Source organism: Canis aureus, chromosome 30 (genome assembly GCF_053574225.1).
Source record: "Canis aureus isolate CA01 chromosome 30, VMU_Caureus_v.1.0, whole genome shotgun sequence".
Lineage (NCBI taxonomy): Eukaryota > Metazoa > Chordata > Mammalia > Carnivora > Canidae > Canis > Canis aureus.
The window spans coordinates 27,659,921-27,948,278 of record NC_135640.1 but is presented as its reverse complement, the minus strand read 5'-3'; the positions used below and the strand labels follow the sequence as shown (position 1 = coordinate 27,948,278).

The window sequence follows — 288,358 nt, the reverse complement described above, 5'->3', positions numbered from 1 at the left end:
TTGAAGTCACCAATGCGAAATCCACATGAATTACTAATCACTTGATATCAGGTGCTCAAAATGATACCAGGCTCTCAGAAAAAGAAAGCTCTCTCTTGAGAGTTTGTGTAAAACATTTCCCCTAGGTTCCACTTTGAGAAATTTCTTAACTATTTCAAATGGGAAACTTTGATTATATTTTGCTTATGACTTCTGAGTGCTGAGAATATATTAAAAAACAACAACAACAACAGGAGAGCAAATATACAGCTTCTAGGCACCGCACTCTGAGGGACAGATGTCTGTTGCTAATTGATCACCATTGGCATGCGTGATAAGACCTGAAATTTGTTTTCCCTGATGTAGAGTAACCATTTGAGGCAATATTTGATTAAAATAAAATGTTTGATTTTCTGAGAGAAAAAAAGATTTATCTCAAGAAGCAGGCATGCCCCAGAGCATGGTATCTTTTTCTATATGTTTAGTCCCTAGAAACCGATGGAGTTAAAATTAGTGGCCTAGAGAATTACACTTTTAAAGTTTATTTCATTAGTCATATAGTTTTGTTATAGTATATGATTCTATATTTTATTAGACAATATTGAATATTATATCTTAGTGGGAAAAATATAATCTAAACTTCAGATGTATTATTGAAACATTTTTGTAAGTGTTGTCTGTTCACCTATGGAAGTGATTGTGCACATAATAAGGGATGTATCTCAAGCCTAAATTGTGCCCTGTCAGCAAGTGTCAGACGTTTCTCAGCAAGTATAGATTAGGAAATTGATGGGATAGAAAAACAAACAAACAAACAAACAGCTTTGGGAAGCTGTGACCATCATTAAGCCTCTTTTGGAGATCCCACCTTTTGGGCATGTATTGCCTGAGCTGGAAAAAACAGCTTAGTTGCATTAGTATTTATGATGTGCTCAATCTCTTAACTATTATTTGTTCTCCCTTCACAATGAGAGAGAAGCAGGCGGCCTTAAATAAAGCACCTAGCATAGCGCCTGGGACCTACTAAATACCCAGTAGGTGTTTACTCCACTTCCTTTGGTGCTTTCTTTTCTGTGAACCAAAACCGCTCTCAGATATTTGCAGGTAATGGGACGTCTTCTTTCCAGGATTGCGGGGTGGGGGAAAGCTTAGGCATATAATTATTACTTGCAGGCTAACTAAAACGATATCTTAATTTATAATTTAAGATGAAGGGATTTTAGTAGTGAATTTCGTGCTGGATTACAGTTCCACCTAGGCATTTTCTGAGGCATCGTGTAGCCTTCTAACTTCCCCCAAACTAGGTGTGTTCCCTGTAAAGAGCACATTTGTGTTTATTTTCTGCGTGTGTCTTCTGTGTATGTGTCAAGAAACAAAAAAGACCACTGAGAACACATCTGTATCTTATGTTGTGCTTACCTCCCTTTGGGAAGGCAGGATGCTCAGGTATTACACAATGTCTGCTCCTCATGATCATCTGAAGGCCCAGAACTTCTCAGACCTTTTTCTTTTTCTTTTCTTTTCTCTTTAAAAGAAAGGGGCAGACGTCTGCCCCTTTTAAATATAAATATTTATAAATATAAATATTTATTTATAAATAAATAATTATTTTCTTTCTTTTCTCTTTCCTCTTTCTCTTCTTCTCCTTCCTTCCTTCCTTCCTTCCTTCCTTCCTTCCTTCCTTTCTTCCTTCCTTCCTTCCTTCCTTCCTTCCTTCCTTCCTTCCTTCCTTTTTTATATTTCCACATTGCAAAAGAAGGACTATTCTAATCTGTCCTGAATGATATTTTTCAAAGTGGCATCTCATTACATGACTCATTCAAGAGGGGGAAGTAATTCTCCACTTCGTTGGGAATTGGTGGAGACAAGAAAAGTGTATAGAAGTGCCTAGAGTGAATAGAAAAAACAAAACATCATTCCACAAAGAGTCCTATGCAGTTGCCTATCCAATCCATTCTCCAAGTATGAGAAGAGCCGTAACTGTATGCCTAGCACTCATTGGTGAGCTAGAACTCACCATAAATAAAACCTGATTGTTTTTACAATAAGCTTGCAGCATGTGCAGTCTAGAGACTGTAAATTCAACTCTAATCTTATTCCAGAAAGCATTTATTCAGTTTAAAATACCCAACAGAAGGTAGGTGCAAAATAGGCATTTATAAGTGAATGAATAAAAAAAGTAGAGAAGTGGAGTGTGTGGCTGGCTCCGTAGGTAAAGTGTGAAACTCTAGATCTTATGGTTATGAGTTTGAGCCTCACATTGTAAGTAGAGATTACTTAAAAAAAAAAAAAGAAGAGGAGAGAGTTAGTATAGGCAATAATACCTTTTTTTTCTCATGTAAAATATCTGATTACAAATACTACAGGCATCGTCACAAATGGTTCAGTTAGAAACATGGAACCATCTTGCCCTCCACCTGGTTTTACATTCACATATAGTGATTTGCTTCTATTTTGGAATATTTTTTATAAGACGTCTCATAAAAATTACATTTGGAGATGAAGGGAATGAAAGCTACAACTAAATTTCTAGATTTAACAACCTTTTAATCTTTAGTTTTCTTTAAAAGGGCTATCTATTTTGTAGACTTTAGTAAATGAAACACTTCACTTTCTTGAAATAAACCAGAAGCCAATAATAAACACAGGATGCTAAATCTAGGCCTAGGGTTTTAATGATTCAATCAATATGATAAATTCAGTATAATAGAATCAGACAGTTGACACATTGATCATACACTTCCTAAAAGTTAAACTACATCAGATGGAAGCTAGGTAGTCTATGGTTTCATGATGATCCCTCAGACTGGTGACCAAAAATTTCAGATTTATCAGAAGAGACATAACTCTCTCTCCCATTAGATCTGAGAAATGTGGTTCTATTATATCTTACCAGTGTATTCATATTATGGGGATTGGAGAATAATAGACACTAAGAGAATTCTGTCTCTCATGTTATTTGCAGAAGAACCACAGCTGAACTTGAACCCAAGCTCTACCACTTGCATGCCATGTAACCTAGTTTGAATGTCTCATTCTTCTCCCAGTTGATATCCTCATCAGTGCAATGTGAATAATAATGGTAATGCACTCTTAGTGGGAGTGGTGAGAGGTTTTAATTACACGATGTATATAAAGTAATAAGTATCTAGCATGTAATTCATTCTCTGTATAGATTAGTTCTTTCTCTTCATTCTCTGTGAATGGTTACTATTCATCACTGTCTTTTCCAAACATAGAGGATGAGGAATGGCATCAGGTAAAATTAGGGCAGGACAGGACAATGCTGGACAGGTGTGCACCCCTGGTGATTATAATGTGACACTTCTTGGTGTCACCACTATATCAACCATCACCAGTTATCAGAGAAGATCCTGATGAGAAGTAATGAGAGATGTTCTTCATTTCTATATCTTAAGGGCAGTAGTTACCAAATACAGTTCTATAAATTAAAGCTTGCCAAAGCTCCAACACAGGAGATTTTGATTCAGTACATGTGGGCTGGTCCTCAGGAATCTGTATTTTTAAAAAGTTTCTCAAGTGATTCTACTATGGGCAGCATTTCATTACAACTGCTCTTTGATATGTGTTTGATCTAGAGTCTATGATGAGTCTTTGCAGAGCAGATTGATAGCTCTTGTTTTGGAAGCTTAGCAATAATTACTAAAACAGATTCTTCATTTCGAAGAAGATTCTGAATCCATTCTGCTATCTTGAAGTAAATTGGATTTATGATGTGTTTGGTGATAAATGTCTATTTTCTACTCTTTCTCTCCAGTGCTATCTTTATAAGACAACAATGATAAAAAATATAAAAAAAATAAAAACTCAACACATTTACTGGATGTACCTGTACAAAAAATACCAATTCATTAGCAGTTACAGATTTTGACCTTCATGCTGAAAAAATTATCTTTACTATAATACAGATATCATCTGCTGAGAGGATTAAAGTGATTATTTCCCTGGAAACTTTCCTAAAGATATTACAGTTTATTACCCTGAGATATATTTTTCTGGCAGGACATTCAGTTCCATTTGGTTGTTTAAGTTGAATTTTATTTATGATCATTAACCGTCCAGTTAAGCCCATTCTGGTTGAAATTGCTCTTATGTGATAGTATCCATCTGCTTATTCTATTTTGTATTAGGAAATAAGGGTATTGAAATACACTTTGGTTTTTAAGTTCAGCCCATTTATTTAATTACAGCCAAATTCATGCCTAATATTAAGTCTTTCATGCCTTTTCAAATTCTTAACAATTATAGTGCTGGCATTGTCCCTATAGCATCTGAGTCTGTAAAATACACATGACAGTATTATCAGGAATATAAATTTGTTATAAACATATACATGCATGGGTAGTTTCTTGCCAAGATAAAGTTCTGATTGCAACAAGTAGACTTTTAAACAGAAGTCTGACCCTCCGTTTGTATGTATGTGTATAGAAATATTTACTTACATTGCTACCAATCTACTATTGGATTTCAGATGAAAGTCCAAAAAACTTTCATAAGGAAATATGTATTATTATTTAATTAAACTATTGTATAAGGCTGATTTAATGAGATTCAGCATGTAAGATGTTATATTCCCAAGTAAACAACGAAACTGTATAATACTATGATAATATTGATCTTTCACCATTTTTATTGTGAAACCTTTTTCTTGTGAATTTTGTGAGTTTTATGAACTCCTTTGGGATAAATTTGCCCATAGTTTCTGTTTTGCTGAGTCCAGACCATATGTGCCAAACATGTTTTCTCTCAATGTTTTCACATGTGTGTCAAAGAAAATTTAATCCATATGCTTTTTATTTATTTACATTTACACTTAAACTCATCAAAATGTTGTTATGCAAGAGGTTTTTGAATTCCAAGAGACATTATGGGGCTCCCAAAGTCCCAAGGAGATACTTTGCTGAAATTAAAATACTTTGTTCTTCTGTATGTTCATTTTTTTTTCTAAGAAACCAAAATAATAAATAGATTATAGTCTCTTTTCTCTTTTTGATTGGAATATCTAATCATTCAAAATTAACATAAATTTTAAATAAATAATGAACACAGAGCACTAACATTTATTGAATTCTTTCCTTCTAAGGAATCAAAACAATATGAATTGTGACTCACCAATTTTTGATCCTATTATTCTGGCTTCAATATTCCCATGATTGTGATTCTGTAAATGTATACATAAAACCCCTTGAACAGCATGATTATGCACCCACATTCACCACAGAGCCCTGTATAACACAAATAGGACCAGAAAGAAAGGGGAGAACATCATCCATTTTTTTTAAGATTTAAAAAACATCGTAGCGGTGGATAATGAGAACTCATAGATGAAAGAAGTTGAGTAGAGACAGCTTAAACCTCAAGTCATACAGGAGAAAAATTCAGTACTGATGGGAACCCCTCCTTCTTGACATGGCATCTAAAAGTCTCAAGAAGATTTAAAAAATCTAAAATCATGAAGATTAATTGAATAACTGTGTAAGAACCAATTTCACCAGTCTCAGGTCATTCCTTTCCATGGTTTCTGCTGACCCAGGAACATCATTTTGAGGATTGGGGGAAAATACTTTTAAGTGAAAATATTAAAATAGGCTGTATTTCTATCCAACTTGCCTTCTAGGCAGGTGAGTTTGTATAATGAAAAGGTATACATCAAATTTTGACCTTCTACCCTCATGAAGGTAGTTAGAAATTCAAGGGAAAGAAATAATCTTTTCCAAAGAAAGTAAACCAATGAATTGGGGAAAATCTGCATGGTAGGTATAAGTATCACCAACATATATCTTCCTCTTTTAGTCTTAGGATGGTGCAGAGCCTCAGATTTGCTCTTTGGATTTGTCATTAGAAAGCAAAATTCACTAATTAGCAGGTGATGTCCTGTCCAGTAAGTGTACTTGAGCAGCCAGCTAGAGTTCCGCTTAAGAATAAGACTCGGGTGGAAAATGTAACTTAAACAATTATAGCTGTCCAGATGTAAATAAGTAAAAAGGAAACTTCACCAAAAGACCACCAGGTATACAAAGAACACAGAAGTGAAAGACCAGGATACAGATACTGAACAACGAAGCCAGAAATAACTCAGTAAACAGAATAAACTTAAAGTAACGTAAGCCACTACAATTTTTACTGCATATAACAAGAAAAGAATGTCACAAAAAGAATAGAGGTAAAGCTCTTAGAAATTAAAAATGTAATTGCTTAAATTAAAAAGGAGAATCAATAGATAAATTAGAAAAGAATAAAAGGGTAGAGAAAATTTCCAAAGAAAAAGGGAGTGGGGTGGAGAAATAAACTAAAGTTAAGAAATTTATGAATCTAGGAAAATTTTTCCAGTGTTTCCTTTTTGCATGAGCAATTATTTGTTAATTGCTATTTGCTAATCACTGATGCTCAAAAACTTACAATGGCTGTCATTGTAACCATGTAAAACCTCACTCATTCACAAACCCCTCTGATGGAGAGATACCTCTGTCAATGGACAACTATTGATCTAGGAAGTCGGTACGCAGCTAATATAAAGTCTAGAAAAAGACACACACACACACACACACACACACACACACACACTTGCATGTACACACAGAAGGAGCTACAACCAATGTCTGCTTTTAAGAATATAGTCAAGTAGTTATTCTGAAAAAATCTCCTTCTATAAAACACTTGGAAAGTCTAAATAAAATATTTAAATAGCTATATAAATGTGTAACTGCTTGTAAGAAGTTAAAGGAAATTCCTAAGGAAAACAGAATAATAAATCAACTCCAAAGGCAAGATTGGCTTGAGGATATTTTCCAATTCCAGGAATATGAAACATTGTTTTAAATGTAGCATTTATGTGCTAAATAATATATTTAATACATACAAGCATAATAATAATCTTAAGGGCTAGAATATTACACAAAACTATTGGCTCTGCATTTTATTATTTATTGTATGTAATGTTTCTTTCAGAAACATAACTATTTCCCCGAATCTTGCCTACAATTCCCTTTTATATATTTTTAAAATTACCCATATATTTATTCGATTTATTTGCTTGTGACATTGTAAACAGTTACATATTCAATTGTAACACCCTATAGTATTTCTTGACTTGGTTTTTTCTATTCAAAATTCCTAAGATTCATCTACTTGACAGCAGAGAACTATTCACTGAATTTTCAGTTACATAAGTCTTCCATTATGTGAAATGTAGTACATTTTTCTTTCATGGTTGGACATTTGAGATGTTGTTATGTTATTGTCATGAACATTGCTATTATAAACATTCTATAGCTTAAAAATGCATGTAAATTCTTTTTTTATTTAAAGATTTAATTAATTTATTTGAGAAAGAGCACATATGTGAGCAGCAGGAGGGGAAAGGGAGAGGGAGAGAGAGAATCTCAGATTCTGCATTAAGTGCTGAACTTGGCTTGGGGCTCGATCCCACCACCCTCGGATCATGATGTGAGCCAAAATCCAGAGTCCAGTGCTTAACCAACTGAGCCACCCAAACGCCCCCAAATGGCTCTAAATTCTTTGACACTTCTCCCATGGAAAGTTTTGGACTATTTCTTCTCTTCCTGATGCTGGATCAGCTTGTGATGTTTTAACCAATAGAACATGGGGAAAATAATACCTTGCTGGGTTCAGATCTAGCTCTAAAGAGGATTTGCAGTTTTCCACCTTGGTATCTTACAGATCTGAGATGCAATGCAGTCTATATACGTCAGAGAGTAGTCTGACTATCTTGCTGAAGAGACCTTGGGGAGAGGCTCTGAGACCATGTGAAAAGAGGCAGAAGAGCCCATCCATCAGAGGTCAGCCTTCAAGTCTTTCCATTGAGATACCAGCCATGTGAGTGATGCTTTCATGAAAATTTTAGACCAGATCAGTCACCAGTAGGATACTGACCCATTAGGTCACTCAGAGCAGAAGAATCAGTAATTTGAGTTCTCTCTGATTTCTGACCCAGAGTATTAAGGGCATAATAAAGTTAAAGTTGCTTTAAAACGCTAAGGCTATTCATTGTTAAGTAACAATAGATTGCCAAAACACTCCCGGTACACAGTAACCAGGAGTTTTTCTAGGCAATATACTTAATGGTGGAATTTCACAGACTATGCAAATTCTGAAATTTACAAGATAATGCAAACTTGTTTTTTTTTTCTTTTTTTTTTTCAAAGTGATTATGCCAATTACACTCCCCTGCTCCAGTAGCATATGATGTTGATCAATTGTAGGAAACTACAATTATTCACATTTTATGTTTCCTCTTTTAGCACAATGCTCATTTCTGCCTTCTTGCCCATTTTAGGGATTGTTTATTTTTGACTGATTTGTAGGAGTTAAAGATTTTGAAATCTTATCCTTCCTTGATTATATTTCTGTGTGTATGTTTATTTTTTTGGTATGCTTTGATGATCAGGAGTTCTTAATTTTCCTCTATTCAAATTTGTAAATATCTCCTTCATGCTTAGCATTTTCTGTACCTTGCTTAAGAAATTTATCTCTACTTTTGGATCAAATAGATTTGCCTGTATTTTCTTCTAATATTTGCCTTTCACGTCTGTCTATAGCCTGCCAACAGCATAATCCATGTGTTTTGAGTGTGTATATGTGTATGCAAGTGATGGAGGAATTAGATCTTCATTGTTTTGTTGTTGATTATGATGATCACTTGTGTCAGTACTTTTCCAGTTAGATAACAAGTATCAGTATATTCAGAGATCTATTGTTGGCCTACATATCCTCTTCTGCTTTATCTTCTTGCCTATCTCTACACCAATACTATACTGTCCTTGTTATGTCCTCAATGTCTATAAGAGAACCCAGCAAGTAATAAGTATTCAACAAATACTTGCTAAATGAGTGAGTTAATACTGCTTTAAAATAAATTCTGGAAAAAAAAAATAAAATAAATTCTGATATATAGTAAAGTAAGTCCTGTCACCTCCTTCAGGAATTCCTTGCTGAATTCTGGGTCTCTGAGCAATGAATCATACATGTTTTAGATTTAACTCAAGTGGCTTGAAATACAATGTTGGATTTTCAGTCCTAATTATGGAAATCCCATAGTTAATTTTCAGCAATTATCAATATTATGAAATTGTGTTTCATATGCTCCACATTTTCTCTAGAATATTTTAAAACAAATCCCAGAAACCATTCAGTTTTGTTACTATATACTTTGGTATTATTCTTTAGGAAATCCAGACTTCATATAATCTTAATAATGCCTTAATATAGTACCCATTCTATTTTCAAATTTTGCCAAGTGTTTTACAAAGGTCCTAAACAAGGACCACCCATTGCTTTGGGCTCTTTGGTTTCTAATGTCTGTCTTTCTCTCTCTCTTTAAACTAATTTTTTTTATTTTTTTAAGTTTTTCAAATTAAAGATTTTATTTATTTCTTTGGGAGAAAGAGAATGAGAGAGAGACGGAGAGAAAAAGCATGAGCCAGAAGGAAGGATAGAGGGAGAGGGAGAAACAGACTCCCCACTGAGCAGGAAGCCTAACGTAGGGCTTGATCCCAGGACCCTGAGATCATGACTTGAGCTGAAGGCAGATGCTTAACTAACTGAGTCACCCAAGCACCTCTCTCTTTATAGCAGTGTCTTCTTCCATTTAAAAAAATCATTTTCAAACCCATTTTTTTATTTTGATTTTTCAATTAGCTGGAATAATTGAGTATGTAGAATATATAAGTAAATAGAGAGTGATAATGAGGTTTTAGCCAGCAAGAACCATTGATGAAAAGAACATAGAAATGAGTCAAGGTATCGCTAATACTAGTGGTAAATTCTATGGCTCATCTTTCTGGACCATAGAAGTGATTAAGATTTTGTCACATGAATATTGTATTTGTTTGTAAATTCTAGGGCTCATCTTTCTGGACCATAGAAGTGATTAAGATTTTGTCACATGAATATTGTATTTGTTTGTTTCCTTGTGATTCACTAAACACACTTACCTACCCTCACATTTCCTCAAATCTCATTCTTCACTTTCATCTCTTACTTATCTACAGGGCTTCTTTCTGTCTCCAGACTGGCTGGAGCATAAATATGGATGAGAAACAATAATGGCAAATAGCAAGAAAGCACCTGTAATTTACTATTGCTCACTTCTTGGGATAAGAACCCACATCCTAGGACTCAAAATACATGCTCCCTTTTTCTTTTTTTAAAAAAAATATTTTATTTATTTATTTGACAGAGCACAAGCAGGGAGAGCAGCAGGCAGAGGGAAAAGGAAAACCAGGCTCCCCACCAAGCAGGAAGCCCAACTGGGGGCTCTATCTCAGGACCCCAGGATCATGACCTGAGCTGAAGACAGGTGTTTAACTGACTGAGCAACCCAGGTGCCCCCATGCTCCCTTTTTTCATATGTTTCAATATTATTTTCCACCTATATGATAAACATTTAAAATTAATTTAGGAATTACCCATCAAACCCTTTCTCTTCAATTAGTTGTGCTGGAACATCCTGCTATTTGTGATGGTTTTTGTTTATTCCAATGATTAATCCCTCCTTCAACTGGAATTTGCAGATTGAAAAACTAATTATTTTTCTAACATCTTTGGAAACTGGAAAGTAGAATTGACTGACCTGAGATTGAATTTCTTAAATGGTCATGCTTCTGAGAATATGTGATGGACTTTGATGTACCATTTGGAAATCATGCTCTTGTCCCCAGAAGCCACTTGTTTGTTAATAGCACTGTTAAAAATACATAAAATTTCATCAGCCATTGGAACTTCAGGTCACCCTGTACATGCTCAATCATTCTGTGATGAAGTCATTTATTTCTTCTCAGTTTGAATAGCTTTAATCAGATCAAAATGTTCCTTCTAAAGAATTATTTTCAATTCAAGGAAAGAATTCAAACATTCTTTTAAAATGTCTTTACAATATACCACATTGTAATTTACACTGCATGAACAAAGTGAAAATAACAAATATTCAAATTCTATTTTGAAAGTCTGCACATGATAAACTAGTTCAGAACCTGACTAGAAACATATATTTTTTACTTTTACCATTTGATAATGCTGTAAGTATATTTTAAATAGTCAAAATAGTCAACTATATAATATGTGGTTCAAACTAGCAAATTCTATAACTGCATAATCTTGGAATGCTCCTTTCTAATGAATTGGCTAGTTTCCATACTTTGAAAACAAGGACATTGACTAAGACATCAATTCGTGTGTCAGCCATAAAATCTATTATGCCATTTGTGAAATGGAAAGGGGGTAAAATGTATTGTAATTTTTTAAGACATCTGGCACCAGCTAGGACTATCCTATTTATAAAGGCATTTTATAGAGGTGTTGTTAAATACTCTAAAGACTGCAAATTTTCTCCCACCCTTAAAAACGTGAGTAGTTTTCTCCTCTATGATTCACTTAACTTTCTCTCTCCAGTTAGTATATTTATTTTAGAATGTTCAAAATATGTCTTTTTAAAGATATAATGTTTACTTTGGGTTTATTTGTTAAACTGAGTTTGCTCTGCATGAAATTACTAAAATTAAAGCCTGTGGTGACTAGCAATAAGATTCAATGTGGTTTTCCTTTCTTTTTTCTCCAATGAAAATGATTTCCAGTTTAGGTAGTCTACATATGGGAACTAACGGGAGGAAATATCACCACTCCCTGACCAGACCACATTCAACATGTTCAAGTTAAATCATTGTTCCAAGAAGCTAAACAATTGCCATGTTTTACATTTTGAGAATTGTTAGCAAGGCCCCAGTATGTAACGATGGAGCCTACTATATTCAGGCACTAAAGGAAAGAGACTAAAATAAAATACTAGCCCTGACCTCAATATAATTATAATGTTTTTTGAGTTCAAAGCATGCTTACAATAGCAGCAACAAAGCAACAGGAGACAACAAATAATGATAGAGATAAACAAACAAAAACCACCACAAAGGAGTACAGTATAAGTTGGGATAGTCATGGACCTAATGATCTCATGTTCATCTTAAAGTACTATATGAATTTAAAATAGAGGATTTTTTTAAAGCATGTTTAAAGGTCAAAAGCATAAAGTTTTTTTTAAAGTGTCAGTAAAATGTGGTCTTAAATGTACCACAGGCAGGGTTTTTTGAATCCTTTTGGTTGCTCTCCCATAAAGTAGAGAACTTGCCTTGCAGCAAGGCAGATGTACTTGCATGTTGCCCTGGAAAGAGGCTTCCTCCAAGGGTTGAGGAAAAGTTTAGATTCTCTCATCTGCATTCCACCCCTCTCCACTCCCTGAAGACTGACAATCAGGGATTTGTGAAGTGGGCATTTATCCACTGCTAAGGGCAGTTCTGGGATGATTTGTTCAATTCAGACAAGCTACAGAGAAACCATCTGTGAGTGACTACTATTGCATGAAATGTTCAATAAAGTTGAAAAAAAAATGTCCTAGAGGCAAGATTCTCTTCTTTCTCTGTTACAAGTAATCCTGAGACAAATGAGCTCCCAACTAAAATTGATTCACTCCAAATGTTCAAACATCTCCAATCACCTCTCTCTCATCTGTCTCTAAACATGCCTTACACTCCTTTAGGTCATCAGATAAAAAAAAAAAAAAATCTGTCCTAGGCATTGTCTCCTCTTCCTGTCATATTAGGGGCCCCTTTAAGGCTGATCAATGTCAGCTCTCAGTATTGGTTTCAGGTTGTATGAGGGACCAAATTTAGATGATGAGTTTTGCATGAATATTAACTGGGCAGGCATCCTGTATAAATGATGGTGTTTCTAAACAAATGGGATATTTTCCTTCAAGTTGTCTGCCTATCCCTCAAAGATATAGACCTCAGCAATACATGTTTAGACTTAACATTTACACCACTTGACTCAGTAGTTCCCAACTCTGTAAAAGTGTTATCCACATGAATAAAACTAGCTTCAGAAGGTAAATATAAAAGTAAATAAAATACCTATCTCTGCACAGTGGAATTAGGAATGATTTTTCAAAATAGCAAACTCATCCTCTATGCTTGTTAATCAAGGCATCTAACAAATGGGACTGTTCTGTACCATTATTGTTTTTACTGCTGTGTAGCATGTTTTTACAGTTTCATATTATGTGCACGCATGTACACAGACACAAACATACCCCCCTGAAAGACAAGAACCTTCTAAACAAAACAGTCTAGAGCATTTCCTTTTCAAATGCAGAAGTGGTTTTTAAGATGTGTGATTGCATCTAAGACTTTCGGTCATACCTCTCAGCCTTGTCTGTCTTAGACATTTCTTCTTTCTCATTAAAATATAAACATTCAGTGCTTGATACGAATCAGTGATGGGGTAGTAGGATCGCATTTATTGTGAGCAAACACTCATTACTATTTACATGCATGTTAAGTTATTTCATACTTTTCATTACATTTCAACTACATTTGTCTTGGTATTATTAGATTTTGAGGAAAGATCATATACTTATTAATGCAACTATACCCTGCTGAGGAAATACACTTAAGGAAATATTTCATTTATATCAAAAGTCACCTTTTTTTATATTATAACCTAGCTCTACAGTATGTTATTAACTACTATATTTAATGTATGTTAAATATTATTTTATTATTACAGTAGTAAAACATAATTTTGTTAAAGAGCATTTTAACACATTATTATGAAATAATATCATCTTATAATAGTATTTTATCATGTTGATATAAATAAAATACTATTAATAAATGTTAAATGAATAGTACTAACATAAAAATTTACTTAATAGTACTTTACTAATGGCATTTTTAAAAAAGATTTATTTATTTATTTATTCATGATAGAAAGAGAGAGAGAGAGAGAGAGAGAGAGAGAGAGGCAGAGACACAGGCAGAGGGAGAAGCAGGCTCCATGCCGGGAGCCCGATGTGTGACTCGATCCCGGGATCCAGGATCACGCCCTGGGCCAAAGGCAGGTGCCAAACTGCTGAGCCACCCAGGGATCCCTACTAATGGCATTTTTATTAAAGTCTGTCAATCCCTTTCTAGTACTTATTCTTAGTTTCTTTTTTTTTTCTTCTTCTTCTTCTTTGTTTCCAATTCGATGAAAAGGTGAATATTTAGTCTATACTCATAGCTTCTGCTATAAGATAAAGCTTGTTGCCTGGGACTTCTTACAGTTAGGAACTAAATCAATATGATGGTGACAAAAATTGAGGTAAATTGGCTAAAATAACAAACTTTCAGGAAAGTTTGTTACAGGAAGTTACAGAAGAAATAATTTGTACAACCATTTCATCTTTGGTAATTATTAGAATATAAATACCTTCTAACTATTTAAACTTCTGGTATTTAAACTAAAAGATGAGTGAACCCCATCCCCAATGTATACAAACCATGCACATGAGTGACATATTCTGTATCAGAATGTTAGCTCTAGGAAGTACCTTCAAGATGGTTTATTCTAGACATTTATTTTTACAAATAAGGAAAGACAGTCACATCACTAAGACTAAATAAGAGAATAGAATTCAGGACTCCATGACTCCAGTTTAGGAAATTTTCTAAATGTGCAAGACTTAATGTACTAAACTCTGGGTGGTACTTATACCAGAGGCACTGCCATGTAATCTCATAGGTAACAAATAAATGCAGATCCTTTTCTTATTTTATGTCCAGCCTGTGCCATTTGCCTGATCCTATGATCTGTTTTAGAACATAAGGAAATTGGGACATCTGGGTGGTTCAGCAGTTGAACACCTGCCTTAGGTCCAGGGCATGATCTTGGAGTTCCAGGATCGAGTCCCACATGGGGCTCCTTGCATGGAGCCTACTTCTCTTTCTGCCTATGTCTCTGTTTCTGTCTCTGTCTCTGCCTCTTTCTCTCTCTCTGTCTCTGTCTCTCATGAATAAATAAATAGAATCTTTAAAAAAAATAGAACATACAGAAGTCAAAGAGGAATAAATAATGGGCTATCTTCCAAGCTCCAAATTCTCTGTAAGGCTCTTTCAACATGCAATTCATTTGCTTATTACAAACACCTTTAGAATGGTACATTACAGATGAGGATATTAAGTTTCATAGATCCAAGGTACAAACTTGATGTAATAAAATGTAATAAAAGTCCAGATTCTCTCTACTGAATTAGAAGGTATCTATAAGACTCTATAGTAAAGTATTTGGTTTAGGACTCAATACATTATTTTGTTTTTTTATCTTTGAAGGGAAGGGGTAATGTCACCCTGAAGAGATGTCTGCCTAGATAAAGGACTCATATTTGTTCTGAATTTATTCAACATGCTTGAGATAGGAAACAAATGACAGACTCAAAAGAGGAACATTTTAAGAAAGCATATTGACAACAATACTAAACAACAGTATAGACTAAGTATAGAATAACCTCAGAAAGCAAGGCTAGCATCAGTGAGACTCAAAGGCAGGGACAGTTTACTAGAACCTGGATGGAGAAGAGCTGTAGAAAACCAATTGCTTTCAGAGGAGGAGTGACCTATGCTGGAGGCAACCTCACAGGAAGGCACTAAAGGGTTTAATACCTTAACTTCACTCATGTTCTTCCTCTGAGAGTTGGCTAGGGCTCTCCAGGCATTCGCTTGATCTCAAATTCAATACAAGCAAATGAGGTGATGAGTGCCAGCGAGGTGATGCCAAGTCAGGCTTTGTTAGTAGAAAGATAGCATTCAGAACAAGGAGAGAGAGTGTCGGTACACACTATTCTGCAGTGGTCATGTAGCACATTGTTGCTCAATTCTGGGAAATTCATTTTAAGAAAAAACATTGTAAAAATGTATTGCTTTGAACAAAAGAAAACCCCTATATAGACTTAACACTGAATACAAAAAAATAATCGTTATAGAGGGGAAAGGAAAGCAAGCAAAATGTGATATAGACGAAGTATATTCACAGGTCTTTCATGGCTAATGAATAAACAGAAATACCACTCAGATTATTTTAAGCAAAAAAGAGAAATGTTGGCTCACTTAACCAAGAACAAGAAGAGTGCTGCTTTGTTCCTATGTCAACCCCTGGAACGGTGGCTATGCTAGGGACACAGTATAGTACTGGTCACCCTGACTATATGACTCCAAGATAGTCTTGCCAAAGCCATGAGGAGTAAAGGAAGCGAAAAAAGCTCAAAGAAGGAATATGGGCAGAAAAGTGTAACATATTCACTATAAATCAAAAGTATTGCCTTAAAAAATTCTTATGAGAAAAGAGAATCAGAATTTGTCGATGTAGGTTCATAGAACTTACACTGAGCAATTATAGGGAGTCAGATACTGACTAAAATATTTAAATCTAAAAAAAAAATATTTAAATCTGTCTATAAATAAAATTAGTAATGAGGCACTTGTCATTAGAAATGTTTCAGCAGAGTAAGAAATTTGTTTTCCTCTTTCCCTGAACTAGAATTTTTTTCTAGGTCTAAGGTACTCTGTGTGACCTATTACAGAATAGAGCTTTGCAAACACACAGTATTTTTTTTTTTCCATTGAGCATTCAAAATCTCTTTTCTCCATCATTATCCCCCAGAGTCCACTTGTGGGAGAGGAGACTTTTGCTTCAGGCAAGATTGTATGACAATGAACCAGTGAGTGATACATTAGAAAGCACAAAAGATATACAAACTCACATAGTGAGTAGGCTGTAGGGATAGAATGTACAGAAAGAAATGTGTTCTTGTTCTTGTCAGTGAGAACTCATCACTCCATCCTTTGTGGAAAGAAAGGTAGAGATTTAAAACAGTTATCAGTATGGTATAACATCATGCAGTTTCCAATAAAAAAAGAGGTTTTTGGTAAAACATTAAAAAAGATTACTTCTCATTTCAGTACTACATCCGACTAAGCACCATAGCTGTCCAAAAGATCTTGTGTTCTGTTCTGTTTAAAAACAAAACAAAAACAGGCAAAGATATCAGTTTAGTATTTTGTAAAGAATTTAGATTGGATTAAAAAGGAGCAGCGTGGTCTCCTGGACAAAGAATCAAGTGTTTGTTCATAAAAGCGTATGATATCTGAGACTAAAATTAAGGATTCGCTTGAAAGAAGAAAGATGAGGAGATGAGGACTGGATATGTGATGTACTTTTCTAAGATAAAGTTTATTAAAGATTAAGAGAAGAGTTAATCCTTGAAAAGTGTGCATGATTATACACAAAAGTTTCTCATACAATGGTTCTTTTAGTGATTGTTTCTTATCTTTAAATGTTAATCTCTAGAAATGACTTCTTTAAAAAGTTTTAAAAATGATTTAGATTGTTTATTACATGCACTTATTAATTAATCCAAATGTAAATGACTAAGACCAAACAGGAAATAGGTCTAGTTTTCTACCAAAGTACCCTCTGATGATACTTAACTATTTATATTCTTTATTTGCCAAGATATATTGATAAAATGTCATAAGGATTGCATTGATTAAAAATATAGTAACCTTCTCAGAAGAAATTCTTATAAATATTTCTAAGGTTTGCTTGTTATTACTAAACTACTATTGACTGGATTTCTCTGGGAATAGGATGTTCTAGTTTATTTAATTTTCTGTTGAACTAAGCATTAACAGCTAAAACCATTTTATTTCTGTCTACATTGTTAAAATTATTCATAAAACCTCTTAGGTCATTATTTTTTCTTGCCTAAGCACAGTCCACTGAACATAAACAACCCTCTATATGATGATTTACCATTTGACATATTATTTATATAGTACCTATAATATATGGAAAATTGAGCTAAGCTTGTATTGACACCAGTTGAGATGGGTTGATGATTGACAGTCCTTGAAATAAAATTGTCATGGTCAGTGTCCCCTCTCTTTATATTTTAAGATTATAGCCATTTAGATTCTCGTTTGCTATTTATTACACTTAAGTGCAAACTCATTGAAAATTTTCAGGAAAAAATCACTGTAAGTTTGAAAGAATTCCATAAAATACTGAGAAAAATAGTAAATATAATCAGTCTCACAATGAAAAAAGATTCAAAAATGTGTGTGAAGGGAGGTGCTTTCTCTTTGTCTCCTTATGATCAAATCTCTATTTTACTGGAGCTTTAAACTGATAAATTAATTTGGATTGCATCCCTTTTCTGCCATTTCATTTTTAGTGGTTGATGTTAAACAATTATTTTCCTGTACTTTGAGTAGACAATGAATTATCTGATTTTACTAAATGTACATATTAGAAATCAGAATCTCCCTGACGTCTGACCCTTCTTACATTATTTAACTTCTTTAAGACATGATCAGCAGAAAGCTAGTAAGTGCTAGTTCATTTCCCTAGTTCATTGTATCTACATAGTAATTGGTTAATCTTGAGATCACGTAGCTGGAGTTAGACCAAAGGCAGGAGATTTCTGCTTCTGGCAAGGATGTACAAAGCTAGAACACTGATCCTATTCTAACAATGAGATGAAGTCAAATAAACTTGAAAATCATAACTTTTCTTGAGTCCATCGGAAAATTGAAGTTGCAATCCAGCTAAATTATTCAAATTTCAAAGAGAAACATGTCCCTACAACATGAGATAGGACAGAAGAACTAGCTCCCCTGGGTCAAAACATTGGGAGAAGAAGCTAGCAGGTGCTATAAAAGCAAATAGAGAAATAAATCAGCTACAATTTTCACAAATTGCTAAAAGCCAGGTGTGAACTATTATCCATATAAGGTTGGAAGAACTGGAGGCTCATACACTCTCCTATAAGCAATTTGTTTTCTTCTCCACCCCCCGCCAACCTCTCCAAAATGAATTTCTCTCAGAAACTCAAGAGAAAATCTGGAAGCCGGCTGGTGATCAGAACAAGCTCTTCTCATTGGTTCAACCTCCCATAAAATAATCCTTAGCTGCTGAGGTTGTGGGATGGGGTGGGATAGGATTTCTTTCGAAAAAAACCCTAAAACTCCTAGAGAAGGGGCAACAGTTCATCCATCACCTTAAAAGCATAGTAAAAACCCTTTGTCACTTGAGAAGTGGGGGGGAACGATCTGAAATGGAGGGACAAAATCCCTTCTGGGCTCAGAATTTGAAATCTATACATAGTTAGAGGTTTGCTTCCAGTGAGTTAGGATTAAGGAATACCCAGTGAAGAACAACACAGATCAAAAGCATAGTTTGGCTGACATGGAAATAAAGAATGATAAGAAAATCCCCCAACCTTCTTCCCCATGGAGGCTTGGTATGCAACATGCGCCCAAAATGAAGGCAAACCTAGACCACAGAGAACCCTTGCCACCCACCACCACTAGCCCAGAATCCAGCAAAATCCAGCAACTGGCAAAGCAGCCTCCCCCTGAAGAAGGGCAATAGCACAGAGTAGGCTCCTCTCTGCCATGCAGATCTACAGGAAGGATGAAAGTTGAGGGTGAGTGATAAATATTTAGAAAAAGACAAAACAGAAAAAGCAAAAACTACCTGGCAGTGTGCTCTGCCACTCTGAGCAGAAGGCAACAGTTCTGCTAAAAGTTCGTGAAGACTGTAATAAATTGTAGAAGAAATAGTAGTAGTGAAACCCAAACTGTTCAACTGAAAAATGTTCAATGGACACCCCCCCAATAAAGGATAAAAAGGAAACAGGAGACTAAAAAGCAAAAGGAAGAGAAACAAAACAATAAAGTGGTAGACATGACTTCAGATATCAGTAATTATATGAAGTGTAAATTGTCTAAACGAATCAATGAAAATGCAGATTTTCAGAAGTAGGTAAAAAAATGATCCAAATGTACTCTGCTTATAGAAAAGTCACTTCAGATAATGATATAAATAAGTTAAATTACGAGGGTGGAAAAAGATACATCATGGAAATACTAATCAAAAGAAAGCTGCAATGACTAAAATGAATGTCGAAGGAAACTTCAAAGCAGAGAAATTTGCTAAGAACAAAGAAATATCATATAACACTGGAAGGTTCAATTCACCAAGAGGACACAAAATTTTTAATTCCGTAGATATCTAGCAATAGAACTTCTAAATAGATAAAGCCAAAACTGATACAATTGAAAGGACAAATACACAGATGCACTATTACAGTGGGACACTTTTCTATTCTCTGCCTAATGACTGGAACATATGAAAACAGGATCAATAAGAGATGAGTTTTCTTGAGAATGATTTGAAAACACTGAATCTAGTCACCATGCTAGAGAACAAATATGGGAACTGAAATACTGATTTACTTATGTTTCCACATTATCCTTGTGTGGCGTTAGCAAAATAGCTATTAGTTTTTCTTTTGCTAGTTAGACAATAAGAGTGATGATATTCACACACATATGTCCTTCCACCACCAACATATCACATTCAGAATCCCATTGCCTTCAGACCTTTTCAAAAGCTAATTAAGGGATCTGGGTGGCTCAATTGGTTAAATGTCTGACTCAGTTTCAGCTCAGGTCATGACCTCAGGGTTGTGGGATTGAACCTTGCATTGGGCTCTGTGCTTAGCATGGAGTCTGCTTCTCTCTCTCTCTCATAATTAAATAAATAAATAAATAAATAAATAAATAAATAAATAAACAATTTTTTAAAGCTAATCATATCTGGTGTTTCCATATATCAAACACTATGGTGTGAAACTGTGAGGTAGTTCACTGCAATGGTTTTAATGTTTACTCTCTGTCTGAAGCACCAATTACTTTATTTTTATAAATAGTGAGCAATATGAGATGAAAATAAGCTTGGGAAGGCTCTAAAATCTGATTACTTGACTTTGCCAAGGATTGTCAGTAAATTTAAATCATAATAGTTGAATTTCTCGGGACAGCATCACAAGGTCTACCGAATCAACTGAAGCTGATTGGTGCTTATCTAAGCATTTTTTCCAAACTATTGGCTCCATATTTCTCTGGAGAAGAGTTTGAGTGCTGTATATTGATGGAGTATGAAGAAAATGAAATACTCTGAGGGCTACTCTTGGATTCCTCTACTGAGTTCCTGCTATGAACTTGAATGCCCCACTAAGCAAAACAAAGAAGTCTAGATTTGCATTTTTAAGAAAGTCCTTTATTGAGCTTCTGTTTTGGCCTAATTATGTTTCCTTCACCAGCCCCCAGGACTACCTTGCTTGGAAAAAATTGTGATACAGTTTTCTCTCTTCATTAGAGCTCAAATATATCCAGGAGAATAGGTAGAGATCAAACTGTTCCTGCTTATCATCTGTTCTTTTCCCTTCACAACACAAAGTAACTTCCTATTCTTTATAATCTAGAGAGTGCATGGGTCACTTCTATAGAGACTTCCTTACTAATCTCTCCCTCATCTTGCCAGTAGAAGGGTCTTCCAGGAGACAGATAAGTGGCAGAAAAGAGGAAATGTTAAAAGGATGGAATTGGGGAAATCTAACCAGTACATGGACTCAAATCAATGAATGGTGTGCTTATAACAGGCACCCAGTAGGGGCAGCAAAAGCTCAAGTGTGCTGTTACCTTCCTTGGGCATGTATGGATACCCTATGAAGATATCTTTATGGTGGTCCTTAAGAAATAACAACAGCGACAACAACAACAATTTCTTTTTTTAAATTTTTTGAAGATTATTTATTTATTTATTTATTCATTCATTCATAGAGACACACACACACATACAGAGGCAGAGACACAAGCAGAGGGAGAAGAAGGCACCATGCAGGGAGCCCAACATGGGACTCGATCCAGGGTTTCCAGGATCACACCCTGGGCTGAAGGCAGCGCTAAACCACTAAGCTACCCAGGCTGTCCCCCCAAAATTTCTCAACTGCGATACTGAGACATTTTCTTTTATGCTTCATTTTACAAAAGAAAAATAAAAATTTTCCTGTTTTGGGGCGCTTGGGTGGCTCAGTTGATTGTGACCAATCTTGATTTTGGCTCAGGTTATAATCTCAGAGTTGGGAGATGGAGTCCCGTGTCAGGCTCTGTGCTTAGTGGGGAGTCTGCTTGAGATTCTCTCTCTTCTTTCCCTCTGCTGTTTTTCTCTCTTTCTAAAAATAAATAAATCTTTAAAAAAATTCCTTGTTTTTCTCTCTTCTCTCAAGAATGGCATCCTTGTCCACTTACTTCCTTGAATTCCTCTTCTTTAAAGAGAAAGGGAGAGTACCCCACTTCATTGTTACTGCAAGGTTATAAAGAAATATGTGGGAGTATTTTGGACTAATTATGCCACTTTTGATAGTGTGCCGGCTGGCTGAGTTTGGTGGCTGGTGGCAATTTTATAGCAACTTTACAGAGAATATTTCAATCCAAAACTAGTTCAGCTGAAAACTGAGAGAAGAGAGAAAATGCTGAGACTAGTAAAAAAACCAAAAACTTAGACAGCTGAACGTTTAATAAAGGTAACTACACTAGGTAAAAAGACCTCTGTGGCCAGAGAAAAAAAATAAATCCACCCCCTATAACTATACACTAGTGCAAAAACACCTCTTAATAATTTATGAATTATTAAATATGCTTTAAAAATTGAGCTCCTTGTTCTCTACTAAGTTGTAAATTTGACTAATATAATATCTTATGGAATTTCATGGCATGTGTACAATCTCTGAATAGCTGAAACATGTTGATACCACGGGTAGTAATTGAGATGACAAAATATTTTTTAAAGGATTTATTTATTTTAGGGAAAGAAAGCAGACAATCAAGGGGAAGGGCAGAGGGAGAGAAAGAAAATCTCAAGCAGATGACCCGCTGAGTGCAGAGCTCAACATGGGACTTGATCCCATGACCCTGAGATCATGACCTGAGCTGAAACCAAGAGTTGGCCTCTTAACTGACTGAGGCACCCAGGAGATCCTACTACAAATTTTAAAAAATCTTGCAATAATGTGGGAGAGACTTCACTCTCTGTTGGTAGCGTTGAGAATCATATGCATAACTCTTCTAAATTTTAGAAATTGTCTCCACAGTTTTACAATATAGATGAGAAAACATTAAGCTCCAGAGTTGTTTCCACAGGAGGCTAGGGACAGAGTGGTGACTAGAACCCAGGTGGTCGGCTCCTTGCCTGGGAGTCTCACACTGCCTCCAGGATGTGATAAGTGTCTAAACATTCCCTAGAATAAGAGATATTAGTGTAGACTACTAATTCTTTAAGCATAGTAGAGAGAATCACCAAAACTAAGTGCAAACATCATGAAGCTTCTGCTCCTGTTTCATTTTGCACAGCGTATAATAAATGGGTGTGTTAACTTTCCATCCTCTCTCTCCTCTACCACTGGCTAATTTTGGAATCTGAATTTTAATACTTTTCCACCAGGGTTTCTGTTCAGGAAAATAGGATCATTGTACATGAAAAGAGGCTTAGATTCTCACTTATGTATAATTCATAAGATAGCGAGGAAGAGACACTAAACAAAATCAGGAAATGATATGAACAAAAATACATCTTTACATATTTATGATAAAACGACATGTATTTGTCCCATAAACGTACCAACTTCAGAAATAACACATTCACCATTTTGAAACCATCGACCTAGCTTATAGAAACTTATATTTGGAGTAAATTGTTTCAGGAACACACCATGTTAATAAAAATAACAGTGGCTACCTCTAATTCATAGTAGCCCCAGCACACAGGAATGATAAGGGAAATTAAAAGTGCTGGCTTCATTGAAGATGGCTCGCGAGTTGTATAGATCTTGATTCCAATGAAGGAAAAACAGTTATCAATCTTTACCATACAATTTTTATAGAATTTTTGACACAGTCTACTTGCTTAGCTCAGCAAGTCCAGTGAAAGATTATGATCAAGATTCTCCTGGGGAAAAATGCCAGGGACTTACAGTACCACTGGGAACAGAGGCAGAGTTGGAAAAATTACTGGAGGATGGAGGAGCAGTAACAAAAAATACAGAGGAAAGGGTGTGCTGTAACTGAAACTGGAGTGAAGCAAACCTTACTCCTTTTTCCTAAGAAAATAGGGCCAGACACTATTTCATATTGCCTTGCTTTCCATCCCAGGCTCCAACTCCCTCTGCCATGGCAGGACTGCCTGTCCTTTGCCTGGAGTTGACACAAAACTGTTCTTTTGCTACTAATTAAAACAGTCAGGGACATAACCAATGAAAGGTAGGGAAGCAGAGAACTGGTTTCATTTTATTCCAAATTAGTTTGAGCTCACCCCAGATCAAAGGAAAGCCGGACCTGAGAAAACAAACAGACCACAAACAAGCAATTTGCTGACCTGCTTCTATTTCCTGGAAATAAAAGGGCTGGGGTCCTTTGGAAGGCTGGCTCAGCAACCATGACACCAGCCAGGGATGTTCCAGCCAGGGAGGGTGTTTGGGGCTCCCCGTTTATGACAGTACATTTCGAAAATGAGGTTTTAATAACATGAAGTCTGGTCAAGATATTCTCAAAAGTCCAAACACCAGTGGACTCACTGAAACATATGAGTAAGCACATGCATGCGTGTGCATATGCTCATTTTGCTCACATGCACACTTTGCTCACGTGTAACACTTTTGCTTGCTCTGGGTTTTTAACTGTGCATTTCATCAGTATGTCCTTTTGCCAGTAACAGCCCAGTCACTTAGTGGGATATGCTAGCAAAACAACCTCCTTTCAGGTTTATATGTCTGCTTCCTTAGAGTATTTGAAACATCAGGATGTTTTGTGTGTGTGTGTGTGTGTGTGTGTGTGTGTGTGTGTGTTTAGAATCAATTATTTTTACGATGTTTCTTTTTTTGTTGTTATTCCTTTTTTAGGGTAGTGATAAAAATCTACTCATTTGGAGTCCTAAAACTGTCAGTTGTTCCTCCTTGAACCCCAGATGCTGCTTACAAAGTAGGAGAGACAGCACTGGACAGAACATAGAGTAAGCATTTTGGGTTGGAATTCTTGCTAAAGTTTGGACTAAAATAAGAATGGCCAAAAGCAAGTATGTACTCTGTAATATAAATATATATTTTCCTGATTCTATAAGCTCCTTACATCACTTTATAAATTATATTTCACATGGCATGCACCGTGATTTCCAAACTGAATAGTCAGCAGATAAAACATAGGAGTTTTTAAAATGCAGTTGATATTTATGCAGTAATGTTAGATTTAAAGCTGAGTATGAGGTCCACACATTCTCACGAGGTACTCATGAGTTGTTGAAAAGACATAAATGAGTGAAATTGTGTTCTTTTATTACCCCTGTAATGGGGAAAGGCAAATCTGCATCTTGGCAAATACTAACATGAGTTCAGGTATCAGGGTTCTTTTTTTCTCTCATGTTTTTATTCGAGTTAGTTAACACACAGTGTAGTTTTAGTTTAGGGTGTAGAATTTGGCAATATATCATCTCATACAACACCCGGTGCTCATCAGAATGGTTGCCCTCTCTAACACCTATCACCCATTTAACTCATCCCCTCTCACCTCCCATCCAACAACCCTCAGTTTATCGGACTTTTGAAAAGTAGTGGGCCCAATACAAATAGATATTTTTAGAATTAGGTGATTTTATAAGATGTTCAAATTGCTTGGTGGTCTCTGAGTCTTTTTTGTCTTTTCGTGTATGGAACAGAGTTTCTGTCCCCAAGAATTTTTGGTCCTCAGTAAATGTTTCAAGCTATCTGTAGCTTCTGTATTCAGGATAAATGAAGAGTGAAAATAAAAGAGAAAGAGAAAGTGAAGAGAAAATTTTATTGAAATCCAATATTTAAAACAATGGCTTTAAAGAAAATTGTCTGCTTAACTGGACTTTTTTTATTTTTCATATATTACTCAAGAAATGAAATTTGTATCATCTTTGGTTTACTTAAGGTTTATACTTCTTTTGGTTTTTTCCTATTTATAAAAAAATCAGAAACTCCAACTTTCTGAGGGAAAATTATTTCTAACCTAGAATTCTCTACTTGGCTAAATAATCATTCAAATTTAAATTTAGAATAAAATCACACATATATATGTTATCTATCTATCTATCTATCTATCCTTTCCAAAACAAAACAAAAACCTTCCATACACTCTTTATTGCAAAGCTCCATAGGATTGTGCTCTGGCAAAAAAAAGGGGAAGACATAGGCTCAATGAAAATGATGATCCAATACAAGAGCAATGTAAAAGTATAAAATCTTACAGGATTTACTCAACAATTCAAAAGTATTTACTAAATAGCTTCTCTGTACTAGTTACTATTGTGGATGCTTTAGATACATCAGTAAACAGAACAGAAAAGATCCTATCATTGTGAAACTTTCATTAAAGTAATTACTAGAAATAATGGTGATGGGAAATCTAGTATGAGAGCTGAGTAGAGAGCTAAGAGATAAATTCTCATTTTCCAAAGTAGAGGTAAACATATGATGCTAAGTTTATGTTGTTTGATTTATGAAGATAAATATAAAAATAATTCACGAATATACCTACTTGAAAATAATTGAAAGTAGAAAAATAAGATGACGTTAGCTTGGGATATTGCTACTTTTGTTTGTTTTTGTTTTAGATAAATAAACTTTGTAGACTTATTTGACTCTAAACTATGTTCCTATTTTGAGAAAAATAAAAGTTAAATGCAAAAATGAGAGAGAAAGAGAGAGATATCTTCGACCTTTGACATCCAGTCAAAAAGACTGAAATTTTGAAGAACAAAAGATAGCCAGAGGTTCAAAATTCAGGGGAAGAATATAGAAGGATCTAGAGAGCCCCAAACTCCAAGGACACTAGCTAGAAGACCACCGGGTATTCAAGATCACTCTTTAGTTTGCCAACTGTCATAAGACACTTCATTTGCTATTGAATTCAAGACCTTTGACCTTTAAAATTCAATTCCATTGGGGAGCCCGGGTGGCTTAGTGGGTTAGTGCTGCCTTCAGCCCAGGGCCTGATCCTGGAGACCCAGGATCGAGTCCCACATCAGGCTCCCTGCATGGAGCCTGCTTCTCCCTCTGCCTTTGTCTCTGACTCTCTCTGTGTGTCTTTCTTGTAAATAAATAAATAATCTTTAAAGAATTTCAATTCCACTGCAGTTAAACCACGAGTTTTCATGTAAAATAACTGTAAATGCTGCAAACAAAAATTTAAAAATTCCTCCTATCTACTAAAGTTGATCTAAATGATATTATTTTTCTTAGAAAAAAATACAGGTGAAGGGAGTTTGTATTATACCTTGTTCTCCTTTCTGTTAAAGATTCAATAAAATAAGGCTGTATTTTAGATTAATGGTACCCAAAATCGGCATCATGATTTATCTTCTAGAATTTACACAAAACGTAGCTGTCTTGAATAAATAGCGTTGCCAATTCCAGAGACAGAACACATTTGTTTATTGTTCTCAGTTATGAAAATATCAAAATCTCCTAAGGAGTCTGACTCCGGGATAAAATCCTACTTGTGATTCTTCAGGCCCCAGCATAGGCGGTTATAATGACCTTGCCCAGCACCCCTCATGGGTGATAGATGCCTTTACCACACCAGATTCATGCACATCTCATATGTTGCCCTCTCTGGAGAGAGTTTCAATAAGGGACTTAGTCTCCCTCACTATAAGCCCAGCCCTCCTCATAAGCATTTCTGTATCCCATCATGAGTACCTTCTTTTGGAGTCATTTTTAATGGACCTTGCTTAAGCCATTTTTCTCTACTCTGATTTGCTAATTTTATACTCCTAGCCCTTCCCCTCTCACTACCTGTCCCTGAGAGTCCATAGAATGGCAGGTGTTTGCTCAGGGATCCTCAACAATGAGGATGTGCTGCATGTAATGTGACTGTTTCCTGAGGTGTTCTGTGGGGAAACACAGAATATTAGGGAGCTGCCATTTCTCTTTCTTTTTTTCTGTTGTCCACACTATCCAGGAAGTTAATAAGGCTTACTTGTTACTTCCAGTTTGACTGTCCAAACTGATAATCTGATCACCCAGGGACTTAATCTTTTTGTATTTGGATAATTAGCATATAACTAGCAGGTTAAAAATAAGAGATTAATCATATTTTAATTAAAAAGTCTTTTCAGGAGTGCCTGGTGGCTCAGTCAGTTAAGCGTCTGCCTTTGGCTCAGGTCATGATTCTGGGCTCTTGGAATTTAGCCCTGCATCTGGCTCCCTGCTCAGCAAGGAGTCTGCTTCTCCCTCTCCCTCTGCACTCTCTCCCACCCTGCTCATGCTCTCTCACTCTCTATCTCAAATAAATAAATAAAACCTTAAAAAAAGTCCTTCAAATGAATTTCAAATTTCCATGAATTTGTCTTAATTAGAAATTCTTTTTCCTTCCCAATGTCGTGATTCCAAAGTAAAATATTTACACAATGTAATATTATGAATGCAGATGTCACATAATTAGTAAAACTAGAGTAAGCATTTTAGCAATGTGGCAACATTGGCAATTAAACTTTTGAGTACTTCAAGATTATATAACTCCTATAAAAGTTTTTCAAGCTATGTGCTTCCAGAATATTAAAAATAAATGAGATCATTTTTTTCTCTAAATGATAGAAAATTGAATACAAACAAAATTATTTAAGTATTATAAAGTAGAAAGTTTTAATTAGGAAGCTAAATAAAACCTTTAGGAAGATCCACATATGGAGGAGTAGTTTGAAATTTGCTAATTTGAGACAGATTTCTCCTATTAGCTAATTTCTGCATTTGTTGGTAAAATATGGGTAAGATATGACATGATGAAAAGAGGGCATGATGCTTTTAATCATCTAGATATGCAAATGAAATAGATCAAGAAGATTCCATAAAGGCACAAAAGTAAACTTAGCTTCTTTCACTGCTTTGGTAGACCTCGATGTCTTCTTTTTTGGGAATGATAACTGTAATGATCAAGCCAATGCTTTTTCACAGCTCTGTAGAAAGGAGCAAGTAAAATAAATGTAACTCTTTTATGATATTATGGTGCCTGTACATTATTTCAGGGAGCCTGGGAGCCTGATTCAGTGCTCGATCTCAGGATCCTGAGATCATGACCTGAGCCAAAGGCAGATGCTTAACTGATTGAGCCACCTAAGGCCCCCATTAATGGATCTCTTGATGTTATTTCTGATGAACAAATCATGTAGCTAAGATGACTGGCTTTTTAAAAAAAATATATATATTTTCACATCTGAAAGGTCTCCTTGAAATTGTATTATATAGAAGCCCAATATTAATTAATGTATGTATTCATTTATTACAAAAATTTCTTGCATCTTACCATGGGCCAATGTCTCCTAGATACTATATAAAAAGTAGTGCTGCTGTGGTCAAAGCCAGGAAATTTGGTTTGTCCATCTTTTTCTTCTTATACTTTCATTGTTAATATAGGTTTCTGTGGGACATAGTTTGAACAGCAGTGACAAAAAGTTGAATTTTTCAATGTCTTCTTCAAAATATGAATAATTATTTTGTGTAGTCTGCATTTTACCCTAAGCCATTCACTGTACCTTCCACATATTAATTCATGTGATTCTCTCAATAACCTTTTATCACCATTTTAGAGATGAAGAAACTAAGGCACCAACAGCTTAAATAATTTGCTCAGTATCATACTATTTACAATAATACGTAGTGTAAGTAGGATTCAAACCTAAGCAGTCTGGGTTATTTTTTCACATAAGAAAAGAAAAGAAAAAAAGAAAAAAAGAAAAGAAAAGAAAAGAAAAGAAAAGAAAAGAAAAGAAAAGAAAAGAAAAGAAAAGAAAGAAAAGAAAAGAAAAGAAAGAAAAGAAAAGAAAAGAAAGAAAAAAAGAAAAAAGAATAAAGAAAAGAAAGAAAAAAATAAAAGAAAATACTAGTTTTTAAAAGGGCTTTAAAATAATTGATCCTATTACTTAACCAATTTTTGGGTGACGGTATTAAAATCATCTTCCAAGGGTCTCTTGAATACTTCTGGTGATGAGAAATTTACTACCATCTAAGGGAATCCATATCATGTTTCTTATCTCTAGTGCATCTGATTTCTAAATTTCTGTTAATAACTTTAATCCATTTGTTTTATAGACCAGCAGAATCCCTTGAGGCTATTGAGGACACATATAATGTCTATTTTACATGATTATCTTTTCATGTTTGAAGATATTTGGTTTTACCAAAAAGAGTTTTACTTGATACAAAATCCTCATTTCTTGGACCCATACTTTGTCTTGGTAGTAAATTTCTTTAACTTCCTGATCTCTTTCTTCTGAACATGATTCAGAAGGCCTGTACCTACTTTGAGATGCTACACCTAGAACTAATATTTTTAACATCATAGGAGGAGAGATGAGTAAACCACTAACTTCCATTAATTTCTATTAGTTTTTTCCCTCCAAAACTCAGACCATATTGTTCCTATTATATTAATATTGCAGTAAAGTATAATTCTGAAGCCTTTTCATCTCTCCTACTAGTCATTTATATTATACCTCTCTGGTAAATTTGAAATCAGTTTGGGAGACCCAGATGCCTCCATATAATTTTCTCCAATAATTTTCTCTTGTTGGGATCACTGTATTATTTGGGTCTAATTTTTATAATTTCTCCAATAATTTTCTCTTGTTGGGATCACTGTATTATTTGGGTCTGCAAATCATTGTCTCATCCCAACTCTGTCATCCAACTGACATGTGGATGATTTGGATTCATCCATACACTTGATAAACACAGATATGAAGTCTACATATAAGTGAGTGATATCAAATCCTGACCAATATAAGGCTGAATCCTTTGGAATATCCTTCTATACAATTCGTGTACTTACCCATTGAACACACACTTTTCATATGAGGATTTTGAGTTGAGCACAGCACCAATCACAGGGAATATGCCTGAACAAGGCAGACCTGGTCCCTTCCAACAGGCTGTTATAGTTTAACTTCCATGTCCTTCAAGAAATCCTCTTTCAGATCATTAATAGTTAATATCTTGATATGATCATTAAACTGGGTACTAACTTACCCAACTGCATTATAATTGAATCTGAACTCTGGATCCTGAAACTCAAAATATTGAGACACTGTAATAAGTTCCAAAACATTTTTCCTGAACTAAAGACCCTAAAAAAAGAAAGTAAGTTTAATCTTCGACGGCTTATACCTATTCTGAACCTACCCTTTACTGAGCCACTTCTGCTTCTTAAGCCTCATTTGCTTTTGTTCCTATGCCAGGTAATATTTCATCATCCAACTCAACCAACCACAGTGACTCATCACTTTTTGGCTTGGAACATAACTCAAATGTACTTTTATTTGTTTGTCACATTATTTGTTTGTTTTTTTACAAGCCCTTTGTTGATTCCAGGCTTTTAACTTTCTTGACCTAGCTTCATGTACTTCCTTAAACATTCAGATGATATTTGAGGAACAGGAGGCCTCCTTCTTCAGGCAGAGTGATTTCTTTGGGGGCACCTCTTAACTTTATGTGAAGTAAAAAAGATGTGGAGAAAAGTCAGTCTGTATAGAATGTACTGGGAAATTTTAATTCAGCATATTGGACATTGAAATATAACCTACTCAGCATATTAAATGTCAAGATAAAAAAGTCACTCATTAGGCACCTAGAGCAGAGAAAGAAAATATAAACAGTGAAGAAAAACCAGGTGAGTCTTATACTTTCTCTGCAGCATATGTTGTCCCAAAGATAACAGAGTCATGTCTGAAAGTTCAAAGAGAGGCACCTGGGTGGCTCAGTGGTTGAGCATCTGCTTTTGGCTCAGGTTGTGATCCCAGGGTCCTGGCATCAATCCCACATCAGGCTCCCTCCAGGGAGCCTGCTTCTCCTTTTGCATCTGTCTTTGCCTCTCCCTCTGTGTCTCTCATGAATAAATAAATAAAATCTTTTTTTCAAAAAATTAAAACTTTAAAGAGAAAAAGAGTGTGACCCAATCATTTTATAGCCAGCTAAGATATCTTTCAAGTGTAAAGAGAACATGGCGACCCTAAACCTAACTCTTACTCTAACCCTGATAAAAAGCTCAATTCCCCTTAAAAATTGATCTAAATATCCTTGAAGAACATAATATAAAAAATAAGCATGAATACTGTAAATATAAAAAAATAGCTTATAAATGCTGGGATGTAGATAAAGGAGAGACTGTAATATATAATATGTGACATTTTCCTCATTTATAGCAGGGTGTTAGTAGATTTCTTAAATGGAAAGCTGTGGTTAAAACTATATATATATCTTAAGTTTATGAGTAAATATTTTCTGAACTTCAGGTCATTTTTAAATTCAAAAATATATAAAATAGCACTGTTGTAAGAAAACATTTTTAAGCTCTAGTAATATATTTATGCTTAATTTTAAGCTCTAGTAATATATTTATGCTTAATTTTCAATATTTATGTTTTTTTCTTAAAAATTAAAATAAAATAAAATTTAGTAATTTTACTGTAACTCTTTCCTGATATGGTCCCATTTTTTAAGAATAAGGATTTCTGTCGATCTGTTTTTCCATTTTTCTTTATATCTGTATATATAGAGAGAACTATCTGAAATGAGGGTCACTCAAATATTTGGAGATGTCTTTTTTCTAATTACACATTTTTCTGAATTTTTCAAAATCAATATGCATTCTGTATTCAAAATAATAGGGTGACAGTTATTTAAAGAAAAACTGGAAGCAAATATCATTAGATATTAATTCTTTGTGGTCATTTCTCTCAATATAGATATATTGAGTTTTTTTCTTTTGCCCTCTAGGCCCAATCTACTCTTTGTCTTTTCCGCTCTTTCTGCCCTGAGAGGCTGAGCCCTTGGGCTGTGTTACCTTGGCCTCCTTACTGTCTGGCTTCAGATTGCTGAGTTCAGCCAAGGGGAAACATTGGTAGGGGAATCACAGGGCAAATGGGGAGGTTGGGATATTTGTTTCCAACCCTTACCATGTTTGGCAGCTTTTCTGTTAGTGTTTGCTACCTTGCTCCCATTAGGGAATCCCCTGTGGTACGGCTCCACCTCTCCTCAGCTCCAGGAGAACTATTACCTTCTTTTGCCCTGCCAGCTAACGAGTGGTAACAGTTTCCCACTGCTGCCAATCTCTGGGTGCCTCAACATACATTGTCCAAGTCCTTACTCTGCTAAAATTTCTCGAGCTTTCTAGGCTGGATTCTGTGTGTACTCTAAGACTGACAGAATAAATAATAGATGCCATTTTATTTTGCATTTTCTGACATTTTTAATTAAGAACAAATTACATACTTTTTCCATAAATTTATTGTGATAGGCTTAGGGTTTTATTTTAATAATGAAATAGTACAGATAAGACTCAGTTCCAGGGTGCAAACATGAACACTATTATAGTAAGTAGCAAAAAGAATGATGCACATAAATACAGCATTTGACAAAATCTATTTAAGTGTTTTATTGTACAAAAAGATAGAAGATATTTATTGATTTAAATTAAAAGTACTACTTCCACTACTTACTATCTTTTACCATGTTATGAGTGCGCTAAAACAGGATAGAATTTTACTTGGTCAATTAGGCATTCCCTTGTGTACTCTGTATTCCCTGGTTGTCTAATCGAGGAACATGGATGTTTCTCTAAAGGATCTTTGCCTCTAATATTGGGGCATTTCATGAATGCTAGCATGGGTTTATGTATATCGAAATATCTCAGACAAATTGGCAGGAGATAACACTGGAGAGGAACATATTAGTTTCTCCTCTTGCCCCTCCCCCACTGCCATCAAGCTCTGTCTCCCTATTACCTCTTAATGTCTTTGAATTCAGTTGGGATTTTAGGTAACTGCTGGGAAATATTAAAACTCATTATTTGGTTGACCAGAATATTTGCCCTCTCTTATTTTCCAATAATGCTCTCTGAATGGTTTCCTTAATACTTTTAAAAGATGTGCAGCACTGCAGCAGAGCACAACGTAGGACAGGAATTATAGTTATCGTTTCAGATGAGGTGTGTTGAAAGAGTTCAGGATGACGCAGTTGGCAGCTTTCAGGACTTGCCTTCTTATTATTACCATCTGTGTCAACTTGGAGCCTCCATTATAGAGAGGACAAGAAAAATGAAGCCATGGTTGTGTTTTGGGGAGTTTTTTTTTCTTTCTTTCTTTCTTTTTTTTTTTTTTTTTTTTTTCATTATGATTGACCCTGGTATACACACTAAATGGGTGAATGAAACTGAAAAATTGTTCCAAGCTTTTGCTGGATATCACTTATAACTATCTATATATATACAACTAGCATTTAAAAACTGTCCCTCTCTACACAATTTTCTTACCTATATTTCTTTACAGAAACAGTAATAGTGATGATGAAAATATATCACTTTTTTGGTGGAATCTGGTAAAATTGCAACATAACTTTTATAGCAAATATATTATTACTGGCAAAAAAAACTGTGGTTCATTTTTATAACAAAGCATATTGGCAGTAGAAATGAGCAAAGAACAAGTATTGTGCAGCCTATATGAAGTGCTTGGAATGCTAAACTATTTGGAAGGAACCTGAATCATTTCAGGGAATTTATGTAGGTCAAAATCAACCACAAAATGAAGAAAGCAAAGAAAATGCTGAGAATCAACTTTTAGGTTTCTCATGTTGGATTTATAAGCAAATGACATCACTTAAATACTTTATATAAGGGTACATTGAAAAACATCAAATGCATATATAAGTCATAGGGATAAAAAAGCTAACCTGAGCAGTTTATTCTTCTTAGCAATACACACTGAGTAATTTTTTTTTACAGTAATACCACAGCAAGACTTTGTGTTAGCACCAGACAATGGGAAGTGCCATTTCATTGTGAGAAAGGTATAGGATTTAATACCAAAACCAGACTGCCCTATTGAAGCTTGTATATGTATTCTAACACTTAGTTTAATTAGACAATAAAGGAGTACATTTCTTATTTCAGAATATGGGCTCAATCATCAATCAACATTTTCATTGCTAATTAAAAAAACCTAAAGAAAGAATGTTAAAATATTAACTTTTTGAAGAAGATTCACCCAAATAAGACATAGTGTCACAATTCAAACATGTAAACAGGGGTTTTTAGTTGGTCTTATTCCTGTCATCATATCTCAGTTGATAAATTAAACCAGTTCACAAAGAGCCTCATGTCATATATGAGATAATTCAGCATCAAGACCAAAAGGGGGACACCTGGGTGGCTCAGCAGTTGAGCGTTTTTTGGCTCAGGGAGTGATCCCAGGGTCTGAGATTGAGTCCTAAATCAGGCTTCTTGCAGGGAGCCTTCTCCTCACTCTTCCTGGTCTCTGCCTCTCTCTCTGTGTCTCTCATGAATAAATAAATAAAATCTTAAAAAAAAAGACCAAAAGGATAGTTGAAAGATCCTTGAGAAGCCAGCAAGATCTCTTCTACCAATAAATCTTACTATCACTTCTGTCTGACAATTTTACAATGTTTTGTGTCTCTCAAACTACTTAAAAGGTCAAATAGACATGCCTGAAAATTCACTCACAAAAATTATAAAATAATGGTCCATTTTCACACTAGAATATGAATTCTATAAGCACAGAAATTAATACTTGAGTTAAAGCTGGAGTTTGGATGAATTATTTTATGAAGAGCATAATCAGAAAACCTCTCTTCCTCAAAACATCAATTGATTAATCAATTGATCCTTTTTTTTTTTTTTCAAAAATGGAAACCTTTAGGCCATGTAAAGTATGAATCTTTTTTAAAGTTGAGGTATCTTTTAATGTACATTGATCTTTCAGATGGAAATAAGGGAGAGTCCAAGGGAAGACAACATGGAGGGGGAAGAGAATAAGCAATTCCCTAAGAAAAATGAGGAAGAGTCTGGAAGTAGACATATGAGAAATTGTACACGTAGGAAGGAAACAGTAGTTTCAAGCTATGTATAGTGAGAGTCTGTACCTGAGTTCTCTTTCAATGACATGCCCCTAGAGACCCATATGATCCTTGTGAATTACAACCTCTAGCCAGAGAGTGCATCAGGCATTATGGGCTGTAGGAATATATAGAAGAGTCCCCAAAGATTGTCTGAGATTCAAGATTCCTCATAGCAACAAGGGTTCAGTTAGATAAGAGTCACCAGCATGTTGGATGGGTCCAATCAACTTTAAGTGATAGGAAGTGGGTGAGAAGGTGCAAAATTCTTGGCACAAATAATTCTGTTCAAGCCCTCTTAATGAGACTTGATCAAATACTAGCCTGGCTTTTTCAGTCCAAGATCATGTTCCAAGGATGACCCCAGTCCTCTTAAAAGGAACTACTTGAGAATGCTCAATGCTGTCCTCCAAATTTACTGTTTGTTCCTGTAAATATTTGGCTGTACATCCCCACCCTTTTCTTAGAGCATTTATTTTTGAGAACTTGCATTTATAGGCTCCTTCCCTGCTCCTTAGAGATGCAAATAATTTACTACCAAACAATGTGTCCTCAAAGACCTGGGGACCATCTCTCTGAAATGCAAAAATCAAAGGAGATAGCTCCTCTATCTCAGGTCCTTTGGGAGGCTGGCCTAACTGGGATGGGCACCTTGTTCCAATCTGCAAAATTACCTTCTGTCATAATATATGAGAAGTTTGGTTTTCTCCTTTAGAGAAGTCTCTCCTTTTTACTGTAGTAATGTCAATAAAATATGTTTTGCTGTGTTCAGGGCAAATTTTTTTTTTCTTTTTTTATGGAAGAGAGGTTATGACTGAGATCCTGACAGCATTAATATAAGAGAACCCCAGTGACAGTGGATAATTGCCAAGAGATTTATACAAGAAGTAGCTAGGACCAAGAGGTAGGTGTGGCAAGCAGCATCAAGAGATAACACGTGAGGCACTCTCTGGCTCTTTTGGCAATTCTCAGAATTCAAAGACAGGTAAGTATTGAGGTCCCTAAACAAGCTTGGTTCTTCTACTGTAACCCATCAATAGGTGGTAGGGTGACATACATATTGCAGATGCACAGTAAAGTTTGATGAATAAATGTTTTATGTTGGTCTCAGGCTATTGATAATGATTATGTCAGCTAGAAATGCCTGTGAGCATTCATCGGTGCCTGTATTGTGGTGGCCCTCACAGACATTCCTCTGATGTTGTAGCCTGACCCACCCTACAGTTCTTGTTATGATTGCAAGACATGCCTCAGCAACAAAGGTTAAGGGACTTTGAAAAGACAAGGTTCATTACTCACAACTTCTGGAGGGTACACTGCATATGCGGGGCCACACAGCAAGATGGTGAGGAGAGAGACACAAAGAGAGGGAGAGAGAGGGAGAGAGAGAGAGAGAAAAGAAGGGGTGGACCTGAGGTTCTGCCTTCCTTGGTATCTGGGGAGGGGTGCCTCAGATTTTATGGATTCACTATTGGCGAATTTAAAACCTAAGAGTGAAAATTAAAGCACAAGAAGGGAAAAGCAAGGGGTCAATCAGTTATCTAAGTCAATCAGACCTCTCTCTTAAAAAAAGGGGAACTTCATGGGTGGGGTGGCCTGGCTCATCATCTCGTTGTGTAACTGCCAATATGTTTATTGAGATGGCTGTTTTGGAAGTGAATGCCTCAGCCATAAAAAGCATAATGTCAGGCACTTACAATTTGAAAAAGCTAATTATCTGGCATTTATTGCATTTACTATAATAACAAGTTTCACAAATATGATGACTTCAACTGTATACTTATTATAAGGCAAATATAGTAATTTGTGCTACTCTTGGATTTTAGTAAACTGGCTTTCATTGCCTTAATTTTTTTTAAGACTTTAGTTTTTTTAGAGTAGTTTTAAGTTTACAACAAAACCGATAGGGAAGTAAAGAGATTTCCTATATATTCCCTGTCTCCCCCATCATCAACATCAGTCCCCAGAATGGGACATATTTTACCAAGGGTAAGTCTTTATCTTAATCACCCACAGTCCATAGTTTGTTTATCTGAAGATTTTACTCTTGGTATTGTGCATCCTATGAAGTTGGATAAATGTATAAGGCCATATATCCATCACTATAATATCACACAGAGTATTTTCACTGCCCTAAAAATCCTCGGTGCTCTGACCATTCATCTTTCACCCTCTGAGCCTGAACACTCACTGATCTTTTTATTTTATTCTGTCCATCAATTTCTTTTTTTCCAGAATGTCATATAGTTGGAATCATACAGCATTCAGCCTTTTTTTTCCTTCTTTTTTTGCATTCAGCCCTTTTAGATCGGCTTCTTTTACTTAGTAATATGCTTTTAAGGTTCCTTTTTTTCTTTTTAGTGCTTTTTAGCACCGTGGTCTGGATGTACCACAGTTTACTTATCCATTCATCTACTGAAGGACATTTGGGTTGATCCCTAGTTTTGGCAATTATGAATAACTGCTATAGATATTGATGGCAGGTTTTTGTGTGAATATAAGTTTTCTTTTTCTTTTTCTCTTCAAATATTTTATTTATTTGAGAGAGAAAAAAAGAGAGGGAGAGAGAGAGAGAGAGAGAGGCAAACATTAGCAGGGGGAGGGGCAGAGGGAAAGGGAGAAACAAACTCCCCTCTGAGAAGGGAGCCCCTATGTAGGGCTTGATCCCAGGACCATGGGACCATAACCTGAGCCAAAACAGAAATTTAACTGACTGAGCCACCCAGGTACCCATGGACATAAGTTTTCAACTCCTTTGAGTAAACACCAAGCAGTGTGATTCCTGGATTGTATATGGGAAGAGTATGTTTAGTTCTGTAAGAAATCTCTAAATGGTCTTTATAAGCAGCTGTACCATTTTGCATTCTCAAAAGCAACATATGAGAGTTCCTGCTACTCTACATCTGCTCTAGCATTTGCTGTCATGAATGTTCCAGATCTTGGCCCTTCTAGTGGTATCTAACTGTTGTTTTAATCTGAATTTCCATGATAAAAATGTTGGGGAACATCTTTTCATGTGCTTACTTGCCATCTAGTTATCTTCGTTGGTAATATTACTATTAAGGTGTTTGGTCATTTTTAAAAGTAGATCATTTGTCTTCTTCTTTTTGAATTTTAAGAGTTCTTTGTATATTTTGGAAAACAATCCTTATCCTATGTGTGTTTTGCAAATATTCTCTCTCAGTCTTGGGTTGAATAGCTTGTCTTCTTATTCTTTTTTTCATTATCTTTTGTAGAACAGAAGTTCTTAATTTTAATGAGCTCCAGATGATCAATTATTTCTTTTAAGAGTCATGTCTTTGGTGCTGTATCTAAAAAGACACATTGTACCCAAGGTCATCTAGGTTTACCCCTATTTAAGCTCCTATGAATTTTATAGTTTTGCTTTTTGCACATAGGTCTAGGTTCTGAGCTAATTTTTGTGAAGGGTGTAAGAGCTGTTTCTAGATGATGATGATGATGATGATGATGATGATGATGATGATTTTGCCTGTGGGTGCCCAGTTGTTCCAGCACCATTTGTTGAAGAGATTATCTTTGCTTCACTGTGTTGCTTTTGCTCCTTTGTCAAAGATTGGTTGACTATATTTATGGGGATCAGCTTCTGGGCTGTATACTCTGTTCCATTGAACTACTTGTCTGTTCTTTAGCCAATACCACACTGTCTTCATGATTGAAGCTTTATAGTAAGTCTAGAAGTCAGGTAGCATCAGTTCTCCTATTTTTTTCTATCATATTAATTTATTACCAACTCTAATTTAATCAAAACCTTTTTTTTAAATACAAAACTACTTACAAAAGCCAATGAATGTAGAGAAAGATGGAATACAAATAATGCATATATATAAAATTCAATCATGCCATGTCATATGTTATGGTGAATTACTAAGGAATTCATTAAAAATTTTCTTGATTATTACCAACTGGAAAAAAATAACCTAACTAATCCTCTCCAGGGTTCCCTATCTCAAAAATGGAACTGTCATCGATTGATTCTGCACTGAAGGAAACACTCTAGATACTCCTCTGTCATCCTTTTATCAAATGCATCATGGAGTCCTGCCAATTTCACCTCTTATATTCTCTCAAACCCATTCACTTCTCATTACTTCACCATCACTAACAGGCCAAGCCATTATGCCTGCCCTGGACTATTGCAAAAGCCTCCCCTCTAGTTCACTTTCCATCTTGCAACAAGATATAGACCCTTACCAGGCAAAATAGAGCATGTCACTGCTCACAGCTCACTGCTGCCCCTACTTCAAGTTCTCCTGACTCTGTCCTCATATATTTGCATAGTAATTTCCATCTGCAAACATATAGCATCATTTCTTTATTTCTTTATTGTCTCTGCTTATATATATCTGCAAATGCCCCATACAAGGCCTATAGTAGACAGACAGTAAATATTTTTAGAATGACTGTTGAATGTTCTGAGAACAAAACTCAAAATTCTTTACATGATAAACAAGCTCCGGCCTCATCTCATCTGCCTTCTTTTCCAATCCCAGCTCCCTCTCAGTTTTTCTACTTTAAACTAGTTGGATTTTTAGATTTATTACCATAAATTTGGTAAAGAGGAGAAGCAGAGGGATTTGTATATTTGGGGACAACGATCTGAAGGTACAAAAAAACCCCACAAATGTTTATTCATTTTAGTGCAGTGGATAGCAGGCAGTTAGAGAGGGCAAGATTACGCCACAGTATTGCCAGGAACACTTAACCCCAGAAGTGCCACTGCACTTTTATTCTTTGGAAAACCTAAGTTTTTACCTTAATCATTTCCAAATATCCAATTGCTCCCATATCAGTTCTCAGTTTCTTGATGAAAAGAGCAGCATATTTCTTATCTTTCTTAGTTATTCGTTTTCTTAGGACACTACCACTTTCTTTTACTTACTTTGTAAGGGATCAAGTTTCAGTTTTCGGCTAGAAATTATTTCATGCAGTTTATTGTGTAAGAGTTGCCATCTCTATTGGAATACAAGCTCCATAAAAATGATGAATGACATATCGGGGCTTGTGGGTGGCTCAGTTGGTTAAGCATTTGACTTCAACTCAGGTCATGATCTTGGGGTCCTGGGATCCAGCCCCAGGTCAAGGCCCAAGTGGAACCCCTCATTGAGCTCTGTGTTCAGTGGGGAGTTTTCTTCTCCCTTTCCTTCTGCCCCTCCCCATGCTTGTGCTCTCTCTCTCTCTCACATGAATAAATAAAATCTTTACAAAAAACAAACTGGCATATCTTTTCAGCTTTTCATTTCTTGGTACTAGAAAATAATTTATTAGTATTTACTTATATCACTTGAAAACATTTAAAGGCAAATGAAAGGAAAGAGAAACAACGAGGAAAGAAAAAAATAGTAGTGAATGGCCAAATATTTTTAGTTCCTAAAGAAAAGAAAGGATGTATTCTCATTCACTGAAAACAAGGAAATAGTAATAGGGAAATTATAACAAATATTGATTTATTTTCTATTTAATTTCAATGATTTCTTTGGAGATGCTAACACAGCATAATGAAAATGGTGAAAATAATGAAACTCTCAGTGAAATATCATTATGATCTTCTTTTAAGTAAAAGGTAAAAGAAGCTGAATTAGGAAAGACAGGTTGGAGAACTTCTCATTTAGTTTCTTTGTCGTCCACAATTTTAATCCCATTGGTCTGAGTAATACACGGAATCTACTTTCCATACATGGGGAGTAATATAATAGTAATTTGCTATTAACAAATGCAAACTCCATTTATGCATGTAAGTATACTGCAAGTCAGTTATGAATATCAAAATGTGATGCACTAAACTTTGAGGTAGATGAGAAATGGGCTTCTTGGGGATCCCTGGTTGGCTCAGCGGTTTAGCGCCTGCCTTTGGCCTGGGGCGTGATCCTGGAGTCCGGGTATCGAGTCCCACATCAGGCTCCCCACATGGAGCCTGCTTCTCTCTATGCCTATGTCTCTGCCTCTCTCTCTCTCTCTCTCTCTCTCTCTGCGTCTCTCATGAAGAAAGAAAGAAAGAAAGAAAGAAAGAAAGAAAGAAAGAAAGAAAGAAAGAAAAGAAATGGCCTCCTTGCATGCTCATAATTCTTCCAGTGTAATCTCAAAGTTATTCTCTCTTTGCTCTATGTAGTTCTGAGTCAAGTCCCAAGGAATGCAGGAAATTATCAAGGTTAGCTGTGGGCATGAGGTACCCTTCTGATGACCTACACACCTGAACTCACACAGAAGGAAAGCATAGAGAATCTGCAGATCTGAATGTCTGCCAGAAGTAACAATCCAACTTTGTTAGGATAAAACATAATATTTTACTTTTTTTTTTTTTTTCCACAATGGGCAGATGGATGGTTAAATTTGCCTCTTTGACTTAACTTCTATGGGGTACTGCTGAATGAATTCTTATTATTATTCTTAATTAATTATCTCTTTGTTGACTAATACTATCTCTGTGAATTTATTTCTAATTCATTTCATCTGAATCTTTCTGGATTTTTACTCTTTAGTTTTCTTTATTTACTTTGTTTTTGGTTTAAATCTCCCTTTATTACTTTTTTTCTTAGGGATCTGGATATAATCCATCCATTTCTCTCATTCTGTTAGATTCAATCTGACTTGCTTTTCTTGTATTGTTCTGGTTTAACTCTGCTGTCTTTTGGTGAACATATAAAAATATTGGTCAGGTTCCCTTAAGATGGACTGAGAACTGTTTATTTCATAAGTTTCCTTGCTTCCAAGAAGACTAAGCAATACCCTTTCATTACTGAAGATTCTGTGGAGAAAAAAGATGTTATTCACATAAAACAACAAGGTAATACCCTTTTCTACATTGCAAACCCCAATGACCAGAGTTAAGGAGCAAGTATTCCTAGCAAGATTTTTCTTTTGCTGAATTTTTTAAAAAGATCTTATTTATTTATTCCTGAGAGGCACAGAGAGAGAAGCAGAGGCATAGGCAGAGGGAGAAGCAGGCTCCCTGCAGGAGCCCAATGTAGGACTCGATCCCAGGACCCCAGGATCACAACCTGAGCCAAAGACAGATGCTTAAACACTGAGCCACTCAAGCAGCCCATCGTTTTGCTGAATTTGAGGAAAGGGAGATCTATAATTGGGAAAATGATAAGTACTTAGTCACAGAATGTTAAAAGGAGTGAACTGGCCCCCATAGAGCAAGGTGAGGGAGAGGTTTGAGAAGATGGTTGAAAAAGTCTGAAAGGAAACATGGGTGTGGCAGCTGTGATAAGAAATGAACCCTTGGGGAAGACAAATACTTTAAGGGGATTTATAGGAAGTGTTTTAGCATAAAGTCATGTCTTTCACCTCTCTGTAAAACCTTCAGAATCATTAATATATCCATAAATAACTTCACTGTTGGATGTGTGTATGCATACTTGTGTGCAAGGGTGTATCATAGGGCAAGTTTTATGGAACAATCTTCTATGTACAAGCTGAGCGAGAGTGGAGCCATATTCATATCTCTTAGTTCTCTTCTCTGTTAGCACATCATCTCCATTATATAAAACAGATAGCACCAGCACTCACTTATTCAACAGATACTAACTTAGCATTTACTACATACAGACTCCTCTAGGTGCTGGGGATATATCACTGAGCCAAGCAAACCGCAAACATTGTCCTTGGGGAGTTTATATTCCAGCTGAGGAAGAAAGACTTCAGAAAATAGAAATAACAAAATAATAAGTCAATCATAAAATAGCTTAGATGGTTAGAGTCAGTATGGAAAAAGTAGGAGTACAAGGGAAACAGGGTAAGGAGTTGTGAGGGGCAGACGATGCGATGCTGTTTCAGATAGTTCTCAGGACTGGTCTCACTGAGGTGACAGTTGAAAAGTCTTGAAAGCTGTGCAGGACCTGGTCCTGAAGATATCCTGAGCAGAGTTTTCCACAGGAGGAAACATTCAGTGCCAAGGACCTGAGGTAGGAGTGTGACTAGTGTGTTTGAAAGAAGTATGTGGTCAGATTATTATTTTTTTTTTAAATCTTTTTTTTAAAATTTTTTATTTATTTATGATAGTCACAGAGAGAGAGAGAGAGAGGCAGAGACATAGGCAGAGGGAGAAGCAGGCTCCATGCACCGGGAGCCCGACGTGGGATTTGACCCCGGGTCTCCAGGATCGCGCCCTGGGCCAAAGGCAGGCGCTAAACCACTGCGCCACCCAGGGATCCCTGTGGTCAGATTAGAAAGGGAAGACTAGTAAGGGTTGAAATGAGAGAAATAAGAGAGAAAGGGGAAGGAGGATTACACAAGACTCTCTCAAGCACTTTGGATTTCACCTGAGAGAAATAGTGAGCTATTGCAGGTTTCTCACTATAATGATATGACCTGGCTTGTATTTTTATTTTTATTTTTTTCTGGCTTATGTTTTTAAAGGATCTTCATTAACTAACTGCAAGATATTAAGTTGACCATTGTTCCCAAAGCATTTTGCCAAATTTTAAAACACTGGCATGAACATAACATACACAATGTAATCAAAGCAAATATAATGATGGTTATATGTGCTTGCCTTACTAGATCAACATACACAGAACCTGAGTTTTAGTCCTGACATAGTTCCTAAATAGTTATTGAATTGGTAAAATTCTTTCACCTTTTTAAGGGCTTGGCACTTTAAATTTCAAAATGAGGTTGTAGGGCCTCATTGTTTTCCAGAAATGTCTCCTTTTTATGCCACACTTAATATAGAATGTAAGCTTCATAGAGCACTTGATTATGACCTGTTTTTGGCTTCCTTTCCAGGTAGATCTCATTGCTTATCACTTTGCAAACACTCAATAATCTCTGTCAACTGAATTTTTTTTTAATTTTTAATTTATTTATGATAGTCACAGAGAGAGAGAGAGAGAGGCAGAGACACAGGCAGAGGGAGAAGCAGGCTCCATGCACCGGGAGCCCGACGTGGGATTCGATCCCAGGTCTCCAGGATCGCTCCCTGGGCCAAAGGCAGGAGCCAAACCGCTGCGCCACCCAGGGATCCCTGTCAACTGAATTTTATTTAATTATTTATTTAGTTAGTATTTGTGAATAGATGATTGTGTGTTGATGAACATATTTTCTCTGATTATGTTTTTAGAGTTGTCATAATTATTGTTCATTACAAAGTAGAGTTTATTTAGTAACTGAAGTCAATGTAAAATAATTAGTACCTTTAAGTGAATTATATGAATAATTTTTCACTAATGCAAATAGTTTCAAAGCACACACATTTTATGAACTGTATTAGCAAGCATTTTTGAAAGAACCAGCTGTAGGAATATGGACAGTTTTAATTTTTAAAATTTTATCCTAGTTATTGTCCCAAGTATGTGTACCCATAAGGAAAAATTATCCTTAGACACAAATAGAAATAGTGAGTAAAGAAAAATTTTCAGTGTCCTTTTGAAACTACAAGTACATTCTTGTGTCCAAGTTTAACTGATTGATCACTAAATACAATTTTAGAGAACAGTCAGCCAGTATACAATTCAGAGAGCTTGAAATTTTATTATTTCAAATAATTAAGCTTAAAGGCATGTTTTGAGTTTGTAACAGAAACCTATGAAGCTCTCAACAAAGTTTGTTCTGATTCATGTATTCTTTTCAGCTGTATATGATTTACACAGTGAACTGTTTCTGGGAAAAACAAAACAAAACACCTAACATTTTAATTCCTAGCAAAGCATGAAACTATGGTGGTTTTGTGGCTCCTGTAAACAGAAAGTAAATACAAGACGGGGTTACTTGAGACATGTCATGTACCATGAACTTGATTATTATTTAAATGTCTTCATGGCATTATTTAACATTAGTTGGAGGTGTAGTCTCTATCAGATAGTTGAAAGACTTTTTTACAGGGCAGCTGCGTGGCTAGTGGTTAAGAGTCTGCTTTTCACTCAGGTCATGATCCCCAGGTCCTGGGATGGAGCCCCAGGGCTGGCTCCCTGCTCAGGAGCTTCTCCTTCTCCCTCTACCCCTCCCTACCCCCTCATTCTTATGTTCCATCTCTCTCATTCAAATAAATAAATAAAATCTTTTAAAAAGAAAAAAAAAGCCTCACATCTATTATTATTTTTGATCCGTATTAGAAGCAATTGAGAGCCTACCAAATAAAATCTGCATAACTTGCCTTGATGGAATGTACTAGAATGCCTTGATAAGCCTGAAGGAAGATCTGAGTCTCAGAAAGAAACAACTATTCAGATACACAGCTCATAAGTCAAAGTTTAGAATTTCTTTCCATTATGCCACAATTCCTAATTTACTGATGAAAAAAATGGAGATTTGAGGTGATTTACCCCATGTGCTACAGTTGGATTCACTTCATGAACTAATATTTTCCTATTTAAATTCCAGAACTTTACCTATACCAAAAAGACATAATCTGAGTATGGGGAATAACATAAGGATGTTTAATGCATAGCTTTAAAATTTAATAAGACATAAAATATAATAAGAAAATGTGAATGATCTAGAAACACAGCATATTTTGACAGTTCAAATAATAGTAATTGTAATAATAATACTTAATAATAACAGTAATAATAAAATTTGAGTGGTCTTGGACTTGGGTAAAGTATTAAATGTTAGTTTTCATAAAATGAACAAGTGTAAAAATGGCAATATGCATAGAATGAAAGCATGAATACATCATTAATTACAGTTCAATGGAATAAGTCAGGGGCCTCAGCAAACTCTTTCTTCAAGAGTCAGATAGTACATATTTTAGACTTTGCAGGCCAAGAAGCACATTGAGGATATGATATAAGTATTTATAATATCACTTAAAAGGTGATCACTGAAAAATGTAAAGACTATTCTGAGCCTGTGGGCTGTACAAAAACAAGAAAGGAGCCAGATTTTGGCACATGGGCTATAGTTTCTGACCTCTGGAAAGTGAGTGTAAGGGGGTGACCATGGGAAACCTGGCAGCACTTCCATTGCTCTAGCTGAGGTTTGGATTCTTGTTTTTGAAACTAGAAAGTCAGATATACCATACGATTTTGTTCTCGGATTGATATCTCTGTTCTGTGCTGTAATGTACTGGCTTTGACTTAACTTTGATGTCCACTGGGAAATGGGGGAATGCTCTCTAGATCTATTTCTGGCAAATCCTTGAGAAAGATTGACTGTTTTTATTATTATTAATCACAGTATTAGTTAATGTCTCTGTATGGAAACTGCTGTGAGAGATTCTTTTCTAGCCATAAACATTAGGAAGAGCTTTATATCTGTGGGGTTGAAAGGATAAGCTCCGTCTAGTTGGCTTCATAGATGTGTGACCTGTGCACTTGTGCGGGGCCCCACTTTAGCTGGGCTTTATTGTTGGTTTTAATGTTTTACTGTTGCTGTCTTCAAATTAGAAATGATTTTTGAAAATGAGGATCTGAATTCTTATTTCGCACTGGGCTCTGTAAATCCTGTAATAGATCTGGATGTGCCTTCACAGACCATGTACCTTCTACAGATGATCATTTTTTCATTTTTGTTTTGTTTACTGTAGAACTCAGAGTAAAATTTGCATCTCAGTATTAATAACAATTTAGGGATTTATGAACCATATACCTAAAAGCAGAATTTCCTCCTGGATACCATTTTGTTTTCTATGTATGTTTTCCTTAGCCCATTTTTTGTTTGTTGGTTTGTTTTTCTTTGTTTTTCTTTTTCTTTTTCTTTTTCCTTTCTTTTTTTTTTTTTTTTTTTTTTTACTTTGTTTCACTTTCATTTGTATGTATTTTGGAATACCACTGCCTATTACATATTGGAGTAAGGTAGACTATAAATATCATGTATTTATAAACTAATTTTAAAATTAATTTTAGGGCAGCCCGGGTAGCTCAGTGGTTTAGCACTGCCTTCAGCCCAGGGCATGATCCTGGAGACCCAGGGTCGAGTCCCACATCGGGCTCCCTGCGTGGAGCCCCGATCTCTCTCTGTGTGTTTCTCATGAATAAATAAAATATTTAAAAAAACTAAAATTAATTTTAAAAATAAATTTGACATTGATGAATAAATATATTTTTAAATATTTTACTTATTTATTTATAAGAGACACAGAGAGGGAGAGGCAGAGACACAGGCAGAGGGAGAAGCAGGCTCTATGCAGGGAGTCTTATGCAAGACTAGATTCCAGGACCCTGGGATCACGCCCTGAGCCAAAGGCAGACTCTCAACCCCTGAGCCACCGGGGCATCCCAAATGGCTCTTCTAGTTTTAAGCAGGAAAAAGAGATGCCTTTAAATGGGTCCTACATCAAAAATAAGATGACAAGCTGAGAAACAGGTTTATAATTTTTAATGTAATATATTTGCAAGAAGAGAAAAGTATCACTCCTTTAGGTTGCATTTTAATGACATAAAAACTACCAAATAACAATAATATTAAGGAGAGTAAAAAAACTACAATTAATATCAAGAGACATAATTGAGTGTCAAGGAAAGAATTTTTCTGCTGAAGACAACAGAAGTCTCTGAAGCATGGATTTTGTTGGAAATGCATATTTATCAGGGGCTGATGCAACCTCACGCAAGTGTCATCTTTCTAAAATGCTTAGCAGAAGAAAACAGAGTTTAGAGAGCGATAATAAAGAGCTCTGCTGTATTGGGCTTGACATTATGGGCAGGAAATGTACTAAGAGATAATTTCTTTGTTGTGGGTCAGCATAACCAATTAAGGAATAAGAACTGAAATGAATCTTTTCATTCAGAAATATGCTGGAAAAAAGAAAGAAAAACACTGAGATTTGAGGTGGGGTAGAGGAAAGAGATACATCATACTGATGTTTCACACTGGAGTGAGGTTGGATATTGGTGAGTCAGCACACAGCAGTTGTCCAACTAATGAAAACTGCTACAGGAATAGAAATTGATTTCTCCTCTTCTTTATTCTGGGTTCAAGGGAAAATAATTAAGAAGATTAATGTGTCAGGAGGACTTGAGAATAATTACTTTCATATCTATTCCATAGCTAATAATTCTTTATTTAGCAGCTGGATGAAAAGTTAAATGGGATTTTCAGAATGAACACATGGAATAAAATGCAGAAGGAAATTATTAGATTATCAAAAATAAATCTGTAGAAGACTTCTAGATTCCACTCTGATTTATAAAGAGCTGTAAGATTTCACCCCCATCTCATAACAAGAAAAACTGGAAGAACTGAAATTTAACATATTATTTTCTTTGCATCAGAGAACTGAGTTCACAAGGCAAATCACAACTGCAAAATCTAGAGAGATACAACTAATGTATACCTATCTGGTAAAAAAATAAAAATAAAAAAATAAAAAATAAAAAAAGCTGATGGAACTAGAAACTGGTAGGAACATTTATATGGTAATTTTGGCAAAATGCTGGAGACTGAGTACAATAGTATGCTAGTGAGAAACTCTCAAGGGACCTCACTCTTTGGGAGCCCCTTCTCAAGCTTTGATAGACTTACCTCCAAAGCCTCTTAACCAAGTCTTACCATGAAGATTTGAGAAAAGTTCCATGGCTTTGGCAAAGATCGGGGAAGAGAAATTTTTGTGACAGAGACATGAGTTCTTAAGAAATAACAACAACAACAAAAATATGGTCCAGAGGTACGTGCTCTGCTATAACTATATCAAGACTAGGTAGGGAGAATTTGTCACACTCCAAACTCATCAAGTCTTCTTGCTTCAACCAAGGGAAAAAAATAAGTTAACAGGATTCATAACTTTAAAGAAATGAATTTGGAACACTAAAGCAAGGAAGAAAATAAGGGAAGAGGAAAAAAAATAAAAACACTGGCAGAAATTTGTGAAGGTCACTTTCCCAAAGCACAGATCCACTAAAAGACTGAGGTTTAATTGGGAGATTATTCTCCATCCCTCACACCTTACTAGCACACCAATAGGGCTCGTAATAGAAGTGGAATACAGGAGAAAGTTCTGGACACAAACTTTCTGAGGAGGAGTATTCAGGGAAGTTCCAAGTTAATTTGGAATTGAAAACAAGAACACTAGAGGAATTTGATGCATCTGGCACCCACAGCTACAGCAAACATTTAACATAGTCCAGTGCTAAACAAGATTAACATAATCCTTAATGCTGAAACTCTACTTATTTCAGTTTTTATTGCCCAATATGACATGTCTTGCTTTCAACAAAAAATTATAAAGTATGTAAAAGACAAGAGATATAAACCAAGGGTTTAAAGAAAGAAAAGAATCTTAAGAACCAGGTAGAGAGAAGACATAGATCTTAGAATTATCAGCCAATCAACATATTTTTTTAAGGTTTTGTTTGTTTATTTAACAACAAGAGGGTAAGAGAGCACAAGGGCAGAAGCTGAGGGGAAAGCAAGCTCTCTGCTCTGCAGGGCTGGATCCCAGGACCCTGAGATCAGGACCTGAGCTAAAGGAAGACACTTAACCCACTGAGCCACCCAGGCATCCCAACCAATCACTTTAAAAACTATGATCAATATGTTAAGAGTTCTAATGGAAAAACTGGATAGCATGAGAGAAAATAGGGAAAGTATTAGAAAAAATTTTAAAAAAGGAAATGAAATTTAAAAGCACTATAGGCAAAGTAGGAATGGCTTTAGTGGGCTCATCAGGAGATGACTTTGATACACCAGAATTGTGAATGCTTTCTGGGACAGTAAATGTTTTTTGGTACATATGTTTAATGGCTACAACATATTGCCATATTTAAATATTTAAATGTAACTTAATTTCGATACTACTTTTCAAATCACTGGCTATTTTCCAATCGTTTGCAATTTTAAATAATACCAATATTTGTTCATAAAATGTATCTATGTGTTGGTTAAGGTAGAACAGTCCTTATTCAAATAGGATTGATGATTTCTACTTCCCTGATTTATTCAGAAGTGGTTGCTGAAGAGTCACAATGGGATCTTTAAATAGGTTTAGAGACAGCTCAATATCTCTGACAGCCTTGAGAAACTTTTGGCCCTAATAAAGCTATTCTCTTTGGCAGAATCATGTTTTTTATCTCATTAAAAACTTCCTTTTGTGTCAATAAGCTCCTTAATAGATACAGAAAGATGCTCTGTAACATCCATTGATCAGTCCCAACAGGCACATTTGTGATTTATTTTTTATGACTTATGCTACCAAAGGTGTGAAAATATTGGCTGAAAATTTTACAGTTTTACAGTTTTTTGTTCTTTTTAATTAAGGGTGTAACTTCAAAGTTAGCATTTTTCCGGGGGAGGGGGAAAGTGAGAGAGGGTGCACACACAAGTAGGGGGGATACAGAGGAAGAGGGAGAGAGATAATCTCAAGCAGGCTCCCCGCTGAGCATGGAGCCCAATTCAGGGCTAAAGGTAGCATTTGAATGTAAAAACCAAACAACTCTTCTTCACACATAGTCTTCGCCAAAAGGCCAATGATTTAACAGCTATGATTTAAATGGACATTCTCCATTTTAAGTTAGACTGGGCTTTCTTCTCTGATAACAGAAAAAATGAGTGCTGAGATTGAAGACTGTAATTTTTAACCATGTAGTAAAAAGCTTAATAAATGTTCAGATATCTTTTTAAAAAAATCAGCCAACACTATGAATATACATATATTCATCACATATAACTGATTGGGTGTATTGAGTTAAATGCCATATTTTAATAAAGCAAAATTAACCTAGCTAACTAGACTTTCATACTGTAAATACTTTATATTGTTTATCCAAAGACATTTCATTTAAATTACTGTGGACACATTAGGATTAACTCAGCCAGTCCACTGTAAAACCAGTAAGTGCTGTTATAAAATGTTAACCTGGGTTTAAGTCTATCAGAAGACAAAGAGCACCAAAGACTATATATAAGTGAATTAAATATAACAAGCATGTGTTTGTTCCTGGACTGGACACATCTGTACTTTGTTTGCAGCTTCTACTGAGCATTGTGTGGGACTAAACCATACTTTCCACTTATAAATGGCACAAGAAACTTGACACAATCATTATACGAATTTCAGCCTGGAAGTGTGTTGGTTTCATGTTTTCCATTTCCTCTGACCTTTTCCCTCCCATCCGAACTGTAAAGGGTGAACAGTATGCTTATTTTTATTTGGTTTACTGTTTGAGGCTTTTGATTTTCAGAGATTGACTTTAGGCATAAGCTTTTGATCAAAATTAAAGCATAAGACATCTTAATGAGAAAGGAAAGTAGAATTATAAGCAATAAGATAGTTTAATTAAGAGAATCAGGGATTGCAAAATGAAGAAGGGAAGAAAACAGAAAATAAACATAAGAAATAATTTAGCAAATCAAAATTCCCAGACATTTCTTTGAGAGCATTTAAAAGCAACGATTTTAAGAAATTTGGTAAATAGGTAAAATGGAAATGATAGTATATGGAAAATCTAACTTATTTATGCAAAAAGCAGAGATCAAATTATTACAGAAACCTCAAAATAAAGAAACCACAAAATACAGAATTTCAGTTATTTCAATGACATTTTATTTCAGTAGCTAGCAGGATGTTTTATTGATCCCTATTTGGGAAGTAGATTTAGAGATGTCTATTAAGATATCTTTACCATACTTTTTTCTATTAATAATGGTAATACAATTTTTAAGAATTTAAAATCATTACTTGGAAATATAAACATTCACTAAAATCAGTGGGGTTAAAAAATTGTCACACTCATTCAATGAAAATTATAATTTTTGTGTAATATAAAATAATGAAATAGCATAAGACTATAACATTATGTAAGTGTGTAAGTTTTGCTAATATGTACTATTGATAGAAAGTGGAGGGTAAGATACAAGTTTCAGAGAACTGTATGCTATGTGCAAACATTTGTGTAAAAATGTTCACTTACATGTACAGGATTTCTAAATGCACACATATGGAAACCTTCATACATAAAGCTAGTGACAATGTTTGATTTCTAAGTTTGCTGGAGGAGAAAAATAAAAGAATTTCACTTGTACTTTGTATCCTTTCAGGATCTTTTAATTTGTTAAGGGCAAGCATTACCTGTTCATAAAACGGATTTTTAAAACTCTTGTAACAGCACATTTCTTGTTTATCAAAATTGTGAATAAATGTGTAAAAACTTATTTTGTATTGTATCACATCTAACTACATCCTATCAGTATTTTTATATAATCAAAAATCAAAAAATAATTACACACGTAATTACATAAAGTAATAGAGAAAAATCTACCCCTTGTTCTGGTAGTGGCAGGAACAAAAGAGAGGAAAAACACCAACAAATTAAATTAACAATGAGTCATTTGAATCGCCCCACTTCGAAATCATGTTGAAGTCTAAACACCTAGTAAATCAGAAGGTAACCTTCTTTGGAAATAGTTCATTTAAAATGAGTTAATTAGGGCCACCTGGGTGGCTCAGTGGTTGAGCATCTGCCTTTGGCTCAGGTTGTGATCCCGGGGTCCTGGGGTTGAGTGCTGCATCGGGCTCCTCACAGGGAGCCTGTTTCTCCCTCTGCCTCTGTCTCTGCCTCTCTCTGTGTGTCTCTCATGAATAAATTAATAAAATCGTCAAAAAATAAAAGAATAAAATAAGTAAATTAATTAGTTAATTTAAAATAAAGTCATTTAGGATGGGCCCTAATCTAGTATGACTGGTGTCTTACAGAGAGGGGAAAACTTTTACACAAGCACAGTGCAGGTAAATGCCATGTGAACACAAAGACCACAATCTATAAGACAAGGAGAAAGACTTGGAACAGGTCCTTCCCTCACAGCCCCCGAAAGGAATCAGTCATACCAATGCATCCATCTCAGATTTATCTGAGCTTGGATTTTGATAGGGAATGTATTGCATCTGTAGGTTAATTCAGGAGCTTTGCTATTTTAATAATAATCTACTACATAAATGCGGGATGTCTTACTGACCATCTTTGATTTCTTTCAACAATTTCTTTTTTTAGTTTCCAGTGTACAAGCCTTTTCTTCTTTTGTTAAATTTATTCTCAAAGCACATTTTTTCTTTTTAATGTTGTCATAAATAAATTGTTTTCAAGCTCTATGTTGTAAGATGCATCAGAATGTCATTCCTTTTTGTGGTCAAATAATATTTCACCGTACATATATACCATATTTTGTTTATCTGTTCATCTCTCAGTGGATATTTAGGTTGCTTCCATCTTTTGGTTGTTGTGAATAATGAACATTGTCATACAAGTATCTGAGACTCTGCTTGCAATTATTTTAGGTATATACCAGGAGGGGAACAGCTGGGTCACATGGTAATTCTATGTTTAATTTTTTTGAGGAACTGCTAAACTATTTGCTCCATCAGCTGCCTCATTTTACATTCGTATCAACAGTATCTGAAGGCTCAAATTTCTACACATTCTCACCAAAACTTGTTATTTTTCTCTTTACTCTAGTTTTAGATATTCTGGTAGGTATGAATTGGTATCTCATTGGGGTTTTGATTTACATTTCCCTAATGACTAGTTGTCAAGTATCTTTTCATGTGTGCTTATTAGTTACTTATATATCTTCTTTGGAAAAATGTCTATTCAAGTCCTTTGCCAATTTTTAAATTGGTTTGTTTATTTTCTTGTTGCTGTGTTGTAGATGTACTTTATATATTTTGAATAGTAAACTCTTATTAGTTATGTGATTTGCATATATTTCCTCCTATTTTCTTTCTTTTCTTAAAAAAAAGATTTTATTTATTTATTCATGAGAGACACAGAGATAGGCAGAGACACAGCCAGAGGGAAAAGTAGGCTCCCTGCAGGGAGCCCAATGTGGGACTCAATCCCAGGACCCCGGGATCATGACCTGAGCCAAAGGCAGATGATCAACCACTGAGCTACCCAGGAGTCCCTTCCTTCTATTTTCTAAGTCATTTTTTCATTTTCTTGATAATGCCCTCTGATATACACAAATTTTTATTTTGATAAAGCTCAATTTGTGTATTTTTTTCTTTCATTGCTCACACATTTGGCATTATACCACACAATCCAATGCCAAATTCAAGATCAAGGAAACTTACATCTATGTTTTCTTCTAAGAGTTTTTTTTTTAATTTAATATTATTTTTAAATTTAAATTCAATTAGCCAGTATATAGAAATCATTAGTTTCACATTTAGTGTTCAATAATTTATCTGTTATATATTCACCCAGTGCACATCACATCACATGCCTTCCTTAATGCTAATCACCCAATCACCCCATCCCCCCTCCCGACTGTCCTCCAGCAATCCTCAGTTTGTTTCCTATAGTTAAGAGTCTCTCATGTTTTTTCTCTTCCCATTCAGTTTCCCCCCCCTTCCCCTATGATTCTCTGTTTTGTTTCTTATATTCCATATGTGAGTGAAACCATATAATTATTTTTCTCTGATTGACTTATTTCACTCAACATAATACCCTCCAGTTCCATCTATGTTAATGTAAATGGTAAGTTTTTGTCCTTTCTGATGCTGAGTAATATTCCATTGTATATTTATATACATCACATCTTCCTTATTCATTCATTTTTCAGTGGACATCTTGGCTCTTTCCACAGTTATTGTGGACATTGCTGCTATGAAAATTAGGGTGACAAAGCTCCTTTGGCTCACTAATTTGTATCTTTGGAATAAATACCTAGCAGTGCAATTGCTGAGTTGTAGGGTAGCTCTACTTTTTACTTTTGGAGGCACCTCCATACCATTTTCCAGAGTGGCTGTACTAGGTTGCATTTCTATCAACCTTTTAAGAGGGTTGTCCTTTCTCTGTATCCTCACCAACATTTGCTGTTTCCTGTCTTGTTAATTTTAGCCATTCTGACTGATGTAAGGTGATATCTCATTCTGTGGTTTTGATTTGTATTTCCCTGATGCCAAGTGATGTGGAACCTTTTTTCATGTATCTTACGACCATTTCTATGTCTTCTTTGGAGAAATGTCTGTTCATGTCTTCTGCCCATTTCTTGACTGGATTATTTGTTTTTTTGGCTGTTGAGTTTGATGAGTTCTTTGTAGATCTTGAATAGCAGCCCTTTATGTGATGTCATTTGCAAATATCTTCTTCATTCCATAAGTTGCTTTCTAGTTTTGTTAACTGTTTCCTTTGGTGTGCAGAAGCTTTTTATCTTGATAAAGTCCCAATAGTTCATTTCTGCTTTTGTTTCCCTTGCTTTGGTGATGTGTTCTAACAAGAAGTTGCTGTAGCCTAGGTCAAAGAGATTGCTGCCTGTGTTCTCCTCTAGGATTTTGATAGATTATTGTCTCACATGTAGGTTTTTCATCCATTTTGAGTTTATCTTTGTGCATGGTATGAGAAAATGGTCCAGTTTCATTATTCTACATGTGGTTGTCTAGTTTTCCCAGAACCATTTATTGAAGAGACTGTTTTCCTTTAGATATTCTTCCCCCTTTGTCGAACATAAGTTGACCATAGTGTTGAGGGTCCATTTCTGTGTTCTCTATTTGATTTCATTGACCTATGTCTATGTTTTTGTTTCCAGTATCATCCTGTCTTGATGATTATACCTTTATAATGTAGCTTGAAGTCTGGCATTGTGATGCTTCCAACTTTGGTTTTCTTTTTCAACATTTCTCTGGGTATTCGGGGTCTTTTCTGGTTTTATAAAAATATTAGGATTATTTGTTCCAGCTGTGTGAAAAATGTCGATGGTATTTTGACAGGGATTGCACTGAATGGGTAGATTGCTCTGGGTAGCATAGACAGTTTGACAATATTTATTCTTCCAATCCATGAGCATGGGATTTTTTTTTTCCTTGTATCTTCCTCAATTTCTTTCACAAGTGTTCTGTAGTTTTTAGAGTACAGATCCTTTATGTCTTTGGTTAGATTTATTTCTAGGTATCTTATGGTTTTTGGTGCAATTGTAAGTGGGATTGATTCCTTAAATTCTCTTTCTTCTGTGGCGTTCTTAGTGTATAGAAATACAACTGATTTCTGTGCATTGATTTTATATCCTGCCACATTGCTGATTTGCTTTTTGAGTTCTAACAATTTTGGGGTGGAGTATTTTGGGTTTTCTATGTACAGTATCATGTCATCTGCGAAGACTGAGAATTTGACTTCTTTTTTGCCAATTTGAATGCCTTTTATTCCCTTTTGCTGTCTGAATGCTGAGGTTTGGACTTCTAGTAATATACTGAACAACAGTGGTGAGAGTAAGTATCCCTATCGTGTTCTTGACTTTTGGGGAAAAGCTCTCAGTTTTTCTCCACTGAGAATGATATTCACTATGGGCTTTTCATAGATTGCTTTTATGATATTGAGGTTTGTTCCCTCTATTCCTATTCTGTGGATGGTTTTAGTCTTAAAAGGATGCTATATTTTGTCAACTGCTTTCTCTGCATCATTTGAGAAGATCATATGATTTTTGTCCCTTCTTTTATTAATGTGATGTATCACACTAATTGATTTGAAAATGTTGAACCATCCTTGCAGCCCAGGAATAAATCCCACTTGGTCAAGGTGAATAATCTTTTTAATGTACTTTTGGATCCTATTGGCTGGTATCTTGGTGAGAATTGCAATGCAAGCCTTTCTTAAAAAATTAGACAAATTTCAAATGCACAAGCTAACCTTACACCTAAAGAAGCTGGAAAAAGAACATCAAATAAAACCTAAACCAAGAAGGAGAAGAGAAATAATAAAGGTTACAGCAGAAATCAATGAAATAGAAACCGGAAAAACAGTAGAACAATAAAAAAAATAGAAACTGGTTCTTTGAAAGAATTAATAAGAGCGATAAACCCCTAGCCAGACTTAACAAAAAGAAAAGAGAAGGACCCAATTAATAAAATTATGAATGAAAGAGGAGAGATCACAACCAGCACTAAGAAAATACAAACAAATTTAAGAACATATTATGAGCAACTATAAGCCAACAAATTAGGCAATATGAAAGAAATAGATGCACTCCTGGAAATTATAAACTACCAAAACTGAAACAGGAAGAAAAAGAAAATCTGAATGGACCCATAACCCGCAAGGAAATTGAAACAGCAATAAAAAACTTCCCAAAAAACAAGAGTCCAGAATTTCCCAGTTGGCAGGGAAATTCTACCAAACATTTAAAGAAGAAATAATACCTATTCTTCTGAAGCTGTTTCAAAAAAAAGAAAAGAAAAAGAAAGAAAGAAAAGAAATGAGAGGAAAACTTCTAAATTACTTCTATGAGATCAACATTACTTTGATCCCCAAACCAGATAAAGACCCCAACAAAAAGGAGAATTACAGACCAATATCCTTAATGAACATGGATGACAAAATTCTCACCAAGATTATTTTGATTTCATCTTTAAGGTCATTGATTCATTTTGAATCAGTCATCAATATGGTATGAGTCAAGAGTCCAAATCCATTCTTTTCATGGGAAAATTGACTTGTTTCAGAACTATTTGTTGAAGAGACTACTCTTTCCCCATTGACTATACTTGGAACCCTTGTTGAGAATTGTCTAGATATGTATGAATTTATTTTTAGACTATCAGTTTTACTCCATTGTTGCTATCAGACCATCAGTTTTATTTCTTTTGAGTAGTACTAAAATACTAAGACTATGAAATCTTTAAATCTTATAATGTCTCTATCTAGCTTTGATATCAGTATAACACTGACCTTATATATACAAAGTGTTCCATTCTCTTCTATTTTTTGAAAGAATTTGAGGAGAACTGGTATTAATTAATTTTTCGATGTTTGCTCTAATTCGTTGGTGATACCATCATTGACATTGGATTTTTCTTTATTGGGAGGTTTTTGATTATTGAAAACATTCAATGACTGCATTTTTTACACTAGGCAATTAATATTCATAATCAATATGATAATTGATGCCCAATTATGGCACTAGTATGTTGATTGCTGAAGATGAAATATGGAATGTAAATTTAAATTAAAAATATTTTTTATTTTCACCTGCCATTTAGGGAGCCATGAAAAATACATATGGTGTGGAAGAAATCTCTCTTACAACCTCATCATTTGAAAATGCATTACAAGTACCTGTATACATCTTTCACAAATACTCCCAACCAAAGATTAGTGTCTTAATACAATTAAAATTGCCCTTCCTTAAAGGTCTTTAATGCTTACCAATGTAGAAAATTTCAACATACAGTAACATTTGCCATGGAACATTTGGATGAATAATTCTGTGATAAGGAGTGTTAGATATTCAGATATATTGATCTTTGCCCAGCTAGAGAAGTTGTTTGAGTGCTTATCTCTGTTATTTGTTGAGTATCCTGCCATGTTACTAAATTCCTCAAATAAAGGTGAGCAATAAGTTTCTCTTTGGGCGAAAAACACTGCCTGGGCGATGACTCAGATTTTCTTCTAATCTTAAGTTTATTATCATTTAAAATAAGTCTGTAGTGTCCAGGGTTATGAGATCAAATTGTGTTTCTTTGTCACTGGAAATCCCCACTTCAAACCCTAAGAACAGGCCATTCAAAAGCTTTCACTGAGGCAACACACTTAATAGAAAAGCATGACTTCATTTTGGCATGATTCGTCTTCAAATCAGGTCAGTGATTTAGAAGTGAATGAGTGGATTGTTCATGGGCACCGGATCAAATTAGACTTTCATTTATTTTTAGAAATTCATTAGACCAATTATGACAACCACAAAGGGATGTCTTATGACTGAGAAGTGCAAATTATAAGAACAGTAATATTCATTGTTAAATGTGAGATGAAAATTTCTGTGTAGCTTACTCATTAAAACCTGCTTCCTTTTACAAAAATGTCCTTTATAAAATGTAGATTACAGGTAAAAGGCACTGTACCAAAACATAATTACTGAATATACAACATGCTAGTAAATTCAGATTGTTTGTAAAATGAATTTAGGTCAGAAATACAAAGGGAACTGAAAATATCAAGTTTCTCTCACCATTATGCTTTCAGTCATGGAAATGCAGTAATTGGGTTTCAAATATGTGAAAACAAAAACTAAAATTATTATATACTTTGGACTTCATGCTCAGATTTAAGCAATTCAGGCACAATACTCTAGTCTGGGAGAAGAGCATAGGCTTTGTAGTCTGAATCATTTATGTCTCCTTTCACTACTTTTTTGACTTGGATAGTTCCCTTTAGATATCTCAACCTTAATTTATTTCTTGGTAAAATAGGGACATTAGTCTTCATTTTTTAAGAATAAGACATCAATTAAGTGGGAAAAAAAAGGTATGCGTAAAATGCCTGGCATAAAACTGATTCCACAGAAACAGCTAATTTAATGCAACATCATATAACTGCACATATCTGTAGATTGGAAAAACTAGTAACATTCATTTTACACTTTGCTTTACAAACCTTTACAAACCTCATGAAGCAAAGGACACTATTAACAAAATTACTCTTCATTTGCAATAGTTAAGCATTCCCTAATCACTTAAATCGCTCCCTCCACAAATAGCAAAGAATTTATAAGGATTTCCAAAAGCAAACAATATTGGCATTGAAAAGAGGCTTCCCTGGAGTTCATATGAAGTTGTAATGGAAATCCGCCACTTGGGGAGAAAGCATTAATCATTTCACCAGACTGAAAAACAGCCTACTAACAAATTCACAGTCCAAATGAAAGGGTTTGGTGTTTTGAGAATTTTTTAAGTTTGAATTAGTAATTTAAGTTTCTTTCTGCTCATCACATCTACATTATAAGGCAACTAGACAAAGAAACTTCTGAGTAGCATTATTCTCTCTTATCTATTATGTTGGATTATAGAGACATCTTGATACCTGCCTGTAATGAAACTATTTAATAAAAACCATTAATATAATAAATATATTTTTCTATGTGATGGTTTTAGTGAAAATGTGTTTAACAGAGTTTATATAGTACAATTACATTGCATATGTTTAATTTGAGGAGTTTGGGGTAATATGATGACTATGTTTATAAAGCAAAGGTTTTGTTTTATCTCCAAGAAACAAAATTGGTGGCATTTATAGAAATTGTTCAGATTAGAAGCCAATAATACATGAGAAAAATGTACCAAGTGAGATTGTCTTGGTTTCTCACAAATACAATTCTCAGCCCTCGTTCCCTTACTCGTGAAACCTGTTTCAGACAAATATTAATAACTATATAAAATTTATAATATTATGATATAGGTTTTAGAGCCAGATCAATATGATCAGAAATTAGAGATTCAAAGGATCCAATTGCCATCACCTTTCCTTTTCTGAAACTGAATAAATTCGTGGTTTTGTCGAGGATGATGATGCTGATGATGATCAGGCTGGAATTGTCAGGTCACAGATTAAAAACAACAGCAGAGATGATTTGTGTTCCTTTTACAGCTGTAAATGACTGCTCAGCTTCCTTTTCCTTAGTATGTTGTATATGAATGAGCCAATTCTAACTGTCACTAAATTTTCCAAGGCCTTTCCAACTAACAAAGAAGCTGTGGTTTCCACTGATCATACCCCGAGGTAGTCCTGTACAAATGGAAAGTTGTTAAAAAACAAAACAAAACAAAACTGAATAAGTAGCCAAGACAGTAACCAGAAAGCACATTTGCACGCAGATCGCTCAATTAGATTAACCTGTCAAGAATATATCAAAACCAAGTTACACTCTAATGAGGTCTTTTTCATAGGAACAGAATAAACAAAGCAGACGTCTTGTCTGTGTTGTACCTTGGGACGTTGTCTGATTACCTGTAGTAAAACAAAACAGAGTGGGAAAGACCCAGAGATCAAAATCACCCTATACCCTGTAAAGCAGAAAGCCCTGTAGAGGCAGACATAGGCCTTTTGAAAATCAAAGTAGAGTATGCCAAAATTTAACTAGAGGTTTGCATTCCACATAAGCATTCAGAAAACTCTGAGACAGAGAGTAGAGTACTCTGGAAGGAATGAAAAATTTGCCAGGAACAAAAGGCCACAGATAGAAAGCAAGTCCCTTCACAAATGTCAATTGGCAATTCAGAAGAAAAAGTAGGGACTGACATGCTCCGTTCTTTACTAAAACAGGACCTCAGACATAAGTCATAAGATTGAGGTCAAAGGCAAATTTACCAAATCATACATCGCCTTTTATGTCTCTACTAATGAGGGGATCACATACTTTCTGTAATGTAGGCAATGGGTCAGGGAACTTTTTATGTAAAGGGTCAGATAGCAAACATTTTAGGCTTTGTGGGCCATGCTGTCTCTATCACAATAGACAATTTGTCAATGAATGGTCTTGGCTGTGTTCCAATAACACTTTATTTACAAAAACAGGAGGGTGAGCCATATTTTGGCATTGAGCTATAGTTTGCAGACCCCTGATTTAGTAGTAAGAATAGAAACATTGCATGTCATGTGACAACTTAGGTCAGTGCTAGTTAGCCTCATATGGTCAGCATAATTCTGTGCTGGATTTTGGAACCAAAGGAAGGGAGTGCCAGGAGTAGTGAATTACTAGAGCCCATTTCCTTTTTGGCCTCTCCTTCTAATGCTCAACCCCTTAGTTACTCCATTCAACCACACTAGCCTTCCTGTTACTCAAACATCCGAGAAACTATATATAACCTCACAGTCTAATCTTGCTATTACCTCTGTCCAAAGCACTCTTCACCTAGATTAAGAATCACAGTACTCTGAGCTGAAAGAGCAATGGTAGAGTCACAGTACTCAAGTGAAAATCAAGAGTGGAGTAGACACTGGTCTTCACTGAATTGATTTCCTTGATTTCAGGAAAAAAATCATGTAGATAAACACATGGGATTGGGTACGAAGTGTATGATTTGTTCTCTCTCACATTACTACCCATCAGAGGACACCCACTGAGTGTAGACCCTAAACAACTGGATGTATAGGATGACTTGTTCAGCACATGTCAGCCACCATCTCCCCTTAGCCAACACCATGCATATATAATGAGCTTGTGATGGAGGTAGCCATGGTGGCTGCTGGCAAGCCCATCAGCATGGGCTCCCTCTCACAAAGCTGATATAGATACTACTGTTGGAGGTTATCATTCCTGCCATCACCAGAGGCCAAATGCTGGAAACTTCTCTCTTGAGGACAACCAACCAGTTAGTTGCAATCTGATTACTTTAGACTTCTAAAAAGGTCAGCAGGGGTCCTCAGCAGGACACACATAAAAATTTGCTTTTCTTATTCCCAGTGTCTATGATAGTACCACTGACTGAGGGCTTAAAGCCCATATACTGACATGGGGTTCTGTATTATAAGACCTCAGGCAAAGAAATCAATTTTATGGTGAATGGTATAACAGTGGACTCAAGCCATTGCATATTAAAAATATCACAACACTCAAAAAAGTGTGGCCTGAGAATATGTTGAGGTAGCCTTTTAAAAATGAATCTTAACTCATACTTGAAGATAATATTCATGGGGCTGGGGTACTGTCCTTTGAGATGCAGAATGTAACTTGACTCGATGGTCATTTAACCAATAAGATAGAGTATATGAGTCTAGGAGCTGAAGCATAGCAAATAAGAGTGTTCCTATTTCCCCTATGCACAGGGGCCTAGGGCTTTGTTTTCAAGAGCTGATCAATGGGAAGTCCTCAATATTGGCATTTCTTTGAAATGTGAAAAGTTTGAGTAACCTATACCTATTGAGTTAAACTTTCTTTAATGTTTTTTTTGTTTTGTTTTGTTTTGTTTTTTTGATTTTTTGTGGGGGGGTATGCCTGGGTGGCTCAGCCAGTTAAGCATCTACCTTTGGCTGAGGTTATGATCCCAGCATCCTGGGATCAAGCCCACATCAGGCTCCCTGATCAGCAAGGTATCTGCTTTTCCCTCTCCCTCTGTGATCTCTCTTGCTCCTGCTCTCTCTCAAATAAATAAATAAAATCTTTAAAAAAATAAAAAAGAAGGTTATTTGGAAACATGAAGGTAAATACTAGTGAATTAAAAAAAAAACCTAGAAAATGTGAAAGTGTTCGCTTGTATGTGGTAAACCTGGGATATGTAAACTATCTAAATATCAGTATTATGAAAGGTAAGATATGAAAACCATTCAGACAATATGTAAGCTGTTGGAAAGAGTGTAAAGAGAAAGAAAAATATGCATTCTAAGTCTTTTCTTTGGCCACATTCAACCTATACCCTGGGACTGTGGGCCACTAGCCATTCATCAGTTTCAAGGACTTGCCCCTGGATATAAGTATACTGGTTACATGTAAAGATAAAAGTAATGGAAATGTAGTTATGAAAATTCCACTGTGAAGAGAAGTATCTTTCCTGTTGTGGTTTTTACCAGCATATCCATTATCTTTGCCAGCAAATCTTTAACATTAGGTAGTCAAATTTACATTTGTCACAATGGAGAGAAATGCTTTTGACCTCCTCACCATAAAAGTCTTCTGGTCTGTAATGGAGTAGAACACTTAATTAGATTCCAACAAAGGATATTATAAATTTATTTATATAGATTTTAAAGGGAAAAAGAAATAGAGAGAATCAGTATCGTGGCTTGATGATTTCTTGTTGGATTGTTTGTATAATTACCAGTGATCCTTTCACAGAATTTTATGTAATATATTTAGACTTCTCTAAGACTAAAGAGCCCACAGAGCATCTGAGCCCTCATCATGTTAATACTGGTGTCTATATGTGAAGAATAAGGGTGAAACTTTTTAATAATGTTGTAAAGTATTTTATATCTGTGTTTTGTATTATAGTGTATGCCAAAACCATGCGTAGAGCCAAATATTTCTTGGAGAAAAGAATTTTGTCCTAATTCAGAGGACAGAAGTTCTAATAAAAATGACACTCTCATTTAATTGTTGGAAATGCTAAAACTCATACATGCAGAGAGGAACAACTTGACTTTCTTTGATGGAACAGAATTCCTGATATACTGCATATTTTTGTGTTTTTATTAGTTATTTTATTTTTATTACTTTTTGAATTAATTTTCTCTTTCTCCCAGGTATTCACCTGGTATCCCAGCTAGGGAGTGCAATAAGAATAAATACAAGCCTGAGGCCAAAATGAATTTGGGGAAACTACATAAATGTTGGCAGGCCTTCCTTTCTTATGAAAGCTAATCGCCTGAAATGATTACGTAAACCACCTCCAAGCGAAAAAAATATTGATTGGAATGTCAAATGTAAAATACTATTACAGAAACAGCAAATGTAATCCTAGTTTAGTGCCAGCATACCATATCTCAGTTCCAAAAGGTTTTCTTCTCTGAAAAAAAAAAGAAAGGTAAGCATTTTAGATAAGTTACAGAAACCAAATCTCCAATAACTGGCAATGTAGCAATATCAAGGTTCAAGGTTAATAATGAATAGTGATTTCCTTTTCTCCAAGTATCTTTTCATAGCTATACAATTTTCTATTTTCGTTTGGTGAGGATGGTGAAAGAAGCATTAAATGCAACTTCAGCAAAATGGAGCTAAATCACACTTGTCTAAAATGACAAAAAATAAAACAAAAAACAAAACACCAAACATACCCAAAAGCATGGTTGACTAATACTTACAAAGTGGTTTAAGACACAGTTGCACTCTGTTCTGCTTGTTTCATGACTCTCTGTTTTAAGAAAATGAGTATTTCTCTTAACTTCTAAAAAAAAAAAGTTTATTTTTAAATCAGAACATTGGATCACTTTTTGCATGTGGGTCTTAGAATTTTGGTTCATCAATTTTGATCTGACAGAGAGACCGCAATGTGACCCTCCACAGCAAATGAAGACTCATTTAGTCTAATGTTGACTCTAAAAGGTTTTTTTTTTTTCAGTGTTAGGAAAGTATGTTAATTTAAAAAAGAAAAGTATGCTAAATTGTTCAAAATTGTCCTAACCAACCACTGTAAAGTATCCATGCAGTTCACTTCCCACTTTGTTGCCTGCCAATGTGTTTCTTCATTGCATTCATTCTCCTGCGTAACACAGTACCAGCACTGCTGAAACAGGAAGCTAAGGAATTGCTGGTATGTCAAGGTGAAGTCTGCTTCCAAAGAATAAAAAAATTTGCAGATTTTCTTTACTTGTTTAATTTATTTTTAGATACTGTGTTTATATGTACAAGAAAATAGGATCTCCCAAGAATTGTCCGCCACCTAGTCCAGTTCTGGATCAGTGTTAGTCTGTAGTTTGGGACTGAATTTGAGAGATACTGTATTTTTTAAATTCCCAGTTATAGAGGGCAAAAATCACATAAATATCATATAATCAGGATTTGTATTGGCTAATAATTTACTTCATCTCATTCTCTTCTTTTTTCCCTCCCTCCCTCATCCTTCTCTTTTTCCTTTTTCCTTCCTTCCTTCCTTCCTTCCTTCCTTCCTTCCTTCCTTCCTTCCTTCCTTCTTCTTTCTTAAGGCTGTGTCTGAAAAGCAAAATGTAGGCCAGCAAACAAATATACTGTGATATTGAATTGGCTTTGGGGTGTGAGCAAGATTGATACAGATTGATATTATAAATTGGTATAAATAGCAAAACAATCGTCACTATAAGACTAGTTGTGTTATAGGAAAATAAATTCAGCATTTACAAAGTTGTATGGATTTTTCATATTTTTGCATGTAAAACCATAGGAAGAAACAAGAAAGACACATTCTTAAATAACATTTACCCATCACTTTTTACAACATCCCAAAATTAAACTTCCTCAAATAAAGATTGAGAGTAAATGTTATCTATATGTCATTTCCTGTCATTTGTAGTAAAATAAATTATTTGGATGTATTATACATGCTTGAATGGTTTGTTACCTGACTAAATTCTACTTTTTATAACATGCAATGGCACCTTCATATAATAATTAAAATAATAAATATTTGGAAACTAGTCTAATAGGAATTTTTCTCATTTTTCCTTTTATAAGACGAATACTTGGTCTATATTCTTAACAGACATATTTTGCTTTTACTTTTTATTACTCTTTATAACATCACAAATAGCCTCCATATTGTGCATTTATGTGAAAAAATTACACCTTTTGTGTAATTTTGAGTGAACCATACACTTCCCTTAGAGTGTGAAAATGAACTTCTCTCCCCCTTAGAGAACATTGTAATATTCAGATTTAATAGCCTCTCCCTAGAGTAAAGGAAACTTTTTTATTTCTCACTATAAAAGAAAGAATGTGTCTATGTCAAGATTTCTTTAATAACCGGGACTTGTTCTTACTGTCTTTATATGAACCAGGGTCAAGGGTTCATAAGGTTTAATAATGCCATGTTCTCTCCCAGAGACGGAAACCGTGAAAAGGTATCCTGAGAGTAAAATCCATTGTATGTTTATTTTTAAGATAGGTTTGAAAATATCTTATCTTTTTCTTATCAATCAGAGCTAATATGGAAATTTGTATCAATTTTATTTATACTACATGACTTATATGAATTCTACTCCAAGAAAAAATATCACCTTTCATTTTACTTTCCTTTTGAAAACTCAGTCGTACATTCCAAAACATACCTATTATCCAAAGCAACCACTGAAAAATTTATAGAATCAGGGATTAAAATTGAGACAAAATTCATGTGAGTTCAAGTAATGAAAACTGAAGTAAGATTTGAATTATTTGCCAGAGGCACTGAGGAAGCTCAGTGGGTTGAGCATCTATCTGCCTCTTGATTTCAGCTCAGGTCATGATCTGAGTCCTGAGAGCCCTGAAAAAGCTCAGAACTTAGTGCAGAGTCTACTTGTCCCTCCCCCATCTCCTCTCCCCTCTCCCCACTTGCACATGCATGCACTCTCTCTCTCTCTCAAATTAATAAAATCTTTTTAAAAAATAAATTATTTACTAATTGAACATTAAATTTCAAATTATACACTCAGTATATGAATGGACTTCAACTAAGCCTTCCAAACTTGTTAAGAGTTACCTATATTTTAAAAACTAATCTGATAGTCTTGTTCAGCAGAAGTGCAAGAGACGACAGAAGTAGCCAGCCACACTTGGAGCAAGGGAGGGTCAGCCAACAGTTGACATATTGCCAAAGATGCTACTACATGAAAGTAGGTAGTAAATATAGTACCTGAGATGCTCCTTATGGTAGGATGTTAAGATGCTAAGGAAAACTTTTAAAGTTGTTTTGCTTGGAAATTCCAAATATGTAGTTCTGGGTGTGCATACTCCAAAGACCCTACCGCCTATTCCCTGGAGTGTTGGGCTGTCCTTATTTGAAATCATGTCAGATTAATTGGAGATAGACTTTAACTTTTACTACTAATATGTTTATTTGAAGGCCCTGGTTATCCCCACACATTTTTAAGAGTAGAGTTAACAAATACCACAGTGAGAATGCAGACATGGTCAACCAAGTTGCTTACTGGGGTTCCCAAATATATCTCCTTCCTGTCTACTTCAATTTTGGGCTTTGCTCTTAAACAAGACAGTAATAAGGTAGGGGGAAAATATTTTCCCCTCTTTGTCTTTAAAGACATTGATGGTTTCAAAGCTTTAGAGGATGAGAATGATAGATTTCACTGGTGCACTTAACAGCCATATGGCTTGCCCACTCACACAAACTCCCTTTACCACTAGTCTTCATATGGAGTTCTTTTAAGTTATTCATATCTAGATTCTTGTGCTCAAATGGCCCTCATCAGTTCTTAGGTTTTGTGACAAATCATATGACAGGACAATGTGCTGGGCTATTCTTGGCAATCCTTCAAGGTAAACAAATTCCTAAAATTTCTTTTAAATCCTATTTTTCTCTTATTTCAGACTTCTGGTTTTAAAGTGATAAATTTATAATACTATTCATATTATTATAATGTAATATAGATCACATATAGTGCATTATAAAATGTACTATGCAATACTGAATTAAATTACTGCTGCCATTTGTTGAATATATATACATAAATATATATTTATACATAAACATATATTCGTAAATATGTATGAATATATACATATATATCATATACTCTTAAATAAGTGCAGATAAAATTTCATTAATTCTCAGAAAAGCTTTATAGAGAAACCACTGCTTAGAGGCAGCGCCTTATGTGTAAGGAAAATTTATAGCTATAGTGGATGCTGTGACATGATATCCAGTCTTTCTTCTGAAGGACTTACTCCCTCAATTCTTTTTATTGGGAATGCTGCCAGCAGAAAAGCTCTTGGCTGTCAACTCTCCCGAGAAATGGTCTTCAAAGGCAGCCCGGGTGGCTCAGCTGTTTAGCGCCGCCTTCAGCCCAGGGTGTAATCCTGCAGACCCAGGATTGAGTCCCACGTCGGGCTCCCTGCATGGAGCCTGCTTCTCCCTCTGCCTGTGTCTCTGCCTCTCTCGCTCTGTGTGTGTGTGTGTGTGTGTGTCTCTCGTGAATAAATAAGTAAAATCTTTAAAAAAATGGTCTTCAAGTAAAAGTACTGTCTTGTCCAAGATCACTCTCCTTCTGGGGACTGGACCCCATGCATTGAGTGTAATGATACAGTGGTATAACAGCTTAGACCCCTGCTCCAAATATAAAAATTCCAAAGGGCCTTTGTAGCTTTGGAGCTCTATCTGGGATTGGCTGAGGCTTTTTTCCCTCTCTCTGTGGAATCTTGCTTCTTTTCCTTTCCCCTCTGTTAGAGATCCAGAGAGCATTCCCCAGTAAACTTCCTCCAGGCTTATCTCTGACCTCAGAGCCTGCTTCTTGAGAGACCCAACGTGCAGTAATAAACATAGAATTTATAGTCCAAGCTAAGAATTTTTTTTCAAGTGAAAGGGTGTTCTGATCAGATGGAATGCAGGTACCACAGGCATAGACTGGAATTAGTCCCAAGTGAACTCGAACTTATGGTCACTCTACGGTTGAGGTAGCATAACCATGGGTTCAAAGCCACTTTACTAGTTGTGAATATTAGGGTAATTACAGACTTTCTTAATCTCACTTTCCTCACATGTAAAATTGGAGAATTTTCACTGGAGATTTGGACAACTTAATTAAGATAATGTGAATAAGACATTGGTATAATGTTTAAGACTTAATATTTGGTAGTTCTTACCATGATTACATCCAGTTAACAGGTGAAGATATGAAGCTCAGAGAGATTAAGCAAATCCAAAATTTACACACATCATTGAGGGGCAATGGCCAGGAACCATATTCAGTTTTCCAACTCTAAAACCCACCCAGATAATCAAGCTGCTGGATTATCTTTTTATACAGCCATTTTTTGTCATTTTTAAAACTTATTTTTAAGACCTAATACTCCTCATTAACTGATGTCTTAAGTACTCTTTTAACTGCAAGTGACAAAAAACAAAACAAAACAAAACAACAAACCCTCCCCAAAAGCACAAAATCTCAAACAAACTTGATCAAAAAAGAAATTTGTGAACTTGTGAACTAGAAAAGCTCAGGGGCAGTTCTGTGTTCAAGCCTGGCTGCTTCCATGTCCTTGAAAGCTATCGTGAGAATTTTATATTCCTTATTCTATATATGGGCTGCTTTTCTCAGTGCTGGCTTTATTTTCAGTCACACTTTTCCACATGTTTGGAAAGATGGCTATTAGCAGCTCCAGCCCAGTGTAGCATGTAATTCCAGAGTTGAGAAAGGCAAAACCCCCTTTTTTTTTTTCCACCATCCACACTAATCCCCTTGTTTGGTCCTATTTGACATAAATATCCTTCAGAGTTTTATACTTTCCTCTCCTTCCTTAAACCTCCAGCACTTATTCCCTTTCCTCTCTCAGGCGATGGCCTGAATTTTCATTTCACTAAGAAAATTAAATCAATCAAAGCAGAATTTCCTGATGTGCCCACCACCAAATCTATCAACATACCTGCATCTGAAATCACACCCTTTGATTTCCTTCCTTTAAGAGTGGTGAGTCTGTCAGTGTTCCTGACAAAGACCGAACAACATCCCATCATATTATTAGACGGGATTATAATTATTATATTTATTATTATAATTTTCCTAAAAATTATTCTCTCTGGGTTCTTCCCCATGATTTCTCCCTGTACTGAATCATTCCCATCAGCATTTGTTTCAAAGGAAGAACTATAATTCAGATATCTCTTTTAGCACAATGAGTGAAAGAAATCAGTGATTAAGTTTGGCCTTAAGGATTGGTTCAGGATCTAAAAGTTCTTTATATATTGAGTTTTAGTCTATTGAATTGCTATCTTCAAAATCTAAGCTTTCTCAGATTCATTTCATTCCTCCCCCTTTTTTCTGCCTTTCTCCCTTCAAATAAATGTACCTGATACTGTCCTATTTTCTATACCTTCAGGTCCTCATTTTTCCCTAACTTAGAGTGAATGATAATGATAATTAAACAACTAGGTGAAAACTCCTGTGATTGTGCTAGCTGTTTAATAGGTATCATTTCCTTCTCAGGTTACTGGAATCAATCTAATTCAAAACTGTTGATCCTAAAAGAACCTGTTGGAATAATTCTTGAGATGATTTTAGGTAAATGTGGTGAATTTATAACTTTGTCCCGGCAAGGTCTTGAGGCTTCTATTTTTTTTTTTTTTTTTTTTACCAGATTTGAGACATTTTGATATAGACGGAGGGAGGGAGAAATAATTAGCCATCTCTGGTTGCTTTGGAAAGTGAATTGACTCTTTTAAGCTGTCTCTTGAGTACACATGATCATGGAGTCCAGGGGTGGTAGAGATGACTATGGGTTCACATGATGCAATTGGACCTAAAATTTATAATGACTAAGGATGGAGAAATTATCAGTGAGAGAAATTATCAGTAAAGAAAGTGTTGGTTTTCAAAGAGGAAAACTTCTTCAACATTGGCTCCCATGCCAATATTAAAAAAAAAATGAGATCACATTTCACAATTTGCAGTTTATTCTTGCTGATTACCTCATCTAAATATGATTTATAATGTACATGAACTGAGTAAGGAAACAATTTGTATATTTTCAAAAAGTATAGAAACTAAGGCCAAGAAAAATCAAGTAACTTTCTCAAGGTCATCCAATAAACAAGTCAAATGTACTCTACAGGTAAGGAAAGTGGTTACGCAGCTCTACATACATATGCTAATCATTATGCTGCCTAGGATAGCTAATTTCTAAAGAGGGCCCCCCAAAAAACTTACTTTTCAGTATTCATATGTTTGTATAGTCTTTACCCACAAAGATTCAGACCTGGTACTGGGTAGACGATAGAATGCGACATGCTTCTTCCTTGTTCTCTTGGAGTGTGTACTCTATGAGAAGCCAGCTGCCATTTAAAACTTTCAACTACTCTGATATTTCAAGCTGTTAGGAAACTCAAACAAGCTATGAAAAATAAAGATCTTTCACTAGCTCTTTCAGAAATCTTACCATAAGTAGCAGACATGTAATTGAAGAAACTCTTGGATGGCCCAGTTCAGTCGAACATTCAAATGACTCTCCTTTGGTCACCTTCTGACTGTCATCTTAGGAAATACTTCAAGCAAGAGGTAAGGTAAACTCAGTTAATCTACATTATAATAAATATATTTTTTAAGTTACCAAGTTTTAGGATGATTTACTATATAACATTAGATCAGCAAAACCTTGTCTCTATCCAAAGCTAGGTAAAGAGTAGAAATCAAGGGATCTTATAAAGTAAATATTAGAAAGATAACATTGCAAATTTTGAAAAATGTTACTGAAAGCATATGAATATAATGAAATACACAGAGCCTCAGAGGTCATAAACCCTGAGATTGAATCATCTTCTTCACATTTTCTCACCTTGCGACTCTTAGATAAATCCCACTCAAACTCTCCACCTCTAAATGTGATTATCAGTAAAACTATGATAAGAATGCACAGCCATGGGACACCTGGGTGACTCAGTGGTTGAGTGTCTGCCTTGGGCTCAGGTCTTGATCCCGGGGTTCCAGGATCAAGTCCCACATCAGGCATGGAGCCTGTTTCTCATTCTGCCTCTATATCTGCCTCCCTCTCTCTGTGTGTCTCTCATGAATAAATAAATAAAATCTTAAAAAAAAAAAAAAAAGAATGCATGGCCACTCCAGAGTGGCCTCGTAGGAAAATTTAGTGTTTAAGTATTTTTATAAATTGCAAAATTTTGAAGATATTTACAGTATTATTATGGGGAAAAATACAGAGGCAGGAGAATGTGATCCTGTGCTCAAGAGGCAAATTATGTTTGAGTTAATGGAATAGAGTTTGAGCATTGGAATCATTTACCCTATGCTTTTGGATACCATGATGCATAAGGAATTGTGCTTAAGGTCTGGTAACCTGGTGCTGAATGAAACATAAATACTACATGGAGCTTATATTCTAATGTTTATCAAATGAGTGATTTCCATTTAGGCAGCTATTATTGACATAAATAAATAAATTTTTCTCTTAGTAGTTATCCTAGTAATGCTGGTGACAGATATGATATATGTTGTAGTGACTGTGGCAGAGCATTTCTAGGTTGAGATAGTTATAATTAGTCACTCACTAATTTCTATGAAGAAGTTTGAAAATTCTATCACACTCTGTGATTAAGGGAAAAGGGGAGTCAGTATCATATTGCTCTTAGAAGATAATCCCCTAGGAAGACCATCGTCTAAAAATGGCAAAATAGGAAATTTGATGGTGCTCATGGAAAAATAATGAAATAGACATTCATCTACAGAGATTACTTTCCTTTGGCAATAACACACAAGGAATTAAACATGAATGTGTTTTTCATGAAGATCTTGGCTTTACATTCTTGTCCAGTGATTAAAAGGAAAACATACATTACTAAAATGGGCTTATCAAATACAAAATATGTATAGAATCCACTTCGGGGCATATGAGCACTGCCTTCTAGGTTTGGAATATGCAATTTCAGAAATCATACCCTAAAAAAAGACTTGAGACTAGTATGGTGTGATGTAGCCAAAGCAAACAACATCACTTAAGTGCTTACCAGGAACCTGTAAGTTTGAGAGAAAGAAAGGAATTGTTTCAACTTCATAGAATAATATGTGGCTACCATACCTAATTTATAGGAGATATACATCAAAATACTTATAGGCTTGTAAGTTATCTCTTGAGTGTTAAACTTCAGACAGAAGATAATCATAAGCATCAGATAACTATAAATTATCAGAGAGTTTAGAGGAAAGATATGTTTTGAAGAAAAGTAGTAAGGATCAGAACTGTATCCAATTACAGTTAAATTCTGTTACTTAGGAAAAAACACCATGGCTTTATGAATACTGAAGAACATTTCCCAAGATGTTAAGCTGAAGATTAAGTCTTACATATAAATTGGATTTAAATCATATATATGAAATAAAACTTATTTTTATCTTATAATTAGTACTTACTACTGAGTGCTAAGAAAAATATTTTCATTTCTAGTGGTATTAAATTCTATTGTGATATGAAAGATAAATGATATCAGTGAGAGAAAGAGCCTCTGAAAATAATTTCCTTCATACAGGCAATGAAAGAATGGCAGAAATAATCAGAACTAATTTTTTTTTAACTCTGGAAATTAACCAAAGGCTTCTAAGACTCTAAAAACTCGTGTGTGTGTATCATCTTAATAATAGAAATAATTGTGAACTTTGTGATATTTTAGTTTGCTCTATTCTCATGCCCCTTTCTAAGTACCCGGGTAGACAAAAACAAAGAGCCTTCAATCATGAACATTGGCAGCGTGGCAACCACCAGTATCATTCCCAGAGAACTATCATTATTTGACCTGGTAGGTGGTTCAGTGGGAAACCCCACTTATAATTCTGTCTTCATATGACCTAACTTGGAACTTACCCAGTGTGAAAAGTCTTTTCTCTGGGATACTTGCTGAAAATATTTAGAGGCAATTTTTTTAACTTCATGGAAGGCTGAAGTAGGAGATAATGGTTAGAACAAATCATAAGTAGGCATAACACTTAAAAGAGAAAGTTATAAAATGAGATGTCAACAAGGATTTTCAAAAGTTCTGGCATGTTAATGAGGATCTAAAAGTCCACACACAGGGATATGGTGGTGTACATTCCAAACAGAGCTTCTATTTTCAAGAAGCTGTGTATGAGAAAGCCTAAGCTCTCAGCATGGGCTTACCAACCAGGAGGCCCTGGGAAAGCAAGAAGTGAGGACAAGGTCAGAATTTTCAACTGCCTGTCTGGGAGTTGGAGGAGTGCCCCAATTGCACATAGATACCCTTAGCAAAGACTGGATGAATTATTGGGTCCAGAAGGAAGGAAACAGTAAAGACTGGAGTGGAAATAAATAAAACAGAGAAGAGAAAAATAATAGACAAAATCAACAAAGCCAAAAGATAATTCTTTGGAAAGATGATCTAAATTGACTCTGCTGTAGCCAAAATGGCCATTATAAAAAGAGACAAGATACAAATTACTAAAATCTGGAATAAGAAGAGGAATATCACTATTGAGATCATATAAATAAGAATTGTAAGGAAATTCTATGAATGTTCTCATGGTAATTTAGATAAAGTGAGAATTCATCTGGGAAATTTCATATTCCTAAAAAAGAAATGCTTGTGGGAATGTAAAGTGATGAAGGTGCTTTAAAAAGGAGCCTGAAAATTCTAAATAAAATTAAATGTAGAATTACCATATAAGCCAGAAATTCTGCTCCTAGGTATATACCCTAAAGAACTGACAACATTTTTCTATTTGTTTACACAAATACTTGTACATTAATGTTCATAGTGGTATTATTCATGATAGCTAAAAGGTGAAAATAACTCAAATATCCATGATTTGATGAATGTATAAATAAAAAGTGGTATATCCATATAATGGAACATCATTTGGCAATAGAAATTACATTACTAATTACATGACAGAACATGAATGGACTTTGAAAACATTATGCTAAGTGAGAGCAGCCAGACACAAAAGGTCACATCTCGTATTATCCTGTGACATAAAATATTCAGAAGAGGCAAATCTATAGAAAGGTTTATTAATGTTTCCAGGAGCTACGGCATGGGTGGATAGGGAGCAAATGCCAGTGACTACTGAGTTTCTTTGGGTGATGTTAAAAATGTGCTGGGGTTGGAGTGTGGTAATGATCACACAACCACGTGAATATCTAAACATATTGTACACTTTCAAGGTGTGAACTTGAAGAAATGTGAATTATATCTAAAAAGAAAGGGAAAAAAAGAAAGGCAGAAGTGGTTGACTCGATGCATAACAAGCTTGATGCATACATGCAGGAATAAATCAATAAAATTAAAGCCTTGTTTTCTGGTCTAGCAACCAGTCTGGTTTAGTCTGGGTTGCCAGAAGGAAAGAAAGGTGATACTTAAATTAGGTAATTGATGAGTATTTAATAAAGAGACTAATTGCAAATTATGGCAGAGTTTAGTGACAGGGACAAACCAGTGAAATTTGGCAAGGAGAATTTATTCGTTGGTCTGGAAAGGTTAGAAGAAGAAACATTTAACAGAACTGTTTGAAAAAGAGACTGCACCCAGTGGGGTGCCTAGGAGAAGCTGTGGCTTTTGGTAAAGCAGCACCGTCAGCCTATTGATATCCAACAGGAGAGAACTCAATAAATACCCTCTCACTCTTTTCCCACCTTCCATTCTCTTACTAGTGCTTCTCACAAGCAGCTTAAAGCCAATTAGAGGCCAAGGTTAAGGCAGCCTTTTGAGAGAGCAAAGTCAGTTTCCCAGGGCAAAAAATAGAGTTACAAAGGGGAAATTGAAAATGTAGAGTGCCGTAATCTAAAGGAGATGGGCAGAGGACCAAGACTCTTCTTTTGATGTTAGGAGTTGGATAGTACTCTATTAGAAGTCTGAGTCCCAGTCATGGAGGAAGGCTGCTGAAGAGCATGTCCTGCTTGTTCAGATTAGGTGTGGAGATCATACTTGCTCTTTGATTTTTCATGAAAGGAGTTGAAACTGGGATTCTACAGCATCCAAACCCCTGATCGGAGAGGGCTTACTCTCAGTATACTTATTATCGACAGTATCTATTCGGTGGGTGGATACTTGCTTTAAAGGGCCCTGTTTTCTATCAAGAGAGAAGAATTAAGATGTCAGAAAGTGTGCTGACCTTTTGTGTCTTCAGTTGGACAGTTAATCTAAAAAAAAGACTATCTTTTTTTTTAATGTGGAATTAAGACTTTAACGTGGCCTTCTAACACCCCGATTTCAGACTTCTGGCCTCTGACATTGTAAGAGAATCAATATCTATGGCTAAGCCAGACAGTTAGTAGTAATTTATTAAGGCAGCCCTAGGGAAATTATATACTAGATATGTGGCCTTATCATTAAAAACAAAACAAAACAAAACAAGAAACTAGCCAACAAACATTGTCCCACGTAGTCTGATGCTTTCTTCGTAGCCCTCATGATGAAGAAAGGACACATAGAAACATAGAAATAACTACGTAAGTAAGGGGATCCATTCACTCATGCTCTTGCTCAGACGTGAATAGAACCGTCCAAGTCACAGTGTGTGTGGGTCAAAGAAAGATGTTTCTCAAGGGATTTTAATCCCAGTATCCACGGGTGTCTGTTATGATGTCTTATACCGCTGGGTCCTACATCAGGCTGGCATTGGCTTGTGAAAATCTCTCTTAAGTCTGCTGGCAAGTAGCATGCACAGTTCACTCACAATCTGGGAAGCTATGGGTTTGAAGACACATATGAAGGACAGATAATAAGGATGTTACCAAAGCTACCTTGTTTCAGGTTGAGACATAACTTGGAAACTGGGCACTAGGCATCTGAATCCTAGCACAAAGTCATGCCAGAATAGGCCATCCTTTGTAAAACAATCTAGTAAGATGTTACATAGGACTATGATTGGTATACAGGACTTAAAAAGAGAAAGTTTAGGGGTGCCTGAGTGACTCAGTCAGTTAAGAATCTGATTTTTGGTTTTGGCTCAAGTCATGATCTCAGGGTCATGAGATTGAGCCCCATGATGGAGCTTACTTAAGATTCTCTCTCTCCTCCCCCTGATCTTGCACATGCTCTCTTTCTCTCTCTCTGAAATGAATAAATATTTTTTTTTTTAAAGAGGGAAAGTTAAAGCTTAGATAGAAACAAAGAGGTTCATCAAGTTCTTGTGAAAATTTTAAAACACAAGCTTAATGTAGCCATAGATAAATAAATGAATACCCTATTGCCTCAAAAATTAATCAAAAGTTCTTTGTATTACACTCTTTAATTTTTTTTAATTTCAATTCAATTTGCCAAAATATAGTATAATACCCAGTTCTCATCCCATCAATGCATTACACTTTTCATGAGAGAGGATAATAGCCGATAGATATTTAGTATCCTGGTAAAAGTTGTCTTTGTGGCTGAATAAAATATGACCCTTTACCTAAAAAAGAGGGCAACAATTATTCTAGGATGCAACTGAAGTCCACACAGGCTGAAAAAGAACCACTGAGCTCTGCCTCAGCATCTGCTCTTACTTCCACAGCAAGACATACACCTTTCTTGGTGTCCTGCCCATTACACAGACAAAACTCAATCCACTGAGTTAATTAATGGTGTTGTTCTTTCTCTCACCTATGAACTTGTATGAAAAGACATTGTGTCTTCTGAGTATTAGAGCCATTAAAGCACTTTGTCCTTGCATTTAATTTCCAAGGTGACAGTAATTACTTTGCTAGGTGAAAAGAAAACAACCACCACAAAAGGCAGGAAGTGGTTTAACACAGGAAGAACCAAGCCACCAGGAGTGGAGGTGCAGATTGATGGGCTACAGTCAGCATATGCACATTGCCATGGAAATTACACAAAAATGGAATCCTGGGGCATCCGGCACAATTAAGGGCTATTATCAGTCATGACTACCTAAAGAATATGTTTTGGAAAGTTGAATAAAAACATTTTTATTAAAAGAAGAAAATGAAGTAAGTGTCTGAACTGAAAGGACAGGCATGACACAACATTTCTGATAATATTGAGGGAATTTCTTCCATTTTCTGAGACAAGTAGCTACAATGTTTAAGGCCTGGAAATGATGGGGTTGAGTTAGAAGACTACGTTAGCACTGAAACCCTCTCATTAAAGTAAAGATCAGCATCTCTCCTTGGTCTCCTGAGGATATTTTTTGGCGCTGTATCTACATCTCAAGGTCAGAAAACTTACTTGGAATTCTCATGACTAAGCTAATCTCACTGACTTGGTCAAAGGGGTACTTTCCAATATTCTTTTACAGCACAGTCTCTGCTACAGAATGGCTCCAAAGGTTTAATATCTTATCCTAATTCGAATCATACAGTCCATAATTTCCTGGTATCCAAACAAACCCAGTGGGTAGGCATGCACAAAATTTGGCCACAAACACTAGTAATCACCATTTTCTCTCAAGCTTTAATAAGAGGCCTGTGGCTACAATGCCATATGCCAATGGACAGAAGCCCTCCTATCAACCTCAGCCATGAATCTGATTTATTTAAAAAAGGAGGAAACCAGGAACTATCTGGATAAAATCCACTGCCTGTGGTATGAACCTTGACCAGTCTAGAAGAACCACTACCCAATACCAAAACCCCTGAGTAAAGGAAAAAAATAGACTAAATAATAAAGAAAATATGAGCAAAGAGATAAACAAAAATCTTTTGAGTACTCAAGCGTCAGAGTTAAATGCTTTTTAGCTCTAATGTTTTTTTGTTTTTTTTTTTTTTTTTTTTTCCCTTGAGAAGTAGAATATCAGTCTTTCTACTTGACTTTCTCTGATAAGGACACTTGGGGTAATTAATAATGATCATGATGATAATAGTAATAAGATAATGGCAAACACTCTAATTATTAAGCTGAGGAGCTATAAGCGATACTTTATATATTAACCTGTTCTGATCCTCACAAGGGAAAGCTCAGAAAGAGAGATAAATGGCCTAACCTCTCAGAGCCAATAAATGATCCAGTCTGATTAACCCAAATGGTTTGGCTCTTGAATGTTCTTTTTTAACCATTGTCTTCTACCAAGTCCCATGTAACCCATTCACACAGCAGATGAACATCTACTTCAATATGTAAAATTTCCATAGTGAGTAAAATAAAACTATCACCTAATTCACCTAGTGGTGCCAAAATATCACCAGCCTCAATAATGCTACATCCCAGCCAGTTGAGACTAAAGCACAGAGATGAGCATTCTGGAATATCTGTGAGATGCCAGACAATGTTCTGTGCATTTCAGCAAAATTGATCTCATTTAGTTTTTTATAAGTGGTAAATTTGAAGAATAATGAAAAGGGTAGGTGAGCAGCCTTGGTGTTTTCTTGACACTATGGATTTTTCTTCTTGTTTTTTTATATTTGTCTTTTTCTTTTCTTTTTGGTAATTAAGCAATAATCTGTGTTAATATTTAGGTTGTATTCAATCAGTTTTTACTAATGTACTAGGTACTGTTGTAATAGGAAGTATTTTCTCAACTCTGTGATAATGTATTTTAATTTTTTTAAAAAAGATTATTTATTTATTGAAAAAGAAAGAGTGAGAGAGATCAAGAGCATGAGCGGGGAGGAGGGTCAAAAAGAGGAGGAGAGGGATCCCTGGGTGGCGCAGTGGTTTGGCGCCTGCCTTTGGCCCAGGGCGCGATCCTGGAGACCCCGGATCGAATCCCACGTCGGGCTCCCGGTGCATGGAGCCTGCTTCTCCCTCCGCCTGTGTCTCTGCCTCTCTCTCTCTCTCTCTCTGTGACTATCATAAATAAATAAATAAATAAATAAATAAATAAATAAATAAATAAATAAATAAAATTAAAAAAAAAAAAAAGAGGAGGAGAAGTGGACTCCCTACTGAGCATGGTGCTGGACATGGGGCTCAATCCCAGGACCCTAGGATCATGACATGAGCTGAAGGCAAATGCACAACTGACTAAGCCACCCAGGTAACCCTATGATAATGTGTTTTAAAATATGTATATATTCATCTGCCTCAAATCCACTTAAGAAACAGTGAGATTAAAACTTTATATTCTTGGGAACCCTGGGTGGCTCAGCGGTTGAACAACTGCCTTCGGCTCGGGGTGTGATCCGAGGTCCAGGATCAAGTCCCACATCCGGCTCCCTGTGAGGAGCCTACTTCTCCCTCTGCCTGTGTCTCTGCCTCTCTCTCTGTGTCTCTCATGAATAAATAAAAACAAAATCTTAAAAAAAAAAAAGAAACTTTATATTCCTAATAGCCTATGCCAATAAGTATATTTTAATTTCTGTTTCTATTAAAGTTCCTTATTTAAGATTAAGCATTTAATAACTATTTGCTGCCTCATCATGCAAAATAAAACAATGTAATATTGATGATGCCTACTGTGTACTTGCTTTGCACCAACCTCTGCTGTAAGCAAATTTAATTTATTAGTTAAATTAACCTTCACTTGATAATTTATAGAGTTACTATTACTATCATATTTATTTTTCAGATGACAAGAGAAGAGCAAGAGAGTGTAAGTAAACAAAACTAATCAGAAAATGATGGCATCGGGCAGCCCGGGTGGCTCAGAGGTTTAGTGCCACCTTCAGCCCGGTGCATGATCCTGGAAACCGGGGATCGAGTCCCACGTCAGGCTCCCTGCATGGAGCCTGCTTCTCTGCCTCTCTCTCTCTCATGAATAAATAAATAAAATCTTAAAGAAAAAAAAAGTAAAATAAAAAGATGGCATCAAGATTTGGACCCTAACAGCTTGACTTCAGAGCTTGAAAATCAACCTACACACATACTGTCTTTGGATTCTCACTAAATTTGAGATTATATTACTTATAAGCAATTTGAGAGTCACAAAATTTCTTCACAGCTTTCCAAAGAAAAATGTCAAAAAGATAAGCAACACACCAGTAGTTGAAAGCTGGCCATAGACTAAGAGAACACTAGTTTTACAGGAATGTCTATAAGATCCATGAAAGCAAACCTGGAACACTTAGAGCTCATTTTGGTAAGCTCCATGGTACAGTAAGGCAACAAGATAAACAACAAGGATAAAGGGCCAGCTAGTTTAGAAATCTAAAAGGCTGCTAGGATACTTTTAAGCATGTAAAACCCCAAAGTATACTTAGACTGCCATGTTTTTCTACTTTATCAATAACAGCTTAATTCAATTTTGTTTTCTATCCTAACTTAAAATTATAAAGGTATAAAATTATGCAGTATCTTTATTGCCTCATGTTTTTAACTTCTCTCTCACAATTTCCTTCTTAGACAACTTAGGGAAAGCTTAGTTATGCCTAAATTCTACACAATGACATAATTGAGTTGGTGGAAATCAGTGAGTAATCAGCATTCAAATTTCTCTTAATCATTACAGCTAAGACAGCTAAGATTCCGTAATTTCCTTTGTTATTCATAAAGATTGTTTAATAATAAAATATCAGTCTCTTTCTACTTCAATGTTTAACTTTTGAAGATAGGCTCTAGAAAATGTCATTTAAAAACGTACATATTGATTTATTTCTCCATATGTAATTTCTTGGCTGTATCTTTTGCCAGCTTCCTGGGTGTAGACATTCAAAATTGTCACACAAGTATATGCAAACTATGGATTAAGAAATGGTAAGACTTGTCCAGATGCTAAGACACTCCATGCAAAAATCAACATTTTTTCCCACCTGAGAAGTTCAGTGTCTTTACTGATATTGCTATTTAGTAAAACTGCATTCTGTACATTGTTGGTGAGAGTACATGGTCTTAGGATTGCTTTAGAGTCCTGAGAGCCAAGTGGGGATTCTCCAGTGTTGAGAAGATAAGCTTCATAATCATTGCCCATTGCATGGAAATGAACACTCAGCCTGTTCAAAAACTTGCTAAATATTTCCATGGCTGAGATGCAAACCTGGAATCCCCGAACATTTTGGCTACTTACTGTCTAAAATAATAAACTGGAACTTCTCACTGATAGTCTGTGCTGTGAAACACATAATTTAGAATTAATAATCAAGTCATTACTATTTGGCTTAGATAGAAGGACTTGTGTGCATGTCTGTATTGAACACATGCCTAAACAATTAGGTTTATCATATACACAGTAATAAAAATGTTTTCCTTCAGTATCTACTAGAAAAGAGAATTAGAGAAATACCAGTCTCTACTGCCTTCCTTGGATTCATGCATTAGTTACTTACCTGAATACACCTTAGAGTAATTACATACATACATACATACCTGATGGACCTAGTGCAATGGGTTTGCCCTACTGCAAGTAATATCAGAAATAATCTCAATTGGAATGCAATTGCTCTTCAATTCTATGCAATTGCTAAATGGAGAATTAATTGAAAAGAAAATTATAATAATTCAATCAACTACAATAAATAATTTTTAAATGAGGAAGCAGTCCCAAGAGCATGAGTTTGGAAGTTGGCCCCATTTGTCAGCAGTATGTCTCTTTATCTTAATATTTATCATTAGTCTACTTTTCTGTTCTTAATATATCAAAATTACCAAATAGAAAGAGGTAAATCTGAATCAAGGGGACACGTAAGCCTTGATCTAAAAGTATATAAGCCTGTAATCTAAAAATAAAGGAGAAGTAAACAAATGTATTAACTTTCTTTGACTTTAACTAAATTCTAGATTATGCTAAAATGCAGTGTAATTTAGCTCTTTCTGCCCCCAAATAATAACAGAAATATAAAAGAGAAATATAAAATTGCAGGAATCCATATTAAGGCTCTCAGATTTAAATTTATGTTAAAAATTCAGCAATATTTATTTCAAATAAAAAAGAATGTTAAGTAAATTCGAATTAAAGATATTCCATATATTGTCATAATATGACAGCAAAACTTATCCTCTGAAGAAAGATCAAATTTTAAAAATAAGTGGGAACGAGACCAAGCATCATCTAGAAGCCAGTTTCTTGTTTGCTCAGCACTATGGACAACTTTTATAAGAGTAAGAAAATTAGATTTACTGAAAATGAAATTTTGATGAAGTGCTATTGAAGTATAATATTTTATGAAATCCCATGTTAAACTAGAAGAAGCTAAATGACAAGTACTAGATTATTATGAAACAATTGCTATTTTATATTTGATTTTTTCCTCTAAATTATGGGATAGTGACTATTTTGGCGTTTTTTGTAATGGGTAAATCATATAATCCAGATCTTAGCTCAGTGACTTACTGAAATTCGACTTTACTACAAAAAAAAAAAAAAAAATCTCTGTGTTCCTCCTTAACCTCTGAAGAGCAGGAGCATTTAAAACTAATATTATGCAACTTTCTTCTACTCTTTCAAGTTTTCTCTTGTATTCTCAACTAGTTTGTAAACTCCTGCATGAAGTTTTATGACTTATACAAATCCTATCCTTCTGCATCAACTCTCTGTTGCTAAAATATAATCATTTGTTAACATGGATTTGTAGATTCATTGGTAGATTTATTAATTATAAAATTAGCAAGCAATGCAAAGTCAATGCACTATTAAAATTATTATAGATTAAGAAAATTATCTTTGTTAGAAATTTAAGGAGAGTTTTGGTCTTCACTCTCCTGATATGTAAATTCAAATATACTTCCTATTTCTAAGAAAACCAGCTTCACTTAGGAAACATCTTCTAAATTGTTCAGGTCTTAACAATACCACTTTTTTAAAAAAGTTATTATTTATTTATTTATTTATTTGAGACACACGGGGAGAGACAGAGACTTAGGCAGAGAGAGAAACAGGCTCTATGCAGGGAGCCTGATGTGGGACTCAATCCTGGGACGCCAGGGTAATGCCTGGGCAGAGGCAGGTGCTTAATTGCTGAGCAACGTAGGTGTCCCAACATTACCACTTTTAAATATTTATTTAGAATCTTATGAAGATTGCACAGGATATTGAATCAGGAATATTAAAGAGATTGTGCACTACACTTTGGATGAATGCTTTTATTTTCCTCCTTTCTGTTTTATGGAGATATAAAGACATAGAGCACTGTACAAGTTTAAGGTATACAGCACACTGACTGGACTCACCACAATCAATATAGTGAACATTTCTCATCTTGTTATAGACACAAAGACATGAGTAGTTTTAAAACTCTAGTGGGCAGAAGTCACTTGGATTTGTGTGTGTGTATGTGTGCCAAGTATAGATATTAAACTGAATTCCAGACCCAGAGACTCTGACTCAATAGGTATAGAATGTGAATTGAGAATCTGCATTTTAAATATACTCAAGGTATATCTTAATTATGTTTAGATGTAGGTAATTTTCCTACTTGAGAAATGTTGCTTGAGGCATTTATTATATGTGATAAAAACTAATCCTGTGCTTAGATAATTCAAAGAAAAATATATGAGTGAGATGTGTTCAGTATCTATTCTGTCAACCTCTGCTCATTTTTTGTCTCTTCCTTTGTTCAACTTTATTGTTTGTGCATCTGCTTATAATTTTCATGCAAGCCCCAGATATCTTCATCAATCCACATAAAATGTACTTTGCAAGGACCTTTTCAAATTTCTTCTTCAAGTATTTCTGAGCTGGATGAATCAGTTCTCCCTATCTTCTTTGTAGTGCTTGGTTTGAATCACTCATGACACTAATTTATACTGTGATTTATGAAAGATTTCCTTATTTCATTTTTATTTCCTCTTCATTAATTATTTTTCCAGAAAAAAAGAATTATATATACCCCCCCCCCCCGACACACACACAACTGTAAAGGGCTTCAACATGATAGCCCCAAAATAAGTTTTATTTTAATGCTGTGCATATAAATAAGAAATGTATGAAGGAGATATAAATTAATCTTGAAATTAAGAGAGGGCTATTACTGAGCAAAATATATGCTTTCTCAAACACTTTTCTTTTTAAACAAATTGTAAACTCATTTTTAAAAATCTTTAACTGTTTATCCTAACAAAACTTTTTAAAGTGTGTTAAACTTTTATTTTTAAAATTATAGTCAATCATTTATTTCACATTCATGTAGTCAGGATAGGAAGTGGAGGCAGGCTGGAGGATAGGAATCAGAATGTTATCAAATGATTTATTAATTTACTATTGTTCAGAGCATTTATACTTGGTTGTCATGTATTCAAATGAATAGAAAAAAGAGGGTAGAAATGAATCATATGTATTTAAAATGATTATTTGCTCTTAAAATGAGTGTTCCGAAACAATGATAGTGTAAGGCATTTAATAAAAACAGTTTATCTCCTGATTCTCTATTAAAACTTACTGATGGTAAAAACAAAATAAGAAAAATAGAGAAGATAAACATCTTCAGGGAAAGAATTACAACCCTAAAATAGGATTATAATTTTGGAGCAAACTAGCCAAATACTGTGGTATCTTAACTAAGACAAAGAAGAATCTGAGTGCTTTCACATTCATTTTTTCAAAAGATTTTATTTATTTATTTGAGAGAGACAGAGCACAAGCAGAGAGAGGAGCAGAGGGAGAGGGAGAAGCAGACTCCCTGCTGAACCTGACTCGGGGCTTGATCCCAGGACCCTGGGATCATGACCTGATTTGAAGGCAGATGCTTAACCAACTGAACCACCCAGGTGGCTCATTTCATATTAATAATCCATGTATCTTCAGAATGAATATTTTGCCAAATGTTGTTGTCACTATTATGGGAAGTATAATTCAAAAATATTTTTCTTAAAAATGATAACATCTTATGGAATGGTTTGGTAATGGTAAAAGTAGGAAAGCCACTGTAAAGTAACTCAGTGTTGTATAACCATAAAATAGAAGGAAATTGAAGTTGAAGAATCATCCAGGATGATGTGCCATTTTTATTTCATATACACTGGGCTCTAAGAAGAAGGAAACTCACTGAGATAAAGAGAAGTAAAAGGACAGTGAAAATTAACCCCAGTTGATAGTGCAATATCCTATAGCCCCAGGAAACTAAATCTGAGTCATAATATCTCTGGAAAGCGGAGTGCTAATAGTAGGCATTTGTCCTATGTAGGAAAATGAGTAAGATAGTATTCCCTAACAGAAACCTAGATAAAAGATGATATAAACTGCAATACCCATACCACTCCTCCCTTAAGTATCCCTTAGGTAATACCTAAATCTATTCTAACAAAAGAAGTCCTTGACTTACAAGGGGAAACCCATAAGGCTACCTGGAGATTTCTCAATAGAAACTTGGCAAGTCAGAAGGGAGTGTCATGATATATTCAAAATATGGATTGAGAAAAATCTGCAGCCAAGAATATTATCCAGCAAGGATATCCTTCAGAGTAGAAGGTGAGATAAAGAGTTTCCCAGACAAACAAAAACTAAAAGAATCCGTGACCATTAAACCAGCCCTGCAAGAAATATTAAAAGGGGCTCTTTGAGTAGAAAAGAGACACCAAAAGTGACAAAGAGAAGAAAGGTCAGAGAAAAACTCCAGAAACAATGACAACACCACAGAAATACAGTTATAAGAGCATATTATGAAAAACTATATGCCAAGAAATTGAACAACTAAAAGACATGGATAAATTCTTACAAACATATAGACTACTAAAACTGAAACAAGAAGAGATAGAAAACCTTAACAGACTGATAACCAGAAAAGAAATTGAATCAGTAATCAAAAAATTCCCAACAGACAAAATTCTAGGGCCAGAGAGCTTCATAGTTGAGTTCTACCAAACATTTAAAAAGAATTAATATCTATTCTTCTCAAACTATTCCAAAAGAGTAGAAAAGGAAGGAAAATTTCCAAATTCATTCTAAGAGGTAAGCATTACCCTGATATTAAAACCAGATAAGGACTTCACTAAAAAAGAGAGCTATAAGCCAATATCTCTTATGAACATGGATGCAAAAATTCTCAGGAAAATACTAGTAAACTAAATCTAACAATACTTTAAATAAATAATTCACCACAACCAAGTGGGACTTATCCTTGGGTTGCAAGGGTGGTTCACTATTCTCGAATCAATCAACATGATACACCACAGTAATTAAAGAAAGGATAAAAATAATTTCAATAGATGCAGGAAACAAAAAAAAATTTGACAAAATGCCACATCCATTCATGATAAAAAAAAAAAAAACCTCAACAAAGTAGAGATAGAGGAAACGAACATACCTCAACATAATAAAAGGCATATATGGAAAACCCACAGCTAATATCCTTAAAGGGGAAAAACAGAGCTTTTTCTCCATTTCTCTGAGAGTCAGGAAAAAGACAGGGATGCCTACTCTCATCACTGTTATTTAACATAGTAATGGAAGTCCTAGCCACAGCAATCAGACATCCAAATTGGCAAGGAAGAAGTAAAAGTTTCACTATTTGCACATGATATGATATTCTATATTGAAAACTCAAAAGACTCCACCATAAACACTGCCAGAACTGAACACAAATTTAGCAAAGTTGCAGGATACAAAATCAATGTAAAGAAATCTGTTGCATTTTTATACACAATTATGAAGTAACAGAAAGAGAAATTAAGGAATCTAAACTATTTACAACTGCACCCAAAACAGTAAGATATCTCAGTCACATCATATGCTATTGCTTTCTACTCCTCACAGCCTCCATAGACTCTCTAGAATCCTTGCAAACCAGTAGATGATGAGACGCTGTTCATCTATAGCCACTACAAACAAGCAACTGTGGATGACATAGACACAGAACAGCCTGGGCTATTGAATCTCAAAGACAAGGCCAGTGGGATGCCTGGAATCAGCTGAAAGAGACTTCCAATGAAGATGCCATGGAAGCTGACATCAACAAAGCAGAAGTTCTATATAAAAAATATGGAATATAAGGGACTGGATTTGGCTGCCAGCAGTACATTTTATCTAAACTGATATAATGCCTTATTTTTCTAATACTGTGGATGATATTAAATCATGCAAATAGCCTGTTAACCAAGGTCCGGAAGACTGTACAGGACATGGCTCTAGGGGTAGGGACTGACATGGTTACTGACCTGCACTGAGTAGTTTTTAACCATAGATCAATTCAAAGTGCATTTATTACTTTAAACAACAACAACAACAAAATAAGGTACCTAGTAATAAAACTAACCAAAGAGGTGGTTAGTTTTACACCGCAAACTATAAAACATTGATGAAAGAAATTGAAGATGGCACAAAGATATGGGAAAACATTCCATGCTTATGGATTGGAAGAACAGCTATTGTTAAAATATCTATATTACCCAAAGCAAATCGACACACTTAACACAATCCCTATCAAAATATCATCAGCATTTTTCACAGAGCTAGAACAAACAATCCTAAAATTTGTATGGAACCAGATAAGACCAAGAGTAGGCAAACTAATGTGGAAAAAGAAAAGTAAAGCTGGAGGCATTACAGTTCTGGACTTCAAGTTATATTACAAAGCTGTAGTGATCAAAACAGTATGGTTATATATATATACACACAAAACTCAGTCATTAAAAGAGATGAATTCGGGCAGCCCTGGTGACACACTGGTTTAGTGCTGTCTGCAGCCCAAGGTGTGATCCTGGAGACCTGGGATCGAATCCCACTTCCGCTGCTTCTCCCTCCGCCTGTGTCTCTGCATCTCTCTCTCTCTCTCTCTCTCTCTCTCTCTCTCTCATGAATAAATAAAATCTTAAAAAAAAAAATGAGATGAATTCTTGCCATTTGCAACGACATGAAGATAGATGGCGCTAGACAAGTATTATGCTAAGTGAAATGTCAGAGAAACCAAATACCATATGATTTCACTCATATGTGAGATTTAAGAAACAAAACAAATGAGAAAAGGGGGAAAAGAGAAAGGGAGGCAAAACAAGAAAACAAGAAACAAACTCTTGACTATAGACAACAAACTGATGGTTACCAGAGGAGAGGTGGGTGTGGGATGGGGGAAATAGGTGATGAGGCTTAAGGAGTGCATCTGTTGTGATGAGCACCAGGTGTTGTATGGAAGTGTGGAATCACTATATCATACACCTGAAATTATTATTATTCTGTATGTTAACTAACTGGGATTTAATAAAAACTTTAAAAAATATTAAGGAATTATAGAAAAGACTTTTTTAGATTCCACATGTAAGTGGGAATCATACAGTAGTTGTCTTTTTGTATTTGGCTTATTTCACTTAGCTTAATGTTCTCCAGGTTCAATCATGTTGTAAATGGGAAGCTTTCCTGTATTTTAAAGTTGAATAATATTCCACTGAATATAAATACCACATTACCTTTCATGATTTGTAAATACCACATCCTTTGTTAGACACTTAGGTAATTTCCATATCTCAGTTATTGTGAATGTCTTTTTTTTTTTTTTTATTGTGAATGTCTTGAAATGAACATGGGAGTGCAGGTATCTCTGCAATATGATTTCATTTCCTTTGGATATCAACCCAGAAGTGGGATTATTGGATCATGTGGTAGCTCCATTTTTAATTTTTGGAAAAGCCTTCATACTGTACATAATAGCTCATACCAACTTACATTCCACCACTAGTGCACAAGGGTTCCCTTATCTCCACATCCTCAGCAACACTTTTTATTACCTTTTGTACTTTTTATTACCTTGAAATTTGAGAAGAGGTAGTTCTTATGTATTTTCACCACAAAAAAAGTAACCATAGGAGATGCTGGGTATGTTAAATAGCTTGATTATGGTAATCATTTCACAATGTATATGTATATTCAAACATCATATTGTATTCTTTAAATATATATCCTTTTTTGTCAAATCTCAATAAAGCTAGAGAAAAAAATAAAATTCAGTGATAATAAGCTGTCCTGCTGTTATATGGTTTATACAGACTTCACATTTTTCATGGCATCCTCAGGGTTGTAGCATAACAAATAACTAAATAAAAAAGACCAAGAGAAGAGAGATGAGAACAAATCTCTATGTACATATCATTCATTAAACAAGATAAATTCTCGGCTTGGAAGCACATTTTCTCAAAATCAACTGTTTGAGCAGGGAAATATGTGCACAATCCGTGATGTACAACATAATGTTCCATAAAAATTAATCTTCATCAAAAAAGATAAAGAAAGAAAATGACAAAAGCATAGCAATCCTTATGAGATGTTGGTGGATATTAAAACATGAAAATTCAGACCCACCATCTGCCTGTTGGTGTTTTGAAAACAGAAATAAGCATTTACAATGAAAACATTACCTATTGAAAACTTAAGAAATGAAAGGATACTTGAATCTACAGATAAAAATGGCATGCTATTTTTAAGATTAAAAAAAAATAATGATCAACACCAAGACTGACCTTGATTTAATTACTAGGTTTGAGGAATAAAGAAATGACACAATTAGCATGTGGGGAGACAAAGTGAAGTTTCCGCTACTTCTGCTATCACCGATGTCTTGTAAAGGTATATAAATCTAGGACAAAGTGTATGTGCCCTCTGTTTTCATGCATTAAACAACAGACAGAACAAGACTGTGATGTGTGAGAGGTGGGAAACAAGAAGGTATGCCCTTGACGGTGCCAGGTTACTTCCTGAAAGTGGTTTGCAGCCTGTTGCATAGCAATGTGAAATCCAAAAGGAAGTAGCATGATTGGCTTAATGTAAAAGTCAGACATCAAAGTCTAGGGAGACCAAGGCACCAAGATAAAGCCAAACAGGCTAGCACAGGGAAGAGCTTTTAGAAAGAGAATTGTGAAGATCTACAGAGAGATCTCCTGGAGTCTTTGGGTAAGTACTTATCTGTGCCTAAGTGATTTAAAACAACATGAGAGAGAAAAAGAACCATCAAAAGCAACAAGCCAAAGGAATTTCCAGAACCCATATAGGCCTCAGAAAAGTTCACCTTTGCTCCAGCAAGAAGGAAAGACATGTAACCATACACTGATTATTAAGTGAAGTTTTCAGAATAATTACACCTAACTATTATATAACAAGTTAGCTCCAGAGTCAAGACTACACTGAACCCACCATTAAATAAGATTACAAGCAAGACACAAAAATCATTTGATCCTGGTACCTTAACTGCATATAAGAATAAAAATCCATCTCTCTTTAAAGAAGTAGAATGAAATCCTTCACTGTATAGCATAAAATTAAAAAATTACCAATACACATTTTAAAAATTACCAGAAATACAAATAAACAGTAAAAACTGATCCACAACAAGGGAAAAAAAATCAATTGATAGACCAAGAAATTATAGAGAAGACTGAAATAGCAAAAAGAAATAGAAATTAGATCTGTCAGCTATTATATATACTATAAAATACTTTAGCATAAAAAGAAAGCATAAATATGATGAGCAGGGGACTGAAAGGTATAAAAAAGGTTCAGCTGGAGAACTTAGGAAAGGCATAATATCTGGAAAGAAAACACACTGGATAATATTGTAGCTGATTAAACACTGTAGAAGAGAGTAGTAGTGAATTTGAACAACCATCAGTAATCACTACCAATATGTAGCACAAAGGAAAAAAAAATTAAAAAATGAACCATAAAGTCAGTGCCCTTAGAACACTATTAAGTAGTCTAACAATACACATAATCCCATAAAATGGGAGAGGTCAAATAGTATTTGTAGTAACAGGGGTTGAGTTTTTGTCACACTTGATAAAACTAGCCAACAGAAAACAAACAAAAAACCACTGTGGCCTCCAAGCAGAATCAATATAATAATCAAGTTGGAGAAACCTAGTTGTAAAAGAGAACATTTAAAAATGAGGAGGGGAAAAAAAGAGACATGTTGTTAACAAACTAATATAATAAATGCTTCAATATCTGATAAGAGGACAAAGAACTATCAATTGTAGAAAGAAGAATAAAAATATAGAGTTATAATGTACTTGAACTATACACAAAATAATACAAGATTATTCAAAGGTTATTCTAAATTTTAAAAAATTACAGCTACAACACCGAAGACACAATCCATGAAAGAATTGATGAGCTGCACTTCACTAAAATTGAAAACTTCTACTCTGGGGAAGACAATGGCAAGAGAATGGGAAGACAAGTCACAGATTGAGAATAAATATTTGCAAGACTCATTTGATAAAAGATTCATCTGAAATATGAGAGAACTTTTAAAACTCACAGTAAGAAAACAAACCTGATTTAAAAATGGGCCAAAGACCTTAACAGGTTCCTCATCAAAGAAGATATACATATGGCAAATAAGCATATGAAAAGATGCTCCACATAATATATCATCAAGGAAATGCAAATTAAAACAAGATATGGTCACTACACACCTATTAGAATGGCCCAAATCCGGAACACTGATGAAACCAATGCCGGCAAAGGTGTGGAGCTACAGGAAGTCTCATTCATTCCTGGTGGGAATGCAAATTGGCACAGCCCAAGTGGAAGATGGTTTGGCAGTTTATTATAAAACTAAACATATGCTTCCTATACACAATCCAGCAATCTCTTTTGGTATTTACCCAAAAGAGCTGAAAACTTATGCCTGTGCAAAATTCTGCACATGGGTGTTTATAGCAGCTTTATTCCTAATCGCCAGAACTTAGAAACAACTGAAATGTCCTTCAGTAGGTGAACTGACAAATTAAAGAAATGAAAGAGGTGAAAGAAACCAATATGAAAAGGTTACGTACTGTATATTTTGAACAACATGAGATTCTGGAAAGGACAAAACTGTGGAGACAGTAGAAGGGTCTGTGGCTGCTAGGATGGGGGGATTGGGAAGGTAGATGAATAGGCAGGGCACAGAGAATTTTTAGAGAAATAAAATGCTCTGTATGATATTATAATTATGGATACATGTCATCATACATTTGTCCAGACCCAAGGAATGTATAACACCAAAGTGACTTTAAGATAAACTATGGACTTTGGGTGTTCATATATCAATGTAAATATATCCATGGTAAAAAAAAAAAAAAAAGTACCATTCTGGTGAGAGAGGTTGATAACCTATGCATGGGGATAGGGGAGCCTATGCATGTGTGGGGACAGGGAATAGATCAGAAATCTCTACCTTCCTCTGATTTTTATTGTAAACCTACATATTGCAAATGTAGGCAATAGTGACAGAAATGGAACAATCAGAAGACATAAGGGCACACAATTCTTTAATGTCTTTAAACTTTAATAAAGTTTTGCAAAAACATAGATGTATTAAACAAAATATTAAACAAACTTCTCCCATTGGAAGAGTGAGCTTCTTTGGCCACATTTAGGTAGGTATGTACCCTTCTTATTGGAAAAAGATTCCTCTTACCCCAGTTGCAAAACTCCCATTACTATTGAATTAGTTTTGGGTTTCTTCTTCTTTTTTTCTTTTTCTTTTTCTCTTTCTCTTTCTCTTTCTCTTTCTTTTTCTTTTTCTTTTTCTTTTTCTTTTTCTTTTTCTTTTCTTTCTTTCTTTCTTTCTTTCTTTCTTTCTTTCTTTCTTTTTTTTTTTTTTTTTTTAGAGAGTGTACATGCATGCTTACAAGTAGGGGGCTGGGCAGAGAGAATCTCAAGCAGCCTATACACCAGTGTAGAGCCCAAAGTGGGGCTCAATTTCACAACTCTGAAATCATGACCTTAGCTGAAATCAAGAGCAGGATGCCTAACTAACTGAGATACCCAGGTGCCCCCATTTTGGGTTCCTTCTAAAGCTGACTCTGAGACAAAAACTTGAGGACAGGTGGTTTATTCACAAATTAATCTCAGAAAGCATTAATAGAAGTGGAGAAAGTGAGACAAAGAATGGAGAAAAGCCAATGTGAATGAGCGATCATTGCTATGTTCTTAGTCTTGCTGGGGCCATCTAGAACATGGTTCTAAGTAGTTTCATGGAGAAGGAAATTGGAGCATTTCCCTATCTAGTTTCATCTTCCACTGATTAAGAGTTACCTAAGAGGCATTAAGGCCCTTTCCCTAACTGCCTTTTTCTTCTGGTCTGAGACTGAGAAGCACTAATAAGCTGCAGAAGCTCACAAACCTAGAATGAGTGTCACAGGCATGATATGGGAAGCTGTCAATGAGCTGGATACAAGTGAATTTCAGTGGACCCAGGAGATAGTGTACAAGTTATCAACAGTGTCTATCAAAGCCATTTTTTTTCAAATATGTGCACTATGTGTTGGGGATCCCCAAATCTGCCCTCAGTTTTGATGGCTCATTAGAAGAACTCACATGGTTCAGAAATGCTGTTTTTTTTCAGTTATAGTTTATTACAATGAAAAAATACAGATTAAGCAAAGCAAAGGGCATACAGAATACAGAAGCAAAAAGGTACATTGAACCCAGTCTAGAAGAAACCAGATGTGAACTTCCAGGTGTGCTCTCCGTGGAATCTTATGACAGCACTTAATTCTTTTTGCAGTGATATGCAACAACATGTGTGAACTATTGACAACCAGGAAGTTCACCTGTGCTTTGGTAGGTAAGGATTTATTGGGGCTTCATCATGTATGCATAGGCACCCATAGCTACTCAGTTTCCAGCTTCCCCACCTCCCAACAAAATCGAATTGATACAACATGGTGCAAAGCCCCAGCACACAGAAACAGATGTTCCCAATAAACCACATGGTTAGCATAAACTATCCAGTGTGGTCTACAGTCACAGATGTACAAAGACTCTTATCAGGCAGGATATTCCTAGAGTTCACCAGTCACCCCCAGGAGCTGGTCAAGGGCCAGTCCTAAAGATGTTCAGAATGTGACAGGTTTGGGGCTACCAAGGTATGCTGAATTAATACTTTATTGCACACCTTCCAAGACACTCTTGATCTTTTTAGAACTTTGACAATGCGCCAACCAAGTAACTAATAACAACAGTGTGCTCCTGAGTACTTTAAGTTTGAATCACAAGGCAATTTTTCTCATTTATCTTTTCTGTGCACCTTACTACTTTAAAGTGTGGTCTTTCGGACCAGTGAAATAGTCACTTCGTGGAGAAGCTTTTTGGGAATACAGAATCTCAGGCAACCTCCTGAATTTAGTGAAGCAGAATCTGCATTTGAACAAGATCTGAAGGTCGTGAGTATGCATGTTAACATTGAGAACCATGGCCCTAGCCAACCCCTTTGTGGTAGCCACTTCACAGTGTGCTCTGGAGCATGTGGTTTAATCTCTCTGAGCATGTTATCTCATCTAAGATGGGTTTGGCACACACTCAGACTCACATGTATATGTATAACATATATATGTATCTTACAGTGGTCCGTCAAACATTGATTTAATATACTTAAAGGGCCTAGCACAATGATTAGCTCTTTCGTGGTAAGGTAGCTATGATGTTGATGATCATGATGATGATGATGATGATGGTCATGACGGTCCCCACCAATATAGAGAACAGAAGGGAAACATGAAGACATGAATAGTGATACTGCCCTGCAAAGAAGAAGATTACTTGAATCTCATAAAATATTTCAAGAGAAATTTTTTAAAAAGCCAATGGATTTAACAGGACACTGTTAATACTCTGGCCATGGGACACCAATCATATTTTTAAAGGCTTATTTCTATATACTGCTTTGAGGATAGTAGAGCTCACTCTAAAAAATGCTGTCCCCTCTGGTCACAAATAAAGCGCATAATGAACCACCTGCTTTTGACTCCCAGCTTGATCTGGGCCACTGTTCTAGGTCTCCTGAGGCAGAACCATGGATGGATGTGTTAACTGAATGATTATTTATTGTCTGATCCTGGCAATGTTTCTCATAGATATGAAATCAGGTATCAAGTAGGATTGCAAGAGTCCTCCCTCATCCTTGTGACTTCAAAGTCTACTGTATTATGTAATAATGATAAATTCATACTGAAAATGAGTTTGAAACACATGAAAAATAAGAGACCCATGTGTGTATATGTAGCATGCTTTTAGTAATGTACTAATAAAGAACGGGATTAAGTAGATTATATTCTTTTGAATGTCTATGTATATGTTGATTTAAGAACTGCCCTGTTCATTTTAACATAAACTTATAAATAATGTCTATATAGTTTGTCAAAATATTATTTTAAGAAATTAAAAATATGCTTCTCATTGAAATGGACATGTGTTAAAGATGCGATTAACTGATTAATAGGAGAACCAGTACATTGGCAAAGATGGATTAAAGATTATTTTGAGGAAGTGGATATTTACAGACATTTTGAGAAAAGAATCTCAGAATCTCACTACTATGAGACTTGCAAATTGCCTAATGTCCTAACAAGCATTAATACATAGTCTTTAGGAATGTATACTTTTCTGGGCAGAAGCCTCAAAGTTCATAAGGAGTTTCACAATGTCTAGTCTCTGATCAAATAGTCAATTGTGAAGTCAAACACAGAGTTCTCTAGAAAATTTAATAATACTGTTAAATGGTGCTCCAGTATGACATTGAAAGGCCATGTTAACTAATTTTCAACTAAGTTTCAAGTATTAAAGGATTATTTTATTATATGTGCTTAAATTTTTAGTACATTTCAGTACACCTTTGTGATGGTATAATAGATACTCCAAGTGGACTCAGAGACTTATATTTCATCTTTATTAATTTATCCTTTTTTATCCTATAGAAGTGAACTAAAAATGCTTAATACTTATAAACTCATAGAAATATAGGCATTTTCTAGTTTCAGGAAAGATAAGCCTGATTAACTCATTATAGAAATAAAATTAACCATGGATACCAAGTTTATCAATGTAGTCAGATTGTCTCCATCTTCTAGTCTCCTTTTAAAAAATAAAATTGCCTAAAATAGCTCTAAGTAGAAGTTGCCTTTTAACTTCCAATGCATAATAATAAAATATTATTATTTCTTTAGCATTCTTCCAAAAAGTGAGTATATTTAATATACATCCAAGTATATTTCAAGTATTATATTTCTTAAAGAGCAATTTTCAGAATCTTTGGAGATAGAACTCAGCATTAGGAAATGTTAAAAGTTTCCTAGGTAACCTTCATTCACAAGCAAGACTGCAGACCATGTAGTGTTCGTTATGCTCCTTTATATTCTTTGCTAAGAAGGGGGTCAATAATTGGTTTGGGGCAGCTTCAGCTTTCTCCAACAGCACAGACCTTTGAACCCTCAGGTCTTGGAACATTTGTGATGCCTGGACACACTCACTGTAAAGCCCAGTATAATTTAATAATATTCAGTAAGACAGGATAGTCTGATGACTCAAACGTGATTTAAATGAGTAACGAAGTGTGGTATTTATTTCTGGGTTTCCATTTTACTGGCTTGTGTGTAAAATAAGTTGATAAATGTAATACTTGAGAGTTCTGTTAAGTGAGGGAATTGTCTTTTTTTAAATAAAAGGTAAAATGAGATGAAATGGGTATAGAGAAGTAAAACAGTGAAAATGGAATGCTAAACAAGTAGTCATTTAGTATTTAACTTTTCTTCACTACTAACATGACTAAGGAAAAAATCACAAAGAACACACTACATAAAACTATCATTTAATAATACATGCTACTGGAAGGGGTAACATTCCTCCACTCAAAAAATTACAACAGGCAGAAAATTATCCAAAAGCAAGGCTACTTAATTTCAGTGTCATAATTTTAGTTCATTTGTACTTAGTTCTTCCTCTTTTTGCTTCTTTTTTTCCTTATGCTTTTAAAGACAAGCCAACTTGCCAGGTATAAAAAATGTTTAAACAGCCTGGAGTTTACTCTACAAAAAGAGTTGAATTAAAAACTTGAGGTTTTAGTTAACATTAAAAAAATATGTTAAATTATTAATAAAGAAAAAACAGCATGTCTGCTTATTATAACACATATCCTGAAGTGGGCAGAGGCAGTTTTCCGTAAAAGCCAAGGTTCTGCCTTCATTGGCTTAGAAGTTTATTGTAAAACATGACCGAGCCAAGGACATTTAGAGGACCAATTCCAAGTTAGTGTGAAGGTGCCAATGTAGAATAATCTTTAAAAGATGGAGACTCCATCACTGAAGTAACAGAAAGAACAATTCTTGTCACGTCTACTGTTAACTGTAGACATCTGTTACCAAGATACGGAAGCATATCTGTCTATTAATTTCTAAGTAGAACTACTTGGGTTGTGCTCACCCACTTAGTTTTAATAAAGTCTCTATAAAAGCTTCTTATCAAATGCTATTTTGTGTAAAGTCAAGTTTCATTTTCTGCTATTTTGGGTCAGTATTTCAATTTTAAGGTATATAGGCAGAAAAGGAGAAGGGCATGGGGCTGCAAAAAGAAAATCCTAATCTTTACTGGAAGCCTGTTGTTTCTGAAGAGATTTTTTTTTTTTTTTTTTTTTTTTTATTTTTTGCCTTACCACAGTAGAACTTGGGAGCCTCCGTATTACCTTGCGGTTCTATGACTTCCTTGTTAGTCCATTGTGAACCTCCTTTGAAATGGGTTTGAAATATGGCAAGTTTTTTTTTAATCTTTTTTTTTTTAAGATTTTATTTATTTATTCATGGAGACAGAGAGACAAAGAGAGGCAGAGGGAGAAGCAGGCATCATACAGAGAGCCTGACATGGGACTCGATCCAGGGTCTCCAGGATCACGCCCTGGGCTGCAGGCGGCGCTAAACCACTGCACCACGGGGGCTGCCCGAAATATGGCAAGTTTTTTTTTTTAATTTTTTTAAATTTATTTATGATAGGCACACAGTGAGAGAGAGAGGGGCAGAGACACAGGCAGAGGGAGAAGCAGGCTCCATGCACTGGGAGCCCGATGTGGGATTCGATCCTGGGTCTCCAGGATCATGCCCTGGGCCAAAGGCAGGCGCCAAACCGCTGCACCACCCAGGGATCCCCCTATGGCAAGTTTTTAATGAGTGTTTATTCAATGACTATCAATGAAAACCCCAGTTTTTGAAATGATAGAAAAAAAAATAAAATGATGATAGAAATAATGATGAGTAGGTTAAAGATAGACTTTCTGGAAATCAAAGATTCACCAATATTAAGATAATGATTGATGGGAAAAGACAAGGAGGCACATTAGCATAAACAAATACAGTGTTTGGCAGACAAATCCTAGAGATATATCAGAGGGTGGAATTCTAAGATTCAGGATGTAAACCATTAATATACTATTTTTTGCTTCAATAGTTGATTCATCAATGTTTAATTTGGCTCACCAAATGGCAAATATCTCACTTAAAATAATGGTTCTTTTCACCATAAAATTTGTATTCTGATGTGTTCTATAACCTGCAGGTTGATCAATAAAGCAATAAGTCTCATTATCCATCATGATACACAGCACCCCATTCCCAAAACACAAAAGCAGCAATCACCCAGAAGCTTCCTAGCATCTCAAATGATTCAGAGACAATCCTGGTTTCAATCATTGCTCCAGACAAATTCTTTCATGAAGGCATTCACACGGGACAGGTAGCTCATAATATTCTATTTGTTCTAGTATCTAATATCAGTACATAGTTCATCAATCGGGCATCTGGGTAGCTCACTCAGTTAGGTGTCTGCCTTTGGCTCAGGTTGTGTTCCTGGGGTCCTGGTATCAAGCCCCACATAGGGCTCCCTGCTTGCAGGGAGCCTGCTTCTCCTTCTCCTCCCTGCTCATGCTCTCTCTTGTGTGTTCTCTCTCTCTCTTTCAAATAAATACATCATTTTTTTTTAAAGTTCACAAATCATGTGTGTGCAGGATTAGTAATTACATAATTACATAATCCTAATCAATGTAGGATTAGTTTATTTGAAATAAGTCAGTCTCACTTAGGGGAGTTCTGTTGGCCCTCCAAAGGTCTAGTGTTGAATAGAAGATTGTCTATTCAATGTATTGCAGGACTAGAATAAATCGGAAACCAAACAACTTATGCTTTTCTTTGTTTCTAGAATAGACTTTTCTTTTTCTTTCTAAGGTTTTATTTATTTATTTGACGGAGAGAGAGAGAGAGAGACAAAGATAGAGAGTGAGCACAAGCAGGAGGAGCAGCAGGCAGAGGGAGAAGGAGAAGCACGCTCACCACTGAGCACGGAGCCCATGTGGGTTCAATCCCAGGACTCTGGGATCATGACCTGAGCTGAAGGTAGATGTTTAACTAATTGAGCCACCTAGGTGCCCCCGGAATAGACTCTTCTAAACCTACTATTTTGGTTAAGTAAAATTATTTTAAATTGTCAATTAAGGCATTAAATTATACTTTTCTCATTAGGTACATTTGGACTAATTTCTGTCAATTAATATGAAGTTTTTCAGTTAAATATGGAACATAATATTAAGGAACTGTCAGAATCCAGATTTTCTCTAACAAGCTATCACTGAATATTGATTAAAAGATCTTAAATAAAAAACCTGTTTTTACTCTTTCTGGTTTGAAGACATGATGCTAAGGCCAAATTGTTTGGGAAGTTAATATTTACTGTTAGATGGCTGAAGAGTCAGCTGTATATTTAGGTGTTAACAGTTAAATACAGGTTTGTACATTAAATTTAGTTAGTTGAGCTGAATAGTGACCTCAGATTTAGGGGAAGAGAAAAGTGTACACTTCCAACTACTTATGCAAACCACTGCCATGAAGCCAAGGTTAACTCAACAGAACAAGACATGATTTTTATATTTCATCAGAATTTACCAACTTCTAGGCCAAAACTAAGATTATATAGTAAAGTAAAAACCATAGTTTCGTGTTAACTTTTAAATATTATTTTAAGTTAGCCAGAAAATAGAAAACACATTTGAAAGAATTTTATTTAACTATTCTTTTAATGTAATATTTTAGTATAAACTCTAATCATTTCCCCATATAGTCTTTGAAATTATATTTTAAACACTGGAACTTCATATTTGCCAATACAAAGTTGTCACCAATCTCCAGTTTTGAGGATGACCCCTTCAGTGTCATTGGAGAAATACATAAATGAATTAATAGGGAGATTTTAGTATGTTTGAGAAAAGAATGCTTTGGCAAATGATGTGGAAAACATTCCTTTAGAAAATACCAATATCAAGATCAAGCTATAAAAACAATTTTAACTTTAGGCCCACTTTATTATTATTAATAGGTGAATTCTTTTATTGCAACTGTATTTATAAGGGTAAACTGGCTTGTGTTTTCAACTTGTGACCATTTCTCTCTCTTCTGCTATAATTGCCAAAACCACTGTGTCAGGAACAACAGCTCAACTGTTCTCCAGCCTCCCTTTGGGACTTGGGACACAAAAATAAATCATTAGCTACTACCCAGTATGCAGAGATGGAATCAAAAGTTGCCTTATTCTGTCTTCGAGAAAAGCATCCCACCATTAAGATGACAGGAAGTGCTCCAAATTAACCCTAAGTTCTGACTTAACCTCTAGCATAAATAAGCAGGTGTTGACATTATAAATAACCTCTTATTAGGAAAAACATAAAAAAATAGTTCTTTTAAATAGTGTATTTAGGGGTCAATGGGACAAGGAAAAGTAAAAGACACCATAAAACCTTATTTTATTGTGCAATTAAAAAAATATAGAAGACCTGCCTTAGTAGTTACACAAGGTGATTCTAGCCCCTATCTGCTGTTCACTTTTTGTGCACCATTCAAAAAGTGAGAGCAGGAATCTTTACTTTATAATAATTTTGAGATATCAATCCTATATGAAATCATATAAGAAATGAAGGTAAATATGCCTCAATGTTTATAACATTATCTACAATACCCAATTTTGGATAGAGCCCAAGTGTTAGATATATATATATCTAACATCTTCTTTATTCATCAGTCAGCCATAAACAAGAAAGAAATCTTGCCATTTCCAAGGACATAGATAGAGCTAGAGACTAAAAAGCTAAGCAAATAAGTCAGAGAAAGACAAATATATGATTTCCCTCATATGTAAAGTTTAAGAAATAAAACAAATGAACAAAAAAAAGAGAGAGAGGCAAACCAAGAAGCAGATTTAACTATTGAGGACAAACTGGTGGTTACCAGAGGGGAGGTGACTGGGGAATGGTAAAAATAGGTGATGGGGATTCAGTAATACACCCACTGTGATGAATGTAAGTGATGTATGAAAGTGTGGAATCACTATGAGGTACACCTGAAACTAACATTACCATGTATGTTAACTAACTGGAATTTAAATAACTTTTAAAAAATGAAGGCAATATAGAAATGAAAGTATTAATGTTAGAAGTAAACCTACTATTTTAAACATTTTATGTCAGCTATACTTTAATAAAAATTTGAAAAAAAATCTGTCATATTGTTTAATTGATAGAGAAAAGCACTTAGCAATAACAAGCGTGAGGAATGGAGGAGTGGGTAAATTATGTGCCCAGAAAGATATCTAATACTCCTAGTTAAACTGAAGGCAGAATGCTGTTGAGAACAATGGGTTTGAGGATGTGGTGTTGGTCTGAACTACTCTCATACATAAGATCTTGATAAACTTTTCTCCCAATGTTTCTCCTTTTTATCATCTTTCAAATGAAGCTTTTGGTTCAGATGATCCATGACTCTAGAGTCAACTTTAGTCTGACACATAAAAGATATAATGTCGGGGCACCTGGGTGGCTCAGTTGGTTAAGTAGCTGCCTTCAGCTCAGGTCATGATCTCAGGGTCCTGGGGTCAAGCCCCAAATCGGGCTCTCTGCTCAGTGGGGAGCCTGCTTCACCCTCCCCCACTGCTGCTCCTCCTGTTTGTGCTCCCTCCCTCTCCCTCTCTCAAATAAATAAATATATAAATATTTTAAAAAATAAAATATTTAATCTTTTGTTTTCAACCTCTTCTTTCTGAATCTTCCTTTTTGATGTAATCTTAGGATTCTTTAGGCTCCTTTCACCTTTGCACATCAGAAGGTGGATCTCGGTAACCAATTATACTTTGTGTTCAAATATTGCCATTTGTGAGTGGTGTTTACCCTGCAAAGGAAATACATTTGATGGTAGAATGACAGATATTTTACATTTGTAAGGAAGTTTTATACCAAATAAGAGAGAGTTTTGAAGACAGAAAGTCAACTGAAATTAAGAATTGCTAATATAGCTAACTCCAAAGCCAACTTTATTTTATGTTATTTTAAGGGTTACTTATATAATGGTATGATTCTTCCAGTTCAGGGTTCTTCTCTCCTCATTCCCTAGGGAGGTCAGTGCTTTCTTGGGAAGATTGCTTTCTGGCAAACTGAGAGGGACTGAATTCAAATTTCTGTCTTGAGTTTCTTATTAATACTTGAAATCCCCCTAACCCTGATGTCAACACAGGGAGAACTAGTCTTTCTCTGGGCTCCCCCTCACCATATTCTCAAATGATAATGCCATGACTCTCCCTTCTTTATATTTTAAAACTGCTCTGTCAAGTTTTGGGGGACACATTTTAGTATGTTTAAAAATTTTAATATGCATTTAATGATATATTTTTTATCATTATATTTCCCTCTTTTTTTCCCTTTATTTCTTTTTTCCCCCTTTATTTCATACTCTAAAATGCACCCTAGGACACTAGGCTAGGTATTTTTTGACGTGTTCTGTTTGAAAAATATATTTGTCATTGGAATGTTACTCCTTTACTAATTGAGTTTTTACTTTACTATATAAGTGACATAAGGTGAAAATAAAACTTTAAATATATAATGCTAAAAACTTAGTTTAACTTTCAAATATGGTAACATTTAAGAATATTATTTATTTCATAAAATAATACCTGAAATGACTTTTAATGATCACATAAATACCATCATTAACCTGGATTATAGAACAGACCTTGCCTGGTACCCACTGCTACAATCCATTGGTCCACCTTCAGCGAAACCATGTAATTTATTTGCATTCAATTTTCTTTCTTTCTTTCTTTCTTTCTTTCTTTCTTTCTTTCTTTCTTTCTTTCTTTCATATTTTATTTATTTATTTGAGAGGAAGAGGGTGCACACAAGAGAGTATGAGTGGTGGAGAGGGAGAAACAGGCTGCCCATCAAGCAGGGAGCCTGATGCAGGCTCAATCCCAGGACCCTGAGATCATGACCTGAGCCAAAGGCAGCCACTTAATTGACAGAGCCACCCAGATACCCCTGCACTCAATTTTCTAATTATCATCCAGTGAGAGTAATGCAACTTTTGTGGAAGTTCAGAAAGGCTGCTTACTTTGCATATAGGCACAGCCAGGAAATACTAGGAAGTTAGAACCTCTGGAAACAAAACTCAACTAATGTGAAGCCAAAAATCAGGAGATAAAATCCCATCCTCCTCATTTTTTAGAAGAACAATTCTGAGGTATGTTCTTGAGATCCTCAAAGATCAGTAGCATGATTGATCCTGTTTGCCAACAGTGGTTACCAACTCAACAATTCACCTTTTGTTGGCTTTTCTTCCTTTCTTATTTACTCTTCCCATTCCTTTATTTCTGCTTCTAAAAATACTAAGTAAAATACCTGTGTCATGTTCCTTCTATAGCTTCTAAGGAGGCCAAGTTAAGACAATTATGTAGCTTTCTATCATCTCATAACTTTTTTTCCTACAGAAGTAGGACTGTTAATGGCACTCTGCTTGATAAGTGAAAGCTCACTATTACCAAACCACTTATTTTCTTGTGGCTTTCGTAGATATTTGCTGTGACAATTGCCACCACAATATAATGTTACTACCATGACGTCACCTCTGTAAAGTTCTTCTCCCATGTCTTGAAAAATTTTAAACATCTTCAGAGTTGAAATAATGTTTTATTCAAGCTTATTTATCTATTTTTTTCAAGGTTAATATCACCTTTATTGATACATTAGTTAGCAAAAGTCTTAGTACATAATGGTCATTCATGGAATGTTTTATAAATAAGAGAATCAATTTTGTTATATTTTATTTATTGTTTATAAGATTAGCTCTCACTAGGTAGACTGAAACTTAAAACTCCAGAACATAATGTTATTCTCAATAATTCATATTTTACTGTTGTTAAAGTATACCTCTTTAATTTTGGATTACAAATTTACTTTAAAATATATATTTTTAAAGATTTTATTTATTCATGAGAGAGAGAGAGAGAGACAGAGAGACAGAGACAGAGACACAGGTAGAGGGAAAAGCAGGCTCCATGCAAGGAGCCCAATGTGGGACTCGATCCTGGGTCTCCAGGATCAGGCCCTGGGCTGAAGGCTGGGCTAAACCACTGAGCCACCCAGGCTGCCCAACTTTAAAATATTTTCATAGGCAAAAGATATCCCATGATCTTATGCAAAAACCATCTCTTCATTTACACTGAAATGATAAAATTTTAACCCAAAATTTCAATAACTTAAAAAAAAGAATATATAATATACAGTCTTAAAAAGCAAAGTTTAAGATTTTATCAAAGTTACCTCATTGGAGGAAGTTTACTTTTGATTCACCTCCAAAACCAAAGATCAAATAATATGTTGAAATAGAATTGACCTCGAATATAATCTTGAACTATTCTCATTCTTTTAAAAAATTATGCTTTGAGATAGGCTTTGTATTGTCTATTTTAAAAATTGCCAATAAATAACCAAGTTAATCACTTATGGATGGGTAACAATGCTTCTTTACATAAAGTAATATACATTAGTCCTAACAGAATAGCTGCAAATAATATGTTTATTTCATGTGTAATTCATAAAATTATAGACTGAATTTGAATATGGAAAGATATTAGGCCATATATTTATTTTTTATGTCATTTATTAATTTAACAGAAAGGCTTTTAAATAAAGGTAATATTTTTGAACATTCTTTTAGGTAAAAATGTAGTCTTTGAAAGACTAATGTCAAGATGTAAGTGATGAAGCCACTTGTGTAAATACTGATCTCACAAAGTCTTGTTTAATTTCTGCATCCCAAGTGCATGACATACTAAACAACATGCAGTAACTCCTTAATAAATATTTTCTACTTTTATTGTTTTTGATTCACAAGTAGAATACCTTACATAATCATTCTTTATACTGACTTCTAATCATTCTTCAGAGCATTCTTTTGGGTTATTATTTTCACTTTTTTCCCTCAATAGATTTTGAAAAATATATTGCATGTCTTAGTAATTAATTTTATCTAAAAAGTTTTCTCAATTTAGAAAAAAAAAGAAAATGGTGTTGGTTAATATTCTAATATTGTCTATGTGAGTACATGATGTAGGTCATACAAGTTGAGGGGAACTTTTTGGTCTTAGCACCTGGAGGTCAAACTTCATGGCCAATGCAGCTGTTCATTTTTTTTTTTTTTCAGCTGTTCATTTTATCAGAGTTCCATTCAATTTCAATTTAAGTATTTAAAAGGTGTTCCAAAAGTTACCCTCCAAATTTTTTTCTTCATTTTATTTTATTTTTTAAAAATATTTTTTTTTAATTTTTATTTATTTATATAGTCACACACACACACACACACACACACACACACAGAGTCAGAGGCATAGGCAGAGGGAGAAGCAGGCTCCATGCCCTGTTGCGCCACCCAGGGATCCCTTTTCTTCATTTTATTATCAGGTTTTCTCATTGGGTTAAATGCCACAACATATCCATTGAACTCTATTAAGACTTAGTTATTAGAGAGCATACATTTGAGTACAAGTGGAAATGGAGTACTCAATATCTTTGGCAAAGCATCTTAGAATTTACAGAAAGTAACAAAATCATGAGGGTCATAGAAAACTAGGGAATGTATTCTTGTGGAAGGATGGTTAGCTCTTCATCTATTTAATCACTTAGATCTTTGAATGAGCTTTAGGTTTGCTACTATCATGGCTCAATGCTCTTTGTTCCTTTTCAATCCCTACAAACACAACCAAACCATAGATCTATGGGGTTATTAACAAGTATTGTGGGACTTGCCATGCCCACACCTCTGTACCTTTGTGTATGCTCTTCCGTATGTCCAAACTAAACATTCTCTTTTGAACTTTTCCCACATAATTCTTTAAAGCTCAGTGCAAAACTCCTTGGTCCATAAAGCCTTCTCTCAGTACCTAAATATGATTAACTACTCTTTTCTCTGCATTTCAAACTTTTAAGTACACATTATATTAAAGTGCTTATCACATTTGCTCATAGACTTATGATTAAAAATTTGCTTCCTTTCTAGATTTTAAGTACCAAATAAACAGAAACCATTTATTACTGACCATTATAGCTTATTTCATTTTCTCAGTGCAAGGTAATTTTTATATGGTATGCCTTTCTAAAAGATTAGACACTTTAGGTGTAAGACTCTAGAAAAAAAAATCAGAGCTTACTTTTCTTTATACAAACTTCAATGAAAGCTTATAAATAGAAACTATTATACAACAGTGCTTGATTCTAGGGATTAAAAAATTAAAATAGCATTTTCATTGCCATAGGGTAGTTCAGGGCATAGCAGAGAGACCTCTAAATACTCAGACAATGAAATATAAACAAATTATGACATGTGTTATAATGTATAAAGAGGTGTGGAATCACAAATAAATTTTATGTGATTGTTGACTTCTTTAAAAATCAAAATATTCCAAAAATAAATGTAAAAATATTTAAAATAGTTGCACTATATTATTATTGTCTCCTCATATATTGAATGGCAGTACTTAATATTCCAGGTATGAAACTTCACATGATCTGAGAAAATATACTCCTCTTGAATTCTTTAAGTCTACTAATAAGGTGCCAAGACTTCCAGTTTGAAAGGTAAATTTATTATTTTCAAACACGTCCATATAGTTTTCAGATACATACAGAATATTTTATCAATACAATATGGAACATTGGAGAAAAAATGTACACATAGAATTTTCTGATCCATTTGAATAAAAGTAGCAAATGTCTGACATAAATAACATTTTCAATATCATTCTGTAAGAATTTCAGTCATGGCGTAGATTCTAATTTTACAACTTCAAGAAGACCTAATTTCAAATGAATCAAGAGAAAGAAATCTGACATTGAAAAAAACAGAAAGTTTATTTATTTCAAAAATGGTTTAGGTAATACGACTTATTGAAACATATTTCTTGATCTATTCAACAGTTTTATTCGATCTTTTATCACTATACAAATGACTTAGAATCATTATGACAGTACTACAATTGACAGACTAGCTTCAAGAGAATTGGTATACCTAATACTATTCTAAAAATGTTAATATAGGGCAGCCCCGGTGGCCCAGAGGTTTAGCCCCGCCTACAGTCCCGGGGCGAGATCCTGGAGACCTGGGATCGAGTCCCACATCGGGCTCCCTGCGTGGAGCCTGCTTCTCCGTCTGCTTGGGTCTCTGCCTCTCTCTCTGTGTGTGCGTGTGTGTGTGTGTGTGTGTGTGTGTGTGCCTGTCATGAATAAATAAATAAAATCTTTAAAAAAATAAATAAAAATAAAAATGTTAATATAAATAAAATGTAAATTTCTGTTAGTATGTGATATAGTTTAATGTGTTTAAATAAATATTGTCTTCCACTTAAATATGTGCTAGAAATCAATATGTTCATCCACTTTTTTAATGTCGAAAAGAATAAAGAAAAATTAGAAAATAGCCTAAACTGCCGATTAATCTAATGGATTTCTAGTTTCAATCATTATGCTAAGACAGAACTTCACTAGTAAAACATTTACAGACATATTTATATTTAGAGGAGATTTAGGCTCTTTTTAGTATGACATATATGTATAGGACATATAATATATTTCATGTCTGTATTTCTTTAAGCCATCACCATTAATCAGAATTACTAACAACATCTTTCAGTTTCTGCTATAAATAATTGTATCAGCCAAGCTGATTTGTCTCATGCTACACCAATAAGTATCCTCAATATCTTGAGTGGCTTAAAACACTAGATTGTTTCCTGTGTAAGCTAATGTCCATTGCATACTGGGGGAAGGGTGGCTGGCATCTCAGTGTTTTAATGTCTTGAATACTGTCCATTGCCAATTGCTGGTTGCCAACCCTGAATGAAAGAGAGCTTTTAGCTCACAACCATCCTAGAAATAATCTGTATCACTTGTACCCCAGGCTCATGTTCTTGTCCAGCCACAGTAAAGCCTTGTGCCAAGAAGGCGGGGAAATGGGTGTATATAGGATACAGCACAAATGACTAGCACTACTTAGGAAATGAAAGATATACAGGTAGAGTTATAGCGAATTTTCATTGCCCTCAAGATATCTATAATTTACTCAAAATGTAATCATCATGAGAGAAACGAGCTAGAGTTTTGGTTTTTTTTTTTTTTTTTTTTTTTGGTTAAATAAAATGGTAAATTTTCTTCTAATTCATCCTCTTATTTCATCCTTTCTTTCTGAATGATGAGATCATATTTTATAACTTTTGCAAGTGTATGGCAAATGGTTAGTCAATATTTTCTTTAAATGCTTAGGGTCCAGTAACTGCCAGTACACACAATTTTCAGAAGTCACTCATGTCTTAAGCATCTCTATGCCTCGCATTTCTGAAGATGGAGATTCAATAAGTTTAACCATACAATTCAACTGAACACCACTCATCAGACTCATTTGAAAATCTCATAAATAAATCCAATATGACTCAGAGCCCAAGTGTCCTTAAGGTCTTCTACAAGACTAGTATGCTGTACATTTATTGGACTTTCAGCTTTATACCTGACAGCAACACGTTTAATTCCTCAGAACAGAGAGATAGATTGAACATCTTTTAGATGCTATGACTTCTTTATAATTTGGTCTATATTATTTCTGTTGAAATTGATTCTGTTACTTACAAATATAGGAGTCAGTTTTATTTTTGTAAATTTGCTGTGCTTCCTCTACCTGGATGCCATTAGATCACAATAAAGCTATTTCTGGTTGCTTTCAGCCACTTAAAGCTTTAACTGCAGTTAGGAATGGGATGCTAGGACAGAATTCATAGCAATAGAAGGTCTGAAGGGGTCTATGTTCCATAGTCATAACTTACATAGACTTATAAGACTTGATCATCTGGAATGACAACCCAAAGGATTAGGTGGACTGGTTTGGGTCCCTTAAAGAATGTGAGCAGAAGTGGAATTCATTTCAAACATTTTACATTGTTTTAATTTGAATTTTTCACCTGTACAGGCACCTAATTCTTTTGGTCGCTCCTTTGGCTTAGTGCGCTTGTGACTAATAGCCTTACCATTTAAAAACTGTCAACTTTTCAGAAATCAAGTGCTTTTCCTTATAAAATAAATTTAGAAAACTTTATGGAATGATATTCACATGGATAAAAAATTATAACACTTAATGACTAAATAATACTATTCCTTAGAGATGGTAGCTTCCGTAACACACAAAAAAAGGGCAGGGTGGGTCAGTTTTACTGCTTCCACCTGTGCAATGCAGGCTGGAAGATGAAATAGAGTGATTCAAAATCATACTCCGAATAGAGCCTTTATTAAGCATTAGCTTTGCTTTAAAATCTTTTTGGTTTTGCCATAATTCTCCATTCATTTAAAAAAAAATGACATGAGTGAAGGAATCCATTTAAGCTCACGAAGACTTCTGTTTACTTGTATCTTTTTAAAATATGTTCAGCTACTAAAAACTTCTATTTGCCACATATAAAATGTTTTAACTTATTATAAAAAATCCCATGATGATAGTACCATGTATGATGATAATAAGTAGAAATCATTTTACGTTGATATATTTGTGATAATTTGTTATATAGCAAAGAAAACTAATGCACCCTATGTGTAGATCTATTCTCCCATTTCACAAGCTTGATACTGTATTGAGAGATACCCTATATACAAACTTACAATAAAAGTTAAACTTACGGAAGTCTTTATAGGAGATGTCAAAATAGGTCAATGAGAGTTTAGAAAAAAGAGTGAGGAGTTCTTTCTGAAGGAATCAGGGGCACTTCATGAAGAAAGTGGACCTAGGTTTATTTAAAAATGAAGAAATACCTCTAGGTGAACATAGGAAGGGCATTAGAGCTGCTGGTTTTCATGAATAGAGATGCATTGGCAGCTGCACGGAGATTAGTGCTCTATTTACATGGGTATGTATAGTATGTGAAGGGGAATAACGAGGATTCAGGTTGAAGAGTAGTTTGGAGACTTGTAGATACTGTACCTAGTGTGGGTTATTACCGAAGCTGTTTTGATGGGGAAAGAGTTGAGATGGTTTTCTACTTACTACTTCTATGACCTGGCATAAATTTCTAAACCTCATTCTTCCCATGAAATGAAAAAAGAGAAGACGCACCAGGTAATGTGGTTCATTCAGTGACAAAGGGACTAGGTGCTCAGAACAGGGAGGGATTGGAGATTATTATCCACAGCATCTCTGGCCATTGCAAGGAGAATAAAGTGGAGGAAAGAGGTTGCTAAAGGTAGGTTAAAATGTACTGTGATGGCTTGTGGCCAGCCTGTGTTAATAGTAGTATGAGAGAGAGATAAGAGAAGCTGGAGGGATACAAAGAACCAAGCATACTTTTATGTCACTGTCAAACATTTCTAAAAGCAAAAAGAAAGCATTGCAAAATAAGAAAAGTTCAAAAATTTTTTTAAAAAAACACTAAAACATTCTTGTGTTCATTCCTGGATGAAATCTATTATTTGATATCATCACTACATCCAGTACTCTCATTCTTAGAGCTTCCTAAGGCAGAATTGATTTTGTTTACTAATGAAAGTGAGTAAACATTTTCAAACATGGAATGACGTGATCACATTTGTTCTTGAAGAACATAAGCATCATGACATGTGGAGGACAAATAGGAGTTGAATAAGGTGGCAGTGGGTAGAGAGCTTAAAGTAGTATCTTGTAATCCAGTAAAGGCACCTGAGGCCTAGATGAGAGCCATGATGGCAGGAATGAAGAGTTGTAGTTTTAGACACAACCCAAAGGGAGAATTTTTGGAATTTGGTGGGTGAGTGAACACATGACATAAATATGGAAGAAGTGATTCCAGTGGTATCCTTTTGTGTTGGTTCCCAAGAGCAGATGTTGCACATCTGTCCTCAATTTCCTGTTCAGTGACATCAAATTGTTACTTGACCACAGTGTGAATAATTACAACACTGGAATGGCAAACATTGCAAATTAGAACATTTTTTTTAAAGATTTGACCCATTTATTCATGAGAGGCGGGGGGAGAGAGAGAGGCAGAGACACAGAGGAAGAAGCAGGCTCCATGTAGGAAGCCTGATGTGGGACTTAATCCTGGGACTCCGGGATCATGCCCTGAGCCAAAGGCAGACGCTCAACCACTGAGCCACCTAGGCATTCTGCAAATTAGAACATTTTTAATGAAAACTGCTGTTAAACATGTATCTCCACTTCACTGAATTCTTAGTTTTCAAGTGGGAAGTAAGTGGCTAGGAAGATGGTAGTTCTATTAATTGAGAAAAGTTAAGTTGAGAGAAGAAAAATTTGAATCAAAAAAGGTAAATGAGGTAAAAGAAGCATGAGTTTCTGGTGGAGAAAGAGGAAATAGGTAAGTGTGCCTTAGGGCCTCTTAAATTGCTTTTCCAGAGGTAAGCACCGTGCTTGGTACTTGGTTTTACATTCTTCTAATACCAGCTAAATGACTAACTTGTGTGGTCTTCCATAAGGAAATCTGGTAGGAGGTTAGAAATGCAAAATTTGAATTTAAAACTATATATACAACTGGACACATATACAGGGATTATCTATATGGGGTTGTAGTCGAAGTAGAGGCACAGAAGGATTTCATTAAAAGAATCTATGGAGGTATACATAGGAGAAGGTAGAATTTTGAGCAATTTATGACCAAAGGCATTTGAGAAGAAAGAGATAAAATGGTATTGCCAAAAATCTGGTAGGCAGAAGTGGGAGCCAGGCTGGAATGCTATGGATCAGACAAGGTTAAAATCTAAGAATCTTCCAGAGAATTTGATGAGTAGTGATCTGCAAGGGCTGTTGTCACTCAGATGATTGGATCAGAATCCACATTTAAAATCTCTCAAAATGCAGTCATCATCACAAGAATGACCTGGAGGCTTTGTTAACACAGATTTTGAGACTCTTCTCACAGATCTTGATGCAATAGTGGTTTCATTCAGGATGTTTGTAGCCTGTTGTTTCAGAAACACTGTGGAAGGGATTAAGACATACTAGGGAATAGGATATAGAACTAAAAAGATTAAAAGCCTAGGATTCTTTTGTATTTTGACAGAAACGAGAAGAGAGAAGCATTGGACTCTTTACCAGAAGTGGGTTTATGAAGTATATTTTCAGGTTAGGAGTGAATTGAGTATGGTGATTAAAAGAATGTGCAAATCAGAGAACAGAAAAAGACAATGATGTATAAGAAAAAGAGGAAAAATGAGTTGGTATAGGCCTATGGAGCAGAAAGAAGTGTGTACTTACTTTTGGAGATGGCCAGGGAGAGAAAAGACTTTGTTATTGAAGTAAAAAAAAAAAAAGGAAAGTTTGTTAAAAGAAACATTTAAATGTCAAGCATATTGTACCATATTCAGGTGATAAAACTAACAAATATCACTTAATGTTTTCATCTGCATATCAAATAAAAATATCTAAGAGGAATATGATTTACTTTTAAGAATTGATTAGTTTTCCATTATGGTTAAAAATTCCATTCATACTCAGAAGGCTTTTTAATCCTTTTTTTTTCTTCCAAATAAATGCAGCTAAGAGCAAAGGTCTAGTTTTCTTTCCTAAAAATGGCTATATAATTAGGAAATCACTAATTAGATTAATTGATACCATTCTGGAGGTTTCAAACAGACATTTGGTGTAGTGATTTGATTAGAAAGGTGTTAGAAAGTCTGGAGGAGTGAAGAATGGAAGGAGTTTCACTCAGACATTAAAAAGGTACTCCTAGGATCCCTGGGTGGCTCAGTGGTTTAGTGCCTGCCTTTGGCCCAGGGCATAATCCTGGAGTCCCAGGATCGAGTCCCACATCAGACTCCCTGCATGGAGCCTGCTTCTCCCTCTGCCTCTCTCTCTCTCTCTTTCTCTGCGTGTCTCTCATAAATAAATAAAATCTTTTTTTTTTTTTTTTTTTTTAAAGAAGGTACTCCCATCCATGGATGGAGGCCACCAACTTGCCCTGGGAGCTGAGCCAATGGCACTGCTGTTGAAGCCCTTTTGTGGCACCACCCTTGTGCCACTTCTCAGACTGTGGATGATGCTGGCACCTGCGTTCCCTACTGTTGCACCTGCTTGAGCTGGAAGCATAATAATATCTCTTTTCTTCATACTTCCAGTTTATCACAGGTATCTCCACCAGCTAACTCTCACTTTGCAGTGGAGTTTTCGAAATATAGTTTGTAAGCATCTAACTCCTGTGATACTGAGAAGAGCACAAAAAGGTGAGAATGGGACACAGTGCTCAGTGAGAGACAATGGCCACACACTCATCTTTATCTTTCCAAATGAGAAAAAAAGATGCTCAAAAATATATAAGGATAATATGAATAATATGAGAAATGCTAGGAAAATACCGTATTAGAAGAGACTGAATGCATGTTAGCTGAGTTGTTCAGATGTCTTTTGTTCTGCCTTTTTTCATATATTTTTATTAGTGACCTAATCCAAAGCTTTTCCTATGACTACGGAAAACACACATACACACACACACACACGCACACATCTGTGTATGTATGTATGCATATAAGTAGCATATTTAAACAACAGTCATAGCATAGATTTGATAATTTATTGAGTTATTCAGGAACTATTTATAGAAAGTTTGCTTTGTGCATTTTACGAGGTTGGATGGAGATTTAAACCAATAATGTCAGCCAACATTTATTGAGAACTGATTTTGTGCTTGGAACTTTTCTAAGCATCTAATATGTTGTATCTCATGACATCCTTACAGCTATTCTATGAGGTAGGTACGCTTACTGTATCCATGCCACAAATTATGACAAAGTAACAAAAAACAACAAAACAGGAAACAGAGTTTATGCAATTTGCACAACATCAAATTTGATAGATGGTACAGTAATCAGAGCGATAAGAATTTTACAGTATGATAAGAACAATTAATATGTATTAAAACATTTTAACGTAAAGTAAAAGCTTCTATGTCCTATAAGAGTTAAATATACTTCCAGTATATTAATATATATAAATATATTTATATAAATATATATTCATATATCAAATATTAATATAATATATTATTGATATATTAATATATAAATATTAATATATATTAATAAACTGGAAATAGGGAGAAGAGAGTTATTATGCTTCCGCTCTGGTAGGTGCAACAGTAGGGAATGCAGGTGCCAGCATCATCCACAGTCTGAGAAGTGGCACAAGGGTGGTGCCACAAAAGGGCTTCAACGGCAGTGCCGTTGGCTCAGCTCCCAGGGCAGGTTGGTGGCCTCCATCCATGGATGGGGGTACCTTCTTAATGTCTGAGTAAAACTCCTTCCACTCTTCACTCCTCCAGACTTTCTAACACCTTTCTAATCAAGTCACTACACCAAATGTCTGTTTGAAATCTCCAGAATGGTATCAATTAATTTAATATATTACACACACACACATACATATATATTCCATGTGGCATAGAGATCAGCCACAGAAGAGCATATGACACTACTCCACCCTTTCTGAGATCATACTATTTCCCATAAGAGTCTCCATGATGATCTTTAAATGCTAACTCGGTTCCAGATCACTGCCTTAGCAGCTAGTTGTTTGGTTTAGTTTTTTTTTTTTTTTTTTTCTGATGGTTTGTGCAAACATCAGGTCAAGATGTCTCAGACAAATAAAGTAATGTTCACTAGGAACATTTGTAACTAAATGACAATGTTTAAATGATCAGACCCATTCCAACCATTAGAGTTTTTATTTTTCCAATATTAAAATTGTGACCATCTACATAACTCATGCAGCAATTCATGGAGGCAAATTTCATGGGCCTTTTCTTTCTTGTGATGTGAAGGAAAGAACAGTAGCAACTATTGACACATATTAGCCCTATAGCATCAAAGAATCTTTGATTAAGAATTATGATGGATAATAGAGCCTAGAGAAAGTGTGGAAGGGAAACTAAAGTGACAAATCTAGGTGTTTTGAGAGAAGAGAGTATGGGGATGGAGGTAGATGTGTGCATGTGGGTGTGGGGCTAAGAGTATGTGCCATAAAACACTCAAATTTATATAATTGTACAAAGATTAAAAACAATGAATAGGCTTGAAAATGAAAGAGAAAGAGAAAGTACCATTCCTCTGAAATTTTGAGAAAATATAACTGATTTTTTGCTTTTTTTTCTATTATCTTAAACCTTGGGTTACATCTTTTGTACAATACTTAAGAATGGATCATTAACTTCAGGGTTTCTAAGCTTCAGAGAAAGAACCTGTTCCTTTTAAGGATAAGATGTGGTCTGAAGAATTTTTGACTATAGGGCCAAGGAGAATCAGTATTAATATCTGCACTATTTTATATATTTCTCTGGGGAAACTTCACATCTGTTTTTCTATTTTATCCTCACAATAACTTTGTAAAGTGAGAAAGACAAATATTACACTCCTCATTTTATAGATGGGAATCTGGGGTCTATTAAGGTCAAATGACCTGGCTAACACCAAACAACCAAGATTAGAACCCAGAGCTCCTGACACATTATCCAGAAGATTTCTAGCACCCCGGTGCCTCCTATGTAGGCCTCTTGAAAGCAGCTCTGCAACAGAAGTGTAAGTTAACTTTTCTTCCTTTGAACAGGTTCTTTTTATTTGCTTTATTTTTCTGAATTAGGAATTTTCAGAGGGTTAGCACCTTAGTGTATGTACGATGGATTTTTCCTATTAGGTAACACTGCCCTTTGCTTCACCCGCCACACAGCCGGGCTAAGTAATTCTAAAGGAATGTTGTCATGCCAAAGACTCAAGAGAAAGTAGGTTGAGTAAAAATCAATTTATTAAAGTAAATCCAGTTTTTTTTTTTTGTTGTTGGTTATACTTTTAAGAGTCCCTTGGTTAAACATTAAGGTGTTCTTACCACAGAAATAAATAATAATTTTATGTGTTTGGATATATAGCAAAAGAGTAAAAAAGATTACACTTTCTGAAAATGTGACTGTTTACAAAGCCCTAGAATGTGTACTTTCAAAAAGCTTAGAAACCAAACTCATAAAAACACAAACAACAGTGCTTTGACACATAATATTAGACTGTAGAGTTATTTTGACGATTGAATAATAGGGCCGTATTCGTTTTTTCTCTTAATGATTCACTTGGTTAATTTGTTTGGTAAGTTCTATCAGACAGCTCTCAGAGATGGATTGGTTCCAGCGTTCATTAAAAAAAAAAGATATTCATCAAGCTGAGATTAAGGTCTATTTTGTTTTCCTGTGGCCTAGAACTTGGCTTGGTTTGCTCCACGTGAGATGAAACTCATGTGATTTTCTTCGCTCTGCAATCTAATGTGTCAGTGTACAGAGGGTTCATAGTGGTCGGTCCTAAGAGATCTGTTACACCCAGCGGCCTGTTCCCTTTAAATAGAATCCACTTGAAATGGCAATGGGGTGTATATTTCACTCAGGGCAGATAAACCTTGACAGTTGAGTTAGAGTACTAGATTTTCTTAGATGTTTCAGTGAATTTACAATGCTGAGTGCACTTGAAACCTAAAATCAGAGAGAATGGCACTGCTGCTCTAATAAGACCTGGGGAAATCAGGTGGGTCCCTTTCACTGTCCAAGGATGGAAGGTAATGAGTTACTATCTCTAAACATATAACGTGATTCTTGGGCCAAATTGTGTACGAGACAGTACTCTAGGCGTCAGTTATGGGGAGTTGGGTTGAGAGGGGACTGATTGGCTGGCAGAACAGAATGGAGGTACAACGAGAAGTCAAGTATATGGGAAATGTGTTGGTGTGTGTGTGTTTTGTTTTTCTTGATAAATATATGTTTTTGCTCATTGGGTAAAAGAAGGAGATAACGCATTGAGACACTGTAATTTGTCTTCATTTAAATGGGTAACCGCTAAATGGTGAATTCTATAGTTCTATATTATAAAAGAGGTTTGCGTGGAAACCAGTATAGCCTGGGGATCCCTGGAAGGGTCAGCGATTTAGCCCTGCCTTCAGCCCAGGGTGTGATCCTGGAGTCCCGGGATCGATCCCACATCTGGCTCCCTGCATGGAGCCTGCTTCTCTGCTTCTCTCTCTGCCTATGTCTCTGCCTCTCTCTCTCTCTCTTTGTATCTCTCATGAATAAATAAAATCTAAAAAAAAAAAAAGACAAGAAAAGAGTATAGCCTGCCTAAGAGACACAAAAAGACATTTCTACTCAGAAAGCGCCAGGAAAAGAATTGTCAGCTCTTATTCTACTCAGAGGTCATAACTGGAGCTGGAACTCTAAAAATTCTCTATGTTTGTCTGATGGAGACTCTTGGCTAAGAATTTTCAGATTGTCTGGCTCCTCCAGGAATCCTAGTTTTGAGTAACAGACTTGCGATATCAGTATCCATACTTTGAGATGTCAGTAACACACTTCTTTGGCAGAATAAGGGCAGTTTCTTCCTTATGGCTCATCTCCAGCTTTTTGGCATTTATTCCTATTCTTGAAAGGATCTGAACATCACACGGTGAATCAGGGATTTTATAGTGACCCGAGTAACAGCTACTTCAGTTGAAACATTGCATGGAGATCAGGGAAATGGTGACAGTTAACATCGGTATAACACGTCTTTCAGTCTAGGGTTTTGTTTTTTTTTTTTAAGATTTTATTTATTTATTCATGAGAGACACACAGAGAGACACACACAGAGAGACATAGGCAGAAGGAGAAGCAGGCTCCCTACAGGGAGCCTGATGATGTAGGACTCGATCCCCGGGCCCTGGGTTCCCATCCTGAGCCAAAGGCAGACACTCAACCACTGAGCCACCCAGGTGTCCCTTCAATTTCTCTTCTAGACACTTTATGTATAATAATTTACGTGGTTCCCCACAACAGCCCCATTCTACAAAAGGGGAAACTGAGACCCAGAGGAGTTGGGGAGATCATTCAAGACCTGAATATTAGTAAATGACAGAGCTGATGTTTCCTCCCTGGCAGTCTGGTTCCAGAGTTCACGCTCTCTTCCCCTATAGTGTATACCCCCAAGGAAGCATAGCAAGCCATCCCACTGTGTTCTGTGAAATCTTACTACCTCTCTGGCCTCATAATTCCACCTCCTCATATGGTCTATCCTCATACCTGGAGCTTTCTGTACCAAATGCGCCTTTTTGTCTACTTAAACTCTTTACTATTCTCCCATAGGAAGGTCTCCGTTTCTCAGATTTTCATTCTTCAAAAGTATAAAGTGAGAGAAAATCCCCACTCCTTCAGTAAAGTGAAATTCAGATGCAAGAAAGAAAAGGATTCTGACTGAATTAATTCATCCTAAATGAGAAAGGATATTGGCAATCTTGTATTTGCATTTTCAAAGGGATCAAGGATTGCTAAATTAATTTTTAATTGGTCAAAATTCAGGCAAGCTATACAGTTTAAAGCCTATGGGTATAGAAGTGCCTTTGTGGCTCAGTGGGTTAAGGTTCCAACTCTTGATTTTGGCTCATGATTGCAGGGTTGTGAGATCAAGCCCCACGTTGGGCTCCACATGGAGTGTGGAGCCTGCTTAGGCTTCTCTCTCACTCACCTTCTGCCTCTACCCCCACATTCTCTCTCGATCTCTAAAAACAAAACAAAATACACATATGGGTATATTGGGTTAAACTATATTTAATGGCCATTTCTAAGGGAAAAATGCTTGAACATCAGAAATCTCATTTGATTCAACTTGACAGTGTAGGATGGAGGAGAAGCTTCTTGCTGCCCCATAAAATGAAGCACCCCAAACACATCCACCTAACAATAAGATTAGTGTTTAAAACTAGTCCAGACGTGGGCAGGGGCCTATGGTGCTATCTCCTAAGCCTTCATAGTGCTTTTTTTATTTTTTTTGAGAACTGTCATTTTGTTGTACACACCTGCTTCACTGGCCAAGGAAGAGTGGAGTCATATGCGCTTTGGAGTGGCTACCGCCACCACCAGGAAGCCACTTCTCCAAGTGGCTTTGTGAGGACTGTGTAAAATCCTGAGCCCTTGTTCTGATGAGATGCTGCCAGCAATAAAAACTGCATTTTCTCAATTATCTCACTTGATCTGGTATAAGTGCTTCCAGGCACAGTTGGATAAACCTGTAGTGATGAGTGTAAAAGACTGTTTATAAACTTGCTGAAAGTGAAAATATTTCATAATGTCTGTGAAAAATTCCCTTGTTTTAACTTGGTCATATTTGGTCTTCTTATTTATTGGTTTTATTTTTTTAAAGATTTATTTTTATTTATTTATGATAGACAAAGAGAGGCAGAGACACAGGTTTTATTTTTTTATTTAAGTATAGCTAATGCACTTAAAACACAATGTTACCTTAGTTTCAGGTATATAACTTAGCAGTTCAACATCTCTATGGGTTATGCTGTGCTCACAAGTGTAGCTACCATCTATCCCTATACAATGTTATTACAATATCATCGACTGTATTCCCTATGCTGACCCATTATCCCTGTGACTTATTCATTCTATAACAAGAAGCCTGTGTCTCCTACTCCCCTTCACCCATTTTGTCCATCCCTCACACCCCCTCCCCTCTGGCAACCATCAGTTTGTTCTCTGTACAGGTCTGATTCTGCTTTTTGTTTGTTTATTCACTTGTTTTGTTTTTTAGATTCCACATATGAGTGAAATCATATGGTATTTGCCTTTCTCTGATTTATTTCATTTAGCATAATACCCTCTAGGTGCATCCATGTTATCCCAAATGGCACTATCTCATTTTTTATGACTGTGTAATATTCCATTATATATATAATTTTCCTTATGCATTCATCTATTCATGGGCTCTTGGGCTGCTTCCTATCTTGGTTGTTATGAGTAATGCTGCAATAAATATAGGGGTGCATATATATTTTTGAATTAGTGTTTTCATTTTCTTAGGGCAAATAGTAGGAAATTATTGGATCATATAGTATTTCCATTTTTAGTTTTTTGCAGAATCTTCAGGCTGTTTGTTTTCTATAGTAGCTGCGCTAATTTCCATTCCCACCACCAATGCATGAGGGATCTTTTCTTCCGTGTCCTCATCAACACTTGTTATTTCTGGTCTTTTTTATTTCAGCCATTCTGACAGGTGTAAGGTGATATCTCATTGTGGTTTTGATATGAATTACCCTGATGATGAGTGATGCTGAGCTTTTTATTTTTATGTGTCTGTTGGCTGCCTGTATGTCTTCTTTGGCAAAATGCCTATTCAGGTTCTCTGCTCAATTTTTTTTTTTTTTTTTTTTTTGTGTGTGTGTGTGTGTGAGTGAGTCGGGGGAGAAGCAGAATCTTAAGCAGTCTCATGCCCAGCGTGGGGCCTGATGTGGGCCTCAATGTCATAACCCTGAGATCACGACCTGAGTGGAAATTAAGAGTCAGACACTTAATTGACTGGGCCACCAGGCACTCCTCTACTCGTTATTGAATCAGATTTTTTTTGGTGTTGAGTTGTGTAACTTTTTTATGTATTTTGGATATTAACCCCTTATTGAATATATGATGTTTAGATTGTCAAATATTTGCTTGTGTGCATATGGGTAGTTGTGTATGTAGTACGCATGGACATGTACAAAAAAGTATTTTTAAATGGGTCATAAAACCAAGAGGTAAACCCCCATAAACCTAGATGTTTAACACCCAGACTAGATTGTTCTGTGGTGTGCACAATGACAATCCACGTTCATAAAGATAAAAAAAATAGTTTTTGAAACTCTATTGAATCACTGAAGAAAAGCTAAATTATATCCCATAAGATGTAAATCTTAATTAGATTTTGAATGACATACTCAGGGTTTGAATAGATTAAATTTTCATCTACTCATCACAGTTCCCCAAATTTCTGTTCTTGAGTCATTCTTGATTAAAGCTTTTTGCTCTGCTCTTTTCCAAAGGTAGTTAGGTTGGAGCTGAGTATGGTATGCATGGTCCCCTGAAGTCCTGTTCTGGCCTCCAAAAGATCATCCTCCCCTATCTTATGAAATACATCTGACTTTGGCTGCAGGCCACAAGAAGAAACACATCAAATACCAGGAAAAAACACGTAATCCTAGAATAAACTGATACCCACCCAGCTGAACTTGTAAGAAAAATTCACAGGCACAGAGTCAAGTAAATAATCACAAGCTTTGTATTTTTTAATACATATATTTGTTCTCGTCAGTCACTCCCTCTATTCATCATGGTTTCTTTTAACATCTGCTCGATGATTTCCCATGAAAAATACTTCCAAAGCTGTTCAACTATCATTATTATCTACTGAGATAGCTTTGGGGTTCATACAATTGGTTTCTCATTGTTTTTTTTTTTTTTAAATCTATCATTTCAAACATGTAATTTCTTAAGGCTTATTCAAAGTGGGGGAAGTATTCTCCTTAGAAGAGAGTAAGGAAAAATCTATGACTCTGGCTTTTTTTTTTTTTTTTTTTTCCCCTGCCCTCTTTTCTCTACCAAAAGGAGCATGTGGTAAAGTGCTTGCGCCACAGACACTGGCCTTTTCTTCTTGTGGAAAAAGGCGCTGCTGTTTTACGGTGGCCTGGAGGCCTGAGGCTGCTGGCTGCCAGGGGCTCCTGCTCTAATGGCTTCACCAAGCACACAGCACCAGAGGAGGAGCAGAGGGCCTGAGCCTGCTCCCTGTTTGCTTGCTCAGTAGCCTGGAGCAAAGGCTTTCTGCTCTCCAGAATCTTCCTCTCTCCTTCCTCTTCCCTTCTCTCTTTCCCTCTAGGCCTCCTAATCAGAGACTCTGCACAGAATTTATCAGAGGTTTCCTGCTGCAGTTAGAAAGGACCATTTTCTTGCATTTTTCTTAAAGTTGACATAAATAAGATATACGTAGGGATGAGCTTGATTGTGTTTAAACTCACAGATAATTTGTCCACGTATTTTATTTATCTGCTATGGCTGCATTTTTATCATCAATATTAGCCATAAGATTTAGTGAGAGAAGTGTTTATGGCAGTGTCAAGCTCTGAAAAGTTTTGGCTCCATTGCTTCAAGACCTTGTAAACTTCTCTGTGCTACTCTTGGTACGTCTGCAAATGCAGGGCTGAGATAAATATAAAAGATTATGTGGGAGAGTGCCCAGCTTACACTTGGCACTCAAAGCATCTTTACTTGTGTTATTATGAAAGTAATTGTATTAGTATACCCGATGAAAGTAGAAATACCTCCTGGTTCTTTGAAAAGGTGAACCTAATACATAAAAATATTTATCCCATCTAAATTCACTCGATTTCTATGTTAAAATATTTAACGATGACAGATTTTGGCAGTACTTGGAGAAGTAATTTGAAATCAGATTACATTTAGAGGTAAACTACCAAATAAATAATTTCCTGAAATTAAAAGGAAAAAAAAAAGCCTGTGTTTTTTTTTCCCCAAGCAGTTTATATCTATAATTTGCCAATAGATTTATTTAAAAAAAATCTCAGAAACTAAAAGTATGTTTCATATTACTAGATCCTTGGTGTTCAAAATGTAACCCCTGAATCAGCAAAAATAATATCAGCTGGGAACTTACTAGAAGTGCAGCATTTCACTGACAAGAAAATCTCTGTGTTGAAGCAACTCATGCCATCAGTGGGTAATTTAATTATTGAAAATATTTTTCATGTTTGTGAAAAAAAATTACATCAAAAGGATAAAATGTCGACCCTTCTGTAACTAATTTAGTTTTGTTGCCTTCTTATTTCTGAGTAAAACAGTCACAGTCCCTCCCAGTCAGAAAGATGACAGTAAAGCATTTTTAAGAAAAAAAAAAAAAAAATCACACTTCCTATTAGTCCTTTTAGGTTTCCACTATGGATGGGCAAGCTACTGCCATGGGCCAAAAGTGACTAGCTCCCTGTTTTTGTAAATAAAGTTTTATAGAAACACAGCTATGCCCATTTGTTTACAGATGGTCTCTGGCTGCACTTGTGTTTCCACAGCAACGTCCAGTACTTACAGCAGAGACAGTATGGCTCACAGTGTCTAAAATATTTTCCATCTGCCCCTTTATAAGGAAAATTTTTCTCCGGACGTCTGGGTGGCTCAGCGGCTGAGTGTCTGCTTTCGGCTCAGCGCCTGATCCCAGGATCCTGGGATCGAGTCCCACATCGAGCTCCTCCCAGCCTGCTTCTCCTTCCACTTATGTCTCTGCCTCTCTCTGTGTCTCTCATGAATAAATACATAAAGTCTAAAAAAAAAGAAAGAAATTTTTCTGAACCCTGGTCTACACTAAGCATTCCCATTTCTCCTACAAGTATTTAATCAACTTCATGTGTGTGTTGGGAACCATGCTCAATGTTGGGGTTTTAGAAATGGAAAGAATCCCTCCCTTCAAGATCATTCTGAGCATATTCTTCCTTGAATACTATTACTTATAAATATCATCTTAACTACAATGCCAAAGTTCAAATGGGCTTAATGAATATAGAATAGTAGGATATTTACTAGTGAAGAATAAGAGACAAATGTCCATTCTGATATGGATTTGCTATTTCTCTTAGTGATAGCTTTGGATGCATCAGTTTTGCATCTTTAGCTTGTACTCAAATCTTTGATGAGCAAAAATTTCCATTTAGTAAATGTGCACACATGTGTGTCATGAATCTCTTTTAATCTAACTCTTTTATCCCGCATTTACTTAATTATTATTATTTTTTTAATGAAAAATAGAAACTGCAGATTCACATAGAGCTACGCTTGACATGAGGGTTAACTATTCCTCCTGGTATTTTGACTTTGGGGAAAAATACTTGCTTTCTAAGAACTCTGTTTTCTAATCTATATAAAGTGAATAAAATTAGTAACTACCTTGTAGGATTTGGAGAAAGAACAACTGAAGTGGTGTCTACACGTGCCACACTACTGCCTGGCCTCAGGAAAGCCTCGGTAAATAGAAGCTTTCTTAATATGTTCAGGCCTTTTTTTCCTGTTCTATGTAGCAATGGTGAATCTCCAATGCTAATTCTTTTAGTTTTGTCTGCCAAACTGAACAGAGTTTGTTTGCTAAACATTCAATCAATTTAGTTATAAATGGTCACTAAAAAGAAGTCCCAAGGGCAGAACTCTGCAGCCTATCAACTATTGCTTTCTTCCAGGCAATGACTTCTTTGATCTTTTTTTTTTTTTTTTTTTTTTTAATAGAATTGTGGATTTGGGGATGCCTGGGTGGCTCAGGCTGTTAAGCATCTGCCTTCCCAGCTCAGGTCATGATCCCAGGGTCCTCTGATGAGTCCTGCACCAGGCTTCCTGCTCCGCGGAGAGCCTGCTTCTCCCTCTCCCTCTGCTACTCCCCCTGCTTGTGCTCTCTCTCTGTCAAATAAATAAGTAAAATCTAAAAAAAAAAAAAAAAAAGTCGTGGATTCACAAGGAGCTGTAAGAAATGATACAGAGGTCCCTTTCTGTCACCTGGTTTCACACGATAGCAACCAAGTCTAGTACAATATCACTACCTGGGAAATTGGTATCCACGGACTTATTCCTATTCCACCAGTTTTATATGCATTCATTTGTGTCTGTGTCAGTGTGTGTGTGAGTGTGTGTGTAGTTTAAAGTCCCAGGCACGTTCATCACATGTGCAGATTAGTGTGATAACCCTCGGTCAAGAAAAAGAACATTCCATTCTGTGCCACTTTTCTGTACTCACCTTGACTTCCCTACCATCCTCACTTCCTTTCTCAATTCCTGAAAACCACTAATTTATTTTCCATTTGTATAATTTTGTCACTTCAAGAATGTTATAAATAAAATAAAAGAGTATGTAATGTTCTGAGGTTGTCTTCCTCCTGAGTCGCTGTGTATATTGATACTTCATTCTTTCTATTTTGGGGGAAGGCCAGTGTTCCTCTTACTCAGAAACCCCCGGTGTTACTGGCGCTCCTGTGGGTGGTGTTGGGGGAGGACCTGGAGCCCAACATAATCATTCTCTACTGGCCCCTGTCAGGGGTGCAGCACTCCTAGACAGTGCTCCAGGCTTAATTAGGATATATTTTAGCTTAAAATTAAGAAGCACAGTGACTATCATGTTCATGTCCTTTGCTTTATAAGTTTAGAACTCTCTTAAAAAGGTGGAAAATGTTAGTTTGTCCTGACTTTTTCTTAGTCCATCCTGGATCTTAGTGAACTTCTCTCGTTTCTTCCTGGGGAAAGAGAGTGCAAGGGACCATGAGAGAGCCCTGGAGTTACTCATCACGGTTCAACAACTTTCTCAGCGTGATGCTAATGGATTCTGACTGCAATGATGACACACGGGGGGGTTTTCCGCAAATCGAGAAGCAATTCTCTCACACCAGCTGGGTGTCCTACAATTCAACTCAATCCTGACACTGTGTACAGGGAGTCAGCATCCGATCTCACGAGATAAGGCTCAGGCCTCCAACTCTGAACTTTAGTTCCCTTTGCCATTTGCAAGTCCACACTCTTACCTGTACTTCTGACCCACTATAAATCAGAGGTTGCATGACACCTTCCTTGGATTTGATTAATTTGCTACAGAGGCTACCAGAAGTCAGGAAACCAGTTTACTTACTATATTATAAGTTTCTTACAAAGGATGCCAAAGATACAAACTGACAGCTGCCTAAAGAAAGATACATAGGGGGACACCTGGGTGGCTCAGTGGTTGAGCATCTGCCTTCTGCTCAGGTCATGATCCTGGGGTCCTGGGATTGAGTCCCGCATGAGATCCCTGCAGGGAGCCTCTTTCTCCCTCTGCTTATGTCCCTGCATCTCTCTCTATGTCTCTCATGAATAAGTAAAGTGAAATCTTAAAGAAGAAAGAAAGAAAGAAAGAAAGAAAGAAAGAAAGAAAGAAAGAAAGAAAGAAAGGAAGGAAGGAAGGAAGGAAGGAAGGAAGGAAGGAAGAAAGAAAGAAAGAAAGAAAGAAAGAAAGAAGAGAAAGAAAGAGAGAGAAAGAGAAAGAAAGAAAGAAAGAAAGAAAGAAAGAAAGAAAGAAAGAAAGAAAAAAGCAAGCAAGCAAGCGAGCTAGGCTCCTAAGCAAAAGAGCTTCTGTCTTCATGGAGTTTGAGGTCCAGCAAGGTGACACATGGAAGTACTCTGGTTCACCCACCTAGAAATATTCTAAACCCAGTTCTTTTGGAATTTTATGGAAGCTTCATTACATGGGCATGATTGAATAAATCATTGGCCTTAGGACATTGATTCACCTTCTAGCCCCTCTCCCTCCCCAGACATCAGGGGATGAAACTGGAAGTTTCAAGTCTGATCACAGGGTTGGACCTCTTGGCAACCAGCCCCTTTTTAGGTGCTTTCCAAAAGTCACCTCGTAAACATAACAAAAGACACCTTTATCACTCTCAACACAGGAAATTCCAATGGTTTTAGGAGTTCAGTGCCAGGAACAGAGACAGGGAAGATCAAATGTATGTTTCTTGTTATAAATCACAGTATCACAGATGCATCAAGCAAACCACTGAACCTAATTACATTTGGTAATTTATACAATGGTGGAAATAATTTCTGCTCTATAAGGTTAGGAAGATCAGGAAAAAATAATATATGTGGAGTTGATTCATTGGCTACAACTTGCAACAAAAATATGATTATCCTTACACAGTAAATAATAGCATCTCTCCAGGAATTACATGTGCTTATATCCCCAACTCACCTCTGAGCCACAACCCAGATGCCCCTCCCCCATCATCACCACCATCATCAGTGCTGGAGGGGGATTTTCTTTTCACAGGCCCTGGGGCTTAGCCTACTTTCTGTTTCTACCTGCCTGCACGTACTCCTGTAAAGACTAGCTGTAGAATGAAAGCCTTGTCTTCAGATTCCTCCCTCGTCCTCGCCACCCCCAAAGAAATACACAAAAACTCACATTGTTTCAATGACTGTAGTTTAAAGTCAACCCCAACTAAGACATGGGGATTAAACCACTAGCAACATCTATAAACTTGGAGTCATTTCAAAATTATAGAATTATGGAAAATTGTCTGCCTGATGGATACTGGTTTATGGTTCTTGCCTTCTTTCTGAGGCATCAAAAGGAAGCCCCATTAGATATCATTCCCATTTCTTTTCCCCCTGGTGATAGCACTTACTACATTAAGTGCCCTCTTGTTAAAGAAAATCGTAGCCTGACAGTAATGAAAGCTATGGAAACAGAAGTTGGGATCCCTGGGTGGCTCAACGGGTGGGCGCCTGCCTTTGGCCCAGGGCGTGATCCTGGAGACCAGGGATCGAATCCCACATCGGGCTCCTGGTGCGTGGAGCCTGCTTCTCCCTCTGCCTATGTCTCTGCCCCTCTCTCTCTGTGACTATCATAAATAAATAAAAAAAAAATTGAAACAGAAGTTGTGGGGATTGGCAAGTCCAAAATCTGTCAAGCAGCTCTGTGGATCAAAATTCCTTCCTCTCTGGGAAATATCAGTTGTTGCTCTTAATGCCTTCAACTGATTAGATGAGGCCCACTTACATTATTAAGAGTAATATATAACTGATTGTAAATATCACTCATTTCTAGAGTATACCTTTACAGCACCATCTAAACTAGTGTTTCACCAAACAACACAACACTATGGCCTAGTCAAGCCGGCATATTCAATTAACTGCCACACAGTATATATTCTCAACTAAAGGTATGAATTTAAGGAAAGAAAGTGGAGGAAAATGCCAAATGAGCGAGTAAATGGGAAAAGCTTTAGAGACAATAGGATTATGGAATTTAAAGAAAAATTCATTTCCACCAAAGATATGATTATGCAAGCAGGGATAAATTAAAGAGAATTTAATAGTATTGAATGTGACAAAATAGTTGAAGTTGAGAATGTGAGAAAAACAGCAGATTTGTCAATTTGTAAAATGTTAAGTAATAAAGTGGGAATGAAATATAAGGATAGGAAATCATTACGCTGTTAAGAATTGGGGTGATTATCCATGGAAAAGATAACTGGGTAATAACTTCAGAAGGCTGGGTGGTTAAAAAAAGAGGTTTTCTTTGTTTTGTTATTGAGATAGAGGATGGGGGAATGGTTGTAATGGAGGTACAAATTAAAAATTAAAAGAACAAAAAAAAATAAAAAATAAAAATAAAAATTAAAAGAACAGCTAAAAATATGTGAAAGTAAAACAGAGAGTGCATGGTTACATAAGCAAAGTATTATTGCCAGAGTCTGGAGAGTCCAGTCTTTTTCTCACAGAGCCTTCCTACAGTGGAAGAAAGAAGGAGAAATTAAGCCCCAAAAGTACAGTCCCAGAATTAACACCTGAGGGTAATGATAAATGAAGTTCAAGAACATGCTCAGGAGAAAGAAGTTAAAAGAAAGTTAAAGACAAAAATCAGATTCCACTGCTACACAAAAACATTATTTTTATGCAATGGTTCTATATAATCCACAAGGAAGAGAAATATGTATTCAAGAGCAGATTAGTGGTCAAAACTACACAGGTTGCTCTAATGCAGGAAGTGATCTGCAGAGATTGAACTGGGATTGCTACAGTCAGTAATCGCGTTGTCTGGTTCACCAGTGGTTAAGCTCATTTCTCAACTGGAAGTTTAAGAAACAAAAGGGTTGACTAGACATTTTTAAATCCTCCATGATGATAAATAGCAACAATCAGAAGAATCTAGACTCAGACAGATGAGATGGACTTTATTTCTATTCTCCAACGTTTCCCCTTTTTATGCATTTGGGCTGATATCTAGTTGCTTTATCACTCTTAGCTCAGGAGCCTTCTCCACAACCTCATTCCATTATCAAGGGGGGAAATTGCAGAACTGAGAGATATATGTAATAATAGAATTAGATGCCCCCCCCCCCAGTTCTTTTATGATACTTGGGTATACATGTGTCAAGATTTTTTTGAATTGTTTTAAATATGTGCAAAAAAAAAAAAAAAGAAAAGAAAAAAAAAAGAGGCCTTAGCAGAATATATGTACTCTTCTAATTATCAAGGAGTTTCTGATAAATATTGACACAATAAAAATATAAACTTTTCTATTCTCTAGAATCCATAAAAAAGACCTGAAGAATATACAAAAAAAAGGACCATTTTTTTGGCCCCTAAATACCAATTCAATAAATCTAGGAAAATTCCAAATTTCTTGCCATTTAATTTTAATTATCTTTAAGTAGAGAAAAATTTGGATCAAATTTGGAGAAGTTGTTTAGAGGTGATCCAAGCTTAATTGTAAACAACTAGAAGAAGCATTATAAACTGGACATTATAAACATATCTTTTTAGGACTTAAACCCCCTCCTACATGGAGAGATTCTCCTCTTTATGTGTCTTAGTAGAAGTCAGAGATTGACTTTCATTGCAGAAGTCAAATACAGAACAAAATCAAACAAGAAAACAAAAGAGGCACTCATTTCTGCACACACAAACATCTTCACTCCTTGCAATCAATCAAACATGATCAGTTAAACAAATCTGGCTCAGATTTGGCATAAGCACCTAAGGAATCACAGAAACCCCACACTGAGCAACAACTCTCAGGTCACAGGCATCACTGTGAATATGTCGCCAGTGGTGGAATTCAGTGACCAGTGACCAGCGCCAGGAACAACACAACGTGTCATACCTGGATTTTGGCGAGGTAGTTATGATGTCCTCACTGACTTTGCTTTGTGGCACCATGTTGTCTGCCCTCTCTGGTCCCTGCCTATTTTCTCAGTCTGTTCACCATGATCTTTCCCAACAATTCTGAACTAATTGCTGTCTTTTAAAAATTCCCTTTCTGTCCAAAAGATCTAGTAACTTAAAATAATCCCATTAATGTTGGCAAAAGACTCCCAGTGTAACCTCAATTGTTTGATGTCACTATTGAAGTACTAAAGTCAGTACATCAAAGAAAAGAAAACAAAAGAAAAGAAAACAAAAGAAAAGAACCCAAGTATCATTAGAAAGCTTGAAAGGCAGGTGGTTGCCAAGGGCTAGAGGGTAGAGATAATGGGGTGTTGCTGTTTAATGGCTGTAGAGTTTCAATTTTGTAAGATGGTAAGAATTATGGAGATTGGCTGTACAGCAATGTGAATGTATTTGACACTACTGATCTGTATACTTACACATGGATAAGATGGTAAATTTTCTTACATGTACTTTATCACAATCTAAAAAAATAATAATTAAAGGAAAAATGTGTGATAGGTCAAATTATCATTATTTGCAAAATATGGATATTTTTTCTCAAGGATATGGGGGTCAACTTAACATATAAATAACAAATTACATATGACAAGAAGTAAAAGATCTGATATTAAAGGACAACTATTCATTGTGAAAATAGTGACTGCTAGAAAATACAATGAGAAAAAGATCATTTACAATAATCCCCCAAAAGCTTGAATACTTATTAAACATGGTGAAGTTATAAAGTAAAACACGAGTAAAGCAAAAAAAAAAAAAAAAGAGAGAGACTTCATTCTCTATGGTAAAGATAACAATCTTAAAATTATTCTGTGAATTCAGAACAATTGCAGAAAAACTACCAATAGACATATTTCCTTTTGGAATTTAAGAAAATAATATCGACATTTATTAAAAAATAGATATGCAAGATAAATAAGAAAAAAAATTAAAAGAAGAATAAAGAGGGATGAGTAGATGATATACTGTATTTCAAAGCTACGTTAATTAAAATGGATTAGCAGTAGTCTAGATATAATCCAGGTAACAATAAAAAAAGACTCACTGGAAAATAAAAACATGTGGGAATTTAGTATGTGGTAAAGATAGCACTTCAAATAAATGGGGAGAGAACATATAATTAAGTAAAAGCTATTGGGACACATGATTTGCCATTTCAGTCATTTCAAAATGGATCAAATATGTACCTGTAAAATATGAGGCCATAAAAATTACTAGATGAACCTAAATACTAGATTAAAAAACCAAAAAACATGATGGAAAACATCTGTCAATTTGATTACTATGAATACCAACAAACTGACATAGAATAACATCAAAACTAAAAAAATCCTCAAGGTGAACTGACACCTATAATCTATTATTTGCAACACACTTCCAGGGAGAGACAGAGAGAGAGAGAGAGAGAGAGAGAGACACCAAAAGGGGGAGGGACATAGAGAGGGACAGGGGGGAGAGAGAGAGAAGAGAGAGACTAAGGGAAAGCTGGTAGAAACTCTTTGCTATTTATTTGCTGTTCCAGTTTTTGCTTCCTCTTTTGATTAGCATCGCCCCAGGAACACTTCCTCACCCTGCAGTGACTGTTTTTCCTATACCAGCATTTGCAGTCTTCCCAGAGTTCACAAACATCTCAATGTTTGTTCCTCCTGAGACACAGGCACCAGCCTGGTGATGCTCCTTTCAGCTCTCTGTGAGATCTCCTCCTCAAGCTTCTAAGTTCAATAATGCAAATGCTTCTCTTTGTCCTCCCAGCCCCAAGGACCACAGTTTCTTCCTATAGTTGCTGTCTCTGAAACACTTTCTAACCGTCTACTTTTCCAGTTCTTAAATATACATCAATACCATACACATATTATCACCCCAAAGTTTCCTCCCACCTTTTTTAAAAATTAAATTATTTTATTTTTTAATAAGAACTACCCTCTTAGCCAAATTTTGAGTATACCAATAGTATTGCTAACTATAGGCACTATGTCACAGGTCAGATCTCTAGGATTTACTCATGTTGCCTAACTGAAAATTTGACGAACACCTCTTGTTTGCCCCTCTCCCCAGCCCCTGTAAACCACCCTTCTACTGTATATTACTGTGAGTTTGATTATTTTAGATTCCTCATATAGTGGGATCATAGAATGTTTGTTCTTCTGTGTCTGGCTTATTTCCCCATAATTTCCTAAAGTTTCACCCATTTGTCACAAACGGCAGGATTTTTTTTTTCTTTTTTTTTTTTTCTAAGGTGGAATAATATTCCATTGTATACAAATACCGCGGTTTCTTTATCCTTTTATCTACTGAAGAGCATTTACTTTGCTTTTATGTCTTGGCTTTTGTGAATAATGTTGCAATGAAATAGGGGTGCAGCTAAGTCTTTGAAGTCCTCAGGTGAGTTCTCTGAGATATCTGTCCAGAAGTGGGGTTATTTGATCATATTTTGGTTCTATTTTAATTTTTTGAGGGGCCTCCTTACTGTTTTCTATGGTGGTCAACCAATTTATATTCCTACGAACAGTGCACAAGGGTTTCCTTTTCTCTACATCCTCATCAACTATGTAATTTTTTTTTTTATTTTCTTGATAATAGCCATTCTAATACATGTGAGTTGAAATCTCATTTTTTAATTTGCATTTCCTTATTATTAATGGTGTTGAACATATTTTCATGTACCTGTTGGCAGGTTGTGTGTCTTCTTTGGAAAAATGACTATTCAGGTTCTTTGCTCATTTTTAATTGGGTTATTGGTTTCTTTGCTATTGAGTTTTTTGAGTTGCTTGTATATTTTGGATATTAACCACTTATCAGATATGTGGTTTATAGATCTTTTCCCCCATTTCATAGGCTGCCTTTTTGTTGATGGTTCCCTTTGTTATATGGTGCTTTTTAGTTTGAATAAATCCCATTTCATTTACTGCCTGTGCTTTTGGTGTCATAGCCAAAAAATTATTGCCGGGTCCAATGTCAAGGAGCTTTTTTCTATGCTTTTTATTAGGAATTTTACAGTTTCAGGTATTAGATTTAAATCTTTAATCTGTTTTGATTTTATGTTTGTTTATAGCATAAGAGTCTAGTTTCATCCTTTTTTTGCATATAGATATTTAATTTTTTTGAAGAGCAATTCTTGAAGAGACTATCCTTTCCCCATTGTGTCTTCTTGGGACCTTGTTGAAGATTGATTGACAGTATATGTATAGGATTATTTCTGGGCTATTTATTCTGTTCTATTGGTCTATATGTCTTTTTATAGTGGTATGTACTGTTAGTTGGTTACTGGATCTTTATAATATATCTTAAAATCTGGAAGTGATTATTCTTGAGATATTCAGTTATGCTCCAGGTTTGTATTGCTTGAGATTGGTTTGGCTATTCAGAGTATTTTGTGATTCTATGTGAAATTTAGAATTTTATTTCCATTTCTGTAAAAACTGCCATTGGGATTTAATAGTGATTGTATTGAATTTACAGATCACTATAGATAGTATTTACCTGATTGTTCATGTTCTTTTTTAGCCTTGCACTGATGTCTATGCATTCAGAGAAGTAGACCAAAGAGCTGTCTTAGTATTGTGCACCTTTTCCCCACCCTGCAAAGACATACCAATGTTGAGAGTCACTGGAACCTTTCTTGGTCTTTTCTGGATTGTTTTCATTTTTATTGTTTAGTTCTAGATTCCTATAGAATGCTGCCAGAACCTATATTTTTATTTTTTCTTTTTTTAAATATTTTATTTATTTATTCATGAGAGGCAGAGAGAGGGGCAGAGATAGGAGAAGCAGGCTCCATGCAAGAAGCCTGATGGGGACTCGATCCGGGGACTCTGGGATCGTACCCAGAGCCAAAGGCAGATGCTCAACCACTGAGCCACCCAGGTGTCCCCTATATTTTTATTTTCTGATGGAAACTAGATTATACAATGCATCTTTCTCCACAGTTATCTCTAGAATAATAGTAACTGTTCAGGTCATGTAACTGTTTGGCAGGGCTGTTTGCTCACCACCTGCTGAAGAATCTTTGCTGAAGAATCTTTTTACTCTGATCCTCTCAAAGCTGTCAGCCTTCCATTAAAGGTTTAGAGCAGTAGTCTCAAGTGTAGCACATGGCATCTTCAAAACTCAAAGATAGCTAAAATGCTTTATGCTTCTTTTTTAGTGCTGAGAGGTGCAAGAGAGGATGATTTGCTTTTTTTTTTTTTTTTTTTTTTTGGAAGTCATATCTTGGCATGGCCAAGATCCCTGGGCCCTAAAAAGTTCACTGATACAACACACTCACAGAAAGAATGCTTGTGTCTTAAAGGCAGGATCTGGATGACACACTAGAGCATCCACTTGTCTTACTGCTTCTAGTGTTGAATTACAGATTCCAGTGTTGACCTCTACTAGATTAAAGAGAGATTCATTTCTGACTTACCAGGGTATTTACCAAAGCATTTGGAATATATTTTCTTGCACAATGTAAGTACTCAATGAAATAATAGAGGCACTGAATTAATGTTAAACAACAGTTCAGCCAAACATTTAAATATGTAATCATGAGTTGCTCTGTGATAAGTATATATAAAATGAGAGACTGAGCAGTAAATATATTGCCACAGCCAGATAATATATTAAGTAAATGCATAGTAATGCTGTAGAAGTTGAAACAAAGTTACTTTAACTTTGCTTTCAGTGAAAATACTTGTTTAACTCTTATTTTAAATGTTTTTTTTTTAATTTCAGAATTTAGATTTCCAGAAATGTTGTGAAACAGTACAGACAGTTCTGATAGACCCCACACCCAGTTTCCCCTTTTATTAACATATTGCATTAGTCGGATATATTTGTCATTATAAATAAGCCAGTGATGATACATTATTATGAACTATATTCATATTTGATTCTGATTGATTCCTTTTTACCTACGTCATTTTTTTCTGTGCCAGGACCCCATCCAAGATAGCACATTATATTAAGTCATGTCTCCTTAGACTCCTGTTGGCTGTGACAGTTCCTCAGATTTTCCTTGTTTTTGATGACCTTAACCGTTTTGGTGAGCATTAGTCAGGTATTTTGTAGGTCATGTGAATAAGCTTTTGATATGCTGAAGTGTAAAAATGGATGACCCAAGTGCTGGTTTCCCATTTGACTCATCAATTTTCATGTTCTCAGAGTGGGGGTTTTCCTGTTTGATTCTAGCTGTGTTAACATTTTCTGGAAGTGGTCACAGTGGATAATGAAATAAAAGCAAACCAGCTGTTAAACTGACACTTGCAGTCAAAGAGAGTGTTGTAGAGGAATGAAAACTTTGAGTGCTGTGTTCTCTGCCACAGTTGATCAATAAACGTCAGCTGATTAAATAAATAAGTATGCCTTTCCTGGCTTCTTGATTTTAAAGCCAAAAAATTATTCGAATTCTTGTTTAAAAGAGCTCCCCCTCTTTGGTGACAGTTATAAAGTGGAAACATTTTGCAATCCTTGCACAACTATTCTTGCTTGTAAACCCTCTTCCATATAAAATGATTACTTAATATAATAATATTTTGCAAAAACGATTTCAATCTCTGTCTCCCATTTATCAAACACCTCCTGACAATATGTTTACTAGCGTATCTCTCCTAGCCATTGTTAATATGTGATTTTTTAAAGTAATTAGCTTCTTTATATCCAATTTTAAAATATTCTGGTTTCAGCCAAGTAAAAAACAATGTGTTTCATAAAATACTAGTTATTTATTGTCATATGAAATTTCAAGTGAAGTTTAGTACTGGAAGCCTACTACTCACACATATCTCTCTCTAGGGTGTAAGATAATGGAGTTTACAAGCAAAGAACTGGTGTCAAATGGGTATCGTTTTGTAAGATTTATTCACAATATCCATAGCCTATTATGTTGGTCTTTCTGCCAACAATAAGGTGGGGGAAGTTGATGGGTCCTTATACATTCCACCTAGCATTGAATTAACTGGCCCACAGCCCTGAGATTTGCTCATCCAATCATGGTGGAGAAGCTGGAGATGGTGAACCTATTGAAACACACCCTACTTATTCAGCCAACTGTGGAGGACCCAGCATCCACACTGATTGGATATAATTATGAGTGTCCTATGTATGAGTAATAACCTTTATTATTTTAACTCTGTCCATCAGGCCATGTGGCCCCATACCAGTGCTAGCACACACATTGTAGTCCATCATTAGTATTGTCCTCTAGGGCTGTATAATACTCAGTCTGCAAGGCCATATACAGAGTCTGAAACCATATACTAGTTACCGAGAAATAATTGGGAGGCCTACTCAAGAACACAAATTTATGCAAAGAAATTTATTTTATAATAGTTGAGTATTCAGTAACATTATTAGTGTCCATACATTTGTGTCAACAAATTAGAAATTTTAGATGAAATAGGCAGATTCCTAGAAAACACAATTTGTCAAAGGTAAGACAGGAATGAATAAAAATATTCCTAGAAATAGATTATTTCTAGATCTATTAAAGAAATTAAGTACATAGTTTAAAACTTTTGTACCAAGGGAATCCTATGCCCAGATAGCTATATCAGTGAACCCTTTTAAACACTTAAGGAAAAATATAGTACCAATCCCCACAAGTAAAATTTTTTAAAGAAAAGTAAAAAGAACATATACCCCAATTGGTTTGATGCAGTTTTGTGCTTCCCCAAACCAGACAAGGGCATTATATAGGAAAGGAAAATTATAAGCCAACCTCATTTATGAACATGTATAAAAATGTCCTAAACAAAACATAACAAAACAAATGCCCCAATGTAAAATGAGCAACAGCTTTCAGTATAAGTACTGTTTGTTCAAAGAATGAAAGATTGGTTTAACATTTGAAACTCAATGAAATTCAATGCATTAACAGAATGAGAGAAGAACCATTTGATAAAATCACAGTTGATAAAATTTTAGTCCCATGTATTTTAAACTTACATAATAAAATTGGATTGGAAGAAAAAATGAATCTGACACATATATTTAAAAACAAATAGCACAAATATCATATTTACTTCTGAAATATTGAAATCTTTATCTAATTAGATACAAGACAAGGACACCATCTGTCCATTTGTATTCACAATTCTATTGGTGAATGTCTATTTGAGGACACAAAGAAAGAAAATTAAACAAAAGTTATAAAGACCATAAAGCAGAAATGAAGTTGTCAGCTTTGTGTTTTATAGGCAACTTCAGTTTTACCTTAAAAACCCAAAAGAGTCTACTGATTACTTAGAATTAGGGAGTTTAGCCATCTTCTGAATACAAGGTTAATAAATAAGTGTTGATTGCATGATTACATTGAAAGACTGTTACAGGGGATCCCTGGGTGGCTCAGCACCTGCTTTCAGCCCAGGGCATGATCCCGGAGTCCCAGGATCGAGTCCTACATCGGGCTCCCTGCATGGAGCCTGCTTCTCTCTCTGCCTGTGTCTCTGTCTCTGCCTCTGTCTCTGTCTCTCTATCTCATGAATAAGTAAATAAAATCTTAAAAGAAAAAAAAAAAAAGACTGTTACAACTGTATCAAGTAATCAAACTATTACTCCGCATAGTAAGAAGGACAAATTTCACAAATAAAATTTGAGCAAAAAATTCCAGAGAGAAAACAGTTTAAAACTGTATGATTTCATTTGCAAAATGTTAAAACAAAACAAAACAGAACAAAACAAAGCCTTGTAAAGCCAATATATGTTGTTGCAAGTCAGGACAGTGATTAGATCTGAGCAAGATTGGAGAGGATACTGCCAGAGGGGATAGAAGAGGCTTTGGTGATGCTGGTTACACTGTTTGGTTCTGGGTGACTGAGACACGTTTTGTGTTCACTTTGGAAAATCTTCCCAGTTGAACATTTATGATTTGGGCAGTTTCTTGTGTTTGTATTACACTTCAGGTAAAAATTTTCTTGAAGAAATTTACACACATATACACGCACAATCTCAGCCCTTTTATTTATATTTTAAACTCTTAACTCTTCTCTCTACTTATGCCCAAGGTCACCATTTTCTTAACTCAATATATTAGCTAATGTAGTCCTGATAAACCACATAGGATCACTTGGCTCCATTGCCCATTGTTCAAACAATCTAGTGATTTCCTATTCCACTTAAAAACCCAGTTTCTTATTATTAGCCAAAAGATCCTCTATGATCTACCCCCATGCTCTCTGCCTTCATCTCTTCTGACATTGGTCTTGTACTGGTTCCTCAAACCCATTTACTATACTTTACTCTGAAGCTTCTTTCCCCACATAGCCAAGGCATCCATTCCTTCTCTCTTTCATTTCTTTACTTAAATTTACTTTTTCAATGAGGCCTCACTGAAGTTCAGCATTATAGTGCCTGTACCACATATACTCCCCAAATTTCCTAATATTCTTTCCTGCTTCTGTTTATCTTTTAGCACTTATGATTGGTATCCCAAACTTATAATGTTTATTTTCATTCTCTTCCAGAAGAATATAAACTCTAAAAAGAGATTTTTTTTCCTGTTGTAGTTTTGGCTGTATCTGCAATGTCCGTATATAGAAAGACTTAAAAAGCATTAGTTGAATAAAGTAAGGAACAGGACAAAGAGACACAGGCTAATGTTAAGAGTGTTTAGATGGTCACTTTCAGATGTTTGGATAAAAACACCTGAAATGCTGCCTCAGGTGAGAAGCGTTCTAGAAACACAGGTAGGAATAAAGCTTTAGCTGAATCATTTGTATACTTTTTACTGTTAAAGAAATAAGCAAGCAAAATGGTTTGTCCACAGCTTGTAGTTACATTAGCTAGAAGAGTGCCTCCTGAAAATAAACTTGGTGACTTAATTTCACTTTTTAATAATAAAATGGGGATAATATACAAATTGTTCTTAATCTGGGATTCTAATCTGCTGAATTTGTTTTGAACTTTAAATTAAAACACACACACACACACACACACACACACACACACACAAAACTAGCAAAATTACCCTACCTTAAAAGTCTGTTCTTGGAGCTAAATACTCTTTTCACACATAGGAGAAAAAAATCCTAAAGTAATTGAATTACTAGAGGGATTTTTAGTATTAAAATGATATTTTTCCAGACTCCAAAATGCCATTTTGACAAGAACTGATAATATAGCTTGAAAAGTTATTTGCTGAGCAAAATCTTTCAAGAGTGGCAATTTGGATAGGACTGAAGCAGAATTAAGTCGCAACAGGAGTGTGGGGAAATAAGCCAAATAATATGAGATTTCCTGGAATTTGGTTAGGGAGTAGCTGAGAAGCTTGTCTGATTCATTTCCAGTTATAAAAAGGATTTTTGCATTGCCCTTTCATGGAGACTTAAGTTCAAAGAGTTTATTAGGAACTGTCACGAGGAAGGTGTGGGAGAGACCCTCTTTCACACCATAGTTTTCAAGAGCATGAACCCTTCACCATTTCATAACAATTAATTAGATTGTTAGAACAGGAACTTGGCCTCTGTATGGATATTTTAAATGTAAAGCATTCTTTAGAGCAATAGTTTTTGATCCAAGATGCCAGGGAGTTTAACAAAATAGCTGATGGACAGTTTTTTTTACCTCTGTATTCTGATTTTATATTTTCCAGAAGTAGCATCCAGTTATTAGAATTGTTCTAGTTCTTTTAAAGCTTTGAAACTGAAAAGTTATATTTATTTATTTATTTCAGATTTTTACGTTGTTCACAGTTTAAAGAAGCGCCAGGGATTGAGATCCACTACTTTTATTGAGGTTGTAATTTCATTTCTGAATAAAACGCTTGGAACTCTAATATTAAAGCCACTTGTGACTAATGCACCTGTATGTGTTCAATGGCAAAATGGGATAATAAATCTTTTACACTGTAATATAAAATTTTAAAGAATGTAACGTTTTCTCAAACACATTAATCATACAGTTTCTGTTTTTTTACTTTTTTTCATGTAATCATTTTCTGAAACAGTAGATCAGTTATTTAAGGCAAAGATTAAGACAATTTGCTTTCGTAATAACTTGAACATCTCCTTTTCTCTTCTATCATCATTCACTATCACTTAGCAACGGAATCATTTTATTTACTAGAAGTGTTACTTGAGTCTTTTTCATAAAAATTACCATAATTAATTAGGACTAAAATTTAATAAAAAACAAATAGAATAAGTAGCACAAAAGAGCAAACTAGCAAGCTTGTTTTCATCAGAAACACAGGATGTAATTTAAGACGTATGTGAGGAAATAAGTCATTCGTTGTGGCATCAGTTACAACTACTTGAGTACCCAGAGCCCTGTGCTCTTGAATCATTCCTGGTAAAATGGTTTCATCCTCGTTATTAATTTTCTCGTCATGAACACATTACTCAGGGCAAATCTTTCCCTTTGGCCAATGGAAAAACTCTTTAAATAAGAGTCTTAACACCTTTCCATGACATAAGACTCTCTTTTGGAAACTTTATATTTTAGATTCCTTTCATGTCAAACTTACAAATGCCAGCTCATAGGCCATACGGTTAATTAGGATTCTGAACCTGATTTATTCCTCTATTCTTTGGCGAACATACTTATTCCTCACTTTATGGAGTGCTTTTTGGGTTATGAATCTTGTTTCTATCTCTGCCTTGTCGTTAGACATATAATTACTTTCTAAATCCTATTTGAGTATGGATTGAAGTCACTGTTTTTCTATGAAGGAAAGGTTGGTATGTAAGGTAAAATATCATTATTTAATTTGGAATTTGGCCAAGCCTCTGGAACTTATGACCTCGTTTGGATGAAGTGTTCAGGGATTTTTTTCCCCCTAATCACAAATAGTCAAAGATGTCTTATATAACTCATAAAGTGCTCTCCTAACATACTAGAGAACCAGCTCAGTGCAAATTTGAATGGGAAGGTTATACACATACCATTTCCCCAGAGAAGTGAACTTTCCTGAGTTAAGTGTGACAATTTATTATCGTTTATGGGATAATTGCTCAAGATCATATATCGCAGGTACCTGGGGGGGGGGCAGTTGAGGATTCTAGAAAAGTAAGTCTTTTTAAATTTTTTCCTTTTTTTTTTAACAAACATGTTTTGGGACATACAGCATTACAACAATCCAATTTATAATCGTGACTTATGATGATAAAAATGCTACTGAGAGGAAATTCTATATTTTAGTAGAATTCAGAATTTGTGTTACTATGTACATTTATATTATCTCAATTTCTTTCCAACTTTAATTCCCTGAAGATTAGGTCAATACAATACGTAATAATAATAATAATAATAATAATAATAAATACTGGTTTTGATAGGCACTGCCATAAGTGTTCTGCATATATGATCTTATTTATTCTGTGAAACAATCCTATAGTTATATTTATCTGCATTTAAACACAAAAAGAATTCTGCAAAAAGATGAAGCGACTTGCCCAATGTAACACAATTAAAAGCGAGAGATTCAGATTAATGAGTATGACTTATCTGACTCCAAAGTCCACGCACATTTCACAATGGGGTTCTACGAACTATAAATTATGTTCTGTATCTCACATTGCCAAGGGGATTAAACATTGAATGCAAAAATTTCTCTAATACTAGGAGCATGATATTTCCCGGTTAAAGCCTGTTTATAGAACATATAATATATTCCATAGTGGAGAATCTATTTACCAGCATATGATATGTACTCAATATTTAATTGGTTAAATCAGCTACTTGATTATGATCATATTCATAGTAACAGAGATAGGACTAGAATCCTGAATCATTACTTTTAGTCCAGGACTGTATTAGTTTGGATAAGTTTAGCTTGTTACATGAGACTATAAAGTACTAGCTTAAAAAAAAAGATAGACTTGAGGTTTTCTATCATGTAAATGTCCAGATAGATATTTTAGGACTTTCTGGTATAAGTGAGTAGGCTCTTCTATCACCTCGGCTGTTCTCTTCTTTGGAAAAGTCAGGATGATGTACATACCATCTGCTGATTCAGCATGCAAACCATAGGCTGGGGAAGTGGGGAAGTGAGTGCACATACCTTTTCCTTTTAAGAGCATGACCCAGAAATTGGGCATCAAATCACTCACATTCCAAAGGCCAGAACTCTGTCACATGGTGAATCTAAATGCAAGGAAAACTAGATAATTTAGAACATTAAAAAAAGTAACAATCAAAAATAAACAGAATGAAGGATACAATGACTAGGAGGGCAAACAAGTGTTCTACTTAAAAGACACTATACCTGGCAATTATTTTGATATATTATTTTCTGATGTTTGTACATTAATCATTATCACAAAAAAAAAATCATTATCACAGTTGTGGATCATAGCTAGAATACAGAAAAAGTCCTGACCTTTAGTATTTTTCCACCCCCCGCAGTAAATTATCTTCATTGAATAACTGATTATCAAGAAGATAAAATGAGAGAAGCATTACTTTTGAGAAAACCGATAAAATTTCATGTCCTAATGAAAGAAACATTTATCATCTAGCTTGTCTTGGCATAGAGTATGAATTTCAAATAAAATTATAATTATGATGCACATGGTGTATTAGAATTAGCAATCATGGGATCCCTGGGTGGCGCAGCGGTTTGGCGCCTGCCTTTGGCCCAGGGCGCGATGCTGGAGACCTGGGATCGAATCCCACGTCTGGCTCCCGGTGCATGGAGCCTGCTTCCCCCTCTGCCTGTGTCTCTGCCTCTCTCTCTCTCTCTGTGTGATTATCATAAATAAATAAAAATTTAAAAAAAAAAGAATTAGCAATCATAAAGTAACCAATTTTTGGAAATTTTGTATGTTTACTTTTAAGTGTATGATTCCTTGAGTACATTTCTCAATTTTATTAAGTAAGGGATTTTTCTTCTGCCTTGTCTGACATGTCCCTGTTTCTGAATATTTACTTATGTGTTTATTCATTTATTGAACAAATGTTTATTGAGCACTGTTTTAGACCTTGGGAATTGAGCTGCAAGTAACACAGACAAAAGTCCTTCTTATGAAGCTTAACTTAAAAAGTAAGATATATTTTGTGTTGAAGGTGCTAAGTGTGAGGAAGAAAAATAAAGCAGCTAACGGGAAGAGAGTAGGGACCATCCTTGGTAGAAAAGAGGTTAGAATTTTTAGAGTAAATGTCAGAGAAACCCTCACTGAGAAGGTAACATTGAGAGAAGATCTGAAGTAGATGCAGTATTTAATCGTGTGCCTATCCAGGGAAGAAAAAACAGTAGGTTCAGAAACTGAGGCTGAAGAATACCTGGAGCTGTTGTGTCCCCAGAAGAGAGAGCAGTTGGAGGAAAGAGCAGGTGGAGGAAACAGCAGGTGGAAGAAAGAGGAGATGAGATCAGGAATGATTGGAGAGCTGGGTCCCATATGCAAGCCACTGTCAGGATTTGAGCTCCTAATCTGAGTGAGATGGAAGACCACTCCAAGCAGAGGGTCACTTGAGCCCTCAGATTTTTAAAGGCTTATTTTGCCTTTTCTGTTTGGAATAGACAGCAGGAAAACAAGGACTGAGGAAGGGAGGATGCATAGGGGAATATAATTCAGCTGAGATGATGGCTATTTGTAACCAGGGCAGTAGCCGTAAACATGGTGTAACATCGTCTGACTCAGGATCGATTTTGAAAATAGATCTGAAGGATTTGATGGTGGCAAAGGAGCAGTCACCAAGTTTGGAAGAAAATCTCCAAAGAATTGTATTAGAAACTAGTGAACGATCTCACAGGAACAAAACAAAACAAGGCAAAACAAAAGCCCAAGATTAATCAAGGGTGTAGAGTGACACAAAGAAGACCATACTAATCAGTGTAGTTAGTTTTCCAGTCTGGATAATGTGCTGATTTGCAGATGATTCAGGTTTTGATGATTATGTATGTGTGTGTATGTGGTGTTACATTTGAGTGGCTGGGAGAGAAAGACTAAACAATGACAGGCAACTCTGAAAACAAAGCAGGGAATGGAGAGGGATGGGATGAGATTTTGAGAAGGAAGATTGGTAAGGATTAGTGAAGAACTAGTGTTTGAGCTGAGTTCTGAAGGAAGATAGGGATTTCTGTGACTTGAATTCTAGTGGATGAGTTTCCTGGTTGAGGAAGTGAAACTTGTCCTGGCTTCAGGTGGGGAGCTCTTGTGTTAAGAAGACTTGCTAACTGGAGTTGAATGAGGTACCACATGGAGTTTGAGAGGTGACCTGGGACTATAGAATCACAGAGACTTGAGGCCAGTGGGAGGACTTCAGGTAGAATTCTCTTCAAGGCCTGGTAAAAAGCCATCAGAATATTTATGGCTGGTAGACATATGATTCAATGTACATTTTCAGATAAAAATAAAAAAAAGAATACAATTTAAACATGCCGAGAAGCATCTTAAGATATGTTGTTATCATTTTATTAAACTCAACTTAAAGTTTTTTTATAAACTTTAAAATCCTCATTAAATACTCAAGGAACAAGCCCTCTGAAGGAATTAGTTTTAGTTATTAGTGAATGTGAATGATACACTATTACCAACAGCATATTAAAAAAGAGCTGTAACAATGTTCAGTTTAATGATTTTTTAATTTAATATCTATCTGAGAAAGATAGATATGATTTGACAGATCTTGTCATCTGGTCTCAGATTCCTTCTAACCAATTATTTGTTTAAAGTGCAAAAATGGGGGATCCCTGGGTGGCTCAGCGGTTTGGCACCTGCCTTTGCCCCAGGGCCCCATCCTGGAGTCCCGGGATCGAGTCCCACGTCGGGCTCTTGGCACAGAGCCTGCTTCTCCCTCCACCTGTGTCTCTGCCTCTCTCTCTCTCTATGTCTATGATAAATAAATAAATAAATAAATAAATAAATAAATAAATAAATAAATAAATCTAAAAAAAAATAAAGTGCAAAAATGTTCATTTTAAATGCTAGTACTTCAGAAAACTACCTGCTGTTGATTGAACCCTACACTAAGACGAATGACAAAAGAAACTATTATGAAAATGGAATTGATCTTTCTTCTCTGAAACACAGTCCTTTTCTTTTGTTATGACAGCACACTTCCTAGGGTGCCCATCCATCAAAATATGCAAGATATGCATGGTAGTTAAATTATCTAGTTCCCTAATGTGCAAACAATATTCCTGATGCAATTTAAATCCTCTTTTTTCTCTTAAATATGACAGAACTATGGCAATAGCAGAGCTATTTGATGAGATGTTTAATCAAGTTACTATAGCCATCTATTAACATATATATATATATATATATATATATATATATATATAAATTTTGAAAGCCAGTTAGCACACTATTTATTAGTGTATTTTACCATAATATTGAATGGTAATCTTTATGATAAGTATTTACCATAATACTTATGTTAAATAAATAATTTATGGTAGATTCCTTTAGAATCAGCTTTGGTTGGCTTTATAATTAGTTAAAAATGTTACTTCATTTTCACAATAGGTGACTCAGCAATCAAAACTGAATTTGTTTTTTGTTTTGTTTTGTTTTGTTTTTTTCCAAAACTGAATTTGAACTCTCCCACTTGATCACTTGGTTTGAAAGCATAGGGCTCCAACCAAAGTCATAGAAATATACAATAGCATAGAAAGATATTTTAAACTCTTGTCGGAAAATAAAACTTTAAGCTGTTTGTTGTAAAATTCTAGAAAAGGAAAGTAGTATCCTTCATGGATTTGACTGCTGCAACTTGTATCCTTATTTGAAGATAACAATGCATTTTTATCACTGGCTTTGTCTCTCTATAATGACCTTTACTATGCTGCATGCCAATGTTTTGTTTCATTATATTGTAAGCCAATTATGTGGGTGTTTTTTTGTAATTACCAAAGAATATAGCAATAGCAAATTGATACAGAATTCTATCAGAAAGGGTAAAGCACAATTTTTAAAGAACATACTATTTTATAGGTAAATTTTAGAAGAAAGATGATAGTCACAATCATTGTAAATGATGAAAAGAGTGTGTGTCTACATTCAATATGACTTTGTGGAAGAACTGAAGTTATATGAGGAAAGTGTTAAGGTACCTGAAAATCTGGAGCTGCTGAGAACATGAGGAACGAGGTGCTGTATGTGAACAGTTTAGATTAGCAAAGGAAATACTAATATGTAATGATGGAAGAAGAGCCATCAGGCTATGCAGAATGAGGAGCATGATGGCCCCTCCCTGTAGGACAAGGGGAGGGGAAGAAGAACTTTCTATGGAGAAGAAAAATACAAATTACTTAATATTTTATTGTTTAAGGACTGTTGCCCCGCTGGTCAGCACACTCTCATCTCTGTGATGGAAGTGAATTTTTCATCTTTGTGTGTAATGAAGTTGAATTTTCCCCTTCAAAAACATCAATTAAAAATGCTTTTTAAAGTAGTTTTATTATACTAGCTACGTTTCATTCTGCTGTACTGTTTTCTTTCTTTTGAAATATTTCATATTAGTGGTTTCTTCCTACTGCCACTATTGTGGCAAAACGCATTCCTCTTTAACTCTTAAAAATCTTATTTCCATCCATATATCATTTTGTGGAAATCACACTAACAAAATTCAACAGTGATCTTGAATCTATTGACCTTCAATCTGTCCTTCAAACTCAGTAGATAGGCTTAAGGAATGCATTTGTGGGATGCTTGGGTGGCTCAGTGATTGAGCATCTGCCTTTAGCTCAGGGTGTGATCTTGGGGTCCTGGGATCCAGTCCTGCATTCATCTCTCTACAGGGAGCATGCGTCTCTGCCTCTGTGTGTCTAACATGAGTAAATAAATAAAATTTAAAAAAATAAAATATTTGTAAACATCTTTGACTATGAGATCACAGTGTGCTTATTCAGGATCTACTCTATCCAGTCTGTATTGGACTCATTTATGAGCTCATAATTCTGCTACTTCCAAAGGTCTGGGTAATCCAGCACTAATTCACTTTTTACCCATAAAGAAATGTATGGTGACACTCATATCTGTTTTCAGGACTTCAAATGTACACTTCTTTAAAACTCACTGGAGCTGGAGTTTCATTTTGGAATATTCCCCTTAAATATTAATAAATATGTCTTTTACTTACTTATTAATAAAAATATTTCTTACCTTGAATTCACTAAATTTAAATTTGAATACATTATATTCCTCCTCCAAACCACTTACCATTCCCAATTTTACCATTTCTGTTGATGTCATCACTATTTTTCCATTATCTATACTTAAACACCTGGGCATCATTTTACTTCCTTATCTTCCCTTTCTATCCTCCAATAATGTCATATATTCCAGATGTGAAGGCCATATCCTCTTTAGTCTGTAATGAATCTGGAAAATATTGATGGATAAATAGTCAATTACATATTTGGAATTAATATTTATTCTTATTTCTGTGGCACAGCCTAATAATGGTCTCCTTTTTACAGTAAAGCCAACATGACTTTTAGCTGCAATTTTGAGGTTCTTTTCTGATCCAGCATTCCTTATATTTCCAGGCCAAGCTCACTAGGTGTTGGAATCAATCCAAAATTCTTGGATCATTTTAGTCTTTCATTACACATGAAATTATGGCATTTCGAGGTCTATGTGGCAAATAGGAGGAGGTCGTTGCCGAACACATATTCCCATGCAATTTCTTAAATGACATAGATTAATTTCTGGATTCAGGAGATGGAAGTTGCCAAGTCAACCTATGAGGCACTCCAAGTTCAATACCTGACCCAGCTAATTCATAACAGTGTTACTATTTTTAATGTAACAATGCAGGAGTGAGCAACTTTTAACTGCTGCTTACAGTTTTTATAAGATGGCAATCATAAGGGCAGAATGGTTTCTAGATTCCAGGACATTTTTAGCAGGCAAACTTCAATAATGTTTCCTTTTCTCTACCACCACAACCATACCTCCTTCCTACTGTGGTTAAGATATTCAGGTCACTTCTGAATATTAATAGTAGAATTTCCAAAGGGAAATCTTTGTTTTGGATTATTATGTTTGATATTTTTCCTATCAAGCTGTTGGGATACCATTTTTGTAAATTTCAAATTTCTAAAATGTTCTTGAGGTATGCTAAGCATTTCCACTGAGGAAAATACGATATATCAATTTGGTCTAATTGCCTCCTTGGGAAATGATGTGACCACAGAAATTAACAGCTAAAAGAAAGCAAAAGATTTCATAGGTAAGTTGACCTATCTAATTTTCACTAACAAAACTATAAATAAATTTCACGTTTCATTCTAAATTAGGAAGGGAAATGAATCAGATAATTAAAATAAAGCTGGGTTTGAGAAAATTCAGGAAGTGAGAAACAAACCTATTTCCATTCTTATTGTTATTTGAAACAATATGTTCCTTCCTACTTTGGACTTTTATCATTCTCAAGGAGAAAGAAAATACACACAAAGCCCTTTTATAATTGAAGAATGTAAGACAAAGGCATGGCCCGTTTGAAGATTTTCAGGACTCTGCTTTTACTTCTGGCCCTGAAATCAGTTCTTGAATGAACAGTAACTTGTAGAAAGCGGGCCCTTTGGAGTTCTAAGAGGCAAGAACTCTTAATCCAACTTTGTCACGAGCATTCTGTGTGGTCTCATTTGCAGAATCCATCCTGGATCTGCTTACCTACATCAGACATGGTATTTGAAAATACTTGAGGGTGTAAAACCCTAATTACCAGGGCTATTATTTTCTAATTAACAAGCCTTTATATTCTTTTCAATTCTCTTTTCTCGATAGAGCAATCATGCTAAAAAATGTGTAATCTAATTTTTTGAAATGTTTTTTCATTAACCTAGAGAGGAGACTATGTCTTCAAAACCACCATTTTAATTTACAATGAAATCTCTTCAGAATCATGTTCTTTAATTTAATATGACCTCATTCTTCTTTACAGTAACAATTTGTCTTTTAAAATAACAATGGTTCCAGAGAGATCTTTTCATAGGAGTAAACTCAAAAATTTCTGTATCTTTACTAGCTGGCCTTCCTTTTGAACTTTGTGCTGTCCTAAATGGTTCCTGGAGGGAATTATAAAAATAACTCAGGTCCTAATGAGAAAACAAGTCTCCAAAGCATTATTCAGAGATTGTCATCCCCTGGCTTTGTATTTATACGTGACAGAGTTCTATTGTCTAATGTCATTATTCATGATCTCAAACTGTCTGTTCTAATTTCCAAGAAATGCTAAGCAAAGGAGGGTTCAAATTCAGGAAGAAAATTCTCCCCCTTCAATGAAAATGAAATTGTAACTGGAAACATGGTTGATTAGATAAACACCACTTGTTTACTTGTGAATTATCTCCAAATGCTGCTGAGCATCCTTTGTTACAAAGATGAAAAGGTATCATTTGGACAAAGGTTAGTCATAAGAAATTCTCTTAAAATTATGAAACAGATTAGTAAAGTTTTCTTGTTGTTTTCACATTAACCCTTTTGTTTTTAAAATGTGATCTTTGCAAAGGATAAGCATATGTCTTGGGAAATAGGGTTTGTATTATTAGTATTTATATATATGATCAAGTGACTCTGAATAAAGAAAAGTTGCATTGTAATATGGGAAATGAGATTATATTTTTAATTTTTTGTTATAGAAAGTAAAGAGCATTCTACATTATTTTAAGAATATCATTCATTGTAATGTCATTGTTGAAGAAAAGTGCATTTGTTTATTTCAGCAAATATTAACATCAGACTAAAAATCACTGGGACAATGCTGGTCAACATTTTGCTTTTTGAAAGAATTTTAAAGGGTAAAAGCATACCTCCATGAACATAGCTCTTCGATTTTATGGCATTTAAAGAATTCTTCTATTAGTGGTTTTTGTTGCTGTGGACTTGCTTGTTTTGAATGAACTAATTTTAGTTATATGCATAGATTTGGAGGAAATGTAAGGAAATCATCATATTGTGTAGTCATTGGTATACAAATCCATAAGATGGTATATTTTTACCCTGTCCTCATCTTGAATGTATGGAATCATTACATGACCTCCAGCATTCAGTGTACTGGAAAGAAAGGCAGTGTAGGTAGATATATTTTCTATATACCCACCATGAAATATACATTATCCTTTCTCAAAAAGGTCAAGATTTATTTTAAACAATATTGAAAAAAAAAAAAAAGACTAGAGCACGTTGGTATCTGGTATTGGAACCTGGTCATTTCAGTAAAACTTTCACTTCGTATCAACACTGTCTTAAAAAGATACCTGGCCACAGGATTCAAAGAAAAGAAAAAAAAAATCGCTTTATATAGTGTAGGTTTATCATCTTTATCTGAATATAAAATAATAGAAACTTCTTGTGTATTCACTGAAAATTGAGCTTTCCTTCCTGGGGATGAAATAGAAAGTTCTCAGGCTGCCTGAAACCATACTGGCCAGACTTCTCACCCATAGGACACTTCCACAATTTTGGACCTGGACCCATTGTCTTGATTTGAATTCTGTTTCCACTGGTTCTGCACCTTTAGAAGGCTCCACCAAGGCCCAGCTCAAACATTATTCCCTAGGTGTAGCCTTTTCTGGTCTACAGGTAGTATTTCCCTCCTTTGTTTTCCACACCATTTGCCCCACATCTCATTTCGTTTTTGCAACAGTGCATTGTACTCATTTCTTTACTCATTTGATTTGCCCACTATCCTGTGGGCTTTTTAAGAGCTATCACCGTGACTTATTATTTTTTGTGACCTAGTTTTTTCTTTATATCTCCAGACTAGCAAAATGGCTAGGACATAGAAAGTCAATTATAAATGTCTATGGAGTGATAAACTACTAATGCCAGAGTGTTAAAGTTCTTTCTTTATCTTGTTCTGTCCATTTTTCTAGTCTCACATAGACTACTTCATAATGTTGTTTCTAAAAGTTCTCTGGTTATCAAAAATTAACAGGGGCCTCAAAGTGAGCTTGGATTCTTCACTCTTCCATCTCCTGTGGACTTGGTAATCTTATTTATTTCCGTAACCATTGCTACTAGTACTCTGTCTGGCACATGCCTATTGCTCAATAAGAGATTCTAAAGCGAATATTTTCTCTGTAATGCAAGCCTAATTCCATACATGCTTCCTAATTCTTTTGTACTATTTGTATTTCCAGTACCTATTTGATCTAGTTGCTAGTATTTGACATTACCTAGGGTTGAAATGAAGATTTAGTCTATCAGATATTATGTATGTGTGTGTTCTTTCAGAGGTACATACAAGGTATATACAAACACATCTTTAGATGTGTTTAATCTTGTATTTTGTATTGAAGGTTGTAATGATGAGGATTATCATAAATAATGATTATATTATAAATATAATTTAAATTTAAATTTATATTTAAATAGCCAACAGACTTCATCGATGAGAGTACTTAATACAAATATGTGAATAGAAAATATCATGCCAGTGTTTCCTTAGAGTTCCAACTAAGCAAAAACTCTCATCTCCTTTTAGTTAAATGGTACACCTTGAGTCAACATCTATGCTCTTGACTTTTACCTCATATATCTATACATTATCAAACATCAGGAGAGTTAGATTTTCACTGCTAGATGTGGAGATTGTACAGAGATCACAAATGGATCAAGTTAGTGGATGTAGATACTTAAGACATAGTGAGTTGGATGAGGAGATACCTGGTCTCCTCCTTGCTCATGTTCTGGTGTCTCAGTTCTATCATCCCCAAAATGTGGGACTTGGATTAAAACATCTATAAGGTTACTTACAAATCACTACATATGTGATTTTTTTCCCATTTTTTTAATTGTGGGGAAAAACACATATCACCATATTAACCAGATTAAAGTATACAGTTCAGTATTATTAAGTGTATTCACGTTGTTGTGAAAAAAAAATTTAGAACTTTTAATCTTGAAAATCTGAAACTCTATCCTGCTAAGCAACTCCTTTTTCCTTCCTTTACGTACCTCCACCTCGGTAACCACCATTCTACCTTTTTATAATTTTGACCACTTTACATACCTTATACAAGTGGAATTATTTAGTATTTGTCTATTTGTGACTAGCTTATTTTACTTAGCATAATATCCTCAAGGTTCATCCATGTAGTAGCATCTGACAGGATTTTCTCTTGTTATAAGGCTGAAAAATATTCCATTATAGGTGTATATCATGTTTGGTTTATTCATTCATCTATATAGGCATTTGAGTTGATTCCACCTTTTTGAGATCGTGAATAATGCTTCTAGGATCATAGGTGTGCAAAGATCTCTTTGATGCTCTGCTTTTTGAATTTTGAGAAGTATATACCCAGAAGTGAGATTGTTAGGTTATATATTTCTGTTTCTAACTTTTGGAGGAAACTCCATACTGTTCCCCATAGCACTTATATTATTTTGCAATCCCACCAATTGTGCACCATGGTTCTAATTTTTCCACTTCCTCGTTAGCACTTGTTATATTCTGCTGAATTGAGAGTAGTCATCCATTAGTGAGGCAACATCTCCTCGTGATTTTGTTTTTTATATCTCTGATGATTGGTGATTCTGAGTATATTTTCAAATGCTTGTTCACTATTTGTGTATTATCTTTGGAGAAATGTCTATTTGCCCATTTGTCCTTTGTCCATCTTTTGATCATCTTTTTTATATTCTGGATATTAGCCGCTTATCTGATATATGATTTGCAAATATTTTCCCATTCTAAAGATTTTAGTTTGACTGTGATTGTGTCCTTTGATACACAAAATTTTTAATTTTGATGTAGTCCCATTTGTCTATTTTTGCTTTTGTTGTCTGTTCTTTTGATGTCATATCCAAGAAATTGTTGTCAAGTCCAATATCATGAAACTTATCTCCTGTGTTTTCTTTAGGGAGATTTGAATGTGTAATTTTTAAAACTTTGTCTTTTTTAATCAAAGAAGAATGTACTAAAAAAAAAATAAACTACTCATTTAGTATGCATCATAAAACTAAACAGTAATGTATTTTGACACTGATTAGAAGTGTTTACATTTTTGTCTCAATGATCATGGCCATGACAACTAATCAATCCACTTTGTTGTGCGTGTTGTAAAACTATTATTGGAAGTGTTGACAAGCTATTTCAGAACAGGAAAAATGCTTTGGTTGAATTATAAATGTCATGTTGTGATCACATGAGACTATTGATTATCCTTGTAGAAATATTTGTGCATTTCTTCTTCTGTGCCTTTATTAAATACTCTCCAATCTCTCTCTGCTTACTCAAGGTAAGCCTTCTTTGAAGGCCACATAAAACCCCACACATGAAGCCTTCCCTTCTGTTTTATTATTGTCTGTGGACTTGTCTTCTCTCTGAGTTAGTTCATACTTATTCTTGCTATACTTTAATTCTCTGCATTGCTAGAGTTACAGTTTTGTTTTGAAATTAAATAAGTTCAATAAAATGGAAGTTTATTCTTGGGTGGTTGAGGGGATCTATACTATTTTTTCTTGCAATTTCTGTCTCTAAATTGTTAAATGTAAGAATCAAATACCGAAATATTTATAGTATCTTGAAATGCCATTATCCCTGTGATGGCAGCATTATTGATGGAACAAAGTCATAGTTTCAGGGATAGGGCAAGAACAGCTTGCCACATCAGCTGTAGCCTCTGAGGCACACTAAAATAGAAGCCATGGATAAAGAAGAGCATCTGTTTGGTAGGAGCAGCAACAGGTGCAAATCTAACACTGAAGTAATTGAAGAATGACAAAGAGGAAATAACTCAAAATGTTAATACTAGTTAAAGAATAAATAACCCAAAATATTAACACTAGTTATCTTTGAATTATGAGTTCATACATAGCTTTTAATTTATTTGGTTCTTTATCTTTGAAACATTTTACAAGAGCCTATATTGTTTTAATAGTTATGGAAAAGGTTAATTGAAAAGGACACAGAGAATGAAGGAATTATATTATCTTATAGGTTTTGTAAAAGAGAATTTAGGATTACATTGTTTTATAACACTTCAGAGCATAGAAATTTTTGTTGAATAGTGGTATGGAGAGAGAGAGACAGATTTGGAATGGTGAAGAATATAGTTCTAGGACCGGAGTTTGCTAGGATTTCAGTGATTATTTTGTGTTAGTAAGGGCTCAGTTACCGAATTTCCTCCTTAAACTGGTTTCTTGGTAAAAACAAGTTTCAATATCTCTCGAGTCTCTTCACATACATTTTAAGTTCTTAAAATTAAGGCATAATTAAGTCCCAATAATTTCTAAACTGTATTCCTAGAGATTAAAGGAATAGGTTTTCTAATTTATTTTAAAATAATTATTGGGATGCCTGGGTGACTCATCAGTTGGGCACCTGCCTTCAGCTCAGATTGTGGTTCCGGGATCTGGGATCAAGTCCAGGATCGGGCTCCCTGCGAAGAGCCTTCTTCTCCTTCTATGTTTATGCTTCTCTCTCTCTTTCTCTGTGTCTCTCATGAATAAATAAATAAATAAATCTATAAATAAATAAATAAATAAATAAATAAATAAATAATAAAATAATTATTGACTAAGATTCTATCAGTTGTGATCCAAACCAAGGAGAGAAAATTACACAGTTAATTTGAACAGAGAAAGCTTAATATAAAGAATCATTCACTGTAACAGGGGATTGCTGTCATGAGAGGCAGAATAGTAAGAAATGAAAAACTCTACAGAATCCAGGACTAGCAAATGCAAGGATAGGGAAGTGCTAAAATGAGTTTGGCTAAAATAGAGCATCCAAGATGGTTCCACCCCCACAGGATGAGATCCAAGCCTTGTTGCAGGGGATAAGAACATGGCTCATTGGATATCAGAGAAGATCCTGAGGTGCTATATTGACAGAAACTGCTAGAAATATGCCATCCTTGTTTGGAAAGAAATCCACTTTCTAGACAACATGGAAAGCCATTCATGAAAAGGTGTCTATCCAGAGACATCCTACTACAAAACCACATGAGAGAGGTTCAAGAGGAGGTTGACAGCCACCAGGTGCTGCTGTTCTTTATGCACTATAGGAACTGGGTGCTGGAGAAGCTGTGCCCATGGAGGTAGTCCAATGAAAGAGCACACTGGAACCAGGGAAGAAACGCCTTCCACTTCCAGTATCTGTCCTCTTTCTCTTGACAAATCTTTACATTCTGGAAGCTATTAAAAGAGTCTCTCTCTCTTTCCCTATTTATCTATAGACATCTTAACATAGTATATGTAATATTATTATGTAATACTATGTATTAATCATATTTTAATACTGATAATATTTTAACATATACATTTTTTTCTAAGAACAGGCAATAAATAGTGAATTTGGAGTTGAAAGGCAAAACATTGATAACTGGCACAATCACCATGTTGCCAAGAATAGGAATTTATTTTAGGATATTTTTAAATTGCCATTTATTTGGGTGTTTTCTGGATTTTAAGAGAGAATATTTATAATTATAGAGATATACACCGTTTTCTATGTATGGAAAGTTATTCAAAGGTGGCAATAGACTAAAATTGAGCAGCATATACTTTTAGTGGCATAAGGAGGCAGAGGTCTCCTCCCAGAATTCCGGGATCAATACCTGAGCCAAAGGTAAATGCTCAACTACTGAGCCACCCAGGTGTCCCTCTAGAATAACAGTTTTAACATGACCTGGAAACTTAAATGAAATGCAAATTCTCAGGCTCCATCTAATACTTATTGAGTTAGAAACTCTAACAGTGCGTCTGAAGAGTTGGTATTTTATATAATCCTCCAGGTTGATCTGATGTGTGCTAATAATATTTGAGAATCAGTGATCTAGGGTAAAATTCTTAGTTCAATTTAGTATTTACTGTTGAATAAGAGTCTCAGGCTTAATGAAGTTACATGTTAATTGTAGAACTTTTTCCAGTCAACAAATCTGTACATGGAAGAGATAACCCCAAAAGTTGATAGTCTTCATAAAAACAAATAAAACAATTTTTCTTAACCACACACATTTGTTTTTATACAAAGTAAGGATATTTAACATGCTCACTCACATGACTACAACATAGAATCACTATACACCATAATAAAATAAGAATCAAACATAAATGAAGTTAAAATTATATCTAATAATCACTGTTAGCTTCTCAAATACTCTGAACCAATTATGCATCTGGCTCATTCACTCATCATTTTACTGAGTTGGGTAAAATCCTTGACATTTTTGGCCTTTTTTGTATGAAAGTCATATTTTTAATGGTTTGGAAATTTTACTTTTTATTTATTTTTAAAATTTAATTCAAGTTAATTAATATTTAGTGTAGTATTGGTTCCAGGAGTAGAAAGTAGTTATTCATCACTAACATATAACACCTAATGCTCATCTCAGTAAGTGCCCTCTTTAATACTCACACACACTACCAGTTTATCCCATACCCCTATCCACCTCCCCTTCAGCAATCCTCAGTTTCTTCTCTGAACTATAGAGTCTCTTATAGTTTGTCTCCCTCTCTATTTTTATCTCATTTTATTTTTTCTTCCCTTCTCTTGTGTTCATTTGTTTTGTTTCTTAAATCCCACAGGTAAGTGAAATCATGAAATTATATGATATTGTTTATCTTTAACTCACTTAGTTCACTAGATACTCTAGTACTCTAGTTCCATCCACATTGCTGCAAATGGCAAAATTTCATTCCTTTTTTTTTTTGATGGCTGAGTTTTATATATATATATATATATATATATATATATATTTATTTATTTATTTATTTATTTATCTTTCTTTATCTCTTTATCCTTTCATCACTGATGGACATTTGGGCCCTTTCCATAATTTGGCTACTGTTGATAGTGATGCAGTAACCATTGGAGTGCATGTGTTCTTTTGAATTGGCACTTTTGTATTCTTTGGATAAAAGTCTAGTAGTGCAATTGTTGGGTTGTAGGGTAGCCCTATTTTTAACTTTTTGAAGAAACTCCATACTGTTTTCCATAATGGCTGCACCAGTTTGCATTCCTACCAACAGTGCAAAAGGACTCCCTTTTCTTCACATCCTTACCAACATCTGTTGTTTTTGGAGTTGTTCATTTTAGCCTTTCTGACAGATATGAGGTGGTATCTGGATGTGATTTTGATTTGTATTTCCTTGATGATGAATGATGTTGAACACTTCTTCATGTGTCTGTTAGCCATTTGCATGTCTTCTTTGGAGAAATGTCTATTCATGTCTTCTGCCCATTTCCAAATTTTGATGAATTCTGGATACTAGCCCTTTATGTGATATGTCATTTGCAGATATCTTCTTCCATTCCATCCATTGCCTTTTAGTTTGTCTGTTTCCTTCACTGTGCAGAAGTTTTTTATCTTGATGAAGTCCCAGCAGTTTCATTTTTCTCTCTCCAAATTCATGTTTCTGAACCTCAAATCTGCCGCATTCTTTCCTTCCAATGATGCAGATTGTTTTCTTAAGACTCTGATCAATTTCCTACTTGTTCAAAATAACTTGATGTTGATCTAGCTGCATTCGAGGCATGAGGCAAGCCCAAAGTCCTCCTATTACTCTACCATCTTAATTCTATAGCTTTTTAAAATTTTAATAGATATATGTTCAACTAATCAATCTTGTTTGACACTTTACATATTTATTAAATCAAACTTATAAAAATAGTGAATCAAATTACGTATTGTTTAAAAAAACAAAAGGGCCAGAAAGTATACAGCATGCATAAAGCTACCAAATTTTTTTGTTTGTAGAATTTCTTTTGTTTGTAGAAATAGAACAAATACAAAATTATGAATTATAGATTCTTTATTTTTAAATATTTTATTTATTGATTCATGAGAGACACACAGAGAGAGGCAGAGACACAGGCAGAAGGAGAAGCAGGCTCCATGCAAGAATCCCAATGTGGGACTTGATCACGGGACTCCAGGATCACACCCTGGGCTGAAGGTGGCGCTAAACCACTGAGCCACCCGAGCTGCCCCTGAATTATAGATTCTTTTCTTTATTTTGAGTTTAGAAATTTACTCTCCCAACTAAGAGGAAAGAATCATCATGTCCAATCATAGCAAGTGTGTTTGCAGATTGGAAGCTCAAGACTCATATCAGGGTTTGATCAGTTCTTCAAAGACATTTCTAACCAAGGTGCCAGTGAACAGACTTCTTATGGCCAGTCTTTGTCTGCTCCCCCAGTGTTTATTCTCCAGTAAATTCCTTAATTCTTTTTCACTGCCTGGTTTTTCATAACGGGGTCTTCCACTCTATCTTGTTTTACATTCATATTCATGTTATCATCTGTCATGTTATAATCATGTTATAGTCCTTGTTCTACTAAACAATAAAATTGTAATTTCAGTCTTAACTAATCAATGCTTCCAGCTAGATCTTTGTATTACTTTTTGTTCCTGTATAAGAAGATTGGACAGGGCAGCCCGGGTGGCTCAGCGGTTTAGCGCCACCTTCGGCCCAGGGTGTGATCCTGGAGACCCAGGATCAAGTCCCACGTCAGGCTTCCTGCATGGAGCCTGCTTCTTGCTCTGCCTGTGTCTCTGCCTCTCTCTCTCTCTCTCTCTCTCTCATAAATAAAAAAACAAAATCTTAAAAAAAAAAGATTGGACATCAGCAACACTTTTTTTAAAAGATTTTATTTATTTTTCATGAGAGACAGAGACAGAGAGGCAGACACACAGGCAAAGGGGTAAGGAGGCTCCCTGCAAGGAGCCAGATGTGGGATTTGATCCCAGATTCCAGGATCAAACCCTGAGCTGAAGGCAAACGCTGAACCACTGAGCCACCCAGGCATTCCAGCAATATTTTTGTGATGACTTTATATTCAACATTTGTGAGAATTAATAGGCCATACAGTATACTTACAGGAGGAAAATACTAGATGTCACATTATTTTCATAATTAAAAGAAAAGCTACTTTTATTAATCATAGATGTGTTGCAGAAATATCTATGTGAGAATTAAAGCAATGGTTTTATGATAGTAGCAGCAGAAATAGAATGAGGAGAATAGAGAATCTCTTACATAATGTAGAAATTGTAAATTTAATAATTAATTAGTTAAAAGCTTTGTTTTCTTGAACTTCAGGTTGGATTAGATTATCTCTATGATCCCATGTGCCTTATAAAATTCTATGATTCTGTGATCCATGATGAGGGAGGATTTAGATGATTAAGATTTCAAACATTGGTGGGAAAACAAAAAGAAAAGCAAAATAATGGGGACTGAGCAGAAAAAGGAGTAGAAATGTTAAGTATAGTTTTGAATTGGGTTTATTTTTTAAGTTGTGTTGGGACATCTAAGTGGGAAAGTCTGGTAGACAGACTTATAGGATTGAATCTTAGGTAAAATATTAGTTTTGGAGATACGCTTTTGGTATTTTTGTCAAAATATTTCTTAATTATAGGGTTCTATGTAATAAAAGTATAAGCCAATGAGTTCAGATACCAATAATTTTTATTTAAAACAAAGACCACATGAAATAGTGCTGGACATAAATGGAATTGAAATGAACTTCAAGGGGCTCATCTGGTTCCAATCATGGGAGTGTTTGAGTCTGCAAACTGGCACAAATAATGATCAGACTTGAGTTGCTTGATCTTTGGTTTTTACTGAACCAGAAGCAAGAATTGCATAAGATACAGGAGTAAAGAATAGTATGAGTAGAGAAAATAGTAGAGTTTCATAGCTCTTCCATGTGTCTCTAATTCCTCACAAAGGCAGGGCAGACCTATTGTGGTCACTCACCCATAATGCTTACAAAGAAAGAACAATGAAAGAAGCTAAGAAGCAATGACAAAAGACCACCTTATCATTTAAGAAAAATTCCAGCTGCTTCACAATTACATGGCCTTCAAAGAGACATACATAAATAAGAGTTTCTGATATTTGTACAATGATATATCAAAACATCTTTATGAATAAACAGATTTGAGTTTCTGGTTCAGAACATAACTGAATTCATCTTTCGATGGACACCGAGGCTCCTTCCACAGTTTGGCTATTGTGGACATTGCTGCTATGCACTTTGGGGTGCAGGTGTCCCGGTGTTTCATTGCATCTGTATCTTTGGGGTAAATCCCATCAGTGCAATTGCTGGGTTGTAGGGCAGATCTATTTTTAACTCTTTGAGGAACCTCCACACAGTTTTCCAGAGTGGCTGCACCAGTTCACATTCCCACCAACAGTGCAAGAGGGTTCCCCTTTCTTCACATCCTCTCCAACATTTGTGATTTCTTGCCTTGTTAATTTTCCCCATTCTCACTGGTGTGAGGTGGTACCTCATTGTGGTTTTGATTTGTATTTCCCTGATGGCAAGTGATGTGGAACATTTTCTCATGTGCTTGTTGGCCATGTCTATGTCTTCCTCTGTGAGATTTCTGTTCATGTCTTTTGCCCATATCATGATTGGATTGTTTGTTTCTTTGGTGTTGAGTTGAATAAGTTCTTTATAGATCTTGGAAACTAGCCCTTTATCTGATATGTCATACAATGGAATATTACTCAGCCATTAGAAACGACAAATACCCACCATTTGCTTCGACGTGGATGGAACTGGAGGGTATATGCTGAGTGAGATCAGTCAATAGGAGAAGGACAAACATTATATGGTCTCATTCATTTGGGGAATATAAAAAATAGTGAAAGGGAATAAAAGGGAAAGGAGAAAAAATAAGTGGGAAATATCAGAAAGGGAGACAGAACATGAAAGACTCCTAACTCTGGGAAATGAACTAGGGGTGGTGGAAGGGGAGGAGGGCGGGGGGTGGGGGTGACTGGGTGACGGGCACTGAGGTGGACACTTGACGGGATGAGCATTGGGTGTTATTCTATATGTTGACAAATTGAACACCAATAAAAAATAAATTTATATAAAAAAAGAACATAACTGGAGTCTGATGCCATGAATTTAAAACTCAACTCTGCTGTTAGCCTGCCTAATGACTGTGAACAAGTCATTAATATTCCTGAAGCTTAGTTCCTTGTTCATATAATGAGATAAAATAATACTTCTCTTAAAGTGTTGCTGGAGGGATAAAACCAATTGGCATTTATAAAGTTTTAAACAATGCCTGACATAAAAAAAAAAAAGTCTTCAAGAAATGTTCACTGTTTTTGAATATATAGCCCAATTGATAACAGTTACCCTGAATTCCAGTCTCTACCCATTTCACTATAGAGGGGAAACTATAGAGGGATTATGCACAACCTAAGAAAATAAAGATATACAGTGAAAAGGCAGACCTGAAAACTCAGAGTTTCTGGGCCAGGTGATTTTGTCTTCATAACATTTATCCTCTTTCCATCAAAATTTATGCATGGGTTTTTGTTGAAACCCATAAATCCCGAGGAAAGGAAATAGTCAAAAGATAAACAGAAATCAAGAGTAGCTTGATATGAAATTAATTAATTGTATAATTATAAAACTTTATAGTTTAAACAAAAGCCTTCATACAAAAATTAATTTAATCAATATGGGTGTTTAAGTGTTGTACAGAATACAGTAATTTGTTATATTTCAAAGTTTTTACATCCCAATGACAAAATATAAGTCAATGCAGAACACGATACAGACTTCTGATTGGTACATGATAGTGCACAAAGAGAGTCAAGAGATGTGGGCAATTGTTTTAGTTTAGGAGAATTGAGGATAATATTATTTGAATTTGGTTTTGAAGATCGAATAGATACAATATGAGCAAGAAGAGAAAACAGCATGAACATGTGTTGGCCACATGTACAGAGAAAATAGAAACGGAATGGAGAACTATAGAGGAAGAGAAAGGAAGAAGGAGAAAAGATTGAAAGAAAGATGGATGGAATAGGAAGAAATAAGAGAAGCAGGAGGAATGAGAGAATGAATGTCTCTTGCAGTTCTAATCAAAAAAATTTCCTCAGATGATACATTACCATTATTTTGGATGTCATAGACTTCTCCTATTACTGCTTCTTGAAGAGATCATTAGCTAATAATAATAATAACTTTTAAAAAGCCCTCTGAGATTCTCCAACTTCCATTTAAATTGCATTAGTTTCTCCTTGAATGAGGCAGCCATTGTAGTTTTTTCAAGGAAATATTTTAATTGACTGTAAAGATACTGTCCAGATTAATGATGAGCATTTGTAGTTCTCAAATTCCTATTGTCCACAAACAATATATGATGGGCTAGTTCAAGACTTCTCTAGCTCTTACTAAGACCCCCTTGGGCTATTGCTATCTTTATGCAAAGTGTCCTTGTTGCAATATATATAAAAGGTGGGTAAATAAGCATTCTACCTTCTAGAAATTGCATACCATAAATACATATGGAATACCTAGATATTGGATAGATATTTTATTTTATTTAACATAAGGAAAAAGAGCTGGCACAAAAAAAATGAGAGTATGAAATCAGGAAGTCATGTGTATTGACTTGACTTTGCATTAGCCATATTGCGTTGGATTCAGATAGCAGAAAACCCTGGCTAAATCAGACTAACATTACATTAAGGGAAGTTATCATCCTATATCCCCAGGTATAAGGAGGCTCCAGCCATGGTAGTTGAAAATCCAGCTCCATTTTGCTCTGGTTATCTTGGCTTTTTGCTTTTCCCTGTGTGGTCTTTACCCTCAGGATGGTATCAGCGTGGTTTTCACTGTTCAAGTCCCAATTACAGACATGCAACATCCAAAGGAAGGAAAGAAAATACCTTTCCTATGCCTGTGGAAACCTAACTTAAAGTGATTCAGTGTAGCTAACTTAGGATTCAGTCTGTGTCTCTCCTCCATATTCCAAAACAACCTTGTAAGAATAAATACTGGGAGTGAAACTAAGAAGTGTATGCCAAATTTTTACTGCGGAAAGTCAGATTAAACATTGTACCTTGCTACCTCAGGTTGAAAACTTTTTAATGTGCAGGTACATAGCAGAAAATGAATGTTGTTTCTGCTTAATATTCATTCTCCTCTTGTGCGGTAAGCATAGCTAGCCACCATGTTTACCTGGTTAAAGATTCCCCAGCGTCTCAGATACACTGGATCTAGTGGCTATGTGACTAAATTCTGGGCAATTCGTGATAAAAATAGAAGTGGTGGAAGTAACTTCTGGGAAGATTTCTTAAAGGAAGTGATTTTCCCTTCTCCTACTCTTATCCTCCTTTCTGCTAGAGGATGGTGACATGATGGATGGAGTGGGAGCAACCATATTAGACACTTATTAGAGGTGCAAGTTGTGTGCTTCAGATTACTATTCAAGATAGACATTTACTCCTTTCCTGTTAATGTACAGCTTCCATAAGGGCTATGGACTAACTACATTTGTGTGAAGAAAAAATGCTGTATTGTTTAAGCTACATTATTTGGGGCTTGCTGTCTGATTTCCAAACCTAATAGTAATTAATATTTATGAATATGTTAAGGAGAAGCTGGCAGGTAAATGATCAACTTCTCCTTAACAAAATCACTTAGTTACCTCCTTGCAACTTACAGTTGAAGGCTTCATTGAGTATACATTTTTGATAACTTTAATGTATATTGTTCAAGAAGACAAGTATTATGGGAACAGTATTATCTTGAATGATAATCATTCCAGAAAATAATGATGCAACATAAAATATTTTAAATCATCATTTTATAGGATCATATTTTAAAGTTGGGGAAAATATCTGTTGTTTCTTACAAGTGAAAAATTTCTAATCTCAATGCAGCTATGTGGTAGATTGCACAAACAGCCTTTTTTCTTGATAATTTTAATCTTAATGTGCTTTTTCCCTGAACAGGTTTCATGTTGATTTTGGTCCTGGTTACAACACAGTTTGCTTATTAATTGGACAAAATGATAGGGCTATGTGCTTTTAAATTAAAACATAAGCTAATAAATGACTTAATAATACTTTTTTTATTATTATTTTTTAATAATACTTTAATAACATGATTAAATTAATTTTCATTCATTAAGTAGTGTTGTAAACTTCATGAATTCTTATTCCTCCAAATATTTCAGATTTACTTAAAAGCAGGCTTTTTTTTAATTCCTTATGTCATCCTTACATAATAGAAGTCTGATTATGTGATAGTGTATTTTAAATATTGTGGTGGAGGGCAATTGCCCAGTTCCTAAGTGTTGTATGCATGACTTTGATAACATAGAAATTATTTTTTCTTTCTAAAATATTTCATAAAATTTTCTGGTTTAAATCAGTATACTCTGTAGCTGTAAACATTTTCAAGAAATAAGAAAAATACATCACAATTTTCAAATGTGAGCCCAATTCTATAAAACCTGTTAAGTAATCATGAATCATTTGAAGGAATAAGTAGGAGTACAACTAAGCTAGCCAGATTTATCAAATACAAGTACATTGTATTTTTTTGTATTTTATCAGGCAATTCTAAGTACTGACCCTTAATACATTTAACATTCTGATTAGTTAGTGTGACCCAGATTGTTGCTTCATGTATCCAAATTAAAATGCATTAGTTTGAAGGTGAAGGAAAGAGAATTATCATTTATTAAACATCCTATTTGTATGTGGAACTTTTAGAACATAAGATTTCTAGCCTGATTACAACCCTATGTGATAGGTATTGGCATTGTTTATACATATAAGAAAGATATAAGAAAATCTATTCACACATTTATATATAATTACCCAAAGTCTACAGAGAGAAAGCAGTGAACTTGGCATTTGCACCCAACTCCATTAGACTCCAAAGCCTTTTCATTTCTGAACAAAGAAATAGCCATTGATCTTTGAGTTCTATTTTTTCTTCTTTGCCACCCTTCTGTATGTCTCAGGAGGCTGGCATTTGTGAATATAAATCAGTGGCTCCCTTGTTCTTTGGCATCTGATTGGGCTCAGCTAGTGGGGGTTACCAGCATGTGATTAGGAAGACTGACCCCAGATTTTAATAATTTACCATGGATAATCCTTTTTTGAATAAGGAAAACTGCAGGAATATGAGTAGACTGTAGAGGAAAGGAAGGAATTTGGGTATGTATGTCCTTGGGGTGACAGTAGATGAAGGTTAGTTATTGTTATATCAAAGTTCTCTTTGAGATGCTGCCATTTAACATGTTGGTAAATAATTATATACTCATTATTCATGATAGGAGGATATGATTTTAAAAAGCAAATGAACTAGCTTTCATGGAGCCTTTTGTCTAGTGTGGAAGATTTAGAATGATTTTTTACAAGCAGTAATGAATATCATTTTGAACTATGATAAATGCTTTGAAGAAAAGCTGTGAATGAAATGAGCAATTAAAACACAGGAGTTTGATTTAGGAAGAGAGTATGCAGAACAGTCATTCCTTAGTTAGTGTCATTTATTCTCAGACCACAAGGATGAATAGAATTAGTTAACAAAGAATGAGAAGGAGAATATTCAAAGCAGAGCCAAGAAATAATAGAAATGAAAGGAAATACTGTAGTAGGTGCTGGGGTTAAAGACATAAGCAGGGAAGAGAGCACATAAATTTATTTTGGTGTGTGAGATGGGGAAAATAGAAGTTCAGCTGTATACACTAAAGTTGGAAACACAGGGTTAGAATTTTAAATGAGAGGGACTATGGAGATATAAATGACAAGGAATAATCATTTTGAGCAACAGATCAAAAACAAGCATGTGTATTCTAAATTTTAGCACAAAATCTTTGACAAACACTTTTAAAGCTTTTGAGAAGCTCAGTGTTTACTCTTCTAGACTCCCAAGAGTAAAGCTTTACAGGGAACCATAACGAGCCTGAAAATTTGGTGGGTCAAATCACCAGGAAAAATGGAAGCAATATTGCTGAATCTCTAGCCCATCATGTGAGGTGAGCTATAACACATTGGATATCTTGGTCTCTTTGATCCTGCCATGCTTTCCAGTGCCAAGTCTACATGGTGCTATGTAGCCATTTAGTCTGGGTTCAGAAGTATCTGGCACCTCTCTACACAGTAGCAAACTACTATGTTTGAGGAAATAAACAATTGCCTGGGTGGCCCCAACTGCATGTTCAAACTTAAATTAACATCCCCAGAGTTCTTTGAAGTCTTGACTTTAATAACATAAACAAGGGATGGTATCAGTAGTTGCAACCAATAAAATGTAACTTAATTTAAAAATTATCAAAGAAAGTTAAGCTGTTTCAAGTAAATATGCAATGGAAATAAACACATGAAGATAAATGAGCAAAAGCAGTCAAATTAATTTCTCTTTTATAATGGTTCATTACCAAATACAGTAAGCATACATACGTACACACTCATAGACATACGTGGGTACACACACACACACACAAACAGCATTTTTAGCTGAGACTTGGAACCGTCCTGGGTAAATAAATGGCCCAGACAAGAATTGGAAGATTGGAGGATGGAGGAGATTAGAATTAGACTGGATCATGGATTGCAACTGAACCTAAGGAACCAGAGCCTGATGGAGGTTATTAATTTGAAGTTTAATACAAGTAATGGCTAGCATGGCTGACTTTAGTGGGCATGAGGAAGATCCAAATTATGGAAAGCCTATTCAAACAGACAATGATATATGTAAATTGAGTTTCTACACACACCATAACAGGGATGATTACCATAAACTAGCAGAGTGTCAGATGCTCAATAGAAGTACAGGATTAGGACCTTGGTACTAGGAAGATACCAGGAAGAGTAAGATGCTTTGATTCAGGCTCAAAGCATACAACAGAAGACCACTAATCAGAAATGAAGTGTGAGGTGCACATCTCATCTCTAGAAATAGGCATTAGTACAAGTATTGCAATACAGCAAAAAGTTAGGGGGGGGCCTATATTTACCAAAAATGAGAGATAAGTTTGAGTTACTCATCTTTTTTTTAAGATTTTATTTATTTATTTATTCATGAGAGATACAGAGAGAGAGAGGCAGAGACACAGGCAGAGGGAGAAACAGGCTCCATACAGGGAGCCCCATGCAGGACTCAATCCTGGGAGTCCAGGATCATGCCCTGGGCTAAAGGCAGGTGCTAAACCGCTGAGCCACCCAGGCATCCCTGAGTTACTCATCCTACTCCTGAATGGCCATAGTTCGCATCATAAAGAAGGAAGAGAACCAAAGGTATAGATGAAAGCTCAGCGTTTCAGCTTTGGATAAAGAGTCTGCAGAGACTGTGTATCAGTCTGGGTCTAAGTGGGGTAGCTTGTGTAAAAGTGACCAGAAATTATTAAAATAAAAGGATTGGATCGCTTTATTCATCAATTAATCTTGATAGATAGGAATAGAATTATGGATAAGCATATAAACATATAGACATATTTATTTACATCTTGTCAGTTGATTAAATGTAAGGCATTTACCACAGTTTCTCAGATATTAACTGGTATCTTTATGTATCTAATACTTAAAATATCTCTAATACTAATTTTCAGTGGTCATGAATCATGTTCTCTTTGGGACCAACCCCGCTACCAGGGTCCCATTAAAATTGGGCACATGGTTTGGCTCAGATCGTGGTCTCAGGATCCTGGGGTTGAGGCCTGCCTTGGGCCTCTGCTCAATGGGGAGTCTGCTCCTTTCTCTCCCTCTGTCCTGACCTACTTCCTCCACCACCCATTCATGTTCTCGTGTGCTCATGTGCTCTCTCTCTCAAATAAATAAATACAATCTTTAAACAAATTTTCATATGGTTGGAACTCCAGTCAACATCACCAACTAATGAGTCTTTGAATGGGGTGTGCAAGTGAACACTCTGCAGAGAAAAATAAAAGAATGCATTATGATCATGGCCTAGAGTTATGTTCCAAATAATTTTGAATTTATTTTTATAGATAATAATCAAATTTTAAGAAAAATGAAAAGCAATTCTATCATTTTTTACCTTTATTTTTGTGGGAGAGAACACATGCTCATCAAATCCCTCTTCGATACCTTTTTGTTGGGTGGGTCATATGACCTAGTAGGGGTCAGTGAGTGGCCAAAGAATGCCTAGAAATGAGGTAGGATGCTTACAAGTCCATGAATTTTCCCAAGGGATCCTGCCTTTGTATTTCCATCTGCCAGCTGAAAAGAAGGACTGCAAGAATGTAGAGCAAGGCAGAGCCAAAGGATTAAAGAAACCTCAAACCCAAAATTGCTACTTGGAAAGAAGAGTTAGTCTAATCTCATGGATCAGATCCATGTTGGACCATTGTATAATCAAGAAATAATCTTTTATCTTGGTAAACCATTGACATTTCAGGGTTGTTCACCCTATTCTTAACCCTGAAGTCTTAAATTTTATTATCATCTAAACCAAAGTAGGCAAAATATCTTTGAGTTCTTCTTAAAAAACCTTAATAACACTAGGGAATGTAAAAGCAAGCAAGTCTTATGGTACTTAAGTGGTCTCTATTTAAATGTCTAAAAATTGAGTTTTTGTAAGGAACAGCAGCACAATATTAAAGGAGTGATTGAATCTCAAATCTTTATTATATCTAAATTTTTATCTTTTTTTAAAGATTTTATTTATTTATTCATGAGAAACACAGAGAAGAGAGGGAGACAGAAACACAGGTAGAGGGAGAAGTAGGCTCCATGCAGGGACCCTGACCTGGGACTGGATCCCGGGTCTCCAGGATCATGCCCTGGGCTGAAGGCGGCACTAAACCACTGAGCCACCTGGGCTGCCCCTAAATTTTTATCTAAAATGAATGTATTATCTATAAATTATTTTAATACAAAAACTCATCCTTTTGTATTTGAAGTGGCTTTTAAATAAACATATCCTGTTATAATATAAGAAGGAATTTCTCAGTTACATTAAGTAAATTAGCTATAAATTCTAAAATGACCAAATGAAGACTATTTCTGAAGCAATATTTTAAAAAATATAGGGTGTTCCTGGATGGCTTAGTAAAGCATGGGATTCTTGATCTTGGGGTCATGAATTCAAGCCTTACATTGTGCCTAAAAGTTACTTTTAAAAATATATAGCATGCAAACATTTGTTAATAAACACAATGTCAAAGGCAAATAATTGACTAAGGAAAAATTTGCCATTCATAATATCACCAACAGAGATTTTCTGTAAGTAGTTAAGAGGCACAAATAATAGGAATACAGCAAAGAATATTTGCCACTACCGAACACATGAAAGCCAAAGGACCTCAAACACAAACTGAAAACACAAACTTCAAAAGTAGTCAAAGAATTAAGTGGAAAATGAAACATTTTCAACTCATTATCTACTTATGAAAAAGTCAATTTTTTTCTTCCCTCAGTATTCTTGGTGCCAGAGTGTTGTCTTTTAAACATAATGCTACTAGTACTTAAAGATTTATTGCAATAAATGATTATTGGAAAATATAAGAACATTCCTATTGGCCATTAATGGAATAGAGATTGAGTAAATTATGGCACATTTTCATTATGTAATACTGCATAGCTTAAATAATAAGGAGCTGTCATAAAAATGTGGAGCCATGGTCATAAGTTATATTAATGAGTAAACAAAAATAAACATGATAAGAAAAATACATAATAGAATCCTATCTTTGTAAAACATAATGCAAAACAAACAAACGAAAACATTTAAAGGAGTATGCATGTGTGTACACATCTACGCATTTATTGACGCATGCCACGGTCATTCAAAGGGCCTCAGATGTTCTGGGCAATATTAGAATTCATCAGTGAAACAAAAGAGAAGAAGCCCTGAATGTGAAAAGTTTACATTCTAATGGGAAAATACAGACAGTAACAGCAAAAACAGTGAAAGTAAAATGTAGAGTGTGACAGAGAATGAGATGTGCTATAAAAAGGAAGTAAAGCAGTATTGAGGAGTGGAAGGATTGGAGGAAGGAAAGGTTGCTATTTTGAATGCAGTGGTGAGGATTCATTTCAGATCACATTACAGGGATGTGGCCTTAGCAGATGCTAAAATGTTGAAACTAGGCAATGCAAAGATTGATCAATAAAGATAACACCATTTGAAGGCACATTTAAAGAAACCGTGTACTCTAAAGCCCTTAAAATAGCTGAAGACTATCTGAAACAATAACAAAATTTTAGCAAGAACAAGACTCTATAAAACTGTATAAATTATCTTTTTGAAAAGAGGGATAGAGAAAATAACTAGCTCTATTACAATATTACAGAATGATAGAAGTATTATAAAGCAGTAAAAGGAAAGATTCAATTTTATCTTAAAGTTTGTTTTTTTTTTTTTAAGATTTTATTTATTTATTCATGAAAGACAGAGACAGACAGGGGGAGAAGTTCCCTCCGGGGACCCTGATGTGGGACTCAATCCCAGGACCTCAGGACCCCAGGATCATGACCTGAGCAGAAGGCAGATGCTCAACCACGGAACCACCCAGGCATCCCTCTTAAAGGTTTTTTATGGGAAGTAGAGTATAACTTTAGTAAATGGCTCTCATCTCTTCTTATTTAGGTAAAAGAACACTTTAATGTAAATGTAAACAGATGTAAACAAATTAAAGTCAGTAGAATAAAATGAAAGTGATGATATAGCAGAGTAAGTAGGCTAAAGTATTGGAAGTTTTAAATAAAGAAAAATCCAATTTAAAGTAGTTTAACCTTTTGAGAACACGTATTGTCTCACTTAACTTGAAAGTTCATTTGGGTCAGGCTTCAGGTGGCATTTGATGAAAGCTCTTGTTTAGCATCACATTTTCCTCTGGGTGCTTCTCTCCTTGTTAGTTTGAGTTTCGTCTGGCCTTAGCTTCTTTCAAGGTCACAAAATAGCTAAAGTAGTTACATCATTTACATTTATAAACCCTAAACACTGTCCAGAAGAAGGTGAAGTTCTCTTCTAACAATTTGGCTCTAGTCTGATTGAAGTAAGTCAAGTTGAGTGTCTAATCCTGAACCAGTTATCCCAAGAGGATAATATTTTATGAGTTGTCTTAGACCATTCAGGTTCCATTCCTGGAGCTGAGAGAAGAGTGAATGAAACACACAAACCTCATGACTCTTACACAGTGGGGGCTTGGTGGAATGGATGCCAGGAAGTCAACTAACCATGCCCAATAAAATTACCATTTAGAACTAGTAAGTAGCAAAGGCAGCTTTATGGAAAACACAAATTAAAGAGAAGAAAGACTAAAGGAACTCTCCCAGAGCACAGAAGGAATTAATTGGAAACAAGAGAGTATTTGGTACATAGAGAAATAGATCACAAAGAGGCAATCTGTAAATAAGAAAACAGAATCCACAGAACAAAAATGGCAATTCATAGCATAATGGAAGAAGGCTTTCTACATTAGAAAGGAATTTTAGATAGGAAAGCAGAAACTATCAAAACACAGTGGGCTAAAATTGTTAAAATCTCATGGAAAGATATGATCAAATATCTCTCTCTAGAATAAATCATTCCCTAATGAGTAAAAATTAGGTACCATACCTATATATATATTTTCATACATGACCTTACTTAGTTTCGACCCTCATTATTATAAAACTGTGAGATAAGTCCTATCATCTCCACTTGGTGCTTGATGAAATTGAAGCTGCAAAGGATTTAAACAACACAACTGATAGAATTGTCAAGCTTCCATTTGAATCTAGGCCCACCCCAAAACAAAATCGGCATGCTTTCAATTGTCCCATTTAAGAAAGTGAAATGAAAGAACAGCTTGCCAGAAGTTTGCATAAAAAGTAGAACTCTTACAACACTGTTGCTGTTGATGTGAACTTGCAATGACCATGGAAACTAAATACTCATTATACAGATAAGAGAATAAGAACACTGTCCTCTTCTCTTCCCACTGAGTGACTTTCCACTAACATGAGCCAAAACTGGTTTTTAGCTAATCCACACTCAGCAAATGAATAGTGTCCTAAAGTCAAAGAATCTTCTCCTCTGTGTTCCTTATAATAGCTGAACCTAACAGGTAAGTAGTCATAGACTTCTCTGCAACTAATAAAATAATATATTCAGTACCATTAAGACAAGTTAAAACATGGTAGTGGAAAGATATTTTAGCAAAACTATTTCTAATGATTTCCAACTGCCAAACCACTAGCTTCCTTTAATTTGGGCTTTCCCTTGTTAATGCACAACATTCTTAGTGGTTGGAAAATCTTCAAAGAAAAACCAAGAAAGAAAAAAAAATACAAGTAAAACAAAACTTTTCTTTTTTAATGCCAACAAGCATGAAAAATATATAATAATCTAAACAGACATAAACTTTGGTGCAAAAGAAGATGAGATATTATATTCTTTCTCCTTCCCAAATCCACCAGCTACAATGCACTGGCTTGGGGAGGAAAGTCTTGGCATAGGATGCAAGAGTTTTCTTGTGGTGGTGGGCTACCTAGTATTAACATTGACATTGAATGAACTCTTTTTTCTGAGTTACCAGATTGTGATTAAATAAATATTTATTGTACGCAGACCATTCATTAAAAACAGAACAAAATAAACAAACAAAATACCAAACAAAACTCCATTCAACATCAGTTGAATGTGTTGTGGGTTGAATTGTATCTCCCCTCCCCCACCAATTCCTTAGTACCTCACAATGTGACTTTATTTGAAAATAGAGTCATTGTAGATATAATGAGCTAAACAATGTTGAAATCCTACTGGAATAGGGTAGGCCACTAATCTAATATGATGGTGTCCCATACAAAGGGGACATTTGAAATTAGGTACAGAGGGAGAACATTACGTGAAGATGAAGGCAAAAATCAAAATGATACAACAGGAGCTAAGGAATCCTAAAGATTGCTAGAAAACCTCTAAAAGCTAGGAGAGAGAGGTGGAACCAATTTTCCCTCACAGCCATCAGAAAGAACCAACTCTGTTGACATTTTGGATCTGGGACTCCTAGGCTCCAGAAGTGTGGGACAATAAATTTCTGTTGTCTTAGCCACTCAGTCTGCGGCCCTTTGTTATGGCAGCATGAGCAAACAAATATAATATTCAATATACTCTTCCTTGGTGGGGGGTGGTGGTGGTGATGTTTAAACGAAGATGATTCATAGATGTAAACAACAGACCACAATACAGATGTAACCAGCAGGTGTACTCCCTAGGTGAGGAAAAGAGGAGTGAACTGGAGAGAAAAACTGAGAAGCGAGCAGCTATACACTCTGACCACAGAAAGTATTTGGGGACCCATATCTGCAGTATTTTTAAGATCAAGCTGTTTTGATTTTGGGCATAATAGCCTCAGTGAATAGGGCCAAAGAGCTTTTCAGGGGCCTGTTAAGTATACCTGAGATGGTAACAAACAAAACAAAACAAAACAAAACAAAACAGAATATCAATTTATATAAATACCATCACAAAGTGAAAATCAATAAAATTTTGATTGGCTATCTATACATGTAACATGTGATCTTGGTTACTTATGAAATTGATATTCAAAATTACTTTATAATAACTGAAAAGTATTAGAAGGCTAGATTATGTTTGATTCAGCATGGACTCCCAAGGTTATATGATAATTTTCAAGAAATAAAAACCAAGGACAAATTAAACATAACTCACTCATAGCTCATATAGGAATTTAAAGGAAAAATTACACAGAATTTTTATCAACACATTATAGCACACACTGATATTTGAAGTGTGGTTGTGTTTTAATATGCATATATACAATATTACAAAGGATATCTAAGAGTAACAGTGCCTAGAATGTAAAGTGACTCAAAATGGAGCATATCAGGGGTCAAACGGAATATTTAGTAATAAAACTGTCATTACTCACCTTATGGATTTGTGAAGAACTAATTAACATTTAAAAATGCTGAAGTTTTATGAAGCATGTGAATTATCAGCAAAGCAGAAATGGTTCACCTTAACCCATATGATAAAGATTTTAATATTTTCAAGTAAAAGTTATAAAATAAATGAGTCACACGAAATACAGCATAGGGGATAGAGTCAATGATAATGTAATAACTGGTGACAGATGGTAGCTACACCTATTGTGGTGAGCATTTTACAATGTACATTATTGAATTATGATGCTGTACACCTGAAATTATTATATTATGTCAACTACACTTTAATTAAAAATAAGAAAACAGATTGAAAACATAAGATATTTGTATAAACTTTAAATGGAAATCTTCATGGATTTAAAAAAAAAAAAAACATTTGAATAAGGCAACTCCTCAAAATCTCCCCGGATTTTAAATCAATGAGACATGTGGCGAAAATAAGAAATCAAGATTTGTTTCCTAGAGTGATTTTAAATGAAAAAATGTTGACTTTCCAAATTTAACAGAAAGGCCATAAGACATCCTAGACTATTTCAATTGAGTGAATTTCAAGTTCTTTGAATGTTTCTTGTTACTAATATTTTCATCAAATCAACTATTTCAATTTGAAGAAAGTAGTTTTTGTGTACTTTCCAAAAGTGTTTTCTTTGATTAAAATAATGCTGATTATAAGTATTTATGAGTATTTTGACCTTAAAAAATTGTTATTGATATTTAGATTGGCTCTCAATCCCCATTTCATCTTCCTTCATTGATTCGAAGGTTAAACCGTGCCTCCAAACTTTCTTAAAGCTTGGCTATTGGAAGTGAATTAGGGTCATCTAGGCAGAGGTACTCAAGCCAAACCAGAAGGCAGATTATGACACATAGACAATCTTCCTGCAACTTCTTAATGTTGCTAATCTTTTGTAAGTTCCAAGAGATAACAGGGTTCATTCTTCAGCAATCCTGGGTGTCAGTAAAGAGATTTATTGATCCGGCTCCCTTTCTTTTAGAATAAGGCTTTAGAAATGAATTTTTTTTCAGATTCCTAATCTTGAAAATAGCATGATTTCAATGGTGGCCACAAACACATAGTTTCCCTTTCGGGTCCATTTGGAACGTGTTCCTTCAATCCATCCAATGATACCGAGTCCTTACTTATGTCCCTTTTCCCATAAGACACTTAATATGGTTTGTATTTCTCAACTGAATCTTTACTAATATATATTTAAATCAGAATACATTGATGTATATCACTGAAAGATTGAGAAATATATTCTTGCTACTTTATTAGCCAAACTTCCAACTGCGATTAAAGATTTGTATGAGCTAAAAGCCTTTGCCTACAGACTATTGTGTCTATGATTTGGAAGTCATGGGTGAAGCTGTAAAGATTCTTATATACCAATAACATGCAATAAACTAGAAAATGCTAATTCTATAATGATGATGTTGGTCAAGGCCAGAGATCTATTTAGATTCCAAGACCACACTAGAATCTTGATTTCATTCTATTGGTTCTATTAGTCATATTATCTCCTATGGTCAGCAGGCTCTGCTAATTAATTTAAGAGAGCCTTTCAAGAATGAGCCTAGCTATTAGGTGCCATTGAAGGCATAGTCACATTTCCAGCATTTGGAAAACTGAGTAAATATGAGGCTAGTAAAAAAGAATTGCCACACAGAGAGCTTGGAATAAGAGCAAACTATGGCTGCTCTTATGTTGCACAAGCCCTTTTGTGACTAGACTTGGCTCACTTCCAAGTTGCAGGAGACATCTCAGTGTTCTCCAATGAGAACTATTCTTGAGTCACTCTTACCTGGAGCTCAGCACCTAAACTTCCCCATGGGTTACCAAAAATAATTTCATCACTGCCCTTCTCCCTTACCAAGTCTAAAGATTGCTTTTCAAGTGCTCATTTTCTGCCTCTGGATTGGCTGTTTTCCAAGGTAACTGCACTTGACATTTCCAACTGTCTTCATAGAAAACAGCCTTCTCTCTATATATAGTTTGCCTATATCTTAGGACTTCATGAACAGAATCCATCAGAATAAATGAATTCTACATATCACTGAATTTGTCCATATCTGAGTTACTTCATATAAAAGTAACTCCATGAATGGATCTTTAATTGTGGGTTCTATAGTAGACTTCAGCAATCTGGGACAGGTCATCTTTATGGTCAGCTAGCGTGGAATCCAAATATATCACAACATCCTTGCTTTCTCTATCTTGAGCAAATGCTAGAACACCACCACAGACTCATTTGCCAAGAAACAATAAATGTAATTAGGGGAAGTGCAGTCTAAATCCATATTTATAAAAGAAACATTTCTAAGTGGGATTCTAATCAACAGACATAATGAATGAAGAGTCTTGCATATTATCGAGTAGCACAGTTTAGTTTCTTGGAGCCAGGATGTCTGGACAGTCAACATCCCAGAATGGGAACTTTGCTTAAATATTGCATAACTGAAAGCCTATTAAAGTGATTATCTGTGAATTGAAAGCCCATTAAAGTGATTATCTGCAAACAATACACTTCCCTGTTCTGAAGGTAACTTTAAGTCTCAAACTCAAAACTCATAAACCTAGTTTATAGCTTTCAAGTGTTTTTTGTTGTTGTTGTTTTGTTTTCTAAGCATCAAAATTAAAAAACAAACAAACAAGCAATAAAAACCCCCGGTGTCCAGAATCTGCTGTTGCATATAGAAACCTTGAACTTTTGTAGAAGGTGAGCTATTGCAGAGGAACAACTGGGCCGGAGGGAGCAAGATCAGTTACTAGACAGAGATAGCACACATAAAATGCATCGACCTGTAATCATTTGGTCCTCCTAGTTTTTTGTCATAGTTCAGTTGTCATATAGAGATAATGATTTGCATAATCAGCAAATTCCAATCCTGCTTATCTTCTTATTTAGTAATTATGTTCCCTATTAGCTTACTAGGGCTGCCAAAACAAAGTACCACAGACCAGGTGACTTAAAAAACAGAAATTTATTTTCTCTCTGTTCTGGAGGCTGGTGGTCTGAGATTTGGGTGTTGGCAGAAGTGGTTTCTTCTGAGGCCTCTCTCTTTAGCTTGCAGATGGCCAACTTCTCTCTGTTTCACATGTGTCTGTATCCTAGCCTCTTCTCTTTAGGGATACTAGTCTTATTGGATTAGGGCCCATCCTAATTATATCTCTGAAATTTAATTACCTCTTTACCTACTACTCCAAATATTGTCACATTTAAGGTACTGGGTATTACTGTGGGGGACATAACTCAACCCATACCACATTCCTTGCTCCAATTTGTCCTTTATCCCTCCAATTTCCCAAAAAATGTCTGCCTTCTTTTAGCCAAATTAATGCAAATATTGAAATCAATATGATGATGTGCCTTCTGTCAGTTTACACAATGTTTAAAACTCATATTCTATAATGCTTTTTGCATCCTGTGGGTCTTTTCTCTCTGAAAATGAATTATAAAAATATTAAGTGTCAAGAACATTGCTCAGGAAATTGGAGTATAATGAAAATATATAACCATTGAATGAGATAAATGCGTAAAACATTTTGATCACCCCTTATTTTGACCATGCAGGATGTACATGATATTTTCTGCTGTTCCAAATAACATAACGAATATATTTACACAGACATACCTATTAGTGCATTTAATTATCCTCTAACATAAATTCCTAGGAAGATGAATTACTATTTCTAAGAATGTGCACATTTCTAAGGCCTTTAGGATATTCCTCCAAAATTGTTTTTTGGAATGAGGTTATTGTACATATTACAACATATCACTAATGACAAAAATAAATAATCATTTTTCATAATTATGTGCAAAACAAAGTGCTTATTGTTCAAATTGCATTTCTTCATTTAACTTGATAATACTTTGGCATTTTATTTATTTATTTTCATCTATGCATATCCTTTGCCAGTTTTTCCACTAACATAATTAAGTTAATCTAATTGATCTGTAGAAAGTTATCATAAAGGTCAATTTGAAAATTGATTATAGGGCAGCCCCTGTGGCACAGCGGTTTAGCGCTGCCTGCAGCCCGGGGTGTGATCCTGGAGACCCAGGATCGAGTCCCACGTCCGGCTCCCTGCATGGAGCCTGCTTCTCCCTCTGCCTGTGTCTCTGCCTCTCTCTCTCTCTCTGAATAAATAAATAAATAAATCTTTAAAAAAAGAAAAGAAAATTGATTATAATGGTTTGTCTGCACTTATGTTTCAGTAATGCAAATTTACCTACTTGAATTACCCATAGGTTTTTTTTTTTTTAATAGGAAACAGTACCGTAGAATTTTTGAAATACATCCTGTAAAAAAGAAGAATTGCATAAATTTACAGAGTCCATGTGCCTATTTATATATATTTGTTTATAAGACCAAGTTCAGGACAGTTCAATTAAATGTTTATCCCCTTCATTTGCTATTTTAATAGAAAATAAATGCCGTCTCATTATTTCATTTTCTTCTTTCTTGCTTTAAATAAGGGAACTCTACATTTCTTTTAAGAAAGATAGAGAATGAAGTTGCTTGGTTGTCATCCTCTTAAATGAGGGTAGGGCCACTAAACCACTGGCACGGGAAAGCTCCTTTAAAGGATGTTCATGGCTACAGAGTATCAGGGCAAGAAAAATATAGAAATATTATCTAGAGGTACTAAGAACATATATCCCAAGGAAAAGGAAAAGGAAAAGGATGTGTGGTGAGGGCTGGAGGCTGCAAGAAATGTGTAAAAGTAATGATGGAGACAAGGTAATTATGGAAGGGGGTGATGGTCCTTAATATTGGAAGAGTTTTCATCCAGAAAGAAGGTCAAGCTTACAGTAATGACTGCTTAACTGTTTGTTTCTTAAATTCCACATATGAGTGAAATCATATGGTATTTGTCTCTCTGACTGAGTTATTTTGCTTGGCACAATTCACTCTAGTTCTATCCATGTTGTTGCAAATGGCAAGATTTCATTCTTTTTGATGGCTGAGTGATGGCCATTGTGTATACGTGTGTGTGTGTGTGTGTGTGTGTGTGTACTGCATCTTCTCAATCCATTCATCAGAAACAAAACAGATGAACACAGGGGAAGGGAAGGAAAAATAAAATAAAATGAAAATTGAGAGGAAGGCAAACCATAAATGACATTGAACTCTAGGAAACAAACTGAGGATTACTGGAGGGAATACGGGGGAAGGAAAGGACAATTGGGTGATGGGCATTAAGGAGGGCACTTGATGTAATGAGCACTGGGTGTTCTATACAACTGATGAATCACCGTATTCTACCTCTGAAACTTATAAAAAAAGTGGGGGAAAATGACTGCATAACTACTAATACAAACCATCAGTAAAAATTAAAGGAAGGTAGGAATTGGCTTAATATAAGATAATCCTTCTAAATTTACAGCTTTTAAAATAACAAAATGTAAAGTTTTCCTCTCTACATTTGATAGTGAAACCTATCATTGAAAGAATTCAAACTATAGCTATATGACAGTCCTTGGGCAATAATTTAGAAGGTCTACTTATAGTCCATAGCATAAGAAAAGAACAAAATAGGATAAATGGCTATTAAGATCATTTGCAGTTCATTGATTCTCAGTTCATCCTCAGATAATTTGGCTGTGTTTTCCTATGGTTTCATGGAAAATAACAGGAAGCATTTTATTTATTGCAATATATTAAAGTATAGAAATTGTGCCAAAGGAAAAATTATGATTAGATGAACGCCCCTCTTTATAATTACTAAAATCTTGGAAACATGTTTTTGTTAAATCTGAAGATAATGATTTAACTGCGATAAGGCGATTATATTAAGTTCAAAGGAAGCGCATAAAACTGGCTTTTGTAAAATAAATATTTGGAGCATGCTTTTAATGGTGATATTTTATTACAAATCATATACATAAATAATAAGGTGAAATAAAGGGATAATATTGGGTCTTTGTGTGGATCCAAGAAAAACTAATTGTTACAAAAAGAATGTATCATAAATATTAAATTCTTTTGCTTTGTTTTCTCCTAAACTCACATTCCTGTCCGCTTCCCACATGCAGAGTAAAGCCATGCGTCCCAAGTATTCCAGGATAACAGGGAGCAAGTTATGGATCCCTTTGACAAACAGACTACTAAAAAACAATTAGGATTGAAACTTCAGGTATGATAGATAAAGGCTCTTCCTAATTTCCTTTCAAATATCAAAAACCAAGCCTAGAAGTTACAAGTTGTGTGTGTATAGCTGTTTTCCTCAGTATGAGGAACATACTCCTTCCACAGTGACAGCAAAAATAATTTTGTTGGGGGTCCCGGGTGGCTCAGTCAGCTTGGTTTCCACTCAGGGCATGATCTCAGGATCATGAGATCAAGCCCAGAGCTGGGTCCAGTGCTCAGTGTGGAATCTTCTTGATTTTCTCTCCTTTCTCTGTGCCTCCTGCTCATGCTCTCTTTCTCTCTCTTTCTCTCTCTCTCTCTCTGTCTCTCAAATAAATGAATGCATTAAAAAAATAATAACTTTATAGAATGGCCTTTATATTGGTAGACAGTTGGCAATGATATGGCAACAGCAATCTAAAAAAAAATTGTGTTACTATTCACATTAATATAAGAAGGTATTTTAACACTGCTGTTATAATCTAGAAAAGATTCTGTTCATTTAAGCAAATGTTCAAAACAAGAATTTAATTTTGATGGTACTACTATTTAAAATTCCATTTTGGGTTTGGTGCCTGCTGCTGGCGGCCACATGATAATCTGCTAGAGGCATGGGAACTGGCGGCTGTGGCCTTTGGGCTGGGATGAACCACACGCTCTGGAAACTGAGGAGCTGAGCCAGAGCCATGGCCAGCACAGTGGTAGCAGCTGGACTGACCATTGCAGCTGCAGGATTTGCAGGCTGTTATTTTTTGCAAGCCATCAAACATATGGAGCCTTGCATAAAACAAGGGCTTTTTAAAAAATCTGCATTCGGTGGTGGTTATATAGAAGTGGGTTTGAACCCCAAATGACAAAATGAGAAGCAGTATTAATGCTAGGTGTAAGTCCTACTGCCAATAAAGGAAAAATCTGAGATATTCATCGACAGATTATGCTTTTAAGTCACCTGGACAAGGGAGGATCTCCTTATACAGCAGCCAAAAACAATGAAGCTAAAGTTTTACTAGAAGGTCAAGCTAAAAAATAAAGCAAATGGGTGATGAATTTTAAGTTCTTGTTAGTTCATGTATCTGAGTGCCAGTTTTTTTTTTTTTATAATAAAATGCCTCAAAGCTAAAAAAAAAATCTTTTTTTTTTAAACTAGATTTTATTTCTTGCTACGGCATGGGAAGGTGATACTTTGGGAGCGTCAAGGCCCAAATTTTCAGTTAAGCATGGGAGAGCATTACTGATCAATCATTTTCTTAATTCAATTACAAAGCTTTTCTAAGAAACTTTTCCTCTAAGCTTTATTTATCTAAGCATTCTCTCCACTTCAAATTTCATGGCAACACTATTGTTTATAAGAAATTTGTAGCTAAAGTAACTTAGATATGATCTAGGCCCTCTAGAGACTTTTTTAAATCTTGGAAGAAGAACAAGTCTGTACAAATATAAGGTGATGAGAAAGAAGGTAAGTGTGGGCACTCTCAAAAAATTTCATGAGAGTGATCAGGGTGGGACACAAGTTGCAAGAGCCTCCACGGGAAATCAGTTTACTATTGAATAAAATAATAGAAATGCAACTATTGTAAACTATTATAACTAATGGTACTAATGGAAGTAGAAGTTTTTCCCCCTTTGTCTTCTGCTCTTTTTCTTCTTTCTTTTTCTGATAAGAACTACCAGATAATGTCTTAGACTTTGCTTATTAGTAGTATTTATTATTTAAAGAATTTATAGGCTGCAACAATATATTGTCTTGTACTTTTCGTTGGAGGAAGTGTTTTGATAAATTCAGTTGAGTTAATATAGAAATAGATACAGAGCTTTTAATTATTTTTATAATCCTCTTTTTTCCCAAGTTTTTTATTTCAATTCCAGCTATATAAAACACAGTACAGTATTAGTTTCAGGTATTCAATTTAGTGACTCACCACTTATGTATAACACCCGGACCTCATCATTTATGTCAGTATTGATATATTTTATTTCTCAAAGATTTGTCCTTATCATTGAACTCCTTGAGTTTGTTGGAATTAAGTTGTTCATATATTCCACTATTACATGTGTATGCTTAGTAAGATTTATAATGAGATCCTTGCTGTAATTCCTGATATTTGCGATTTTCTATTTCCTACGTTGCTTTTTCCTTGACCATTCCTGCTAGTAGTTTAACTAATATTAAAAAAAATACAACTTTTGTGTTTGTTAATTTGTCCGTTTTCTACTTTTTTAGAAAATAAATCTATGTATTTTAAATTCTGCTGACTTTATTACTTCCTTCTTTTACTTAATTTGTGTATAAATGATTTTCTAGCTGCAGAAGATGGAAAATTCTATCACTGATTTTATTTTTTTTAATATTTTATTTATTTGAGAGAGAGAGAGCAGAGTGAAAAAGAGAACACAAGCTGTGGGGAGAGGCAAAGGAGAGGGAGAAGCAGGCTCCCCGCTGAGTGAGAAACCCCATGTGGGGCTCCATCTCAAGACCCTGAGATCATGACCTGAGCTGAAGGTAGAAAGAAACTTAGCCAACTGAGCCACAAAGGCACCCCTCTATCACTGATTTTAAACTTTCTTATTGTCTTAAAATATTTATAGCTAGGTATTTCCCCCTTAGCTCCATCTCAGCGGCACCCCATACATTTTGATAAGTTGTGTTGTGATCAGAATTGAATTCAGACACTTGTGAGTACAGCATATTGTACAGAGAAGTTGAATCCCTGTGTTGTACACGTGAAGCAAATGTGATATTGTGTGTCAACTATACTCAATCTTTAAAAAAAAAGAATTAAATTCAGATCTTTTTATAATTCAATTGTGATTTCTTGTTTTATCATATTAATTATTTAGAGGTATGTGGCTTAATTTGGTTCATCTACATATAGTTTTTATTGTTCTTGTTTTGGAGTTTGCGAAGCTTCCCATGTCGGCAGGTTAGTGCTTTTCTCCAAACCTAAAGTACTTTTGGCTGTTACATCATTAAAATTTTTCTTTATTCTTTTTTTTCTTTTGTGGAATCTAATTACATGTACACCAGATATGTTGATATTGTCTGATAAGTCATCAAAGCTATATTTAAAAAATTATTTTCTTGATTTTTAAGATTAATTTCTCTTGAAGTTCTTTAAATTCATTGATCCTTTCCTCTGTAAACTTTATACAATATATTTTTAATGAACCATACTTTTTTAAGCAGCTTTAGACTTATAAATGCAAATTGAAAATATAGTACAAGGAGTTCCTATACAACTTTTCACAGTTTCTCCTACTATTTACATGTCAGATTACTATGGTACATAAGTAACAAATAATTAACCAGTATTAATTTATTATTATTTGCTAAAATCAATACTTTATTCTGATTTCCTTAGTTTTCACCTAATATTTTTTTCTTTTCCAGGATGTCACCCAGTATACTGAATTATGTGTAACTATCATGTGTCCTTAGGCTTCTCTGGGCTAACAGTTTCTCAGATTTTATCTTGTTTTTGTTGGCTTTGACAGTTTTGAGGAATACTGATTAGTTTTACTGGAGCATGCCCATTACTAGAATTTATGTAATGTTTTTCTCATGAATAGATTGAAGCTATGGATTTTGGAAAGGAAAATTTCAGAAATGAGGTGTTATTTTTATCCTATCAAGACTATATGATAAAAATGATTTATGAATACTGATATTGACTTCAATCACCTAGTACCCACCCAAAGTAGCATTTGCCAGACTTCACTGTAAGTTATACTTTGCCTCCAATTCTATACTGACTATTTGAGGGAAATCTCTGTGTGCGCAGCATAACTCTCTGTGAGTTATGCTTTTGCTTTAGAGTGGAGTGTCTACATAAACTATTTGGAATACTTCTTCATGAGAGATTTCTTACTTTTCTCCCATGTGTTTATTCAATCATTTATTCATATCAGCTTGGACCCATGGATATGTATTTCATACTTTAGATTGTAATCTAATACTACTTTATTTATTTTGTTGCCTAAATTGTTTTAACTTTAGACATTGGAAGCTCTATCAATTGATTATCCAGTATATTTATTTATTTATTTTGTTGTGTATATTGATTGTCCTTTCCTTTAAAGTTCTTTGAGGTTTTTTATTATCCCTTGAGATTCCCTCTTCATTAAATAATTATGACCAATACTTCCTTTATATCTTGACATTTATATAATAGTTGGTTTAAATTGCTTGTCATCTAATTCTAACATGTGTGTTATCTCAGGGTCCCTTTATACTGATTGATTTGTGTCTGGACTATGTGTCACTTTTTTCTCATTCTTGGCATGTCCAGATTTTGTTATTGCATAAGTAATACTGCCTTTAATATTTTTAGAGATTCTAGATTCTGTTATTTTCCTCTGAAGAGTGTTAATTTTTGGTATAGTTTGCTTTTTCAATTACTGAATCATTGGTAAGAGACTTGTCACTTCTCTTCTGGAAGCTTGGTTTTATATTTTGATAGACTATATCTTTTTCAAGTTCACTGCAAATCTTTTAATTTTAGCACACAGTATTTTTCTACCATATAACCTTTCTTGTTTTTTAATGAAAAGGCTGAGATTTATCTGAGATCTTCTTATTTAGCAGGACCCTTTATTTGAAATTTTATCTCTTTTTGATGGGCAACAGAATAAATCTTTGTACTTCATTTTCACTTTCTAGTTTGGGTTATAATGGATTTGTTTGATTATTACTCGATTCTTCTGTACATATTCAGTCCAGGGTCAGCCAAGAAGTCGAGAAGAGTTTACATGCAGATTTTACTTAGATATTCAGGCTCCTCTCTACTGTGACTGACTTTCTTTCTGGGACTTCTTCCCTCATTTTCAAGTCATTCTAGCCCCAGACCTATATCCTGATACCTCAATCCAAAATAACAGTGTTTGGTGCTGGGAGGACTTTGGTGTCCCTTAGGGGAAAAGAATGTATAAATGACAGTCTCACCATTGCCATTCTCTTTTTCAAGGGCCAAATCTTATGTAGTTTTGCTCATTCTTGTTTTGTCTCCACAGTCTTCAAATATCTGGGTTTTTTTTCTTATATTTGTGAATAGTTTTAAAGTTGAGTAGTCTGATACATGATATCCTGCAATTTTTGGAATTAGAACTATCATTTGATTGCTTTTTAAATGATATTCAGAAATATCTTCTAAAAAACCTGGGATAGATGGTGAAAGTGTGAACAATTAACTTTAGTCATAGAGGTTTATAGTAATAAGTGGTTATATAATAAGGTTTATACTTAATAAGTAATTAAGTAATAAGTAATAAGTAATATAGTTTTTTTTCAAGGGAATAAAATTTTATGGATGAGAACTTCTAATGTATGTTTTGCAGAGAGCACAAAAGAGATGCTGGCAGATTTTGTAGCTCTGCTATTGGATTTACTCTCTATAACAAAATATACATGTTTTTCTGTTTTTATTTAAAACTACCAACTTTGCTACCTTTGGCTGATGTAAAGATTTCAGTATGTAAAGTGCTATAAGTTCAAAGAGAAAAAAAAATGGACACATGGATTTGAATAATTGATCTGCTCATTGCTAGCTAGCTTTATAGCCTCAGAAAACTTTTAAGATCTCTTTGACCTTTATGCTCATCACCTATAAACAGAAAAAAAATATACTATTAATGACTTAATTTTGAAGAGAAGACTCAATCCTACAATATAATTGTTATCCTATAGTTGTTCTTATTGCCAAACATATGCCATACTACCTTCTTCTAAGCCTACTTTAAGTCATGGAAAGAAAAGTAAAGTTTTTGGTTTTTAATTTATATGATTAATTCCAAGGAAGTTTGACAAGCAATATACTTACTGCCTGTGTTGCTAGTCTTGTTGATAAATGTTTTAGAGCTAGAGGGATTCAATACTGTATCTGGGTCTCAGCCAGCTGCTGAGGAAGCAGGAAACAAAATCCAGCTCCCAGATTGGGAGGTTATCAAGTTCTAGGCAGGGTGTCAATGTCTATTAGTTGGTGGGGAGGAAGGAGTTGAATAAGGAAAAGTCTGATATCCAATAGTGGGTATTGAAAATGATTCAAAATTTAATAAATATGTAGCATGGTCATACATTTCTTTTTTTTTTTTTTTAATGGTCATACGTTTCTGTTGGAAGTTTCATTTAAGGTGCTCTTAAAAGGCCAGATTTTTTTTAACTGAAGAGGAAAATTAGTGAAGATATTTTAAAAGTTAGACTTCACATAGCATTACTCACATACCAGAATTACTGAGGCTATATCCTAAAGTAACCCCATTGTCTTCCTTTAGTGAAAAGTACAGTCTAATAAGTAAGAAAAAGTAAGAAAAAATTCTGAATATGAGAGTTGCTTAGGATGTGATACAGCTGTGGAAGACAAAATAAAGTAGAATCCTCAGAAAATTCTGAGATAAAGCAACATTTCAAAACTATATAGGGTTATTTGTAGATTTACTAGAAACAACATGCATTAACATATTAATATACCACATGAATTTATTTTCTACATATTGCACATTCACTTGTCTAAGTAGAGTGGACTCATGTATATTGTTTTGTTTTGTTGTTTTTTGTCATTTTGTTTTGTGAGATTTTTTTGTTGTTTTTGTTATTGATGTTTTAACGATTGCAGCCATTTAAATACACCAGATAAAAATTTAAGATACAAATTCTGTATCATCTTAACAGGAATTTGACATACACTTCTTGTTTGAAATATCACAAAGTTAAGAAAAGCCTGCTATTCCCCATTTAAAAACATTTAGTTAAAATTTTTTTTTAAATCTTAAAAAAATAATTCTTACAATCATTGGGAAAATATATTTAATTGAAAAGAAGAGAAAAATCAATAACCCAGTAAATTATAAGTAAGTGAGGATGAGGTACATCCCTCTCTTGATTGTTATGGAATATTCAATCTTTACCAGAGTGCTGGAAACATAGAAGAAAGTCAAGGAATATTTACAAAATGAAAAAAATAAATAAATGAATGACTGTAATATGTATGGCTTCCTGGTGCCAGAATTCTAAGTATTGTACTGATGGAGAATTAATTACTACCTATTTCCCTTTATTATATTCTACTCTTTCACTGTGTAGGGAAACTATGAATATTGCCCTAAAAGCAAAGCTGCCTGATATTAAATCCTAAATTGAAAACACACCAACCTGGGGATGAGCTTATGCAGATTTGCATAAGCTGTACAGTTTTGTACAAACTGACACAATGGTGTATTCTATCCCAGAGGACAAGAGAATTGAGAAATAAAGGAGGTGGGAAACATATTTTATTTTCCCCAAGCCTGGAATAAACCCTACAGAGAAGAGTGAAGCAAATATTTGAGCCCATCCTGTTGTCTGGGGGATATGAGATAAAGAGTGAATTTGTGCTTCACTGTTGCTCAGACCCATTTCAGGACTGTTTGAATCAAGAAACTGATAGATGTGTAGAAACCAGAAATTCTATGATTAGTGTACAGTTCTTTCTTTCCCTCCCACATGGTTCATCGTGGGTGGAGATTCTTCATTTATGTTGTGAATTGAGAGACGAGAGGGATCCAAGAAGATTGCAAAACAAGCTGAGGCAACAGTGAGAGGATCTCCAAGGCAGGTTGAAAAGACTTGCATCCAAGCAGAATGGGAGCCATGATGAGAATCAGAAGAGAGATACATTAGAGCAAAATATGTATCCCCCACTTATAATTCTAAAGTGAGTTGGAAACTTCCAATACTTCCTAGGAATGTGGGATGAATAAATATAGACTTTTCCTACCTCTCTTCTTTCTCAAAAAGAAATGGTATACAGACCATGTCTGGGTGAGACTGAGAATTAGAGCTTGTCTCTGAGTGTGAATCTCATTCTGGGTTCCTTCTGTTTTAGCCATGTCTGTCTCATATCTTCTTCCTCATTTCAAGATCACGATTGCTGGCTCTAAATTTTTAGGTAGGTGAATAATATCATTGGAGTTGCATAGTTGGAAGTCCAATTTTGCCTAGAGTCATGTTGATTCCTCCAATAAGTATTATCTATAAGAAAAGATAATATTTTGATCTGCTACCCATTTGACTCAGTTTTACTTCTAAATTGAGTTTAAATTTAAAAGTGAGGTGGATAGAGAAAAGACAATTGAATCTGACTTTTATATTGTGGTGTTTATCTACTTTTTTTTGCCATACTTCACTGGATGTGGAACGTACTTTATCACACCATTTCAGCTGTGCTTGACCATACGGCTGCTTTGGTGAATGAATAGGAAAGGAAGAGATAGTGACCCAGTGAGAAGACCCTAAGGGCTGCCATGTGTTTTTTATTCTCCTCCTGGAGTTCTGCCATCCACTATGAGAAGAGTAGATCCCATTGAGCTGCTAGGCACTGGCACCCATTGGAGCAGACTTGAACTTACCATATCTCCTGTAGCTGGGCTGTTCTGGTTGACTCTACACATTTGTGAGAAAAATAAATGTTTGTGTTGTTTTAAGTCAGTAAGAATATAGGGTTGTTCATGATGCAATTAAAACTCCTACAAAAAGCCTGGAACCTCAGAGGCATTGCCAAGGAGTTGCCAGGGAACCAAATGTGTACTAACAAGTGAGTTCCAGTGTTGTTCCTGCCAAAAAGTAAAAGAGAACAAGAAGCAGGCCTCTCCCTTCCTACCCCCAGTGATGAACAATCCACCTAGAAGAACTTGCCTTTTTTTTTTTTTTTTTTTTTGGCAACTGGAGACTTGTAAACTGTGAGGGTTAGGGAAAAACTGGGAGAGGGGAAGGACAGATCAATATGGAGTTGTGAGCCGGCCTGCTACTGACAGACAATTCTGATTTGATCTAGGAATTCACAGAAAAGGACAAATGGAAGAATTATAATGAGCTAGTTTAAGGAATTCATACTAGGGAAACAGAGGCTGCAAGTCAGAAATTAAATTCAGATATATAAATAAAGAAAATATATTGCTTTGACACACCCAAATAATAATCTATGAATCATATGCCCAGCACATTTCTTAAGCAAATTGCAGTATCACAAGTCTCACAGTCTTTAGATGTCCCAAAGAAAGGATTTCCTAAAGTCATTTACAAGGAAAAGAATTTAAGGCCAACCACCATGGCCATGACTTACTGGTTTCCAGTGGGAACTACTTAAATGACCTGTTCCATGTCTGTTCACATGTTCAGCCTTCTTTATCTTCTTGGTATACAGATCCACTGCCATCTCAGCAAGTCTGAGTATACTCATCTCTTCTGGGGATCTCATATATTATTAGGAAATGTCAAAGAAAATTGTTCCCATTGATCTGGTCAGTGACCATATTTCTTTTAGGTAGATCTATAGGTTTAGGAGTCACACCTACATAGAAATTTTTTATTTTCCTTTTTGAGATGTATTCCCTTTCTGTGCACTGTTTTGTCAGAGAAACATTTTCCTAATGGTATGGAAGGTAGAGTTTCTTAAATATCGCCATATTGATTGCTATGGACTGAATATGTCCTCCTAAAATTCATGTGTTAAAATCCTAATGCCTAGTGTGATGGTATTAGAAGATGTGGTCTTTGAGAGGCTCTGCTGTCATGAACAGATTAGAGCCTTTTAAGAGGATTCAGAGCCTTAGCCCCTTCCTCCATGTGAGAACACAGCAATAAAGCACCAGCTATGAACCAGGAAGAGTCCTCACCACAGTACAAACATACTGGCTCCTTGACCTTGGATTTCCCAGCCTCCGGAACTTTAAGAAATAAATTTCTGTTGTTTATAAACTTTCCAGGCAGTGGCACTGTTATAGCAGCATAAAATGACTAAGACATTGACACAATGCCATTCTTTGGAGTTCATGTCTCCCTGCTTTTTTAGTGAGATGTCAAGTTACTAATATCAATCCTATTTTCAATTCAATGACCTACATTTTATCTCACCTCTTTTTATGCTCTGTTTGAAGAAAAAAAAAAAAAAGTAAGCTCTTCTTCTCCAGATGAATCACATTTAAGCCTCTGGGCATCCGAAAACAATATAAATAATAGTCAATTTACTCCCATGAGGCACAGGGGCTCATTAAGAAAATTAAGAACACACACATGAAACAATCTCAACAGTCACCATATGCTATGTTGGCAAAATTAGGCCTATTTATCATTCTATCATCAGTATAATCTAAAATATTAAGCAGATCAAGCATTTTTGAGTTTCACAAGCTAAGTAGAAAAGAGAACATAAAGTGCTTAATAGAGCATAATTGGGAAATTTCTATTTCTAGGCCACCTTGATGGTAATTCCACCATGGGCTGAAATGCTTAAGTTGTTGTCACACTCATTTTACATGTCAGTGTGTCTGAACAATGTCATTGCCAACTCTATCCCTCTAGGAATCCACCTAGGTGTTGGCTCTGGTAACTTCAGAAGAGAGGGTTGTCAGCACTGCTGGCTGAGCAGATGAGGACAAATAAATATTCATACTCTGCTCCTTGCATGTGACACTTGTATTGTGAAATCAATGTCCACATTTCAAAAACATCGCCCAAATTTACCTCCCTTAATCCAAAGAGGAAGCCATCTAAAAAATACTCTTTTCTTGGTCACTTAGGGATTCAAAAAAGAGGAAGGAGAAAATTGGGGATTATTAAATTATAGTTTTCTTGTTCTTAATGGAAATGCAAGGGAGCCCAATGAGGATCCTGAAGATTAGTTACCAAGTATCAAGATGTGTCTATAGCATATTAAGAAGGACTTAGAAGGTAATAAAATTTTGTTATAGACCTTTCACTATTGTACTTTTCATTAAGTTACCTCAAAATATGCAGTTACTTTGCTGCACACTATAGAGCATTTTTAGTAACCTCTTTTTAACATTTCTGTTAAAAAAATATTTTGATGAGTTGAAAAGGTATGTAATGTGTATTCTAAGATGTGTAGTATGACATAGAAAAAACACCAACAATACCAATTATATAACATAGCTAATCAAGATGTAGATAATTTTAGATGCAGTAGAAAATAAGTCAGCATGTTCAAGAGGTGGATCACATCTGTCTGATTTACTTGAGCTTGGAGTGTTGAGAATACATGTAGAAGTGTAGCTAGGTAAAGGCCAAAATGAATTCTTTGATGTTTTCTGCTTCTTTACACAAATATATTTCCTTCTCTATAGTCTTTAGTTTCAAAACAACAACAACGACAACAACAACAAAACAATAACAATAGCAACAGCAACAACAAAACAGTGTAAAGGCCAGGACTACATAGCCCTTTTCTCCACTTCCCATCTACATCTCTTTAAAAAGAGCAGAGTTACTGGGTTCCCATGTGTGACAGACACTACGTATGCATGTGCCTGAAAGCCTGCAAAAGGATGGAAAGGTGCCATTGACCTTAAGGATTATTTTGCTTCTCTTCTGGGTAACCATTCACTGTGGCAACTGTCATGGAACAACCCCCACTAACTGTTTCTGCATACAAGGAAGGTGGTTAGGGGAGAGGGAGAGAAATACAGAAGGTAGAGAAGAGAAAGGGGACACCATCTGTACAGGAGTATTTGCTCCTGTATGAGACAGTATGAGGGAGTATGAGAGAGCTCATACATCCTAATGATTTAAACCATTGGTTTTATTCTGATAGATCTGTGAAGGTATTTCATTAATAATGAAAGACAAGGATGTCTTCTATCACCTTGTTACCTCTATAGCAAGATTCATCCACCTAGCTCAATTATATAAGCTCAAAATAATGTGTGTTCTGATATTTCCAGCTGGTGGGGATGCTTTTGGGTTGTAACTAATATAGATTTTTCAAGAGCTAGTAAACTATTATTACTGTCACATATTTCCCCAGGGCCCAGAAGATACATCTAAAGTAGTTATTGATGAAATAAGGAAAAAAATCTCTGACCACCTGCAATCAACCCATAAATCAGCAGTGCTGTCATTCAGGACATAGATACTGGACAACAAAATCCACTCCAAAGAGCACAGGATGGGAAAATATTATTTTATTAAGTAGTTCGTTAATTAACATGTATTCACTGGCCTAGTCCAAAAATATTATGGAAGTTTATAGAAATACATATAATGCAGTAAGTGAAAATAAAATGTAAAATAAATGTCTACGTGGAGTTGGTTGACTACTTGATGTGATCAGATAGAGGAACTGGCATGGATGAAGAAAAGCATGGCTATCCACATGTAGTTCAGACCACTCGATGAACCACATGCCAGTCTTCAGGGAAGCCTAAGGTGAAAACAAGTACAAGTAGCTTGGAATGTATGTACCATTATGATATCCTCTTACTATTTTTTAATGTGTCAAATAAAATAACTACACAGTTGTAAAATTTATATATGCTAAAATGAGAAATTTCATTAGTAACACCTACCAGATTGAATTTCTCAAGACAGGAAACAAAAAAATAGGGACTTTTATTACACCATTTTCCAAAATAGATAATTGTAAACATTTTAAAAAAATTTAATGATTTTATTTATTCATGAGAGACACACAGAAAGAGGCAGAAACACAGGCAGAGGGAGAAACAGGCTCCCTGTGTGGAGCCTGAGGTGGGACTGAATCCCAGGACTCCAGGATTATGACCTGTGCCAAAGGCAGACAGTCAATCATTGAGCCACTTAGGTGCCTGCCCCTAATTAAACATTTACTTATAGGAATAAACAACAGGTAAGAAAGAGGAACCATAAACCTCACTGAGGTATATAGGAGGGTATATTTTGTTGAGTTTTTATCCACATAAAAGTGTAACTCAAACATTGAATTAATTTGTTTTTTAAAAATTTAATATAAAATGGTGTTCCCAGCCTGGTTTTAAAAAATAGTTTTAACAATTTAAAACTTTGTGAGGCCTACAAAATATACTTCAAAAATCTCTTATTAAAAAACATCTTTTATTAACATTGCCAATTTTGTAAAAACATAATTTTAATTTTTTAAATTCCTCATCCTGGGTGCCTATTTTTAATTATAAGTGTAAGAATGCTACTGAATCACATTAAAATCTCATATGAAGTGATTATATTTATTTTCATTGTTTTTAAGTGAAGCTACACATTTTTCCTGTCAACTCTTTCCTTTGTTGCACAAGTTCACATATTCTTGCTACTGAATTCCATATCAGAGGTGTCACATACTTGTGTTGTGTATATCCTTGGAAATATCCCCTTTAAATGTTGTCAAACAAAGATAAGGGATTGCATAACATTTTCAAGTATATGAGAGACAGAGATCATTTCTGGTTTTTTTTTTTTTTTAAAGAGTGAACAAAAACTCACACCTACAGTTTGTGGCTTGCTAAAAGTCACATAGCTGGTATGCAAGCAAGGATAGAGCAAGGGGTAGGAACCAGGTTTAGTAATTTCTACTGATTTCTCTTTTCACTGTATTATCATCTTTCATCTTCAAATTCACCCCTTTGAGAAAATGGATTTTGGTTAGAAAATATTACTTAGTCAACACACATCTTTAGGATTAGTTGCAATGTAATGGCATTTTATACTTAGATTGGTAATTTGTTTTATATTGGTAAACTACGTATGCAATGCGCACACACAAACACACACACACACACACACACACTTTGACATGGTTTGGTGAGAAATTTCCAGAGAGAATCATTTATCATAAATAAGAATCATACTTCTGTGTTGGAACCGTATAAAAAAACTCTATATAGACACTCAGATGTAATCTGCAAAAGGGTACTACGCAGAAGAAATTGCTCCAAATTTTGAGTTAGAGCCTCCTGCATTCAAATTCTGCTGTATTATCCTAAAACCTATTGACATCTTTATTTTTTTTTCTCTCCTACTTCCTTTACTTCCTTTCTAATCCTTTCTGTTTCTTCCTCTTTTCCTCATTCACTCTCTTCTTTCTTTACTTCTTTCCTTTCTGAATAATTTAACCAACAAGCTATTAGGTATCCAAAATGAGAAATAGGACCTGGCAAGAGTTGGGCCTGGAGAGAAAAGTGACTTATCAGGGAGAGGTCCAGCAAGGTCAAGAGATTAGATACACAGGCAAATCATTGCAAATGGCAAGCTGTCATTCTTTTTTGATGGCTGAATAATATTCCATTTCATATATCACTTCTTTATTCATCAGTCAATGGACATTTAGGCTCTTTCCAAATTTTGGCAAATGTTAATAATGCTGCAACATTGGGGTACATGTGTCCCTTTGAATCAGCACTTTTGTATCCTTTGGATAAATACCTAATAGTGCAATTGCTGGATGGTAGGGTACTTCTATTTTTTACTTTTTTTTTTTTTTTTTTTAGATTTTATTTATTTATTCATGAGAGACAGAGAGAGAGAGAGAGGCAGAAAGACACAGGCAGAGGGAGAAGCAGCAGGCTCCATGCAGGGAACCCGACTGACATGGGACATGATCCCGGGTCTCCAGGATCACACCCTGGGCTGAAGGCAGTGCTAAACTGCTGAACCACCGGGGCTGCCCTATTTTTAACTTTTTGAGGATATTCCATACAGTTTTCCAGAGTGGCTACACCAGTTTCATTCACATCAACAGTGCAAAAGAATTCCTTTTTTTCCTCACTCTTACCACCTATTATCTCTTAGCATAATGTCTTTAAAGAGCCATCTATGTTGTAGCAGGTCTCAGAATTTCATTCCATTTTAAAACTGGGTAATATTCTTCTGAATGAATGTATTGCATACATTTCATTTATTTATTCATCTGTCTATGGGCATTTGAAATGTTTCTACCTTTTTGCCAAAGGGCTATGAACATTAATGTGAAAATATCTGTCCTAACCCTGCTTTGAATTACTTTGCCTATTTATATAGAAGAGGAATTGCTGGATCATATGGCAATTTTATGTTTAATTTGTTGAGGGATCATCATACTGTTTACCTCATTACCAGTACCATTTTGTATTATCACTAGCAACACACAAAGGTTTTGATTTCTCTCCATCCTCACCAACACTTGTTTTTTTTTTTTCTTTTTCACTTGAGATAGACATGTTTCCTTATTTAATCCCTAAAGTAGAAACATATTTTATAGGACAAAAGAAATTAAATATTCTATCTCCTCTGTGATTACTACCTTCTCCTGTTAATCATTCTGCAATGTATTGAACACATGCTATGAGCCAAGCACTTCTATCAGCTGTAAAAAGAATTAATGATTTGTTGGTCTAATGCTCATGAAAATCTGAATCATCACTAATGGCTCTTTTCTCAGAACCTGAGTATCAAGGTCAAGTTTGATGCCAATATATATACCAAAATCCACTTCTGATTAAAAACTTGCATTTTAATTTATTTAATAAATATTTCTTAAATATCAGACACTGTCTTTAGTTTTAGGGAAAGATGGTGAGTAAAAAGTAATAAAAAGTAGTCTCCATCATGGCATTTACAGGCTAATGGAAACATTGATCAAACAATGACACAAATAAGTATTTAATTACAGCTACAGTAAGTGCTATCAAGAACAGTTACTCAATAATTCATATTCATGACTTGGAAGGAAAGTTGTTGTTGTTGTTGTTGTTGTTGTTGTTGTTTCCCCGGGATGCCTGGGTGACTCAGAGGTTTGAGTGTCTGCCTTCAGCTCAGGGCATGATCCCAGTTCAGGGATCGAGTCCCACATTGGACTCCCTTTGCGAGGAGCCTGCTTCTCCCTTTGCCTGTGCGTCTGCCTCTCTCTCTGTGTCTCTCATGAATAAATAAATAAAACCTTTAAAAAAATTTTTTTTTCTTTCAAATTAATAGAAACAAGTCTTTATTAAGTAACTTTCAGTATCAGGATAATAAAACTCTTATAATTCTCCTTATAGCAAATATTTAATATTGCTTTGGCCAACTTAAGTTAAAGGCCTTTTCATAAAATATTGTCTTAACTTTACTCAAATTAAATTTATAATGCCTTTGACTTCCCTTCATATATACAATGCAAGAGTCTAGTAAAATAAGCAAATATTAAACTATATTGATAATTTATCTTTTTCAGATTGTGTTGTTTAGAAATAGCACATGCACCCAATATATGTCTGCTCCTTGGCTTATTAGTTGCAGTGTACAATGCAACACAATGCAAAATGCGTTTGGTGAACATTCATCCATATCTATAAGATGGCAGCTAAAGATTAGGTTTTAATACTGACATTTAACTATTCTATAAGTAATTAGCATTACATTATACTATGTCATCAAGGCAAGTTTTTATACTGAAAACAATTAAAATAAGACTAGTTTACAAACATTTTTACAAAATGTAACTCTTCAAGTGGAAATAAGAAAAAAAAATAAAATTTGTCTATTTACTATTCAGTACACACAAATATCAATTTTTCTTATACTGAGAAAAAAGCTGTTGTGTGTCAGGAAAATAATACTTTAAAAAATAATTACCAAGAAAATCCACCAACATAATGTTTGTCCTTTCAATACCAACTGAGATCAAACAAAGCTTTCCTAAAGAAGTGACATTGGTACTGAGATTAGAAAGACAAATAGAAATCTACCTGGGAAAAGAGAAAACAGAAAACAAAGAAAAGGGATTTTCAAGAAAACAAAGTCCCTTTGCCTGGAGGGCACATAGTGGAAAAATGCTAATCTGAGTGAGGCACAGAGTGAGCGGATACTTAGCACAAACGTCCTCTGAGTTTAGTAAGAGTCAGATTGTACTAATAAGAATTGATTAATATTTTAAAAGCTTTTTTTTTTAAAGACTTTATTCATGAGACACACAAAGGGAGAGAGAGAGAGAGAGAGAGGCAGAGACATAGGCGGAGAGAGAAACAGGCTCCATGCAGGGAGCCCGACTTGGGACTCCATCCCTGGACTCCAGGATCACGCCCTGGGCTGAAGGCAGGTGCTCAAATGCTGAGCCACCCAGGCATCCCAGAATTGATTAATGATTTAAGCACAAGATGTCTTTTAATGATCAAAGAGGAGATTTCAATTAGGCAGTTGCAGTGACATGTCTGGTGTTCAGAGGAGGGGTCTGAGAGGTGGATGTGAACTTGGGAATACTAGTTAGCATGTGCTTTGTAGTTAAAGCCATGTGTATAGACCAGATTTCCAGGGACAGAGCTTAGAATAAGAAGAAAAGAGCCAGGGTCCAAACCTTGAAGAATTCTAACCATGAGTAATCCAGAATAGGAGGGGAATGGGATAGAAAATGAACAACCAGTGAGACAAGTAACAACAACCAACCAAACAAACAAAAACAAAGATAAATCCAGGAAAAGGTGGAGGTTGAAAGGTGGAGGTTTTTACAAAGGTGCAGCTAATCATATAATAATGTTGGACTTTGCTGGAATGTCAAGAGAGGTGACACCTGAAAACTCTCCACTGGACCAATGAAGAAACTGAGGGAGGACACATTTTGTACTAGACCAAAAAAAATAGGTAGAAGGTGAAAAAAATATCAAGAAAAGCAAAATACACTATTGTTTTCAAGACATTCGGTTATGAAGATGTCAGGAAGACAGCGCGGTGCCTGGAGGAGTGTGCTTGCTGGAGGGAGAGATTATTTGACCTTTTGTTTTAGATACTGAAGACTTAAAAACAAAAGGAGAAGGATCTAGGTAAAAGATGAAGGAGGGAAAACAACAATTGAAGCATCTAAGATCTAGAGAGAGGTCAGGTTCAGTGCACAGGAGGAAGAAAAGGCCTTTGATGGATTGGTGGGATCTTCTTTTATTTTACAAAGGTGAATAGGGACAGGGCGGGCAGATGCAGGAAGGTTTATTGATGACCTCTCATCTCATTTCTGGCTCTACTTATGTCTCCATGACTGGAAACCACCAACATGTTCAGGGCCTGTTTTCTTATATATACATTAAAGAAGTGGGATTGGATAACTTAATACTTAAATTACTTTCAACCCTAAAATTCACTAAATTGTTCCCTATTTTCAATTCTGACAATATCAGATGACTTTTACATCTTGCATACCACTGGATTTTATGTGAACAGTTGTTTTGTTATCATTTATGGCAATATGTGTAGTTCATAGGGATCCTGTGTGTGACTTGTAGTGAACTAATATATTTTTTTCTTTTGTTCTCCCTGATTGTAGTTACTGATGTGAGCAGTAGTTTGTTGTGGTATTTTGATAACTACAAGGGCTAAAGATCTCAAGAAAATGAAGGAAAAATTTAGAGGGGCTTTCCTTTTGGTTCTAACCTCACTTCTCTGAGGTTGGAACTTCAGGCTTTATTTCTTAGAAATATTTTTTCAAGCAGCTTTATTGTGGTACAATAGGCAAAGCCCTGTACCACGTGGATGGTTCAGTCAGTTGAGTGTCCAACTCTTGATTTTGGCTCAGGTCTTGATCTCCGGGTCTTGGGATCAAGCCCCATGATGAGCTTCCCACTCAATAGGAGAGTCTGCTTGAGATTCTCTTCCTCTGTCCCTCCCTCCACTTATACACACACAGACACAGACACACACACTCTTAAATAAATAAATATATCTTAAAAAATAGAACCTTGCACCTTCTCAATGTATACAATTTGATGAGTGGGACATCTGCATGCACCTGTGACACCGTTAGGATGACTATCAAAACTAAAAGGTAAGTGCTAGCAAGAATGTGGAGAAAAGGAAACTTTAATATACTGTTGATGGGAATATAAAATGGTGCAGCCATTATGAAAAATAGTAAAAAACTAAAAATAGAACTAGCATATGATCTGGCAATCTCACTTCTGGATGTATATCTAAAAGAAGTGAAACCAGGATTTAGAAGTAGCATCTGCACTCCCTTATTAAATGCAGTCTTATTCACAATAGCCAAATTCTTGGTATATTAGGAACATATAGACCTTTCACTGACAACTTTTAAGAGTCCTAAACCAAATCTTATTAATGATGGCTCACATTAGCTGTTCTAGGTGACCTCAAGTTGTCTGTGGTATTTTTGAAGGGTAATACTAATAATGGTTAATTCATTTTGTGACACAATCACAAAATTTAAGTCTGGCTTCAATATTTCAGAAAAAGGATGAAATTGTGTGGTTCATGTTGACCCTCACAAATAGACTTAAAGTTATCATGAAAGATATACAGTGATATCAGTGTGGGCTGGGCATTTGTACTTTTACCCCTCAGGGTGTTGTTGTTGTTGTTGTTATTGTTCAGTCCATTTTTGAGCCACCTAAACTGAGTGCCTGTAGGCACCAGCCTCACTACATGCCTTCCTGGCTTCCTTACAATGTCAGTATCAGGACTGCCACCTATGGAAGAAGAAACATGTCTTCCTGTCTTAACATAAAACTACCCTATGATCCAACAATTGTACTACAGGGTATTTAGCCAAAGGATACAAAAAAACTGATTTGAAGGGATACATGCACCCCCATGTTTATAGCAGCATCATCAACAATAGCAAAATTATGGAAAAAGCCCAAGTATTCATCAACTGATGAATGGATAAAGGAGATTTGGTGTATATGTACAATGGAATATTACTCAGCCATCAAAAAGAATGAGAGCTTGCCATTTGCAACAACACACATGGAGCTAGAGAGTACTATGCTAAGTGAAATAAATCAGAGAAAGACAAATATCATATGATTTCACTCACGTGTGGAACTTAAGAAACAAAACAGATGAATGTAGGGAAAAAAAGAAAGGCAAAACAAGAAACAGACTCTTAACTACAGAGAAAAACCTGATGGTTACCCTCAGGGAGGTGGGTAGGAGGATGGGGAAAATAGGTGATGGGGATCACAGGCTGCAACTGTTGTGATGAGCACCGGTTGTTGTATGGAAGTTTTGAATCACTCTATTGTACACCAGAAACTAATGTTACACTGTGTGTTAACCTACTAGGGTTTAAATAGAAACTTTAAAAAATAAAAAATAAAATAAAATCCCAGGCAGCATTGATGACAAGATATTCCCTCAAAGCAAGGGGCTAATGACTAAGTCAGTCTTTTTGACAAAAGAGCTCTTAATTTTATAGCCTCGTTTCACATCTCTTTGAATTCCTCTTGTACTTATTTTTCAGAATTAGACAAAAACAATACTTCGGCTGACATTGTGAATATGCTTTACTTGATTGTCAAGACCCAATAGACTTTCAAAAAGAAGCTCAAGCAATTTCTCTGGCACTTGGTGAATAAAATCGATCATATTATCTCCTATAAAGAATTTCTTTAACTTTGCCAATTCAATAATTCTTTGTTTTCCAAATTAAGAATATTTTATAATTTATTTTGGTAGTTTAGGTTTCCACAGTCCCATTATAACTCATGCTACTTTGTATTTTATCATTGAGCACACATGGGGGGTTTGAGCCACCAACGGAAATCCCTGGGGCACTATAGGAAAGTTTACCTGCAGGATTATCATATTTTCACTTACAGGTTACTTTTGAACAGTTTTTGAAGAGGGCGCTGCCGGAGTCAGAGTAAGAATTTTCACCAGCAGATACGAATCAAACACCAGGGGGCAGGCTTGGATCACAAAAGTTTGTCAGCATCCTCTGCTTGGAGAGAAGTGAAGGGTTTGTACAGGAAACAGTAGTGCAATCACTTTGGTTTACAAATTGGATTTTGGATTTTTCCTAAAAGATAATCTATTTGTTTCATTTCCGCAAATCCAGGAGATTATAATTCATATAACATTTTACATTTTATAATTTTGTAAAATAAAAAATAAACTTTCTCAATTCCGATTTTCTATTTAATTCTACTCAACATACATTATCTTATTAGGGATAAAGTTTGTTTGTTTGTTTGTTTGTTTGTTTGTTTTACAAATAGTACTGCTCTCTAAACGTTAATCTACATGACAAATTTTTTTGTAAACCTAACCAAACAAACAGAAAATATTTAATTGGATATTGACAAAATACTTTGGAATCTTAAATCTTTAAAAGATATTTACTTTTATGTACATTATTATGGAAAATTTGATATTGCTGATGTGCAAAAAGGAAAAAAATACCGGGCAGCTTTCATCTATAGACTCAAAGAGAAGCAGTGTTACCATCTAGTGTACTTCTTTTAAGATAAATTTTTTCACCAAGATATTTCTCGATCTCAATTTACCTGCTTTTATTTTTCATTTAATAATTTTACAATTTTTCTGTCATTGAATATTCTTCTACATAGTGATGTGTGACAACTTCATAGTATTTATTGTATCCATGTGCATAATTTGTATCCTCAATACCTTATTTTAAGTTACTTAGATTACTTACAACTTTTGAGAAGTTCCTTTACAATAAAAATAACATATTCTTTGGCTTCTCAAATAGGAGGACTGTAATGCATATATTTTCCTATTCAGACTTTTTTTATGCATTGAGAAGAACAACATAGTTTAACTTCAGTGTGAAAGATGAATTTCAGATGAGGACAGTACACTAATTTACAGCATCTTGAAGAGAGGTGAATCACAATTTAGAGGCCAGTTTTCACACTCATTTTAGGTATTAGTTATCTAATTCTCTTCCTATGGCATTACGTCAAACCACATTTAATTACCACTTGTCCAAGTAAGGCATTTAAAATGTGGTTCCTCATTGTGACTAAGAATATGATCAATTTTTATTCCCATTATTTAAATCATCCCAATTTAATGCCGCATAAAAACACTTTAATGGTAGGCTTTCTCATATTTCAAGGTATATTTCTGTGTCAATGCACATTTATGCCATTGCCAGTGACAACTACAGTGCTTAGGGTCACTCCTAAACTTACAGAAGTAAAATTATTTAGTAAAATTAAATTAAAAGTAAAAGTAAAATTAAAGTAAAATTATTTAGGACTATCTGAAAAAAATGGCTTTTAAGGTTTTTGTACTGATATGAATTGTGAAAATAATTGTGGAATTATACAACCAGTGATGACAATCGGTGCTTGAACACATTGTTTGAAACATCTTTATGCCCCAGATTCCTCTTCTGTAAAGTAGGGTTGGGCAGAGCTATTTTTGCAAGATTACCACATTAGAAGTGTTTGCTCTAATGAACCTGCGGTGCTGGGCCCCCTTTATGGACACTGAAAATATGGAAGGACATTATGCTGTGTAATAGTTAACTGCTCCAAAGCCTTATGTTTAACAGCAGGGGATGAGGTGACCTTACATTTGATGTAAACCCTTCTCCTCCCCTTAAGGATAGATTATAAACCCAGGCATTGGGCCTAAAATGATGTCACTTCTTGATTTTTAACCCCAACTTCAGTGGTCATGAAGGGATTCACATTCTGGAGTTAAGACATACCTTTTCAGACCTCTTTGCCTCCATGAAAAATGGCCAAAATAGTCCCAGAACCTCACATATAGCTGGTAGGATATAAAATGGGGCAGTCACAGTATCATACAGTTTGACAGTTCCAAAGAATACTAAACATAGGTACCATGTGGCCCATTAATTCAACTCCCAGATATATCCCCCTCAAATAAGAATAAACATCCACACAAAGATTTGAACATGAATTTCCATAGCACCATGATTCATAATAGCACAAAAGTAGAACCAATCTAAACCTATCAACCAATGAATGCAGAATGAAAGTGTGTTATAGCCATAAAATAGAATCTTATTTGACCATAAACAGGAATTGAACACTTATACAGGCTACAGTGTGGATGAACCTTGAAAACATTCTGCTGAGTGAAAGAAGCCGGTACAAACACATACATCTTATGATTCTATTTATGTGAAATGTCCAGAATTGGGAAATCCTCAGATAGAGGAGGTAAATTAGAGTTGCCTTTGGCTGGGAATGGGGAGGTGGGGAGGGAGAATAGAAAGTAAATGCTAATGGGTTTAAGGTTTTTTTGTGTGTGTGTGGGGGGGTGATAAAAATATACCTAAATTAGGTTTGGTAATTGTTGCACAACTCTGTGAATATGTTAGAAACCAATGGGGCACCTGGGTGGCTCAGTGGTTGAGGGTCTGCCTTCAGCTCGGGTCATGATCCCTGGGTCCTGGAATCGAGTCCCACATCAGGCTCCCTGCACGGAGCCTGCTTCTGCCTCTGCCTATGTCTCTGCTTCTCTCTCTGGGTCTCTCATGAATAAATAAATAAATAAAATCTGTAAAAAAAGAAGAAAAGAAAAGAAACCAATGACTTGTGGACAATTTTAAATGGGTAAAAAACATATGTTATATTAACTATCTTAATAAGGCTGTTAAAAAAAAAAAAAAGATGTCCAAGTTAGCCAGCCCTCCCTTTTCCTCATCCCCGAAGCTTAGACCTTCACCTAAACTCCCTAGTGCTATTTGCTAGGTCCCGTCTTATGTCCATTATCCCCATTATTTCAGGCACCACAAAACTCTCAGAATCCCAAGTCTCCTTTTACCTCCTCACTCTTATCACTGTCAGGCTCTGCATATGGCCCATTCCTTTACCTCCCCTCACTCCTGCCCTACTAAATACCCTCTTCATCTTCTTGCATTAACAGAAACCTGGTTGTCTCCTATCAGCACTGCTTTCCAGAAAACTCTCTCAACCAGTAGACTTCATTCCGGTAGGTCCAGAGGGAATATATTGTCTTTGCTCCTCAATTATATTTTCAGATCCTCCTAACCTTAAATCTTATGTCATCAGATTATTTTAATATTCTCTCTTATGTTACTAACTTCAACCAAAGTTGTTCTTCTGGCCCTCTCAATAATCTTAATTCAGTCCCTTTTCTTTTCTTTTTAAGATTTATTTATTTATTTATTTTGGAGAGAGAGAGGGAGCATGAATGGGGAGAGGCAGAAGGAGAGGGAGAGAGAATCTGAAGCAGACTCCTCACTGGATGCAGAGCCTGATGACGAGCTGGATCTCATAAGCCTGAGTCGTGATCTGAGCCAAAACCAAAAGTCTAATGCTTAACCAGCTGTGGCACCCAGATGTCCCTTATTTCCATTTCTTATCTTAGGTCTTGATGATTTGAATAGCCGCAATACACTGGCTTCTAGTATTTCTTCTCCACTGCCTTACCCCAGCCCCCACTTGATTGAATAGAGTTAATGAATGAAAATTATTTCTCAAATGTTAATCTACTATTTATGTCACCAAAGTCCACATACATTTAAAATAATATGTGCCAGGGATGCCTGGGTGACTCAGTGGTTGAGCATCTGCCTTCTACTCAAGGCAGGATCCCGGGGTCCTGGGGAAGCCTGCTTCTCCCTCTGTTTATATCTCTGCCACTCTCTCTGTGTCTCTCCTGAATAAATTAATAATATCTTTAATAAAATAAAGTGTGTGCTTATATTAGAACACCTTGTCTGCATTTTTAAAAAATTGTTTCAAGAAAAGAAGCAAAGAATTATTGATTTTATTTTTCTATTTCCTTCTTCAACACACAGGTGTGCATAGTGATGGGGATATTTAGAGACATTGAGAAATCCAGAAACAAAATATTCAGCAAATGATAAAGTATGATCGTACATGTAAGGAGCAATAGGCCAAAGATAATACTGCCAATGTGTTAGTATATATTCAATAAATCAATTAAAAAGATATTTCTTTATAGTTTCAAAACTAACTAAAAGATATATTTTTCACTTGGAAATTTCTAAGAAATCCAGAGCCACAATTGTAGCTTTTGGTAAAAACAAAACAAAACAAAACAAAACAAAACAAAACAGCTTTATAAAGATTTTCCAAGGGCAGCCCCAGTGGCCCAGCGGTTTAGCGCTGCCTTCAGCCCAGGATGTGATCCTGGAGACCCAGGATCGAGTCCCACATCAGGCTCCCTCTGCTTCTTCCTCTGCCTTTGTTTCTCTCTCTCTTTCTCTCTCTCTCTCTCTCTCTCTGTCATGAATAAATAAAATCTTTAAAAATAAAAAAATAAAAATTTTCCAAAATTTTCAAAAGGGGTTTCTAGTCACTAAACAATTTCTTTTTAAAAAGTTACATAAATTGTTAACAAAATATTAGTCAATGCCACTCTTGCTTAGACAAGGTTTATAAAGGGTAAATATCATTGCATTTCTTTACTGAGTAAAATCCCTTCATGCTCCTCAACATCTGCAAGACGGACTCCTTTGCACCATGCTCCTGGTCCCTAGGTGTGTCCCCTGGCTGAGTCTGCAGCCTCACCTGCACTCACAATCCCCTGCTCTATTTCTAGGACTGAAATATCAGTCCTATTTCACATTCTTCAAGTATTTTTAAGTTCCAGGACAATCCTGGGAATTTTGAGATTCACCAGTTTTTGCCTGGTGCAGAAATACCATAAATGGAAATGCCTTACAGATGGAAGATTTTCTCATTCTATCGTCAGGACTCGAAGGAGCTTTATTTGAAATCTATAAAGACAAGGAGTTGGTGGTTATGTGGGAATAAATCAAATGATGTGACCTGTCAGCTCAGTTCCTTGCATTCAACACTCTCTTAACACATTTAGTCTTAAGGGAAGAGGTTCCAACTACATAAAGTCACAGCTTTTATTTTAACCATTCACAGTAGCAGACCTCTAAATTGAGAAAGACTTATGAAGGCTTTAAAAAAATACTTATTTTGTTATTTGCATTCTGTGCATAGAAAAAAAGATATTTAATGGATCATTTTTACTAAGCATATGCCCTGTTTTATCTTTATAAGAGAAATAGCTGATTACAGTGTTATCTTTGCATTTCCCTCCTGTCAAAAATATGAAAAATTTTATTTAAAATGATTAAAACAGGGCAGCCCAGGTGGCTCAGTGGTTTAGCACCACCTTCAGCCCAGGGCATGAACCTGGAGACCCAGGGTTGAGTCCCTTGTCAGGCTCCCTGCTTGAAGCCTGCTTCTCCCTCTACCTGTGTCTCGGCCTTCATTCTCTCTCTCTCTCTCTCTCTCTCTCTCTGTATCTCATGAATAAATAAATAAGATCTTTAAATTTTTTTAAATTTAAAAATAAAATGATTAAGACAATAATGAGTAAATATGATTGTTTTGCAACTATGGGTATATAGGCAATTAAGATGGGAATTATTAAAACAAATTAAAACATTTATAAGTTACATAATTCAGCAGTTATATGTTTAATATGTCAAAAATGACTTCATTGTTTTACTTTTGATTGATGTGTAAGTTTATGGAAGGCTAATTTTGTAACTTCATATTTTAGTATTAGTAAATTCACAAATATTAATTAGCATGTAAATTAAAATGAAATCCTCACATCCAGAAAAACTCAAAAATGTTATGCTTTTCATTAAAAGTGTTTTAAAATGTCATATACTCAAGAATATATATCTACTATATTTTAGAATATACAGATTAAAATAACAATGTAGCATATATTTTTATCTTACCTTCTGAAGAATGATGTTTGTTATTATATATAATTTCTACTTTTTTACAAAACCTTTCAAATTCTATGTCCTCCCTACAGCAATTCCTTACCCATATCCCCAACGCACACAAATAATAAAAACCTTCCTTCTCAGTACATTTGGTCCCTGTACAATACTGTGTGATATAAAAGGGTCAGAATACTTCAAGTTGCTCATGATAGAAAAAAATTAAAAATGGAAGCACAAAAAATTAAAGTTTCATCAGAAAGAATTTTTCTCCACTTCCTAGAGCTCATAACTATCTCTTTTCATTTTCAGTCATATCCATCAAACCAAGGGCATCCTCCAAGTGAGGTCACCACAGAAGTTAAAAAACATACTCTAAGCTTGTGAGGACCTGTCTGAATGGTTTTATTAGTAGGATGTGTCAACACCAACGTTTGGTCTGATGTAAAATTAAGTTTTGAAATGACATATATTTCCTGTGTTCTCTAGTTAAGCAGAGATTTCTTTCAGGCTTTCTCTTTCTTTCTTTCTTTTTTTTTTTTTTTTTCTAGTCATGTGTAGAGGAAAACAAAGGACTCCAGAAGACCCCGAAGAAGGAGAAATAATTGTCTCATTTTATTTTAAATGCATTCTCTCTTCTTTTCTAGTCCCTTGGCTCCAGGAAGGTCTGCCTCACTCTCCTAATAAGGAAAACTGGCTGAGGAACTCTGGAGCCAGGAGAGAGCACTCAAAGGCCACTAAAAGTCACAGAATAGTGCTTCAGGCAGAGGAGGGCCCGGAGACATATAGGCTATAAGAGTATAAAGGAATGGGGGAGAGGAGGGCAACAGGAAGGAGACCTACAGGGTAATGAAAATGATTGACTTCTAGTAGATGAAGACGAAAATAAAATTACCCTTACCTTTGTATAGCCAGTCAAGGGGGAAAGGAGAGCTGAAGGTTGGTTACATTTGTTGAGGGGAAGAATATGTACATGAAAATTTGTATTCTTGTGTCTTTCTTGATTTTCAATCTTGTGATCTATGCTTATCTAAAAGGGGAGTGATTTGAAGCCAGACTTCCAAACGGTGGATCACTGATCTTCTGCTATTTGAGGGAAATCAAAATTGTCACTTTTTTATAGTGAGCCACAGTGGCTCAGCAGTCTGAATTCATCCCTTCAGGATTACATCTTTCTAATAAACATTCTTTCTAGAATAACATACATATCCATTTTCCTCAGCCCTATCACACACACTCATTCACAAACAAAATGATGAAACTTGCGTGAAGCAATAGAATAGAAAGCTAGGAGTGTGCTGAAGTAATGAGACAGAAGGAGAGAAATTTGTACAGAAGGAGAATCTTTGTACAGAGAAGACAAGTGACAGAGATTGCCAAACTTAAGACCATTTTCTGCCTCCCTTCTCTACTCAGTTTATGCCTAAAGAGAACATACGTTGAGCAAACCAAGGAAGGCTCTGGCATAAACTAGAGCTGGTGACATGGGACATCAAGCTAAGCTGTGATTACTTCATCAGAGATTACCTTTCTAGAGGATTCTGAAAAGGTATACTGGAAAAAAGCCGGTAAAAAGCTGTTTATTGTCACAATTTTCTGTATGTCTAATTGATGTGTTTGTAGGGATAAGCATCCCTGTGTCAAACAGTGACGGTCCAAAGTTTTTATGAAAGGCTTGGTTGTAACATTGTACTTGTAGTTAGTGGAATGAAGATGGTATTCATACAACTGAGACAATCTACACTTCTTTGGGGTTGATTTTTAAAAACCCCTAAAAATAAAACATCTATCAAAAGCTATTTTGAAGAAATTTTAAAACAGCCAGTAGTAAAAGGAAAGCATCATCATCATAGTTTTATTATATTTGAAGGTGGGAGATAATGAAATATAAATTGCATTTAGACACTTTACATTAGGTTATTCTTTGGTAACAGAATAGTCCTGATGAGAAAATTTTGTTTTATGAATTTTTTTTTCCTGAATAAGAGGTGAATCACTGGGTGTAGAAACAAATGATTAATTACCACCTACACTCTACCACCCAGTTATTTTGAAAATCATAATTTTCCCTCCCATTTTCCAGATTTTCCACACTGAAAGGAAATTCTATCTGTTGACATGAAAGAAAGTAATATTCCATATAAAATTCTCAAGACAGATGCCAACCAATCCATTTGCACTACTCTTCATTTTCTAAATTTGCTTTCCAAGAGCATTTACCTACCTTTACACACATTGTACAACTTATTCTAGGAATTGGGAGTATGTGATCAAATAATATATTGGAAAATAAAAGAATTTTCAGAAGCCAATGATCAGATTTTAGAAAAACTGCTAAATAAATATATCAAGATGAATTGCACTGGGGATTTCCATAATTTAAAATATGAAGTCATGGCATAGAAGTACCTGTTAAACATTTCTTCACCTTTTAATTCCATTAAATGCTATGTTCCCTGTGTGCTAAATTTGTCTACTTTCTAATAGATTTGATATAAGCTGCAGTTATGATTCTAACTGAAGTTAAGTCGTGAGCCTGGGAAGACATTGAAAAGTTCAAAGGAACCTTGAATTCTTGTGAATCACAACTACAATGCTGGAATTCATCTTGAAAAGACAATGCATTGTGTGTTTCATACATCATCTAACACAGTGTTTGGGCTCTTATTACAGGCTACATGTAAGTCATAGAACATTAATCACTGCTTATTTCTTCCTCTTAAATTAAAAAATAAGTGCATATTACCAGTACTAAGTAGCTAAAATTTGGTCATTTTTCTCCATGTACATATTGCAAAGGACCATTTTCTGAGGAACAGTCAAACTTGATGTTTAATACCATTGCTTTAGTGTTAACAAAGATTAGTTAGAGGAAATTTAGCCAGTTTTAAAATATTTTATTTATTTATATGAGAGAGAGAACACAAGTGGGAGAAGGGGTGATGGGGGACAAGCAGAATCCTTGCTGAGCAGGGAGTCGGATGCAGGGCCTGATCCCCATCCTCTCGTGTTTACCTGAGCCAAGTCAGATGCTTAACCTACTAAATCCCCTTAGACACCATGAATTAGCCATTTTTACAAAAATACTTTAATATTTTCTGTAATTTTTGCTTAAGAGCAGATATGTTTTGAAAGATGTCTTAGGGAATGAGCATTGTAGACAATGGTGAAAAGTAATGAAAAACTAAAACAATACATAGAAGAGTAATAGAATATTGCATTTACTTCTATAATAATATTGCCTCCACTGCAAAATTCTTATTCATAATTACATAGGTAGCATGATGGTTTGATATGAAGTCCTTTACAAGAACAAGACATATTTTACTCAAATTTACCATTTCTATTATTGTCAGCAGGAGATGGCAGCACAAAATGATCAGATAGTCTTTTTTTGAGAAACTATCTAAAGTCTCTATGCTTTGTGAATATAGATATAACCCAAATCTATATTTACATATTACATTGATGCTACATTGTGTTTTACTTATCTTGTTAATTACCCTCTCAAACTGAAAATTATTTATAAAGTTACTATCTATGGAAATATCTTTCTTCATCTTCTTGAAATCTCCAAATGTTGCTTTAAACAATTTGGAGTAGATTCTCACATTTTAAAATGTAAAATATCTGATGAGACCCTTTCTGAAAATGACTGCTTCCTCATAGTTTCTTTGGATTTTCTTTTGTAAATGAGGATAAGCAGAAACAGAAAGACATTGGCACTGATGAAAGGAAAAAAAAAGGTACAGTCTTTGAATGTTTTTATTCAACTAATGGAATATTGTGAATTATTGAGTGACCATGAGAATCATGTAGTCTTTGAAATCATTAGGCAAGTGCATGTGTTGGCAATTTTCACCAACTTTTACTTCCCTTGCTCTAACCATCCCAGGACCTTGAGATCGTGATCTGAACTGAAGGCAGATGCTCAACTGACTGAACCACCCAGGCACTCCTCTTTTACAGAACTCTTAAAAGCTCAGAACAATCCAAAGAGTATTTATTCAAGTAAAGTGGTTGAAACTTGTGGCTCAAATCAACTATATTCTTAACTTATTTTTTGCCTGCTTGATCGATTAGTGATATAGAGATATTGAAGTCTCCAAGTATCATAGTGGACTTATCTACTTCAGCTTTCAGTTCTATTAGTTTTATCTCATGTATGTAGACACTCTTTGGTTTTGTGTATACATATTTAATGTCTTATTGAAGAATTGACTCCTTTATAATTACATAATATCCTTTTTTCCCCCTGATAATCTTCTTCCTTCTGAAGTCCACTATGTATAGTGTTAATATAGCTATTGCAATTCCTTTTGAATATCACTAACAAATTGAAAATCAACCAATGTAATCTACTGTTATCAACAAACTAAAAAGGAAAAAAATATATTGTTATATCTGTTGGAGCAAAAAAAAATCACTTGATAAAGTCCAACACTCATTTATTATATAAAAGAAAGTCCCAGCAAAGTATTGAATGGAAGTGTTCCTAGAATGTTTGAATTCTATCTGCCATCAATCTCTAAACTTTGACATCCGCTATCTAGTAGGCTAAATAATTCAGCAAAATGTATTTAACCTCCATTTATTAAACACTTTTTGGTTTTAAACTAAATGTAGTTTATAGTTAAAACTAAAGATAGGGGATCCCTGAGTGGTTCAGTGGTTTAGCGCCTGCCTTCGGCCCAGGGCGTGATCCTGGAGTCCCAGGATCAAGTTCCACATCAGGCTCCCTGCATGGAGCTTGCTTCTCCCTCTGCCTGTGTCTCTGCCTCTCTCTCTCTCTCTGTTTCTCTCATGAATAAATAAATAAAATCTTAAAAAAATACTAAAGTTAGTTAAGATGATTAAGGCAGTTAAAAATTATAAAAACCTTGTTGTAGATAAATCATGTAGATTTCTTGGTCCCCATCATATAATTCCAAAAAAGAAGTATATTGCAGCAACAATCACAATTTTAACAAACCAAAGCTTGGAAACAAATTTCAGTGATTTAGCATTAAATTCTTCAGAAAAATCATGTGCAAAAAAGTATGAGATTAAAAGAGAAGAAATGACATTGTCTACTTGCGGATGACATAATCAATAGTGAGGAAACCACAAGGAATCTTAAAAAAACAAAACAAAACCAAAAAACAAACAAAAAGAAACAGGAAAACCTCCTGAAAAGAATAAGCAAGTATAGCAAGTTAAAGCATACAAGATCACAATACAGAGGTGAAAATAGATGACACAAATATGTCAACCAAATTTCAACAAAACAACAAGGCAGTTGAAAGAAGTGATAACCTTTTCAACAAATAGTTCTTAACAATTAGACATCCATATGTCAAAAACAGAAAAAAAAAAAAAAAAAAGAAAACCTAAACACATGCCTTACACCTTCAGAAAATTAACTCAATTCATCATAGACCTGCATGTGAAACTATAAAATTCTTAGGGAAAGAACAAGCTAAAATATAGAAAATATATGTGACTTTGGATTTGGTGATTAATTTTTAGGTACAATATCACATTATTCTTTTAGATACATCAAACAGAAAAATAGGAAAGATAAAATGGATTAAAATTAAAAACTTCTCTGAGAAAAACACTGTGAAGAAAATGAAAAGAAAGATCACACAGTCGAAAGTATTTGCCAAAAACATATATAATAAAGGGCTTTTAATAAAAATATACAACACATTTCTCAAAACAAACAATAATAAAATGAAAAACCCTATTTAAAAATGGACAAAATATCTGAACAGAAACTTCACCTGTTATATAGTTGGCAGATACTCCTGTAAAAAGATGTTTAACATCCTTTGTCTTAATGTGATACCATTGAACACTTAGCATAGCTAACATTTAAAAACTGCTGGTATCAATTGCTATGAAGAATATGAAAAAACAGAAACTCACTTATTGCTGATGGGAGTGCACAAGGGCACACACAGCCCTTTGGGAAGAGAATTTGGCAGTTTCTTAAAAAGGTAAACATTGGCTACCATACAATCCAACAATCATGCTTCTAGGTTGCTACACAATTGATTTGATAAAAACATATTAAATATGATTATTTATAGCAGTTTTACTCATATCTGGTAACAACCAAGATGTACGTAAATGAGACAAGTATGCAGTAGATTATTATTCAATAATAAAATGAAATAAACTATCAAGGAATTTGGTCTGTTAGAATATGTATGTGACACAGATTAGAAGGGTACTTGTATAGAATTAAATTAACAAATGTTCCATAATTTTTAAAAAGTTCATGTCTAATTATGGGAAAATTATCAAATATCCTTTAAAATGGCTGTTTGGGGTTCTTAGGTATCTTTAAACCATAAGATTTTTCTTACATGTGTTTTTTTGGGTAAAGGAATCTTTTAGCTTTCATTCTAACCTCATAGGGTTCCACAGCTCAGAAAACTGATAGTGAAAACTATCCTTACAAGGAAGGCTTAGCAGTGTCAAGAGAATTTCATTAAGGTTAAAGAGAAATTAAATAACCTTGAGTTGGGAAGTGAGATTTCATGTCTCAATGTCTAGTGCTTTCAGCCAATTCCTATTGCTAGTCAGCAGTTTAAAAAAAATGAGTGATCATTATTTTGATAATTTAGGTAAAATTATACAAAATGAACTTTTTTATTGATTTCTTCATGGAAACTAAGCCCCATAAATGTTAGCCAGTCTGAGTCATAAAATCAGTTTTTTTTGTTTGTTTGTTTGTTTTGGTTTGCTCTTTAAATCTTATCCTCTAGATCATATTGAAGCTGCTACTTGCCGGAAGCTTTGCATATTTGCCTTTGGACATGAATATAAATACTTACTTGACCAAATAGGTTTTCTATTATATATGGGTGGATATACATATGAAATAGAGATAGAGATACAGAGATAGAGATACCTAACCCCAGAATATGTATTTATATTATTAATTGGGAAATCTGATTTTCTTTAGTTGATTCTACAAGATTTATCTTAGCTCCTATCTGAATTATACTAATTGAAAGTGGATTTCTTTTATGTATATAAAAGAGTAATCTGATTTCCATCACATATAACCTCATGTTGTATTAGGAGTCATTCACACAAAATAGTACGTCTCTAGAAGTTGGTTTAGCCATGAAGATAACACCCACATAACTAATTGTTTTTGCAGTTTTCTTCTTATTTTTTTATTTATTTTATTTAATTATTTTATTTTATTTGGGGCAGGGGGCATTTGAATAATGGGGTCATGATTAAGATGCTTTTAGATTTATAGCTTCTCCCTGACTAAGAGAATGTGCCATTCATACAAATATCCGTTAATATTACATTTCATGTAAAAAAGATGAAGTAGAGCACAGGAATTTGAGAGAATATCAACTTTCCACATTCTCTTTCTAAGTATTATGACATAATGTGAAATTTCCTCTTGAGTAGAATGCCAGATGTAGTCATCCTTGACGACTGATTTATGGTGAAGGTGAGGTTGTCAATAAAGTGAAAGGGGATTCATAAGCCAATGGCGAAAAGCAACATGCACTGACTGGCAACAGGGTGTATTAAATAACTAGAATTGCAGCTTTCATTCATTGAGACATTCCCTAGCCTACATGTGTCATCAAAGAAAGTGCCATATGCCACATGAAGAACAGGAAATGACTGTGCCCTGAATGTAGCATGTAATTAAAAAAAAAAAAAAAAAACAGCTATTGTGAAGTAATTATACTGAAATTTAATTATCAATAAAAACAATTGTGTAGATTCCTTTGATACTTAAGGTAATTAATAGGTCCTAAGATTAAAGAACTGACAAAATATCTATCATTCTCTATTCTTATTTTGCGTATTTTAGTTTTCATGCAAATTTTATTTTTTAAGTTTTTTATTTGACTGTAGTAGACATGCAATGTTACCTTAGTTCATGTGAATTTTCATTATTAGTCTTTGGGAATAGCAAAACCAGAAAAACTTCAATTCCATTTCCTTTGGTCATTTCCTACGAAAGGATGAAATAGTGATGTAAGTGCAAACCTAACCTTCCCTCACTGTTTCTTTCTTTCTCCTTTCTAGTCATTTTCTACCATCTCCACATGCCCTCAACCATTGAATATCTGGTCCACCCTGCATCTCTGGTACAAGCTACAGTGCTTTTAACTAATTCCAACTCCTCTAGGCACTCCTAGCTCCAGACCATCTCTTGTCAGTTATTGCAGTAAATAAATTTCTACAAGGTTACCCTGCTTCAACACTTTCCTCTAAACTACTTACTGTGTAGAAACATGAGCAATCTTTTTAACTGAAGTAAATTTTTATCACTCCTTTATATAAAGTCCTCTGATGGCTTCCTACCCCCTCAAAATAGAATACTATGACTTTTTATGTCGACGTGTTCTTTATAATCTGGTCTCAGTTACCTCCGGGCCTCAGCTCATGCTAACCTCACCCTTTTCATCTTTGCTGGCACCATATTGGCCTCCTGGGTGATCATTAAATATACTAAACATGGTATTATTCAGAACCTTTGCAAAAGCTATTTATTGTCCCTGGAATATTCTCCAAAGTATCCTCATATTTTGGTCCTCACAATTTTAAGTTCTTACTAAACTATCACCTTATGAGAAGGCATTATCTGACGTAAACAGTCCCCTGCCCCGGGAAGGCCTATTCCCATTGTCTACTATAGTTATCCTTATAATGAGTATCGGGATCTAATATATCATATATTTACATTGTTTGCTTATTGGCATGTGTTGCTCACTAAAAATAAGTGTACTGGGGATCCCTGGGTGGCTCATCAGTTTAGCGCCACCTTCAGCCCAGGGCGTGATCCTGGAGACCCGGGATCGAGTCCCACTTCGGTCTCCCTGTGTGGAGCCTGTTTTTTCCTCTGCCTGTGTCTCAGCCTCTCTCTCTCTCTCTCTTTCTCTCTCTCATGAATAGATAAATAAAATCTTAAAAAAAAATAAGTGTACTGAGGAGAGAAACTTTATGTCTTTTTTTCATGGTTGCAAATGTTGCAAGTGAATCAGAGCCTGTAACAAATAATTTCTAATAAATAGGTATTGAAAAATGATGGAGGAAATGAATGGATAAATGACATGGAACGTGTCTATGTGTCTGTGTGTATGTGTGTGTTTTTTCCAATTCATTACTAAGTATGAAAATATTTGACACTATCCTTTCCCTCTGTAGAGGAGATTGAGGCCTGCACATAACAAGATAACAAATGCCATTTTTTTTCTTTTTTTTTTTTAAGACTTTATTTATTTATTCATGAGAGACACAGAGAGAGGCAGAGACCCAGGCAGAAGGAGACATAGGCCCCCTGCAGGAAGCTGATGTGGGACTAGATCCCAGGACCCCAGGATCACAATCTGAGCCAAAGGCAGACACTTAAGCACTGAGCTACCCAGATGCCCCAACAAATGTCATTTCTTATGGGTCTATTCATCTGGCAGTTACTTAATCTGAGCATTTTAAGACCCAACTCTCCTTACACAATTCCACTGAGGTGAAGTCAGGTCCTAATAACACGAGTTGGCCATCTTTCAAAAGACTCCTGATGTCCTGAACCCATTGTTTCTCCTCTAGGACCCTGGTATGTCATATTTCTTTGCTAAATCTAAATTCCACATTTTTTCTCTCAGAATTCTTTCAGAGGAATAACTCACAGCATTGTACCTTAGGATGATCTATTGGCAACTTGGATATTGGTATGAATTTTCATATGTGATTGGTGACTTTGATGGCATTTATGGCTGGAAAACCACCATCTGAAAGGGTGTGCATGTCTTTCTGTCCTCTAGGATACTGATGTTTATTTTTGGAATAGGCTTTCTTCTGAGAGAAGAGTTGCTTGAAATCATGCAGATGTATTTTAAGAATGTACTCAAGAGAGGCACCCAAGAAGACATTTTGTATGGAGATGGTGAGTATTCTATTTAATAATAAAATCTGAGTGGAATAAATTCATAATATGATAGAACTGTTAAAAATTTCATTTTGAAGAAAAAAAGGTTCCCAAATACTCCATGCATATAAAATATGTTTTTAAGAGCATGTATTTATCCTATTTGCTTGCTTATTTGTTTTGGTTTCAACATTTACTCACAGTAGTGTGAAAGCTAAAGCCAGACAAAAGTGGAAGAACTTTCCATTTTAATTTTACCTTTACTTCATGCTTGTAGAAAAAACAGGTAAAGGAGATGCTCTAGTCTGCTTGGAAGGTAACTTGGCTCCACTGAAGGTGATATACATACTGTATAATCAACATGATAGAAGTGAACTTTGCATAATATAACATCAACTTCTATGATTGTTTTCCTGTGTCTTGGATCCAGGCAACTTTCAGGTGGGAGAAACTCCCAAAGAGATTTGATTTATTATCCTTCATGCATTCTGTAATATCCAGGGCAGAAAATGAAGTGAGACTTGAACTTGGAGAGAAAACAATGTCCTTTTCTTTTGAAGAGGATCAGGAAGCTGAAAGAAGGATTCCTGACAGTCAGGCTAAGCTGGACACCTCTGTGGAAACCTGCCAGGAGCTCTTCAAGAATAATGAAGTAGAGCCTAGAACCATGGACTTTAAGAATAGATAATAGCAGTTATAAACTACTTTTTCTTTCTATTTCCATGTTCTCTAAGTTTTCCAAATCTTAAATCTTATTAGAAGGTGCAGTCCTATCTCTTTTGTGTTATGGAAGATAAGAGAACATAATGTCTCCTTCCATTCATTAAAGGTCATTGAGGAGCATTAAGATGATTACTTTTGGCTCCAAATCCCAACTTCGTGTCTATATCACAAAGTTTGGCAGCATGGAAGGCAGTATCAGAGGGGAAAAAACTTGAGTTTAATTTTTTTTTTTTCTGGAAAAAACTGAGGCAGTTCCCAAGAAGTTAACAGAAATAGCTGGGAAGCCAGTTTCTGAAATTCAGGCGGCTCGGGACCTTGACAAAATAATTTGATGGAAAACAGATACACAAAGTCATTCTATAGACATAGGATAGTGAAGTTCAAGGACAAACAGCATTATTACACAGAATCTATTGTCTGAAGACAATAGATTTTTTTTTGGAATTTTTTTGTAATTCTGAAGCATCCACTCTGTTAACTGTTCTTTTAGCTTCTTTGGCATAGGGGATGAACTAGAAATCTTCCCTTGGCTTAGAGTATATATTTATTTCTATAAGGGCTGATTCAGAGAGCTTTTCCTTGTACCACTTTCTCCTTCACAAAGATGTATTTGGAAACCTCCCTGAGAATTGGCAACAGTTCTTACGTTTCCTAAAAATGTTCAAACTATTGAACATTCAAACTCACATGCAAATTTCCTCTTGGGGACAGTACTAGAAACCACAGATTATCTAGGAAAAAATAAATAACTCTAAATTGAAATTCCACTTAATGGTATCATAAACACAAAACACAATAAACCATTTATTAGAATTATTTTAAAAACTTATTAGAATTATTTTAATGGTAATTTTTAAACATTGGGGTACAGGTGTCCCTTTGAATCACTGCATTTGTATCTTTGGGGTGAATACCTAATAGTCTAATTGCTGGGTTGTTTCATTCATATGTGTAATACAAGAAACAGCACAGGGGATCATAGGGAAAGGGAGGGAAAATTGAATGGGAAGTCATTAAAGAGGAAAAAAAACCATGAGAGACTCTTAACTATAGGAAACAAACAGGATTGTTGGAGAGGAGGTGGGTGGAGGAATGGGGTAGCTGGGTGATGGGCATTAAGGAGGGCACGTGATATCATAAGCACTGGATGTTATATACAACTGATGAATTATTGAACACTACATCTGAAACTGATGATGTACTATAAGCTGGCTAACTGAATTTAAATAAAAAAATAAAAGTAATTTTTCAAGTTTTAAATTCAGAATCATAACTGAGCCATCATTTTATTTAATTCTTCTAAATGTATTAGATGTATGCAATGTTTAAGATATTTTGTAAAGGGGCGCCTGGAACCTCACCGCTCATGTGCCTGAGTGTTTGTGGCCATTTCTGTGTCTGGGCACGTGTTTGAACGTGGGGCGCGTGGCTCTGCAGGTGGCCCTGTGCTTTATCCATATGACATCGGTGCGTGCGTGTCTGTGGATGCGGAGGGGCTTCTGGGTTCTCTATTCTGTTCCATTGATCTATGAGTCTGTTGCTCAGTGGTTGAGCATCTGCCTTTTGGCTTAGGTCATGATCCCAGGTCCTGGGATCGAATCCTGCATTAGGCTCCTCTAAGGGAGTCTGCTTCCCCCCCTGCCTATGTGTCTGCCTCTTTATGTATCTCATGAATAAATAAATATAATCTTAAAAAAGACATTTTGTAAAAAGTTATATATAGGATCATCATGTCCCAATACTACATACATATGCAAATGTGAGAATTGCCAAAATTCAGTTCTAGAAAATTAAATTAATATTAAATTAATAATAAAAATCAGATTAATAAATCCATCACAAAATTGTCTTCATTTACCATTTCTCTTTCATTGAGAAATGTCACGATGGTAGTCATATTAGATTTTGTTTTGTGAAAACAACTCTAAAGATTAGTGGCAAAAATGATAATCATTTATCATTTATTATCGCTGAGTCTGTGGTTCAGCTGTGTGATGTTTCCTGGTCTGGATTTACTGGGTTGAGCTTTGCAGTTAGTTCATGGAATGGAGGATGGATCAAGATTCTGTCCTACATTCTCTCATTCACTAGGAGTCTTGCCTGGACTTATTCTTTTGGTGGGAGAAAGGTTCCCAGCACTAGGAGAGGGTGTGCCCCCCACACAACTACTTTTCATCTATTTTGTTCCATTGTCCAGGGAAAGTCACAAAGCCAAGCAAAGTCAGTGTGGGAAGGGACTGTCCAAAGCCATGAGTACAAAAGGAACATTTTGACCACCAATTTGTAAACAGTTTCTCAGTAGACATGGTTAACATGGATGAGATTCTAATAAATAAATAGAGGAAATTACAAAAGTGCTAATACAAACAAATTCTACGGTGGAAGGTCTTCCTTCAGGTTCGGAATTATAATATTTCCCTCTTTGTATTATTTCTTTTCATATTTATATCTAATTTTTTTGATGCAATAAAATATATGGTTTTATTTTGGCTAACATTCTCTTGAAACACATCTACGAAAATTTAATTCATTAATCAAATAGGAAAAAAAAGGACCGATCATTAATATGTATATTTTATTTCATTTACCTTCTTATGAGTCCAAAAGCAATTAGTAATTATATAAAATAATTGCAATTAGTGCATAAATCAGTGCATAAATAATCATCATTCCTGAACATACTGGTACACCTAACTTGTCTATCTCTGAAGCAATCTTGAAGCCAAATAAATCTAAGCAAAAGAAGAGACAGTAACTAATCAGTGGTTTGAATTGGATTAAATCACTACCTCTGAAAAGTCCAGTGTTCCAGGGAGAATTCTGGGTTTCTTTTCAGTCCTACTTCTGTTGATACTGTTGCTAACCCTTGATTAAGTAGACAGTCTTATGAAAGAGATAAATAAAATAAATGAAACCACAACTGTCAGGGGGAAAAAAGGGTAATAAAGGAGAGAAAGTTTGGGGCATGTGGCCCATTTCCATTTGTAACTACGTACAAAGCCTGCAGACATAGCTGCCAGAACGTGAATAATAACATGCTACCTGGAAAATGGTGCCAAATGATATCGTACCATATGGGTTGATTGTTACAATCCAATCAGAATTTCTTAAGTAGTGTGAGAAAATCTGTGCCGGGGTGTTGTATACTGCATTGTTTTTCAAGTTGAGTTTAGTTGAGGCTTGAGGGCTGGCATATGCAGTGAATATAAATTCACTCTCAAAGTATTGAATTCTTTCAGGAAAATATTTCAGCAATGTATGAGGTATAATCCTGGCCAGAAGCCTGAGATATTAAAACAAGATTAAATTGTTACTAATGCTAATTCCGTAACCTTGACTATAACTTCACAGATTTTATAGTATATAGTTGTCTTTTTTTTTTTTTTTAATGAGAATATTTAGTTTCAAAATGGGTGTAACATAAATTTAATGAACTCACTGGAAATTTCTTCTGGGACTTCTAAATAATATAAATATTGCTTGGCTTCATTTCCATATCATATATTGCAGGAATATTAAAATCCTAGGATTTACAAAGTACTTTCCCATTTGATCTTCATACAACTATGTGATGTGAAGTACTTGAGGAAACTACTATTTTGGTTGAAGGAAGTTAATTTCCGAGGTCAATCAGCAGATAATTATGATTTAACAGGAGTTAGAATTCATATCTTTTTATATTTCTAAACATTATTATTAAATTTTTTGTAAACTTATACAAGCAGAATTTTGAAAGATTTTCTTTTAATCTTCTGTATAAAAACAGATCAGAATGCTTGTCACATTGAAAGGGTTTATTTTATTTTTTTTGAAAGGGTTTAGATATTTGTTTCCTTCTTCTTCTTTTTGTTTTAATAGTTGATGTTCTTTGTGAATTTTCTATTCCAACATGAAATGTAGAGAGATCTGAATTTTTATTCATAGACTACTGAAATAATATTTTGTTATAATTATGTTTTATAGAATGCTTTGTCAATATGAGAAAAAATTCTAACTGCCTTACTTTAACATTTATTTAGATGACTATGCATCTTATAATATTTTTAAAAGTTTTGTCACTAGAAATTTGGAGCAAATTTTCAATTCTTGATTGTTTAAGATAGTAGTGACTAGACAATTTCACAAAAATGTCTCATAAGTCACAGTTCTGAAAGCGAAATAAAAGTTTACAACCAGTAAGTGTACAAACCAAATGAGAGTAAACATAATATTCTAAAAATAGTACACTTCCGGTAGATACTTTTCGAATGAATCAATGTAAGAAGACTAAATAATATAATGAAGGAAAAAAAAAGAGCACTAAATCTCTATTTTTCTGTTACCTCTATTTGGATGCTTTAAAACTCTCTCCTAAGTATTAGTAAAGATAGTTATAAAAAGCTATGCCTCTTTATAAGGTTCGATTTGCTTTCCTATTGCAACTATGACATATTCAATAAGTTTCTAAGGGAAACTAGTTTCCATTATTGCATGGTTCATGATTTACATTTTTGAATGTGTCAAATGGGTCTGCAAGAACTCTATATTCTAACATAATTACCATCGAGGATGTTGAAGAAAATGCTTTCTTATGTGTGGATTGGTACCACCCTAAAATAAAATTATGATTTGAAACATGGGTCCCAAGTGTCTATTTGATCTTGAATTTCTTTCCTATAATCTCAAAACAAGCAATAATATGAGACGTTTAAGCACATGATTCATCATTTCATTGTGGTTCATTAACTTGTGTAAAAAACTTGAGGAGTTCTCAAGTACATTTTATATGCACAGCTTATTTTGACATTTACGATATGAATTCAAGTCCTAGACATGAAAGACAAAATTATGAAATGTTTTCAATGTAATCAGGAGAAAATTTTATATCTTTGTAGTACTAGAGGCTTTCTTTTTATTTTATTATTATTTATTATTATTATTTTAAAAGACTATTTATTTGAGAGAGACAGAGTGTGTGAGATTGCAAGAGAGCACAGCAGGGGAAGCTGCAGGCAGAGGGAGAGGGATAAACAGGCTCCTGGCTAAGCAGGGAACCCGATGTGGGGTTTGATCCCAGGACACTGGGATCATGATCCCAGCTGAAGACAGATGCTTAACCAACTGAGGCACCCAGATACCTTTATTATTTATTATTTTTAAAAGATATATTTATTTATTTGAGAAAGAAAAAGAGAGCATGGGGGGAGGGCCAAAGGGTGAGGAAGAGAGAGTCTTAAGCAGAGTACACTGAGTGCAGACCCCGATGTGGAGTGGATCTCCTGACCCTGAAATCATGACCCCGAGATCATGATCTGAGGATGACCCTAAGATCATGATCTGAGCCAAAACCAAGAGTTGGATGTTAACGGACTGTACCACCCAGGTGCCCCAGGCTTTCTTTTTAAATAAGGAACAAAAAAGATAAGCAAAAATTAGTAATTTCTCTATATTAATAAATATAATAAAGAATATGAAAACAGACACTGCAAACAATGCCAGCAAATATTTGATCGACAAAGAATTATTACAGAGAATATATAAAGAACTCCCACAAATCAGCAAGGAAAAGACAAATAGCGCAATATATTAATTGGTAGTATGCATAAACAGACATTTCAGTGAATGGCTTATAATTGTAAGAAAATATTTCAACCTCTTTTGTAATCAGGGAAATTCCAATTAAAACCACAATGAGATGCCATTGCACACCCACCAGATTGGCAAAAATTAACAAGTCCAAGAACACGAAGTTTTGGCAAGGCTGTAGAATAACGGGAACTCATACAAAGCAGATAGGCTGTACATAAGCAAAAATATTTTTGAAAGCAATTTGGCATTATCTAATGAAATTTGAAAATGTGAAGTGTGAATTCATAATCTCACTCCTGGGAATATATCCTAGAGAACTTTGACCTGTGTTCACCACAAGTCATGTAATTGAATGCCAAATGCTCATAACAGTGGCATTGTTTGTACTGGCCAAACAAACGGAGGCAAACGAATGAACAAATTAGCAACATGCCAGAACCACAAGATGCATTGAGAAGAAAATTAATTAATAGACTGTGTCACATTCTAATAATGTAAAATTGTTCCATAGTAAATAGAGATGCACTATAGCTATCAGTGACATTGTAACTAGATCTTACAAACATTATGCTGGTTAATAACAAGCAGGTTGCAAGAGGAGCATAGAGATAAAAAATGAATATTTCAGTGGTAAGGCCACTGTCTGATTTGAGGGAGAGGTAGACAGCAGACAAGGAGGGGATGAAATTAAGGATGGCTATAAAATAATTTTAGTAGTATCATTAAAGTTTGATTTTTCAGACTCATTGATAGGTATTGAAGTATGTATTATATTTTCCATGTGGTACCTATATCAATATTGACATCTATTTATATTTCAGAATTTAATTAAAATTTAGACTAAGTTAAATAGATGTTCCAATAGTTTCTTGCCTCACCACAATAGCTTACCTTGACCAATCAACATATTGATAGATTTAGGAGACCACCTGCTATAGAGGAGTAAAAAGAGGGTTAGTTATCAGCAATAATAAATAAGAAGCCGTTTGTAATTTCTATTCCTTTCACTCTTCTGAGTCCAGGCCGGTTCAGATTTGGTCAGAGAAGAAGTCACCCTGCATATTTTGATATTTTGAGTCAGAAGAGATACACTGCAGGGAATAGAAGGACCCCTAGCTGTGGCAAAAGCTGGGGGAGTGAGCAGGAGCTAACACCAATGATCCTCTGTATGTGCAGCTAGGGAGTGGGTGATTCTCAAGAAGTTACTCAGAAAAACACTGGCAAAAGCCACGCAGTGAAATGTGGAGATTTGCGAGCTACATTTTCAGAGATTTGTTCATTACACATGATTTTCTTATTTCTCAAGTGATTCTGATGCAAGACTTCTGCAGATAAATCTTTGAGAAACTGTTGTAGGTGATTGTCCTTTTACTATACTCTTGATTCCTTCTGAGATATTACAAATCAGTATTCATATAAATATTAATGAATTGTCTTCAATAGTGGCACTAATTTGGATAGTTTCATTGGAAGCCAATGTTTTTGGTGTAGTTCACAGCCCCTCAAGCATAAGTGGTTGCCTTTATGTAAAGCCTTCCCTTCCTTTTACCTTTACCCTGAGGCTGTGAATTAGAAATTAGGCAAAACTATTTTGAAAATCTGACCTATCAGCTTTTCCATAGAACTTCCTTAGATTAGACCACCCTAAAGCCTATATACAACTCAGAATAGCTACTGGAATTTACAAATTGTTCCAACATGTCTCTGTATAATTTAAGCTATTGAAAAAACTATGTTTGCATCGAAACTTGCCTCTGGAGTTTCAATGCTCATTACAATGTGGCAATTCCACCAGCCACTCTGGTCTGATCTCTTACCTTTCAGGAACACAGAAAATTACTAGGTTTGGGATCAGGCTCCATATAAAGCTATACTTATGTCACCCTGACGAATGTGTCTGTGAATCAATAGAACATTCATGTTGAAAAGAGTGATTTTCAGACTAACCACATCTCTCCTAGATTAATGTTAGTGAAGTTTTACTAGTCCAATCTTCTTCTCATTAAGTAGATTTAACTCAGCCAATTGATAGATTGACATTCTACTTATTAAGAAATATATGCTAAAAAGAATAAAACAGAGGATTCAGTTTCATTTTTCTCCAAAATTATTAGCATTCTTAAATTTTTCTAGCTTGAATTCTTATAAAAGAACAAGGAAGTGAATGTGGGTATTTAGCTAGAATTTGCTAATCAAGATAATGATTATAACTACTTGGAAAAGTTTAGTGCTCAACATAAGTTGAAAAAGATTTTTATCATTTCATCCATCTCTATATGACAGGTCCCTTTATTTATTATCCCCACTCTACAAATAGTAATGAATTTGCTTAAGATGTCATAGCTTTTAAGAAGCAGAACTATGGAACTATGTCTATTTGCCTTTCCAGTCACAAAAGAATATCTGGGGTGCCCCATGAGCGATACATCCTCTGTTATCATCATCATCACATTTGTCACATTGTCATTTTTCCCCAGCTTCATTCTGGGGAGCTGCGCTTTGGGGCAGTCTCTCCTGGGCCAAGAAAGAATCTAAATCAAGACAGTCTTTGTTTAAAAATCTAGTAGTAAGTAAAGAACAAACTGTTGGTTACCAAGTGTGTGGGAGGATGGGTGAAATAGGCGATGGGGATGAAGAAGAGGACTTACTGTGATGAGCACCAGGTGTTGTACGAAAGTGATGAATCACTAAATTCTACACCCGAAACTAATATTACACTGTATGTTAACTAACTGGAATTTAAATAAAAAACTTCTTTAAAATCAACTAGTGAGATCCCAATGTTAGCTGTGTAAACCTACAAATTTTTTTCTGCACCCAGAAACCTATGTTTTCCACAGTCCTATCTAAACTCACGCCTACCTTCTTAATTTTGGCAGCTTAAAAATGGAACAGCGCATTTCATGATTCCTCACTTGGATGGAATTCTTTCCTGTACTCCCTGCCCTGTTCTGCCTTCTGTGATCCATGTCCCGACCTGTAAACCTTGACCATACTTCACCCCTAATCCCTTTGGCCCTCTGAACACAAACTCCAACCCCCTATACTCTGCTCCTGAACATTCCTTTATCCATTTCTTGGCTGGCCACCAGCCTGGCTTGACCCCCAGTACTGAGTTTCTTGGCTTGGTTTTTCTGGTGGTTGTATTAAATCTGTTATTGATATTGAAATGATTAGTATTCGGGGAAATTTTATTTGCTATTTGAATATCACACAACTAATAGACATCACTTTTTAGAGTATTTTATACATTGTGGTAATATGGATGAATGATTAAAGACATAGAAAGAAACTAGATTCAGACTGGCAAGGTTCAAACAGTGACTTGTTGACTTTCTAGCTGTGTAATCCAGGGCACACTTCTTTTTCTTTTTCCTTTTTTTTTAATATTTATCTTTTAGAGAGAGAGAGACAGTGAGCAGGGGGAGGGGCAGAGGGAAAGAATCTCCAGCAGGCTCCCCGCTGAGTGTGGATCCTGAGGAGGCACAATGTTATGACCCCCAGATCATGACCTAAGCCAAAACTGAGAGTCCACCACTCAACCGACTGAACCACTCAGGAGCCACATTTTCTCTTTCTACATAGCTCAGTTTCCTCTTCTATAAAATAAATTGGTTAGGAATCATACCATTATTGAAATTGTTAAAAGGAATTAATTTATGTAAAACATTTTAAAAATCATCTTGGCAGAGGATAGGTGCTATATATTTTAATATTGTTTGGAGCACCAGAATGTTACAATGATTCCAGTACATATTTCATATTTCATTTACATTTGCAGTTGTTCCTTTTGCAAATTATATTGAGCAGCATTCTTTATAATTATCAGTAACTTCAGTTGTCTGTGGTGGGCACCTGTATACCTTCTCTAGCAAGTGTTCATGTATAGTATGTGATCTCTAGAGACTGAAACATGTCCACTTCTTTAACCAGACTTTAACATGACCACTCTGATTTTGAGAAAAAGACATCTGCATCAATTATGACAACTGATGTCTGTGTTTTTAATAAAAAGTACAAGTGAATAGAATAGTACTTTGCCTTGGCAGCAGTAAGTAAATCACATTGCCTGAAATGAAGTGTCCATGATGAGAAATAGCTGGAGAAGGAAGAGACTTGAATGGTAATCTAAGTTTCATCTTTTTGCAAGGAAAATATTGAGTAGGGATGGGCAATGCATCATTGTGTGCAGTCCAGTAATAGGGCCTGATTTGCATTGTAGGAGTATTTTTCAAACAGCACTGTGAGATGGCCAGAAGCCTCTTGATGAGGTGGAAGGCAATTTTTGTAATTTATAGTTGAAACAGTGGTGGCCAGAAATAAAACAGAGAGAGGAATGAGAAGAGCAATGGTAAAGGAGTGAGATCTATAAACTAGTGACTATTTAAATGAATAAAAGGAAAAGTCTAGTAACAGATTTCTCCTAAGGGCTACTAAACGGTTAGTATTGCCTCTTATCAAAATGGGGACTATATAAGGGAAAACCAATTTGTAGACTTCCAGCAGATTATTAGATAAACCATTCTTGTACTAAGCAGTCAATAGTAACAGAGAAAACAGAATGCATTTTGTAGAAGCATTTCTATCCAATTCTGACTAATACTGCCCTCAGTCTGGTTATGGCATGCCAGCAATGTGGTGACTGATCAGTGGGATGTGTTGGAGCCCCCATCAATGTCATCACTGCCAGAGTCCGTGGGGCTGATGAGCAATCTAAGAGGGAAGGATCTCTGGAGGACCAAAGGAAGTAACAGAGAAGGTGGCCAAACATGAGCACCACTGTGGGACCCACATCATTATGTCCATCATGGGAGCCTCAAGATATTTGAAAATGATGCTTTGATGCTTTGATTGTGAGATAAATCCACCTTCTCCACCATATTTTAAATCTCCCTTTAGAGATAAGAATCCCAATCCTTCTTATCAATTTAACATTTGAAGAAGGGATATCATTATTATTTGATCATATATCATTCGATAAGTAATAATAGAATCTTGTTTCTTTGTAACTTTTTCTGCTGAGGAAAAGAAAAAACAATAAAGCACAACATTTCTTAGGTTTTTTTTTCCTTCTCAAGCAGTTCACATCCAAATATTATATGGAGTGGAAGGGGAAAATGCTAATTTCAAATACACAATTTACAGTATCATGCTAAAGCTTATAATATAACAATTAAAAATAAAGGCTTTGATCCAGATTGTCTAGGCTTAAAAATCTCAGTTCTATCACTTCCAGTTACATAACAAGCAACTTATTTTGACTTAATTGGGCTTCAGTTTCCTCTGAAGTAAAGTGGAGCTTGTAATAATATCTAATTTGTGGGGTTATTTTATGTAAAACATTTAGTGTCTAAAAATAGTAAACTTTGGAAAAATGTTAGCTTCTAGTATCATGATGGATATTTCTATATATTAAGCACATGCATTTTAGCAAATGCAATTTTCAAGTGGCTACTCACTTTCTATTTATGAGTTGTTACTATTTTGGAAGGGATGGATTGGAACGCCAACATTATATCAGTAGATTGATTGCTATACAAATTCCTTCAATTTGTGGTGATTATAACATTTTCATAATTATTGCTCCTCTGAACTCTCCATTTGCGTTTGCTGAAAGATTTAGGGTTTAAAGTTAAACCCTTTTGAAAAGAGAATTAGTCGGGAAGTTGGGATTAACTCTAAACTTGGTGAATATACTTCTCAATCTCTTTGTAAACCAAGATTTTCTCTGTCCTCTATTAAAAACCACAGGGAAAACATTTCTCCTGGAGGTTTCAAGGGCAATCCTTAATGTTGTACAGCCAAGTACTGCATGATTAGTGTCCAAAGAGAAAAACTCAAGAAAAGCTGTTGGAATCAATAGCAGAGTTTAAAGCCTTAATTATATAACTAAATGCCTCTACTTGTCCATAAATCCTTTCACAGAAATGACACGATTAGTTTTTATGGGCTAGGAAGAAATTCAAGGGTATTTTTCAGAAGATTATTATAAGGGGATTCCCAGATCCCAACACAATTTGGGGAGACAACTATTAAAAGAGGGTCTGGCTGGAAGGCTATCAAAGAGATTGAAGTTATGCAAAGAAACATAGATAAGATAATTCCCAAGGTGCAGGTTTACAAATAAGGAACTAAAGCAAACAAAATTAGCCCATCTGACTAAAATGCATTCTGGACTTAAAGGATTCTTAGCTATTACCTATATTGTTATCAAGTTATTTTTATAGAAAATCTTCATTGAGCAGACTCTCCTTTACTTTTTTTTTTTTTTAATTTTTATTTATTTATGATAGCCACACAAAGAGAGAGAGAGGCAGAGACACAGGCAGAGGGAGAAGCAGGCTCCATGCACTGGGAGCCTGATGTGGGATTCGATCCCAGGTCTCCAGGATCGCGCCCTGGGCCAAAGGCAGGCGCTAAACCGCTGCGCCACCCAGGGATCCCCTAGACTCTCCTTTACTAATGGGGATTTTTTGCTCCATCCTCATTAGATGCAAAATTTTAAATTTTACTCCTTTTCAGGGAAAGCAAGATGTGGCCATAGAGCAAGGAAGTGATATTTGTTCATTCATTCAACAAATACTTATTAACCAACTAACATGTACCACCAGGTGCTCTCCTAGGCATTAACGCTGGTTTGCGTACGTTTAAATTATTGATTTTAATAGGCATACAGGCTGACAGAGATGATAATATTACTCATACTCTTTCACAGTAAACTATTAATTAAGTAATTTTAACCAAAAAAATGAGGTATTTGGTGTATAATAAACAATAAAATGCATTCATTCTAAGTGCGCAGCTTGGCAACATTTGAGAAATGTCTACATCTGTGTTACCACAAATATAATCAAGATGTAGAATATTTCTGTCACTTCAATGTTTACTTGGCCTTCTTTTCCCCATGTTCGCTTCCAAGCAAACAATCTGCGCCCTGTCTCATTAGGTTAGATTTGCCTTTATGGAACTGGTGATTATTTATCATCTGCAAACAATAGTTAACAAAAGATAAAACACTAGAATATTGAAGGATGTCATTTTAAAATTCGGAGGAAGGATTTCAAGTTTCTGAGGCAATGGTTGAATCATAACCACAACATTACAATCACAAAAGGGATTCAGTGACTTCCTGAAGGAGATCATTCTGTTGGGAAGGCTCAGGCCAGGCTTCTTCCCATGCGATGAGCTGTGCAAAAGTGGCCATGCACAAACATGGGATGGAGAATCTCAGGAGATTAAAACTGGAGGGCATTAAGCCAAAAGACTTAACGTGTTGTAGACAAAGAATCTATAGACTCTAGGGAGTCCCCAGAAACCTTACTTGAAGTTATCTAGAGAGTGTGAGGAAAAAATGGAAATTGACTCCAGTAAGAGTCCCCAAACTGACAATTTGTACTGTGAAGAGTAAATTAAATGATTGCATGCCTGTGTTAGTCAGCTCTAGGGCTGTGATTTTTATATGTATTTCTAAAGCTATGGGTTTTCTTTCTTCTCTTTTTTTTTCTTTCCTCCTCCTCCTCCTCCTTCTTCTTCTTCTTCCAAATAAACTGTCATTTCTAATCTCCCATTGTAGTCATTTAAGTAAATTTGAAATGTCTTAACTTATTTAGCTGAAATAATCATAGCAATGCTTTCATTATGATTTGACCCTTTACTGTAAGGAATTCACACAGCTTACAAATGACTCTAGACTGACTAGTGTTTATCGGCGGTAATATGGCCATCATGATACTCTAAGCCAATTTTGGTTGAATTCAGTAAACATTTGGTAAAAGCATCAACCTCAAGCTTTTGCATGGAGGACTTAAAACTTTACAGAGCACGTGAACATGCATTGTCTCAAAATATTGTCTTTTTTCTGAGATGGAAAAACTAAAGCTGGTGATTGGATGAATGTTTTTTTCTGAGATCATAGAGATATGAGAGATAGAGTGAAGACCAGAACCTAGATCTTCCTACTTCTGGTCTAGGACTTGCTTCAAGATTGGGGTGGAAGTTTCCATCACTGTCAATTATGTCTAATCCCCTCTCCCTGACTCTCCCTCCCTAACCACAAGCCAATCAGCATCTCCTTTTTGCATCTCTATGCAGTGCCAAGAGGATCATCTGTCATCGATAAATAATATAAATATATTTGAATAATGAATATTTGTAAGTATCAGCCTTAATTTCCAACCCTACAAATATTCTTTCTCCCTTTCTCTCTGCAGGCCTAAGAGATTAAGACTTCAATCCTTAGCCAAAAATGGTATTTATTCATGTCTTTAAAGTCCATAGTGGTATCTATGAGTCCGCTTGATCCAAGTTAGATTTTAGGAGTGGAAGAGGATTAAAGCAAGATCAGGGAAAGATCAACCTTGGCTGGTATCTCTGTCTCCACTTCTGCACAGGTGAGGGGAGGTCTTTCATTCTTATTTTCTTGAGGCTCCTTGAGTCCTAAGCACACTGTATTAAGGAATAGAGGAATTTCCCTCTGGCGCTGTTCCGATACTATTTGGAATTTCCAACTTTCTGTTTGACTCCTAAATAGTTCCTTAACTCATTTGTATATAATCTTATTTTTTTTTAAAGATATCTTCATCCTTTCATTTGTTTCTTCTTTAGGAGACTAAGCAAACTACAGCAAATATTTTTGGGTTGGCCATAAGATAAACTTTGATTTTGATAGAGTTTTCGACAGCCATGCTTTTTTGTGATGACTATTGCAAATGGCGTATTTAAGAGTTATGATTTTTGTTAACTTTCAAATATGCAATACAGTATTATTAATTATAGTTGCCATGCTGCACATTGTATAATAAATTGCTATTTTCTTATTAAGGTAGATACATACCTAATGGGCTTTTGTTTTGCAAATATAAGTCACATCTTCCTTCTAAGTTTATAATTTTCAAAAGATTTCCTAGTTATTTTTGTGCTTCATCTTTTAAGTGACTTTCAATAACATGTTTATTTTATGGCCATAATACATAATTTAAAATATTTTTCTTTACTTCCATATATGTTTATATGTCTGTGTGTATGTGTATAATTACATATATAATAAATTAAATTTTTATGGAAAATGGTGTCTTTGGTCTAGAATCTTTCAAACTAGTTATTATTTTGATATAATAAAATGATAAGTCTATCATGTATTAATTTTTAATTATCCCAATTACTGTATATTATTTCTTGTATTTCTCTTTTATTTCATTGTCTTTAATTTCCAGGCATACAAATCAATTGAAAATATGCTAGTGGGTCTCCATATTTCATATAATAAGTCTAAAAATTTTGACCTTATTTTTTTTAAATTACATTGATTAGGACATCCAAGACATTGTTAATATTGTTAATATATAGTAGTTGAAGACACATATTGTTAACATTGTTAATATATAGTAGTTGAAGACACATATTGTGACCCTTTTAATAAACATGCTACTAGCATTGCTCCATTAAGAATACATTTTGTTGGGATCCCTGGGTGGCGCAGCGGTTTAGCGCCTGCCTTTGGCCCAGGGTGTGATCCTGGAGACCCGGGATCGAATCCCATGTCGGGCTCCCGGTGCATGGAGCCTGCTTCTCCCTCTGCCTATGTCTCTGCCTCTCTCTCTCTCTGTGACTATCATAAATAAATTAAAAATAAAAGAATACATTTTGTTATGGTTTGTGTGTGTATATATAAATATATATATGTATAAAACATAATAGATAGATAGATAGATGATAGATAGATACCAACACATATAAGTAAGAAGATAGATACATACATATATACAGACAGACAGGCACAGGGATTTCTAATGTGAATAAGCTCAATTGAGTCTAATTCTTTTCACTTTCCAGGCAACATAAAAGTTGAATTTTCACCTCTCTCATATTAGGTATGGCCAGGAAGTAGTTAGGCTAATTAGATAAAAGTGACACATGAATATAATAATTTTATCACTCAAACTGTATTCCTCTTTCTCTCTTTCTGTTCTCTCTCTGAAATGGCAATAGACAAATTGAGTATTGGTACGGGGTTTCTGTAAGACAAAAATGATGAAAAAGGCTAGACAATTTATGGAAGAAAATTATTCTGCAAAAATGGCTTGAACAGCCAGCAGACTTTTTGAGAGCAAAAGAAAGATTTAGAGGGGCTGAAACACTGAGATTTTGGGGTCAGTTGTTACTGTAGCTTCACCTAACCTGTCTTGACTAAAACCCCTATTTTAATGCAATTTTTAAAAAAATATTTTTTAGTTAATGATGTATAATGTTCTTCTTTCTGATATATTATTATTCATATTAATATATTCTATAATATTGAATCTGTTCTGAAAAATTAATAAGGTTTTAGATAAGTTAAATTGTCTCCTTAAGAAAATATTCCCTCATTATTGGTTGAAAGTATTGTCATATTGTAAGAAACCTGGCTATGAAGTAAAACAAATATTAAAAAAATAGAAAACAAGTGATAGTCAAATTTAAAAAAAAAAACTATATTTACAGACTTTTCATAGACTCTAAGACATTAATAAATAATGTTCCACAAAGGATCTTGAGTGAAGCTGAACATAAGAATAGAGAACATATTGGTTAAAATGTGACTAGTCTAGTTACATACTATGAACATTCATTTTTTTTTTGTTTTGCTTCAAATAAATTCACCTCATTTATTTTAGTATTTAATATTTTTGTCAAGAAACATGACTTTATTGTCATTATCATAATATGTGGTAGAAAAGTGTTGTTCTAGTCCATGCAGCTTCCCTCTGCCCTGTGGTAGAACAATGCCTCTTTCATGTGGAAATTCATTCTATGTGCCATTGATAGGGATGATCCTATCCAATCTCATTCTTTCTATAGATTGTGTTTATGACTTCCTTGACAGAGTATGATAAGATATGACATTGTTCAGGGTGGAGGGGTAAGAGGGAACAGAAGCAGTTGGTTCTCCATTAATGTTCCCGTTATGGAAAAAAAGATGATTTCTCTGTTGTGATTGTTGACCAGTTATTTTCTAAGTTTGTAACTGCCTTCTAATAACTTTCCTATACTAGAAGAGAACTTGAAGAGAAAGGTAAAGACAGATTTCTGTTGAAACCAAGGTAATTTTAATGAAGAAGCAATGGTGAGCAGGTCAGGGCCTTTCTAACATCAACTGAATCACTGGAAAGAATTAGAACTTAAATCTGCTCTTTCTGACTTCTAAGTTAGTACAACTAATTAACTGCCTCCCTTCCATACTAAATAAATGTGTATATATATATATATATATATATATATATATATATATACACACACACACAATGGTGTTCTAATATAGTTGAGATGAATTTTAATTTTAATTTTTGTTATAGAAGAGTCCTGACTGATAATTATTACCATTATTACCATCAAATTATTATATGTCATCTTTATTTTGTACAAATGGGAAAAAATGGGAAATACTGTATTGCATGAAAGCTGGAGATCAAAGAAGGAGTTCTTGAAAGTTGGATGAGATTAATAATGTGAAAGTAATGTGTAATGATCTAAAGAAAAGTAAAACTTCAGCAAAAAATAATAGAGAATTATCCTGACAAAATATTCTCTCCTGCCTGGAATGATTTTCTCTTTTTATCTCTATTGCATTCATTTTTGTTGAGATATGATTATGTTACAGTACACAAGCTTCTACTCTGATATTTTTAGCTTATTTAAAGAGTTAAAAAAATCATATTAGAATTCCAAGTACTGTATCTCTATTGGGAATGGGTCAGAATTCTGTGTAATCAGACACTGCATATATGTTTGAGATATTCTTCTGTGAGCAATATGCAAGAACTTTACCCATGAACTTTATTATATCCCATGAGGCTGAACAGAGATGTTATGGCTCACTTCCAGGTTGAAGAAAATTGAGATCACCCAATAGGTAAAGTGCTGTTCGTATGCATGATAAACACATATGCACACATGCACAACACACAAGATGTATGTATACATTTGTGTGTATTATTTTAGAATGTTTTAGCCTACTTAACATGAGATCAAAATGGTTTTTATATAAAACTTATTGAGTTATTTCAATAGTCACAATTTTTCAATTAACAATAGATATGTCGGTTTAGTCTCATATTGTCACTGTTTTTCAAGTATCTACAATATTGTACTTTGCTTTAAAAAACTCCTACTATGTAAGATTTACTTATGTTAACCACTTACATTGACACCAGTAGTTTTATCACAATTATACTTCTTTATCTTTTCTTAATGTAATAATAGTAGTAAAATTATTTCCATAGTTCCATGATGGCATTAAATACATCTATGGAACACTCCCGAAGGTTTGTTTTTAATTAAGATTCCTTAGGAATTACATAATTGAGCATAAGCTCATCACGTGGACACATGCCAAGAATTAACAATAGTTATATTAGTGAACTTGTTACCTAGTAACAAAAGCAACATAACATTTTCATAACATTTTAGTAATATATTCTAATTGTCCCAAAGTTCTCATAACCAAATACATGGCAAAAATACTCACACATATTACATAAATACTTTTGTGAAACGTGCATTCTGTCTTTTGTCTCAGTGCTCCTTTTGTATATTATTCCAGTTTTCTACTTCATCTTGGAAAAGTGTTCCATGTCACAGTGAATGCCAAAAGGGGAAACAGAAACAATAAGGAAGAACCAATTGCTAATTCTAAAACTGAAGAATAAAATTTCTGAAATTAAGAGATTTCCATAGATGGACTTAATAGCTGAATAGACAGGACAAAGAGTAATGAACTTCATGATAAATCATTAAGAATTATCTACGAGAAAAAATGATGAGAGAAAATGTAAAAAATAAATGAACAGAGACTTGAGAACCTGTGTGATGATCTCAAACATTACAGCACATGGAACTAGAATAGTAAAATGAGAGAGATTATTGCAGACAAAAAAATATTCAAGAGATAGTGTTAAATATTTTCCAAATTTGATGAATTCCACATAATGGCAGATATAAGACGCTTAATGAATATGCTCAGAGAAGGAAAAAGAAGCCTAAAGTTATGTGCATCATATCCAAGTGGCTGAAAGTCAAAAAATAGATTATGAAAGTAACAAGAGAAAATTAATGCATTACAGACAAGGAGACAAAATTCCAATTAATGTCTGGTTTCTCACCAGAATCCTTGAAGACAAGAAAAATAGCAACATCTTTAAAGTACTACAAACAAACAAAAAAACAAACATATGAACACTGGAAACCCAGAATTCTATACCCATTAAAAATATTTTTCAATAATCAACGTGAAATAAGGATATTTTCAGGTAAAAGAGAGCCTGAGGAATTCATCACCAACAGATCTTCCCTAAAAGAAATATTAAGGAAGTTTATCAGGATGAAAGAAAATGATAGGAGAGGAAAGACTATGTTCTCAGAAAAGAAGAAATAACATCTGAAATATCTGGGTAGATAGAAATGAATATATAATTTTTAATTTTATCAATTCTTAATTATTTATAAACTCTATGTACATATATATATATATATAACCATATGAGTTACATTAATTGCTAACAGATTAAAAATTCTAAGTAAAAGTTACATTTTGCAGAGTGGGCTTAAAAACTATACCAACTATATGTTATCTACAAGAAACATACTTTTATTTTAAAGACAAATATGGTTTGACAGTAAAAGAACAAAACATATAATGCAAACGTTAAGAAAAAGAAGGCTGGAATTGTTATATTAATTTTATTTGTTTTTATTTGTTTTTATTGAAATTTGGTTTGCCAATATGTAGTATAACACCCAGTGCTCTTCCCATCGAGTGCCCTCTTCAGTGCCCGTCACCTAGTTACCCCAAACCCCTGCCCACCTCCCCTTCCACAACTCCTTGTTCATTTCCCAGAGTTAGGATTCTCTCATGTTTGTCTTCCTCTCTAATTTTTCTCACTCAGTTCCCCTCCTTCCCCTTATAATCTCTTTTACTATTTTTTATATTCCCCATATGAGTGAAACCATATGATGATTGTCCTTTTACATGACTTACTTCGTTAAGCCTAATACCCTCCAGTTCCATCCACTGGAAGCCAAATGGTGAGTATCCGTCCTTCTTTCTGATGGCTGAGTAATATTCCATTGTATATATAGACCACATCTCCTTTATTCATTCATCTGTTGAAGGACATTGTGGCTCCTTCTACAGTTTGGCTATTGTGGACATTGCTGCTATGAACATTGGGGTGCAGGTGTCCTGGTGTTTCACTGCATCTGTATCTTTGGGGTAAATACCCAGTAGTGCAATTGCTCGGTCATAGAGTGTTATATTAATTTTAAGCAAAGTTGTCAATATCAAATGTATCACTGTAAATAAAGAGGGAAATTTCATAAATACAGTTTACCTGTGAACAGCACGGGTTTTCATTGAACAAGTCCATTTATATATAGTTTTTTTCAATAAATACCATATAGTACTGCATATGTATTTTCCCTTCCTTATGATTTCTTAAAAACATTTTTCACCTGATTGACTTTGTTGTGAGAATACAGTATAAAATACAAATAATATGCAAAATACATGTTAATTGTTTTCCATTAACACTTCATCTAAGTGTGTTATTAGTAGTTGAGTTTTCAGTGAGTCAAAAGTTATACACAGATTTTCAACTGTTCAAGGTTAGTGCCCCTAACCCCTTAGCTGTTAAAAATTCAACTATATAATTCTATAAAACAATAACTACTAAAAGCCAATAATCTAATCTCCCCCATTAAAAGATTAGAGAAAAAAAGAGCAAATTAAGCCCAAAGTAGTTAGAAAGAATGAGGTAAAGATAAAATATATCAATTAAAAATAGACATATAATAAAGAAAATCAACATAACGAAAAGTTCATGTTTGAAAAAAGTATAAACTTGGTGATCCCTACAAAGTTTGATTATGAAAATCATAAGACTCTACTAGTATCAGGCATGCAAGAGATTACATAAATAGAGATTCTGTATATTTCATAAAGGAATCAAAAAAGAATTATCATTAACAACTTTATGCTGATAGATATGGCAACTTAGATGAAATGAACAATTCGTTCAGAAATCTTTGCTGCTAAAGACAGCTTTGCATAGGAATACCATAATCAGCAACTTCCTCAGCTTTCTTTCTACCTCAGAGCTTTTTGGACTTTGGCTCCCATGCTCCTACAAACCAGAAAGTACAAGGACAACTCATGACCAGTGGGAGATGAAGAACAAATGCCAATGGATAAATAAATGTTATCTTTATTCTTTTAAGAGGACAACTGTGGGAGGCATTCTACAGAAATTTTCAGACCTTTCAGTGGATCTCAATAGACTCAAGTCCTAATTACTTACAGCTCAATAAGAAGCTGTTGCATTGGCCCTACATCATTCCCTCTCTTACTCTTCCCAATCCTTCATTCCAGTCTTCTGGCATGGCAAATCCAAACAAACAATTTATAAGTAAGTGAATGTCTCAGATTCAGGTTCTAGGAAAAGTATTACATCAGTGAGAACAGAAAATTTGAGAATTATCTGGAAAATAGCAGCTAGGATTGAAAATGACAAACAAAAAAGAGCAGAATCACTTGATGATGATCTCCAAATGAGTGGGTTACAACAGAAGCATATGTTTGCATGTCCATCTTAGCTCTGGTGCAGCTGTGATCAACATCATCTTCACTCAAGAAGACAGTTGGATAGAATTTCTCTATCTGGAACAATGACAGATGTCATATCACAGGAATAAGGGGAGCATGTCACTTCCACTTATATTTCATCGTACAAAGTTTGCCACATGGCCACACTCAAGTGTAACTGGACAAGAGGTATAATATTTCAGCAGAAGGGCTTCCAAATATTTATAAAAACTGATAGATGGTCAATTCAATAAAAAAATCTCAGGAAAAAGCTAATAGTAAAGCAACTAACATTTAACTAATGGGTCACAAAATTACATTTAGACATAATAAATAACAGAGAATGAAAAATCTCTCTAAAATAAAATAAGAAAGAAATTTTACTAAGTTTTAAATGGAGTTACCTTAATTTCAAAAGTGAAGCTTTATTTTCCTTGGTTTTGATTTTGGTTTTGGTCATTTTACCATGAAGGAAATGAATTCCAGAGAAATTATTTATACCAGAGAAAGACATTTATAACTGCAAAGTTTCATTGTTTCAATAGTACAACAGTTTATCACAGGCTTTTTTCTCACTCGTATTTTATTTTCCTGAACTTGAAATTGTCAGTTGGTAAAATGCTAGTGTAGAACACATATTTTTTTTCATAGAAATAAATCTAAAATAACTTCTCACAAATATGTTATAGTATTTGTGAGCTGCATAAATATTAGCTGAATGCTGAAAAAACTTGGAATTTGAAATTGTGATTTATTTCACTGATGATGCCGGTTGCTTACCATATTTAACACCCACATTCGGATTTATACATTCTGATAAGTTAGCTGGTTTTCTGAGTAGGTCTAATATGTGCTTATTTTTATGAAAGAACATCCTTGAAGTTTTAGTGATAATTTTCATCCTTACATTTACAGAATGGTGTGATTCCACTTTTCATAACAGGAACTATATTGCCTATAATTCATTGATAACACCACATCAGATGATGTCAGAAAATCAGTAGCCCAGGCTGACCTGAAAATGTCAATGCTCCTTCATTGTATGAGATCAAATTTGTTTTATACATCCAGCTCTGATTTTAGCCAAGCTATTAAGGAATTATAGATGTCATCACACTGTTTGAAGACATGCAATTTCATGTTCACAACTTATTCCTCAAAGTACTGGCTATGTAGAGGTCAAACTGGTGCAGCTTCAAGCACTCACACAAAATCATCCTCAGTATTCAATTAGCTATTTCCTCTCATTTCATTTTTTCAAAGATTTTATTTATTTATTTGACAGAGAGAGGATGAGAGAGAGCACAAGCAGGGGGAGTGGCAGAGGAAGAGGGAGAAGCAGGCTCCCCACTGTGGAGGGAGCCCATCTTGGAGCTCAATCCTAGAACCCTGGGATCATGACCTGAGCCAAAGGCAGATGCTTAACTGACTGAGCCACCCACATGCCCCTGTTCCTTCTCATTTCTAACAACTTTGCATATCTACTAGGAAAAGTGAGAATTTGTGTAAAAGCGGTTTTAATGTTGGTGACTCTCACAAAACAATGATGATGAAGGCAGAAGTAACAGTAAATGGGAATACATTTCCATTTAATTGTCTTGGTGGGTTTCAGGAAGCTGATGCATATTGGAGATAGATTGAGGTGGATACTTGGAGCAGAGACTCAGCTACTTTTGAGCCAGAATAGGATAATACGTGTCCCTGCAAACCACATACTTGAGCACTGTACTTAATTATATTCCTCAAGAAAAAAAAATTATATTCCTCAGGGCAGGAGAAGTCAGCATACTGTCACAATGCCTGCTCTACCAACCCATGCCAAGCACACATTTTTATGTAACGGATTTAAAATGCCTTGCAGATATTGTGTAACAATATCTCACAAGGGTGGGCTGGTCTGAATTTGATAATAGCTACTGTTGGGTTCTCCTATGCTAAGCTAATAATTTAGGTTGTTGAATCCCATCTTTTTGTTTTATAACCAAAGTCTGCTTTTCATTTGCATGTGTAAACCGGTCGTCAGCTTTGGTGACAAAGAGGAGGGGCCTCAGAAAAGGTTCTCAGACCAGGCTGCAGTGTTGAAAGTTTATAAATCAATTTGGATCCATATAAATATCATTTCCCCAATCCAAATCTGGAATTATTAACAATGATTTATTATTTTTAAAAATTTCCAACACGAAAAATGGAGAGCCTTGAAATCATAATTTATTTTCTTTGCCTGCTGTGCAGTCTTATTTGTCATCATATTTTTCTAAGTTTTATGCCTGATTGCACAAAGTCAGTGTGCAGGGCTAAAAAATGTCCTTTTTCTGAAGGTGGAAACTCTAACTCCATCAACATAACTGAGCTCGGCAAATAATAATATAGAGGATGGTCACTTCTTCACCTATGATACGTTTATGTCATTACTTTTCTGCGTTTCCCTTCCTTAAAAATAAGGGATCTGGGAAGTATGCTTACAGTCTGGGTGGAATTGTGAACAACACCCCTTCCAATATAGAGTGAGCTCTTTCTTCTACCTATCTCCTAGAACTGTGATGTGCTTCTAAATGTATCTGAATTTAATACATTGAGAATCTAAGTCCGGGCTCTGTAAATATATTTGTCAATTAGTTCAGTACTTTCATCAGATGTAAAATATGTTGGCCAAGTTATTACACTATTTTTTAAGATATACTCAAAGTGTGATTTCCTACTCATTCCACCAATAAAACTTCAATGAAAAGATACTGTTAATAAAATTTTAAAAGCTTCACTTTAAAAATATATTTCAGTAAAAGATTTTGATGAAATGTCCTAGGTAAATATGATATGCAAAAACGATAGCAATTAATTAAGTGATATTTATAATTTATAGATCCTGATGTGATATTGAACAATATAGAGTAAAAAATCACTTTGCTTAAATCAGTTACCCTATAGTTCATATTAATATTGATTTTCTTCCATTCATTTCAAACATATCTATTGTGTCTTCTAATACTTATTAACCATTTTTTAAAAATAAAATGGTGTATCAGCTTAAGAGATGGACCATCATTTTAAAAACATTTTTGCAAGAAAATACCATGTCATATAAAGGCACCTTAATTTTTATCTCAGTTTTTTATTTTAAGGAGGGAAGATGAAAAATAAAATTTAAATACATTATTTTGCAGCTTACAAGATTCTGAGCATATAATGACCGACCCATAATATTTCTGAGCTAGTACTGCCGGAAGGACAATTAATAATATTTTGAATAATAATAATATTCATCAGTGTAACAGAACAATTAGAAAATAATTATAGCTTGGATCACACTTTGGTGAAATGAAGCAGAATTAAATACATTCCCTAATTAGGTACTTCGTAGCATGCCATTGATCAAGTGCCCTGCAGGGTCAAAAGCACAGAGAAAAGTTTCCCCCAGGTTAATCAATAAAGTATGCTATTGGCATTTTGTAGGTCATTTGAAGAGGAATGAATCAAATCTACATAAATATTCCAATAAGACAATGTATATCCCTTTATTTTTTTAAAGATTTTATTTATTTATTCATGAGAGACACACAGAGAGGCAAAGACACAGGCAGAGGGAGAAGCAGGCTCCATAGAAGTTGCTGGATGTGGGACTCAATATCAGGATAAGATCACTCCCTGAGCCAAAGGTAGACCCTCAACTGCTCAGCCAGTTAGGAGTCCCCTGATCTCTATCCATTTATAACTATTAGCTATATTTATAACACAAACTATAAACTATGCAGGTGACATGGGATGATAATATTATGAGGTACAGTAAGAACTAGCAGATAGATAATGCTGAAAATAAAAATGGACTAGTAATTTATTTTTTTTTATCTTGGTTCTACTAAATTAGAGTTTTCATCACCTCTTTTGTAAGTGGACTGTATTACATTATCATTATATTTTTTATATCATATATATATGTGAATTGTGTAGCGAAATACATTTAGCTTTGTCACAGAAAGTTAGTTCACTTATCAGACACATTTTTTATCTTCATTTTATCCTCAGTTTAACTCCCTCTACACACACACACACACACATACATGCATAACTGAATCAATAAACTCGGTCAAAACTGCTATTTGTAATCAAAAATATATATGCACAAAACTTAGTTTCCTTTTGGAAAGGTAAGTAAGGTACTTTTTAGAATACTTACATTAAAAAGGCTTATTTCTCATTGGTGGGCAGTGTGTTAGTCACTCATCATTGCATAAATGCCACTGAGTTTCCAGGACCTCTAATCTTCTGTGGTTACTCTATACTAACATCCAATGGTGAAACTTTTGTCCCCATCTGATGTGCAGGAAGTCTCCCCACTTTTTCCATGTTTTTCCAGCATTTTTGCATTCTCCTGGCTAGTCTCCATTTCAGACTAACTTATTTTGAACCTTCACTTAAGAGGCTGCACATTCATTCTTCCCTTTCTGAACACTATCTTCAAACTTTTGTTACCAGGGTGGCTTATAGACTTAGGTGCTGTGTGAGGCAAAGTTTTACTGAAACATTGAGTAACAGGGTAGTAGATTACTGAGAAGAAAACATATGAAAGTAAATGAAGGAAGCTACCACTGAGTATTTAATAAACTGGTCCTAACTATTTATCTTCCTTTTCCCACCACAAGTATGTTTAGTCTTTTTATGCACTCCCACCTGTCTTCCGTGGTTCCCAGTATGTTCACATTCATTTTGGCCTCTGTCCTCTCCATTACCTATCATCTATCTTCTAACTCTTGAATTCTAGCTTTACTTCCTTCTCTAAAATCAAGTCCTTAGTTTACTTTTGCAAATCACAGCAACAAATGATGAAGACATTCTGTTCAATATCAGCCTAACTGAGCCATAGAAAGTTATTTGTCTGTCTGGTCTACAACCTTTAGCAATAGAAAGAACAGAATGAGTGAACAGCAATGGTAAGTGGAAGAAAAACAGCCTAAAATTTCACTCTCTTTCTATCTGGCCCTTTACACTCAGTCCACAGAAAATCCTCTGAGATGGTTTATGTATTGATTTTTTATTTTACTTCCACTTTCACAAACTCCTGCATGAGAGAAACTATTACAGGAATCTAAGAATTAAATCTAAGAATTGATCTAATCTTTGAAGACACAATGATGGAAGTATATTTTGATATTTGCCTCTTACAAATGGCATCTACTAACCAATATTTTGTTTGAAATCATCCCTGATTCCCACCTTATTAAGTAGATTTAACAACTACATTCAGAATCCCGTCCCTCTGGCATCTGTTTCTATCAATAATAAAATAAATATGTGAAAAACGGTAGATGTGATAAAATAGTATTTATGTATCTTCTTCATTTCTCTTGAATATTGAACATAGCCAGTCTCAATATGCTTTCAAATAAATGGGCATTTTGTTAACAGAATTGAATAAAAGTATAATATCCAGGTGGGGCATTTGGGATATTGAAAAAAAAATCATGAATAAAGTGAGAAAGATTTGAGGTACAAAGGAGATCTTTGAAAAGAATAGAACCAAGAGAAGTTCTAGATTTTTATATGGATATTTAATTAGATGCATTTAGGTAGAGGAGAATAGGATTCTCTGTTAGAATAAATTTAAGTTTAACTTAAAAAATAGACCAATACAAAAAGTCTTAAACAATAGGAATATTAACTGGTATCCAAAAATAAGAGTCTAGGATTGTCTTTAACCACTGGTCCAGCTTTTCTGTGAAATTGTCTTGTCACTGCCCTTCTCCATATGGTGGCTTCTTTCTCATGCTGGTACTAGTTCCAGGCCAATATTTTTAGGCAACTGCAATGTGCAGAAGGAAGAATTTACCTCCCAGTGGCTCCCCTGAGAGAGAGAAGCATCTAAAATAACAACAATAATGATAAATCAACTTTCCCCCATGTTCCCAAACACACTTCTCTCACATGCCTTTGGCTGGTAGAGTCACATGCCTTCCTGTCTGAAACAAATCCTATGACCAGGCTAATGCCATGGGATGATTAGCTCCAGCCTGATTTCATTGAGAATCAATAATTGGCAAGGACTACAGCATTATTTTAAGATAAATCATGAAAAGTTTGTTTGTTTTTAATTTTCTATACTTTTCTTGTTCTAGCAAAGCTTCTAAATTCTACTGATTTATTGCTTGAGGATAATCTGTTCTTTACAGTTGTAAGATGTTACTTTGGCCTGATTTGGTTTGAAGTTGGGTCCATCATTGGCTTAACAGCCAGTATACTGTGAGTTTGGTTACTGTTGCTGCCATGACTCACTGTGTCTAGCTGTTGGCCAGGACATAATGGAAACTTCTGAATCTGCACCTTGTGATGTCCCATATGCTCTTGACCAGGTTTCCTGTGGTCTAGACAGTGGCCTGAGGGCAGATCATTTTTGTTATTATCTCTTCCCCGAACCATAGTATATAAATATTGCTTCTTTGGAATTTGTTTGAGAATGTCTTAAAGGACTTCTTTTCTGTATATTTGTGTGCAAATGATCATTTAATAAGCTACAACACTGGATATTTAGTGTGTGCTTGTTATCTAATAAAGTGTATTTTGGAAAACATTTCATTAATTACATTACTTTGCACTTTATTATCTTTAGTTTTTGTATAACACAAGCAACTGTTTTATTTTTTTATTTTTTATTTTTATTTTTTTCAAGCAACTGTTTTAAAGCATAGTTATCATTCAGATAATTCTGCTTGAAAAATATGTAATATCCAAATATGACTTCTTAGTAGATGATAAATTCTGCTAGCTAATATACAAAGTGTGGGCTTTCTTTTAAGTAATTGTATTATTTAATGATATCTTTCTTTCTCATAGACTGTTGTATTTTAAACAAATACAAGCCACAAAGACCAAACATCAATTTAACAAATAGTCAAAGGAAAGCTGAATCATTCACTTTACAAAATAATTTATTGTAAGTTGCCCTAGTGTCTTTAACAAGTAATCTATTTACTGTAATTTCATTTAGGCAATTTCTTTTCAGGAATATCTTAGTTGCCTAATCATAGTATATTTGAAGATGCCATTAATATTTCCAGAAGGAAAAGAAAACAAGTAAGTCTTTGTTCTCTGGGGGTGTCAGATTATATAGATAGATAATATGAAAGTCCAGGTATTCAAGTAATTTTTTTTCCTATGTTATTAAAAAAATGCATTTTGTCCTCATTACAACCTGGTCATACGAAGACATAATGTCCTTTTATTTATTTTTTGTTTTTTTTTTCAATATGGAATGCTTCACAAACTTGCATATCATACCTGCGCAGGGACCTTGTTAATCTCCATGTGGTACCAATTTTACTATACGTGCTGCTGAAGGGAATATTTTTTTTAATGAAGGGGTTTTTTATATTCTTGTTAGTCATAACTACTCTGAATTAGTGTTAGGAGTTTCTTATTTCCCTATGCTTGTGGGAGAAGGTAGTAGAAATTCCTGTAATACTGTGGGGGAATCCCCTCCTCTACCTCCTTTTGCCAGGGGAATACCAGAAAGAAACCTCTACTAAACTTTTAGGAACACACCTGATTCCCAGGAATTCCTATCTATTTCTTTGGAACTCTGTTATTAGAATCAGCATCGGAACACATGGAGCAATTCAGTGGAATACATACCATGCTAAGACAGTTATATTTAAGTTTCAGAGACATGTTGCCAATAATATAGAATGCTGGAATTGAACCAGAGACTAAAGTATTAGTATTGTCAAATGGAATTTTCCAATAACATTTTAGCCTTAAAATTTAGAATCAAAATTTAAGACTCTAGACTGTAGGTCAACATAGAGATGGGCTTCGTTTCATTTGAGCACCTGACTCCAAAGTCTACAGGCTCCATGGTATGTTGTTTTATCTTCGTGGCTTGTATTTTCAAAGCACTTCTACAATTTGACTAGAAAAAAGATTTAACCTAATCTACAGACTCACAATATTTCTATTTGTCACAGTTTTGGGAGATAAAAAATGGTAAAACATATTTCCTTATTTCCTGTTTGAAGTTGTAGTATTTAGGTTCTGTGTTATCAGTTTCCAGAATAGAACATTTTTCTGCCAAAGGTATTGTGTTATACATATAAATACCAATCTTCTCACCTCCCATATCCCTATTTAATGTTTTCTTTATGTGAGATGCTTTGTGATACTTATAATATTTCAGATCAGAGGAATTTGCTCTCAGTTTTATGAGATAAAGTATCTGAGATTAGTAGTTTTTTTTTCCCCCTTGGTATTTCCAGTAAAGTAAACTGGCACCTACAATTTGCAATATCTAGTGGCAATTAGTCATTGCTGTTTTGTTACCTAGAGAACACAATTCAAGTTTCAGCAAGTTTTCATCTTTCCCACATCTATTGTAGTATCATTTATTCTATTGGAGATGACTCTAAATATTTGATCATCTAGCCTGTGTGCTTCATTGTCTTGTTTCTGGGAAATTAAATCTATTTTAGAATATCTTTTATCACTAATGTGAAATAAGATCTTTTTGATAATAAGTTGTTGATGTATAGTTATCAATTACAGGTATAAAATATGTAAAATTATATTTTAAAATCTGTTAACACTAAACTGTAATCATTAGAATTTTCATACAGAGGAATAACTAAATAACTTTACACTTAATGCAATTATTCTGGTAGGCCTAACAATCTGAGGCAATGATAATATTTCATTATTCTTAACACTCCCACTATTATGTGCTGGATATGGTGGGGGAAGATATGTTGTCTTGTGCATCAACCACAAATTCTTCAGTATTTCCCATCAAGGGGTGGGAATATATCCTTTTCCCTTGAATATGGGCAGGATGACTGCCACAACCAATAAAGTATGGCAGAGAATGTTGTGACTTTCCAGGCTACATCATAACATGCCATGCAATTTTTGCCTTATTCATTGAAACACTACCTGGGAGCCTTAAGCTTCCATGTAGGAAGACTAGCTAACCTAATGCGGCCATGGCTTAAGGAAGCCCAAGCCACATAGAACTTGTGAACGCAATCCCAGTGCAAGAACTTCAACTGACAGACCTAACTTAGCCTGGCCTTTGAATTCTCTAAGTTTATTTTGTCAAATTTGCATATGAAAAAGCATCCAGATGATCCTAGGCCCCAGTTACTCCCAGCCATTAAACTGTTCCCAGTTGAGTCTCAAGATATCATGAATGAATCAGAGACAATAAGCCAGGCCTGCTGGCATGCTGCCTAAATTCCTGACCTATGGTATCCATGAACATAATAAAATATTCATTCTTTTATAGCAACAAGTTTGATTTGATTTGTCATGCAATGTTTGATAACTGGATGACATACTCAGCATAAATCAACCTAATGAAGTTCAGCTTCCATTTATCTATTTCAGATTTAAGGTATGATTTGAAATATCAAATATGATTTCCTTCATTTGGAAAATTTAAAAAAAATCAAAAACCAAAAACCATTTCCCTCATCTAGACTTATAACAGTATATATTTTCAGTAAACAGGAACTTTAAATTTTTATTTAATCATAAAAGGATAGCTATGTGTCTTGTTTTTATTTGAGTTTCTGGAGCTCATTTGCTTTTATTTTTTTTAAAGATTTAATTTAATTATTTGAAAGAGAGAGTAGAGAGAAAGAGAGCAGGATCAGGGGGAGGAGCAGAGGGAGAAGCAGACTCCTGGCTGAGCAGGGAGCCAGATGTAGGGCTCTATCCCAGGACTCTGGGATCATGACCTGAGCCAAAGGCAGATCCTTAACCTGAGCCACCCCAGAGCACCTGGGGCCCTTTTACTTTTAACACCCAAACAATAGAAGTCTCTCATAAGGTATTTAATATGCAATTACTTTGTAAGAAAGGGAAATTGAACTTGAATAAACTTTTTCTTTTCTGTTCTTCCTGTTTTTCATAGAAACCATATCTCTAATATAAATGATCATTCTCTAGCATACATAATGTGAAGAGTTTTGAAGTATTAAATTCCAGAATCTAAAGAAAAAAATATAGATGGGTTTTGTTTTGTTTTGTTTTTTGGTATAAGAAAAATAACATCAAGGTCTTTGTCATAATTCAAACATACATACAACACAGCTTTCCAAGAATTTTACATAGTTACATAGACACATTAATGTGTTTTATCTCTTAAAATTTAGAGAATGCCAATAAAGTCTTTCCGAATCATTAAAGGAAATTAAATATCAATATGAAATTAAATATCAATAAACTTTGAAAGATATTGACTAATTACATAGACATGGCCTTATTCAGAATTTAAATCAACCTTATAATTTAAATTTCATAAATATAGAAACTTTTTATTAGTAGTAGCATTGATGTTTTCCTTAAGAAAATTTTCCCAAAGCCATATCAACTTTAGAGGATTTGCACATGCAAGATTAGGAATAGATTTATTTATTTTTTTCTTTCTTTTGTTTTTCTAAACAATCTGAGACTTCTCTTTTAAAATAACTTTTAGATTTGACTTCTTGATTTGGTTGTCAACATTCATCTTCTCAAATAAACATTTTGCAATAATATTCATTAAAAGTATAGAACTGTCTTCAGTAAGCAGTGCATGAGTACTCAAAATCTGCTTTTGGAAATTATACTCAGATGGAAGAAATGTTATTTATGCAGAGTAGGAAAGAATTGGGATTGCACAATGCTGTGGAGTCTTCCTCAGAATGAATGTTGGCATAAATAAAAAGTCAAATTCTTTTGGAACAATCAATTGTCATAACTCAATTGTAATTATTATAGATTGATTTCATTTCACTGAAGCCAAAACCATCTTCACAAGTAACTGTTGGTAACTCACAATTAATAAATCCCATTGCCCATGGTGAATTTCAGATCATTCAGTTGAAACAACTGTATTTTAAAAAGCACTGTTTTCTTCTCCATCTTTCCCACTGAGGACAGTGCAATATTTGTCACCAAAGAAAATGATCTTAAAGGATGTTCCAGTTGTGTCTTGATATTAGCTCAACTCCACACCATATAAATTGAATGAATATGTATCCATCTACCTACATATATACATATGTAAGTTGTCTTCTCCAAAATCTACACTGTATTTGGCCATCATAAATATAAAGCAGTGTCTCACTCTAAATGACGAATAGCAATAACATAAAAAGAAATTAAACCTGCAAATGAGGGACGCCTGGGTGGCTCAGCAATTGAGCACCTGCCCCTGGCTCAGGGCGTGATCCCGCGGTCCTGGGATGGAATCCCACATCGGGCCCCTTGAATGGAGCCTGCTTCTCCCTCTGCCTATGTCTCTGCCTTTCTCTCTCTGTGTCTTTCATGAATAAATAAATAAAATCTTTAAAAAATAAATAAACTTACAAATGATTGAGCATACGTTTTTAAATATAAATTTATAAAATATTAATGTTTTTGTACAAAAAGGAATATTTATAGGGAAATAGAATAGACTTAAAAAAAAACTCCACATTTTAAATATTGTTTTCATCATGTTTAACAGTACAAATTTTGGAAAGTGCTTCAGTATTTTGAGTGTCCCTTTCACTACAAAATGGTCCTATCATCTCTCAGGGTTGTTGTGAGGGTTTATGAAGGATGCTGATACAGAATAAGTACTAAAGGAATGTCAGCTTTTTTCTCTTGAAGCAGGATGAAAGCTTAATCATACTTACACACTCTAGTGTCTTGGAAACAGTGGACATGAAGTAAATGCTTGTAATTTATATCGACTTGTTGTTTCCATAGAACTAATTTAGTCAGATATTTTTGGTAATTTCCACTTATATTTTAAAACAAAAGTAACTTATAATTTCCAGATATAAAGAATAAATATTGTCATGTTAATGAATCAAATTTATTCTGAGAATATTAAACTACATTGATAAGATCATTATAATTTAAAGTAGTAGAAGTTATGAAAGGGTAAATACATATGAAAAATTAATATCCATGATAGGATGAATAAAGCAGAAGTATATATAATTAAATTTTTAAATCCTTCCTTTTTCCTTAACCCTGAATTATGCACATGAAAAATAGCAGATTATTCAGGCTAGAAGATGATGATTAGTCAAAGTCTACATTTGAAAAAAAAAAAAGTCTACATTTGAAAGGAAGACTTTTAGCATTTCCTATATAAATTATTTTGCTATTTACCATCATAACATTAATATAAGTATTAGTCTTTTAAAAATTCTTCAATTTTATTCAGTATCTTATTCAGTGTTTATCAAGTCCTTATCATATAAAAAGGAGTATTTAGTGTACTGACAACTCCATTCTCCTTCCATCAACTTCCAAATTTGAGTGACTGTACAATTTTTATTTTCAGTTTATTAGTTCATTCACACATTCATTCATTCAAAATTATTTACTGAACTCATAAAATATACCAGTCACTATTCCAGAGTCTAGGAGTGCAACAGTGAACAGCACAGACGTGGTGTCCACATGGAGCTTGAATTAGATGGGAAAGGACAGATACTAAAAGTAAATAAAGTAATTACAAAGTGATGGGACAGATACATCTTGCCTTGCTTTTATAGAGAATATTGGTGGTGCCATTTTGAATGAATAATAGAACAAGATATCTTTTAAGAGATAATATTTGATTGAGATCTAAAAGTTGAAAAGGAAACAGCCAGGAAGAGACTAGGGTCTTAGAACATTCCTTCAAAAGGGAGCTGTGATTACATAGCAATATTCTCAAAATGCAAAAGCATGAAGGAAGCCCAGAAATGGACTCACCACTATATGGCCAACTAATCTTCAACTAAGCAGGAAAGAATATCCAATGGAAAAAAGACAGTCTGTAAAACAAATGGTGTTGGGAAAACTGGGCAGCAACATGCAGAAGAATGAAAGTGGATCACTTTCCTACATCATTCATATGCAAAAAAATAAGTTCAAAATAGATGATAGACAAGAAACTATCAAATTCGTAGAGGAAAACACAAGCAGCAACCTCTCTGACATTGGTCATAGAAACTTCTTACTAGACACCTCTCTGGAGGAAAGGGAAACAAAAGCAAAAATGAATAATTGGGACTTCATCAAGATAAAGAGCTTCTGCACAGTGAATGAAACAATCAACAAAATTAAAAGGCAGCCTACAAAATGGGAGATGATTTTTGCAAACAATATATCTGATAAAGGGTTAGTACCCAAAATCTATAAAGAATTTACCAAACTGAAAACACCCAAAAAGTAAGTAATTCAGTTAAGAAATGAGAATATATGAATAGACATTTTTCTGAAGAAGACATACAAATGGCTATAGACACATGAAAAGATGCTCAACATCACTCATCATCAAGGGAACACAAATCAAAACCACAATGAGATACCACCTCACACCTGTCAGAATGGCAAAAATTAACAACACAGTAAACAACAGGTGTTGGCAAAGATGTGGAGAAAAAGTAACCCCCTTGCACTGTTGGTGTGAATAAAACTGCAACAGCCACTCTGGAAAACAGTATGGACGTTCCTCAAAAAATTAAAAATACTAGATGATTCAGCAAACATACTATTAGATATTTACTGTAAGAATACAATAATAGTTTTGAAGGGGTACATACACCCCAATGTTTATAGCAGCCTTATCAACAACAGCCAAACTATGAAAAGAAGATGTGGTACACACACATACACACACACACACACACATGATGGAATATTACTCAGCCACCAAGAATAATGAAATTTGCCATTTGCAACAACATGGATGAAGCTAGACTATATTATGCTAAGTGAAATAAGTCAGTCAAAGAAATACAAATACCATTTGATCTCACTCACATGTGGAATTAAGAAACAAAACAGATTAACATATGGGAAGGGAAAAAAAAGAGAGAGGGAAGCAAACCATAAGAAACTCTTACTGAGGGTAATGGAGGGAGGTGGACAGTGGGATGGGTTAAATGACTAATGGATATTAACGAAGGCACTTGTGTTGGGCACTGGGTGATGTATGTAAATGATGAACCCCTAAATTCTACTTCTGAAACCAAATTACACTATATGTTAACTAACTAGAATTTAAACAAAAATTTGAAACAAAAATAACAACAACACACAAAAACCCACACAAGCATAATGGCCTGGGGAAGAGAACAGGGGTCTGAAGTTCAAATTATATTATTAAAATTTTGTCTTTGTCTCTCTGTTTGGGGTCCTCTGTGTATGGTGTGTGTTTGTATGTGTGTGTGTATGTGTGCGTGTGTATTTAACCAGCTTACTTTTCATGATGGCTCCCTAAAACTCCATGCTCACATTCTTTCACCTTGTCTGCCACCAGAAAATAAGGTTTTCTTTTTCTAGTAACTTCACTAAAAGCACTAACATGTTTCTCATGGGTCAAAATTGATTCATGTGATTGGCTAAATCTGAAGTACAGGCTGCTGCTTGGAGTGGTGCAGGAACACATCCTATCTGAACCACAGGGGATGAGTGGAGGGAAAGTGATTTCCAAAGGATAATTAAGGTGCCATTATTACAGAATGGATGAATGGATAGTAATCAATGAGTGGCCAATACAGATCTTGAAACATGAAAGCAGACTTGTCAATAAGGCCATTTGGAGCTATATGGTCTTGATATTTTTTGGATATTTTAAATAATGGCAGTCATCAAGAGATAGATGATATTCAAGAAATGAGAAAAGTTTAAATAAAGTAGGAAACACATAGAGCAGAGAAAATAGCATTCAACCTAGACCCATGGAACTCCAATTTAGAGGTTGAGTAGATGGTGGGAAGCCAGCAGAACAGTCTACAAGAAGCTCTTCTGAATGGCTAAGTAATCTGGGAAAGTAAAACTGGCTCAGCTCTTCTGCAGACAACTATGTATCTGACTATTGGTAGCTTTGCTACCTGTTTTTTGTGAATCGCTGAGATCTTAGTTTCCTTTGATACAGTTGGTGAGGATTCTCTTTTATGCAATCATCTTCTTGTGCTTCTTTTGGATTACACTTGTTCTATTCGGTTGTTTCTCCGATGCAATACAAATGCTACATTCCAGAAACTCCTCAAAATTGCTGAAAAGCATAATAACACACATCCTTGCTTTCCAGAACCATGTTTTGGATTTGCACATTTTAAAATAAATTTGCCTTCATTTCCACAGGATATTGGGAAGGAAGAAGCTAAATACCTTTCCCCGATCTGCCACCTTCCACTAGCAATCTAAACCTTATTTCTATAAAATAATTTCCTGAAAGTTCCATGCATTAAAAAAAAAAAATCCTGCTGTGTAAACTACCTAATAATTTTGCCCTGGAAATTGAGATCTAGTTTAAGTAATTGAGTAAAATTAACACTTAACTAATATGTTTTCTTTCTAATTTATTAAATAGTTTAAAGCTTCTGAGGCAAGTGAAGCTCATTTATAACTTTCCGGAACACCTAGGTTATAATCAACTTATCTAATCAACACTTTGATATTCTGAGTTTTACTTAGAAATTGTGCTTTTGCCTTTGTTATCAAAATAGGAATAAATGATTTTTTAAAATTTCATCTCTTTGAAAAAAGAAAGCATGCATCCATGCATCCTCTTGTTGACTGAATAGTTTGCTTCTAAAGTTTTTGATAGTATACACCTCCTTAACTCAGTTTTCATTTAAAACTTTAGGGAAAAATATTCGACTCTGCTGTAAAAGTCAGAATACTTACTTCAAATGATACTATTATTAATAGCTATAACTGTGGGTAAATTGATCTGTCAAAGAGAGCTCATTTATAAAATCCCTTCACATAATTGTTGCTAGTTTTATTATTATAAAAATGAAATAGGGCAACAATCACGTAATAGTGACTTAATCCATGTATGCTGATTATTTTACATAAAAATCAACTTCGCAAACAGCTCATGAACTTCTAGTTGGAGCATTTTATTTACTAGATATTTTCACACTCCGTTGAAAAAATAAACTCTTAAAAATCCGATATGAAACCACTATACATGGTTCACATTCATTTTTAAAAGTAAATATTCTGTTCAATTCATTCGTTTCATTTCTTTCTGGTACTGCCTAAAACCAGATGATATTACGCTGTGAAAAACGAATTGGTTATTGAGCTTTTCCAGCTGTGAAGAAGGAAATAAAATCCTACACTTTTTAGGCACTATGTATAAAGAAAACATTTTTCATGGCAAGTAGATATATACCATGGCTCTTAACTATATCCAGGTGAGTGGTCTTATTTCAAATTGTTCTTAAAATTATCGTGACGCTAATGAGAGCTCAGCTAGTCAAGTGGGAATATCTTTTGACTTTGTGGCTGGCTCTGTTTTGACCCTTATTCTTTACATAACACAGGATATTTTTTTTTCCTCTAGGATAGTATTTGATGGTATTCAGTAGAAAGCTGACACAACAATCTATAGTCTGAATAGAAATATGGCAATTTTTGTTTATCCTATTAATTTGATACTTTATGGCATCAGCAAGTTTCTTTGTTCTTCTAAACTTCAGTTTCATCTCTAAATGTGAATAATTACAAACTCACCTCATTATCTATGTGTGTTAAAGAACTTACCCTAATGACAATCCAAGAGTAGACTTCCTGCATGTTATAGCCGTTTCTTCTTTTTCTATAAGAAAGAACCAGAATTCAAAGTCAAACTGTATAACTCCTCATGGAAACTGTTTTTGTTTGGGACTTTGTCAGAATTACACATTCCACTTTTCAGATATTTTATTTGATAATCTATAGCTGTGAACTTTGGTGGACAAATAAGTCGATTAATATGAAGCTGCAGCAGTTCGTTGCCTTGTAATAAACCAAAGGAAATAGGAGCCTATGGGGTAAAGAGATTCATGTGTCTTCCATGTTGTATTTTTGGTTTTTAGGATGCAATGTCTTTTAGAGTTTATTCCTCTGTTCAAAAGACTTATCTTTCAAGATCATCCTGGGAAAGAGTACATGAAGTGAATTTTGGACTCTTGTAGGTCTGAAATATTTTTATTTTATTTTCATACTGAATTAATAGTTTGGATGGTACGTTAATTTCCTATTGCTGTTATAACAAATTGTCACAAATGTAGTGGCTTAAAAACAATATGGATTTATTTATCTTGACTTGGAGAGTTTTACTTTGGCACCACCTCCTCAAGTATCTTTCAGAAAGGTACCTGGGCTGGACCTCCTCCTGTGACCTCTAGGGATATCAATAAGCCTGGGAGCTTTGTTTGAGTTTAACCTGACATGGATGTGACTTATATTGCAGAGTGGCACATCAAGCCCTGGAATGATACCCATCTATGTAATCCACTGCCTGTGAGGTCCAATGTGCACCTTGATTGCTTTTTTTCTGAGAACAAGGAACTCGAGGAATGCTTCTCCTGTAAACCCCTCTGTTGAATTGCTAGGGTTATTTGTTCAAAGTTTGCTGTGGTGCATTCAGTTCCTGGTTTCTGTTTTTTTCCTCTCTGGTTTCTCCATCCTAGGGTAAGTGGGAGGGTGAGGAGTGCAGAAAGGGGCTGGGAAGATTGGGGAGATAACCTGGCAAGGTTAGGGAGACGAAGTCACGGACTCTGTGGCTTCAAACAATACAAATATGTTTTCATACAGTTCGGGAGATCAGAAGTCTAAAATGGATCAGCAATGCTGCATTTCTTCTAAAGGTTTTAGAGAAAAAAATGTTCTCTTGCCTTTTCTAGTTACTAGAACTTGCATTTTCCTGGCCTCTGACCACCTCCCACATCTTCAGGTGTCTTGTGATCTTTCTCTCGGCTTCTATCATCATGTGGCCTTTTTCTGACTCTTGCCTCTCTGCTTCCCTCTTATTAGGACCTTTGTGATTATATTGGGCCTAGCCAGAGAAGCCAGAATATTTCCCCATCTCATGATCCTTAGCCTAACATCTCCAAATCCCTCTGGATGGAAAGGTAAGGTGTTCACAGGTTGCAGGGATTAGGGTGTGTGCATCTCAGAGCGTACTCCCAGAGATTCGTGCCCCTCCCATATCCCAAGGACATTCATCTTATTCCCAGATCTTCCAGAGTCTCAAGCATTACAGCATCATCTCAAGTTCAAAGTTTCATCTACATCTCATCATCAAAGGCACAAATCTCATTACCTAAATCATCTAGATTAGATATGAGCGAAGCTCTCAGTATAATCCATCCCAGGACAAAACTCTTCTTCATCTGTGGATTTGCAAAACTAGAAAACATCTTACCTGCTCCCAAAACACAATAGTAAGACAGTAACAGGGTAACATTTATCAGTGTTCTCATTCAGAAAGGGTTAAAATGCAAAGAAAAAGGGGGTCACCCGTCCTAAGCAATGTCCAAACGGGCAAGTCACATAAGGTTCCAAGGCCTTGAAATAACCCTCAGGGTTCTGGCTGAACTCTGAGTTAGAGGCTCTGCCCTCTGGCTCAAATCAAGCCTCTGTACTTGGAAGCACCTTTCTTTTTCATGAAGGGTAGGATATGCTTGCAACTGAGGAGCTTTGTCTGCTTATTTCCCACCTATAGAATTTTGGGAGTCTTCACAGTCTTCCTTCACTTTGTTCTCTGTCCTTTTCAATCCAACATGGCAGTGTGACTGTCAGCATAAGACTCTCTCCTGCCACTCTTGTAAATATCCCTTGTGTGTTTCAAGGATTCACGCCATTAGACAAGAGGCTCATCCACAGATCTCTCTTGGATCATCCCATCCATGTTCCTGGCTTCTGCTTCCACGGCTGCGGGGATCTATGAGTCACTTGTCTAATATCTCTTAGAGCCACATGTGTAATTGAATACTCTGATCTTTCGATCCTTCCAAAGCACTAGCAAAGGTTGTCCAGCCACACCTTTGGCTTTTCTTCAGAGTCTTGACGGTGAGTCTTCTAGTTTTAGTGTCTTTGCAATCTGGCCAGACTAGGAATTTCACATATAATCAGGTCCTATTACCTTTTGTTTTGACAATGCTTTCCTCAATCTATCTCCTTCCTCTCACATTTTACCATAAGTAGCAGGAAGGTTCTACTTTCTACTTTCCACATATTGCTTAGAAATCTCCTCACCTAGATACTCAAATTCCTTGCTTACAATTCCTGCTTTCTGTAAAACTGTAGGATGTAATCCCACTAAGCTTTCTGCCATTGTATGATAAGGATCCTTTCCACTCCAGTTTCCAACATTTTCCCCTTTTCCTTCTGAGGTCTCACCAACAGTGACTTTTTCTACCAACATTCCACGTATAATGATTTAAGTATTTTCTGAAATGGATAAGCATAAGTGAAAAATATTCTTACTCAGAAATGAGTGATTCGTGCTCCCCATGAGAAGTGCCATACTATTCTGATTCTCAGTTTTTTCATATGAACTGCTCTCCATCTAGAGACTGTCGTTATGCCTTTTAAAAGAATCAATAAAATGGGAAACCCATGTTCCTAAGTTATGGATAATTTTCTCATATTAATTTGTTGTAAATATCCTTTTCTCCTGAAACTCTTAGATTTCTGAAATTTTTAATCAGTTATTGAGCATCCTGGGTTAATCATGTAATTTAAAAATCTTTTGGTCTTTATTTGTAGGTTTTTTTGTTCTATTTGTTTTCTCCTGTAATTTTTTTTTTTTCATATTTCAAGACCCTTTACTTATCTCTGTTTTTTAACTTAAAGATTACATTCTGTTGTTCTATTTTCTTTCATTATTTTCTATTTTCTTTCAGGGTACTATTTATATAATTTTTGGAATTTTAATTTTTTCCTACAATATCTGTGTTTTATACAGATGCTTTTATTTACTTTTTTGTTTGCTTTGGTACCTTTCATTTAGAAATTTAAAAATATGTATCTGGTGATCCTCAACTAGTTATTAATAACTTAAAATGTTGCTCTAAAATATTCTTTGGACACTCTGTGTATATCTTTACTACAGTAATCAGGGAAGGTCCAGACATTGCATCACGGCACTTCCAAAGCATTAATATCAATTTTCCTATTCTTTGAAGCCATTTATTATTACCAAAGAAGGATAATTTGTTGGTAGCAGGCAAGGGAGAGAATGATAGCCATTTATTATAATAAATTTTCCCTATGTTATCTGCTTTTCCCTATGTTATCTTAGCATCTACATTACAACCCCCTATATATTTCATGTTTCTAAGATGAGAGGTTTAGTGGTTCGGTGTCCCCAGAAAGTAACCTTTCCATTTTTTCCCTATGGGGATGAGGTTAGTTACTTGACTGCAAGAGGTTGGAAAGAGATTAGGTCTCAGATTCCTAATATATATACTTTCAATAGACCTGATTTCAGTTCCATATCATCCCTTTATGTTCAGAGGCATCTGGTATCTCTGATAGCTGATTTCTTCCAGAGTCAATTATAATTACTATTAATTATGCTAGATTTTGTGAGGTTTATCTTTCAAAGTAATGGATAAAATTGCACTCACTCTTCACCTAGAAATGATTTTTTTTCCAGTAGCACTAACTACATTTTAGATAATGTCTCTATGACCACTGATTTTGAGATTTTTTTTTTTAATTTCCACTGGAGTAATTGGAATATAGATTACTTCTAAAAGTTAGAAGAGTAATGTTCCTGGATCAGAAGTCGCAATAGCTTTAAAATGGTAACGCTCCCTAAATTCATCTGTAGATTCCACAGTATTCCAATCAAAATTCCAGCATTCCTTACTTATATTGACATGCCAATTCTAAAATTTATATGGAAAATAAAAGACTTAGAATAGCCAAAACAGTTTTGAATAACAAGAACAAAGTTGGAGGAACTTGCAGTAAGTTCCAGCTTCCCCCAGTATTTCCAAAGGTGGATTTCTAGTGAGTCCTGCCAGTGTTATTACCCAACTTCTCTGCTATCCTGTGAGCTATAACCACACTCCAGTGAGATTTGGGTCTCAGCCCCAGACAGGGTCGACCTCTTCTCTAGGTGTTTTATTTCAGCCTTAGGGGTGATGGCTGCTGCTTCTATCAGCTATTACCATATTCTTCGGGGTTCTATTTGCCTATGAGTCAATTCCCCATTACTCCAATTCCCATGTTAGAAGTTTTTATATTGAAATTTTCCTGCTAAAATTATCGTGTGGTTTCTGTCTCCTGATTGAATCCTATGCAAAATTGGAAATAAACCAGTATAATGGAATATTTATCAGCAATAAAATGAAACATATTTCTGATACAGGCAATTATATTGGCAAATGCCAAACATTATTATGAGAGAAAGAAGCCAGAAAAAAAGACTTTCTACTATATAATTTACATGACATTCTGAAAAAGGTGGTTATGAAGAGTAATCACTACAAATCTACTTAAGGATAGGTTTTGGGATGAAGCAAATACTCCATATATTGTTTGTGGTAGTTGTTCCAGGATGGCATTCATTCATCAGCCTCACAGAACTGTATACCGATGAAGGTGAATTTTTATGTGCATAAACTATATCTATATAAATCTGAACAAAACAGAAAAATAATATATTTTTAGAATATTATGGATAAATACTATTCATTGCAGAATCAGAAAGTCCAGTATAACTATATTTTGTTCGTTACAGTTATGAATTCACAAATCTCTTATCCACTTGAAGGAGAATATTCTTAACATAAATTCTTATAGATTCTTTAGCAACTCTTCAAAAATATGTCCTTTTAATTGACTTCATATTGGCCTTATGGCCTCTTACAGTTTGTTTTCTCTAGAGTTAATTATTATCTTCCTTTTTTCTTAAATTTTGCCATCAACCTTTTTTATTAAATTTTGCTATCAACACATCATGAATATTTTCTAAAATTCAGTTCTACTCTTCCCTGAAAGGCTTTTCTCTCTTACAGGCTTTTGCTTTTGCATCCTATGTCCTGATCAATTCTGGACTTGGCCTTCTGGGACCTTCCTTTTCTATTTCCCTGGATTCATTATCTCCTGTATCTCTTATTTTTCATTTTACTGTTTACTTTAATAATTATACTATAAACTCTCCACTGGTGAGGCACCTGGGTGGCTCAATCAGTTAAGCATCTGACTCTGGATTTTGGTTCAGGTCATGATCTCAGAGTGGTAGGATCAAGCCCTGAGATCCTTTGCTTAGCAGGGAATCTGTTGGTCCATCTCCCTCTGCTCCTTTACCTCCCTTTATACTCTCTGTCTCTCTTTCTGTCTTTATTTCCAAAATAAATAAATAAAAATCCTTTTGAAAAGTAAAAAATAAACTCTCCACTGGTTTCCTAAAAACACATGAATGTGAGCTAAAATTTTTGAGACCTTAAAATATTTTCATTTTTACTATATATATATAGTAAAAATGATATATATATATATATATATATATATATATATCTTTAAAGATTTTATTTATTTATTCATCAGAGACACAGAGAGAGAGGCAAAGACAGGCAGAGGGAAAAACAGGATACCTCAGGGAACCCGTTGTGGGACTCAATCCCAAGACCCCGGGATCATACCCTGAGCCATTGACAGACGCTCAACTGCTGAGCCACCCAGGCATCCCTATTTTTACTATATTTTGATAGGTATAAAATTATAGGCTGAAATCATTTCCCACAGAATCTTGAGACTCCATTTTCTTTTAATTTCAGGAATTACAGAGGAGGTGGCTAATCCCATGTTGATTCTCATTCTTGCCAGTAAACTGTTTTTTTCTTCTTGTAGAAGTTTTTAGTTGATATCTTGAAGTGATGTGCTAGGTGTCAACCTATGCACCTATTTTTAATCTTTCTAGGAGATCAGTGAAACCCTTTTCCTTTGAAGACTTCTGTTTTCTGCTCAGGAAAATCTCCTGAGTTCTTTGGTAATTCTCTCTCTTCTGTTTCATGAAGGCTCTTTGGAAACACCTGGTTTTCTGGGATCATTGCTCCTTTCTGGTGATTATTCTTCTTCCAACACCATTTACTGTACTTTTGTTAACAGTTATGATTGTAACCTACCTAATGTGGGTTACCTCCTTGGTAAGTCACAAATAGAAACTACACTAGGTAATTGTCACACAAAGGAAACTTTATTTACAGCAAATAAGATCACAGGAAATAACTTCTACATCCATAACTCCCTGAGCAAGGGTGAACGGATTCCTTTTGTTTAGACTTAGGATGAATATTTAAAAAGAGGTGACTTCTCATGTATAGTGGTGGGCATGAAGTCATGCATGAGCCTTAAGGAAACATACCTATACAAACATTGTATGTTGTGTGAATGAGGCTTGTAGGCTTGTGCTCCTCCTTGGGCACAGATCTTGGTTTTATAATGAGATCAAGGTAACTGTCAGTCACCCCATGGGTCATGCCAGTGTCCATCTCTGCAGGTATGAAGTGGGGATTACGCTCATACTGGTCCGGGTGGTCTGGGCCACAAGAGCTCTTTGTCTCAGCAGTCATTATTGCTTGAGGAGTAGTTTTGGTTTCCATCAGATGTTATGCCACTCTGGTCTTTTGCCTGAGTTAAGAGATAAGCTGGAAGGAAGATCTTAAGGAAGTATGTGGGACAAAAGTGGGTGGGTACAAGCAAGTGAACAGTAAAGGTCAGGTCTTCAGGTGCAGCTGATGACACTGTGATATGACTCAATGAGTTTTTCTTTTTAATATTTTATTTATTTATGAGAGAGAGATAAAGCACATGCAGAGGGAGCAGCAGCGGAAGCAGCAGAGGGAGAGGGAGAAGCAGACTCCCTGCTGAACATGGAGTCCTATGTGAGGCTCTATCCCAGGAACCTGGGATCATGACCTCAGCTAACAGCAGATGCCTAACGGAATGAGCCACCCAGGTTCCCCTCTTTTTTTTTTTTTTTAACATGGCACAAGAAAGAAATTTAAAGCTGTTTCATTTCCAGGTGCTGAATTTCAGGTTGTAAATCTCTGTGTTCACTTTTATCAGTATGTAGAGAAAGTCATGATGTGCCATGGATTATACCTACAGCAATGCCTATATTTTTATTTCCATCTTTGTCTATATCTATCTTCTTTTATATCTACATTAAATCAATACTCCTATATAATATAGATCTACTTCTATGTCTATCACAGTGGTTTTCAATTAGGGGTCATTTTTTTTTTAAAGATATATTTATCTATTCATGAGAGACACAGAGAGAAAGAGGCAGAGACATAGGCAGAGGGAGGCTCCTCACAGTGAACCTGATGCAGAACTCGATCCCGGATTCCAGGATCATGCCCTGAGCCGAAGACAGACACTCAACCTCTGAGCCACCCAGGCGTTCCAGATTAGGGGCCATTTTGGCCCCAGGGGATATTTGGCCATCACACTGAGGAAGGTGCTAGTGGCATCTAGTGAGTAGAGGTTAGAAATGCTGCTAAACATCCAATATGCACAAGACAATGTCCTCCCAAAGGATTATCCAGTTCACAGTGTCAATAGGGACAAGTTTGAGAAACTGATCTGGAGAAGTCTTTAGTAAAGATAAAATCTCTTGGTTGTTTGCCCTTACCTAAGTATTATATACCTCCTCATTCTTATTTTCTGAAAATACCTCATTATCATTAAAATTCATTCCTCTTTTCTGCTTAAACTAATTTAAATTATATTTCAGCTTATTTCAACTAAGATCATCTGCACTCACAGTGACTTTTCTTATTTATCTTAATGTGTATTAAATAGTGGCAAGTATCTCAATGTTTTTGACTGATACTTATTCTTTGGTTGCCTTGCATGCTTGTATCTTAAACAATATGAAATTTTATTCATGTCTAGAAATAGAATTATAAACTATCTCTAAAGACACTGTAGTGTTTCTTTAATATTTTAAATATCACAGTATTTTTCTTCTTGACATAAATATACTGATGAAAAGTATTTTAAAAATACATAAATAGCATACAAATATGAAGATAAAGCTCAGTGTAAAATTTATAAATATATGAAATTCCTTTGCTTTCAGCACTCATGACTAGCAGTGTCTGCCAGGCTGGAAATATTGTTGCCTATTAGCAGCCAAATTGTGTTCTGAACCAGAAAATAATGTTTGATTTGAGGCCAATTTTTTTTTCCCAAAAAAGTTGCTTCTCAAATGTGTACTTCTGTAGTAAGTAACAAACTTTCCCTGGAGTTAGTTACTATAGGATGTCCTAGCTGTCTGAAATGGAGAAGATAGCAAGTATGAAAAAAAAAAAAAAAAAAAAAAAAAAAAAAACACAAGGAATAGAAAAGTGGTCTGTGCTAAAAATAGCTCAAAATATTTTTCTGCCCTTCATGAAAGAAAAAGCAAAAAGTCAAATGTTCTTGCAGAGATTACCCAAGCATTCATGTATCTTTTCTTTAAAATTTTATGCAAAAAATTTAGAGCTTGGTATCTGCTAATTATCTATTTTTTAAGTAAATGCTTCAGTGACCTATCAACTAACATGCTGTGCTTTTAGTTGAAAGAAACCGAACTCAATTTGGCTGCAACAACAAGGAATATTTATTGACTTACATGTCCAGAGGAGGTTCCACATTCTGGAATGATTGATTTGTCATTTCAAGGATGTTACTGAATTCTTGTGCATTTCAAATTCCAGTGCAGGCTTTATTCTAAGGCACGTTCCCCAGTGTGTTCCAAGAGGACTGCCAAAAGCTTCAGGGGGCACATACTTCATTGGGTCAGTACAGAGAGAGAGATAATTCTAAAAGCTATCTCAAAAGGCAAGATTTCTTCCTTCTCATTACCTCTTAGAGGGAACAATTGAGTACGTATACTTACACACGTAGGACATCCTTTTCAACCTTTTAATAAGTCTGGATGTACATAACTATCATCTCTGGACCCTGTCAAGGTGTAGATTTTTATTTGGTAGGTCTGAGCTGAAGTTGAATAATCTACATTTTCAACAAGTTTCTATGCAACATCTGTGTTATTGGTCCTTATGTCTCTCAAATGATAAATTTCCCTCATGTTTTCTGTCTATTATAATGGCTTATGATCAACTATTTCAGAATAAAAATGACTATTATTTGCTTCAAAGAAAGAAGTTAGCAACCAGTTCTACTCTGGTTCTTGATGACCTTTTTTATCTCTCCAGCTTGAGGAAAAACTTTATAAAATTGCCTTTAGGCCAAGTATTCCTACATCAGAACATTTTTAATAAAAAGTTAGATAAAATGATTTTACTTCATCTTTGTAGTCTTAAAACATTTTTATTAGAGCTATTTAATTTTATGATACTGTTCCAGAGAATTTTCTAAAAGTCAAGGGGAATCTCTTATATTTTCTGTCTTTCACTCTCTCTCTTCTATTCTCTTTTTTCCTACTTTTTTTAAATAAAGTTTTTATTTAAATTCCAGTTAGTTAACATATAGTATTAGTTTCAGGTGTACAGTAGAGTGATTCAACACTTCCATACAACACCCAGTGCTCATCAACACTTGCTGCTCATCACAACAAGCGTACCCTTTAATGCCCCGATCTATTTTACCCATCTCGCCTCCCACCTGTCCTGTGGTAACAGTTTGTTCTCTAGAGTCTATTTCTTGGCTTGTCTCTCTCTTTTTTTTTTTCTCTCTCTCTCTCTTTCTTTTTCCCTTTGCTCACTTGGTTTGTTTCTTAAATTCCATATATGAGTGAGAATAGCAGTTTTGTAAAGATTTACTTATTTATTTTAGAGAGACTGAGCACAAGCAGGAGGTGAAGGGAGAGAAAGAAAGAGAATCCCCAAGCTAACTTCATGCTGAGCACAGAGCCCCACTCTGAACTCCATCTCATAACACTGGGATCAGACCTGAGCTGAAACCTGACTCTGCTACCTAGGCACCCAGAGAAAGCAATTTCAAAAGATAATTCCCACACTAGTTCTTACTGTCATTTGTTTGGAAATTGCACTAGAGAAAAATTAATATATCGAGAAAATATTTTCCTAGATTTCAAAATAAAGGGGAAAAATGGACTAAAATGTAGTGTTTTGAATAAATCACTCCATTTTAGTATAAATTTGTAATCTTGACATTAGGAGATTATTTTAGGATCAAATGAAAACTATGGCTTAGCCTTTTTAGGAATGCTTGCAGCATCACTGCTGTGACCCAAAAAAGGAATTGAGGACATTCTAATGCAGAATTCTTTAAATTCCTCTTTAAAGATTGTGTATCTGCTAACTCCACAAGTTTACCCCAAGGTAAAAAGTACACTGTTCATTAGAAAAATGATAGAAGGGGTGCTCTAGGTGGCTCAGATGGTTAGGCATCTGCCTTCAGCTCAGGTCATGATCCCAGCCAGGGTCCAGGGATTAAGCCCTGCATCTCTCTTTTTCTTTCTCTCTCTGTCAAATAGATAAATAAAATCTTAAAAAGAAAAAAAAAAGTTACAGAAATATAATAAGTTTTCTCTTTTCCAGAAGACTATTTATTACCTACTAGTAAGAGATTCCAACTTTTTTCATTTTATATCATTAGTGTTTCTATGGATTGAATTCAATGCTATGTGATTTCAGTGATACACTCTGGTAACTACAATCCACCTGGGTGAAGTTATATTCTCAGCAGGTCCTAAAGTTAACTTTCCCTGAGGATATCTCTTCTTAGTCATAGAAAGGTAATGGAGAGGAGAACAAAGACTTTGCTTCTTCTTCCACCAAGAATAGATCATTAGGCCATGGAAGCCTTTTGGTAAGAATTTAACTTCTCTTTTAGTTTTCCCATGGGTAGAGAATGTGCAGGCCATAACAAGAATAGTACCTACTCTTCTTGTACTAGTTATCTCTCAGTGCAAATGGATATATTTTTAGTATAGTTTATACCTTTTTAAAAAGATTTTATCTATTTATTCATGAGAGACACGCAGAGAGAAGCAGAGACACAGGCAGAGGGAGAAGCAGATTCCCTGTGGGGAGCCCAATGTGGGACTTGATCCCAAGACCTTCGGTCATGTCCTTGAGCTAAAGGCAGATGCAACCACTGAGCCACCCAGGCCCCCTGTTTATACCTTTTCTTTCACATCAGTTTACTTACACCTTTCATTTGGAGGAGATTCTTCAAGGAAATGATTTATTCTTTAATAATAGGACTAATAATAATTCCATAAATAAAACTGATAAGAGAACATTTTGTCAATTTCAATAAAATAAATACTTTTGTTTCTATCTGCCCTACTAGAATTGTAGACACCTCTCTCTTCTAAGACTTCATCCCATAAAGTATCCCCAAATGTTTCCTTATTAGTGATTTTTTTCCCTTGGCATATATATAGATTTTTCCTTTCACATTAGTAGAGAAAACAGTAATCTCATACTCTGTAATCCACATCCAGTCACCTCTCTGCACTTCTTCTAACAGCCAAGAATAACAAACCTGCAATCTGTGCTTATGATTTCCACCTCCTTTCTTCCCATTGAATTTTCCATGTGTTGTAACTTGATTTCCATTCCAATAATTTCTCTAAGTCTGCCCTAATTATCTCCTTAGGAACCCCCCTTTTGTCAATCCAAGTTCTTATCTAATGTGATCTCTTGGGCATTTAAGAATATTGACTCTTTTGCAATCTTTTTCTTGGTTCCTTTGACTCTAATCACAATTATTTTCATTCTGTTTCTCTAATCCTTTCTGACTCTTCTCTTTTCCTGTTCTGCTATCTCCAAGGCTTAAAAATTGCCATCCTGTATAATCTGTTTTTACATTTTCTTCTCCTCAATCTCCACACTCCCTAAACAATTTCTTCCATGTTAGTTGTTCAAGCTGTCATCTGCATCACAATGACTTTAATGTTGAATTGACAATAATTTATTTTTACTTTATGGGATACTCCAATCAAATTATCCAAAGCCAAATTCACCCCCTCCTGTTGTCATTCACTCATACATTTGTTCAAGAATTACTTATTGAATATCTTCTATATGTGAGGTATTATTGTAAGTGTTATGAAAAGAATCATGAGCAATAAAGATCAAAGCCCAAGTTCTAAAAGAAATGGGACATAAGGATGACTTGAATAATTAGGAGAATAGTCTCAGAAGGAGAAGATTGTAGGATGTATAGGTTTGAAAGGGAATCTTTGAAGTGTGATTTTATTGAGGATAAATTTGAGATGTCCATATACAACAAAGTAGAAGAATCTTGTGGAAAGTTAAATATGTTTGGAGTTTGGGAGAGAGACCTTAATCATATAATAAATAAGAGTTACTCAGCCCTTAGATAATAAGATTCATGAATACTAAATAAGAGTACCAAGGAAGTGATTATTGATAGAGAATGACAGAGGTCTATCTGAGTCTTTGGGAAACTAACATTCGAATATTCAGGAGATGGAAATAGAACAGCAAAAGTCAGTGGGAGTAAGAAATCCAGGACAGAATGGTTTCCTGGGAGCCAACTAAAGGAGATGTTTGAGGAAGGAGGGAATGAGGCTCAATCCTGGAAATCCAATAAATATTTTGAGGAAGGTAAATTCTGAGCATTTCTAATTGTACTGGTATCTGAATTTTTCTACATTAACATTGATTCCATTGAGATGTGGAGATGCTACTTGTGGGAATGTTAAAGAAAAAGTAGAAGAAAAACAAAGCCACCTAAAAATATTCTAAGGCTAAATTGATGTGCAGAAAGGATAAGGTAACTTCCAATGTCACCAGGGACTTCATTCAAATATAGATCTTTTTACTTTTTTAGAAGGAAATATGTGAAAAAGAAAAAGAAACAATAAAAAACCAACTAAGAACTTCTAACAAATGTGGCTTTAAGATTAAACTAAGAAAGCCATTATTTTTAAAAGTGAAATAAATATGACTCCATCATGACAGAATATTTTGGTTGATTTCACATTTACTATCATCAATATGGAAGGCAGATTTGGACCTATTACTTGTTTGTTTGTTTATTAGATCATTATGCTTTCTGTCAATTCAATATTTGGTGTTGAGGTGTAGCAAGTTCTGATAAATACAGAGAATAGCAGTATTGCTCTTACTTAGTAGATTCACAGGTTCACCTTCCACATACAGAAAATTCCTAAAACCATCTGTTTTGCCTAATTGAATTGGAACATTTCTTTCTGGTTTGTTTTTTACTTTCTAAAGAAAGACATGGAGATACACCTTAGGACTGAAATGACTTTTCTATAAATTGTTACAAGATGTCCTTGATAACTGAAGGTACAGACTTTTCATCCTCTAGCAGACAATGCCTCTAACTGAATTATTTTGTAAAATAGAAACACTCACAAGATGGAGCCCCACTTGATGGGATTCCCTGCTCAGTAGAGACCCTGCTCCTCCCTCTCCCTCTGCCTGCCACTCCACCTAAATATGCTCCCTATCTCTTTCTTTCTCTGTCAAATAAATAAAAATAAAGTCTTTAAAATAATGGGTTTCTTATAAATGTCATTCCACATTCTATTTTTTGGGGGGGGAATGGTAATTGTTATATAGAATGCCATCTTTTTTGTTTGTTTGTAGAATCTATTTATTTTTCTATTTCCTAATAAAATTTTTTCTCTATGTACACAAAAAAGCATGCTATTTATTTAGGACTAAACAAAGAAAGGAAAAAGATATTTTAATCAATTGATGAAATCCATCTTTATAATAATATTTCACACTTTTGTCAGAATTCTATTTCTAATAAATTTTCATATGGCATTTCATTTGATATTTTGAACAGTTCTAGGATAGCATATATTAGCATAATAAATGTTAATACAACAAATGTGAACATATTTTAGGACTCATTTTAAGAAGTCTTGCCTAGTCACATGATCATCATGAAGTTTGAACTTCAGTATTTAATCAAGATTATTATTGCCATCTTGTAAAAAATTTCTGTAATAGAAATATACTTAAAGCTTGTAATACCTTGTTGTCTTCTGCATCACATTTGCCATAAAAACTGATAACATTAAAAGTAGTGTTCTAGCACTAGCTCCATTATGTAAGAGCTTGGAAAGTGTTGTTCCATTGGTACTATAAGAAAAAGCTTAAGGAACTGAAAATTAATGACTTTTCTTGGATTCATCGGAGAACTAAGATTGCAAACCAAAACAGCACCCTCTAATGTGAAGAGACAACAAACTTAAGGGTTGAAGCCCAGATCTCCTTATTTAGGGCAGATGCTGCTCAAGCCATGACCTGTCAGGAACACTTGAATGGGAATTTTTATAAATTTCTGGAGGCTGACTATATATTAGCATGAGAGTGAGAAACTCCTGGGGAGCACGTTTTTAGAGGAGGGGCGTGATTACTTCTAGAAACCTTACCAAGTTCTAATGGCATGGGTCAAGAAAGATTACATGTGGCTCAGGCCAAGAGAGAGGAAAACCTTTAGAAACACACCAAGAATGTTCTTCCCTAACAAAGGACTACTTTCCACAGATAAGGATTTCACCAGAGTCCTATCTCATCTACAGAAAGATACTTGCCTGATTCTAGCCCCCTCTAGCCTTCCTGTTTCACCTAAGCGAGGAAAAAGAAAAGTCAATAAATGCTTGTGAAAATCACAGTTGAAGGATACAGGCCAAGGGAAATACTGAGATGTAAACATAAGACTGTAGAATACTTCCCTTCCTCCACATCCTGCCCTGGCAGCAACAGGGCTCCAGGTTAATACCAGTGGATTACAGATGAAAGGGTTGCAAGACAAAAGCTCTAGCTCAGAAAGAGCTTTTAGCAAATCCCAAAGACAACAGAGGAGGCAAAATGTAAGACAGGAGAGGAATTTGCAGCTTCTGGCATTTACACCTGCGGCAAATATTAAACAAGCAGAACTCCAAACCAGATTAGTACAAACCATTACACCACAGGCCTCATACATTCAATACATCATGTCCAGATGTCAACAAAAGAATTGTAAAGTATGGTAAAAGGCAAGAAAAAGCACAGTCAGAAGAGACAAGGCAAACATCAGAAACATACAGATATAAAACAGATGTTAAAGTTATCAGGGAGTTTAAAATAGCTATGATTAACATGTTACAGACACTAGTGTAAGAAATTGACACCATAGAAGAACAGATGGGTAATGTAAGTGAACATATGAACCCAGTGAGAAAGAATTCAGAGGAAATGCTAGAAATAAAAAACACGGCAACTAGTATAATAATGCCTTTGATGATCTCCTCAATAGTTTGGAAACAGCTGAGGAAAAAATCAGTGAGTTGGACTATATGACCACAGAGACATCTCAAACTGAAATGCAGAGAGAAGAAGAAACAAGAAAGACTGACAAAAAGACAGGCAGAAAGAAAGACAAATAGACCGAACAAAGGAAAAAACAAAACAAAAAAACCCCAAAGAAACAAAGAAAAAACAAAGAAAGGTACAAAATAAAAAATGACACTAAGAGCCATGGGACAATTTCAAAAAATACAGTGTGATTAGGATACCAAAAAGGGGAGAAATAAAATGGAACAGGAGAAATATCTAAAATAAAATAGCCAAGTATTTTCCAAAATTAATAACCTCTACTAAACAAGAGACTCAGGAAGGTCAGAGAATATTGAGCAGCCTGAAGACCAAAACTTGTGCTTGATATAATATATTCAAACTGTAGACAATTAAGATAAAGATAAAATCTTGAAATAAGCCAAGGGAAAATGACATTTAAAGAGGAAAAAGGATAAGAATTATATTGGACTTCTCATCAGAAAACACATAAAAAGAGAGTGGAGTGACATTTTTAATGTAGTTAAAGAGTTCTGGGCTGGTAGCTTTTTTCTTTAACCAGCAAAATAACACTTCAGAAGTAAAGAAGAAATAAAGATTTTCTCAGAAAAATAAAAACCTAAAAAAAAAAGAAAAAAAAAAAACCTGAGGAATTTATAGTCAACAGACCTACCTTAAAAGAAATATCAAAAGAAAATTCTTCAAGGAGAATGAAAAGCATATAGGTTAGATATTCAAATCTATATAAAGAAAGTATGAATGTTAGAAAATGAATACATGAAAGTAAAATAAATCTTATTTTTTTCTTATCCTTAGTAATATAAAATAATTGCTCAAAAATTCAAACAATATGTTTCATGATCATAGCACATAGATAAGTCTAGGGGTTTGAGGAGCAGAAGAAGTGGTATTTAGGTAAAGCATGAAGGAATTTTTAGGGCAGTGTAACTATTCTGTATGATATTATATTGTAGGTACACAGCACTATGCGTTTGTTAAGAGCCAAAAGACTTTATAGAATAATAATGAACCTTAATCTTTGCAAATTTTAAAAACAATTTAGGAGATCAAGGGATCCCAGGATTGAATGCAGACAGTAACAGAACAATCAACTTGTCTTGCAAATCTATGAAACAACATCACTGAATGGAGTGGGGGGGTGGTTGTGAGGAGAAGGATGCCTATCTAAATAATTTTGGAAATAAGAGGAATCTGTACGACAAAAGGCAACGGGAACTATATATGTGCATGGTAGTCTAGTTGATAAAGATGTCTCCCAATGCAGTGTGCATTAGAAATTATGAAAATGCTGTACATGATTACTAGAATTGAGCAATTAGGTAAATTGTTCTAGTGGAATTCAGATTTCTTTATGGGAGTGGAAAGTTACAGATAACCAACAGGAGAGGCCAGAATGATTCATTTGGTAATGGATCAGGTTTGACTACATCATTATGAACTGATGTTTTGTTTAATACAGATATAGATGTTAATTGACATGCAAACATATTTAAAGATATGTGTACATAGGCCTGTTACTATATGCACATATCTTTCTCTGTTCTGTTAGCTAAAAGGGCCAAGAAGCAAAGACATCCCAGTAGGAATAAAAACATCTAGTTTCTAGATCTTTCTCTTTTTTTTTTTGTTAAGATTTTATTTATTTGACAGAGAGAGAGAGAGCAAAAGTATAAACAGAGAGAGCAGCAGGCAGAGGGGAGAGAGATAAGCAAGCTCCCCACTGAGATTCCAGGACCCTGAGATCATGACCTGAGCCTAAGTAGATGCTTAACCAACTGAGCCACCCAAGAGCCCCTAGATCTTCATTTCTTTCTTTCTTTCTTTTTTTTTTTTTTTTAGATCTTCATTTCTAATACTAATCTCCAATAAGAGAAATCAGAGCTCCTTAGATTAATGGCTAAAGGTAGGACTGCAGCAGGAAATATACAAGATCAGCCTGGAGCATTTTATAGTTCTAGAAAGTATGAGAGTACTACACACACACACACACACACCTCCTGCAATGATTTGGGCATGTTAAACACACCAACTGAAAAAACTCCCTATGACTAGAGCTAGAAAGATTTGAATAATAAAATAAAAAGTAGAATTGGATTAAGACCCAAAGTATAAAATAATATCCATGAGCCCCTAGCTTTATAAATAAATAACCAAATAAATGAGAGAGAAGACATGAATCTCTCATGTTGAAGAATTTCAAATAATTTATTAATTTATACTTGCTTCATGGATATGCAGCATAATCCGCACTTAAGTGTGGGCTGCACATACTGACTTCCTTCCCAAAGGTGCAGTAAGGAAAGAGTGAGAAAAATAACTTGAAAATGGATGCACCTGAGAAACATCACCTCTATCAGGTGATCAAGAGCAATAGCAACACTGATAACTTATTTAATAGTATGCACCCTTGATACGATGTAAAGGAAAGAGCACTTTACCTTTGCAGTCTTCCTCTGAGAAAACCATAACCATAGTCTAACCATGAGAAAAGTATCAAATTCCAGTAGAGGGACATCCTACAGCATATCTGGCCAGTACTCCTTAGAACTGTCAAGATCATCAAAAACAATAGAAGTCTGAAAACCTATCATAACCAAGAGGACCCTAAAGACATATGACAGTTGAATGTAATGTGGTGTCCGTGACGGGGTCCTGGAACAGATAAGGGACATTAAAAGCCAAAGAACTATGAATAAAGTATAAATTTTAGTTAATAGTTATATAAATATTGGTTGATTAATTTTAACAAGCATACCATACTAATATAAGATACTGATAATAGGAAATGTGGGTTTGGGGTTATCAGAACTCTCCATACAATCTTCATACTTTTTTTCTGTAATTCTAAACCAGCTCTAAGAAGTAAAATATATTACAGAAATTAAACATTATTTTATGTTCATCATTAATTAAGATTTAAGACTGTTTAAAATACGAAGACAACATTCATAAATTAATCTATCCAGTGTCATTTTTTTCATTGTTTATGCCTGCCGTTTGTGCTTATCATTGATGATCAGTTTAACATTTTCCCCTTCACCAAGCCTTCTCTCTGAACTGAAGTAAGAGGAGTCCCAAAATTTAAAGCTGCCACCAAAACATTAGTTAATGATATTGACAAGTGCCCACAATGTGCTAATAACCTTCTCTTATATACCATTAAATTTATTGAAGCACATCCTAAGGATCTTTTTATTAGATGTAAAGTCTTACACTGTTCTCTGAACTGTGTAAATATCTGTGCTGTTTACTTTTGTACTTAAAAATGAGGCTGACTACTGTTTTTATGTCTGCCAATTAAAATTCATGGTGTTGCAAAAAGTAGATTTTGTCGTTTTTCTGTAAAACAAACCTGTGGTAGTGGAAAAAGCTCTTATTAATACAGAAATAAATGGCTTCCAGTGATTCTCCTTGTGTCTGATGATATTGATATTTTCATGGTCTAATGAAACAAAGACTAAATTCATCACATTTGGAGATGATGGGCCAAAAGAGAGGGGAAGAAAAAACTTACAAGTCTTACTAAATACTTGTTCTCTGTTTTTGTTGGTAGTGGTAAATGGGGTAGTGTTGTTGGTGATGATGGTAGGGAAGATGATTATATTGATGCTACAACTACTTTAGGGGCAATGTGGTGGTGGTATCTGTAGATTTGGTGATTGTGTGGTAGTTTTTGGAGGATGTTGGTAGCATTGTTGATACTGGAGTTGGTAGTGGTGGTGGTATAATTAAAAATATATAACAAAACAAGCAAAACTCCTACAAATTCTTAGAGCATGTAATCTAAAAATCACTAAAGGATTGGCCTTTTATGGTAAGCAATGTGGTTGCCAAAGTAGTTCTTAGAACATGATTATTGAGTGTAACTCAATTACAAACTTGGGCTCTGGAATTTCCTTAACATCCGTGCATTGCTTTCAGTGGCCTTGACCAATATGACTATATATTACAAGGTTTATGTGTTCACATTTTTCCAGGGATTCCCCTAGTACAATTCTGGTCTGTTTACTACTCCAGCACAGGACATTAGTTATTAAAAAAAAATAAAGATTTCTACAATTTCCTCTAAATGCATTTATAGTTACATGTTTAAGCTTAGCATGTGTATCTTGGAGGAGAGGAAGAGAACCAGGACACTCAGATGGTTGTCGAAAATGGAATTCTTTTCAGTCTGAAGCATTTCACCAGACGATCATTAACTTACAGGTGTGCAATACCACAGAATTCACAAACACTTGGTTAAACAAATATAAGGAAAACCATTTGGCAGTGTTAAAGCTTTTCTACATTTCATGGGGAGGTGGTAAAAGAGGGTCACTGTAAGACATGAGATTTATAGGATAAAATCAATGGTAAAAGGAAGCAAAAATAAAAACAAATGATGGCACCAAAATCCAGGACCTAATCTTGTGAAAATCAAAATGCCATTTAAGTGCATAAAATATTCAGTCTTCTTCAAACTGAAATTACTTACTTTTATATATGAATAACCTTAGAACATGTTCAAGAATATTTTTCTGCATATGTATAGCATCTTATGATTTAAAATGAGTAGGAAAAAACAGTTAATTATAGCCAATTCTTTTATTTGTCAAGAATTTCTTTACCATCAAATAAAGTACATTTTATACATTACACTATGTTTTTATTCATTTATCTAATATTTAGGGAATGCTAGCTGTGTGACACCATATCCCAGTCAGAGGGCTCTGACTCCAAAACTTGGCCACTACTTAGAACTATTGAGAGTCTAGAAGTTTCACCTCCTGCATCCACCACTTATAGGCCATGTGGTCTTGAGCAATTTTTTTTTTTTTTTTTTTTGGTCTTGAGCAATTTGTTTGTCCTTTCTGTGCCTTGCTTTCTTAAACTCTAAGATGAACCTATGGCTATGATTAAATTGTTGGGAATCACATCATGTAATATAACAAAGAAACTATGCAGAACACGATATGTACTTTATACCTATTTCTTCACTAAAAAGAAAAAAAAAGCAAAAGGAATTTTAAACTGAACTGATTCAATTGCTTATAAATTACAAAAGGTTTTTTATTCTAAAATTCAAGTCTGAGAGTGTTACTATCATGATAAATACATTTGTATGCCTTCTTCCTCACGTATTAGATATGGTCTGAGTCCATATTCTGAACATGGATATCTTCACCTACAGTGATTCAACCACATTGAAATGTTGATAAGCATTCAGGTCTCTGTAGAGATGATCCTCTTCCCCTTTTCTCTAAGATAAGCCTTACCCCCACTCATGTTTCGTTTGGCAAATCCTCATTCTATAAGACCTATGTCTTGTGTGTTTCTTTGTGACAACTTTGCTTCCCTAATTTTTATGATCACTGTCCTTTGTGCACAGATGTTTTGAGACTTATGCCACTGAAATGCCACTGTTTTTTATATGCAAAATGAAGATAGTAATAATTTCTATCACAAAGAGTAGCTGTTCATATCAAATGAGAAGAGCTTATAAACTGGTTAGAACAATGTTTTTACATGGTAAGTAAGTGTTCAATAAATATTAGTTGGTGGTATCTATGTGTTAATTTATACTCGTGCTTATACTGTTCGTGGTATGCATGTCACATCATGTAACCTCTACACATATTTGAAATAAGTGAAATACAGCAAATATCATTTTAGTCAATAAAATATAACAAGGGAAACAGCACATTTTCTAGATATTAAAGTCTTTGAATGGATTACATATTTTAAAAAATTAGTTTATTTGTATTAATACAATATTTTAAAAATCAAATGGCTATTGTACATGTTTTCTATTAATATTATTGGCCCCAAATATATTTCCCTGAGTTTAACAGGTAGAAATTTTGTAGATTTAAAATATAACTGTTTTTGCTAAGAGGTTTACAGAATCTTCTCAAAATGGGCCTCAAGTTGAATCTGGATGAACACCTATTTCTGCCTCAAAACCTTGAAATGCCAGAAAAATACTATTCAGTAATAGTGCTAAAACAAGAAATTGTGTCAAGATAAAAGAAGAAATATAAGAAGTTTCTGGAATATAGAAGGCAAATGGAAAAAGAGCAAAGAAACTAATACCCTAAAGCCCTTTAAGGAAACAGTTACCAGGAAGATAAGAGCAAATGGAGAGAAACATAAGTTCTCAAAGATGCTGGCAGTAGAGAGGTCCTGGAGCCATTCTCAGGGACAGTAATCAAGCTTGAGCCTTCTTACTAGTTCACTATGGCTCTTTCACCATCATCACATCCTCTCAATAGAAATTTGCTGATTATTACAAAGGCTAAAAATATGTGTTCTCCTTACCTAGGTTGATTACTATCTTCTCTGAAAGTGTCCAACACACCACCATAAACACATAATAGTGAAAACATATTATTATATAAAAGATATACCCTAATATAAAAGATATATCCAATGGATTTAAAAGTCTTGGGCAAATTAGATCAAAGCCCTTTGATATCACAGATTTATTACTGTATGAAGCCAACCATGTTTACTAGTCTATGGCTTGTACCATTACTTATGAAATTAGGACAGTCAAATTATGATATTTCACTAGGTATTCATTTTTAATGAATAAAATATATTATACTGTAAACCATTTCCTTTTAATTTTAAACCATAAGCAAGTTAACATTATCAGAATTCCCATCCACTCCGAGAATTTCACGTTAATGATTATGCTGAAATGACTTTGTGTAAGATGGGATATTAATGTATACTTGGGATATTCTCTAAAATGCATTAACATTGTATAGAAAGGCAAAACACTCTAAACAAATCTAATCTAATGGTAAATGATGGAGGAAATTAAATAATAGTTCCTATCTACAATGAGGTATTACTCAGTTTATTTTTATTTTTTTAAATCTTTTTTTTAAGATTTTATTTATTTATTCATGAAAGACACACAGAGAGAGAGAGAGAGAGAGAGAGGCAGAGACATAGGCAGAGAGAGAAGCAGGCTCCATGCAGGCAGCCTGACGTGAGACTCAATCCCAGGTCTCCAGGATCACACTCTGGGCTGAAGGTGACACTAAACTGCTGAGCCACCCGGGCTGCCCAGTATTATTCAGTTTTAAAACTCTTTTAGCTTGGTGGATTTTTAAATCCTATAAAGTCTCTAGTAGAACAGGAAGAAGAAAAGAAGCCTCAGGCCCTAGATTATCTGTTTTATTGTTGGAACAGGACTTTTTTGAGTGGTAAGGTATGGCTTAGACTATAATAGTCTGAATCACTTGTCTTTACCACCTCTCCCGCACCTTATCCCCATCCATTGTTTACAGTAATTCATTAGCAGGAGATATTAGTTTTACTAGTGAACCAAAGAGAGACTTCTGTTTTTGTTATTATTGTGTTTATGTGGGACATCAGATATTACAGGAGAATGAGAAAACTTATATCTGTTCCCTCCTCAGTCTCTTACTTTAGAATTTAATTCCTTGAAGATAGGAGTAAAAAAATCTCAGAAATATCTAGGGCAAGGACAATGATCAGAGCTCATGAAATCATTGAGGAGAGATGCTGCTTAACTGTGAAATAAACAGTTTTTTTGGCTGTCCAAGTGGCACAGTCTTTGGAGAAAGGGCATCTTCCCTTCCTTTGTGTAGAATCTAGCAATAGTGTGGGTGACTAGATGTTTGTGCTGTCTCTATGGATTATAAATGGTGACATTTGTAATGGTTTCACAGTGAAAGGGATACTTTGAGCTGGAGAGAAACAGGGAAGAATAGAAAGACATTTGATAGTGATGGTAGTTTTATCAGTCAGGATCAGCAAGATTATGCTGAAATAACAACAACAAAAAAACCTCCCGATGTCAGTATGTTAACACAATGAAGTATATTCCTTGTAGATCCTAAATATTTATACTGCTTTGACAAAGGGATTCTCCTCATCAGTTATTCAAGAACCCTCCCCCCTCCTCCCTTGATGAACTCACTGATACCTCAGCACAGAGTCATCAGCTTCCTTCCAATGTGAGCTGTTGATGAGAGCTAATGGGACAAAAATAAGCCTCAAGCATAGGGGAGTAATATGAGAAAATAGATCTTCAAAAAGGTCCTTTAGAAGCAACTGAAGAATTCAGCTTAATTTTGACATAAGCTTCCATAATCTCCGGAACACTGGGGAAGGGAGGCGGCTTGATGAACAGCATTCGGGCTCACTGCTACTTCCATGTACAGTAACATGTCACTTCTCTTATTTCACTGACCAAATCAAGTCAAATGGCCACAGTATCTTCCCTTGGGACAAAATATTACAATCCTTTTATATGCCTGAAAGACAAAAATATGAGCATTTTGACAAAATAAATTGTTGCTTCTGATTTTTCCCAGTGGCTAAGTGTCTGGGTTTCGAATGGAGGTCCATTTGATTACTAATCAAAATTAATAAATCCTAGGATATATGCATTTTATTTGCTTTTAAGATTTTGTTTGAATAAAGAGTACTATAGAAAAAAAAACAATTAGTCTAATCAGAGAATATTTTCAGAAATGAAGATATTTACATTATTTACCTGAAAAAATATTGATGTAAATCATTGTATATAGCATAATTCTACTTTTGTAGCAATATTGTCTTAGTCAAGATCTCAAAAGAAAACAGATGATATATTTGTCTTGAATGAGGAAGAGGGGATGAGAGAGAGAAGAATTTATCTTGGATCCAAGTTGGCCAGAACTTAAATCAGCCACTTATTTCGTTCACATTAACAGAATGCTTGACCAAGGACTGAGATCCAAAATATTAGATGTGAAGTGATTAAAGAGGGTGTCATTCATGAAAAGTTCTCTTAAAAGTGCATACTATCACTAAACATTTCGAAAGGGATTTAGGACTGACTGCATCTCACTTTTGGAGGCTAGAAATACAACCACTGAGAAGTGTAGATCTAGCCACTAAATTTAATATATACATCCACAGAGTATTCTGGAACAGAATATATATAATTTACCTTTACAAGGTACTAATTTAAAGCCTCAAAATTGCTTCAAGGAAAGAAGTCAAATCAGTTTCTCAGTCTTAAAATTTCTCTTTTTCTGTTCATCTCTATAACAAACAGAGTGAAGAGGAGAGTATATTGCCAATAGAATGTCGGTTTCCTGGGCATGACCTTTAAGAAACCTAAATCAGTCCTAGAAGTAACTGGATACCTACACTGAAACAATCTGAAAAGTAGTCCGAGTTTCCCCTATTATATCCTACCACAGGTCTGAGATACATTGAATGCGGACATATTTGGGGCATTCAACAATCCCGTGAATGTAAATATCAATGTAATAATGTTCCTATGTCACAGTTATTGTGAATCATATATATATATACACATAGATAGATAGATAGATATAGATTTATAGTTTTTTTGTTGTTGCTTTTGTTGTTTTGTTCTGTGAATGCTGTTTCAGACTTTGTACTTTCTTGGAAGTAGAAGAGTTTAGGTTGATTTGACCTATTAGCCTGACTATGACTTGTGTTTGTATCAGGAGATTTTCCAATGCATAATTATTGTGGAAAAATTTTGAAACTGTAAGATTTTCTGGGAAATAATTGGCTGTTACCACAATTTCTATATTTTCATAACCAGTGTCTGGGTATTTTGATATTATTATTTGGATGGAAAATGATGCAAAGAATTTTAAATGTTTCTTTCTTTTGCTTTAATGACTGCCAGATATTAAGCAATGGTTAGATGTACTTCCTTAGAGAAAAAAAATAAAAATCACAGACAGTGCTCAAGTAATCTTTACCACAAAAGGAAGGATATTAGCTCCTTCACACCCTTAAGCAAACACATCTGAAGCTCAAATTTATTTTAGAGAAGAACTGCTGTTTGGAGACAATACAAATCTTTCCTTTCTGTATTACTGTAATGTGAAAAAGATATGCATTTCTAATGACTTTCAGTGCTATAAGTGCCATTAAGTTTTATAGAAACACTCGTTAGAGAAGTACTTGGAAGGACTTCTGTCCCTAGAATATATTCTAAAAGTAAATTTCCATAATATAACAGTTGGACAGAGAGTCCAGAAGTTGGAAACTGAAATCCCTGAGTAGAGGCCATCAGGAGTTTATCCAAATGAGAGGCTGTGGATTTGGCTGAATCATCCCCTTACCTTCGTGGAATAATCACTTAGGAGAAAAAAAACTCCCTGGATACTTCAAAGGCTTTTGAAAAGATTTTTTTTCCCCCCAGAAAATTGTTTTAAACTCTGAAACAGAAAATCAAGCTCACCACACTATCTCACAAACCCTCACAGGAACTATCTTGTAGCCAATGGTTACACCCTTTCCCCCTACTCTCTGAAAGCTTTCTAAATGGATTCCAGGGATCTGAATATATCAGATCTGTTCTTTAAAAACTCAAAGGGAATCTCTAACTTCCTAAGGGCATATCATGCATCTATGAAATAAGAGTAGAACATTGACGATGACTCCATTTCCTAAATATCAATACAAAATATATGCGGAAATCATAAAAACAACAGAAGACTCTGGAAAGATTCTGCTCCAGAAGCAACCACAGAAAACTCATGCCTGTGACTTACAGGGTGGCTGTCTGCTGGAGCTTACACGAGGCGATGAGCAATGGAAAAATATAAGCCTGTTTGTTCCCAGGGCTTCTGTAACTGTTTTCAGATTGATGTTTGTGACAAGTTAAAAAAAAAAAAAAAGAACCCTTTTCCCAAAAATTGTTCTCTCATCAACTTGGGCTTGAACTGTAGCCACCATAGAGTATTTCATGAAAAATGTGACAGTCTATATAGTGGATCACTTACATGAGAAACATATGATACTTGAAATACTAGAGTTCTGTGCCAGGAACTCACTGATACCTCAGCACAGAGACATCAGTGTCTTTCCAATGTGAGCTGTTGATGAGAGCTAATGGGACAAAAATAAACCTCAAGCATAGGGGAGTAATATGGGAAATAGATCGTCAAAAAGGTCTTTAAGAGGCAACTGGAGAATTCAGTGGGTGGAAGATAACAGTGGGCTTTGGAAGAAACCAGAAACATTATTATCTTAATATACTGCTTCTATCATATTTATAACATTGAGCCAGTATATTTTATTCTGAGCTTTTTTTCTAATGGGTCAATAAGTAGAAAACTGGAGTTATAAGTTATCCAGATCATTATGCCTTGAAGATAGTTCAGAAATGGAAGGCTGCAATTATATATTTCCACCAAATTATCCACCCATTCATAAAATAAGAGAAAGAAATAGGAAATAAACTGGAAATTAGAACAAATTAGTGAGAACAGTGTCGGCAAATGACTAGTTTTATGAATAACAACAAAACAATAACAATAAGTGACATGACATTGAAGAGATGGATATATATATACTTTATATATTACGTAAATAGAACTAGAGGTGACAACTAAATTGGATCTAAGGGACAGCAAGGCAGTCATAGGATGATTGTGGGATGCATATTTTCAGAAAGAGGGGATCAGGTCTTAGAGCTGGAATGAGCTTGGTTATATAGGGAGCAGCAAGGACTGCAGAAAGAGAAGTCAAAGTATTCTTTTTTTAGCCAAAGTATTCTTTGAAAATAGTTATGAAAAGTCGGCAGACTTCTCACAGTGACACATTTAATACTCAACCAACCACCATCAACAGCAACAATAACAAAGCAAAGTAAGGTCTGATATTGAAACTAATAAACTGGACTCAAAATAATGAAGCAGAGAAGCCAAAAAGAAATAAAATAAATAATTATTTGGGGCAGAAGGATTAGAATCTACTCAACTAAGCTAAACTGTCTTCTGGGAGGGTTAGAATTTTGATTGAACAACCACACTATCCTCACTAATTTTCTTTCTAAGAAAGTGTCCATAACATAGTATATTTCTTTCTTTCTAAGTATTTTATTTAGTTCAAAAATGATTTCTTAAGTCTCATTATATCAAGATAAGCTCAGCTGATTATTTATATCTTGGAAAAATGAATTAAAACCAGTCTTGGGTCTGAACCTCCACATTACAGGAGAGGTTGCTTAAAATTTTCCATTTATTTAGAGGGGGGCAGACTAGGGAGCTGAATTATTTTAACCATGCTTATATACCATCTTTTAGCACCTAAGAATGTCAAAGCCAGTTGGGAAGCCAGGAAACTATGCAGTAAGATTAGAAGGATAAACTTAAAGAAAAATATCTCTAAGTATGATATGTATTCAGATGTGCCTTTTGGACAGCCAAGGTGGGGTTCACCTACCAAGTTGCCCACAGAATTTTAAATACTCAAGAAGGACCTTTTGGACATTGCAGTTGATGAGCAAATTCTTAACCAAGAATCTATGGAAATTACTGCACATTTCTTCATTAGAGAGTTTTTATAGAATTTTCCTTGACTTGTAGTATTTTAGTGTGCTTATTGAAAGGTGAACAATTCTCTTAATAAAATAAGTAAATTTCTTAACTTCCCAGAAACTTGCAAATGGCTAAGTACATCTATTTTATGTTCAGTGTTTCTGCTAAAAAACAAAGAAAATTTTCCAGACAATTATTGTACTATACAATAATTTTTATAATCAAGAGCACTTTTAAATTTATAAAGCAATATGCCAATGGGAATATTTAGTCTTATTATACTTAGCTTCTTATAAATGATTTGCAATTACTAATTCTGGTCACCATGAACTGTGGCTCTACTCTGACTCGTCATTACATCTAACTCTTTGTTATAAAAGCTCCACAATCTCATGCTTCATTTTCTGTGACTCCTTTGAGGCTTATCCCTAAATTTTTATTGTTCTATTCAGATCACTAGAATGACCTAAATTTTTCTTGATTCCTCACTTAGAGGCTCTATCCTCACAAGTTTCCCAAAATATTTGCCTCATCATTTCCTGTTTATAAAATGTCTATTGAAATCAGTGATTCTTTATAAATATTTCATTGTCCTCTCTAGATTATAAATTTTTGTCCATTTATCCTAACATTCTTACCAATTAGCGATTTCAGGATTCAGGAATGTGATAGGATGACTTCTTAAATATGTCCATTCCTTCATCCTCTGACTATGTTATATTTAATACAAAAAAAATAAATCAGATGTAATTAAGAACAGTGACTTCTACTCTACAAAGGGAGGTTACCCTAGATTATCCAAGTGGGTCCAGTCTAATCACATGAGCCCTTAAAAGCAAAGAACTTTCTCTGGCTGGAGACAGATATAAATATAAAGATAAGACAGAGAGGTTTGAAGTATGAAAGGATTTGATGTTGTTTTGCTGATTCTGAGACAATAGAAGCCACATAAAAAGACCAGAGCAAAACCTCTAGTAGCTAAACACAGGTCCCAGTTGACAGCCAACAAGGAGACTGAGACCACAATCCTTGATTGAAAGGTAAACTATTTTCTTGATAACATAAGTAAACTTCTCAAAGTTCTTAAGCCCTTGGAATTGGATTCTGTCTGGAACCAGAATGAGCTTGGAAGTGGATTCTCCTTTAGAACTTCCAAATAAAAGCCCTAGCCCGCCAACAACTTGATTTTGGCCTTTGGAGACTGAGAGTAGAGCTTCCAGGGAGCCCGCCCAGACTTCTGACTTACAGAACTGTGAGATCATAAGTTGACATTGTTTAAAGCAGCACGTGTGGCAATTTGTTACAGCAGCAATAGAAAACTAATACAAAGATACACCGTTTGTAAATACCCTCGCTTATTATGAAAAAGATTAACTGGGAAAATAGGATGTTAAAGCTATTAACTCTAATTGGAGGCTTTCTGTAATGATGTCCAGAAGAATTACAGAAAAGAAAAGAAAAAAGTTTATAAGAACCTGAGTACTTTTTGGAAGTTATTTATTATATTCAGAGCAAAATGTCAATAGCAATCTTCACTCCTATAATATCTTTCAAATGTATCTACATCAAAGAAGGTACTTATTTTACTTTCATTAAGAATAATTATGGCAAGGTCATGTAAGCTAAATCTCCCAAATATGGTTCAGTTGTTTACAACAAATGAATCATTGCCAATGTAATTAATTCATAAATTCCAACAGGAAAAGAATGTGAAATACTGAGATGAAGGCTTTTCTTATTAGTTTTTTTTGGTAAAAAGATAAGCAAATCTCCTCTTATACAAGCCTAAATTCTATAATATGATGGCTTTTTTTCTTGAAAGATATTCAAAGATATTGATAAAGTAAAAGCCAAAATTACAGAATTTGATTGAAATTCAGTCAATCAGGATGGATTAAAATATGAAAATTCCAGATGTCAACTGAGGAAATGTTAAATTATTTTTCAACATTAAGGCAACATTTAAAAATAACAAAAAACAGACTTTGTCACTAAATAAAATGATTTTTTAAATGCTTTGGTATTGTGTCAGTGACAAATATGCCACCTTCCTTTTTTTTTTTTTTTTAAATTTATTTTATTTTATTTTATTTTTTTTTAATTTTTTTATGATAGGCACACAGTGAGAGAGAGAGAGAGGCAGAGACACAGGCAGAGGGAGAAGCAGGCTCCATGCACCGGGAGCCCGACGTGGGATTCGATCCCGGGTCTCCAGGATCACGCCCCGGGCCAAAGGCAGGCGCTAAACCGCTGCGCCACCCAGGGATCCCTTTTTTTTTTTTTTTTTTTTTTAAATTTTTTTATGATAGGCACACAGTGAGAGAGAGAGAGAGGCAGAGACACAGGCAGAGGGAGAAGCAGGCGCCACCTTCCTTTATACAAAATTGCCCATTCTTTTCACATTTCAAAAATATTTATTTCAATTAAATAATAAATACTTTGTACATTTTTGTCAAATGGCTTTCTCTGCTTTTGTAATGTTTCTGAATCAAAACATGTTATTAAAAAAAGTATTAGGGGAATCCTGAGGGGCTCAGGGGTTTAGCGCCTGCCTTGGCCCAGGGTGTGATCCTGGAGTTCTGGGGTCAAGTCCCATGTAGGGCTTCCTGCATGGAGACTGCTTCTCCCTCTGCCTGTGTCTCTGCCTCTCTCTCTCTCTGTGTGTGTCTCTCATGAATAAATAAATAAATATTTTTAAAGTATTAGTAAATGCTTTATGATTCTTTAGGATATAAAAGTATACAGAATAGGAATTTGTAACTTAATTTTAATAGACTCTTTAGATTTTTACAAGACAGATTTGTATTGTGTGTAGCCAAAGAGTGAATAAAGAATTCTATAGTACAATGAATTGATATTGTAACTTTTATATTTATCTTTTATTTTCTGGTATTATTGTAATTCTTACTTAATTTTTTAAAAAAGGACTCCTATACATAGTGAAGCCAATAATTCTATTGTCTGCAATTTTCTTAAACCATTATTTAATTTTTCATTCATTCATTTGTTCTTTATTTGGCAAATTTTGTCGAATATCTGTTATCTAACAAGCACTCTCATAAATTGGGTGGATGTAAGTTAAGGAGAAAAAAAATGACCAAAAAAAAATAAAAAAAAAAAACAGTAACCAAAATCTGTACTCTTTAGAGTCCTATTATATATAATTGGCAGAGAAGTATCTGAGTGTTACAGTGCAGCTTGAAAAAGATTAAGCATGTATATTTTTAGACATGTGTAGTCAACTGACTTAATTTAGTTTATTTCAAATTATGACAATTTGTATCTGCCAATGTTTAAAAAAAAATAAAACTGCAATCCTATTCTCCTTCCAAAATTGTTATTAAAAAAAACAAAGCAAACAAACAAGCAAACATACATGAAAAGTAACTCAGAGTATCATAGGAACAACTTGCAAACTGCTCAACCTTGAGTGAGTAAATATTATCTTTTCCCAGTTTACAGCTGGAAAATGAGGGACAGGCAAATGTTAAGTAACTTGCCTGAGGTCACTCAGTGAGCCTCAGTTAAGTCTGGGCTCTAACTCAGAAGTTCCCGATTCCCTGCGGTTGGGCCACAAGTTCATAGTCACTGGCTCACAGCAGCTTCCGGAACAGAACACTTTTCCTGTAAGCCCTAGAGAGTCAGGCTGCCACATCAGCCTAAGTGCCTACAGAAATCAGGCTACAAGGAAGGTCAGCAACTGCAAGTTCTTATTGCTTTAACCTTTCCGCCCACATTGAGGAAATTCACAGCAAAGTGAATCTGGCCAAGACAAAGGAAGCAAAGAAAGATAGCTCTGGAGGAAATATCGTGGCCTCATATCCGTGGATGAAAATTCAGAGTTCGCAAGGCCTGAGAAAATGAACTTTTTCCGCAGTCGAAGTCGTGACATTAAATTTAGCAGTTTTTTCGTGGGTTTCTGACAAATATTTTTGCTTTTTCATTAATCCCAAATGAAAAAGTACTAACTCCAAGTTAAAATTAGAGCCAGGCCAGTCAATGGTGGTGAATCTGAAGAGCTAAGAGTTCAGTGTGCTGTGTAGACTTAAACAGTTAAGCCTGGGAGTTTGAAGAGAAATCAACTTGGATTCAGGTACAGCTAAATCAATTCCAAATCCTCTGGCATACAAAATGCAGGGTTTCCTGCCTTGATGGATTGCAGTGCACTTGGGTGGGCTCAGAGGATGTGAGAGAAAAACAAAACGAAATGCTTTTAAATGGACTCAAACCGCTGGATTGCTAATGTCCCATGCATGAAAATAACGGTATTGTAAACACATCGCAAAAATAATAATAATAAAACATATAAATTTGTATTTATTAATACTAACAAAACATACACAATAACACATTAAAAATAATCCAACAACATAAAACTCATATTCAGAGGACTTGATCTGCAAGGACAACGGTCTCACTGATGAGGTCACTTGGCTGCTGTGGCGGTGCCAAAAGAAACAGCGAAAACTTTCTTTTCCAGTGGGAGATGGAGCTGTTTGGTTGGCACCAGCTCCCTACCCCCAGTCCAATTAGGTGTCCAACATAGAGATCCATTTGAGAGATATTTAACAGATACTTAAGTGTTTACATATTTAAATTGAATATGTATCTTCGATGTGCCCCATACCATTTTAGGTACTGAGAAGGTAGCAATGCACGAAATAGGAATAAAAAAAGCCCTGCCGTCATGGACCTGACACACAAATTACACACAGAAACAGTAATTAGATAAGATGATACATAGATATAGGCATGATGATCTTATCTATAAAGAAAGTCAGGTTGGTAACATCTTTAGAATTTCTATATCAGAGTCTCAGGGTCGGTGATTTGGTGACAGGAAAGGCTGAACAGGTTATCTTGAAGCTCCCTGTATGTGTATTGTGACTTCTCTGCTCCACATCAGTTGTAAGTTTAGTTCAGTTAGCTGTGGAAATAAGTTATAGATGGAGATTCTCTGGGTCAAGGGGGTTAAAGATCCCTTCCCTGACTTATCACTGAATATACACAGTCATTCCACTAACTGGTCATCTTCAGTATTTTAGATCATAAATTGTCATATGTCTAAGTTCCTTTTGTCAGTTATATTGGCTGAGGGGAAAGACATCCTTCGGCCAATTGTATTCCTTGTTCCTCTGGCTTTCATAAAAACAGACACATTGCTTTGGGACGCCTGGGTGGCTCAGCGGTTCAGTGTCTGACTTTGACTCAAGACGTGATCCCAGAATCCCGGGATGGAGACCCACATGGGGCTTCCTCCATGAAGCCTGCTTCTCCCTCTGCCTATTTCTCTGCTCTCCCTCTCTGTGTCTCTCATGAATAAGTAGATAAATTTTTAAAAATCTTTTTTTAAAAGATTAAGTAACTTGCCTGTAAGGTTTTTTTTTTTTAAAAAAACCCTAACATTGTTTTCTAGGAGAGTTAAAATAATATTATTGAAAATCTTGACGTCATCATTCATTCATTTCCTACACATAGTCACCAAGTTTGGTTGCTTGCTTTTTCTGCTCTCACCATGCTCAAGAAAAAATGATTGCAATAGCAGTTGACCAATCTTTCCGATTCTCGGCCCCTTTCACTACATACCATTGTGTCTTACCAGTCATTCTTAAATACTAAGCTTAGCACTGATATCCTCCACTT

General features: G+C 35.0%; 1 long non-coding RNA gene and 2 pseudogenes across 2 annotated transcripts; all 3 read left to right on the top strand.

The window, feature by feature from the left end:
- Positions 1-74,102: 74,102 nt before the first annotated feature.
- LOC144301562 (acyl-CoA-binding protein pseudogene) lies at positions 74,103-88,118 on the top strand (annotated as a pseudogene).
- Positions 88,119-117,580: 29,462 nt separating this feature from the next.
- On the top strand, positions 117,581-231,893 carry LOC144301622 (uncharacterized). 2 transcript variants are annotated; one of them, XR_013368379.1, is made up of 6 exons: positions 117,581-117,745; positions 203,746-203,811; positions 207,983-208,115; positions 209,054-209,246; positions 216,358-216,479; positions 230,963-231,893. It is a non-coding gene; the product is annotated as an uncharacterized LOC144301622 (long non-coding RNA). The 2 variants fall into 2 exon arrangements; XR_013368378.1 differs by lacking the exon at positions 230,963-231,893 and adding an exon at positions 216,963-218,444.
- Positions 181,070-181,413, top strand: LOC144301621 (mitochondrial import inner membrane translocase subunit TIM14 pseudogene; annotated as a pseudogene).
- Positions 231,894-288,358: the final 56,465 nt, after the last annotated feature.